Source organism: Ranitomeya variabilis, chromosome 5 (genome assembly GCF_051348905.1).
Source record: "Ranitomeya variabilis isolate aRanVar5 chromosome 5, aRanVar5.hap1, whole genome shotgun sequence".
In the NCBI taxonomy this organism is placed as follows: domain Eukaryota; kingdom Metazoa; phylum Chordata; class Amphibia; order Anura; family Dendrobatidae; genus Ranitomeya; species Ranitomeya variabilis.
In genome coordinates this window covers 553,885,386-554,173,743 of record NC_135236.1, presented here as the reverse complement: position 1 = coordinate 554,173,743, position 288,358 = coordinate 553,885,386, and the positions used below count along the sequence as shown (strand labels likewise).

General features: G+C 45.9%; 1 protein-coding gene across 2 annotated transcripts; it reads left to right on the top strand.

Annotated features, from left to right (window-relative positions):
* Nucleotides 1–45,402: 45,402 nt before the first annotated feature.
* Nucleotides 45,403–255,508, top strand: F12 (coagulation factor XII). Of its 2 annotated transcripts, XM_077265918.1 has the most exons (15): nucleotides 45,453–45,546; nucleotides 56,713–56,949; nucleotides 113,257–113,293; nucleotides 113,860–113,959; nucleotides 118,991–119,061; nucleotides 126,469–126,576; nucleotides 180,079–180,210; nucleotides 180,468–180,572; nucleotides 180,647–180,821; nucleotides 181,620–181,717; nucleotides 199,558–199,855; nucleotides 215,156–215,292; nucleotides 221,003–221,143; nucleotides 221,224–221,372; nucleotides 255,213–255,508. In XM_077265918.1, exons 4-15 carry the CDS (start codon nucleotides 113,910–113,912, stop codon nucleotides 255,366–255,368), a joined length of 1,620 nt encoding a protein of 539 aa, XP_077122033.1. In that variant the 5' UTR covers nucleotides 45,453–45,546; nucleotides 56,713–56,949; nucleotides 113,257–113,293; nucleotides 113,860–113,909; the 3' UTR covers nucleotides 255,369–255,508. The 2 variants fall into 2 exon arrangements, with proteins under 2 accessions (XP_077122032.1, XP_077122033.1); XM_077265917.1 differs by lacking the exon at nucleotides 56,713–56,949 and having other exon boundaries at nucleotides 45,403–45,546.
* Nucleotides 255,509–288,358: the final 32,850 nt, after the last annotated feature.

Below are 288,358 nucleotides of genomic sequence, written 5' to 3'. Positions count from 1 at the left end.
AAAATGCTGTTGCAATATCTGCAGCTTTTTTATTCTTTCATTGCTTTTTACGGGTGAAAACACACTGAAAGAAGTGACGCGCTACAGATTTAAAAAGTGCTACAGTTCTGGAATCCAGTCAGACAACAAACAAGTGCATGCAGGAGATTTCGGAAATTTCCTATGTTTTGCTGGCACTTTGAAAAGCAGCTTTTCGCCATGTTCATATGCAGAATTTTTGCAGCTTTTTCTTCTGCAAATAAGATTACAGTATTTTACAGCACAAGCAAAAACTGAGATTTTCAGAAATCTCCTGCACACCCTTTTATTTTCTCCTGACTGAATTTCACAACTGCAGCCTTTTTTAAATATGCAGCGTGTCGTTGTCAGCAATTTTGTTCACGCATAGAAAGCAAAGAAAAAGTTAAAAAAATGATACAAATGTTGCAACGTTGTTTTTCACTGCGTTTTTGGTGAATAAAACTAACTTTATTAAACATATACTGTAGACAAAATGCAATCTGTAATAAACAAACAAACAGCAAAAGCTCTAAGTGTGTGTGCCCACAATCAGTAAACGCTGCTGTGTACTTGTACAGCGTCCAACCTGCAGCCTCAAGATGTTACAGTATAGTGGAGGGGATTTCAAGAAATTCCATCTGTACTATGCGTGCATTGACACCGGCACCTCACCCACAGAGACGGACATGCGGCGCGTCTCTCCAGACCCCAGCATGCCAATTTATCTGGCGTAGACACGAGTCTCCACAAGAGAAATCTCACCCGTGCAATGTATAGGATGTGGTGATTCCACACGGTTCAATGAACACATGCGGAATCACCTGTGTTCAAAACATGGCAGCACTTTAGACGCAGCACATGTCCACTGCGTCCAAAGGGCTGCCATTTCCGGATCCTCTGCACATACCCTAAAAAATGGGTGCTTTGAAAGTAGTGTTTTACTGCCAAGAGAGCAGGTTTTGGCTTAAAAAAAAATTCACCAAAAACGCTGATTCCTATGCACACCTGTACTATATATGTGTATGGTTTACCCTTATTATTTCACGCACGTGGGAATTCATTTATTTCAATATAATAAATGCCCTGATTCAGCAGACAATATTCCTGTCTTGTGTCATACAGACAGTAGTGACAGGAGGTCGCCCTGTCAGATTAAAAGCAGTGATTTAGTGACTGTGGTCAGAGCCCATCCTGATGGCTGCTGTATGTGACTGAAACCTGATCCTACAGCAATCAGCACAGAGCTTCTGGACCACAGTGAGTAAATCACTGCACTGAGGGGGTCTCAAGGGGGGTTTGGGAGAGATGCTCTGGGACTACAGAGCATTGCACAGCATTATTCACTGCTGAACACCCTCTAGGCACTTCATACAGGGGCTGCAGATACAGGGGGCCCCCTTTGTAGGTGGGGGCCCCATGTGTCTGCCTGGTCTGCCTGTGCCAAACGCCGGCCCTGCCCACATGTTTGGCATTTCTGTAGAGAGCCTGCCTATTTTACGGGTGAGTGTCTACAGAAGCAAGAGCTGGGCATAATGGACTGGTCACTACAGTGTACTGGTCACTAAAACGGCAGTTTGCAATTTTCCCTCAGCAACATCCACTGCTGCTTGTTTCTGGAAAACAACCATGGAGTCAAAATCGTCACTACACTTGTAGAAAAATTCCCAAAGAGGTATAATTTCCAAAATAGGGTCACTTGAGGGGGATTTAGCTTTTCTAGCACTTAGGGGCTCTCTATATGGAGTCACCAAACTATTCTAGGAAAATCTGCGCTCCAGGAGGCAAATAGTGCTCCATCCCTCCCGAGTCTCTCCGTATGGTTAAGCAGAACTGCACAGCAACATATGGAGTATTTCTACATTTAGCAGAAATTCTGAGACAAATTTTGGTGCCATTTTGACCATTTTCCCAGTATGAAAATGTAAAATTTGGGGCTAACAAACAATTTTGGTGTTAAAAATGTAAATTATTTTTATTCACTGCCCAATGTTATAAAATTCTGAGAGGCACATTTGGTGTCAAGATGATCACTTCACCCCTAGATGAATTCATTAAGAGGTTTAGTTTGTAAAACAGGGTCACTTATGGGGGGTTCTGCTATTCTGGCACATCAGGGGCTCTGCCAATGTGACATGGCACCGTCAAACTAAATCTGCACTGTAATATGGCGCTCCTTCCCTTCTGAGCTTTGCACTGTGCCTCAAAAGTAGTTTTCGATTACATATAGGGTATCGGTGAACTGTCACAGATGTGTCAGAGGCTGCAGACTGCATCTGTCTGCAGACAGTCTCAGCAGTTTGCTTTGCAGACGTCTGTCTGGTCCTTCTGATGCTAGGACCCAGTGGTCACCTTCCGCTACTCTAATGGTCACACCTGGATCTGGGCATTTATAACTTCCAACTTGCCGTTGGGAGTTGCGGGCGATATTTCCATTTGCACTTCTCTGTTGAGGCTTTGAGCCCTAGCAGTCGGCTATCGTCCTCATTGGAGTTTCTCTCTGAGTCTTATCAAGCTAAGTGTTTCCTTGTTTTCTTTGAATATACCTGTTGTCTTTACAGAAGCGCGGCACAGCCATGGGCGCGGCTTGTGCGCCCTCGTACGCCAACCTCTTCCTTGGCGCCTGGGAGAGGGGCATTTTTGGTGACGGGGGCCCACCTGCCGCAGCCCATGTGCTGTGCTGGTATCGCTATATTGATGACATTCTATTTTTGTGGGGGGGATCTGCCCGCCAGCTCGGGGAGTTTATGGAACTTTTGAATAGCAACATGCAAAATATACGGCTCACATACACTTGTAGTGAGGTTGTGGTGGACTTTCTGGATGTCCGTTTGGAGGTCGACTCTGACCGGCGCATCGAGACGGACGTCTTTAGAAAGTCCACCTCTGTCAATTCTTTATTGCATGCTGCTTCCGCTCATTACCCAGCCACGGTGAGGGCCGTCCCGGTCGGACAGTTCCTCAGGATGCGGCGAATTTGTTCCTCCGAAGCAAAATTCGAATCACAGGCAAGCGATCTAAGACAGAGGTTTATGGATCGCGGCTACAGCCGCAGATCCATTAAAGCCAGCTATGATCGCGCCCGCAGAACCCCACGGAGTGACCTATTGCACCCTACCTCTCGACGTCGTGCTGAGGGTGGAGATGGCCATATTAGATTCATCTCCACCTTCAATCACGAGTGGGAGAGTATGCGTTCAATCCTCAAAAAGCATTGGCCGGTTCTTAGGACCGAGCCTTCCCTGCGTATGGCCCTGGGCGACCTACCCCTTATGACGCCAAGAAGGGGCATGAATCTTGGTGATATGTTGGTCAGGAGCCATTATGTCCCTGGTCTTCAGAATCCCTTTGGTACTACCGGCCCTCGCCCGGGTTGCATTCCGTGTGGGCCAGTCTTGCCTGCGCCAATGTCCTGCGCTGTTCTGAATTTAAATCTAGTGATGGCTCTAGAACTTTTCAGATAAGACATCGTATCTCCTGCGGGTCGTCGAACATTATCTACTATGCTACCTGTCCGTGCCCGAGGATTTACGTGGGCCTCACTACACGTGAATTTAGGGTCCGTGTACGTGAACATGTGCGGGACATTGACGCGGCCAAGACAGTGCCCACAGAGGCCGAATTGAAAACGCTCCCTCGACACTTTTGGCTGCACCATAACTGTAATTCAAAATTACTTTCTGTTCGGGGGATTGACGCACTTCATCTGGGCATAAGGGGCGGAGATAACAAAAAACGACTTGCGCAGATCGAAACAAAATGGATAGTTATGTTGGACTGTATGACTCCTAAAGGTCTCAATGAGTCCTTGAGCTTCGCCCCGTATCTCTAGTTACCATTATCTTCTATGGGTTCCCATCATTTACCTGCCAGTCAAATTTTCTTTGTTTTTAGCTTTTGTATTTTTAACTCTTTGTTTTTGTGTTATCAGTAATTGTTCTCACCTGCGGACCTTCTACCGATTGTTGCCTCCTTTTTCCCCTGGTCATTCGGATCCATTATTACAGCGCTTCTGCAGTCCTTTTGGATATCAACACCTATATGAACAGAAGTCGGCTATTTACATCATCTGTGCATTATTGATGGATTTATCTAAATTGCTGCTGCATTGCAGGATATAATTACATCATGGCACTTAATCATGCATGTATTGTTATATAAGATGTTATGAACTTTTTGATATTTATTTATTCTGCATATTGCATGTTATTGCCATTTCTGCTATGATATGCATGTGGGTTTATCTTTTCTTTCCCTGCATTAAGCTATATCTTCCTATTTAGGGTTTGGTCCAGTTGCACTATATTTTTCTGCATGACGTGGGCATACTGCGGTCCGGTTTCCGGCGAACAGCATTCACTGTTTTTTCTATAAATTACCCTTTGCAGTAGCCGTGCGCATCGCCCGGCTGATGGGCGGCTCCCTCATGTGGGCGGGCGTCTGTGTGCTCTGTGCGGGCGCTCCGGGAGGTCTTTTCCGGCGCGTGCGCACTGGGCCTGACGCCCTGCCTCCATGGAGGACCTTGTCGTCGCCGTGCGCATGCGCCGCTAGCGCTACTGCTATTGGCCGGATCCGGACATGTGATAGAGGTCAGGCAGGTTATTAACAGGTCCTGATTGCTCCTTACCCTATACCTCCTTGAAAAAGCGGCGTGTATCAGCCGCGAAATGCGCGTCGGGGACGTTACTCTGGCAGGATCCCCTCTCCTCTGTCTCCCCCTTGACTTGGTAAGCTGATTTAGGTTGACCTGTGATGTTAATAATTTGATGTTTATGGAGCGCCCCCACACCGCCGCAGGGCCGAGGGGTACCCGGAGCCGGGCCTCTAGGTCTCAGTCCTGGGGTTGTCACGGTGGCTAGACCCGGTCCGTGGCCCTGTCTGTCAGTGGGGGACGTCCGGTGCAATAAGTGGTGTTGTAACGGTGCAGTTGTGGGGTGCAGGTCGCGGTAAATAACGAGGACACCAGGTTGCAGTCTCTTTACCTCTTTACTGGAGATCTCTGAGTCCTCAGTCCAGAATACGGTTCACCAGGCTGCGCAAGTCCGGCCGGTCCAATGGCACTTCCAGAGTTCTCTTCACAGGTGGAAATCGGTGCCTTCCTTCTTAGCGCTATGTGTTGTAGTCCTCCCCTGCTGTGCTTACGGAAAGTACCCCACAACTGTTGTGTCTGTTTCTTAAGTTCCCTCACAACTCGATTAAATGATGTTCTTCTAATCGTCCGTCCCTCCCTGATGTTACGGTTAGAACGGCACCCGTTTGTCGGGTAGGCCTGGAGTTCTTCCGGGACCCTAGAGACGCCCCTCTCCCGCAATTGCCTCCCAAGACTTCATAGGTGATATGTGTTAGACAGCCCGCCTTAAACTGACTGTCCTGCCGCTGTTTAGAGTATTGCTTGAAGCTGAATGTTATAATACTCCCTCGGCGTTCCGGCCACCGGTAATGCGCCTCAGTAGGGTGTTGCTCCGGTCTTACAGCACGACCCCTACTGGAATTCTCCTATTGCTTGATCTCGTTTCTCACTCAGCACAATCTATCTCGCTTCTAGTCCTTTCTTAGGGCACCGCCGCTATCCTGAGCAGGCACGGTCCCGTTACGTTCTTTCCAATGCCAAGCCTCTGCCAGGATCCCACCCCTGGCAGAGACCCTACTGTCTCTTCCTCCACAACACCCTCTGCCACTGAGTGTTGCTTCGTCCAATCCAGTCAGCTTTCTGATCTAACTTCCTGCCTGACCCCCAGTTTACCCACTATGGTGGGGAGTGGCCTAATGAATAGAACCCTTAGCTCCCCCCGGAGGCCCTGCTGTGAAACATATTGGTGTCTGTGATACCTGATCAGATGAACTCCTTCAGTGCCATCGGACGCACCATGGCTCCCCATAGTGGCGGAGCCACAGTACTGCAACGACCAGGACTCTGGGGCGCTGCACTCCCCCCTGGTTAAACACAGTACTCCGGGACTGGGAAGAAAACAACAATACAGGTTAGCAAAAAGACATACAATTTTGTTGAGTGCAAACAATAAGTATACTTGAACAGGCTTCCCTTTATGGGAGGTGAGGACACTTTAACGTTACAAACATAATTAAATATCATAGCAACAGGCTACAATTAACTCTCATTACCCAAGCGGGTATTCTACTAAGTGCAATTAAATGAACAATAATTTAACATTGCCTTCAAGGAACATACACTCCTAGCTCGCTAAAGGCCTTCCCATAATCACATTACAGGGCAAGTTAACTTTTCATTCTCCTACTTTGAACCTGCAGGACCGCCTGTCCCTATGGCACCAGACCTACTGCCTCTCCTTTCTTTTACAGGACCGCCCCGTTCAGCCAGGGCCTACTGCCTTTCTTTACTATACATGGTATAGACATAACATTCCTTTCAATTAGAGAACATGGAGCCGGCTCTACTTGGCTCCTATTAGGACTCACTCACTAACCCCTACGGGTTCACTTTCTGTCCTTAGTAACACATTATTAACTTTCTATGGGGACTCAGGGTTTACCTTCTATCCTCACCTTCATTATTACTTTCTTACTTTCACTTAAGCAGAACTCTAAATCTGCCCCTACGGGCTTTCTGCATCTTTCTTTTTCAAAGAACATTATCTAGGTTTCACATTTTAAACAAATTGAACACACATAACTTTCCTATATGCAAAACAGTTACATTTCTTCCAGAGCATCATCATCAGTATTTCTTTACATTTAACTAGTTAAAACACATACAACTTTTCTCATTCCAACATTACCATGGCATTACTGTTCTTAAAACAGTATCTCTCGTAAGTACGCTGTTGGACATCCCCTTTAAAAGAGGATCAAGTCTTTCTGAGGTAGCTCGTCTTCTCAGCCTACCAGTCTTTGTTCAGCAAAGGTTCCAGAACGGTATCTTCGCAAAGAGTCTTTAAATAAAACCAGTAGGAAGCGCCTTTAATAAGGTGCAAACTATTTACAAGAAAGTTTGGATCACGCACTGTTCATGATTTCTCAGTTTGTAAAACTGGTGCAAACTTGTAGAAAAACAAACAATAAGGATCCCGGGTCAACTAAGGGATCCATAAAAAGTTAACCCTGGACGGGTTTAGCAGCAAACAGTAAACAAACAGTTAAAAGGAGAACTATTTACATTTTCAGGTTTCCGAGGTTTATTCTTCCAAGTCTGGGGCGGTCTCCCCCCCGGTGGAGGCAGCTCCTGAGCTGGTAGTTGGTCTCTCAGGCGCCCTCAGATCAGCCGGTGCCTGAATTTGAAGGCTAATCCTGCTTGCAAGTTCTGGAGCCGCTACGAGGCGTACGGTGGTGATAGGAATAAGATCTGGCAAATCGGGATCATTCATGATCGGAGCAACAGGGGGCGCTCTTTCAGGCCCACACCGTCGAACGTTCCGGGCACACCATCCTTGTGCACTCTGATGGCGGGTGTAGGTCACCTGATCTCCCCTCTGTAACGGATCACCATTTCGGCTGCAGCAGGGGGTCTTCACGTTATAGCTAGTAACAAAAACATCAGTTGGTAGCCCCGGTTCTTGTATGGAACCCCATCCCCTCTTCGGGTGGTAGGCCAGCACGGTTCCCCGCTTTACCACGTCTTTCCTACCGGGACCAGACTTCTTACGTTGTGTGTCAGGCGATTCAGTCTCGTCTCGATCTTTCCAGTGTTGAATCAAACATTGCTTATACTGTTCCCAGGTAAGTACCGCAAGGGTGAGGCCCTCTTCCCGGGTCCCATCCGGCCCGGTCCAGGGGGTGTCCCACCGAAGGATCACCCCGTCTAGGCCCACATCTAGGGGTTCTCCCATCTTGGTTGGTAGTGGGGGCACTAGCTTCCCCATCGCGTTAGAGGTGAGGATCACCCGCTCCACCAAGAAGGAACGATCATTGCTAGGGTGAGGAGCGGTCACAGGAGCGGGATCGATCGGAGGAACCGGATCGGTCGGGGGAGCAGAATCGACCGGGGGAGTAGGGGCGCTTTCCATACCTGCGCCTGATGTGATTCCACCGGTGTCGATCCGTTCCGCCGATAAGGACACTGGAGTCAGCTGCTGCTCGGACCGCGGCTCCTCCAATGCGGTCCTCGGACACGGCTCCGCTCGCTGTGGTTCCTCCTCCGCTGACTCCGAGGCCAGGATTGGGTGACTCGGCTCCGCTATCTGTTCCAAAGGCTTCGGATCTGCCGGCTGTAGAGGACACGGGTCCACCTCTAGTGAACGAGGGTAAGCCGGGACTGCTCCTTCCCCGTTCCGGCACTCGATGTTCTTCATCATGATCTCTTGATCGGTGGCAATGCATGCATCTGACTCCGCCATTTCTCCGAGGTCGGGCTTCTCCATCACCCGCTTCCCGCCGTTGCAAATCAGGGGGTTGTCCTCTGCTTTGGGGCAGGTCATCTCCTTGCAGCCAGAAGCGCAGGGGGCGGTATCCATTTCTCGCGCCATTCTGGTAGTCTCCTCCCATAGCACGCCCTCCTTCTTCTCCGAAGTAGCAATGGCGGCTGCTTTTGGTGGGAACTTCTCTTGGTCAATGGTAGCACACAGTCTTTGCAATAAAGTACAGTTCAAGCACAACAAATCACAGTCTCTAGGCACACATGACCTGATTCTTCAGGCTTAAGTAGATCCTGTTCGTGACGCCAAGATTTGGAGCGCCCCCACACCGCCGCAGGGCCGAGGGGTACCCGGAGCCGGGCCTCTAGGTCTCAGTCCTGGGGTTGTCACGGTGGCTAGACCCGGTCCGTGGCCCTGTCTGTCAGTGGGGGACGTCCGGTGCAATAAGTGGTGTTGTAACGGTGCAGTTGTGGGGTGCAGGTCGCGGTAAATAACGAGGACACCAGGTTGCAGTCTCTTTACCTCTTTACTGGAGATCTCTGAGTCCTCAGTCCAGAATACGGTTCACCAGGCTGCGCAAGTCCGGCCGGTCCAATGGCACTTCCAGAGTTCTCTTCACAGGTGGAAATCGGTGCCTTCCTTCTTAGCGCTATGTGTTGTAGTCCTCCCCTGCTGTGCTTACGGAAAGTACCCCACAACTGTTGTGTCTGTTTCTTAAGTTCCCTCACAACTCGATTAAATGATGTTCTTCTAATTGTCCGTCCCTCCCTGATGTTACGGTTAGAACGGCACCCATTTGTCGGGTAGGCCTGGAGTTCTTCCGGGACCCTAGAGACGCCCCTCTCCCGCAATTGCCTCCCAAGACTTCATAGGTGATATGTGTTAGACAGCCCGCCTTAAACTGACTGTCCTGCCGCTGTTTAGAGTATTGCTTGAAGCTGAATGTTATAATACTCCCTCGGCGTTCCGGCCACCGGTAATGCGCCTCAGTAGGGTGTTGCTCCGGTCTTACAGCACGACCCCTACTGGAATTCTCCTATTGCTTGATCTCGTTTCTCACTCAGCACAATCTATCTCGCTTCTAGTCCTTTCTTAGGGCACCGCCGCTATCCTGAGCAGGCACGGTCCCGTTACGTTCTTTCCAATGCCAAGCCTCTGCCAGGATTCCACCCCTGGCAGAGACCCTACTGTCTCTTCCTCCACAACACCCTCTGCCACTGAGTGTTGCTTCGTCCAATCCAGTCAGCTTTCTGATCTAACTTCCTGCCTGACCCCCAGTTTACCCACTATGGTGGGGAGTGGCCTAATGAATAGAACCCTTAGCTCCCCCCGGAGGCCCTGCTGTGAAACATATTGGTGTCTGTGATACCTGATCAGATGAACTCCTTCAGTGCCATCGGACGCACCATGGCTCCCCATAGTGGCGGAGCCACAGTACTGCAATGACCAGGACTCCTGGGCGCTGCATTTAGATTTGGCACCTTGCTAATGATCGGCTTACCATTATAAGATCACACTGCATGGAAGGGGTTTTCTATTTATCCCCCTCCCTGGGTTACTGTGCAGCATGGGGATTTCAGAGGGGTGGGCTCCCCCCTCTCCATCTATGCTAGTCATGGGTTAATTCTGCACCTTGTACAGGTATATTACTGATTATTGTCCTTTTTACATTTTTGTATCAATAAAGTAATCTTTTATATATTATGCTCCGGGTTCTCCTATTTTTGTTCTGTTGTCTTTAGCGTTAGTGGGGATTGACTAGTGCTCATCCTGTCCTTCCCCATGCAGGGCTTATTGCCAGGGTCAGGCAGGGATTAGGTATCCTGCTCGGAGATAGGTGCGGAACCTATATAGAGATGAAAGGGCAGGCAGGGTGACATTTGATCTGTCTAGGGGTCTCCACTACCCCGTTTCCTAGTGTTTGGTTCCCTTTCCCTTATCCCTTCGTGTTGCACTTAGCCTTTCGTTCACGTTGCATGACATGAACTCAGGATAAATTGCACAGCAAATTTTGTGGTCCAATTTCTCCTGTTACCTGTGTGAAAATACAACATTTTGGGTTAATAGGTATTTTTGTGGGAAAAATGGGATTTTTTTTATTTTCATAGCTTAACGTTATAAAGTTCCGTGAAGCACCTGGGGCATCAAGGTTCTCACCACACATCTAGATATGTTCCCTGAGGGGTCTAGTTTCCAAAATGGTGTCACTTGTGGGGGGGCTTCCACTGTTTAGGCACATCAGGGGCTCTGCAAACATGACATGCGTCCGCTAATTATTCCTGCAAATTTTACATTCAAAAAGTCAAATGGCGGCGCTTCTTCCCTTCTGAGCCCTGTCGTGTTCCCAAACAGTGGTTTTCCTCTACATATGGTGTATCGTCATGCTCAGGAGAAATTGCACAACAAATTGTATGATGCAGTTTCTCCAGTTACCCTTTTGAAAATGTAAAGTTTGGAGCTAAAAATCAATTTTGTGGGAAAGGTGTAATTTTTTTATTTTCACGGCTCAACGTTATAATCTTCTATGAAGCACCTTGGGTATTTCAAGGTGCTCAATAGACATCTAGATAAGCTCCCTGAGGAGTATAGTTCCCAAAATGGTGTCACTTGTTTGAGGTTTCCATTGTTTAGGCACACCAGGGATTCTCCAAATGCGACATAGCGTCCGCTAATTATTCCAGCAAATTTTACTTTCAAAAAGTCAAATGGCGCTCCTTCCCTTCCGAGCCCTGTCATGCGCCCAAACAGTGCTTTTCCCCCACATATAGGGTATTGGCATACTCAGTAGAAATTGCCCAACAAATTATGTGGTGCAATTTCTCCAGTTACCCTTATGAAAAGAAAAAGGTTGGGTCTAAAGGAAATTTTTTGTGAAAAAAAGTTATTTGTCTATTATTTCCTTGCACAGTCCATGGATCCCTGTGAAGCACCTGAAGGGTTAATAATAGTGATGAGCGAGTGTTCTCGTTACTCAAGATTTCTGAGCATGCTCGGGTGTTCTCCGAGTATTTTGGGCGTGCTCGTAGATTATGTTTGTGTCCCCGCAGCTGCATGATTTGCAGCTGCTAGACAGCCTGAACACATGCAGGGATTGTCTGTTTGTTAGGTAATCCCCATATGTATTCAGGCTGTCTAGGAGCCGCAAATCATGCAGCTGCGGCAACACAAACATAATCTATGAGCACGCCCCAGATACCCGGAGAACACCCGAGCATTCTCGGAAATGTCGAGTAATGAGCACACTCGCTCATCACTAGTTGTTAAACTTCTTGAAAAATAGTTTTGTAAATTTTGTTGTAAAAATGAGAAATTGCTGGGCAACTTTTATTCCTTATAACTTCCTAATAAAAAAAATGTATGTTTCCAAAATTGTGCTGATGTAAAGTAGACATGTGGGAAATGTTATTTATTTTCTATTTTTTGTGACATGCCTCTGATTTAAGGGCATAAAATGTAAAAGTTTGAAAATTTCAAAATTTTCCCCTAATTTCAGACTTTTTCACAAATAAACTCTAGTCATATCAAAGAAAAGTTACCACTATCATGAAGTATGATGTATCACAAAGAAACATTCTCAGAATCAGTGGAATCCTTTGAAGCATTCCAGAGTTATGACCTCATAAATTGACACTGGTTGGAATTGAAAAAATTGGTCTGGTCAGGAAGGTGAAAACAGGCTTCGGGATAAAGGGGTTAAAGTGGGCAAGAAATACTAAGTGCTGAAATTGCATCTATGGAAAAATTGGAGTTTTCATTCATTATGGTCTTGATAAGGAGGTGTGCTGGAGTCAGATTCTCCTGATTCATGAAAAGATATGAGGATCAGGAGCGTTGGACTAGTGGCATGCACCTCTGTTTGCTCTTCCCTACAGATCTTATTCCAGTTGCTGTTGGAGTAAGACTTGTGGCGCAGCTCATGTCTCCGCTTGCCATGAATTTGACAAGCAGTGGTCACCAATCCTCTGTCCTTCTCCAGCTTTCTTGGAGCTAGTCTAAAATAGCATGAGGACTCCAAAAGTGGTAAAATTTTAGCGCAGCCTCGAGTGGCACCAAATTTGTACCACATTTTACATTGGTTTACAAAGATTTGACGAATCGAGTCCTAAGTGGTTACATGAACGTGTTGAGGTGTGTAGTTTCCTAAAAATGGTAACTTCTGAGAGATTTTAACTGTGAAAGTACCTCAGAGGCTCTGTGCATACGACAGTACTCAAAAACCTTTCCAGCAAAATGTTCACTCTAAAAGCCAAATGATACTCCTCCCTTCTGAGTCCTTGCGTGTGTCAAACTGTAATGTATTGTCACTAGTGATGAGCGAGTGTTCTCATTACTCGAGTTTTCCGAGCATGTTTGAGTCTCCGCAGCTGCATGATTTGCGGCTGTTTGTTAGGGAATCCCCAGGCTGTCTAGCAGCCGCAAATCATATGGCTGCAGTGATTCAAACGTAATATATGAGAACGCTCAAGATACTTGGAGAACACCCGAGCATGCTCGGAAAACTCGAGTAACAACCACATGCGCTTATCACTAATTACCACATATAATTGCAGTACTCTGGAGAAATTTGTACTGTAAGTTGTGGAGTACGTTTTCTCTAATAACCTCTTGTAAGAATTAAAACTTTTGAACTACATTGAATAAAAAATGTCATCATGTATTTTCACAGCTCTATAGTAAAGAAATGTGCCAGTCACCTGAGGTGAAATTGCTGACTACATGCCTAAATGATTTCCTACAGGGGTGTAGTTTCCAAAAGGGGGTCACTTGTAGAAGGTTTCCACTGTTTTGATACCAAATTGTCTCTCCAAGAGGACTCAAAAACCTTTCCACCAAAATTTCCTAACATAAGGTCACGTTCACACGTTCATTATATGGTCACATTGGTCAGTATTTTACCTCAGTATTTGTAAGCTAAAACCAGGAGAGGGTCATAAATACAGAAAGGGTGATGAATTTCTATTATATTTTTTTTTCAGATTGTTGCACTCCTGGTTTTGGCTAACAAATAATGATGTAAAATACTGAACTTGTGAACGTGGCCTTAGTCAGTAGTTCTTCTGCCCTTCCTGACCCTGCTGTGTGCTCAAACAGTCATGTACAACCACACATTGGATATTGTGTTGAAAAAAAAAACAGAAAAAGGAAGCAAATTCCCTCTTGGGAAAATTAAAAATATTTTTTAAAGAATATAATTTTTTTTCTAGGGCCCATTGATAACATTTTTTTTCATACAGCTGTGAGGTCAAAATGCTTTTTTCTTGTGTTTTGGCAATCCAAGGACTCAACAAACTGCAATTGTGCCCGAAAGAAAATCATAAATCATAATAAATAATCCTAAAAAGGAGACACCAGAATACATAAAGTGCTTCTACATTTCTAAGGCCTGTGTTTTAGTCAAGTAGCTCACTAGGGTCACAAGGGATGTTTCCAAAAACTGCAGAAACAGCGTAATAAATATTGTGTTGGGTTGGTATGTTTTTTTTTTCTGCAGTGCTATGGAAAAAAATAACTTTTAATTTTCTCCATTGACATGGTCGTATGATAACCTTTTTTTTTGTAAGACTTGTTTCTTTGAATTCATTTTTGCCATACAAAGTATTCATTGTATGGTAAAAGTAAAAGTGACATGGAAACGTGGCAGAGCTTCAGAAAAGTTCTTCAGCAGACCACGGCTGCCATGTTAACTCTTTGGTACAATCGCTGAGGGGCGATAGGAGCTGGTGTGCAAAAGCATTGCCTTCCATGCGATTTAAAGGTCACACTCAGAGATTGATAGCGGCAATCAAATGGTTGATAGCAGTAATTGGCGCTTAGCTCTGGCTGCTGCTGTTGGACACAGATGCTGGCTATATAGCAGCTGGCGTTAACCATGTGTGGAGAGAACACAGCTCCTTTGTCACCTCCACACGTGAATATGCCCACAGTGATGTACTATATTATTTTAAATTAAATGTGTGTATGTGAATGTAGTGTAGTGTGAGGGGATTAATATAGTCAGCTACCACTGCTATCTCTGGGAACCAGCTCTGTGCTACTCCATTTCTCAGTTATGTCATCACAATTGCGACTAGCTGGGTCACTTTATGCTCTTTCCGTGAGCCGGAAGTCTTTGCGAGTGTCACCACAAAGACCTCTGGCTCAAGCATACCGTGGCCCGGCTAGTGTTATCATCCAAAAGGAATGGACCAATTTCTTCTCCGGTGCATCTGCTTTTTTTTTCCCTCATCTGTTATTTCTTTCACTGTAGCAGGTAAACTGTGGCTCAGTTCACACACTCTTATAAAAATCATCCAATTTTCATCCCGAAAAAATGGCAGATTTTTCATCTGTTTTGTCATCTGTATGCAGTTTGTATGGTATCTTTTTTTACCATATGTTCAAGAATAAAGACAGGTTTCTATGTTAAGACTAGCAATGTACCATGAAAATGTGTCCATATGGGATCCAATATAGATTTTTTTGTTTTTGGCGCACCCAGAGACCTGAATGAGCGAGTCTCATATGAAAAACTAAAGTGCCTGATGCGTGTTGTAATTGTAAGGATATTTGATCCGTGTGAAAAATGATAATTTAAATAGCCCAAATGTATACCATTGGTCCTAGTGCTTGTGATGTCAGTTTTTCTACGAATAGCACTCAATAAGGCAAGTTTCACATTTGCGTTTAAAAACGCAGCGTTTTTAACGCAAACGCAGGTGGTGAAAAAATGCATGTAAACGCATGCAAACAATGCGTTTTTTAGACGCATGCATTAGTTTTTGCATGCAGGAAAAAAACGCGGCGTTTTGCCGCGTTTACATGCGTTTTTTCCTGCGTTTGCGTTTTTGAAATGCATGCTGAGAAGTGTGTGACAGCTGCCAATCATCAAAATCAACAAGAAAACCCACTATAAATAGAAATAGCTAGGGTTAGGGTTAGGGGTAGGGTTAGGATCCCTAGGGTTAGGGGTAGGGTTAGGGGTAGGGTTAGGGTTAGGCATTTTGCCGCGTTTACATGCGTTTTTTCCTGCGTTTGCGTTTTTGAAACGCATGCTGAGAAGTGTGTGACAGCTGCCAATCATCAAAATCAACAAGAAAACCCACTATAAATAGAAATAGCTAGGGTTAGGGTTAGGGATACGGTTAGGATCCCTAGGGTTAGGGGTAGGGTTAGGGGTAGGGTTAGGGTTAGGGGTAGGTTAGGGTTAGGATCCCTAGGGTTAGGGTTAGGGTTAGGGTTAGGATCCTTGGGGAAAGGGGTAGGGTTAGGGGTAGGGTTAGGGGTAGGGTTAGGGTTAGGGGTAGGGTTAGGGTTAGGATACCTAGGGTTAGGGGTGGGGTTAGGGGTAGGGTTAGGGGTAGGGTTATTGTTAGGATTTGGATCCCTTTATCACCTTGATGGTGGGGAGTGGCTTATCAGTGTGTATTCTTGTCTTTTTCTATAAAACCGCATGCGTTTTTAACACAAACAAACGCATGTGCTTAAAAACGCATGCGTTTACATAGACAGCAATACTTTTTTTGCCGCAAAAAAGCCTCTAGAAATTACTACATGTTGCATTTCCGCAACAAAACGCAAGCATGGAAAAAACGCATGCGTTGTCAAACGCGGCAAAACGCAAGCAAAAAAACGCATGCGTTTTTAACCCCTTTCTGACATTGGACGTACTATCCCGTCGAGGTGGGGTGGGCCCGTATGACCACCGACGGGATAGTACGTCCAGAGCGATCGGCCGTGCTCACGGGGGGAGCGCGGCCGATCGCGGCCGGGTGTCAGCTGCCTATCGTAGCTGACATCCGGCACTATGTCACGGACCGCCCCTGGCACATTAACCCACGGCACACCGCGATCAAACATGATCGCGGTGTGCCGGCGGTATAGGGAAGCATTGCGCAGGGAGGGGGCTCCCTGCGGGCTTCCCTGAGACCCCCGGAGCAACGTGATGTGATCGCGTTGCTGCGAGGGTCTCTTACCTCCTCCTCCTCCTTGCAGGCCCGGATCCAAGATGGCCGCGGAATCCGGGTCCTGCAGGGAGGTGGCTTCACTGCGCCTGCTCAGAGCAGGCGCCGGGAAGCATAGAAAAAGTGCACGTCAGATCGGTGATCTGACACCATGCACAGCAAAGTGTCAGATCACCGATCTTACACTACAACATGATGCCCCCCCTGGGGCAATGTTATAGTGTAAAAAAAAAATATTCCAATGTGTAAAAAAAAAAAAATAAAAAAAATAAAAATAAAAAATAAAAAAAAATATATTGTTCCTATAAATACATTTCTTAATCTAAATAAAAAAAACAAACAATAAAAGTACACATATTTAGTATCGCCGCGTCCGTAACAACCCGACCTATAAAACTATATCACTAGTTAACCCCTTCAGTGAACACCGTAAAAAAAAAAAAAACGAGGCAAAAAACAACGCTTTACTCTCATACCGCCAAACAAAAAGTGGAATAACACGCGATCAAAAAGACAAATATAAATAACCATGGTACCGCTGAAAACGTCATCTTGTGCCGCAAAAAACGAGCTGCCATACAGCATCATCAGCTAAAAAATAAAAAAGTTATAGTCCTCAGAATAAAGCGATGCAAAAAAATTATTTTTTCTATAAAATAGTTTTTATCGTATAAAAGCGCCAAAACATAAAAAAAGATATAAATGAGGTATCGCTGTAATTGTACTGACCCAAAGAATAAAACTGCTTTATCAATTTTACCAAACGCCGAACGGTATAAATGCCTCCCCCAAAAGAAATTCATGAATAGCTGGTTTTTGGTCATTCTGCAAATTCTTGCAAAAATCGGAATAAAAAGCGATCAAAAAATGTCACGTGCCCGAAAATTTTACCAAAAAAAACGTCAACTCGTCCCGCAAAAAACAAGACCTCACATGACTCTGTGGACTCAAATATGGAAAAATTATAGCTCTCAAAATATGGTAACGCAAAAAATATTTTTAGCAAATAAAAAGCGTCTTTCAGTGTGTGACGGCTGCCAATCGTAAAAAATCCGCTAAAAAAACCCCGCTATAAAAGTAAATCAAACCCCCCTTCATCACCCCCTTAGTTAGAGAAAAATTAAAAAATTAAAAAAAATGTATTTATTTCCATTTTCCCATTAGGGTTAGGGTTAGGGCTAGGGTTAGGGCAAGGGTTAGGGCTAGGGATAGGGTTAGGGTTAGGGCTAGGGTTAGGGCTAGGGTTAGGGCTAGGGTTAGGGTTAGGGCTAGGGTTAGGGTTAGGGTTGGGGCTAGGGTTAGGGCTAGGGTTAGGGCTAGGGTTAGGGTTAGGGCTAGGGTTAGGGTTGGGGCTAGGGTTAAGGCTACAGTTAGGGTTGGGGCTAAAGTTAGGGTTAGGGTTGGGGCTAAAGTTAGGGTTTGGGTTTGGATTACATTTATGGTTGGGAATAGGGTTGGGATTAGGGTTAGGGGTGTGTCTGGGATAGAGGTGTGGTTAGGGTTACCATTGGGATTAGGGTTAGGGATGTGTTTGGATTAGGGTTTCAGTTATAATTGAGGGGTTTCCACTGTTTAGGCACATCAGGGGCTCTCCAAACGCGACATGGCGTCCGATCTCAATTCCAGCCAATTCTGCGTTGAAAAAGTAATACAGTGCTCCCTCCTTTCTGAGCTCTCTCGTGTGCCCAAACAGGGGTTTTCCCCAACATATGGGGTATCAGCGTACTCAGGACAAATTGGACAACAACTTTTGGGGTCCAATTTCTCCTGTTACCCTTGGGAAAATACAAAACTGGGGTCTAAAAAATAATTTTTGTGGGAAAAAAATGTTGTTTTATTTTTACGGCTCTGCATTATAAACTTCTCTGAAGCCCTTGGTGGGTCAAAGTGCTCACCACACATCTTGATAAGTTCCTTAGGGGGTCTACATTCCAAAATGATGTCACTTGTGGGGGGTTTCTACTGTTTAGGTACATTAGGGGCTCTGCATACGCAATGTGACTCCTGCAGACCATTCCATCTAAGTCTGCATTCCAAATGGCGCTCCTTCCCTTCCGAGCCCACCCATGCGCCCAAACGGTGGTTCCCCCCCACATATGGGGTATCAAAGTACTGAGGACAAATTGGACAACAACTTTTGGGGTCCAATTTCTCCTGTTACCCTCGGGAAAATACAAAACTGGGGGGCTAAATAATAATTTTTGTGGGAAAAAATTTTTGTTTTATTTTTACGGCTCTGCATTATAAACTTCTGTGAAGCCCTTGGTGGGTCAAAGTGCTCACCACACCTCTAGATAAGTTCCTTAGGGGGTTTACTTTCCAAAATGGTGTCACTTGTGAGGGGTTTCAATGTTTAGGCACATCAGTGGCTCTCCAAACGCAACATGGCGTCCCATCTGAATTCCAGTCAATTTTGCATTGAAAAGTCAAATGGCGCTCCTTCGCTTCCGAGCTCTGTCATGCGCCCAAACAGTGATTTACCCCCACATATGGGGTATCAGCGTACTCAGAACAAATTGTACAACAACTTTTTGAGTCCATTTTCTCCTGTTACCCTTGGTAAAATAAAACAAATTGGAGCTGAAGTAAATTTTTTGTGAAAAAAAGTTAAATGTTCATTTTTATTTAAACATTCCAAAAATTCCTGTGAAACACCTGAAGGGTTACTAAACTTCTTGAATGTGGTTTTGAGCACCTTGAAGGGTGCAGTTTTTAGAATGGTGTCACACTTGGGTATTTTCTATCATATAGACCCCTCAAAATGACTTCAAATGAGATGTGGTCCCTAAAAAAAAATGGTGTTGTAAAAATGAGAAATTGCTGGTCAACTTTTAACCCTTATAACTCCCTAACAAAAAAAATGTTGGTTCCAAAATTGTGCTGATGTAAAGTAGACATGTGGGAAATGTTACTTATTAAGTATTTTGTGTGACATATCTCTGTGATTTAATTGCATAAAAATACAAAGTTGGAAAATTGCAAAATTTTCAAAATTTTCACCAAATTTCCATTTTTTTCACAAATAAACGCAGGTAATATCAAAGAAATGTTACCACTGTCATGAAGTACAATATGTCTCGAGAAAACAGTGTCAGAATCACTGGGATCAGTTGAAGCGTTCCAGAGTTATAACCTCATAAAGGGAAAGTGGTCAGAATTGTAAAAATTGGCCCGGTCATTAACATGCAAACCACCCTTGGGGGTGAAGGGGTTAATGTTAAATATAGGAAAAAAAACGCAAATGTGAAACCAGCCTAATATGGTCACGTCAACATAGCCTGGATGAACTTTTTTTAATCTATTAAGTCTTAGCAATGGATCTGTTAAGGGCTGCATTAACCCAAGTGTATTTTAGGTCTGACAGCACTCAGACCAAGCTTGGATGAGCGAGGTGCTTTGGGCATTTTCAATGACATGATTAAGAGATGGCTATTACCTGATTATCCCATTTTACCTATCTTTTATGGGTTACTCAAAACCCACAAGGGTGTTTTTCCACCTTCCCTACACCCCATAATATCTGAGATTGGGTCCTTAAATTTGAGTAAATGCATGGACGAACACCTCCAGCCACTTGTAGTCAGAACTCCAGGGTATATTAAGGACACCACAGTCTGTAAGATTTTTTTATACATTTAAATAGCATGATGATTTTCTCTTTATGACATGCAATGTCATTAATTTGTATTCAACTATCCCACATTCCTTAGCTTGCTAGCTTAGCCATTCGATACCACCTTGACAGACACAGTGCATATTCACCAAACCTGAAATATTTTATTCTATCAGCCTTAGAATATTCATTAAACCAGTTTTTTTCATGTTCAATTCAGATTTTTTTTTTTACAAATTCTAGGCACCCTGATGGGCTCAACATTTCCCCTTCCCTCGTAATCCTATATATGTCTTGATGTGAGGAAAGTTTAATTTTTTTCTGACAATAATCCATATCTTGACCACATTAATTGGTTTGGGAGATATGTAGATGACCTCCTCATTGTCTGGTTAGGGGACACCTCAGCAATTGAGGGATTCACCACATATCTCAATTCCAATAAACTTAATTTACGTTTTACAATTAGCAGTCCTTCCACGCAAGTTTCCTTTTTAGATGTGAGTCTATCAGGCAACCCGTCAATACAGAAAGTGAAAACCTCTCTTTACAGGAAACCAGTCTCTGAGAACACTATCTTACTTTCCTTTAGTTCCTACCCCAGCCATATCACACATGCTATAGCCTTTTCGAGAATTTACTGAAGCCAAGTACATATGTTCCACAGAGACTGCATTTAATCAATAAACCAGGACAACACCTTACACAAAATTATTCACGACGGTTGTAGATTTGTTGCTAGAAGGGGAATGACACTTGGCAACATGCTGTCCCCCAGTTTTTTGAGACAAACCACTCCAACGTCCACCTGACTCCCCATCAAGGGTTTTCACAAATATGCGTGAAGTAGGTGTAATGTATGTGCATTTGCACTGGACAGAATACATCCCTTTATAGTATCTCTGAATCACAATTATAATATAATTTATCTTATTAATTATGACATGAAATATGCTGTGTAATGTATTACATTCTTGACGTGCAAATTAAAATATATAAGTTGCACAACCCGTAAACTCAAAAAAAGAATAGTGGAACATATCGCTAACATTAATAACAAAACAGTACATACTCAGGTGCCTCTAAACACTTTGTCACAGTTCACAAAGGGGACGTCCCACATTTTGCATTTTTTAGGATTAGAGAAAGTTGCATGTCCCAAACGTGGTGATAAATGGCAAAAATAGCTTACCCCAAGGGGAGCTTACCAGATTCTACATCTAGACACTAAATATCCTAATGGGATGAATTTCAAGAATGATGTGTTTTATTTTTACCTGGATCATATCTTTTCTTCCTCTACCACAGCTGTGCTCACTGGCAGGATCGGCTCCCTCCACAGAAATTCCAACCTCAGATGATTCAGAACACAGCTTGACAGCTCCTAGCCCTCTCTCCCTCTCTCAGTCCAATGTTATTCAATTGGACCTTTGAGATAGCTGTCTGGTTTTTTTTAAAGGCAGAATGTCCAAGTGAAAAAAATGTCAGTATTCATTAGTCTCTTCTGCATTTTGGATGAAGTCTATAAGTGTGCAAAAGTAAATCGGATCCTGTACCAATCAACCGTTTAGCATCCAATTTTTATTGGATACATTGCCCTTGTTAACTTAATAAACTGATTTTGTTCTTGTAATATTATTCACAGCTGATGTACAGTATAAACTAATACAATACTGATTCCATACAGATGAAAAATCGTCTTATCTGGACGAAAAGCAGATTTTTTTTTTTATATGCTTGTGTGAACTTAGCCAACAATCCATGAAATTTAGATGCAACACTATACTTAGTATGGGCAAAATTTATGAAGGTGTTTTCATCAGAATTCTGTCTTAAATAACCTTCAAGTGTCGTAAATTCTTTGGAGTAACATGAAGTTGCACAAAAATCTGTGACCTTTTCGCTCCAATTTAAGTCACCTCCAATAAAGCAGGCACAGTTGGTCCCAGACAGGGCATAGCAAAGTGTTGTGAAATTGGATTTTGGGCTCCCCCGGTGGCCACTGGTGGAATTGAACTGGTGTGCATCATCCTCTCTGTTCACCTGTTTCCATCAGGATGTGGGAGTCGCTATTTAGCCTTGCTCCTCTGTCACTTCCATGCCGGTCACCATTGTAATCAGAAGCCTTTCTGTGCATGTTCCTGCTGCTAGACAACTCCCAGCTAAGTTGGACTTAGTCCTTGTTTGTTTTTGCATTTTGTTCCAGTTCACAGCTGTAGTTTCGTTTCTGTGTCTGGAAAGCTCTTGTGATCTGAAATTGCCACTCTGATGTTATGAGTTAATACTAGAGTCTTAAAGTAATTTCAGGATGGTATTTTGATAGGGTTTTCAGCTGACCATGAAAGTGCCCTTTCTGTCTTCCTGCTATCTAGTAAGCGGACCTCAATTTTGCTAAACCTATTTTCATACTACGTTTGTCATTTCATCTAAAATCACCGCCAATATTTGTGGGGGCCTCTGTCTGCCTTTCGGGGAAATTTCTCTAGAGGTGAGCCAGGACTATATTTTCCTCTGCCAGGATTAGTTAGTCCTCCGGCCGGCGCTGGGCGTCTAGGGATAAAACGCAGGCTACGCTACCCGGCTACTGTTAGTTGTGCGGCAGGTTTAGTTCATGGTCAGTTTAGTTTCCATCCTTCCAAGAGCTAGTTCGTATGTTTGCTGGGCTATGTTCTCTTGCCATTGAGAACCATAACAGTTTGACCGGCCTAAAAGGGTTAAATTAATTGACAGAGAAAGGAGAGAAAAGAGAAGTCTGCTGAAGATTTTTTTTTTTTTTTCTCAGTTCTGAGTGTGCTTGTAATTGAATCTCTTGCAAGTCTGCCTATATTGCAGCCTTTCTCTCTCTCTCTCCTTCTAATCCTGGAATGGCTCTGTGTTCACCTGTTTAAAATGGATATTCAGAGTTTAGCTGCAGGTTTGAATAATCTCACCACGAAAGTTCAAAACTTACAAGATTTTGTTGTTCATGTTCCTATATCTGAACCTAGAATTCCTTTGCCTGAATTTTTCTCGGGGAATAGATCTTGCTTTCAAAATTTCAAAAATAATTGCAAGTTGTTTTTGTCCCTGAAATCTCGCTCTGCTGGAGATCCTGCTCAGCAGGTCAGGATTGTGATTTCTCTGCTCCGGGGCGACCCTCAGGATTGGGCTTTTGCATTGGCTCCAGGGGATCCTGCGTTGCTCAATGTGGATGCGTTTTTTCTGGCCTTGGGGTTGCTTTATGAGGAACCTCAGTTAGAACTTCAGGCGGAAAAGGCCTTGATGTCCCTATCTCAGGGGCAAGACGAAGCTGAAATATACTGCCAGAAATTCCGTAAATGGGCTCTGCTTACTCAGTGGAATGAGTGCGCCCTGGCGGCGAATTTCAGAGAGGGTCTCTCTGATGCCATTAAGGATGTTATGGTGGGGTTCCCTGTGCCTGCGGGTCTGAATGAGTCCATGACAATGGCTATCCAGATCGATAGGCGTCTGCGGGAGCGCAAACCTGTGCACCATTTGGCGGTGTCTACTGAGAAGACGCCAGAGAATATGCAATGTGATAGAATTCTGTCCAGAAGTGAACGGCAGAATTTTAGACGAAAAAATGGGTTGTGCTTCTATTGCGGTGATTCAACTCATGTTATATCAGCATGCTCTAAGCGTACTAAGAAGCTTGATAAGTCTGTTTCAATTGGCACTTTACAGTCTAAGTTTATTCTATCTGTGACCCTGATTTGTTCTTTATCATCTATTACCGCGGATGCCTATGTCGACTCTGGCGCCGCTTTGAGTCTTATGGATTGGTCCTTTGCCAAACGCTGTGGGTATGATTTGGAGCCTCTTGAAACTCCTATACCCCTGAAGGGGATTGACTCCACCCCATTGGCTAGCAATAAACCACAATACTGGACACAAGTAACTATGCGGATTAATCCGGATCACCAGGAGATTATTCGCTTTCTTGTGCTGTATAACCTACATGATGTGTTGGTGCTTGGATTGCCATGGCTGCAATCTCATAACCCAGTCCTTGACTGGAAAGCTATGTCTGTGTTAAGCTGGGGATGTAAGGGGACGCATGGGGACGTACCTGTGGTTTCCATTTCATCATCTATTCCCTCTGAGATTCCTGAATTCTTGACTGAATATCGTGACGTTTTTGAAGAACCTAAGCTTGGTTCATTATCTCCGCACCGGGAGTGCGATTGTGCCATAGATTTGATTCCGGGTAGTAAATACCCTAAGGGTCGTTTATTTAATCTGTCTGTGCCTGAACATGCTGCTATGCGAGAATATATAAAGGAGTCCTTGGAAAAGGGACATATTCGTCCTTCGTCATCTCCCTTAGGAGCCGGTTTTTTCTTTGTGGCTAAGAAAGATGGCTCTTTGAGGCCGTGCATTGATTATCGGCTTTTGAATAAAATCACGGTTAAATATCAATATCCGTTGCCACTGCTGACTGATTTGTTTGCTCGCATAAAGGGGGCCAAGTGGTTCTCTAAGATAGATCTTCGTGGGGCGTATAATTTGGTGCGAATTAAGCAGGGGGATGAGTGGAAAACCGCATTTAATACGCCCGAGGGCCACTTTGAGTATTTGGTGATGCCTTTTGGTCTTTCAAATGCCCCTTCAGTCTTTCAGTCCTTTATGCATGACATTTTCCGTGATTATTTGGATAAATTTATGATTGTGTATCTGGATGATATTTTGATTTTTTCGGATGACTGGGACTCTCATGTCCAGCAGGTCAGGAGGGTTTTTCAGGTTTTGCGGTCTAATTCCTTGTGTGTGAAGGGTTCTAAGTGCGTTTTTGGGGTTCAAAAGATTTCCTTTTTGGGATATATTTTTTCCCCCTCTTCCATCGAGATGGATCCTGTCAAGGTTCAGGCTATTTGTGATTGGACACAGCCCTCTTCTCTTAAGAGTCTTCAGAAATTTTTGGGCTTTGCTAACTTTTATCGTCGATTTATTGCTGGTTTTTCTGATGTTGTTAAACCATTGACTGATTTGACTAAGAAGGGTGCTGATGTTGCTGATTGGTCCCCTGCTGCTGTGGAGGCCTTTCGGGAGCTTAAGCGCCGCTTTTCTTCCGCCCCTGTGTTGCGTCAGCCTGATGTTGCTCTTCCTTTTCAGGTTGAGGTCGACGCTTCTGAAATCGGAGCTGGGGCGGTTTTGTCGCAGAGAAGTTCCGATTGCTCCGTGATGAGACCTTGTGCTTTTTTCTCGCGTAAATTTTCGCCCGCCGAGCAGAATTATGATGTTGGGAATCGGGAGCTTTTGGCCATGAAGTGGGCTTTTGAGGAGTGGCGTCATTGGCTTGAGGGGGCTAGACATCAGGTGGTGGTATTGACTGACCACAAAAATCTAATTTATCTTGAGTCCGCCAGACGCCTGAATCCTAGACAGGCGCGCTGGTCGTTGTTTTTCTCTCGGTTTAATTTTGTGGTGTCCTACCTGCCGGGTTCTAAGAATGTTAAGGCGGATGCCCTTTCTAGGAGTTTTGAGCCTGACTCCCCTGGTAATTCTGAACCTACAGGTATCCTTAAGGATGGAGTGATATTGTCTGCCGTTTCTCCAGACCTGCGGCGGGCCTTGCAGGAGTTTCAGGCGGATAGACCTGATCGTTGCCCACCTGGTAGACTGTTTGTTCCTGATGATTGGACCAGTAAAGTCGTTTCTGAGGTTCATTCTTCTGCGTTGGCAGGTCATCCTGGAATCTTTGGTACCAGGGATTTGGTGGCAAGGTCCTTCTGGTGGCCTTCCCTGTCTCGAGATGTGCGAGGCTTCGTGCAGTCTTGTGACGTTTGTGCTCGGGCCAAGCCTTGTTGTTCTCGGGCTAGTGGATTGTTGTTGCCCTTGCCTATCCCGAAGAGGCCCTGGACGCACATCTCGATGGATTTTATTTCGGATCTTCCTGTTTCTCAGAAGATGTCTGTCATCTGGGTGGTGTGTGATCGTTTCTCTAAGATGGTCCATTTGGTTCCCCTGCCTAAGTTGCCTTCTTCTTCCGAGTTGGTTCCTCTGTTTTTTCAAAATGTGGTCCGTTTGCATGGTATTCCGGAGAATATCGTTTCTGACAGAGGTACTCAATTCGTGTCTAGATTTTGGCGAGCATTCTGTGCTAGGATGGGCATAGATTTGTCTTTCTCGTCTGCTTTCCATCCTCAGACTAATGGCCAGACCGAGCGGACGAATCAGACCTTGGAGACATATTTGAGGTGTTTTGTGTCTGCAGATCAGGATGATTGGGTTGCTTTTTTGCCTTTAGCGGAGTTTGCCCTCAATAATCGGGCCAGTTCTGCCACCTTGGTGTCTCCCTTTTTCTGTAATTCGGGGTTTCATCCTCGATTTTCTTCTGGTCAGGTGGAATCTTCGGATTGTCCTGGAGTGGATGCTGTGGTGGAGAGGTTGCATCAGATTTGGGGGCAGGTAGTGGACAATTTGAAGTTGTCCCATGAGAAGACTCAGCTTTTTGCCAACCGCCGGCGTCGGGTTGGTCCTCGGCTTTGTGTTGGGGACTTGGTGTGGTTGTCTTCTCGTTTTGTCCCTATGAGGGTTTCTTCCCCCAAGTTTAAGCCTCGGTTCATCGGCCCGTACAAGATATTGGAGATTCTTAACCCTGTGTCCTTCCGTTTGGACCTCCCTGCATCTTTTTCTATTCATAATGTTTTTCATCGGTCATTATTGCGCAGGTATGAGGTACCGGTTGTGCCTTCCGTTGAGCCTCCTGCTCCGGTGTTGGTTGAGGGCGAGTTGGAGTACGTTGTGGAAAAAATCTTGGACTCCCGTGTTTCCAGACGGAAACTCCAGTATCTGGTCAAATGGAAGGGATACGGTCAGGAGGATAATTCTTGGGTGACTGCCTCTGATGTTCATGCCTCCGATTTGGTCCGTGCTTTTCATAGGGCTCATCCTGATCGCCCTGGTGGTTCTGGTGAGGGTTCGGTGCCCCCTCCTTGAGGGGGGGGTACTGTTGTGAAATTGGATTTTGGGCTCCCCCGGTGGCCACTGGTGGAATTGAACTGGTGTGCATCATCCTCTCTGTTCACCTGTTTCCATCAGGATGTGGGAGTCGCTATTTAGCCTTGCTCCTCTGTCACTTCCATGCCGGTCACCATTGTAATCAGAAGCCTTTCTGTGCATGTTCCTGCTGCTAGACAACTCCCAGCTAAGTTGGACTTAGTCCTTGTTTGTTTTTGCATTTTGTTCCAGTTCACAGCTGTAGTTTCGTTTCTGTGTCTGGAAAGCTCTTGTGATCTGAAATTGCCACTCTGATGTTATGAGTTAATACTAGAGTCTTAAAGTAATTTCAGGATGGTATTTTGATAGGGTTTTCAGCTGACCATGAAAGTGCCCTTTCTGTCTTCCTGCTATCTAGTAAGCGGACCTCAATTTTGCTAAACCTATTTTCATACTACGTTTGTCATTTCATCTAAAATCACCGCCAATATTTGTGGGGGCCTCTGTCTGCCTTTCGGGGAAATTTCTCTAGAGGTGAGCCAGGACTATATTTTCCTCTGCCAGGATTAGTTAGTCCTCCGGCCGGCGCTGGGCGTCTAGGGATAAAACGCAGGCTACGCTACCCGGCTACTGTTAGTTGTGCGGCAGGTTTAGTTCATGGTCAGTTTAGTTTCCATCCTTCCAAGAGCTAGTTCGTATGTTTGCTGGGCTATGTTCTCTTGCCATTGAGAACCATAACAGCAAAGCCCTAATACTCTAAAGTTGTAGTATACCTTATGCCAGAGATGTTACTCCTGACACTGACTGGAGTAATCTATCTGGCAATGCACATGGAGGAGTACACCAGTGATAAGATGCACCTAAATTATTACGTCCTCTTAAAGTGGTTGTCCGATCCAAATCGATAAGTCTGCAGTCACTCTGTGTGATGGCAGATTTATGGATCCCCCCCCCCCCAATGCACGCACTGTGCGGTAGGGGGGATTTGCTGGTTTCTGAGCCGGAATTGGAGGGTATGTATGCGTTATACATACTCCAGTCCAGAGCCTGTCCAGCGGACATGACCTCACTCCATACACTTCTATGGAGCGAGACTGCGCTTCAACTAATAACGTGGCTGGGAGTGTGTATAACACACATACCCTCTGGACATGGCTCAGAAACCGACCACATCTTACAGTGCACAGTGCATGTGCTGGAGGATTCATAAGTCTGCAGTCACACAGAGTGACTGCAGACTTATCCATTTGGACCAGACAACCCCTTTAAGAGGACTGGTGCATCTTACTGCTGCATGCCCTTTCATTAAGACTGTTGAGTATGCAGCGCCCCAGAGTCCTGGTCATTGCAGTAATGTTGTTCTTCCACCAGGGGGAGTGATGTTATGTCTGAAGGCAATAAAGGAGATCTCTTTATCAGGTATCACATACAACACAACACACTTCACACTCCAGGCCGCCAGGGGGAACTATGTTCCTATCTATTAGGGCACTCCTCACAATTAGGTAAAACTGGTAGTCTGGACAGGAAGTTAGGCAGAAGCCAGCTGGGCTTCCCCCAAGTAAGCTGCTATCTGAGCTCCTCTCAGGTAGTGGGTCCCTGACAGGGGTGGGATCCTGTCGGAGGCCTAGACGGAATGTCACGGAGCTGCGCCTGCCCCATGTGCAGCAACATCCTAAGGAAGAGACATTAGAAGGGAATTGTATTGTAGTAAGTGGGAAAGGAAGTCATATCGAAAGGAGAGAAAACCAGAAGGAGTTCTGCCCTGCAAAAGGCTGCCTCCTTTCTGAGGCGCAGGAATCCGGTAGCCGGAATACCGAGGGAGTAAGGATCTCTACGCTTTACTTCAGAGACTGGCAGGACTGTTGTGAATTCTGCTTTTGGGCTCCCTCCAGTGGTTGTAGGTGGTAATGCAGTTGCCCCTGAGTTGCAGTCCTGGTCAGGTGTATCTGATGATTGCAGTTCTGACTGGGGTATTTAGGCGTGCAGGATTCATTAGTCCTTGCCAGTTGTCAATTGTTGTTGGGAGGTGTTGGACCTCTGCTTGGTTCCTCCTCCTTTCTGCCAAATCAGCAAAGATAAGTGTCTGTTTTTTTTTTCCTGTGGCACACATGCTATGTGCTTCACAATTCAGTGCTATTCTTTGTGTTTTCTTGTCCAGCTTAGATTGTGTCAGTATTTTCTCAGTCTGGTTGGATTCTCTGGAGTGGCAGATATACATTCCATGTCTTTAGTTAGATTGTGGAACTTTTTGTATTATCTGCTGTGGATATTTTTGAAAGGGTTTTAATACTGACCGCCTAGTAATCTGTCCTATCCTTTCCTATTTAGCTAGAGTGGCCTCTTTTGCTAAATCCTGTTTTCTACCTGCGTGTGTCTATTCTTCTCCTACTCACAGTCATTATTCGTGGGGGGCTGCCTATCCTTTGGGGGTCTGCTCTGAGGCAATGTAGCATTCCTATTTCCATCTATAGGGGTATTTAGTCCTCCGGCTGTGTCGAGGTGTCTAGGGTATGTTAGGCACACCCCACGGCTACTTCTAGTTGCGGTGTTAGTTCAGGATTGCGGTCAGTACAGGTTCTACCGACTCCAGAGAAAGTTTCATGCGGCAACAAGGTCACCAGATCATAATACAGGACAGTTAATTCCACGTTAGCTGCCCGACCTTATACCCAGGAGGCACGGTGGCAACTTGTGGGGGCTGGGGCGTGATAGAGTCCCTGTAAAAAGCCTCAGGCCATCAGTCATACGGGTTTGTCCTATCCTATCCATCAGGGGGACACAGAGAAAAAGACATAACATCTATAATAGTTGTTAGGACCTTACCGAGAAGCTCAGCAAGAAGGCGCCAACACCCAGGCGCTAGAGGAAGGCTACTGATTTCCACCTGGATAAGGGGACTCTGGATTTGCCTTCAGACCGGCCGGACTCTGCCTACCCTGTGGTCTATACCCTGGACTGTGGATGCTGAAGCCTTCAGTAAAGGTAAAGAGACTGCAACCTTGTGTCCTCGTTTTTTACTGCGCCTCACACCATTCACCATCTACATTCTGGGGATACACTTCACCTGTGGAAAGGTATACCATCTAGCTGCCATCACATCACCCCAGCGGACCCCTAAGCAGCGTCGGTCACCCTGACCGAATACCACAGGTGGCATCACGAACATTATCCCTTTAAAGACCTTTCCCCCATTTACAACGGACGTCCCTAGGGCCACGGACCGGGTCAGCCACCGTGACATCCCCGCCGAGAACCGAAGGACCCGGTACCGAGTACCCCATAGCCCTACACGGGGGCGTTCCAAGTACAACACCAGTCTTCAAGAATCAGTTCCCAAGTCCTGTGTTTCATCTATTTTTTACAAATTCGTATAGACTTTAATGGTCGAGTCTGATCCACAAAACGGATGAAAATAGGACGTGCTTTGAGTCTCAATTATCAAAGACATGGATCCATTTTTAAAACACTGAAACTCTTGGGTAAGTATGCTGTCCGATAAAAAAAAAAATAATCTGATATTTTACTTTCATCCTATGTGTGAATCCATCCTTAGTTCTGGTGACATGTTCTGCATTTCACAAAATGTCCACAGTCTATCGTCAAGGGACTTTCCTACAGTTAAACTCTATGCTCTTTTCAGTCTTGATTAGGGTACATGGTGGAGTCAGAGGTGTCTGAATCATTAACCCCTTCACCTTGGGTGATATTCCATTTTTGCTTTTTTGTTTTTTGCTCCCCTCCTTCCTATAGCCATTTTTATTTTTCTGTCAATATGTCCATCTGAGGGCTTATTTTTTTTGTGAGAAGAGATGTTCTTTTGAATGACCTATCTGATTTTAAAGATGGAACGCGGAAATTTTTTTTCAAGTGGTGTGACATTGCAAAAAAGTGCAATTCCACAATTCTTTTTAGTGTTTTTTTACTTGCAATGTTCACTAAATGCTAACAGTGAGCTGCCAATATGTTTCTCCAGGTCAGTACAAGTACCCAGATACAAACATTCTTTTTCATTTAAGTGGTGAAAAAAAAAAATACAAAGTTTGTAAGGAAAATAAAAATGTGGCTTCAGCCCTGCTATGTGTAGCAAAAATTGTGATCTCCTACTATGACAGGCATGGGTGTCTTCTGCAGACCCCCAGCTGTCATGACAATCCATCAGCGCTCAGCTATCACTTGACAGAGGCGCAGACGGGCGTGTCTTGCGACGCGTTTTCTGTAAGAGTGTGTTAAATGCCGCTGTCAGAGATTGACAGCTGCATTGAATTTAACATCCGCGGGTGCATTGTGAATCCACTCCTGGCTGTAAGGTGGACATGACAGCTGATCAAATCAGCTGTCATGTGCAGGGAAAGATGCAGTCTCAGTGCCGGAGCCCGCATTAAAGGCATGGAGACATGAAAGGGTTAAGTGGTACATGGACTGCAGCAAAATTTGTGGGGTAAAGTATGCCACAGCCTATCATCAATTCAATTAGTGGGTATAACCATGCCCTCTTCTGGCTCTGCCCATTTCACCAAAGCTGTCCAAAACTGGTGTGAAAACACCCCAAACTTTTTTCTGTCACGATCAGCTGCAGCCGCTGTTGCGGCCCAGCCCATAGACGCCCCCAAGCCAACCAACCTCAGAAGGCGTGGGGCGCGCGTCCCCCGGGGATGCAATTCAGACCCTTTATACCGCAGAGGGGGACCCGGGCCTACCCGAACTAGGGGAGGGCAGAGACCGGGGTTCTGTGGCAGCTGAGCATGTGGACAAGGAAAGAAACACGCAGGACTTGATTACACCGCACAACTTCAGGTATAGAGAAAGCAAAGTTTACTAAAGTAAAGTCAGACAGTACATAAATCAAACAGGACTATGCCAGGCTCCCAATTCCACACCTCCCAGAAGGGACCCAGTGGACCCCAAGGCACAAACGGATCACCGAGGCACACATAGGTGGGACATCAGGACACATGCAGGACATCAGGGTACACAAGGTCATCAGGACGTTGTCACGGGGAGACTAGGTGGGCAAGAGCTAATAACCCGGGCCCCTGCAATTTCCCTCAGACTAGGGAAATCCTGACTGACCCTCTACCTAGAGTTTACACTGATGGTGTGCATGTGTAGGCCTCGACCCTCGCCCTGTCTCCTGTTTCAACCCTACACTGAAACCACTGCCCACCACCCAGTGAAAAGATCATACACCAATACCCACAGTTAGAACAGACAAGGATAACGGAAAATATACACCACGCCGCAGTCACTCAGGAATACACTGCGCAGGGCAAAATAAATACAAATATAGGAAGGTGTTGTGAATTTGGATTCTGGGCTCCCCCGGTGGCCGCTTGTGGAATTGGACTTGTCATCCTCTTTCCTGTTTCACCTGGTTCCATCAGTAGTGGGTGTCGCTATTTAAGCTCATTTCTCTGGTGGTTTCTTGCCGGTCAACAATGTTATCTGATGCCTCTCAGTGCTTGTTCCTGCTTCTAGACTACTACTAGATAAGTTGGACTTTTGTCCATGTTTTGTTTTGCCTATTTGTTCCAGTTCACAGCTGAAGTTTTGTTACTGTGTCTGGAAAGCTCTCGTTGATCAGGGATTGCTACTCTGGCGTTATGAGTTAATGCCAGAGTTTAAGGTAATCTCTGGATGGTGTTTTGTTAGTGTTTTTCTGCTGACCATGAAAGTATACTATCTGTCTTCTGCTATCTAGTAAGCGGACCTCAAATTTGCTAAAGACTATTTTCCTGCTGCGTTTGTTGTTTCATCTGAACTCACCGTCATTATATGTGGGGGGCTACTGTCTTCTTTGGAATATTTCTCTAGAGGTGAGCCAGGTCTTATATTTCCCTCTGCTAGCTATTTAGGTCTTAGGCCAGAGCTGGGCATCTAGCGATAAATAGGAAATGCTACCTGGCTATTTCTAGTTGCGCGGCAGGCTTAGTTCATGGTCAGTATAGTTCCATCTTCCGAGAGCTTGTCCCTCTATAGGCTTGCTATGATCTCTGCCTGCAGAGATCATGACAGTTTGACCGGCCAATAAAGTGTTAAAGACCCAGGTTGAGAAAGGAGAGTTATAAGAAGTCTGCTGGAATTTTTTTTTTTTTTTTTTTTCCTCCAGTCTGCCTTGCTGCAGTCTTTTTTCTCTCTCTCCTCCTAATCTCTGTATGGCTCTGTGTGCACCTGACAATAATGGATCTCCAGAGTGTAACTGCGGGTTTGAATAATCTCATCACGAAAGTACAAAATTTACAAGATTTTGTGGTACATGCTCCGGTATCTGAGCCGAGAATTCCTTTGCCGGAGTTCTTCACAGGGAATAGAGCTAGCTTCCAGAATTTCCGAAATAATTGTAAGCTTTATTTGTCCCTGAAGTCTCGTTCAGCTGGAGACCCTGCTCAGCAGGTTAGGATTGTGATTTCCTTGCTCAGGGGTGACCCTCAAGATTGGGCCTTCTCATTGCCAGCAGGGGATCCTGCGTTACGCGATGTGGATGCGTTTTTTCTGGCCTTGGGCTTGCTTTATGAGGAACCTCATTTGGAACTTCAGGCAGAAAAAACTTTGATGGCACTATCTCAGGGGCAAGACGAAGCTGAAGTTTTCTGCCAAAAATTCCGTAAATGGTCTGTGCTTACTCAGTGGAATGAGTGCGCCTTGGCAGCAACTTTCAGAGAAGGTCTCTCTGATGCCGTTAAGGATGTTATGGTGGGGTTCCCTGTGCCTGCAGGTCTGAATGAGTCCATGACAATGGCTATTCAGATTGATAGGCGTCTGCGGGAGCGCAAACCGGTGCACCATCTGGCGGTGTCTATGGAAAAGACGCCAGAAAGTATGCAGTGTGATAGAATTCTGTCCAGGAGCGAGCGACAGAATTTTAGACGGAAGAATGGATTGTGTTTCTATTGTGGGGATTCTACTCATGTTATATCAGCATGCTCTAGGCGTACAAAGAAGCTTGATAAGTCTGTTTCCATTGGCACCATTCAGTCTAAGTTTATTTTGTCTGTAACCCTGATTTGCTCTTTGTCATCCATTGCCACGGACGCCTATGTTGACTCTGGCGCCGCTCTGAGTCTTATGGATTGGTCCTTTGCCAATCGTTGTGGTTTTGATTTAGAGCCTTTGGAGACTCTTATTCCTCTGAAGGGGATTGACTCCACCCCATTGGCTAATAATAAACCACAATACTGGACACAAGTAACCATGCGTATCAATCCGGATCACCAGGAGATTATTCGTTTCCTGGTGCTGTATAATTTACATGACGATTTGGTACTGGGATTGCCATGGTTGCAGTCTCACAACCCAGTCTTGGACTGGAGAGCAATGTCTGTGTTGAGCTGGGGATGTAAGGGTATTCATGGGGACTTACCTTTGGTTTCTATTTCGTCGTCCATTCCCTCTGAAGTCCCTGAGTTCCTCTCTGATTATCAAGATGTCTTTGACGAACCCAAGCTTGGGTCGTTACCTCCGCACCGTGAGTGCGATTGTGCCATAGATTTGATACCGGGTTGTAAATATCCCAAGGGTCGTTTGTTTAATCTGTCTGTGCCGGAACATGCTGCTATGCGGGAATATATAAAGGAGTCTTTGGAAAAGGGACATATTCGTCCATCTTCTTCTCCCTTGGGAGCTGGGTTTTTCTTTGTCTCAAAAAAAGACGGCTCTTTGAGACCATGTATTGATTATCGGCTTCTGAATAAGATCACTGTTAAGTATCAATACCCATTGCCATTGCTTACTGATTTGTTTGCTCGTATAGAGGGTGCTAAGTGGTTCTCTAAAATTGATCTTCGTGGGGCGTATAATTTGGTGCGGATCAGGCAGGGGGATGAGTGGAAGACCGCATTTAATACGCCCGAGGGCCACTTTGAGTATTTGGTCATGCCTTTTGGTCTTTCTAATGCCCCTTCAGTTTTCCAGTCTTTTATGCATGATATTTTCCGCGATTTTCTGGATAAATTTATGATAATATATCTGGATGATATTCTGATTTTTTCTGATGACTGGGACTCTCATGTCCAGCAGGTCAGGAGAGTTTTTCAGGTTCTGCGGTCTAATTCTTTATGTGTGAAGGGGTCTAAGTGCGTTTTTGGGGTCCAGAAAATTTCCTTTTTGGGGTATATTTTTTCTCCCTCTTCCATTGAGATGGATCCCGTCAAGGTGCAAGCTATTTGTGACTGGACTCAGCCCTCCTCTCTTAAGGGTCTTCAGAGATTTTTGGGCTTTGCCAACTTTTACCGCCGATTTATTGCTGGTTTTTCGGATGTCGTTAAACCACTGACTGATTTGACCAGACAAGGCGCTGATGTTGCTAATTGGTCCCCTCATGCTGTAGAGGCCTTTCAGGAGCTTAAGCGCCGTTTTGCCTCTGCCCCTGTGTTGCGTCAGCCTGATGTGAATCTGCCTTTTCAGGTTGAGGTTGACGCTTCGGAGATCGGAGCTGGGGCAGTGTTGTCGCAGAAAGGTTCCGTCTGCTCCGTCATTAGGCCTTGTGCCTTCTTTTCTCGCAAATTTTCGCCCGCAGAGCGGAATTATGATGTTGGGAATCGGGAGCTTTTGGCCATGAAGTGGGCGTTTGAGGAGTGGCGCCATTGGCTCGAGGGGGCTAGGCATCAGGTGGTGGTATTGACTGACCACAAAAATTTGATTTATCTTGAGACTGCCAGACGCCTGAATCCTAGACAGGCGCGCTGGTCTTTATTTTTTTCTCGCTTTGATTTTGTGGTGTCATACCTACCGGGTTCTAAGAATGTTAAGGCAGATGCCCTTTCTAGGAGTTTTGACCCGGACTCTCCTGGTAATTCTGAACCCACAGGTATCCTTAGGGAGGGAGTAATTTTGTCGGCCGTTTCTCCTGATCTGCGGCGGTCCTTGCAAGAGTTTCAGGCGGATAGACCGGATCGTTGTCCGCCTGATAGACTGTTTGTTCCGGATGATTGGACCAGCAGAGTCATCTCTGAGGTACATTCTTCTGCATTGGCAGGTCATCCCGGAATTTTTGGTACCAGGGATTTGGTGGCAAGATCCTTCTGGTGGCCTTCCCTGTCACGAGATGTGCGAGTCTTTGTGCAGTCATGTGACGTTTGTGCTCGGGCCAAGTCTTGTAGTTCTCGGGCTAGCGGACTGCTGTTGCCCTTGCCTATTCCTAAGAGGCCTTGGACACACATCTCGATGGATTTTATTTCAGATCTGCCTGTTTCCCAGAAGATGTCTGTCATCTGGGTGGTCTGTGACCGTTTCTCTAAAATGGTCCATTTGGTTCCTCTGCCCAAGTTGCCTTCTTCTTCTGAGTTGGTTCCTCTGTTTTTTCAGAATGTTGTCCGATTGCACGGTATTCCTGAGAATATTGTTTCTGACAGAGGTACCCAATTTGTGTCTAGATTTTGGCGGGCATTCTGTGCTAGGATGGGCATAGATTTGTCTTTTTCATCTGCTTTTCACCCTCAGACTAATGGCCAGACCGAGCGGACTAATCAGACCCTGGAGACATATCTGAGGTGTTTTGTCTCTGCTGACCAGGATGATTGGGTTGCTTTTTTGCCATTGGCAGAGTTCGCCCTCAATAATCGGGCCAGCTCTTCCACCTTGGTGTCCCCGTTTTTCTGTAATTCGGGGTTTCACCCTCGATTTTCCTCCGGTCAGGTGGAATCCTCGGATTGTCCTGGAGTGGATGCGGTGGTGGAGAGATTGCATCACATCTGGGGGCAGGTTATGGACAATTTGAAGTTGTCCCAGGAGAAGACTCAGCGTTTTGCCAACCGTCATCGTCGTGTTGGTTCTCGGCTTTGTGTTGGAGATTTGGTGTGGTTGTCTTCTCGTTTTGTCCCTATGAGGGTCTCTTCTCCTAAGTTTAAACCTCGGTTCATCGGCCCTTATAGAATATTGGAGATTCTTAATCCTGTTTCTTTCCGTTTGGACCTCCCTGCGTCCTTTTCCATTCATAACGTTTTTCATCGGTCGTTATTGCGCAGGTATGAGGTACCTGTGGTACCTTCAGTTGAGCCTCCTGCTCCGGTGTTGGTTGAGGGTGAGTTGGAGTACGTTGTGGAGAAAATTTTGGACTCTCGTGTTTCCAGACGGAGACTCCAGTATCTGGTCAACTGGAAGGGTTACGGCCAGGAGGATAATTCTTGGGTCAATGCATCTGATGTTCATGCTTCTGATCTTGTTCGTGCCTTCCATAGGGCTCATCCTGGTCGCCCTGGTGGATCTGGTGAGGGTTCGGTGCCCCCTCCTTGAGGGGGGGGTACTGTTGTGAATTTGGATTCTGGGCTCCCCCGGTGGCCGCTTGTGGAATTGGACTTGTCATCCTCTTTCCTGTTTCACCTGGTTCCATCAGTAGTGGGTGTCGCTATTTAAGCTCATTTCTCTGGTGGTTTCTTGCCGGTCAACAATGTTATCTGATGCCTCTCAGTGCTTGTTCCTGCTTCTAGACTACTACTAGATAAGTTGGACTTTTGTCCATGTTTTGTTTTGCCTATTTGTTCCAGTTCACAGCTGAAGTTTTGTTACTGTGTCTGGAAAGCTCTCGTTGATCAGGGATTGCTACTCTGGCGTTATGAGTTAATGCCAGAGTTTAAGGTAATCTCTGGATGGTGTTTTGTTAGTGTTTTTCTGCTGACCATGAAAGTATACTATCTGTCTTCTGCTATCTAGTAAGCGGACCTCAAATTTGCTAAAGACTATTTTCCTGCTGCGTTTGTTGTTTCATCTGAACTCACCGTCATTATATGTGGGGGGCTACTGTCTTCTTTGGAATATTTCTCTAGAGGTGAGCCAGGTCTTATATTTCCCTCTGCTAGCTATTTAGGTCTTAGGCCAGAGCTGGGCATCTAGCGATAAATAGGAAATGCTACCTGGCTATTTCTAGTTGCGCGGCAGGCTTAGTTCATGGTCAGTATAGTTCCATCTTCCGAGAGCTTGTCCCTCTATAGGCTTGCTATGATCTCTGCCTGCAGAGATCATGACAGTAAGGAGTAAATAAGACAAAGGGAAAATACACCACCAGCAACGATACTCCAACTACTAGCTCACCACTCCAGACTGAGATAACAACGCACAAGACAGAAGCTATAATCGGCGACGCCCAATGTTCAGGAGAACTATTTACAGGCAATGGGCATGGCCCAGCTTCCAATCCGAGCATCAGGTAAATTAACCCCGGACCAGCTAGATAAAATCTAGCCGACGCCAATGAGCACATAGTGGTCAAAAGCGGAATTACCGCTGTCTGTCGAACGACCTGGTCTGAACAGCGTCTGGCATGACAGTACCCCGCCTTCTACGAGGGACCCCAGGGCCCTCACGGCTTATAGGACCCGGCTTGTCCGGATGGCGACGGTGAAAAAACCTGACCAGCCGATCCGCATGAATGTCCGAGGCTGGTACCCAGGACCTCTCCTCAGGCCCATAACCACGCCAGTGTACCAAGTACTGTAAAGTGCGGCGCACTACACGAGAGTCAACCACCTTGGAGATTTCAAATTCCAAATTACCATCCACCAAGACTGGAGGTGGCATAGGCGCCGCGTCCACAGAACCCACCACCTTCTTTAAAAGAGACCTGTGGAACACGTTGTGTATCTTATACACCGTAGGAATCTCCAATCGGTACGCTACTGGGTTAATGATGGCGGTGACCCTAAATGGACCAATAAACCGTGGACCCAATTTAAGGGATGGTATTTTGAGTCTTATGTTTTTTGTGGATAACCACACCCAGTCATCCACACTCAGGTCCGGACCTGGCACACGCCTACTGTCAGCCACACGTTTGTACCTAGCACCCACACTCAACAGGTGCTGTTTAACTCTCCTCCAGACTGATGACAATTGTGCTCCTAACTGGTCCTCCTCCGGAACGCTGGAAGAGCCCCTCTGACTCAAAGTACAAAATTGAGGATGTAGCCCGTAAACACAAAAAAACGGAGACTCCCCAGACGACTCCTGGCGGTGATTATTGATGGCAAACTCAGCCAAAGGAAGAAAGGTAGACCACTCCTCCTGGTTATCAGAGACAAAGCAGCGTAAGTACTGTTCCAAATTTTGGTTCATACGCTCAGTCTGACCATTTGACTGAGGATGAAACGCCGAAGAATGAGACAACTTGATCCCCAGCCGTGAGCAAAATGCTTTCCAAAATTTTGCCACAAACTGAGTACCCCTATCAGACACGATGTCAGACGGAACCCCATGAAGTCTGACCACCTCCTGCACAAATACTTGAGCCAGAGTCTTAGGCTGTGTGCACACTTTGCGGTGTGCTCTGCGGGTTCTCCCGCAGCGGAATTGATAAATCTGCAGGGCAAAACCGCTGCGGTTATCCCTGCAGATTTATCGCGGTTTGTTTTGCGATTTCCGCTGCGGGATTACTCCTATACTATTGATGCTGCATATGCAGCAATATGCAGCATCAATAGTAATGTTAAAAATAATAAAAATTGGTTATACTCACCCTCTGATGTCCGGATCTCCTCGGCGCTGCACGTGGCACTCCGGTTCCAAAGATGCTGTGCCGAGAAGGACCTTCGTGACGTCACGGTCATGTGACCGCGGCGTCATCACGGTCATGTGACCGCGACGTCACCGCAGGTCCTGCTCGCACAGCAACTGAGACCGGACGGCCGCGTGCAGCGCTGAGAGGTGAGTATAGCATCATTTTTTATTTTAATTCTTTTTTTTACACTATTTATGCTTCCCAGGGCCTGGAGGAGAGTCTCCTCTCCTCCACCCCGGGTAGCAACCGCACATTATCCGCTTACTTCCCGCATCGTGGGCACAGCCCCATGCGGGAAGTAATTGGATCAATGCATTTCTATGGGTGCAGAATCGCTGCGATTCTGCACAAAGAAGTGACATGCTGCGGGTTGTAAACCGCTGCGTTTCTGCGTGGTTTTTCCCGCAGCATGTGCACTGCGGTTTGCGGTTTCCATAGGGTTTACATGTTAATGTAAACGCTATGGAAACTGCTGTGGACCCGCAGCATCAAAATCGCCGCGGATCCGCTGTAAAAACCGCAAAGTGTGAACATGGCCTTAGCGTTAGGCAACGAAGGCAAAGACACAAAGTGCGACATTTTTGAAAACCGATCAACAATCACCAAGATGACCGTGTTCCCAGCTGAGGAGGGCAAATCAGTGATGAAATCCATGAAGATTTCCGTCCATGGCTTACTAGGTACCTCAAGAGGAAGTAGTGTGCCAACAGGATGGGAGCGGGGCGTCTTAGCCCTAGCGCACGTGGTACAAGCTGACACGTATGAGACCATGTCCTGTCGGATCTTGGGCCACCAAAACCGACGTGACACCAACTCCAAGGTACCTCTAACCCCTGGGTGGCCAGCCAGGACAGCATCATGATGCTCCGCCAAAACCTTTAAGCGGAGATGAAGCGGTACAAAAGATTTGTTGATGGGAAGCTCAGATGGTACCTCCTCCTGAGCCTCGGCAATCTCAGCCTCAACCTCGGTAGTGAGAGCCGAAACCACAACACCCTTTTGGAGGATGGGTACTGGATCCTCCCGAGGTTCTCCCCCCGGAAAACACCTGGACAGAGCATCCGCCTTGGTGTTTTTAGACCCTGGTCTGTAAGTGACAACAAAATTGAACCGCGTGAAAAACAATGCCCAGCGAGCCTGCCTGGGAGACAGACGCTTGGCTGACTCCAAATACAGCAGATTCTTATGATCGGTAATAACAGTAACCTGATGTACCGACCCCTCCAAGAAGTGTCGCCATTCCTCAAAGGCCAACTTGATTGCCAACAACTCCCTGTTGCCGATATCGTAGTTACGTTCGGCGGACGACAGTTTCTTGGAGAATAGGCGCATGGACGCAAATCACTCAAAGATGAGCCTTGTGATAGTAACGCCCCCACACCAACCTCAGACGCATCGACTTCCACAACAAAAGGTTTTGATACGTCTGGCTGCACAAGAATGGGGGCTGAAACAAAACTGTTCTTAAGAAATTCAAATGCGCGCACAGCAGCCTCAGGCCAAACGGAGAAATTGGTACCCTTTTTAGTCATCTCAGTTAGCGGTTTAGCAATGATGGAAAAATCCTTGATAAATTTCCTATAGTAGTTAGAAAACCCAAGGAACCGCTGAAGTGCTTTCAGGTTATCAGGCCGTTCCCAATGCAGCACCGCTTGCACCTTAGCGGCGTCCATTTTAAAACCAGAAGCAGACACAATATAACCTAAGAAAGGCAACTCTTGAACAGAAAATACACATTTCTCAAGTTTAGCATACAGCTTATTCTCTCTGAGAAGCTGTAACACCTGCCTGACATGATCTAAATGAGTATCACGGTCGCAAGAATATATGAGAATGTCATCTAGGTACACGATAACGAATTTCCCCAAAACATGCGAAAACACATCATTAATGAAATGTTGGAACACTGCAGGTGCGTTAGTCAACCCAAATGGCATCACCAAATTTTCAAAATTACCCTCAGGGGTATTAAAAACCGTCTTCCACTCATCACCTTGACGGACTCTTATGAGGTTGCACGCCCCCCTGAGATCAAGCTTGGTAAACCACTTAGCACCTGCCACCTGGTTGAACAAATCTGGTATTAGTGGCATAGGGTATGGATCACGAACCATAATCTGGTTCAATTCCCTGAAATCCAAACACGGGCGTAATCCACCATCTTTCTTCTTCACGAAGAAGAACCCTGCTGCCAGAGGCGAGGATGAAGGCCTGATGTGCCCTTTGCTCAAACTTTCAGCAATGTAATCCTTTAATGCTTGTCTCTCCGGACCGGAGATGTTAAACATCCTTGCTTTAGGCAATTTGGCCCCTGGTTTAAATCTGATAGTACAGTCATAGGGGCGATGTGGCGGCAACTCTGAACAACCCTTCTCAGAAAACACATCCACAAAATCCAGAAGTGACTCCGGAACGCTTGAAGTCACAGCAGACACACATGTGGCCAGGCAATTCTCCTGGCAGAATTCGCTCCACTGAATTATGTCCTGAGTTTTCCAGTCAATTACCGGGTTGTGCATAGACAACCATGGAAAACCCAAAACCACCTGAGCAGGAAGATTCCTGAGCACCTTACATGTAACCTGCTCGGAATGTAGAAACCCAATGTGGAGTTTCACCTCAGCCACAAATTCAGTAATCTCCCCCTGTGAGAGAGGAGCAGCATTGATGGTGACCACGCGGATAGGATGAGGCAGTTTTTCAATCCTAAAACCTGCTGTGCGCGCAAACTCCTCATCAATGAGATTTGTGGCTGAACCACTGTCCACAAACACAGTAATTGGCAGCTCACTGCCAGCGATTATAACCTTAGCAGGGAGCATGCATTGAGAAACCACCATGGAGGATATACATAAGCTCAGATTGGTCTCCTCCACACCCTTTGAGCTTAGAAGTTTTCCGCCGTTGCGTTTTTCTTAGACAGTAGAGGACAGATGTTAATAAAATGACCAGTCTTACCGCAGTAAAAACAGGCTCCCTGCTTCCTGAGCTCAGGGGCTCGACGCTTCACATGTGACACCCCTGCGATTTGCATAGGCTCCGTGGGCTCACCTGCAGCAACCACACGTGAACCTAAACCCTCTCCCATAGGCGGTGTCTCATGCTCCCCCTGACGCAAACGGCGATCAATGCGGACAACCAGACTCATAGCGGAATCTAGAGAAGTAGGAGTCTCGTACATCAGAAGGGCTTTTTTAACCCTTCCAGAAACCCCATGAATAAGCTGACTCCGCAGCGCTGGATCATTCCACTGTGTATCGATCGCCCAGCGACGAAATTCAGAACAGTAATCCTCTGCAACTCACTCCCCCTGGCGAATAGTGCGTATCTTTGATTCTGCTAGAGCCATTCTGTCTGGCTCATCGTAAATATTTCCAAGAAAGGAAAAAAAACTCTCCACAGAGTCAAATGCAGCAGAATCAGATGGCAAAGAAAACGCCCATGCTTGGGGATCCCCGCTTAACAATGACAACACCAGGCCCACATGCTGAGCCTCATTACCTGAGGAGATCAGGCGCATACGGAAATATAGTTTGCAAGCTTCATGAAAAGAAACAAATTTACTGCGTTCCCCAGCAAATTTTTCAGGCAAAGGAAACTTAGGCTCAGCAACTCTACCTGTCGCTCCAGCTTGCACATTAGATACTGCTAGTCCCTGTTGCTGCACTGCCCCCCTCAACTCAGTGACCTGTAGGGACAGCGCCTCCAACTGGCGGGTTATGGAAGTCATGGAATCCATGACAAAACAAAAAAAAGGAAACCCTTTTTTTTTTGTTTTTGTTTTTAAAGGCCAATTATAATGTCACGGGGAGACTAGGTGGGCAAGAGCTAATAACCTGGGCCCCTGCAATTTCCCTCAGACTAGGGAAATCCTGACTGACCCTCTACCTAGAGTTTACACTGATGGTGTGCATGTCTAGGCCTCGACCCTCGCCCTGTCTCCTGTTTCAACCCTACGCTGAAACCACTGCCCACCACCCAGTGAAAAGATCATACACCAATACCCACAGTTAGAACAGACAAGGATAACGGAAAATATACACCAGGCCGCAGTCACTCAGGAATACACTATAAATGCGCAGGGCAAAATAAATACAAATATAGGAAGGAGTAAATAAGACAAAGGGAAAATACACCACCAGCAACGATACTCCAACTACTAGCTCACCACTCCAGACCGAGATAACAACGCACAAGACAGAAGCTATAATCGGCGACACCCAATGTTCAGGAGATCTACAGTATTTAAAGGCAATGGGCATGGCCCAGCTTCCAATCCGAGCATCAGGTAAATTAACCCCGGACCAGCTAGATAAAATCTAGCCGACGCCAATGAGCACATAGTGGTCAAAAGCGGAATTACCGCTGTCTGTCGAACGACCTGGTCTGAACAGCGTCCGACATGACAGACGCAGGCAAGACATCAGGACACAGGACATCGGGACATCAGGGTGCATGAGGTCATCAGGGTACATCAGGACATCAGGGTGCAGGCAGGACATCAGGGTACAGACAGGACATCAGGGTACAGAAAGGACATCAGGACATCTGGACCCAGGGTCACTGGCAGACATCAGACAGGAGTCGTTCGGTTCAAGACATCCGACACGACCTATAGGCACCACCACAATCATCAGGCTCGAAGCTCCAGGCAGTGGTCATCAGGTTCCCCGGACATCCGACACGACCTACAATCATCAGGCTCCAAGCAGCGGTCATCAAGTTCCAGAATACGGTCATCAGGCTCCGGGCATCGGACCTAGGAAGGAACTCAAGCGGGATGGTGCTAGAACTGCAGGATTGCTAGACCTGCCAGGAGCTAGCACCGCATGGTATCCAGAGCACAAAGTAGATACTCAGCAGAAACACTGGTTACAAGAGACTCAAAGTCACTGGGTGCAAGGCTCCAGATGCAGAGGGATTCCAGGAACGTAACACAGCAGACACAGTTCAGACAGGGTCAGGTACAGGATCAATGATTCGGGCCTGGATATACCGGACAGGACAGGCACCAGAACAGGACATAACAGGAATCAAGGCAAGCACTTTGGTACCAAAACATAGACAAGAGAGGTGCAGGAACACAAACACACATAGCAAAGTTCAGGAGCTTTGTGAGTAGCTCAGGCCCCGCCCATAGGGCAAGGGAACTTTATATAGGAGCTGCCCCTCACCAATTTGCTGGGGACAGCATTTCAAGTACACACACTAACCCTGAAAAAAGCAGGGGAGGTGTGGCTGCGCACGCCCTTAGCACAAACAGAAACCATTACAGCACAATCAGTGCAGGAACTGAGGCTCAGGGCACCTGGCAGTGGCTGCACGCCCAGACACACGTGGAAAGTCATGCACCAGCTGCAAATGACCTCACAACCCGCGGACAGTTTCCACAGCGGCAACCAGGGACTGCACATGCGGATGGTCAAGCAATAGAAAAGACCTAACCACCCATCTACGGCTGCGCAGCAGAGCAGGGAACTAAGAATGCTCCATCCAGGTAACAGCCAACAGTATCCCAGCTCAAATTAGGGGGAAAAGAGTAAAGGGTTAAAGCAAACGTATGCATTGTCACGCCAAAAACCAGATACAGACAGAACGGTGTGACATTTTCAAAGTGTTTTACCACAGATTTCTTGCCTAGACACATTAATGAATCGGGGACTATATGTTTTCCACAGGAGTATACAATTTATGCCACATATGGCATATCATAACTGTACCTGGGTTGTCATCTTGTCCATTTCATTATGGTTACATGAGAAATTATACAGAAGGCAAACATTTGGTCTAAAGGAATGTTTCTCCTTGTGGACAGTGCAAAGCCGTTACTTCTTAGATCTCCAGTCAGAAGCATCTCACTTAGCCAAATCAGATCCGCTTTGCACTGAGGAGTGGCAACACCCCGAAACACGCCTGCAAATGGAGTTTCTGGTTTGACTTGTTATCCTAAAATATGTGGCAAGGCTCAGTAAAGGGTCGATATTAACTTTTATTATTGCTACATCCAATAGATGGCACCCGAGATAAAGTCCTCTTCCTTCTGAACAGGCTATTTGCATTGAAGGCAAGCAAACATGCTCTGCAGGACAGAGATGAAAGGGCAATGCCCTTTTTTTACCAGAGCAATCTCCTGAACTTTTCTTTCTCTCTTTAAGTTTAGTAAGATTTTGAATAGACAACATGAAGCTTTCCTCTCTGCTCTTCTTTCTGTTTTTTTTAGGAACTGTCCAGGCCAAACCAGTAAGTACCATCTACGAGTTGTGCCACCTGTGTTGTGAACTTATTACCATGACATTTGCCTGAAACTTAGATTCTGAAGGTGACTACAGAATGAGAAGTCACATCACTTAGCTATTTCTGATTTTGTTGCCCAGCATGTGCTCATTGACATTTAAGGAGGACTGCTGAAAGGTCGGAGACATGTAAGCAATGCTGAAGCATGGAGGTCACATTTAGTGTAAATGTAGGTCTTCTTTCCCTAAGTATCAGAACCTGGACAAGCAGGTTTGTTGAGTTCCCAGTCTTCTAGAAATGTTAGACTTATAATCAACAGTGCGAATTGCGTGGATACTGACACCTCTGTCACAATTTTATCTCATGTTTCCTAGTATTTTACACAATGGCACCTATTTTTAGAGCAGATAGGTCTACATACATAAACCATGTTAGATTTGTTGGAAAAATACACATAAACATCAACATATTATTCGATGTCACAGTTGGTTCAATGTCAATATGAGGTTAACCAACCACTTAAGTAAGAACCACAGTAGCAAAAGGGAAGGTACTGACAAAGTGCAGACAAGAAACTCATGCAGAGTTCTTCAAAGTTTTGGATAGTTTAATGCTATTGGGGCCAGTTTTAATGTAAATTTGTCCACACGTATAAAACATATAATACGTATAAAACATATAATTTTGCTGGCAAGCCAAAATGTGACATGCTCCAAGTTCACAAAATCGTTACACGGATGTATATAGATTTTGCACTGGAACACTGCTTTTCAAAAAACCCTTATACAATGTGCAACCGGAACTGTAGTGCAGGTCGACAGACTGTTCTCCGGTGTAGAGACTGTTCCACTACATGCACTTTAGAAATTTGGAACATGTTTATGACGCAATAGACCACAAATCATTCTGAAAACTGTCAACCACAATGAACATATCCAAAAAATGGCGGTTTAGAGAATTACTAATTGAAAGTTGAACCACTTGGGGATTATGGTTACAAGCAAACAAGATTTTAGGGTATATAAAAAGAGAGATAAAATCCTTCAATCCCAATGTATTACTACCCCTCTAAATCACTTGTAAGGCCACATCTAAGGCCACATTTTAAAAAGGATATTCAGAAGTTAGAGTCAGTTCAAAGGAGGCTGCTAGATTATTGCAAGGTACAGTAGGAAGGAAGGTCTCTCATATGATGAGAGGTTGGAAAAGTTGGGATTATTTAGCTTAGAAAAAAAGATGTCTCAGACGAGATCTCATTTATATGAATAAATACAGTCATGATTTAAAGTGTTGGCACCCTTGAAATTGTTCCAGAAATGAAGCATTTCTCCCAGAAAATTATTGCAATTACATATGTTTTGTTATATGATATGATATACTTTATTGATTCCGAGGGAAATTGTAGTGTCACGCACCACAGCATAAACAAGAACATAAATTACTTTAACAAAACAGTAGTAGATAAAAAGAAAAGCCATAGTAGAACATACACCTGTTTATTTTCTTTGTGTGTATTGAAAAAAGGGCAAATTGGACATAATTTCACACAAATGCCCAAAAATGGGTAGACAAAATTGTTGGCACCTTTCCAAAATAGTGGGTAAACAAATTTGTGTAAAAAAACAGTGTCTAGTGGCGCTAAGTATCCGTAGATCAGAGTCCTTGCAGCGACACCAACAAACCTCCACAAATGGTTTGTAAATAAGATATGTAGTAAGAAACAATATACACCTAAGGTGTATAGGTGCGCGCTGGACAGTGGCAAATATAAAGGAAATAGGGTGCTGTTGTATACAGAAATGCCTCAAATGAAGGTGGTCCGCTTAGAAAACTCAATCAGTGATGCTTGTTGGTAAGCTATACGATTCAAAAAGAGTCTCTAAGGGAAACAAGCGCAGGATATCTCCGGCTAAAAATCAATACTTAAAATGTCAAGGGTGCATCCACATATGCTTACCCGAATCCTTGAGGGGCTGGAGAACCTTATGGATGCTGTCGTTGCTTTGAAGATCCAAGATAGGAATGGTCTAAACAGGTGGCTGCTCCGGCCGGTAACAGCCACCTAGAAACTGTGCTCAGGGAGAGGGCGAGGACCTGTGACTCCGGACGCCGCGTGAAGTGGAAGCGGTGAGTCCGGATGAGCTGCAGGACCTTTCTGGCGTCACAGGGCACGTGATCGCTTCCCTGAACCCGTGAGTGCAAGTGAACGTGAACGCAAGTACGGGGTGCAGTGAGGATCAGTCTCTACGCGTTTCGGAGACCAACAAGCATCACTGATTGAGTTTTCTAAGCGGACCACCTTCATTTGAGGCATTTCTGTATACAACAGCACCCTATTTCCGGTAAACAAATTTGTTTCAAGCATGTGATGTAGAAAAGAGGAGGTGGCACTCACTATTCCTTTCAAAAAGATTTCAAAGTTTTATTCAAACAACACCATAAAAACGTATTGTAAGAGTAAATGTGGTACAAATAATGGGCGGCTGATGGACATTTTGCACCTCTCTTTGGTTCAGGGGTCCTAGAATGGAGATAGGAGGACACATCCCACTGTAAATAACCTCACCCTTAAAATCAGCAATGCAATAGACATTAGAATACATACATTATTACAAAAACATTGACATATCAAATTTGTAGTTAAAACCTGTTGGACTCTAATCCGGGGTGCACATGATCCACCTCAACTCCTTCCTCAGAAGTAGTTGATAATGATTACCTCCCTGCTTTGGCACTCTTACTCTTTCAATTGCTGCAAAGCGCAAAATGTCAGGGTCTGAACAATTTACTTTATGAATGTGTTGTACAAGTTTACGTAACCTTTCCCCGAGATGACTGATCTATGACGTTTCCTAAACCGCATGATGCCTGTAGCAAGTAAGAGGGAACCAGATAAAAAGTGGAGAAGTTGACTCAATCTTTGCATTGTTTGTTGTGTGTGTGCCACACTCAACACTGAGAATAGAAAGAGGAGAAGAAAAATGTCTGAGGACTTGAGAACCAAAACTGATGAACAATATTATCCCCTTTCCCAAATGAGATGTATCCATACATCCCTGTGACCTGGGTCTTATTGACCTAAGACGTATCCATACGTCATGGCGATTTTGCATGCACACGGGCTGTGCGTGCGATCGCCACTGGGTGTCAGCTGATTATGGCAGCTGAGACCCTGCACTAAGTGCCAGGAGCAGTTCCGCAATGCTCCCAGCACTTTTACCCTCTAAATGCTGCGATTGAACTCAATCGCATCATTTCGGGAGCAGGCAGAGTGATGACAGCCCTTCTGGTCTTGGATCAGAGACCCTGTGAAGTCATGCGGGGTCCCGATCTTTGCCATGGGGACCGGATGTCATCATAATGACATCCGGGTCACCAGAGCTAGGAAAGTTGCTAGATCATGCTCAGAACATGATCAGAAACTTACCCTGTCAGTGCAGCATTGACAGTTTGCATAGCATAGTGATGCTGCTGCATCCCCATACTATACAAGTAGTCAGCTTGCAAAAAATGAAAGTCGAATAGTGGGACAAAATAAAAATGGATTCCTCTGGGGTTTCATCTGAATTATGTCACTCGGAGATTTGGATGGAACCTCCAAGTAAGCGGTCAGCGTAGAGCGCTGGATAAATGTGATCCCAAACGTTATGTAAAATGTTCCCAGTAAAAGATTCAACTCAATCCACAAAAAAGCAAGTCCCCACTGAGGTCTGTCATCTGTTAATGGAAATATAGGGGGGCTTCCACGTTACTGGTATACAGCAAGATGGTTCCTTGCCCCTCAAAAGAAATTCAGCGAATTCTTTGCTCCCAAATCCAAATGCCCCCTCCCTTCTGAGCCCCACAGTTTACCTAAACAACATATAGCGCCCACATGTTTGGCATTTCTGTAGTGATGAAAGCCCACCTAACTTACGGGTGCATGCAGGGTCGAACTGGGGTGCCTCGGGCCCACCAGAAGAATTAACTCTAGGGGCCCACTCTCCAGCTACCATAAGTGTTGTTTTAGTTAATATAATATAGGGACAGGAATGTTAAACATATTTGTAATATATATCATTAGGAAAATAAGATTCTGGCAGCAACAAATGATGAATCCTGATGCTCCTGAGCTCCCAGCTTTCCCTACCCCCGGTAGCAGCGGGGGCGGAGAAAGTCAGGAACTCATGAATATTCAGGACTCATCATTATGTGCTGGAGCTTCCAATACAAGATTTTGGTACAGCTGAGTGACCCAGCCTTTTGATATGGGGGATCTGTCACTAGTTTGTTACCCTTAGTTAGGACACCATAAAATGAGTGACAGATTCCATTTAACAGAATCCCTGGATAACACCTTGGTAGTTTCAGACTAGCGAGTCCACTGCGGGATGCCTGCTGCATGTATCCCACAGTGGACCTGCCCGGGAGGAGGATTGCGCTGTGATTATACCGAAACCAAGCAGAGGAGCTCAGATTATCATGGCTGCCAATCATTTATATACACTTTCCCATCTGCTTGTTATCCATCCATCTCCATCCTTCTCTGACTCTGACAGAATCCACAGCTGTCAATTAAATTAGTGGGGGTGGAGAATGATGGAATACAAACATGTGGGAAGGTAAATGTTACATGACTGGCCCTGCCGTGAAGCACCTAGCAGCAGGACTTAGTTCGAACAGTCATTCTGTGCTGACAGAGTCCCTTTAAGGGTAACTTGTCACCTTGAGAAACGCTATTTATCAACAGATATAGGGCTAATCTGCAGGTAAATGGGGTTTAAAGCCTTGTTAGCCGGCTTAATGGAAGAGTGTTGGCTGCAGGGAGAAAATTTAAACTTTATTCTCCCTTCTACCAGTCACTTCCTGTGATGGGGTCGGTGCAAGGAGGGAGACATTACAGTCACCGTTAACTACAAAGTGAGCGTGCTGTAATAACGTCCCGGCACTGTGATTGTGACATTGTACATGGAGCCCAACCTCAGGTTGAGCTTCAAGGAACGACTAACATGGCAGCAGCACGTGACACCCATCAGCAACCTGCAACTGAGTTACAGGGGGCTGATGGATGCAGTTGAGTGCAGGCACCGGCCATTGTGCCATCTAAATGCCACTATCAGTGATTGACAGGGCATTTCAATATTTAAAACAGCAGCAATCAAGGCGAGCTCTGATCACTGCTGACATCTGTCTGGTATGGAGCAGGCTCAGCTCCTGAACCTGATCCATACAATCACATCCCTAAGTTGACAGTTATGACAAGGTTAGAAAATTTCACTTGTCTGTTCCTAAACATGGAAAGCCAAATGGAATTCCCTAACACATTTGAAAGGGCCCTTATAGATTTAATAAATGTGCCCAAACATACAAATGTTTTTACACACCGCAATACACTGTTACATACACGCGGCTTACAAAACCACATATAATTCCAGATACACAGACACACACAAACACGCCAGTACATGAATACAACAACTGAACCACCATCAATATGCGGTACCTCAATTGTAATGTCAGGTCACCCATATTCCTTTGTATCGCATGAACCTACAACTCCCAGTATGTGCTTAACAATCGAGATACTAGGAGTTGCTGTCACTCATCAGTCATCATCAGATTGCGGACCATGCAGGAACCACAGCACTGATGAGACGCAGGCAGGATCACAAATAAACATTCACATTCAGGTATCTTACCTGTGATGTCTTCTCTGATTAGAGTCTTTCTCTTTCTTTTCATCTCCAATTTGACCAGACTCCATGATGACTCTTCTAATACACAGCTGTGCTCCGCAGACCACCATCTTCTCCGGTCTTCTTCAGCACATCCCCACACGACACCCTTAAAAATAGCAGGGTAATTATAATGCCCCTGAATAGAAATCTCTGCCCTACACTGAGCCCCGGAATAAATAATTGCTCCTCACTATATTCCATGCCCAAAATATGATACACATTGTCCCTCTCCACGCTGTCCTCTCTTTACTACACTGGGTCCTCTTCACACTGTCCTCTCACATAGTGTCCCCCCTATACTGTCCAGTCTCTATACTGTGCCCCCTCATCACACTACCTCTCTTCAGCATACTATTTCCTCCTTGCTGTGCCCTTACCCTGTCACCCCATACTATCGCATCTATATACCTCTCCCCACACTACCTAGTCTCTGTTCTGTTTCCCATGTGAGGCAGCGACTGGTGTTATTTGCGAGGGTTGCTATGTGTCCCCCAGGATGTGCTCCGAAGCGTATTAGATACACTGGAGTGCCTTCTGGTCACAGCAAGATGCCTGTGAGTCACCAGGCAGAATAAAAGTGCATGAACCTGGTTAAGTTATTTGGTCAAGGAATTGTTCAGGAAAACCCAGTATGGGCTTTTATTTTTTAAACGGACTGCAGGAAGGTAGTGGTGCTGGTATGTTTCCTCCAGCCTGGATCTTGCAAGTGGCCCATGGCCACAGATTCCAGTTTAGGCTACTTTCACACTAGCGTTTGTAGCAGCTGCGGAGGGCTGCGGACTTCCTCTGTGAAGCCCCGCCCTCGGCCGCCCCTCTGCCACTAGCTCCGCCTATTTCTGCATGCGGCCGGCTTGCGGCATGTGTACCTATCTTTAACATTAGGTACGCAGGTCGTGCCGCAGTATGCGGATGCTTCCGCATGTGTCATTTTGACGATGCGGAAAAAAAAAATTGCTACAAGCTGCGTCCTACGCTGGTCGCCGCATCGTCAAAACAACGCATGCGGAAGCATCCGCATACTGCGGCACGACCTGCGTACCTAATGTTAAAGATAGGTACGCAGGCCGCAGGCCGGCCGCATGCATAAATAGGCGGAGTTAGCGGCCGAGGGCGGGGCTTCACGGAGGAAGTCCGCAGCCCTCCGCAGCTGCTGCAAACGCTAATGTGAAACAGGCCTTAGAGAAATACCCTGCAAGAAGGGTTTGGGTGTGTCAGTGTGGAGCTTGCAGCAAGCAGAGCTGTTGCTCTGGAAAAGCTCAGCCTATGTGAGAGAACACAGAGCCCAGAGAGCGAACTCCTGGCACCCCGCAGCATATTCCGCTGGTGCAGTCGTCCTCGGCAACCGGACGCATTTATTATTATTTTTTATTATAGCGCCATTTATTCCATGGCGCTTCACATGTGAGAAGGAGTATACTGTACATACTAAAAACAAGTACAATAATCTTAAACAATACAAGTCACGACTGGTACATGAGGAGAAAGGACCCTGCCCGCGAGGGCTCACAATCTAGAAAGGGATGGGGGAGGATACAGTAGGTGAGGGTAGAGCTGGTCGTGCAGCGGTTTGGTCGATCGGTGGTTACTGCAGGTTGTAGGCTTATCAGAAGAGGTAGGTCTTCAGGTTTTTTTTGAAGGTTTCAATGGTAGGCAAGAGTCTGATATGTTGTGGTAGAGAGTTCCAGAGTAGGGGTGATGCGCGAGAGAAATCTTTTATGCGATTGTGGGAAGAGGAGATAAGAGGGGCGTAGAGAAGGAGATCTTGTGAGGATCGTAGGTTGCGTGGAGGCAAGTACCGGGAGACGAGATCACAGATATACGGAGGACACAGGCTGTGGATGGCTTTGTATGTCATGGTTAGGGTTTTGAACTGGAGTCTTTGGGTAATAGGGAGTCAGTGCAGGGATTGACAGAGGGGAGAGGCCGAGGAATAGCGGGGGACAGGTATATTAGTCAGGCAACAGAGTTTAGAATAGATTGGAGAGGTGCTAGAGTGTTCGAGGGCAGCCCACAGAGCAGGAGGTTGCAGTAGTCAAGGCGGGAGATGATGAGGGCATGGACTAGGGTTTTTGCAGATTCTTGGTTGAGGAATGTACGGATCCGTGAAATATTTTTGAGTTGAAGTTGGCAGGAAGTGAACAGGGCTTGGATATGTGGTTTGAAAGAGAGATCAGTGTCAAGGATTACCCCAAGGCAGCGAGCTTGTGGGACCGGGGAGAATGGGCAGCCTTTTAGTTTAATGGATAGGTCCATTGGGAGGTAGAGTGAGATGGGGAAAGATGTTGAATTCTGTTTTGTCCTTGTTAAGTTTTAGAAATCTAGCGGAGAAGAATGTCTGTCTTTACAGACTGTCTTGTTTCCTGGCTTTGATCCAGAGGATACCGTTGTTTTATTTGTAACTTTGGACATTAAAACTACGTTTTACTTTTGAACTTTATTGGGTCACTGCCTCATCACTACATAGCATGGACACTGCTGCACTACATCCTCACACTTTTCTCCCTCCATGCTGTTGTGAGCAGGTTGCGGGATGCAGTAACGGACAGGAGGCAGAGAAAGGGTTAAGGTTAACTTTACTGATACAGGGGTATACTCCACGCAGGGAGGGGAAAGTAGAGGCAGTGGTATGGCAGGTGTTAGGAACATAATAGGTGTGCTGAGGGAGGTTATGAGGGCAAAAATATAACAACTGTTCAAAAAGAGTAAACTTATCAGTCTGACGGCTTCCTGACTGCAGAGTCTTAGGTTCTTACGGTGGTGCCAACGCGGTCAGCACGTGATGAATCTGGTGTCGTCCTGCAGGCGTTGATGATCCTCTTCCTGGCGGTGGCGATGGGTCTTTGATATCTTGCACGGGGTCCAGGGTCCAAGGTGTGGGTTGAGGGTGAAGACTGGTCTTCAGCACTGCAGGGGCTTAACGCAGCTCGGCAGAAATAAGCGGGTGAGAAAGGGTACAGTTCTCGGTAAGTCACCCGGGGTCTCTTAGGCGGCACGCATGCATTCTCTACTGGCCAGCAGCATCGGGTACCTGGTGTCATGGGAGCCGACGGGCACAATACAGTTCTCTGGTCACAGTCTCTGTAAGTCGCAGCAGGGAAAATGAAGCTTGGGCCTGCACTGCCACGGTGCTCAGAGGACGGAACACCAAACCTCCCCTGCTGCGGGCTGCGTATTCCTGCCAAATGTCCTCTCTGTTTCACGCGCTCTCTCCCTTTTATGCTAACTATGCCCCCTGCTGTCCAGTGCAAAGGATGGTCCGGGTCTCTAACCTTTCCCCTAGACAACAAAGGTGACAGTCCCGACAGTTCTGGACTTGGCGCAAGAAAGGTACCCCCGGTCCGGTGCCTCTTGTTACACTGTCTCCTCTCATATTCCTCCCACTCTCCATAATGTCTCCTCGTACATCCCCCTTCTATTCCCCCACCTATTCCCCACTCCCCTCGTTCACCATGCTGTTTCTTCACACATTCTCTCCATAATGTCTCCTACAATTTCTCCCCCCCCATCTCTCCCCAATTATAATAAATCTTTGGAAGAGCACAGAGACACACACAAACATACAGAAGCATACATACACACACAAAGACACGCACACACATGTGCATGCAGACATGCACTAGCAGACACACACACTTGCAGATTGCACAGGCGCAGAAATGGGGACATAGCAATATACACACAGGCAAGCACACTTACACACACAAAAATGCACGCGTAAATACGCAGACATGCACGAAGACAGTCATGCTCATACACACACAGATACGCACACAGAAATTCACACTCAGACAAGCGCACACACACAGAAATGTGGACAAGCACGCACACACACATGCAGGGACATATTCATGATACATACAAGCACACCCAGGCCCACACACAGATAATCACATGCAGACACTCAAAAACACACAGAAATGCATACGTAAACACAGACTCATGCATGCAGACACAGATACAGAAATGCACACACAAACACCAGATGCACGCACGGAGACATACACAGAAGTGCATACGCAGACACACACATATGTAAACCAATGCCTGTGTGTGTATGCCTGTGTGTATGTATATGCCTGTATGTGTATGCCTGTATGTAGATGTCAGTGTGTATGTGTGTGCGTGCGTATGTCTATGAGTACCTGTCTGCACATGCATTTCTGTGTGCGTGTCTGCGTGCACGCGTCTGTTTACATATGTGTAGTAACCCAAGTGACTAGCACAGCTGCGCTTCTCCAGGATAATCAATTACCTCCAACTCCTGGGAATCATGGGTGCCATGCCATTGAAACTGAAGAAAGTGGCTAATAAACCCAGAAAATCAGTTGTGGTGGTATAGGGTGTCTATTGTGGCTGTTGACCTTGTTTGCAGTGTGAATCAGTGGCGCTCCTGCATCTCACAATTTTGTTGTAAATTTTGTAGGAAAAAGGAGAAATCGTTGGTCAACTTTTGACCCTTATAAGTTCCTAACAAGAAATTGTTTTAAAAATTGTGTTGATGTAATGTAGACATGTGAGAAATGTTAGATATTAACTTTGTGTGACACATCTCTTTGATTTAAGTACATAAGAATTCAAAGTTTGAAAATTGTAACATTTTCTCCATATTTTCATTTTTTTCACAAATAAATGCAAGTTATATTGAAGAAATGTTCCCACTGTCATGAAGTACAATGTCACAAAAACATTCTCAGAATTACTGGGATCTGTTAAAGTATTCCACAGTTATTACCTCATACAGTGACACTGTTAGGATTGTAAAAATTAGCCTGGTCATTAATGTGCAAACCACCTTGGGGGATAAAGGGGTTAACAATCTAAGAGTTACTAGTCCATCTCCAGAGATCTTGATGTTCCTTTGTCCATAGTGCACAACATAATCAAGAAGTTTACAACCCATTGCACAGTAGCTAATCTCCCTGGACGTGGACGGCAGAGAAAAATATATGAAAGGTTGCAACGCAGGATAATCCTAATAGTGGATATGCAGCCTCAATTACGTTCAAATTCAAGCTGTACTACAGACTCAGAGTTCATCAGTGTCAGCGCAAACTATCTGTCGACATTTGAATGAAATAAAACGCTATGGCAGGAGACCCACGAGAACCCCACTGCTGACTCATAAAAAAGCTAGACTGCAGTTTGCCAAAATGTATGTGAGCAAGCCAAAATCCTTCTGGAAAAGCATCTTTTGGACAGTTGAGACTTAGATAGAGCTTTTTGGTAAAGCACATAATTTTAATGTTTACAGGAAATGGAATGAGGCTTATAAAGAAAAGAACACACTACCTACAGTCAAATATGGTGGAGGTTCAAAGTTGTTTTGTGGTTGTTTTGCTGCATGTGGCCCTGGGCACCTTGACTGTGTACAAGACATCATAAAATCTGAAGATTACCAAAGGATTTTAAGTCGCAATATAATGCTCAGTATCTGAAATCTGTGTTTGTATGCTAGGTCATAGGTCTTCCAGCAGAACAATGACACCAAAACATACTTCAAGAAGCACCCAGAAATGGATGGAAACAAAGTGATGGGGAGTCCTGAAGTGACCAGCAATGAGTCTGGATCTAAATCCGATTGAACACCTGTGAGGAGTTGCTAAAATTGCTGTTAGGAGAAGGCACCCTTCAAATAGGAGAGACCTGGAGAAGATTGCAAAAGAAGATTGGTCCAAAATTCCAGTTGAGAGGCGTAAGAATCTTGTTCATGGTTATAGGAAGCTATAGATTACAGTTATTAATTTCAAAGGGTGTGCAACTAAATACTAAGCTGAGGGTGCCAAGAATTTTGTCCAGCCCAATTTTAGGGTTTTGTGTGAAATGATGTCCAATTTGCCTTTTTTCTCAGTTTTTTTGTTGTTCCAATGCACACAAAGGAAATAAATATGTGTATAACAAAACGGGTAATTTCAATCATTTTCTGGAAGAAATGCTTCATTTTCTGGAACAATTTCAAGTGTGCCAACACTTTCAGCCATGATTGTACATGTGTCACTAGGGTGTCACGTACCCCTGGAAGACCTGGAGTTAGAAGGTCATGTCGGGTAATGAATCGCAGTCCTCTTTAAAGATGATGTGATTCATGTCCTATTTTAAAGGGATTTCCTTTCCTTCAGTGCGGAGAGGGTTAAAGACTATATCCATGCTGGCTGAGACCATACAGCCTGGTTGCCCTTGCTGGTGAAAGATTCATCTTCCTGTGCTATTTGCTAATCTGAGTATTTGGAGTGTGAGTCATAGTATTAGTGATCTGTTGTTTGCTGAAGTAGTTAGTGGATCGCCCCCAGAGTAGGGCAATGGGGTACTCGGTACGGGGTCCTGCGATTCGGGGGATATCACGGTGGCTGACCCGGTCCGTGGCCCTCAGGGGCATCCAGTAAAAGAGTTTATATATGGGCAAGGTGCAGTAAAGAACAAGGAGACAGGTTTGCAGTCTTTTACCTTGTTTACTGAAGACTTCAGATGGTGTCCTCAGCCTGGAGCTCCAGAAGACAGGGCAGGCAGAGTCCGGTCGGTCTGAAGGCAATTCCAGAGTCCCCCTATCCAGGTGGAAATCAGTAGCCTTCCTACTAGTGCCTGGGTGTTGTAGTACCTCCCTGCTGAGCTTCCCGGTAAGGTCCTGACAACTCTTATAGATGTTCTAGATGTTATTTCTTCCTCTCTGTCCCCCAGATGGTGTGGATAGGACAAACCCGTATGACTGATGGCCCGAGGCTTTTTGTAGGGACCCTAGAGACGCCACGGCCCCCACAGTTGCCACTGAGTCTTCTTAGGTATTAAGGTCGGACAGCCAACTTGGAATTGACTGTCCTGCCGGTCTCTGGAGCAAGGCTTAGAGACAGTTGCTCCCTCGGTGTTCCTGGCTGCCGGCTTCTGCGCCTCAGAAAGGAGCAGCTTATTCCTGGCTGATCTCCCTCTGATATTCCTCTCCTGTGCTCTGCTTTCCTGCACACTCTCTGCTGTATGTCCACCTTTTAGTGCCTTTTCTCAGGAGTTGCAGCACTTCAGGCCAGCAGAGCTCCTCTCGTCCTGGCTGCCTGACAGGAACTGAACTCATTTTCCTCCAGATCAGGATGTCAATAGGGGAGTTCACCCTAATGTTGTGAATTCCGTCCTTGGGCTCCCTCCTGTGGTTGTGAATGGTACTTTTGTGAGTTCTGCCCTTGGGCTCCCTCTGGTGGTTTCGAGTGGAACTACTGCTCCTTGAGTTTAGCTGTAGCAGCTGCTTTCACTGATCGTCTCTCCTGGCTTTGCTATTTAACCTGGCTCTGGTCTTCAGTTCATGCCAGCTGTCAATGTTTCTGGTTTGGATTCAGATCTCTCCTTGGATTTCTCTGCTGGCCTGTCCATTTCGGCAAAAGATAAGTTTTTGCTAGTTCTTTGTTGTCCATTTGCTTTGGACTTTATTGCTCAGCTCATGTTATGTTTCCTTTTGTCCAGCTTGTCATTATGATATATTCAGGCTAGCTGGAAGCTCTGGGGAAGCAGATTTGCCCTCCACACCGTGAGTCGGTGTGGAGATCATTTTTGTAAACTCTGCGTGGATTTTTAGTTTTTAATACTGACCGCACAGTATCCTTTCCTATTCTGTCAATTTAGATTAGTATTGGCCTCCTTTGCTAAAATCTGTTTTCATTTCTGTGTATGTTATTTCCCTCTCCACTCACAGTCAATATTTGTGGGGGGCTATCTTTCCTTTTGGGAATTTCTCTGAGGCAAGATAGCTTTCTGTTTCCATCTTTAGGGGTAGTTAGTTCTCAGGCTGTGACGAGGTGTCTAGGGAGAGACAGGAACACTCCACGGCTATTTCTAATGTTGGTGTTAGGCTGGGGTCACACATGCGAGTTTTACGGACGTAAGAGCGCAGAAACTACGTCCGTAAAACTCGCATTACATACGGCACAATTATTCTCAATGGGGCTGCTCCTATTAGCCGTATATTACGGTTCAGTATTATACGGCTTTCTACGGCCGTACAAAATCGCAGCATGCTGCGTTTGTCAGCGTACTGCGCAAATAATACGCCAATGAAAGTCTATGGGGGCGCGAAAAATACGGATTCCACACGGACCTGCAGTGTGACTTGCGAGAAATACGCAGCGCTGTTAGTGAAAAGTCGGTAATTCAATTGCCGGCTTTTTCCTTCTCCTTCACAAACCCGACAGGATATGAGACATGGTTTTCATACAGTAAACCATCTCATATCCCCTTTTTTGTTGCATATTCCACACTACTAATGTTAGTAGTGTGTATGTGCAAAATTTCAGCGCTGTAGCTGCTGAAATAAAGGGTTAAATGGCGGAAAAAATTGGCGTGGGCTCCCGCGCAATTTTCTCCGCCAGAGTGGTAAAGCCAGTGACTGAGGGCAGATATTAATAGCCAGGAGAGGGTCCATGGTTATTGGCCCCCCCGTGGCTAAAAACATCTGCCCCCAGCCACCCCAGAAAAGGCACATCTGGAAGATGCGCCTATTCTGGCACTTGGCCACTCTCTTCCCACTCCCTGTAGCGGTGGGATATGGGGTAATGAAGGGTTAATGCCACCTTGCTATTGGAAGGTGACATTAAGCCAGATTAATAATGGAGAGGCGTCAATTATGACACCTATCCATTATTAATCCAATTGTAGGAAAGGGTTAAAAAACACACACACACATGATTACAAAGTAGTTTAATGAAATAAACACAGCGGTTGTTGTAATAATTTATTGTTCTCCCATTCCATTTCCAGGACCTCGCTTGGCAACATAATAAACGCACAAGATACATACCTTCTGCTGTCAGATCTCGTCCCACGAAGTAATCCATCTGAAGGGGTTAACTAATATTACAGGCAGGAGCCCTGCAAATGCAGCTGTGCTCCGTGCTTGTAATCCCCAGCGAATGAATGAAATGTAGGTCATTGACCTACATTTCCTTCAGTCGCGGTGATGCGCCCCTGCTGGATGTTCTCATGAACTGCAGCCTGGGAACTTTTTCCCACGCTCCAGGTCATATGAGGACATCCACCAGGGGGCGCATCACCGCGACTGAAGGAAATGTAGGTCAATGACCTACATTTCATTCATTCGCTGGGGATTACAAGCACGGAGCACAGCTGCATTTGCAGGGCTCCTGCCTGTAATATTAGTTAACCCCTTCAGATGGATTACTTCGTGGGACGAGATCTGACAGCAGAAGGTATGTATCTTGTGCGTTTATTATGTTGCCAAGCGAGGTCCTGGAAATGGAATGGGAGAACAATAAATTATTACAACAACCGCTGTGTTTATTTCATTAAACTACTTTGTAATCATGTGTGTGTGTGTGTTTTTTAACCCTTTCCTACAATTGGATTAATAATGGATAGGTGTCATAATTGACGCCTCTCCATTATTAATCTGGCTTAATGTCACCTTACAATAGCAAGGTGGCATTAACCCTTCATTACCCCATATCCCACCGCTACAGGGAGTGGGAAGAGAGTGGCCAAGTGCCAGAATTGGCGCATCTTCCAGATGTGCCTTTTCTGGGGTGGCTGGGGGCAGATGTTTTTAGCCACGGGGGGGCCAATAACCATGGACCCTCTCCTGGCTATTAATATCTGTCCTCAGTCACTGGCTTTACCACTCTGGCGGAGAAAATTGCGCGGGAGCCCACGCCAATTTTTTCCGCCATTTAACCCTTTATTTCAGCAGCTACAGCGCTGAAATTTTGCACATACACACTACTAACATTAGTAATGTGGAATATGCAAAAAAAAAGGGGATATGAGATGGTTTACTGTATGTAAACCATGTCTCATATCCTGTCGGGTTTGTGCAGGAGAAATGAAAAGCCGGCAATTGAATTAGCGGCTGTTCACAGATATCGCGCTGAATGAAATCTAAATACAGAATATATATATATGTGTCTCAATGACATATATATATATATATACTGTATATATGTTTTCCCTAACATTTGAGCACATAAATCCATTAGATGTCGGTTTTGCAAGCCTGCGCGAAAATCTCGCAGTACGGATGCCATACGGATTACATACGGAGGATGCCATGCGCAAAATACGCTGAAACACCCTGACTACGGATCAATATTTTGGGGACATTTCTCCGTATTACGGCCGTAGTACGGACGTATAATACGTGGCGTATTTTCTTACGCCATGTGTGACCCCAGCCTTAGGATTAGGAACTGCGGTCAGTAAAGATACCACCTCCTCAAAGCTTGTCCCATGTTGCTCTTTAACCACCAGGTCATATCAGTGTTGCTCCTTGACCATCAGGTCATAGCAGTACAGCTGGCCTGCAATGTGTTGAATGCATCTCAAAAGAGGGAAAAAAAAAGTTCTGAGCCATTTTTTTTTTCTTTTCCTTTACAGCCTGTTTTGTCTTTTTTTTCCCCTTAATCTCTGGGTGGTTCAGGATTCAGGTGCTGACATGGAGGTTCAGGGTCTGTCCTCGCGTGTGGATCAACTCGCTGCAAGGGTACAGAGTATCCAAGATTATGTTGTTCACACTCCGGTTTTAGAGCCTAGAATTCCTATTCCTGATTTGTTTTCTGGGGATAGATCTAAATTTTTGAACTTTAAAAATAACTGCAGATGGTTTTTTGCTCTGAGACCCCGTTCCTCTGGTGACCCCATTCAGCAGGTGAAGATTGTCATTTCTCTGCTGCGTGGAGACCCGCAGGACTGGGCATTCTCCCTTGAGCCAGGAAATCCTGCATTGCTCAATATAGACGCATTTTTTCAAGCGCTCGGATTGCTGTATGACGAACCTAATTCTGTGGATCAGGCAGAAAAAACCTTGCTGGCTCTGCGTCAGGGTCAGGAAGCGGCAGAAGTATACTGCCAGAAATTTAGAAAGTGGTCTGTGCTCACAAAATGGAATGAGTATGCCCTGGCAGCAATTTTCAGAAAGGGTCTTTCTGAAGCCCTTAAAGATGTTATGGTGGGGTTCCCCACGCCTGCTGGTTTGAACGAATCAATGTCTTTGGCCATTCAGATTGATCGGCGCCTGCGCGAGCGCAAGGTGGTGCACCATATGGCGGTGTCCTCTGGGCAGAGTCCTGAGCCTATGCAATGTGATAGGATTTTGACTAGAGCGGAACGGCAGGAATTCAGACGTCAGAATGGGCTGTGTTTTTACTGTGGTGACTCTACTCATGCTATTTCTAATTGTCCTAAGCGTACTAAGAGGGTCGCTAGGTCTGTTACCATTAGTACTGTACAGCCTAAATTTCTTTTGTCTGTTACCCTGATTTGCTCATTGTCGTCCTTTTCTGTTATGGCATTTGTGGATTCAGGCGCTGCCCTGAACTTAATGGACTTGGAATTTGCCAAACGCTGTGGTTTTTCCTTGGAGCCTTTGCGGAGCCCTATTCCCTTGAGGGGGATTGATGCTATGCCATTGGCCAAGAATAAACCTCAGTACTGGACACAGTTGACCATGTACATGGCTCCAGCACATCAGGAAAATATTCGTTTTTTGGTGTTGCATAATTTGCATGATGTTGTTGTGCTGGGTTTTCCATGGTTACAGGTACATAATCCAGTGCTGGATTGGAAATCTATGTCTGTGACTAGTTGGGGTTGTCAAGGGATACATAGTGATGTTCCTTTGATGTCAATTTCCTCTTCCCCCTCTTCTGAAGTTCCTGAGTTTTTGTCAGATTTCCAGGATATATTTGATGAGCTCAAGTCCAGTTCCCTTCCTCCTCATAGGGACTGCGATTGTGCTATTAACTTGATTCCTGGCTGTAAGTTCCCTAAGGGTCGACTTTTCAATCTGTCTGTGCCAGAGCATGCCGCTATGCGGAGTCATGTAAAGGAGTCTTTGGAGAAGGGGCATATTCGCCCGTCTTCGTCACCGTTGGGAGCGGGGTTCTTTTTTGTTGCCAAGAAGGATGGCTCCTTGAGGCCCTGTATAGATTATTGCCTTCTCAATAAGATCACGGTCAAATTCCAGTACCCTTTACCTTTGCTTTCTGATTTGTTTGCTCGGATTAAGGGGGCTAGTTGGTTTACCAAGATTGACCTTCGAGGGGCGTATAATCTTGTTTGTATTAAACAGGGTGATGAATGGAAAACAGCATTTAATACGCCCGAAGGCCATTTTGAATACCATGTGATGCCATTCGGGCTCTCTAATGCTCCATCTGTGTTTCAGTCCTTTATGCATGATATCTTCCGGAATTATCTGGATAAATTTATGATTGTATATTTGGATGATATTTTGTTTTTTTCCGATGATTGGGAGTCTCATGTGAAGCAGGTCAGGATGGTATTTCAGATCCTTCATGCTAATGCGTTGTTTTTGAAGGGGTCTAAGTGCCTCTTTGGAGTTCAGAAGGTTTCGTTTTTGGGTTTCATTTTTTCTCCCTCGGCTATTGAGATGGACCCTGTTAAGGTCCAGGCCATTCATGATTGGACTCAACCCACATCTGTGAAGAGCCTTCAGAAATTTTTGGGCTTTGCTAATTTTTATCGCCGCTTCATTGCTAATTTTTCCAGTGTGGTTAAGCCTCTGACCGATTTGACGAAGAAAGGCGCTGATGTGATGAATTGGTCCTCTGCGGCTGTTGAGGCCTTTCAGGAGCTTAAACGTCGTTTTACTTCTGCCCCTGTGTTGCATCAGCCAGATGTTTCTCTCCCTTTTCAGGTTGAGGTTGACGCTTCTGAGATTGGGGCAGGGGCCGTTTTGTCTCAGAGAAGTTCTGATGGCTCTTTGATGAAACCGTGTGCTTTCTTCTCCAGAAAGTTTTCGCCTGCTGAGCGTAATTATGATGTCGGCAATCGGGAGTTGTTGGCTATGAAGTGGGCATTTGAGGAGTGGCGACATTGGCTTGAGGGAGCCAAGCATCGCGTTGTGGTCTTGACCGATCATAAGAATCTGATTTACCTTGAGTCTGCCAAGCGGTTGAATCCTAGACAAGCTCGATGGTCTCTGTTTTTCTCCCGTTTTGATTTTGTGGTCTCGTATCTTCTGGGATCTAAGAATGTGAAGGCTGATGCCCTTTCTAGGGGTTTTTTGCCTGATTCTCCGGGAGTCCTTGAGCCTACTGGTATTCTCAAAGAGGGGGTGATTCTTTCTGCCATCTCTCCTGATTTACGGCGGGTGCTTCGGGAGTTTCAGGCTGATAAACCTGACCGCTGTCCAGTGGGGAAACTGTTTGTTCCTGATAGATGGACTAGTAAGGTAATTTCTGAGGTTCATTGTTCAGTATTGGCTGGTCATCCTGGGATTTTTGGTACCAGAGAGTTGGTTGCTAGGTCCTTTTGGTGGCCTTCCTTGTCGCGGGATGTGCGTTCTTTTGTGCAGTCCTGTGGGACTTGTGCCCGGGCCAAGCCTTGCTGTTCCCGTGCTAGTGGGTTGCTTTTGCCTTTGCCGGTCCCTGAGAGGCCCTGGACGCATATTTCCATGGATTTTATTTCTGATCTTCCTGTTTCCCAGAAGATGTCTGTCATCTGGGTGGTTTGTGACCGGTTTTCTAAGATGGTCCATTTGGTACCTTTGCCTAAGTTGCCTTCCTCCTCTATTTGGTTCCATTATTTTTTCAGCATGTGGTTCGTTTGCATGGCATTCTGGAGAATATTGTGTCTGACAGAGGTTCCCAGTTTGTTTCTAGGTTTTGGCGGTCCTTTTGTGCTAGAATGGGCATTGATTTGTCTTTTTCTTCAGCATTTCATCCTCAGACAAATGGCCAAACGGAGTGAACCAATCAGACCTTGGAAACCTATTTGAGATGCTTTGTGTCTGCTGATCAGGATGATTGGGTGACCTTCTTGCCGTTGGCCGAGTTTGCCCTTAATAATCGGGCTAGTTCGGCTACCTTGGTTTCGCCTTTCTTTTGTAACTTTGGTTTTCATCCTCGTTTTTCTTCAGGGCATGTTGAGCCTTCTGACTGTCCTGGTGTGGATTCTGTGGTTGACAGGTTACAGCAGATTTGGACTCATGTGGTGGACAATTTAACGTTGTCTCAGGAAAAGGCTCAACGTTTTGCTAACCGTCGTCGGTGTGTTGGTCCCCGGCTTCGTGATGGGGATTTGGTCTGGTTGTCTTCTCGTCATGTTCCTATGAAGGTTTCTTCCCCTAAGTTCAAACCTCGCTTTATTGGTCCTTATAAGATTTCTGAAATTATCAATCCGGTGTCTTTTCGTTTGGCCCTTCCAGCCTCTTTCTCCATTCATAACGTTTTTCATAGATCTTTGTTGCGGAGATATGTGGTGCCCATGGTTCCCTCCGTTGATCCTCCTGCTCCGGTGTTGGTTGAGGGGGAGTTGGAATATGTGGTGGAAAAGATTTTGGATTCTCGTTTTTCGAGGCGGAAGCTTCAGTATCTGGTCAAGTGGAAGGGTTTTGGCCAGGAGGATAATTCTTGGGTTGTTGCCTCCGATGTCCCTGCTGCCGATTTGGTTCGTGCTTTTCACTTGGCTCGTCCTGATCGGCCTGGGGGCTCTGGTGAGGGTTCGGTGACCCCTCCTCAAGTGGGGGGTACTGTTGTGAATTCTGTCCTTGGGCTCCCTCCTGTGATTGTGAATGGTACTTTTGTGAGTTCTGCCCTTGGGCTCCCTCTGGTGGTTTCGAGTGGAACTGCTGCTCCTTGAGTTTAGCTGTAGCAGCTGCTTTCACTGATCATCTCTCCTGGCTTTGCTATTTAACCTGGCTCTGGTCTTCAGTTCATGCCAGCTGTCAATGTTTCTGGTTTGGATTCAGATCTCTCCTTGGATTTCTCTGATGGCCTGTCCATTTCGGCAAAAGATACGTTTTTGCTAGTTCTTTGTTGTCCATTTGCTTTGGACTTTATTGCTCAGCTCATGTTATGTTTCCTTTTGTCCAGCTTGTCATTATGATATATTCAGGCTAGCTGGAAGCTCTGGGGAAGCAGATTTGCCCTCCACACCTTGAGTCGGTGTGGAGATCATTTTTGTAAACTCTGCGTGGATTTTTAGTTTTTAATACTGACCGCACAGTATCCTTTCCTATTCTGTCTATTTAGATTAGTATTGGCCTCCTTTGCTAAAATCTGTTTTCATTTCTGTGTATGTTATTTCCCTCTCCACTCACAGTCAATATTTGTGGGGGGCTATCTTTCCTTTTGGGAATTTCTCTGAGGCAAGATAGCTTTCTGTTTCCATCTTTAGGGGTAGTTAGTTCTCAGGCTGTGACGAGGTGTCTAGGGAGAGACAGGAACACTCCACGGCTATTTCTAGTGTTGGTGTTAGGATTAGGAACTGCGGTCAGTAAAGATACCACCTCCTCAGAGCTTGTCCCATGTTGCTCTTTAACCACCAGGTCATATCAGTGTTGCTCCTTAACCACCAGGTCGTAACACCCTAAACAGGCTTAGAGCTCCCCCTTCTGGTCTGGAGTGCGAACATGTTGCATGTGTGTGATACCTGAATGTGGTTGTCTTTCATTGCCTTCAGACATGACATCACTTCTCCCCTGAAAGGATAATGACATCACTGCGACGACCAGGACACTGGGGCTCCGCACTCCCCCCCCCCTGTTAAATCCAGTACTCCGGGACTGGGAAAAGAAGAACAACAATACATATTAGCAAAAGACATACAATTTTGAAATGCTATGAACAACTTATACAAAAGTAGTGCTTCCCTTTATGGGAGGTGAGGACACTTGAACGTTGTGAAAGTCTCGGTCATGCACAGTTCATGACTCCCAGTTCAGTGAGTGTAAACTTGAAACAGCAGGGATCCCGGGTAAACAAAGGGATCCCTTTTAAAAGTATAATGAAAGTTTTGGAGCAATTCACTGTCCATTACTCCATTGTCCATTTTAAATCTGTAACAAAGATATATATACAAACATTTTCAACCAAACAGCAGCAACCGTTAATATTTCCAAGTTTTGTAGTGAATTGGGGTCTGATTTTTTGTGCTACGTGTAGACCTCCGCAATGGAGGCGTTGCTAGTGACCTAACAGGGTCCGCTGTGCTCGCTATCGCTGGTGTGGTGCACTGTCTTCTGGCTACACTTCTAGTGAGTCTAGGTAGCACTGGCATGCTGGAGCTCACAGGACTGCTGCTACTAATTGTGGGCATGGCAGATTCACCGACAGCAGAGGGAGGACTTGCCGATTCAACTGTTGGCATGGCATTCTCTGTTGAAGTCTGCTGTGGTTGAGTTACAGCCGGGATCGCGTCAGCTATGGGAATCTGTTGGTGCAGAGTCTCTTTTGGCTCCAGATGATCTGGCATCACATTTGGTTCCGGCGGCTTCAGCTGACGAAACGTTAAAACAGTTAACACGATGGCCTGATTTATTTGAGTCCAAGACTGGGGAAAATCGCCAAGAACAGTGTGTATCATCTTCTCCTCTTCTACGGGTGGAGATGTTCCTGGATCTGTTTCCCTATCTCTCAACTTATCAGGGCATATTTTGAGGTGGTCTCTGGATATTGCTGTCGAAGTTTCTCCTCCATCTTTGCTGATGAGACAGACCTTCGTATTGTCAAAGTCGGATGGCAGGATGGTATATGGTTCTGCTTCCCATTGGTCGTCAAGTTTGTGTAGTCTCCTCTTCCGTTTGAGTACTTGTTCACCTGGCGACAAGGGAATTGCAGGAGCATGCTGGTTGCAGTCCCTTTCTTGTTTTTGTCTGGCTTGGGCTAGACTTCTTTCCACGCATTCCTGTACGTTGCGGTACCTTTGCTGCCTTTCTGTATCCCAATCTGCATCTGGCGAGGTATCTTCTGGAGTTAGGACCCCCATGTCTAGATCAACAGGTAACTTGCTGGATCTTCCTCTCATCAGGTATGCTGGGGTACAGTTGGTGGAATTCACTGGGATGTGGTTGTACATGTCTACCAAGTCGGGCAACTTTGGTGGCCATAACTTCCGTTCCTCCACAGGCAAAGTCTTCAATAAGTCAATTACCACTTGGTTCATCTTTTCACATATCCCATTGGTTTGGGGGTGATACGGTGTCTTTCTGATCTTTTTACACCCGTATAAGTTGCAGAATTCCTGGAACACTTCTGCTTCAAAGGCTGGCCCTTGATCAGTCAGTACCTTTTCCGGGTACCCGTGCGGTCTGCAGAAGTACTGCTGGAAGGCTTTGGTTGCTGTCCTTGCTGTCAGATCTTTGACAGGCACAACGACCAGAAATCTAGAGTAGTGATCTACGATGGTGAGGGCGTAGACATAGCCTGACCGGCTGGGTGTTAGCTTCACATGATCTGGCTCGACCAGTTTGAGCGGTCGTCTGGTGATGATGGGCTGTAGTGGAGACCTTTGGCTGTCATGGTCCTTCCTGCGTAGGCTACATGGGCCACACTCTCGGCACCACTTTTCGAAGGCTTTCTTCATGCCAATCCAGTAGAACCTTCCACGAAGCAGACTCTCCAACTTCCTCCATCTGAAGTGTCCTGCTCCATCGTGGTATGCTTCCAGAACCATTGGCGCATCCTGCTTTGGGACTACTATCTGCCATACCAACTCATGGGTGCGTGGGTCGATGCTTCTTCGGCACAGCTTACCATCGTAAATAAACAGCTTGCCTCTCCCCTTCCACAGCTGTTGCGTCTCCTGTGGATCCTCCGGGCCAGGGTGTGATCCTGCCTGCATCAGGAGCTCTTTCACCCGACGGACCGTGGGGTCAATGTTCTGAGTCTCTGCCCATCCATGGTGAGGAAGGGGATTCAGCGTGGCATCCTGCTTGTTCCTGCGCCCGTTCCTCGTGGATTGTTGTCCGTGATGACAGTGAATTTTGCTGAGGCCAGGTAGTGCTTGAACCTCTCCGTCACTGCCCAAACGATGGCGAGGAACTCCAGCTTAAAGGAACTGTAGTTATCAGGGTTCCTTTCAGTGGGATGAAGTTTCCTGCTGGTGTAGGCAATTACCCTCTCTTTGCCTTTCTGGACCTGGGACAATACGGCTCCCAGTCCCATGTTGCTGGCATCCGTATACAGCACAAACGGTTGGTCATATTCAGGGTAGGCCAGCACCTCTTCTCCCATCAGCGCCAACTTCAAACAAGTGAAGGATCCTTCCAGGCCGTCATTCCAGTCAAATGAGGTATTCTTACCCTTGGTTTTCTTGGATTGGCCCACCAACAGGTCTTGCAATGGTGCGGCTTTCTTGGTGAAGTCTTTGATAAACCTCCTGTAGTAGCCTACCAACCCGAGGAACTGCCGGACTTCATGGAGGTTGCTGGGCTTCGGCAAGGCTCTGATCACAGTGACCTTGTCAGGGTCTGGGGCCACCCCTTCAGCACTCACTACATGGCCCAGGTACTGCACTTTGGGCTTTAACAGATGGCATTTGGACGGTTTTACCTTTAGGCCAAAGTTGGACAGGGCTTCGAACACCTCGGCCAGGTGCTTCAGATGGTCCTCATAAGTCTTGGAGAAGACAATGACATTGTCCAGATATAGCAACACGGTTTCAAAGTTCTTGTGTCCAAGACAGCACTCCATCATCCTCTGGAATGTTCCTGGGGCGTTGCACAGTCCGAATGGCATGTAGTTGAATTCACAGAGACCCATTGGTGTGGTGAAGGCCGTCTTTTCCTTGTCCGCCTCTGCTACGGGAACCTGCCAGTACCCACTGGTGAGATCCAAGGTAGAGAAGTAGTTAGCAGATTTTAAAGCAGCCAAGGACTCTTCTATTCTGGGCAGTGGGTATGCATCTTTATGTGTAATGCGGTTTATCTGCCTATAATCAACACACATCCTCATCGTGCCATCCTTCTTCCTGACGAGGACTAATGGAGCTGCCCAGGGGCTACAACTGTCTCTCACTACCCCAGCCTCCTTCATCTCTCGCAACATGTCTTTAGCACACTGATAATGAGCTGAGGGTACAGGACGGTATCTCTCTTTAATGGGTGGATGATCTCCCGTGGGGATATGATTTTGAATCCCTTTTACCTGCCCAAAATCTAGGGGGTGCTTGCTGAATACCCGCTCATACTCATGAACCACTCTGTAAGCCCCTTGTTTCTGGTGTGATGGGGTAGAGTCAGTGCCCACGTGTAATTTCTGACACCAATCTTCCGTTTGCCCTGCAGAGCCATTGTCCTCCGCCTGGTTGGAAAGGACCAAGGGTTCTGGTGCCTGTATCACATTATTATCAACAGTAAACAGTTTGGCAAGTGTGGCATATTTGGTTAGGTGGACCTCTTCCTCTCCACAGTTAAGGACACGTACTGGCACCCTCCCCTTGCGGACTTCAACCACCCCTCTGGCTGTCAGGAGGGTGGGCCTACTATCTGAATACACAGGTTCTACCAGGGCCTAGTAGTCTTTACCTCTGAGGCCTATTGCTGCCGGACACCATATTAACATTTCACTCCTGGGGGGTATTGCAATGGGGATTGAATCACTCACTGTGACACGGCCAATTTCACCACCAGTCAGTTCTACCTGCTGTCTCTGCATCAGAGCTCTGATTTCTTTCTGCAGGGCACGTTGTTCACTGTAGCCAGCTGTTTCTGTCACCTGCTGTAACAAGACAATAACCTCTGCAAGACAATTTTCTATGACATTAGCACCAATGGTCATCATGGGGTTACATTCACGTCGGTCAATATCAACAATTACAATTCCTTGGGCCTTAAATTCTACCCTCCCCACTTTAACGGTGACCTCTTTGTACCCCACTTGTGGCAATGGCTGACCATTACTGGCTATTATGGTGAAATCATCATCAGAGCCACGAGTAATGTCGGTGTCCTCCCTATAACGTTTATAAAGGATGTAAGGCATAGTTGTCACCTGAGAACCGGTGTCCAACAGAGCGTTCATGGGAATACCGTCGATCACAATGGGGAGAACAGGTCGTCCTCCAATGTACTTGGCTCTCCAGTTTTGCGGGCCTGGTCGTCCTACTCCTGGGGGTTGGCCCTCTGCCCCAGGGGTTGCTCGTTTAAATGACAGTACCTTGCAATGTGGCCCACCTGGTTGCAGCGGTGGCAGATGGGTCGTCCATCCTGATGAAAGCGATCGTCGTCTCTTCCTCTGGTCGGCGGAATCCTTCTCTGTCGTCGCCAGGGAACATCCTCCGGTCTGGAAGCCAGCTTGATCTTCTCCTTGGGGGCCTCCTGTAGGGACTGCACGGTCCAAGCTAAGGCAGCAACGTTCTTGGTCAGCTCCAGCATCTGGAGGCGTTATCCTGCAGGGGAATCGTCTTCCAGGATCTGGGCATCGGCCTCGGCGGAAACTTGAGCATCTGGCGCCACCTCCTGGTGGTACGTGAGGGCTTGACGCCTGGGAAGTACTGCACGACTGGGCTGTCGCTCCTGTAGCACTTGGATGGCCTTGTCTTTAAATTGTGCAAAGGTCAGGTCAGGATTCTGCATGGCCAGGAGGTGCAGTTGGGCCCTTTGGTGACTGCACAGGAGCCCCTCGATGAACCACTCCTTTAAGAGTTTATCCTCATCTTGCATGCTGTTTGGATCATCCTGCTTGATTGCCCGCAGTGCCTCCTGGAGATTAAGGGCATAGTCCCGTAAGCTATCCTGCGGCCTCTGCTTGCACCCATAGAACGTCAATTTAATTTCTGTAGCGGTGCGGGTGTCAAAGGTGGTTTTAAGCTTTGCAAAGACCTGCTGCGCAGTTCTCTTATCCGCAGCGGGCCAGGACTTCACTTCTCTCAGAGCCGCCCCAAACAGTTCACCCGTTAACCATGTGAACTTTCTGAGGCTCTGTCAAGGGATAAAACTCAAGCAGGCTGCAGATCCCTTCCTTAAAGTCAGTTAATGTATGCGATTCTCCAGAGTATCGTGGGAGCCAGGCTGCTCCAGGTATGTATGGCATGGAGAAGGGCATTATGGCCGCTGTAGCCGTGGCGGTGTCCGGCTGGCTGATGGAAGCGGCAAGCTCTGCGGAACCCGGTGGCGGTACAAGGCCTGCGGCTGCGCCTATCGTGGGGCCTGGAGGCGCTTCTAGGTCTGCAGCTGCGACCGCCGCTACTTCCCTTCCCGGATCGGACATGGCTGTTCCTCCCCTCTGCTAACCTGGTGGAAGTCGGGGCTCCTCTCCGGAATCGGCACTTTGCAGCGTCTCTTCTGGCGGCTCTGCTGCACGGCGTCTCCACTTCCGGCTTTCCGAGGCAGCAGCACAGCACCCGTCTTCTTGCTTCCCGCTCTTTTCGGCTGGCTCCACCCACGAGGCTGTGGCTCCTCCCCTCATGCTCCACAAGGCACGGCAATGGCGGATTTTGGCGGCAATTTGCAATACACAGTCTTTAAGCAAAGCGCAGTTCACATACAGTTCTGGCACAGTTCTTAGGCGCACATGACCTGATTTTTCAGGCTTAAGTAAATCCTGTTCTTGATGCCAAAATTGATCGCCCCCAGAGTAGGGCAATGGGGTACTCGGTACCAGGTCCTGCGATTCAGGGGATATCACGGTGGCTGACCCGGTCCGTAGCCCTCAGGGGCGTCCAGTAAAAGAGTTTATATATGGGCAAGGTGCAGTAAAGAAGGAGGAGACAGGTTTGCAGTCTTTTACCTTGTTTACTGAAGACTTCATGGAGCGCCCCCAGACACAGGGCCGCGGGGTACTCGGTACCGGGCCTCTCTGTCTCGGTCTTGGGGTTGTCACAGTGGCTAGACCCGGTCCGTGACCCTGCTAAGGGGCGTCCAATGAAAGATGTGATGATGGTGCGTGGTGCAGGTCGTGATGAATAATGAGGACACAGGGTTGCAGTCTCTTTACCTCTTTACTGAAGGCTTTAGGATCCTCAATCCAGAGTACTGCTAACAGGGCTGGCTGAGACCGGCCGGTCCGAAGGCACCTCCAGAGTTCCCTTTGCAGGTGGAAATCAGTGCCTACCTTCTAGCGCCTGTGTGTTGTAGTACTTCCCTGCTGAGCACCACGGGATAGTCCTCACAACTGTTGTATCTGTTCTTTCTCACAACTTGTATCTATTCTGATGTTCTTCTCCGTCCCCCAGATGATATGGCTAGGACCCACCCGTATGACGGGTAGGCTTGGAGTACTCCCGGGACCCTAGTGTTGCCCCTCTCCCACAATTGCCTCCTATGTCTGCTTAGGTGATTTAGGTGAGACAGCCAACCTATAATTAACTGTCCTGCCGTTGGTTTGAAGTAATGCTTGGAGCCCAATACTTCCTCGGCGTTCCGGCCACCGGCTGCGCGCCTCAGTAGAATGTTGCCTCAATCTTACGGCACGACTCCTACTGGTATTATCTCCTTTTTGCTGTGATCTTGTTTCTCACGTCTCCACAATAAACCTCGCTTCTTGTACTTTCTTGAGATACCGCCGCAATGTAGTGCAGGCGTGGTTCCTTAACGCTCTATCTTGTTCGCTAGGCCTCTGTCAGGATCCCACCCCTGACAGGGACCCCCCCGAATCTTTCCCCAGCAACACCCTCTGCCACAAGATGTTGCCTGGTTCCAACCCAGTCAGCTTCTGACTAACTTCCTATCCAACCCCCAGTTTTACCAGATTGTGAGGAGTGGCCTAATACATAGTACCCTTTGCTCCCCCTGGAGGCCAGACTGTGAAGTGTAATGGTGTCTGTGATACCTGGTCAGGTGAACTCCTTAAGTGCCATCGGACATACCATCACTCCCCTTAGTGGCGGAGCAACAGTACTGAAACGACCAGGACTCTCGGGCGCTGCACTCCCCCCCGGTTAAATCCAGTACTCCCGGACTGGGAAGAAAGCAACAATACATGTCAGCAAGAGACATACAAATTTTGAAAATGCTATGAACAAATAATTATAACAGTGCTTCCCTTTATGGGAGGTGAGGACTCTTGAACTTTACAAACAAAACATGGTTAAATATTTTAAATAACAAACTATACATAACTTCTATTACCCAGCCGGGTATTCTACTTAGTGTAAATTCTGAACAATAATTTAACTTTTCCTTTAAGGGCGTATAAGCTGAACCCACTAAAGGCTTACTATAAAACTTCTAAAATATAAATTAACTTTTTCTTTATTTTTCTCTTCTAAGTGCAATACTCTTCTTTTTACTCTCTGATTGTTCATATGCAGGACCGCCTGTCTATCTGCCCAGGCCTACTGCCTCTTTTCTTAGTACAGGATCACTGAGCCATCTCTCTATGGCTCCTAGGAGGACTCACTAACCTCTACAGGTTCACTTTTCCCTGAAATTCAGCTTTCAGTTCTTTTCCAGTCTTTTAATAACATCATTAAAATTTTCTATAACTATCTAACTGGCTACATATTACTTGCTATGTAAAACATTATTACTATTCACTTTCTTTTAAGGCAATATTATATATTAAGTGCAACTAGTGAACATCCCCTTTAAGAGGGAACCAAGTCTCTTTGAGGTAGCGCAACTTCTCAAGTCGCAAGTCCGTGTACAGCAGGAACTCCTGTACTGTTTCCAGGAACAGTTTCTTTGAAAAGAGTTCCTTTTCTTGTAAAACCAGTAGGGGGCACTCTTAATAAGGTGCAAACTATTTACAATGCAGTTTGTGAACCATTCACCATCCATGATTCGGCAGTCTTTATAACATGGGTGAACAAGGAGCAAAAAGGAAAATAAAAGCAAAAATAAAAGCAATAGGGATCCCGGGTAAACAAAGGGATCCCTTTAAGAACAACCCTGGTCGGGTATTAGCAGCGAAAAGCAGGGAAATAAACAGTTAACTATTTACATACTCGTGGTTCAGAGGTTTATCCTTGCAGGTGGTTACACTGCATCAGCTGGTGACGGACACTCGCCGGCCGGTAAGGCTGCGGTCCTCTGTCTTCGGCGGATGCAGGATCAGTATCATTGGTCGGTCTCCCAGGCGTAGTCAGATCACCCGGTGTCTGGATTCGAATGTCGGCTGTAGTTGCAAGTTCAGTAGCGGCGATAATACACACCATGGCGACAGTAGTGGCGTTGGTCAAATCCGGGTTAGTCGTAGTCGGGACAACAGGTGGCGCTACTGCCGGCTCGCATCGTTGGACGTCTCGAGCGCACCACCCCTGCGCACTCCGGTGGTGAGTGTAGGTCACCTGGTCCCCTTTACTTGGTAGCTGATTGTCACATCTATTGCGAAACGGGGTTTTCACATTGTAGCTGGTAAAGAAGATTTCAGTCGGCAGTCCCGGTTCTTGTATAGAGCCCCAACCCCGCTTCGGGTGAAAGACCAGTACAGTCCCCTGCCTTACCGAGTTCCTCCTGTTGTGTTCAGTCTTTGGTCTTTGTATTTTTGGTGGGTCATTTGGTTCTGTCTCTTTTTGGTTTTGCCATTGTAGAATTAAGCATTGCTTATACTGTTCCCAGGTGAGCACAGCAATGCTGAGGCCCTCCTGCCTGGCCCCATCCGGCCCGATCCGTGGGGTGTCCCACTGGAAGGTCACCCCCTCTGAGCTCACATCTAGCGGTTTCCCCATCGTGGTTGGTAACGGAGGCACCAGCTTCCCCATGGTGCCTGGGGTTAGCACTACCAGCTCAGCGGTGAAAACTCGGTTATTGTCGGGCTGGGGGGCGGTCACGCGAGCAGGGTCGGTCGGGAGAGCAGGATCGGTCGGGGGAGCAGGGACACTTTCCATACCTGCATCTGATGTGATTCCACCGATGTCGATCTGTTCCGTTGACAAGGACACTGGAATCGGCTGCAGCCCGGACCGCGGTTCCTCCAGGGCGGCCTCCTGGCACAGCTCCGACTTCCATTGCTTCGCATCGGCTGGCTCCATATTCGGGATAGGCTGGCTCGGCCCTGCCACCTGTAGCTCCGAGAAGTCCGGATCCTCCAGCAGCGGTGGGTTCGAGTCCATCTTCAGTGGGCGAGGACAGGCCGGGATCACTTCGCCGTCGCTCTGGGACTCACTGGTCGCCATCCCTGCTCCGGGATCTTCGGTGGCATATGCACGTTGCCACTCCATTTTCTGAGGGCGTAGCTCCTTCTTCCTCTCATTCCCACCTTTGCAAATCAGGGGGCGGTTCTCCTCTCCTTCTTGGCAGGTCGTCATCTTGCAGCAGTAGTCGGAGGGGGGCGGCCGCCACTTTTGGCGCCGCTTTGATAGTCTCCTCCCATGGCACGCCCTTCTTCTTCTTCTGTGCTCCCCGTGGTGCTGCAATGGCGGCGGTTTTGGCGGGAACTTTTGGCGGCAAGTGGCAATCCACAGTCTTTGCAATAAATCACAGTTCAAGCACAACTCAAACACAGTTCCAAGGCACACATGACCTGATTCTTCAGGCTTAAGTAGATCCTGTTCATGACACCTAGTTTGGAGCGCCCCCAGATGCAGGGCCGCGGGGTACTCGGTACCGGGCCTCTCTGTCTCGGTCTTGGGGTTGTCACGGTGGCTAGACCCGGTCCGTGACCCTGCTAAGGGGCGTCCAATGAAAGATGTGATGATGGTGCGTGGTGCAGGTCACGATGAATACACAGGGTTGCAGTCTCTTTACCTCTTTACTGAAGGCTTCAGGATCCTCAATCCAGAGTACTGCTAACAGGGCTGGCTGAGACCGGCCGGTCCGAAGGCAGCTCCAGACTTCCCTTTGCAGGTGGAAATCTGTGCCTACCTTCTAGCGCCTGTGTGTTGTAGTACTTCCCTGCTGAGCACCACGGGATAGTCCTCACAACTGTTGTGTCTGCTTCTGATGTTCTTTCTCACAACTTGTATCTGTTCTGATGTTCTTCTCCGTCCCCCAGATGATATGGCTAGGACGCACCCGTATGACGGGTAGGCCTGGAGTTCTTCCGGGACCCTAGTGTCGCCCCTCTCCCACAATTGCCTCCTATGTCTGCTTAGGTGATTTAGGTGAGACAGCCAACCTATAATTAACTGTCCTGCCGTTGGTTTGAAGTAATGCTTGGAGCCCAATACTTCCTCGGCGTTCCAGCCACCGGCTATGCGCCTCAGTAGGATGTTGCCTCGATCTTACGGCACGACTCCTACTGGTATTATCTCCTTTTTGCTGTGATCTCGTTTCTCAAGTCTCCACAATAAACCTCGCTTCTTGTCCTTTCTTGAGATACCGCCGCAATGTAGTGCAGGTGCGGTTCCTTAACGCTCTATCTTGTTCGCTAGGCCTCTGTCAGGATCCCACCCCTGACAGGGACCCCCCTGAATCTTTCCCCTGCAACACCCTCTGCCACAGGATGTTGCCTGTTGTGATTCGGTTATTTGGCTCCCCCAGTGGTCGCTTGTGGTACTGGTGTCTTGTGAGCTTTTCACCTGTTTCTATCAGGATGTGGGAGTTTCCTATTTAGCCTTGTTCCTCAGTCATTCCAATGCCGGCCATCAATGTAACCAGAGTCTTTCTGTTGCATTTACCTGCTCCCAGTCTGCTGACCAGCTAAGTTGGACATTTCTGTCCTTAGTCTATTTTTGTATGTTTTGTCCAGTTTGCAGTTATGTGATTCTCTGCAGCTGGAAGCTCTTGTGGGCTGAAATTGCCACTCCGGTGCCATGAGTTGGCACATGAGTTTAAGGTAATTTCAGGATGGTTTTTGATAGGGTTTTGTAGCTGACTGCGAAGTCCACTATTGTATCCTTCTGCTATCTAGTTAGTGGGCCTCGCTGTGCTAAATCTGTTTTCATACTACGTTTGTCTTTTCACCTTAACTCACCGTTATTATATGTGGGGGGCTACTATCTCCTGTGGGGAATTTTCCTCTGGAGGCAAGCCAGGACTGTGTTTCATCTATTAGGGGTAGTTAGTCCTCCGGCTGGTGCGAGACGTCTAGCGAAAACGTAGGCACGTTCCCTGGCTACTGTTAGTTGTGTGTATAGGTTTAGCATCGCGGTCAGCTCTAGTTTCCATCACCCGAGAGCTTGTCCGTTTTTTTTATGTTTCTGATGTTCCCCTGCCATTGGGAACCATAACAGTATGGCCGGCCTACATGTTTAATCTATGGGCTGAAGCAGGAGAGAAAAAGGAACTGTGTGGATTTTTTTTTTTTTTTTTTCTCTGAAGTTGCACTCCAGCTCTAATTGCAGTCTCCTGCTTTCCTCTCCTCTTAACCCCTGAATGGCTCAGATTTTATCTGTTGAAATATGGATCTCCAGAGTCTGGCTACAAATTTGAATAATCTTGCTGCTAAAGTTCAGAATATACAAGATTTTGTTATACATGCTCCTCGGTCTGAACCTAAAATTCCTTTACCAGAGTTTTTCTCCGGAGATCGATCTTGTTTTCTGAATTTTAAATACAATTGTAAATTGTTTCTTTCTCTGAGATCTCACTCTGCTGGAGATCCTGCACAGCAGGTTAAAATAGTGATTTCATTATTGCGGGGTGACCCTCAAAATTGGGCATTTTCATTGGCGCCAGGGGATCCTGCGTTGCTCAATGTGGATGCGTTTTTTCTGGCCTTAGGGTTGCTTTATGAGGAACCTAATTTAGAGATACAGGCTGAAAAGGCCTTGATAGCCCTCTCTCAGGGGCAAGATGAAGCCGAAATATATTGCCAAAAATTTCGAAAATGGTCTGTGCTTACTCAGTGGAATGAGTGCGCTCTGGCGGCAAATTTCAGAGAAGGTCTCTCTGATGCCGTAAAAGACGTCATGGTGGGGTTTCCTACGCCTACGGGTCTGAATGAGTCCATGACAATGGCTATTCAGATTGATCGGCGTTTACGGGAACGCAAACCTGTGCACCATTTGGCGGTGTCTTCTGAGAGGGTACCAGAGAGTATGCAATGTGATAGTTTTCTGTCCAGAAGCGAACGACAGAATTATAGGCGCAAAAATAAGTTGTGCTTCTATTGTGGGAATTCAACTCATGTTATATCAGCATGCTCAAAACGAACAAACAAAGTTGCTAAATCCTCTGCTATTGGCACTTTGCTGTCCAAGTGTATTTTGTCTGTGACTTTAATTTGTTCGTTATCTTCTATTGTCGCGGATGCTTATGTGGATTCTGGTGCCGCTTTGAGTCTTATGGATTGGTCCTTTGCCAGGCGCTGTGGGTTTGATCTAGAGCCTCTGGAAGTCCCTATACCTTTAAAGGGTATTGATTCTACACCATTGGCTAGTAATAAACCACAATACTGGACACAAGTGACTATGCGTATGACTCCAGACCATCAGGAGGTGATTCGCTTCCTTGTGTTGTTTAATCTACATGATGTATTAGTGCTGGGATTGCCATGGTTGCAAACCCATAACCCAGTCCTTGACTGGAAAACAATGTCTGTACTAAGCTGGGGATGTCAGGGAAATCATGGGGGCGCACCTTTGGTTTCCATTGCTTCATCTATTCCCTCTGAGATCCCGGCTTTTTTGTCTGATTATTGTGATGTTTTTGAGGAGTCTACTCTTAATTCTCTTCCCCCTCACAGAGATTGTGATTGCGCCATAGATTTGATTCCTGGCAGTAAATTTCCTAAGGGTCGTTTATTCAATCTGTCTGTACCTGAACATGCTGCTATGCGAGAGTATATTAGGGAGTCCTTGGAAAAAGGACATATTCGTCCTTCTTCGTCTCCTTTAGGAGCAGGGTTCTTTTTTGTAGCCAAAAGAGATGGTTCTTTGAGACCTTGTATTGATTATAGACTCTTAAATAAGATCACAGTCAAATATCAGTATCCTTTGCCATTGCTGACAGATTTATTTGCTCGCATTAAGGGAGCTAAGTGGTTCTCTAAGATTGATCTTCGCGGTGCGTATAATTTGGTGCGAATTAAGCAGGGGGATGAGTGGAAAACCGCATTTAATACGCCCGAGGGCCATTTTGAGTATTTGGTAATGCCTTTTGGTTTGTCAAATGCCCCTTCGGTCTTTCAGTCTTTTATGCACAATATTTTCCGTGAATATCTGGATAAATTCATGGTTGTGTATCTGGATGATGTTTTGCTTTTTTCGGATGACTGGGAGTCTCATGTTCAACAGGTTAGGAAGGTTTTTCAGGTTTTGCGGACCAATTCTCTGTTTGTAAAGGGTGCAAAGTGTGTTTTTGGGGTTCAGAAGATTTCTTTTCTGGGGTACATTTTTTCCCCTTCTTCTATTGAGATGGATCCTGTTAAGGTTCGGGCAATTTGTGACTGGACGCAGCCGACTTCTCTTAAGAGCCTTCAGAAATTTTTGGGCTTTGCTAATTTTTATCGTCGATTCATAACTGGTTTTTCTAGCGTGGTCAAGCCTTTGACTGATTTGACTAAAAAAGGTGCTGATGTTGCCGATTGGTCTCCTGCTGCTCTGGAGGCCTTTCGAGAGCTTAAGCGCCGCTTTTCTTCTGCCCCTGTGTTGCGCCAGCCTGATGTTTCACTTCCTTTTCAGGTGGAAGTTGATGCTTCCGAGATTGGAGCGGGGGCGGTTTTGTCACAGAAAAGTTCAGATGGTTCAGTGATGAGACCTTGTGCGTTCTTTTCTCGAAAATTTTCGCCCGCCGAGTGAAACTATGATGTTGGTAATCGGGAGCTTTTGGCGATGAAATGGGCATTCGAGGAGTGGCGTCATTGGCTTGAGGGTGCTAGACATCAGGTGGTGGTCTTGACTGATCACAAGAATTTGATTTATCTTGAGTCGGCCAGACGTCTGAATCCTAGACAGGCGCGCTGGTCGTTGTTTTTCTCTCGGTTTAATTTTGTGGTCTCGTATCTGCCAGGTTCTAAAAATGTGAAGGCTGATGCCCTTTCTAGGAGTTTTGAACCTGATTTCCCTGGTGATTCCAAACCTACGGGTATCCTTAAGGATGGGGTGATATTGTCTGCTGTCTCCCCTGACCTGCGACGTGCTTTACAAGAGTTTCAGGCGGATCGGCCTGATCGTTGTCCGCCTGGTAGATTGTTTGTGCCGGATGAGTGGACCAGTAGAGTCATCTCGGAGGTTCATTCTTCTGCGTTGGCAGGTCATCCGGGAATTTTTGGTACCAGGGATTTGGTGGCTAGGTCCTTCTGGTGGCCTTCCCTGTCTCGGGACGTGCGTACTTTTGTGCAGTCTTGTGATGTTTGTGCTCGGGCCAAGCCTTGTTGTTCTCGGGCTAGTGGATTGTTGTTGTCCTTGCCTATTCCTAAGAGGCCTTGGACACACATCTCTATGGATTTTATTTCTGATCTCCCTGTTTCTCAGAAAATGTCTGTCATCTGGGTGGTGTGTGACCGTTTTTCTAAGATGGTTCATTTGGTACCTTTGCCCAAGTTGCCTTCCTCATCTGAGTTGGTGCCTCTGTTTTTTCAGAATGTGGTTCGGTTGCATGGTATCCCGGAGAATATAGTTTCTGACAGGGGATCTCAGTTTGTGTCCAGATTTTGGTGGGCGTTTTGTGCCAGGATGGGCATTGATTTGTCTTTTTCGTCTGCATTTCATCCTCAGACGAATGGCCAGACGGGGCGTACTAATCAGACCTTGGAGACTTATTTGAGGTGTTTTGTGTCTGCTGATCAGGATGACTGGGTCACCTTTTTGCCGTTGGCAGAGTTTGCCCTTAATAATCGGGCCAGTTCTGCCACTTTGGTTTCCCCTTTCTTTTGCAATTCGGGGTTCTATCCTCGTTTTTCATCTGGTCAGGTGGAATCTTCGGATTGTCCTGGAGTGGATACTATGGTGGACAGGTTGCATCGTATTTGGGGTCAGGTGGTGGACAATTTAAAGTTGTCCCAGGAGAGGACTCAGCATTTTGCTAATCGCCATCGTCGTGTTGGTCCTCGTCTTCGTGTTGGGGACTTGGTGTGGTTGTCTTCCCGTTTTGTCCCTATGAGGGTCTCTTCTCCTAAGTTTAAGCCTCGGTTCATCGGTCCTTAAAGGATTTTGGAAATTCTTAACCCTGTGTCTTTTCGTTTGGACCTCCCAGCATCCTTTGCTATCCATAATGTTTTCCATCGGTCGTTATTGCGGAGGTATGAGGTGCCAGTTGTGCCTTCTGTTGAGCCTCCTGCTCCTGTGCTGGTTGAGGGTGAATTGGAGTACGTGGTGGAGAAATTCTTGGACTCCCGTGTTTCCAGACGGAGACTTCAATATCTGGTTAAGTGGAAGGACTACGGTCAGGAGGATAATTCTTGGGTTTCAGCTTCAGATGTTCATGCCTCTGATTTGGTCCGTGCCTTTCATAGGGCTCATCCAGATCGCCCTGGTGGTTCTTGTGAGGGTTCGGTGCCCCCTCCTTAAGGGGGGGGTACTGTTGTGATTCGGTTATTTGGCTCCCCCAGTGGTCGCTTGTGGTACTGGTGTCTTGTGAGCTTTTCACCTGTTTCTATCAGGATGTGGGAGTTTCCTATTTAGCCTTGTTCCTCAGTCATTCCAATGCCGGCCATCAATGTAACCAGAGTCTTTCTGTTGCATGTACCTGCTCCCAGTCTGCTGACCAGCTAAGTTGGACATTTCTGTCCTTAGTCTATTTTTGTATGTTTTGTCCAGTTTGCAGTTATGTGATTCTCTGCAGCTGGAAGCTCTTGTGGGCTGAAATTGCCACTCCGGTGCCATGAGTTGGCACATGAGTTTAAGGTAATTTCAGGATGGTTTTTGATAGGGTTTTGTAGCTGACTGCGAAGTCCACTATTGTATCCTTCTGCTATCTAGTTAGTGGGCCTCGCTGTGCTAAATCTGTTTTCATACTACGTTTGTCTTTTCACCTTAACTCACCGTTATTATATGTGGGGGGCTACTATCTCCTGTGGGGAATTTTCCTCTGGAGGCAAGCCAGGACTGTGTTTCATCTATTAGGGGTAGTTAGTCCTCCGGCTGGTGCGAGACGTCTAGCGAAAACGTAGGCACGTTCCCTGGCTACTATTAGTTGTGTGTATAGGTTTAGCATCGCGGTCAGCTCTAGTTTCCATCACCCGAGAGCTTGTCCGTTTTTTTTATGTTTCTGATGTTCCCCTGCCATTGGGAACCATAACAGTTGCCTAGTTCCAACCCAGTCAGCTTCTGACTAACTTCCTATCCAACCCCCAGTTTTACCAGATTGTGAGGAGTGGTCTAATACATAGTACCCTTTGCTCCCCCTGGAGGCCAGACTGTGAAGTGTAATGGTGTCTGTGATACCTGGTTAGGTGAACTCCTTAAGTGCCATCGGACATACCATCACTCCCCTTAGTGGCGGAGCAACAATACTGCAACAACCAGGACTCAGGGGCGCTGCATTCAGATGGTGTCCTCAGCCAGGAGCTCCAAATGACAGGGCAGGCAGAGTCCGGTCGGTCTGAAGGCAATTCCAGAGTCCCCCTATCCAGGTGGAAACCAGTAGCCTTCCTACTAGCGCCTGGGTATTGTAGTACCTCCCTGCTGAGCTTCCCGGTAAGGTCCTCACAACTCTTATAGATGTTCTAGATGTTATTTCTTCCTCTCTGTCCCCCAGATGGTGTGGATAGGACAAACCCGTATGACTGATGGCCTGAGGCTTTTTGTAGGGACCCTAGAGACGCCACGGCCCCCACAGTTGCCACTGAGTCTTCTTAGGTATTAAGGTCGGACAGCCAACTTGGAATTGACTGTCCTGCCGGTCTCTGGAGCAAGGCTTAGAGACAGTTGCTCCCTCGGTGTTCCTGGCTACTGGCTTCTGCACCTCAGAAAGGAGCAGCTTGTTCCTGGCTGATCTCCCTCTGATATTCCTCTCCTGTGCTCTGCTTTCCTGCACACTCTCTGCTGTATGTCCACCTTTTAGTGCCTTTTCCCAGGAGTTGCAGCACTTCAGGCCATCCAGATCAGGATGTCAATAGGGGAGTTCACCCTAAACAGGCTTAGAGCTCCCCCTTCTGGTCTGGAGTGCGAACATGTTGCATGTGTGTGATACCTGAATGTGGTTGTCTTTCATTGCCTTCAGACATGACATCACTTCTCCCCTGAAAGGATAATGAAATCACTGCGACGACCAGGAAACTGGGACGCCGCACTAGCGTTTATCTTCTAGAGAGAGATAAACGCTCTCTACCTTCAAGAGAACACCTGGGACAGGGATAGTTAGGGTCCCAGTTGCACGGACGGTTTGAGGCCCCTTTCCCTTAAGATCGTCACAGTGTGATACCATGTGTAGCCAATACAAAAGACTGGAACGCCATTTATTCAATCCAAAGACAATACAAAAGACCAGAGGGCATTCACTACTGGTGGTACAAAGGCGATTCCAGCTGCAAAATAGGAACTGTTTTTTTATAGTCAAAACAGTCAGACTGTGGAATGCCCTTCCACAATAGGTAGTAACAGCTTGTAGAACAGCACTGGATGATTTTGTCAGTAGACATTATGGGTTATAGATAATTTAACCCCTTTACCCCAAGGGTGGTTTGCATGTTAATGACCAGGCCAATTTTTACAATTTTGACCACTGTCCCATTATGAGGTTATAACTCTGGAACGCTTCAACAGATCCTAGTAATTCTGACACTGTTTTCTCGAAACATATTGTACTTCATGATAGTGGTAACATTTCTTTGATATGACTTGCGTTTATTTGTGAAAAAAATGGAAATTTGGTCAAAATTTTGAAAATTTCGCAATTTTACAACTTTGAATTTTCATGCCCTTAAATCACAGAGATATGTCACACAAAATACTTAATAAGTAACATTTCCCACATGTCTACTTTAAATCAGCACAATTTTGGTTAAAATTTGACCAGCGATTTCTCATTTTACAACACCATTTCTTTTAGGGACCACATCACATTTGAAGTCACCTTGAGGGGTCTATGTGATAGAAAATACCCAAAAATGACACCATTAAAAAAAAATGCACCCCTCAAGGTGCTCAAAACCACATTCAAGAAGTTTATTAACCCTTCAGGTGCTTCACAGGAATGTTTGGAATGTTTAGAAAAAAAATGAACATTAAACTTTTTTTTACAAAAAATGTACTTCAGATCCAATTTGTTTTATTTTACCCAGGGTAACAGGAGAAATTGGACCCCAAAAATTGTTGTACAATTTGTTCTGAGTACGCCGAAACCCCATATGTGGGCCCAAACCACTGGTTAGGCGCATGGCAGAGCTCGGAAGGGAAGGAGCGCCGTTCGACTTTTCAATGCAAAATTGGCTGGAATTGAGATAGGATGCCATATCGTTTTTGTAGAGCCCCTGATTTGCCTAAACAGTGGAAACCCCCACAAGTGACCCCATTTTGGAAACTAGACCACTCAGGCAACTTATGTAGATGTGTGGTGAGCACTTTGAATCTCCAATTGTTTCACTAAAGTTTATAATGTAGAGCCGTGAAAATTAAAAAATCATTTTTTTCCACATAAATTATATTTTAGCCGACAATTTGTTATTTTCCCAAGGGTATCCGTAAAAATTGGACCCCAAAAGTTGTTGTGCAATTTGTATTGAGTACGCTGATACCCCATATGTGGGGGGATCCACTGTTTGGGTGCATGGCAGAGCTCGGAAGGAAAGGAGCGCTGTTTTGGAATGCAGACTGTGATGGAATGGTCTGCGGGCGTCACGTTGCGTTTGCAGAGCATCTGATGTACCTAACAGTAGAAACCCCCCACAAGTGACCCCATATTGAAAACTAGACCCCCCAAGGAACTTATCTAGATGTGTTGTGAGAATTTTGAACCCCCAAGTGTTTCACTAAAGTTTATAACGCAGAGCCGTGAAAATAAAAAATCATTTTTAGCCCCCAAATTTTCATTTACAAGTGTAAGAGGAGAAATTGGACTGCAAACATTGTTGTTCAATTTGTCCTGAGTACACTGATACCCCATATATGGGGGTAAACCACTGTTTTGGCACACGGCAGAGCTCGGAAGGGAAGGAGCACCATTTTACTTTTCAATGCAGAATTGGCTGGAATTGAGATCGGATGCCATGTCGTATTTGGAGAGGCCCTGATGTGCCTAAATAGTGGAAACCCCCCAATTCTAACTCCAACCCTAACCCCAACATACCCCTAACCCTAATCCCAACGCTAACCATTATCCTAACCACACCTCTAACCCAAACACACCCCTTACCCTAATCCCAACCCTAACCACACCCCTAACCCCAATACACCCCTAACCCCAACACACCCCTAACCCCAATACACCCCTAACCATAACACACCCCTAACCCTAATCCCTAATCCCAAAGCAAAGGTTGTTCCGCAGGGGCCTGTCCGATCGTTTACAGGATGCTATGGAATTACACACTCCCCCTGATAGCCTGGAGGACACCATGACGCAGGGGGTCCGTATGGACCGGATGCTCTGTGCTAGAGGAGACCTCATTATACTCCAACCTGTGTGACACTACATCATGTTGTTCGGTTGCATGGAGTGCCTGTGAATGTGGTGTTGGACAGAGGTGTGCAATTTGTGGCCAGGTTTTGGAGGGCTTTTTGTAATAAGCTGGGGATTATGCTGTCTTTCTCCTCTGCCTATCACCCGGAGTCTAATGGACAGACTGAACGCACGAACCAATCTTTGGAGCAAATTCTGAGATACCTGGCCTCTTCCAGACAGGAGGACTGGTGTGAGGTATTGCCCATGGCAGAATTTGCGTTCAACTCTCACGTGAGTCAGTCCACTGGAAAGTCTCCATTTCAGGTCAACTATGGGTTTGACCTACATTTTGGGGAACTTTCCTGCATGGATTCAGGTTGTTCTTGAGCCAAATGCGTACAACGTTTGAGAACTCTTTGGAGGGTGGTTCAGACAAACATCTCTAAAGCCCAGAAAAGGTACAAATGATTTGCAGACAGGAGGAGGGGGCCAGGTCCGGCGTTTGTAGTAGGGGAGAAGGTGTGGATATCCACCCGTAATATCAAGTTTAAATTACCCTCTATGAAGCTGGGCCCCAAGTTTATTGGTCCATACAAAATTGTGGAGCTAGTCAATCTGGTGGCCTTCTGACTACAGCTGCCCACCTCCTTAAAATATCTGATGTTTTCCACAGGTCCCTGTTAAAGCCAGTGGGGACGGTTAGGGAGGATTCCGTCAGTATTGGTAGAGGGACAGCTGGAGTATGAGGTGGGGCGCATCATTGACTCTCGGTGGATGCGCTGGAAGCTCCAGTATCTGATACATTGGAAAGGGTATTCTCTTGAGGATCGGTCATGGGTCCCGGCCAGTTCGGTGCACGCTGATCGTCTGGTGCGGGCCTTCCATGCCGGATATCCAGAGAAGCCTGGGGGTCCATTGACCCCCAGTTAAGAGGGGGGTACTGTCATGGTTTGGACAGGGTTAATGCCCTGCTCTCTCAGGGTTAATTGTTGTTGCCTCCTTTTGGATCTGGGAGGGATATTTATACCCATGCTAGACTAGGATTCTCTGTCAGTTATACTTTCGTTTTGTCTGTGTGCCTGACCCCCTGGTGTGCGTGTGCATATTGTGATGTTTGTTTGCTATCCGTGCTCGATCTGGTCTGTTTGATTCTCACGGCTTTCTGACCTCCGGCTTCCACCTGACTATCCATCTTTCTCACCCTCCAGTACCTCGCTTATCTCCCGATTATTGACCTTGGCATGTTTGACCATCCTCTGGCACTGTTCGCCTCCTTTGCACAATGGTGCCTGGCTCCACCCCTGGCCGCTTCCCCTCTGTCACATGGTTCAGGTCCTGCTTGCTACCCGGTGAGTTATTCACCATTCTGCTCTGGGTTCCCTTACTGCAGTGAGTAGCCTCCCGGCAGTACAGTAGTTACACCCAGGATACCCGACCTGGGGGGATCTATTGAATGACCTACATAGAGCTGGCACCACTGTAACAAAGGCTACCATCAGTAACACACTACACCTCCAGGGACTCAGATCCTGCAGTGCCAGACGTGTCCCCCTGCTTAAGTCAGTACATGTCCGGACCTGTCTGGAGTTTGCTATAGAGCATTTGGATTATTCAGAAGAGTACTGGGAGAATGCCATATGGTCTGACGAAACCAAAGTAGAACTGTTTGGTAGAAACAAAACTCGTCGTGTTTGGAGGAGACAGAATGCTGAGCTGCATCCAAAGACCACCATACCTACTGTGAAGCATTGGGGATGCAACATCATGCTTTGGGCCTGTGTCTCTGCAAAGGGACTAGGATGACTGATCCGTGTCCATGAAAGAATGAATGGGGCCATTTATCGTTAGATTTTGAGTGCAAACCTCGTTCCATCAGCAAGGGCATTGAAGATGAAACATGGATGGGTCTTTCAGCATGATAAGTATCCAAAGCACACTGCCAGGACAACGAAGGAGTGGCTTTGTAAGAAGAATATGGAGGTCCTGGAGTGGCCTAGCCAGTCTCCAGATCTCAACCCCATGGAAAATCTTTGGAAGGAGTTGAAAGTCCGTGTTGCCCAGCGGCAGGCCCAAAACATCACTGCTCTAGAGGAGATCTGCATGGATGAATGGGCAACATACCACCAACAGTGTGTGCCAACCTACAGAAAACGTTTGACCACTGTCATTGCCAACAAAGGATATATAACAAAGTATTGAGATGAACTTTTCTTAATAACCAAATACTTATTTTCCACCATAATTTGCAAAATAAATTTTTCCAAATCAGACAAGGTGATTTTCTGGATTTGTTTTCACATTTTGACTCCCATAGTTGTGGTCTGCCTATGATGTCAATTACAGGCCTCTCTCATCTTTTTAAGTGGGAGAACTTGCACAATTGGTGGCTGACTAAATACTTTTTTTTTCTCTGTAGATTTGTGTACAAGGGCAGAAGTTAATGGGAAATTGACATATGTTCTGTGCAATTGCATAAACTGACTTCAGGTCAAAAGTGTCATCAGGTCAAAAGTGATTAGTTTTTGCTCTTATTCTATTCCAGTTGCTCTCGTGAGTATGAAGCGCCCCCACTGCCGCAGGGCCGAGGGGTACCCGGTACCGGGCCACTGAGTCTCTGCTCTGGGGTTGTCACGGTGACTAGGCCCGGTCCGTGACTCTGCTGAGGGGCGTACAGTGAATAATAGATATGGATGGTGCTGCGGTGCAGTAAATAACGAGGACACCAGGTTGCAATCTCTTTATCTCTTTACTGAAGGTTTTAGAGTCCTCAGTCCAGAGCGCTGTCAACAGGGCTGTTTGAGACCGGCCGGTCCAACGGCACATCTGGAGTTCTCTTTACAGGTGGGAAACAGTGTCTACCTTCTAGCGCTGTGTGTTGTAGTCTTTCCCTGCTGAGCTCCCGGGATAGTCCTCACAACTGATTCTGTCTGTCTCTGATGTTCGTTCTCTCCGTCCCCCAGATGATATGGTAGGACGCACCCGTATGACGGGGTAGGCCTGGAGTTCTTCCGGGACCCTAGAGTCGCCCCTCTCCCACAGCTGCCTCCGTTGTCTGCTTAGGTGATTTGTGTGAGACAGCCAACCTATAATTGGCTGCCCTGCCGTGGTTTGCAGTAGTACTTAGAGTCTCTTACTTGCTCGGCGTTCCGGCCACCGACTGTTTGCGCCTCAGAAGGATGTTGCCTCGGTCTAACAGCACGACTCTTTCTGGTCCTAATTCCTCTTTACTGTATTCCCGTTGTTCACTGGTTAGTTCTGCTCTTAGGAGTCTGCCAGGATCCCATCCCTGACAGGTCCTCTCACTAGCTCTTCCCAGTTACTTCTCTCTCCTCTTCCTGTCCAACCCCCAGTTTTACCAGAGTGTGAGGAGTGGCCTACTAGATAGAACCACCCCCCCTGGTGGCCGGAGTGTGAAGTGTAGTGTGAGTGTTACCTGATCAGAGAAACTCCTTTAGTGCAATCAGACGTAACATCGCTCCCCTTAGTGGCAGAGCGACATTACTGCAACGACCAGGACTCTGGGGCGCTGCACTCCCCCCCGGTTAAATCCAGTACTCCCGGACTGGGAAAACAAGAACAACAATACATTAACAGAAAACACACAAAATTTTGAAATAGCATAAACAATTAAACATAACAGTGCTTCCCTTTATGGGAGGTGAGGACTCTTGAACGTTGCAAAAGTTAGGTCATGCACAGTTTATGACTCTCAGTTCAGTGGTTGAAACAGCGGGGACCCCGGGTAAACAAAGGGGTCCCCCTTTTGAAAGTTTTTGAGCAATTCACCGTCCATTACTCTATTGTCCATTTTAAAACCTGTAACAAAAGATATGCACACAAACATTTTCAACTAAATAGCAGCCCTCACTAATACCTCCAAGTTTTGTAGCGGAGGGGAGTTTGGTTCTGAGTGCTGCGTGTGGACCTTCGCAGCGCAGGGGTTGCTATTGGCCTAACAGGGCCCGCTATGCTTGCTACCGCTTGTGTAGTGCACTGTCTTCTAGCTACACTTCTAGTGAGTCTGGGTAGCACTGGCAGGTTGGGGCTCTCAGAGCTGCTGCTATCAACAGTGGGTACAGCAGATTCACTGATAGCAGGGGGAGGATTTGCCGGTTCAACGGTTGGCATGGCATCTGCAGGTAGGGCTTGTTGAGGTTGCGGGGCCGGATGATCTGGTACCACCATCGCTTCTGGTGGGTCCGGCTGTGGAAACGTTAGAACAGGTACCACGATGGCCTGATTTATCTGAGTCCAGGACTGGGGAAAGTCACCAAGGACGGTATGGATCACCTTCTCCTTTTCCACCGGCGGGGAGATTCTTGGGACCGTGTCCCTCTCTCTCAACTTATCAGGGCAGACCTTAAGGTGATCCCTGGATACCGCTGTCGAGGTCTCCCCTCTGTCTTTGCTGATGAGACAGACCTTCGTGTTGTCGAAGTCGGATGGCAGGATGGTATACGGTTCCGCTTCCCATTGGTCATCGAGCTTGTGTAGTCTCCTCTTTCGTTTAAGTACTTGCTCACCAGGTGACAGGGGAATCGCAGGAGCGTGCTGGTTGTAGTCCCTTTCTTGTTTTTGCCTAGCCTGGGCGAGACTTCTTTCCACGCACTCCTGTACTTTGCGGTACCTTCGCTGCCTTTCTGCATCCCAATCTGCATCCGGCGAGGTATCTTCGGGGACTAGGACCCCCATGTCCAGATCAACGGGTAACTGGCTAGGCCTCCCCCTCATTAGGTACGCTGGAGTACAGTTGGTGGAATTTACTGGGATGTGATTGTAGATATCCACCAAGTCAGGCAACTTTGTCGGCCACAGGTTCCGTTCCTCTACGGGCAAGGTCTTCAATAAGTCGATCACCACCTGGTTCATCTTTTCGCACATCCCATTGGTTTGAGGATGGTACGGCGTGGTTCGGATCTTCTTACACCCGTACAGTTGGCAGAACTCTTGGAACACTTCTGCTTCGAATGCGGGTCCCTGATCGGTCAGTACCTTCTCTGGGTAGCCATGGGGCCTACAAAAGTACTGCTGGAAGGCCTTGGCGGCAGTCCTGGCCGTTAGATCCTTGACAGGTACAACCACCAAAAATCTGGAGTAGTGATCTACGATGGTAAGGGCGTAGATATAGCCTGACCGGCTAGGTGTCAACTTCACATGATCCAGCGCGACCAGTTCGAGCGGCCGTTTGGTGATGATAGGCTGCAGGGGAGCCCGTTGGCTGCCACGGTCCTTCCTGCGTAGGCTACATGGACCGCACTCCCGACACCACTTCTCAACGGCTCTCTTCATGCCAATCCAATAGAACCTCCCTCGGAGTAGCCTCTCTAGCTTCCTCCATCCGAAGTGTCCGGCTCCATCGTGGTTGGCTCCCAGAACCATGGGCGCATCTCGCCTTGGCACCACTATCTGCCACACCAATTCATGAGTACGTGGGTCGATGCTCCTCCTGCACAGCTTGCCATCATGGATAAACAGTTTGCTTCTCCCCTTCCACAGCTGTTGGGTTTCTTGTGGATCATCTGGGCCGGGATGCAACCCTGCCTGCGTCAAGAGCTCTTTCACCCGACGGACCGCGGGGTCACCATCCTGAGTTTCCGCCCATCCGTGATGGGGCAGGGGATTCAGCGTGGCATCCGGTTGGTTCCTGTGCCTGTTCTTCACATGATGAGAGTTCTGAGTGGCTTTGGGGCGATGGAATGCAGGCAGCTCCACCTCTTCAATTGCCTCCGGGTCTTCTCCCGTTTCTGGCAAATTGGGCATTCGGGACAAGGCATCGGCATTGGCATTCTTGTGTCCTGCCCGGTACTTGATGGTGAAATCGTAGTTGGACAGCCGGGCCATCCACCGCTGTTCCAAGGCCCCGAGTTTGGCAGCATCCAGATGCGTTAGCAGATTGTTATCCGTGAAGACGGTGAATTTCGCAGAGGCCAGGTAGTGTTTGAACCTCTCTGTCACTGCCCAGACGATGGCAAGGAATTCCAGCTTAAAGGAACTGTAGTTATCAGGGTTTCTTTCCGTGGGACGGAGTTTCCTGCTGGCATAAGCGATCACCCTTTCTTTGCCTTTCTGGACCTGGGACAGTACGGCTCCTAATCCCACATTGCTGGCATCTGTGTACAGCACAAACGGTTGGTCGTATTCGGGGTAAGCCAGTACCTCTTCTCCCGTCAGTGCCGACTTCAAACAAGTGAAGGATCCCTCCAGCTCCTCGTTCCAATCAAAGGGGGTGTTCCTCCCCTTGGTCCTCTTTGGTTGGCCCACCAACAGGTTTTGCAAGGGTGCGGCCTTCTTGGTAAAGTCCTTAATGAACCTCCGATAATAGCCTACCAGCCCGAGGAACTGCCGGACTTCGTGAAGGTCACTGGGCTTTGGCCAGTCCTTGATCACCGTGACCTTGTCGGGGTCTGGGGCCACTCCTTCAGCGCTCACCACATGGCCCAGGTACTGCACTTTAGGTTTCAGCAGATGACACTTGGACGGTTTGACCTTTAAGCCAAAGTTGGACAGGGCTTCAAACACCTCGGCCAGGTGCTTCAGATGGTCTTCGTAGGTCTTAGAGAAGACAATGACATCATCCAAATACAGCAGCACGGTTTCGAAGTTCATGTGTCCCAGGCAGCACTCCATCATCCTCTGGAACGTCCCGGGAGCATTGCACAATCCGAAGGGCATGTAATTGAATTCGCAGAGACCCATTGGTGTCGTGAAGGCTGTCTTCTCTTTGTCCGCCTCCGCTACAGGAACCTGCCAGTACCCACTGGTGAGATCTAAGGTAGAGAAGTAGTTAGCAGATTTTAAGGCAGCCAGAGACTCCTCTATCCTGGGCAGTGGGTATGCGTCCTTATGTGTAATGCGATTCAACTGCCTGTAATCAACACACATTCTCATTGTACCATCTTTCTTTTTAACAAGGACTAACGGAGCTGCCCAGGGGCTACAGCTGTCTCTCACCACCCCAGCCTCCTTCATTTCCCGCAACATGTCCTTGGCACACTGGTAATGAACTGGGGGTACAGGGCGATATCTCTCCTTTATGGGTCGGTGATCTCCCGTGGGGATATGATGTTGGATCCCTTTCACCTGCCCAAAATCTAAGGGGTGTTTGCTGAATACCTGCTCGTACTCGTGTACCACCCTGTAGGCCCCCTGTTTTTGATGGGATGGGGTAGAGTCAGTGCCCACATGCAATTCCCGACACCAATCTTTCGAGTGCTCTGCAGAACCGTTGTCCTCCACCACGTTTGACGGGACCAAGGGTTCAGGTGTCTGTATCACACTATTATTAACAGTGAATAATTTGGCGAGCGTGGCATACTTGGTGAGGTGAACCTCTTCCTCCCCACAATTGAGGACACGTACGGGCACTCTCCCCTGGCGAACGTCGACCACCCCCCGGGCTGTCAGAATAGTAGGCCTATTGTCTGAATATACGGGTTCTACCAAGGCCTGGTAGTCCTTTCCCCTGAGGCCTATGGCTGCCCGACACCATATTAACATTTCACTCCTGGGGGGTATCGCGATGGGGTTTGAATCACTCACAGTGACACGACCAATCTCACCACCAGTCAGCTCTACCTGCTGTCTCTGCATCAGAGCTCTGATTTCCTTCTGCAGGGCACGTTGCTCACTGTGGCCAGCGGTTTCTGCCACCTGTTTCAACAAAACAATAACTTCTGCAAGACAATTTTCTATAACATTAGTACCAAGAGTCATCATGGGATTACATTCTCGACGATCAATATCAACAATCACAATCCCTTGGGCTTTCAATTCCACCCGCCCCACCTTGATGGTGACCTCCTTATACCCCACTTGTGGCAACGGCTGACCATTACTGGCTATTATGGTGAAATCATTGTCAGGGCCACGAGTAATATCAGTGTCCTCCCAATACCGTTTATAAAGCACGTAAGGTATAGTCGTCACCTGAGAACCGGTGTCCAGCAAAGCGTTCAAGGGGATTCCATCAACCACTACAGGGAGAACTGGTCGTCCTCCAATATACTTGGTTCTCCAATGCTGCGGGCCTGACCGTCCTACTCCTGGGGGTTGGCCCTTTGCCCCAGGGGTTGCTCGTTTAAAGGACAGTACCTTGCAAGGTGGCCCACCTGGTGACAGCGGCGGCAGATGGGTCGTCCGTCCTGATGGAAGCGATCGCTGTCCCGGCCTCTGGTCGGTGGGGTCCTCTTCTGTCGCGTCCAGGGGACATCTTCTGGTCTGGAGGCTAGCTGGATCTTTTCCTTGGGGGCCTCCTGTAGGGACTGCACCGTCCGGGCTAGGGCAGCAACGCTCTTGGTCAGCTCCTGCATCTGAAGACGGAGTCCTGCAGGGGAGTCGTCCTCGAAGCTCTGGGCGTCGGCCTCCGCGGCAACTGGGGTATCCGATGCCACTTCCTGGTGGTATGTGAGAGCGGGGCGCCTGGGTGGTACTGCGCGGCTGGGCTGTCGCTCCTGCAATGCCTGGATAGCTTTATCTTTGAATTGCGCAAAAGTCAAGTCTGGATTTTGCATGGCCAGGAAGTGCAATTGGCCCCGCTGGTGACTGCACAGGAGCCCCTCAATGAACCGCTCCTTCAGGAGTTTATCCTCATCCTGCATGCTGCCGGGGTCACTCTGCTTAATGGCCCGCATCGCCTCCTGGAGATTAAGGGCATAGTCCCGTAAGCTATCCTGCGGTCTCTGTTTGCATCCATAGAAAGTCAGTTTAATTTCTGTAGCAGTGCGAGTATCGAAGGTGGCTTTAAGCTTTGCAAAAATCTGCTGTGCAGTTCCCTTATCCTCGGCGGGTCAGGACTTCAATTCTCTCAGAGCCGCCCCAAAGAGTTGGCCAGTTATCATATGAACCTTCTGCGGCTCTGTCAGGGGATAGAACTCGAGCAGGCTGCAGAGCCCTTCCTTAAAGTCAGTGAATGTATGCGACTCCCCAGAGTATCGTGGGAGCCAGGCCGCTCCGGGCAGGTACGGCATAGAGAAGGGCATTATGGCTTTTGTGTTAGCGGCAGTGTCCGACTGGCTGAGGGGAACAGCGGGTTCTGCGGCAATCGGTGGTGGTATTAGGGCCGCGGCTTCGCCCGCTGCGGGCACCGGAGCTGCCCCTGCGTCCGCGGCTGCGGCCGCCACCTCCTCTCCTCCCGACTCGGACATGGCTGTCCCTTCCTCCCACTAACCTGCTGGAGGTCGGAGTTCCTTTTCCGGGATTGGCGCCTTACCGCGCTTTCCGTTCCGCGCTTCTTTTGGCCGGTTCCGCCCACGAAGCTGATGCTCCTCCCTCCGTGCGCGGCACTGGCGAATTTTGGCGGTAAATGGCAATACACAGTCCAAGCACAATAAATCACAGTTCCAAAGCACACATGACCTGATTCTTCAGGCTTAAGTAGATCCTGTTCGTGACGCCAAGTTGAAGCGCCCCCACTGCCGCAGGGCCGAGGGGTACCCGGTACCGGGCCACTGAGTCTCTGCTCTGGGGTTGTCACGGTGGCTAGGCCCGGTCCGTGACCCTGCTGAGGGGCGTACAGTGAATAATAGATATGGATGGTGCTGCGGTGCAGTAAATAACGAGGACACCAGGTTGCAGTCTCTTTATCTCTTTACTGAAGGTTTTAGAGTCCTCAGTCCAGAGCGCTGTCAACAGGGCTGTTTGAGACCGGCCGGTCCAACGGCACATCTGGAGTTCTCTTTACAGGTGGGAAACAGTGTCTACCTTCTAGCGCTGTGTGTTGTAGTCTTTCCCTGCTGAGCTCCTGGGATAGTCCTCACAACTGATTCTGTCTGTCTCTGATGTTCGTTCTCTCCGTCCCCCAGATGATATGGTAGGACGCACCCATATGACGGGGTAGGCCTGGAGTTCTTCCGGGACCCTAGAGTCGCCCCTCTCCCACAGCTGCCTCCGTTGTCTGCTTAGGTGATTTGTGTGAGACAGCCAACCTATAATTGGCTGCCCTGCCGTGGTTTGCAGTAGTACTTAGAGTCTCTTACTTGCTCGGCGTTCCGGCCACCGACTGTTTGCGCCTCAGAAGGATGTTGCCTCGGTCTAACAGCACGACTCTTTCTGGTCCTAATTCCTCTTTACTGTATTCCCGTTGTTCACTGGTTAGTTCTGCTCTTAGGAGTCTGCCAGGATCCCATCCCTGACAGGTCCTCTCACTAGCTCTTCCCAGTTACTTCTCTCTCCTCTTCCTGTCCAACCCCCAGTTTTACCAGAGTATGAGGAGTGGCCTACTAGATAAAATCACCCCCCCTGGTGGCCGGAGTGTGAAGTGTAGTGTGAGTGTTACCTGATCAGAGAAACTCCTTTAGTGCAATCAGACGTAACATCGCTCCCCTTAGTGGCAGAGCGACATTACTGCAACGACCAGGACTCTGGGGCGCTGCAAGTATGCTGTGCTTTTTTTTCTTTTTAATTTTTACCATATGGTTCCAGAGATATGGGCTTTTTTATTTAGTGCTGATTTCTATAGTCTTAACTAATGATGAGCATGCGTGCTCGGCACTGCTTGATACTCAATCAAGCATCGGGGTGTTTACTCAATTGAGTATTGCGGGTGCTCAAGCGCCATCCTCGAATCCCCGTTCTGCATAATTCACAGCTGTTGGACACCCATTAAACATGAGGGGATTGTCTGCCATAAACAGTAATGTTGTAGCCATGTTGGCTATTGACATTACTGTGATTGGCAGGATTGCATCGTGTAATTGGGTCTTATAGAAGACCCGATGATGGAATGCTCTGCGCACTCTCCTCCCACTCACGTCTCGGAGCCTGAGTAGATTTTTATAATCTCTGACCTGGCACCGAGAAGGTGGCCGTGTGGAGCAGTGAATATTCATTTTGAATTTACATTTGCTTAACTGGTCAGCGTGCGGCTCTCACTTCTCGGATGCTGACAGTATGAAAACCGGAGAAAGCAATAATAGTTACTTATTCTGAAAGGGCTGTCCAAGCCCTATTTCAGTTTATCATTAGCTCAGTATAGAAAAGTCACGTGACAGATTCCCTTTAATGTATTAAATGTATAAAAAAAAGGTTTGGAATCTCCCCACATTTTTTAACCCCTTCACCACCAGAGGTATTTTAGTTTTTGCGTTTACGTTTTTTGATCCCCTTCTTCCCAGAGCCATAACATTTTTATTTTTCAGTCAATATGGCAATGTGTGGGCATGTTTTTTGCGGGATGAGTTGTACTTTTGAAGGACACCATTGGTTTTAACATATTGTCTACTGGAAAATGGGAAAAAAATTCCAAGTGTGGTGAAATTTCCAAAAAAGTGCAATCCTACAGTTTTTGTTTTACCATGTTAACTAAATGATGAAACTGACCTGCCATTACGATTTTCCAGATCAATACAAGTTCATAGACACCAAACATGTCTAGGTTATTTTTTATCTAAGTAGTTTAAAAAAATTCCAAAGGTTAAAATTTTTTCCAATAACCATAGCATCTCCATTTTTTCCTGATCTTGGTTTGGTTGAGGGCTTATTTTTTTTACGCCGGGCTGATGTTTTTAATCATATCATTTTGGTGCAGATACAATCTTTTGATTGCACCTTATTGCATTTTAATTCAATGTTGCGGCGACCAAAAAACGTAATTCTGGCGTTTTGACTTTTTTTCTGATTACGCCATTTAGCGATCGAGTCTTTTATTTTTTTATATTGATAAATCGGGCGATTCTGAAAGCGGCGATACCAAATATATGCATGTTTGATTTTTTTTATTGTTTTATTTTGAATGGGGCGAAAGGGGTTAAATTGAACTTTTATATTTTTAAAATATTTGTAAAAACTTTTTTTTTACTTTTGGCATGCTTCAATAGTCTCTAGAAGCTCTAGAAGCTGCCATAATCCGATCAGCTCTGCTACATACAGGCGATGATCAGATTGCCTGTATGTAGCAGAATTGCTCACTTGCTATGAGCGCTGACCACCGGGCGGTATTCATAGCAATCTGGTGGTGACAACCATAGAGGTCTACTGGAAACCTCTGGTTGTCATGCCAACCCATCGATGACCTGCGGTTATGTGACACGGGCGCAGATAGGCGGGATTTTCCGGCACGCTTGCCGGAATTGTGAGTTAAATGCCGCTGTCAGCCGCGGGTGGATCGCAATTCCACCCGCGGATGTTAGAGGCTCTTGTCAGCTGTTCAAAATATCTGACATGTGCCAGAAAAGATGTGGGCTCAACGCCGGAGCCCACATCAAAGGCAGGGAGTTAAAGGGGTTAAAGACCAGCTAAGGGGAGCAGACAACTGTGAGGTGGTATTTTTAGACTGATAAAGACCAGATAACCATGGATCTTCCCAGCCTGATATTATCAGCAGACAGCTGCGAATTTTACCTTTGCTGTTATCAAAAATGGGGGGCACCTGAAATAAAATGACATGGAGTCCCCCCATTTTTGATAACCAGCCAAGGTAAAGCAGACAGCTGGGGGATGATATCAGGCTGGGAAGGTCCATGGCTCTTCCCATTAGCCCTGGTGCGGTGGCAATGTTTTTGGGGTTGATGTCACCAGCTGGCGCTGACATGAAGCCTTGGTGTTAGTAAAGGAGAGGTCCCTCCATTAGTAACCAAGTAGTAAACGGAAACATATATTTTTTGTGTGTTTATTTGAAAAGAAACCTCCGACTCTTTCCCTGGTTCACCAATTTATTAAAGAAAAATAAAATAACTCTCACGCAGGTCCACCGTAGTCCATGGATTCCCATGAGGTCCCAGGTCATCCAAAACCTGGAGCCTCTTTCTGAGAATGAAGCTTAATAGGTTTAGCAGCAGCCACTGCCGGGTCTCACACTGCTCTCCATGAGTGTGATGTGCAGTGATGTCAGTAAGGTAATCGCAGTTCACAGCTACCAGGACACACAAAGGGCAGTGCGAGAGTTGGAGTGATGAGCAGTGATGCAACAGTACATCACGGCTAATTATTCCGCCTCTCGCACTGCCCACTGTGTGAGCCGGCAGCTGTGAACTGCGGTAACCTTAATGACATCCCCACTCCTCACAGCCACCAGGTCTCGCGGAGTGCAGCATGAGACTTGGCTGAGGCTGCTGTGACAATCTATGAAGCTTCATTCTTTGAATGAAGGTTCATAGATTTCGGACGACAGAGTTGGGATTGTTGTGGGACTTTTATGAGGACTACAGCGGACAAGCGGGTTTTTTGATCTTAATAAATTGGTGAACGAGGAAAATTTTTGAGGAAGTTTTTATTTTAAATATTTTTTGTGTCTGTATTTATTTATTTTTACTACAGAGTTGTAGTACCAGGGTAATTGGGAAGAGCCGAGACAAAGCATCAGAATTGTAATATACCACTTCTGGGGCGGTTACTGGCTGTTATTTTTAGGCTGGGAAAGGCTAAATAACCAGGGACCTTCCTTGCCTTTGCTAGTTATCTAAAATGGGGGGGACACTATGTCATTTATTTTTTGGGTCCCCCATTTTTGATAACCAGCAAAGTTAAAGCAGACAGCTGTGAGCTGATATTATCAGACTGGGAAGCACATGATTATCTGGCTCTTCTCAGCCTAAAAATACCAGCTCACAGCTTTCTGCTTTCCGTTAGCTGGTTATTAAAAATGGGGGGACCACACATCATTTTTATTTATTTATTTAAAATGTTAAAGGGAATCTGTCAGGCGATCTTTTTGTACTAAGCTAATGATATCCTGAAATAGGGCTTGGGCAGCCTTTTCAGGACATGTAACTTTTATTTCTCTCACATATCCGGTTTTCTTGCTGTCAGCACCAGAGAAATAAAAGCCGTGTGCTGCCCAGTTTAACAGATGAACCGTATATACTCGAGTATAAGCCAACCCGAGTATAAGCCGAGGCACCTAATTTTGCCACGGAAAACTGATTAAGCCAGGTATGCATTGTCCCCTTATCCCTGTCCTGCTATGCGTGGCTCCCCACGTCATGTCCTGGTATGTGGCTCTCCCGTTTTGTCCTAGTATGTGTGGCTCCTCCATCCTGTCCTGCTATGTGTGGTTCCCCCTGTTGTATGCATGGCTCCCTGGTCCCACATGGCTCCCCTGGTCCCGCATGGCTCCCCCGGTCTCACATGGCTCCCCACGATCCCGCATGGCCCCCACGGTCCTCCCGCATGGCTCATACCCCCCTCCCACCATCCTACTCACTCTCCTCAAGCCTTCGCTGCATCTCTGTTGTCCCAGTGTGGCAGCTTTTCCTGTGTTCAGCGGTCACGTGGTACCGCTCATTAAGGTAATGAATATGCGCTCCATGCCTATGGTAGTGGAGACGCATGCATATTCATAACCTTAATGAGCGGTACCACGTGACCGCTAAGCACAGGAAGAGCTGCCAGTGCCAGGACAGTGATGCAGTGACGGAGATGCAGCTACGGCGTGGAGGGTGAGCAGATGTCTTCTGTTAGCCGGCTGCTGTAGCTACAGCTGTCACTATACCACAGCTGCTGGCTCCTGCCACTGCTCTGCCATTCCCCATCCCCCGCCGGCTTTCTGGACAATGACTCGTGTATAAGCCGAGGGGAGCGTTTTCAGCACACAAAAAAATGTGCTGAAATTCTCGGCTTATACATGAGTATATATGGTATCTCCAGGAGCAGTGAATATTCATCTTGAATTTACAACTGCTTAAGTGGGCAGCGTGGATGAGCGCTGTTTCCATCCATTTCACAGATTTTCTGACCCCCCCAGGCAATGTGCTAGGATTTGCTCGAACAATGCTAGTGTTTCCAATTGACTTCCTTTATAATTGAGGTGAGTGGGTCCAAGCATTAACGTACCCAGCATTTTAGTGCCCGATCATCACTAATCTTAGCCAAAGGAGTGTGGCTCATAGAGTATTATTGAAAACAGCCTAAAAACACGCCCCCCCAGAGAACTGTGTGAGCACTGCCCCCTTAGTAAGGACAATAATCACTAAATACGGTAATTATACTATCTCTGAAACCGTATGGCTGATTTGAAAAAAACAAACAAGAAAACAACTGAATACTTTAGTAATAAAATAAGAGCAAAATCTGGCCACTTTTGACCTGGTGACAAGTCCTCTTTAAAACATTAGATAAAATTTTGTTTCACAATATATCTGACAGGATCATTTGGAACGGTCACTGAATGTATACCCCAGGCATATACAATCGAATTCCTATATTGTCAGATATATATGTCATTCACTCCAATAAAAAAAAAAAGAAACGTAATATAGACATACATACATATGTTTGGCTGTTGAAACACACACACATATCAGTATATAACAAACACTTACATCGGTATATAACACACATACACACACTCTGTAGAGAACTTATCATACTCATTCATCTGCAGAACCCCCATGCTTCCGCTGAGTGAAAGACCTTTGGGCATGTACTGTCACCAAAGGTCTTTTTGTTTGTCTAATCTGGACACTACACTCAAAATGCAGGACTGGCATTATCTCTGCAATTTCTGACTTTTAAAGGCTGGGGGCCAGAGATATAGCTAGGGGTTTCAGGACAGGGGAAGAGGTGGGGTGGTGAAATCACATTTGAATGAATTTTGTAATCTATCATACACACTGTATTTTTCATGATTGTTTATTCAATGTATATTTGTATTTATTATACCTTGTTCATCTCAAGATGTATGTATATTGTTTTTATGTTCACAGTGCGACCCTAGATTAAGACCCAGGAGGGTCGAAACGTCACCATTCTGAGTCGCATACACACTTTGTAATAATTGCCTTGTGTTTGACCCGATGCAATTGATTGACTTTCACTTGAATAAATTTACAATTTTCAAAATTTATATTTCTGCTTAAGATATTCCACTTAGGGAGTGCGGTGGATCCAATATAATACTGACTTTAGACCTTATGGTCCGTCACACCAGCACCCCGACCTAATACAGAGTGCAGGCCAATATTTCTATAAATTGCCCGGGCAGTCAGAGAGCCCAGGACAGGAGCCATCTCTACATCTGTTCTCTGAATCTCTTGGCTTGGAAACAGGGGGCCAGCCAAGCAGCATTAGAGAATCAGAAGAAGAGGCTGTATGCAGAGATGCCCAACAGCTTTGTCTCTCTGAATCAGAAGAGGCGGGTGGGACAGTGCCTCCGGTTACAACTTCTCAGTACGCATCAGATGATGGGACTCAGGTGCCAGTTTCTGGTGCGTACTGTGCTGCCGAGACTACCCAGGAGAAGCAGTTAGAGGCATAGGGTAGCGTAGATGATGAGGTCCTCGACCCATCATGGCGTGAGGAACAGGAAGGTGGTGGGAGCAGCTCTGAGGAAGAGATTCCCCAAACGGCTGGGAGAGGGAGGGGGAAGACTGCAGCGCCTGGAGCCTCCACTTCGGCACCCGTTAGGAGCATGCCTCTTCCAAAAGCCAAAGCAGGCGCTCCCAAGAGTTGCAGTGCCTGGTCCTTTTTTGACACAGTTGCAGATGACATTTGCTTTGTCAAATGCAAGCTGTGTAGTCAGAAAATCAAACGAGGTAGAAATGTCAGCAACCTCAATACCTCAAACATGTGGAAACATGTGCGGACCAAGCACGCGGTGGAGTTACAAAAACACACTGAAGACCTAGGCCAACCTACAGCGGCACCTACCACCTCTTCAGCTCGGGTTGTTGCCTCTTCCTCCAGCTCACACACTGCTGGTTCGGCTTCCTCACAGGATCGCCATGGAAGAACCTCTGGCACTGTTGTCCAGAGACCCAGTGTAATTCCACCCACAGCACCACGTTCCCAGTCATCCTCACACTCCCTGCCCAGTCTACAGCCATCAGTAGCACAGGTATGGGAGAAAAGGCGGCCATTCTCGGCAAACCACCCACGAGCACAGGCTCTGAATGCATGCATTGCCAAACTTCTGTCACTGGAAATGCTCTCATTCAGGCTGGTGGAGACTGACAGCTTCCATAACTTGATGGCATTGGCAGTCCCACAATACAATGTGCCCAGCCGCTTTTATTTCAGCAGGCAAGCCATCCCTGCTCTGCAAAAGCATGTGGAGGCAAACATAAAACATGCGCTACTAAACCGTTAGTAGCAAGGTTCATCTCACCACCGATGCATGGACCAGTCACCATGGACAGGGACGATACCTTTCCCTCACTGCCCATTGGGTCAATGTTGTGGAGCCGGGTACAGACATGGCGAGCGGCGCTGTACGTGTACTGCCAACGCCAAGGATTGCAGGAATCCAGTCTGTGCACATTGACTCCTCCTCATACTCCAGTTCCTCAGAATCATCGCTGCAGGAGCCGTCACGGTCTACCTCCATCTTGACCCGTGAACGCTTACCTGTAACAACCGATATGAGCACAGCTGTGGCCAAACGTCAACAGGCCGTACTTAAATTAATTTCTTTGGGGAATCGAAGCCACACAGCGCAGGAGCTCTGGAATGCCATCAATTCTGAGAGCGACAAGTGGTTTGCGCCACAGAATTTCCAGACAGGCATGGTAGTGTGTGACAATGGCCGAAATCTGGTGGCAGCTCTGGCCCTTGGCAACCTCACTCACATCCCATGTCTGGCACATGTGCTCAATTTGGTTGTGCAGAGTTTTCGGAGGGACTATCCAGATCTTGATGCACTGCTGCACAAGGTCCGCCTTGAGTGTGCTCATTTGCGGCGTTCCAGCATGGCCAGATCGCGCATTGCAAGTCTGCAGCGGCGATTCCGTCTTCCGGAACATCGCATCATATGTGACCTCCCCACCCGGTGGAATTCCACGTTACATATGTTGGAGCGGTTGTGTGAGCAGCAGCCAGCAGTAATGGAGTACCAGCTGCCTCAGGCGCAAAGAAGTCGCAGTGCGCGCTGTTCAGACTTCACAACCACTGAGTGGGCCACTATGAAGGACATCTGCCAGGTTTTGCGGGCCTTTGATGAATCCACGCGGATGGCGAGTGCAGATGATGCGCTAGTCAGCATGACTGTCCCCCTTATCTGCCTGCTTGAAAGAACCCTGCAAGGGCTAAGGGATGAGGTGGTGGAAGAGGTTGAGGATGAGGAGTTACCAATTCCATCAGCTTCTGGACAGTCTGCGCGACGTGGTTCCTCACAAAGGAATAGGCAGGGGACCTTTTGTGAGGAGGATGAGGAGGAGTCAATGGAGGAGGAAGACATCTTTCCAGAGGAGGGAGTTACACAAATCTCCAGTAGTCAGTATGTAGAGCGAGGGTGGGGTGATGCAGAGCAGGCAGACATCACGCCTCAAGCAGGGGGCAGCGTTTCTTGGCCAGTTGGCAGTCTGCAGCACATGGTTGATTTCATGCTGCAGTGCCTGAGAAACGACCGCCGCATCGCCCACATTCTTACCACATCTGATTATTGGGTGTACACCCTCCTCGACCCGCGCTACAGGGACAATTTGCAAACCCTCATACCACCGTTGCAGCGGGAGCATAAAATGCGGCTGTACCAAGACACACTGGTGCAGTCCATCATCTTCTCCAGTCCAATCGAGAGAAGTGCTGCCCCTGCTCCTGCTTTGCTAAGCAGCTCTGTGCATAGAGGCAGTGGAGGAATCTCTGCACAAAGAGGTAGCAGAAGCAGTGGCCCAGCACAAGCCAAGACCAGTCTGTTCCAACAGTGGCAAAGTTTTGTGTGCCCCCCACAAATGTCTACACCATCACTGACGGTGACGGATCCAGTCAGCAGGAGGCCACGTTTCCGTCAGATGGTGACAGACTACATGTCTTGCACTCCCAGCGTACTCCCAGACGGCTCGTCCCCCTTCAAGTTTTGGGACTCTAAGCTGGATACATGGCCAGAGCTTAGCCAGTATGTGTTGGAGGTGCTGGCTTGCCCTGCTGCCAGTGTATTATCGGAACGCGTCTTTAGTGCTGCAGGTGGTGTACTAACAGACCGTCACATGCGACTATCATCTGATAACGTTGACCGGCTTACTTTTTTGAAAAGGAACAAGGCCTGGATCTCACAGGAATTTGCCACTCCTCTTACCGATTAAATAATTGGTTGCCAACAGTATCCAGGTCTCCAGCTGTGTTCATGTTTCAACCACCTGAACTTTAATCCCTGGGCTCCAACACCACCAGTTGCTGCCCAGAAGTGCCGGCTGCACAGTAAACACATGACCCAGTGTTATTGGGTTTCAGTAACGTCCGCTGATCCCCTGCTGTGTATCCGGCAACGTGTCCAGCGACCGCCACGCTGGCACTACAACAGCAATTAAAGGGAACCTGTCCCCCCCCCCAGGCGTCTGTAACTGAAAGAGCCACCTTGTGTAGCACAAATGCTGCACAAGGAACAGGTGGCTCCTTTAGTTCTGCTTCTTGCACACGCTGCACTTAACACTTATAAAATGTGTCCCCTGATACCGTGATACCGTCCCACAGGTGGTACTTTCCGTCGTGATGAGATGCAGCACAGCCGGCATTCACACCCCCATGACGCCGGGCGCCGCCTCATCAGCGTTGTTTGCATCTGTCCCGGAGCCAGCGCTGTTATGTTTAACCTTGAGCATGCACAGTTAGCGCTGCCCGTCTTCTAACATCATTTGGTGTCATGGTAACTGTGCCTGTGCGGCCGCACCGCCCGAGAAACCGCCTCGCAGTGTCTTCTGATTTAGTCCCACTGCAGGGCTGGGATTCCTGGGCATGCACAGTGCATATCTTCGCCTCTCCCTCTTCTCCCTCCGCCTTCTACAGACAGTGTGGCGTCAGCTGATCCCAATTCTCATGCCACGGCCCTGACGCGCCACAGTCTGAAGAAGGCGGATGGAGAGTAGTGAGAGGCGAAGATATGCACTGCGCATGCCCAGGAATCCCAGCCCTGAAGTGGGACTAAATCTGAAGATACTGCGAGGCGGTTTCTCGGGTGGTGCGGCCGCACAGGCACAGTTACCATGACACCAAATGATGTTAGAAAACGGGCAGCGCTAACTGCGCATGGCCAAGGTTTAACATAACAGCACGGGCTCCGTGACAGATTCAAGCACCGCTGATGAGGCAGCGCCCTGCGTCATGGGGGTGTGAATGCCGGCTGTGCTGCATCTCATCACGACGGAAAGTACCACCTGTGGGACGGTATCACGGTATCAGGGGACACATTTTATAAGTGTTTAGTTCACCGTGTGCAAGGAGCATAATTAAAAGAACCACCTGGTGCTGCACAAGTTGGCTCTTTCAGTTGCTAACGCATGGGGGGTTAAAGGTTCACTTTTAACTTGACCCAATTAGGCCTCGGCCTACACTCTGCTCCTCCTGCTGTCTCTGGGCTCTAACACCGCCAGTTAACAGTCGCTCCTCTGTTATTGGGGTTCAGTAACGTCAGCTGTTCCCCAGCTGTGTGTGCGGCAATACCTCCACTCTGCTCCTCCTGCTGTCCCTGGGCTCTAACACCGCCAGTTGGTGCCTGGAAGTGCTATCTGCACAGTCAACAGTCGCTCCTCTGTTATTGGGGTTCAGTAACGTCAGCTGTTCCCCAGCTGTGTGTGCGGCAATACCTCCAATCTGCTCCTCCTGCTGTCTCTGGGCTCTAACACCGCCAGTTGGTGCCTGGAAGTGCTGGCTGCACAGTTAACACTTGCTACCATGTTATTGGGGTTCAGTAACGTCAGTTGCTCCCCTGCTGTGTATCTGGCAAAACAAATCTGCTCCTCCTGCTGTCCCTGGGCTCTAACACCGCCAATTGGTGCCTGGAAGTGCTGTCCGCACAGTCAACAGTCGCTCCTCTGTTATTGGGGTTCAGTAACGTCAACTGTTCCCCAGCTGTGTGTGCGGCAATACCTCCACTCTGCTCCTCCTGCTGTCCCTGGGCTCTAACACCGCCAGTTGGTGCCTGGAAGTGCTGGCTGCACAGTTAACACTTGCTGCCGTGTTATTGGGGTTCAGTAACGTCAGCTGCTCCCCTGCTGTGTATCCGGCAACGTGTCATGCGACTGCCACGCTGGCACAACTACTGAAATTTAAGGGAACCTGTCCCCCCCCCCAGGCATTTGTTACTGAAAGAGCCACCTTGTGCAGCAGTAATGCTGCACAAGGAAAAGGTGCCTCTGTTCGTTGTGCTCCTTTGCAAACGCTGAACTAGACACTTATGAAATGTGTCCCAAAAACACCGTAAAACTGTCCCGGAGATGGGACTTTCCTTTGTAATGTGATGCAGCACAGCCGTCATTCCCACCCCCTTGGCGCCGTGTGCCGCCTCCTCAGCATTGTTGGATTCTGTCACAGAGCCTGCGCTGTTATGTTATCCCTTGGCCAGGCGCACTTTGCGCTGCCCGTCTTCTGACATCATTTGGTGTCAGGCAGGCTGCGCCTGTGCGGCCGCGCTGCCCGAGATACCGCCTCGCCGTGTCTTCTGATTTAATCACACTGCGGGCCTGGGATCCATTGGCATGCGCAGTGCATATCTTCACTTCAGGCTCTCACTCATCTCCCTCCGCCTTCTTCAGACTGTGCGCCGTCAGCTGATCCCTAATAGCATGCCACGGCCGTGACGCCGCACAGTCTGAAGAAGCTGGAGGGAGGGGAGTGAGAGGCGAGGATATGCACTGCGCATGCCCATGGATCCCAGGCCCGCAGTGGGATTACATTAGACGACACTGCGAGGCGGTATGTCGGGCAGCGCGGCCGCACAGGCGCAGCCAGCCCAACACCAAATGATGTCTGAAGACAGGCAGCGCTAAGTGCGCCTGGCCAAGGGATAACATAACAGCGCAGGCTCCGTGACAGAATCAAACAACGCTGAGGAGGCAGCACACGGCGCCAAGGGGGTAGGAATGACGGCTGTGCTGCGTCACATTACAAAGGAAAGTCCCACCTCCTGGACGGTTTTACAGTGTTTTTGGGACACATTTCATAAGTGTCTAGTTCAGGGTTTGCAAGGAGCATAATTAAAAGAGCCACCTTTTCATTTTGCAGCATTAGTGCTGTACAAGATGGCTCTTTCAGCAACTAACGCCTGGGGGGGGTTAAAGGTTCCCTTTCAAATTGCTCCAGTGCAGGCTTCGGCCTACACTCTGCTCCTCCTGCTGACCCTGGGCTCTAGCACCGCCAGTTGGTGCTCGGAAGTGCTGGCTGCACAGAGAAAAACACCCGCCAATGTGTCAGTGGGGTTCAGCAACGCCAGCTGTGCCCCTGCTGTGTAGCCGGCATCGTGTCCTGCAAACGCCACGCAGACACAACAGATATTAAACTGCCTCCATTGCAGGCTTCGGCCTACACTCTGCTCCTCCTGCTGACCCTGGGCTCTAACACTGCCAGTTGGTGCTCGGAAGTGCTGGCTGCACAGAGAAAAATACCCGCCAATGTGTCAGTGGGGTTCAGCAACGCCGGCTGTTCCCCTGCTGTGTAGCCGGCAACGTGTCCTGCAAACGCCACGCAGACACAACAGATATTAAACTGCCTCCAGTGCAGGCTTCGGCCTACACTCTGCTCCTCCTGCTGACCCTGGGCTCTAACACCGCCAGTTGGTGCTCGGAAGTGCTAGCTGCACAGAGAAAAACACCCGTCAATGTGTCAGTGGGGTTCAGCAACGCCAGCTGTTCCCCTGCTGTGTAGCCGGCGACGTGTCCTGCAAACGCCACGCAGACACAACGGACCTCCAAATGCCTCCAGTGCAGGCTTCGGCCTACACTCTGCTCCCCCTGCTGACCCTTTGCTCCAGCACCGCTAGTTGGGGCTCTAGGAAGACAATCTTGAATAGGTCCCCATCCTGGTTCCAGTACCGTCAGCTGTTTCCGGGTAGAGCCTTTGGCTTAGGTGCCTCCTTCTGGGTATCTGAGTTCCACCAACGTCAGGTGGTCCTTGGTAGTGCTTTCAGGCACGGGTACCTCCTGCTTAGTAACCGGGTTCCAGTAACGTCAGCTGGTCCTCGGTAGTTCCATTGGCTCTTGGACCTTCGGCTACCCATCCGGGTTCCAGTACCGTCAGCTGGTTCTCGGCAGTGTCTTTTGCTCTTGTACCTTCTGCTCCCCATCCTGGTTCAAGTACCGTCAGCTGGTTCCGGGCAGAGCCTTTGGCTTAGGTGCCTCCTTCTGGGTATCCGAGTTCCACCAACGTCAGGTTGTCCTTGGTAGTGCTTTCAGGCATGGGTACCTCCTGCGTAGTAAGCGGGTTCCAGTAACGTCAGCTGGTCCTCGGTAGTTCCATTGGCTCTTGGACCTTCGGGTAGCCATCCGAGTTCCAGTTCCATCAGCTGTTTCTCGGCATTTTCTCAGCCTTCTTGTACCTTCTGCTACATTTCCAAGTTCAAGACCCTAAAGACGACGACCCAGAAGACCACCCCTAAGATGACGACGACACCATAGACGACAACCACTGAGATGAGGACCCTTGAGACGATGACCCTGATGACCACCCCGATGACGACGACCCCGAGGACGACGACGACCCTGGAGACGACGACACTGGAGACAACAACATGGAAGACCGAGAAGCAGAAGAACAAGAGGCTGCAGAACAAAGAGCAGAAGAACATTAAGCATAAGACTAAACATCAGAGCAAAATATATAATCTAAATTATAAGCAGAAGAAGACTAAGCAGTTTATGGGGGTGAGTCCGTTCCTCCTCGTGGTGCCCCTGGATAAAGCCTGCTGCTGCAGGCCAAACTGAACGCGGACAAATCCTGTTTTAAATCTTTTGCGACAGGGAGAATGGAAGGTGTAATCTTCAAACTTTGATAGATAACAAGTACAGGAATGCCTGTCAAACATAAGATTTTGATGAAGAAGAGGAATATGAAGGATATTATGAACTTGAATATGGAGAAGAATAAGAGTTGAATGAGAAGAATATGAAGATTTTTTTTAAAAAAAGAATAATAGGAAGAAGGTGAAGAAGAAGAGGAATAAGGTGGAGAAGAAGTTGATGAAAAAGATGCTGCTGCTGAGGATGATGAAGAAGAAAGTGTGTTAGAAGTAAAAAAAAGGTGCAGAGCATGGAAGTAGAGAAACATAAATATCTGATAAAATCTAAAAAATCCAAACATAGTCAAACTCTTTGTAACTCCGAACGTCTTAAAAAATTTATAATTCCTGCTATTCCATTTGAATGGGCTAAACCTCTATGCCTTTAATGTTCCCTCCACCTTCTCCGATACATTCTACGTTATTCTTAGTTGTTTTCCTTCATGTGGAATTAGGCTACAAGGAAATAAAGGGTTTATTTTAATTCCGATATTTTGCTCCCATTGACTTGCATTGGTATCGGGTATCGGTATCGGCGAGATCCGATATTTTGCCGGTATCGGCCGATCCAATCCGATACCGATACTTTCGAATATCTGAAGGTATCGCTCAACACTATCCATCACAGGTTTTGGGGGGGGAAGGTGGAAGGAAGCCATCTTTCACTGCTGGAGTGTTCAAACAACATGCATAGATTGTCCTTTATGTTGCAGAGCACCAATGGGTCATCAACATATTAAGAAACATTCAAACATTGTGCCTTTGTTTCCCATAGATGGTAGAACAATACTAGGACAGATACAAAAGCTAATCAGCAGCCAGAAAACAATAATGTAGTGACAATAAGGGCCAATAGTCATTCTCACATGAACTCTAGCTCATGTCCCTGGGCCTACTGAAATAATATGTCTGGATAATTCAGATTACATGTGGTGTCACCACATCTTTCTATACAATATAATGGTCACCACACTAGTCCACACACAATATAACAGTCCCTACAGTAGTCCACACACATGATCATGGTACCCACAGTAGTCCCCACATATGATGGTGGGCCCCAAATTGGTCCACACACAGATGGCCCTTTATTTCCCACAAGTGCTAAGTGGCACAAGAAAAACAAACAAACTATATATTCTCACCAATCCCTGATCCCGGAGCATCCCGCTGCACAGTCAGAATCCCAGCGTGGGAGAGATGGGGTAATTTTATTTTGTCGCCTCATAGGGGCACTGACTTTATGTGCTTACTCCTGTCATTTATTGTGCTTCATGAAAACTGATGCGATTGTGGGAATGACCTTTTAAGCTGAATTATTATATAGTAATTAGAGACGATATGTCAGGATTTCTGTTTTAGCAAATGTTTGTATTCCCAATGAAATAATATCTCTGAAGCAAGTTTTCTGGTAATTATAAGATGCTACTATTCCTCTATAATTAATTGTGGAAATATAAAACAAAAAAAAGATATTGCATAATATTTAAAAAAATGTATCATGCACAGCCTGACATTATCCAGCGCATTAGACTGTGTAGAAGCATGCATTATTGATAAAGGTAATGTAACACCCAGTTGTTAATTTGTTTATGAATTTCCAGTCAGAATACCAGAGGTGCAGCACAATGCAGACTTTTAAGAAAGAAATTTCAGCCTCGTTGGTTAATAGGACACATAAGTACTTACTAAAACAGATATATTATGAGATATGACAAGTCCTTATTTCTACATATTGTCTATGTCATTTATATATTTTAGAAAGTTTTAGTAATTTTTATGTTGATTGTAGTATTTGTTTTAAAGGGGTTGTCTTATGTTCAGAAGCTGGTATAGTTAGACTGCATTAAAATATCAACTTTGCAATTGATTTCCCCTTTTTATCTGCTTTTATTCTGCTATGAGAGCTTTTGTCTTACATTGTTCACAGTTTGTTTCCAAGGAGACTGACTAGTAAAGCTGGGCCAAGTATCCTCAGTAGCTACATTCCAGGCTGAGGAGTTAACTCACAACACCTTTCTCCAGCAGTTATCTTTCTCCAGATTTCAATACCACAGTTAGCTGTTCATCTCCATACCTTCCCGTTTCAGTTACTGAAATGCTATCAGTCCTGCAAAGTCACAAACCCCTGCTCGCACCAATGGCAGTTTGCTTTCACTTGAGCTTGTTCAAAGGCACTGTTGTTTCTATGTGCAAACATAGTGATAACAGTGTAGAGTGCAGGACAAGCACTAACAGACTGTTAATGTGTCACAGTAGCACGAGCTCAGCACTAGGTTACTGAACCATAACTGTCACTCATGGAGGAGTGTCCTCCCTCAGCAACAAGGAGACTGGGGAACTGTGTGCTGCTCAATACAACACAACTTCTACTACCCCCACCTGGCTATAGGGAGGCACAACCAGACTCTGCAGAAATTTAACCCTGCCGTGTCTTACAGAGTTTTGCTTCCCTGCCTATCCCCTGCCAGCAAGGGGTATATTAGGCAGCTCTTCCCTCCACACCTTGCCTGAACTTAGGTTCCTAGTTTCAGTCTCTTTAATGTTCCATCAAGATGTTTGTTCTGTTTCTCTCATTTTGTCTGACTTCTCTGCTCCAGACCTTGGCTTTGTATGTATTTTTCATGTGCTGCCTGTCCTGACCTCGGACTGTCTGACCACCTCTGTCTGTGCTACGTGTTTTGCATCTAATAATTAGATCTACTGCTGCAGGTCCAGGTACTGCTTTGGTGGGGCAAATGGTGGCTACTCTAACAGCTCAAGCCTTTTCTTACTATCAGAGAATATAGTGAAGACCAGATAGCCATTTAGTTACGCCCCTCCAGGGTAAGTCTGGCCATTCGCGCAATGGGTCCACACCAATCACTGTCACAGTCCTCCATACTCATGAGCTCTGCTCTGTATAACTCTGCCCCCACCACTGATTGGTAACTCTCTGCCTATGCACAGTGTATACAGAAAGCTGTCAATCAGTGGTGGAGGGTGGTTATGCAGAGCTCAGCATCCAGATAACAAGCAAATCTGCAGCACATAAAACAGGGATTTTGTCAAAACTACAGCCTGCAGCACGGTAAGTAGCACATTGCTGGAATCAGGGTCTCTGCCCCTTCATTGTGGTGCTCTCAGATGAGGTACCACAAACCTGGTGACCCTTTTTCTTTAAGGCAGAATGGTAGAGGTTTCAGGAGCCCAACCTCTAGAGATTAACTCACCCCTTTTAAACTGTGAAGTTACTTGCTATATATTAATCAATGGTTTTCTAATACTGGAGCAGTAACCTTTTTTATTCCATCACTTAATTATGGTAAATAATATGAAAACAATTTTTGTTTCAGAAACATAAAGAAAGGCAAAAGCAAATATCTGGATTAGGTAACCTTTTTTGTTGTTGTTTAAAAAAAAAAAATCTTTAGTCTGTTTAATTTTAATCCAATGTTTTAAAGCAGTTAATCTTTAGGATAAACTATTAACCCATTACTTGCCAAATTAAAATTTTTACAAGTACGGATTTTTCAGAAAAGGGCATCCCAATATTCAATTAAAAATGACAATGACATGATTTCCTATTTTGAAAACATTCATTTTACAAACACAACACAAAAAATTGGACCTAATTATAAAAATTATAAAATCGTAGTTGCTAGAAGCTAAAGATTAGGTGTCCCAAAAAAAGGACATTGGTAGATAATGGGTTAAAGGGGTCTGTTCACATATATTCTGGAGCACACAATGCCTCTGTCTTCTGACCTATCCTAAGGATACAGTAGGCATCAATAAAAAAATAGTGGACAACCTCTTTAATGCCTTGTGGTAATGTTATACCACCAATTGTAAGACTGGAAAATACCTGTAAATGATTATACTGCTTTTTATGATGATAGACTGTGTATGTGTATTGTTGTCTTGTAAGAATGACAACAATCTTATGTAATCTTTAGTTCTGACAGAGAGTGGTCAGCTGTGCCATTTCCCTTTTCACCACGCCCGCATGCTTCATCACACTTGTATCAAGGAAGGAAAGCATGGACCCAGGCCATGGTAGGGCAATGATCATATTGCAATGTGTTATTTTGACTTTTTGCCTTAATTTTTTTAGATCCTTGCAAAAATATGTTTAGACTTTACTATATTTTGATTTATTGTCAGTAGGGTGAGAAGTAAATCACCTAGGGCCCCCTTAATGAGGAGAACTCAATATATAAATCATGAATGCTCTGCTTTTACAATTTTTGTGCAAGTGGGATGTGGTAGATTATGAGGCTCGATGAGTGGTTCCCTTAATATGAATGAAGAACATTGCCGATCATAGCTTTCCTGCTGTCTTACGCAAAAATTGAAATGGTGACCCTCCCCGCAGTGCAATACAAACCTGCAATGAAAAAAGAAATTCCGTCATAGTGTTTGGGTTTTACTTTTACAGCATTGATTGTATTGTAAAGATGATCTGTGGAAATAATTTTCTAGGACTGTGCCGTAACATCAATCTTTCATAGATTTAAAAAAAAAAATTGTTTGTGATACAATTTTTTGAGATTCATCACATTTTTATTTTTCCATCCATGGAGCTGTGTAACGACTTGTTGTTTTGCGTGGTGAGCTAGTTTTTTTATTTACCGCATATACTCGAGTATAAGCTGACCCGAGTATAAGCCGAGACCCCTAATTTTGCCAAAAAAAATTGGGAAAACTTATTGATGTATAGAGTAGGAAATGCAGCAGCTACTGGTAAATTTAAAAAATAAAAATAGATACCAATAAAAGTAAAATTGATTGAGACATCAGTAGATTAAATGTTTTTGAATATCCATATTGAATCAGGAGCCCCATAAGATGCTCCATACAAAATATGCCCCATATAATGCAGCACAAAGGTTAATAATGGCCCCATAAGATGCTCCATAGAATAATATGCCCCTTTTAATGCTCCATAAAAGTTGATGGCCCCATTAGATGCTCCATAGAATAATATGCCCCATATGCTGCTCCATAAAGGTTGATGGCCCCATTAGATTCTCCATAGAATAATATGCCCCATATGCTGCTCCATAAAAGTTGATGGCCCCATAAGATGCTTCATAGAATAATATGTTCCATATGCTGCTTCATAAAGGTTGATGGTCCCATATGATGCTCCATAGCATAATATGCTCCATATGCTGCTCCATAAAGGTTGATGGCCCCATTAGATGCCCCATAGCATAATATACTCCATATGCTGCTCCATAAAGGTTGATGGCCTCATAAGATGCTCCATAGCATAATATGCCCCATATGTTGCTGCATAAAGGTTGATGGCCCCATAAGATGCTCCATAGCATAATATGCCCCATATGCTACTCCATAAAGGTTGATGGCCCCATAAGATGCTCCATAGCATAATATGCCCATATGCTGCTGCGATTAAAAAAAAATGACATAATCACCTCTCATCGCTGGGCCCCAGGGTCCTGAGCAAGTGGGGACACCGGTGCGCTATGGGGGTCAGGTGCCAGTGTCGATATTCACCTGTCCCCATTCCACCGCTGCTCGCCGCTGTGTCTTCCAGGTCTCTGCAGTGACTGTTCAGTTCAGGCAGAGGGCACTCACTAAACACGTCATCGTGCCCTCTGACCTGAACGTCACAGCCAGAGGATGCGGAAGACACAGAGCGGCGATGGAACGGGGACAGGTGAATATCGCATGACTCACCCTCCCCCGTCCTACTCACCCCATCTTGGCGCAGTCTCTCAGCAAGTCCCTGCTTCTCTGTGTTGGCAGCTTGTTCCTGTGTTCAGCGGTCACATGGTACCGCTCATTAAAGTAAAGTATATGTGCGCCACGCCTATGGGAGTGGAGTCGCGTCCATATTCATTACTTTAATGAGCGGTATGACGTGACCGCTGAACACAGGAAGAGCTGCAGGCACCAGAGACCATCTGAGAAGCAGGGAGGTACAGTGACAGCGTCGGGAGGGTGAGTATGATGTGACAGATGCCACTCCTGCCGCTCCTCCTCCGACCCCTGGGACAATGACTCGAGTATAGGCCGAGAAGGGCACTTTCAGCCTAAAAAAATGGACTGAAAATCTCGGCTTATACTCGAGTATATACGGTATATACATTTGGAGAACATGCAATGTTTTTATCACCTTTATTGTGTTTTCAAGCGTTTGTTTTTTATTCTTTTTAAGGTGCGAGTTAATTAACTTTAATAATTTTCAGACAAGAATTTTACAGATGTGGCAATACCAAATATACTTTTTTAATAACTTTATTTTTATTTAGGTAGAAAGAGAGTGATTCAGTGATTCACATTTTTATATATAGCTCTGACAAAAATTAAGAGACCACTGCAAAATGTTCAGTTTGTCTGATTTTTCTCTTCATACGTATATTTTTGAGTAAAAAGTAAATTTTTCATTTATTCTATAAACTACAGATAACATGCCTCCGAATTTCCAAGCAATACATTTTGTATTTTTTCTAAAAAGGAGAAATGGTCAAAATTACAAGAAAAACCCAGTGCTTTCAGACCTCAAATAATGCAAAGAAAACAAGTTCATAATCATTAAAAACAACAATACTAATGTTTTAACTCAGGAAGAGTTCAGAAATCAATATTTTGTGGAATAACCATCATTTTTAATCACAGCTTTCATGCGTCTTGGCATGCTTTCTACCAGTCTTTCACACTGCTCCTGGTGCAAAAATGTAAGCAGTTTTTCTTTGTTTGATACTTGTGACTATCCATCATCCTCTTGATTACATTCCAGAGGTTTTCAATGGGGTTCATGTGATGCTTCTCTAATTTGTGTAATTAACAGCACCTGTAACTTACCTGTGGCACCTAACAGGTGTTGGCAATAACTAAATCACACTTGCAGCCAGTTGACATGGATTAAAGTTGACTCAACCTCTGTCCTGTGTCCTTGTGTGTACCACATTGAGCATGGAGAAAAGAAAGAAGACCAAAGAACTGTCTGAGGACTTGAGAAACCAAATTGTGAGGAAGCATGAGCAATCTCAAGGCTACAAGTCCATCTCCAAAGACCTGAATGTTCCTGTGTCTACCGTGCGCAGTGTCATCAAGAAGTTTAAAGCCCATGGCACAGTGTGGCTAACCTCCCTAGATGTGGACGGAAAATAAAAATTGACAAGAGATTTCAACACAAGATTGTGCGGATGTTGGATAAAGAACCTCGACTAACATCCAAACAAGTTCAAGCTGCCCTGCAGTCCGAGGGTACAACAGTGTCAACCCTTACTATCCATCGGCATCTGAATGAAAAGGGACTGCATGATAGGAAACCCAGGAAGACCCCACTTCTTACCCCGAGACATAAAAAAGCCATGCTGGAGTTTGCCAAAATATACCTAAAAAAGCCCAAAATGTTTTGGAAGAATGTTCTCTGGTCAGATGAGACAAAAGTAGAGCTTTTTGGGCAAAGGCATCAACATAGAGTTTACAGGAGAAAAAAAGAGGCATTCAAAGAAAAGAACACGGTCCCTACAGTCAAACATGGCGGAGGTTCCCTGATGTTTTGGGGTGGCTTTGCTGCCTCTGGCACTGGACTGCTTGACCGTGTGGATGGCATTATGAAGTCTGAAGACTACCAACAAATTTTGCAGCATAATGTAGGGCCCAGTGTGAGAAAGCTGGGTCTCCCTCGGAGGTCATGGGTCTTCCAGCAGGACAATGACCCAAAACACACTTCAAAAAGCACTAGAAAATGGTTTGAGAGAAAGCACTGGAGACTTCTAAGGGTATGTGTCCACGTTTAGGAAACGCTGCGTTTTTGACGCAGCGTTGAGCAGCATGCATAAAAAACGCAGCGTCCAGTTGTTACAGCATAGTGGAGGGGATTTCATGAAATCCTGTCTCCACTATGCAGTAAAAGACGCATGCGGCACACCCGAGAAAACTCACATGCGGCGCGTCTTTTAAGAACGCAGCATGTCCTTACATAGCAGAAAAAACTTAAGGACAACGCAGGTGACCTGCCAGTGACCTCAGGTGGAGATTTGGTCAGGATTTTACCTGCATAAAATCTTGACCAAATCCTGAAGCAATCCTGAACGTGGACACATACCCTAAGGTGGCCAGCAATGAGTCCAGACCTGAATCCCATAGAACACCTGTGGAGAGATCTAAAAATGGCAGTTTGGAGAAGGCACCTTTCAAATATCAGGGACCTGGAGCAGTTTGCCAAAGAAGAATGGTCTAAAATTCCAGCAGAGCATTGTAAGAAACTCATTGATGGTTACCGGAAGCGGTTGGTCGCAGTTATTTTGGCTAAAGGTTGTGCAACCAAGTATTAGGCTGAGGGTGCCAATACTTTTGTCTGGCCCATTTTTGGAGTTTTGTGTGAACATGGTCCATAGCCTATAGTTCAGCTTCCCAAAATACCAAAATTACAGCAACATGGGCTTTTAAATATAAAGACTTAATATTCTTAAAATAAATACAGGAATAGTAATCCTTAACTTTTCAGACAGCAGACTACTTCAGTAACATAGTCATGTAGCACATCATCTGATAAGATTGCTTCATAAATACAGTACATTATCATTATCAATAACTGTACAGTACCAGAAGCAACATCAGTACATGGATACAGAACCAAAGCCAACATCAGTTCAGAAACACAGCACCAGAACTGTGATCAGTACATAAATAAATCACCAGAATTACTGCCAGTATATGAATATAGCACAAGAGCCATCATCATTAAAAATTTGCAATTCATAAATCGGGCTAAAACATCATTGGCAAACACTGCCACTTACAAAACTATCCAGAAGAATTGTAAAATTTTACAAAGTTTCAATGTTTTGCACAAAAATGAGGTAAAGCAATATACAGTATGTGACTTTTTGATGTCAACAGTCTTAAATGTCATGCTACATGTTTCCTTATGACACCAGAGATTATTTAAAATAAAATTCCCTATAATTTGCATATCTTTAACAATCAGCATCCATGATAAGTAGCCAATTTGCTAATGGCTAGCAGCGAGTTTCTTGCCTTCCATTATGTATCTCTGCCATAACTACTGAATATATGCTGCATTACATATTTTTGTTTTCTTAGGTGTTCACTCACAAGAAATTATGATAAAGACAGGCTTTGGTCCTACTGTGTGGAGGGTCAGAAAGTGGCAGGTAATATTACCATTCTGCTTTTTTTTCCAGATGAACTCTTATGTAATTATTACAACCCACAGTCCCCAAAGTTTCTCTCTTATAACATAATTATATTGCTCTGAAATGGCTCCTGCAAGGTTTATCAAACCAAAAGGATGCTTTATGAAAGCAATTACTGTTTCAATAAACTTGATTAAATAAAGCAAAAAAAACCCGAATGAACTAAAATATAAAAACCTTTTGTAAAGTCAAGGTAATAATGCAGACTTGTTGGCTACATTATCATCCGTGTGATAAAAAAACAATAAAAAGAATTGAATGGGCTTTCAGAAGTATAAAAGAATGCATTGATGTCTCAGAAGTTCTTTTGCTTATCTTTACAAAAGACAGCTGTTTTTTCCCATGCTAAACTTACAGTACATGGAAGGAACTTAAGAATAGAAGCAATGTAAACCGATTTAAATGATCTAGGTCACAGAATAAATACCATCACCACAACACAAGCTGTATAATATTTGACATACATTTAGTATTGCCATGCAGTGTCCAAATAAATATGCTATACCGTATCCAATAATTTTGCTAAAATGTAAAAAAAAATCTTACATTTTCTGTATATTATCTGGTGGCATGATAGTGCTTGGAAAGTTTTCTTCTGTTTTCTTGCTCCATTTTACCACATTTTTTCCAAAGTGCTTTCTGGCATGTTGTCGGAAGAGTAATGCTCTTATGAATTGCCGTTGAGGTTCTAGGCTTTGGCCCAGGGAGCTTTTATTGTGTTTATAATGGAACTATTTCAAAACTGACTGCAATATTACTCCAATCCCAAGTGAAAGGACAAATATTATTGTTTTTCAGAATGAGGACTCTTAGGCTGTGCACACATGTTGTAGCCACAGTGCATTTTTTTGCCACAATCAAGGTAAAACTGCAATGTTCTAGTCATGATTTTTGAACATTATGACAAAAGACGTGGTTGTCACCATTGCAGCAAACACCACACTACCCATATTCCTTGCTCTGTAGCATTGGTCTTTTATTTTAGTTTATTATATGTGCAATATTTTTCCACATAGCGCCTGATACTTTTCATGACACTTGTGACACTAGTGCAGCGCCCCAGAGTCCTGGTCGTTGCAGTACTGTGGCTCCGCCACTATGGGGAGCTATGGTGCGTCCGATGGCACTGAAGGAGTTCATCTGATCAGGTATCACAGACACCAATACATTTCACAGCCGGGCCTCCGGGGGGAGCTAAGGGTGCTATTCATTAGGCCACTCCCCACCATAGTGGGTAAACTGGGGGTCAGGCAGGAAGTTAGATCAGAAGCTGACTGGGTTGGAACCAGGCAACACCTTGTGGCAGAGGGTGTTGTAGGGGAAGATGCAGTAGGGTCTCTGTCAGGGGTGGGATCCTGACAGAGGCTTGGCAACGAGAACGAACGTAACGGGACCGTGCCTGCTCCGGGTAGCGGCGGTGCCCAAGAAAGGATTAGAAGAGAGATAGATTGTGCTGAGTGAGAAACGGGATCACGCAAAGGAGAAATACCAGTAGGAGTCGTGCTGTAAGACCGAAGCAACATCCTACTGAGGCGCACTACCGGTGGCCGGAACGCCGAGGGAGTAGAATAACATTCAGCTTCAAGCAATACTCCAAACAGCGGCAGGACAGTCAGTCTCAGGCAGGCTGTCTAACTCAAATCACCTATGAAGTCTTGGGAGGCAATTGTGGGAGAGGGGCGTCTCTAGGGTCCCGGAAGAACTCCAGGCCTACCCGTCAAACGGGTGCCGTTCCTACCCGAACCTCAGGGAGGGACGGAGGATTAGCAGAACATCATCTAATCGAGTTGTGAGGGAACATCAGAAACAGACACAACAGTTGTGGGGTACTTTCCGTAAGCACAGCAGGGAAGGACTACAACACATAGCGCTAGGGGGAAGGCACAGATTTCCTCCTGTGAAGAGAACTCTGGAAGTGCCATTGGACCGGCCGGACTTGCGCAGCCTGGTGAGCCGTATTCTGGATTGAGGACTCAGAGATCTTCAGTAAAGAGGTAAAGAGACTGCAACCTGGTGTCCTTGTTATTTATCGCGACCTGCACCCCACAACTGCACCGTTACAACACCTCTTATTTCACCGGACGTCCCCCACTGACAGACAGGGCCACGGACCGGGTCTAGCCACCGTGACAACCCCAGGACTGAGACCTAGAGGCCCGGCTCCGGGTACCCCCTAGGCCCTGCGGCGGTGTGGGGGCGCTCCAAATTTGGCGTCACGAACAGGATCTACTTAAGCCTGAAGAATCAGGTCATGTGTGCCTTGGAACTGTGATTTATTGTGCTTGGACTGTACTTTATTGCAAAGACTGTGTGCTGCGCCACTTGCCGCCAAAATCCGCCGCCATTGCAGCGCTGAGGAGAGCGCCGGAAGAGAAGAGGGGCGTGGAGTGGGCGTAGACAAGCTGGAGAGCGCGAAAGACAATGGCCGCCCAGTCTAAGTATTTCTGTGCAGTAAGGACGTGTCCGTCAGCAGCAGAGATCCGCCTCCTTATCCTCAATGGAGGGCGGAGGCAGAGAAAACGAAACCGCCCACGGAGGAGAGAGCGGGAAAGAGACCAGGAAGTGACCCACGTGGAGGACGCCATGGCCAGCAGCTCTGAACCCGATAGCGGGGTTGAAGTGGAAATCTCCCCCGACTTCCCGGATGAGCCCAGCAGCCCGTCCTCCGTGGACAACACCAGATTCCTGAGAGCTGAGATGGAGGACTTATTCAACCAACTTCTCCAATTGAATGTGAGGGTCCAGGCTCCGCGCTCAGTGGTGCCGGCAGAGAGTTCCCGGACGGCGGAGACCTTACCGGAGGACCCAGCAGGACCTGTCGCGGAAAGTGAACTCGCACCGGTTGGTGAGTCCGCCGATCCTGCCCCGCCAGCAGAGGGTGTGTTAGTCGGCCCCGTTGCAGCGCCCCCTTCCCCTGGGACTCATAAGCTCCAACGTCTGTTGCCCTGGGAGGAAGCTACGGGCATGGAACATCGTATGAAGGCCCCGATCACACCAATCACCCTGTCCTGCGAGGCCCGTGCGGAACGCACGGTATATCACTGGGTGAACCCAGGACCCGACCTCATGGGATTCCCCGGGGTGAAGACACGGGAAGGGGAGATGGTGCAGGCCCTGAGCTGGGAGACATACCAGGCCCGGCTGGAACAGCAATGGAAGGAAAAGGACGAGGTGTACCGGGCTGGGATGGAGGCTTGCCATCAGAAGGACCTGGCAGTAAAGGAGCGGGCCCGCAAGGACCCCACCGCTCACCAGGCCCCGCGCAGGCAGGGCAGTGTCACCACCTTTAAGCTCCGAGGAGGCTGGGGCTTTATTAAAGAACCGGGGTTATACGCGGAGGTCTTTGTTAATCGCCGGGACGTTGAGTCGCACCTCAGGGAGGGCCACCCCGATCGAGACCTCTACCCGGGAGACAATGTCATCTACACCAGACATTTCGGGGAGAAGGGGTGGTTCGCCCTGAATGTGCGCAAGAAGAGGTCAATGGAACCCCCGCCCAAGGTGCCGGAAAAACCGCCCCCTGTGGCCAAAGTGTCACCGTGTGATCGGTCTGTGACCACCTTGGTCACCCCCACCTGTATGGTAACGGAACCTGTGACCTGCAGTCTGACCACCACCACCACTGTAGTGGCCAAGGAGGTGCCTCCTCGAGTGACTGATGTTCCTGAGGTGCCAGCGCAGAGAGAAGTGGGGACATAGACCTTTATCACCGCACACGACCTGGTTGTGCAACGGACCCGAACCCATGGGGTGTATCTGGCAGCGGGAGTGGACCTGGAACCTGAACTGCAGGGGTCCACCCGCCAGGTGGCGCCTCGTGGGGGATTCTGAAAAGAGTAAGCATGAATGCTTTAAGAAAATGTGAATAGTTCTCTGTTTAACTGTTTGTTTACTGTTGCTGCTAAACCCGTCCAGGGTTAACTCCTTATGGATCCCTTTGTTGACCCGGGATCCTTGTTGTTTTGTTTATTTTTTCTAAGTTTTTGCACAAGTCTTAAGAACTGCAGTAATCATGGACCGTGCATGATACAAACTTTTCCTTGTAAATAGTTCGCACCTTATTAAAGGCGCTTCCTACTGGTTTTACTTAAAGAAGGACTCTTTGTGAAGATACCACACTGGAACCTTTGCTGAGTAAGGACTGGTAGCTTGAGAAGAAATGCTACCTCATAGAGACTTGGTCCCTTCTTAAAGGGGATGTTCAATTGTTGCACTTGAACGGTGATATTGCTTTAAGACGGGTAGCAATAATGTTTGATGAAAGAAAGTAATGATAATGTGTACATGAGAAAGTTATATGTATCCAACCAGTTAATTGTGAAGAAATGATGATGATGTTTCTCGGAAGAAAAGAAATGATTGATAATGTTGATAGAAAGTGGGGATAGAAGGTAAACCCTGAGTCCTCCATAGTAAGTTGGTTATTGTAAAGAAAGAGTTAATAATGTGTTACAGAGGACAGAAAGTGAACCCGTAGGGGCTAGGTAGAGAGTCCTCCTAGGAGCCATACGTAGATGGCTCAGTGCTTCTAAAACTGAAAGTAATGTTATGATCTGTACTGTGTATAGAAGTTGAAAAGGCAGTAGGCCCTGGCTGAACGGGGCGGTCCTGTAACCGAAGGGAGAGGCAGTAGGTCTGGTGCCGATAGGACAGGCGGTCCTGCAGATTTAAAGAAGGGGAATGAAAAAGTTAACTTACCTTATAATGTGATTATAGGAAGGTCTTTGGTGGATACAGAGTGTATGTCCTTAAAGGCAATGTTAAAGTATTGTTCAGCAATTTTTGCACTTAGTAGAATACCCGGTTGGGTAACAGGAGTTATTTATAGCCTGTAATTTATAATGTTTAATGTTTAACCATGTTTTGTAACGTTCAAGTGTCCTCACCTCCCATAAAGGGAAGCTTGTTCAAGTATACGTATTGTTATTTGCACTCAACAAAAAAAAAAAATTGTATGTCTTTTTGCTAAACTTGTATTGTTGTTTTCTTCCCAGTCCCGGAGTACTGTGTTTAACCGGGGGGGAGTGCAGCGCCCCAGAGTCCTGGTCGTTGCAGTACTGTGGCTCCGCCACTATGGGGAGCTATGGTGCGTCCGATGGCACTGAAGGAGTTCATCTGATCAGGTATCACAGACACCAATACATTTCACAGCCGGGCCTCCGGGGGGAGCTAAGGGTGCTATTCATTAGGCCACTCCCCACCATAGTGGGTAAACTGGGGGTCAGGCAGGAAGTTAGATCAGAAGCTGACTGGGTTGGAACCAGGCAACACCTTGTGGCAGAGGGTGTTGTAGGGGAAGATGCAGTAGGGTCTCTGTCAGGGGTGGGATCCTGACAGAGGCTTGGCAACGAGAACGAACGTAACGGGACCGTGCCTGCTCCGGGTAGCGGCGGTGCCCAAGAAAGGATTAGAAGAGAGATAGATTGTGCTGAGTGAGAAACGGGATCACGCAAAGGAGAAATACCAGTAGGAGTCATGCTGTAAGACCGAAGCAACATCCTACTGAGGTGCACTACCGGTGGCCGGAACGCCGAGGGAGTAGAATAACATTCAGCTTCAAGCAATACTCCAAACAGCGGCAGGACAGTCAGTCTCAGGCGGGCTGTCTAACTCAAATCACCTATGAAGTCTTGGGAGGCAATTGTGGGAGAGGGGCGTCTCTAGGGTCCCGGAAGAACTCCAGGCCTACCCGTCAAACGGGTGCCGTTCCTACCCGAACCTCAGGGAGGGACGGAGGATTAGCAGAACATCATCTAATCGAGTTGTGAGGGAACATCAGAAACAGACACAACAGTTGTGGGGTACTTTCCGTAAGCACAGCAGGGAAGGACTACAACACATAGCGCTAGGGGGAAGGCACAGATTTCCTCCTGTGAAGAGAACTCTGGAAGTGCCATTGGACCGGCCGGACTTGCGCAGCCTGGTGAGCCGTATTCTGGATTGAGGACTCAGAGATCTTCAGTAAAGAGGTAAAGAGACTGCAACCTGGTGTCCTTGTTATTTATCGCGACCTGCACCCCACAACTGCACCGTTACAACACCTCTTATTTCACCGGACGTCCCCCACTGACAGACAGGGCCACGGACCGGGTCTAGCCACCGTGACAACCCCAGGACTGAGACCTAGAGGCCCGGCTCCGGGTACCCCCTAGGCCCTGCGGCGGTGTGGGGGCGCTCCACTAGTCACTACCCACGGACAAACAGTGAGGCATGGTAGTCAGGAGGCAAACTAAGGGGAAAGACAGAGGTATAGTCAGGTGATGGTCCGAGATCAGAATTCCATGAAGGTAGCGGATCAAGACAAAGGGGTTAGGCAAATGGATGGTCAAAGGCAAATTTTAGGTTGGGAAACCGAGTTGGAGATACCAAGAGTACTGAGATAAGAGGATGCTGTTCACATTGCTGTCCTGTTTGTCATTCTGATATAATGCTGAAGATAAATATAGTTCTATCTACCAGTTCTATATGATCTGACATTGGAAATACCAAGGGTACTGAATAAAGAAGAGGCTGCTCACACTCCTGTCCACCATATCTTTTTGATCTAATACTGGAGATACCAGGGGTACTGAGGTAAGAGGAAGCTGCTCACCCTGCTCTCCTGTTTGTTTTTCTGATTTAATGCTGAAGATAACTAGAATGTTTATGTGAGAAGACACTGCTCACATTGCTGTGAACTGTGTCTTTTGGATCTAATACTAGGGATCACGCTGGAAATCACCGGGGTGTTGAGGTAAGAAGAGGCTGCTCATTGCTCTATCTACCATGTCTATGTGATCTAATATTGGAGATACCAAGGGTACTGAGGTACAAAGAGGCTGCTCACACTGCTATGTACCATGTTTATCTGATCTAATACTGGATATACTAAGAGAGTGGAGGTAAGAAAAGGCTGGTCACACTGCTGTCGATCATGTCCTTCTGATATAATGCTAAATATACCAGGGGTGCTGAGGTAAGGAGAGATTTTATGCAGTACGGTTTACCATATTTCTTTGATCTAATATTGAGGTTAACAAGGGTGCTGAGGTAAGAAGAAGATGATCCCACTTTTGTCCTTCTTGCCTTTCTGATTAACAAAACAAGTTATTTCCAGGTCACAGGAGTGGAGCTTCTAAGTACACATGCCCACAGGCTCCTGTTCTAGACAGCAAGTTATCTTTTATATCTGTGTCTATGCATGAGATTTAGAGTTGTGTATAAAAAAAAATGGAGCTCCTACCGCTATAAAGATGTATTAAGTAATTACCTGCTTCGATGATAAAATGGAGGATAGTTACCTACAGTCTTTTAGCAAAGTCATGAATCATTTAAGAACCTGATGCTATTCTTTCTTATATGCCAGTATAAATGTTATTTTTGCAGATCATTGTGAGAATAAACCGTGTGAGCCAAGAGGTGTGTGTGAAAACACCTTAAGGGGTTACAACTGTATATGCAATGAGCCATACACAGGCAAGGATTGCAAGAAAGGTAAGGTGAAAATCTTCCTTAAAATTTGAGACATTAAAATGAACCATCAAAAATACAGGAAATTTCTAATTCTTAGGAAAGCCACTGAAGACATCGTAGGAAGATATTGTCAGTGCTAAGGGTGTGTTCACATAGCATCCTTTGCTGCCATTTTTTTAAAACCAGTGACAAAATGCTAAAAAGAATGGACCTATTCATTTCTATGTAACAATTACTTGCTCTTCATATATTCAGGCTTTTCAGTGTTTTTTAAGAGCTTAGGCTTTCAAAAGATGCCAAGCACGTAAAAGAAGTAATTTACATCTTTCAAGCCATTTCTGTTAGGAAGTACTCAATAGTTTATAATAAAAGTCAGTGGGAAGACTAAAAAACGCCCAATAGATACCCAGAGTTATTTTTTTCAATAGATTTTTATTTATCTTTCCTAAGAGAAAAAAAATAATTAACAACAATAACAAGCTGTGCATGTGGCATATCACTATCGTTAAGTATATCTTCTCTCAATATTTTACTATACTTAAGACATATTATTTATTGTTATGGGAGAGATAGGCAGGGGAAGGGCAAGGAGGACAACAGCAAATTAAGGAGGGGTGATTAGAAGGGTAAATGAATGGGTATATCCAAATCTAGGTAAAAAACAGGAGTAAATGCTGTAAAGTCCATTTTCTAAAAAAAAAATATATATATATATATAAAAATATCTATCTGTTTAAACAGTTAAAAACATACTGTTACCCATTATTAAAGAAAATATATTCATACCAACTTTACATCCGCCAGTAATACACAATATGTTTTCCGTATTTTTCGGATTATAAGATGCTCTAGATTATAAGATGCACCTCAAATTTTGAAGAGAACCATAGGAAAAAAACTTTTTTTAACAAAATAGTGGTGCTTCTTATAGTCCATGCGTCTTATTGCTTACCGGGGGTGGTTGCTGTGGTGAAGTGGGGTCCCAGGGTCGCTGCTGGAGGAGGCAGGAGCGGAGCATTGCTGCAGGTCGCAGGCTGGGATGAGGGGGTTGTGCAGGTGTCCTCTGCTGCGGGCGGCTCCTGTGCAGCGGGGGAACTCCTGTGCTCCTGGGGGACTCCTGTGCTGCGGAGGCCTCCTGTGCTGCTGGAGTGTATCCGGTGATGCTGGCATCTCTGGTGCCGCGGTGGGCCTCTACTGACATTTGTAAAAGGCCAGAGCCCCCCTGCAGTTCGTCCATGCTTTCCTGTGCGGTGGACTTCGGAAAAATGGCTGCCAGGAGGCAGCGCATGCGCAGCTGGAGATCTTGGCACTAAGATCTCGGGAGATGAAATTTCAGTGCTGAGATCTCATCGCTCAAGATCTTGGTCCCGAGATCTCCATTTGCGCATGTGCCGCCTCCGGCAGCCATTTTCCTGCAACCACTGCACAGGAGGAAACCACAGAACTGCCGGGGGGCTCTGGCCTTTAATGAAATGTTAGCAGAACCCCCGCAGTGGCGGACACTCTTGGTAGCGGCGGCGGAAGACACCCCCTCATCCCAGCCTGCAACGATACCGGTAAGCGATATATCCGCATTGTAAGATGCACCCCCATTTCCCCCCCAAATTTTGGGGAAAAAAGTGCATCTTACAAAGCGAAAAATACGGTACTTCTAATTGCGTTTCTAATAATTCTACATTTAATAAAACAAACTCTTGTATTCCAAGACTACATTTATTTTGCAATTTTTAATTCTCTCATTGCAAAGGGGAATCCTTGTCAGCCACACAAGGATTTTTCATACCGATTTTCTTTTTTTTTCTTCCCCTTTTGCCTTTCTCTTTCCTTCTCTCCTGTGATTAGAGAGGACTAGGTGAATGGTGTTGTGAATTCTTTATTTATGGGGCTCAATTTTTTAATATTTTGGAAATCTGCTGTGTCTTATTGCGTGATTAACTTCGTACACATGATGTGTAGCTATTCTTTCTATGATGTCTTCTACTTTTGAAGGATCTTTCCTTTTCCAATGGGATGCAATGACATGATTTGTTACCATTATTATATGTGAGACTATATAGATATTTTCTTTTGGTATATCATTTATCCCTATTGCTATAATTGTGGAGAGAGTCTTATATTATTGTGTGTAATCTGTTGTATCAGTTCCATTTTTTTCCATGTTTCTTTAACCCCTTCACCCCCAAGGGTGGTTTGCATGTTAATGACCGGGCCAATTTTTACAATTCTGACCACTGTCCCTTTATGAGGTTATAACTCTGGAACGCTTCAACGGATCCCAGTGATTCTGACATTGTTTTCTCATGACATATTGTACTTCATGATAGTGGTAAAATTTCTTTGATATTACCTGCGTTTATTTGTGAAAAAAATGGAAATTTGGTGAAAATTTTGAAAATTTCGCAATTTTCCAACTTTTTATTTTTATGCAATTAAATCACAGAGATATGCCACACAAAATACTTAATAAGTAACATTTCCCACATGTCTACTTTACATCAGCACAATTTTGGAACCAACATTTTTTTTTGTTAGGGAGTTATAAGGGTTAAAAGTTGACCAGCAATTTCTCATTTTTACAACACCATTTTTTTTTAGGGACCACATCTCATTTGAAGTCATTTTGAGGGGTCTATATGATAGAAAATACCCAAGTGTGACACCATTCTAAAAACTGCACCCTTCAAGGTGCTCAAACCCACATTCAAGAAGTTTATTAACCCTTCAGGTGTTTCACAGGAATTTTTGGAATGTTTAAATAAAAATGAACATTTAACTTTTTTCACAAAAAATTTATTTCAGCTCCAATTTGTTTTATTTTACCAAGGGTAACAGGAGAAAATGGACCCCAAAAGTTGTTGCACAATTTGTCCTGAGTACGCCGATACCCCATATGTGGGGGTAAACCACTGTTTGGGCGCATGTTATGACCCCAATGGCAGAGGGTCTCAGAAATAAATACCAAGTCTGCAAACACAAAAAACCAGCTCATAGGGCAGTGGTAACTGGGCTGACCGTATATCTAATCCTAGCACCACAAATAGCAGCAGCCGGGGAACGTGCCTACGTTGGTTCTAGACATCTCGCGCCAACCGGAGAACTAACTAACCCTAGAAGGGAAAAGATAGACCTTTCTTGCCTCCAGAGAAAAGACCCCAAAAGTTGGATACAAGCCCCCAACAAATAATAACGGTGAGGTAAGAAGAAAAGACAAACGTAAGAATGAACTAGGTATTTAGCAAAGAGAGGCCCACTGACTAATAGCAGAATATAGTAAGATGACTTATACGGTCAGCAAAACCCTATCAAAAATTTCCACGCTGGATATTCAAGAACCCCCGAACCGTCTAACGGCCCGGGGGGAGAATACCAGCCCCCTAGAGCTTCCAGCAAAATCAGGAATCACATTTAGTACAAGCTGGACAAAAAATAAGAGCAATACAAATAACCAAAAAACAAGGAAGCAGGACTTAGCTTAATTTTGCAAAAACCAGGACCAGCAGACAGGAGCAAACAGAAAGGACTGATTACAACGATGCCAGGCACCAGACTGAGAATTCAGGAAGTTCAAATAGCAACACCCCTGGACTAACGACCCAGGTGGGTGCCAAACTGAGGAAAGACAATCCCAGAGTCATATCACTAGTGACCACAAGAGGGAGCCAAAAAAGTCTAATTCACAACAGTACCCCCCCTTTAAGGAGGGGTCACCGAACCCTCACCAAGACCACCAGGGCGATCAGGATGAGCAGCGTGAAAGGCACGAACTAAATCGGCCGCATGCACATCAGAGGCAACCACCCAGGAATTATTCTCCTGACCATAGCCCTTCCACTTGACCAGATACTGAAGCCTCCGCCTGGAGAGACGAGAATCCAAGATCTTCTCCACCACGTACTCCAACTCGCCCTCAACCAACACCGGAGCAGGAGGCTCAACAGAAGGAACCACAGGTACAACGTACCGCCGCAACAAAGACCTATGGAACACGTTGTGAATGGCAAACGACACCGGAAGATCCAAGCGAAAGGACACAGGATTAAAGGGAACCTGTCACCTCGTTTTTTCGGTATGAGATAAAAATACTGTTAAATAGGGCCTGAGCTGTGCATTACAATAGTGTAGTTTGTGGACCCCGATTCCCCACCTATGCTGCCGAAATACGTTACCAAAGTAGTCGTTTTCGCCTGTCAATCAGGCTGGTCAGGTCGGATGGGCGTGGTGTCTTCCCCCAGATCTTGCGTAGTTTTCCGTTGGTGGCGTAGTGGTGTGCGCATTTCCAAGGTCCCGAATCCTGCGCAGGGGTGTGAAAATAGCAGCGATGTCCGTTATTCCATTGGTGGTCGGTGGGCGCGGCCATCTTGCTTTGGCCGCGCGTGCGCAGAAGCGGCGCTCTGCTGGCCGCGGCTTCAGGAAAATGGCCGCGGGCATCCGCGCGTGCGCAGATGGCTATCGCGGCGGCCATTTTCGTGAAGCCGAGATGCGAACTCTGCTTCACGAAAATTGCCGCTGCGCTAGCCTTCTGCGCACGCGCGGATGCCCGCGGCCATTTTCCTGAAGCCGCGGCCAGCAGAGCGCCGCTTCTGCGCACGCGCGGCCAAAGCAAGATGGCCACGCCCACCGACCACCAATGGAATAATGGACATCGCTGCTATTTTCACACCCCTGTGCAGGATTCGGGACCTTGGACATGCGCACACCACTACGCCACCAACGGAAAACTACGCAAGATCTGGGGGAAGACACCACGCCCATCCGACCTGACCAGCCTGATTGACAGGCGAAAACTACTACTTTGGTAACGTAGTTTGGCAGCATAGGTGGGGAATCGGGGTCCACAAACTACACTATTGTAATGCACAGCTCAGGCCCTATTTAACAGTATTTTTATCTCATACGGAAAAAACGGGGTGACAGGTTCCCTTTAAGGATTTCCAATATCTTGTAAGGACCGATGAAGCGAGGCTTAAATTTAGGAGAGGAGACCTTCATAGGAACAAATCGAGAAGACAGCCATACCAAATCCCCAACACGAAGTCGGGGACCCACACCGCGGCGGCGGTTGGCAAAACGCTGAGCCTTCTCCTGTGACAACTTTAAGTTGTCCACCACATGATTCCAAATCTGCTGCAACCTATCCACCACAGAATCTACCCCAGGACAGTCAGAAGGCTCCACATGTCCCGAGGAAAAACGAGGATGGAAACCAGAGTTGCAGAAAAATGGCGAAACCAAAGTAGCGGAACTAGCCCGATTATTAAGGGCAAACTCACCCAATCATCCTGATCTGCAGAAACAAAACACCTCAAATAAGCCTCCAGAGTCTGATTAGTTCGCTCCGTTTGTCCATTAGTCTGAGGATGAAAGGCAGACGAAAACGACAAATCAATGCCCATCTTAGCACAAAAGGATCGCCAGAACCTGGAAACAAACTGGGATCCTCTGTCAGACACGATATTCTCAGGAATGCCGTGTAAACGAACCACATTCTGAAAGAACAAAGGAACCAGATCGGAAGAGGAAGGCAGCTTAGGCAAAGATACCAAATGGACCATCTTGGAAAAGCGATCACATACCACCCAGATGACAGACATGCCCTGACACCGGAAGATCTGAAATGAAATCCATGGATATGTGTGTCCAAGGCCTCTTCGGGACAGGCAAGGGCAAGAGCAACCCGCTGGCACGAGAACAGCAAGGCTTAGCTCGAGCACAAGTCCCACAGGACTGCACAAATGACCGCACATCCCGTGACAAGGAAGGCCACCAAAAGGACCTAGCCACCAAATCTCTGGTGCCAAAAATTCCCGGATGCCCTGCCAACACCGAGGAATGAACCTCGGAAATGACTCTGCTAGTCCACTTATCAGGAACAAACAGTCTGTCAGGTGGACAAGAGTCAGGTCTACCAGCCTGAAATCTCTGCAACACACGTCGTAAATCCGGAGAAATGGCTGACAAGATTACTCCCTCTTTAAGAATACCAACTGGTTCTGCGACTCCAGGAGAGTCAGGCACAAAGCTCCTTGAAAGAGCATCAGCCTTCACATTCTTTGAACCTGGTAAATACGAGACCACAAAGTCAAAACGGGAGAAAAACAATGACCAACGGGCCTGTCTAGGATTCAGGCATTTAGCAGACTCGAGATACATCAGATTTTTGTGATCAGTCAAGACCACCACACGATGCTTAGCACCCTCGAGCCAATGACGCCACTCCTCAAATGCCCACTTCATGGCCAGCAACTCCCGATTGCCAACATCATAATTCCGCTCAGCAGGCGAAAACTTCCTAGAGAAAAAAGCACATGGTCTCATTACAGAGCAACCAGGGCCTCTCTGCGACAAAACGGCCCCTGCCCCAATCTCAGAAGAATCCACTTCAACCTGAAAGGGAAGTGAGACATCAGGCTGGCACAAAACAGGCGTTGAAGTAAACCGGCGCTTCAACTCTTGGAAAGCTTCCATGGCTGCAGGAGCCCAGTTAGCAACATCAGAACCTTTCTTGGTCATATCCGTCAAAGGTTTAACAACGCTAGAAAAATTAGCGATAAAACGACGGTAGAAGTTAGCAAAACCCAAGAACTTCTGAAGACTCTTAACGGACGTGGGTTGAGTCCAATCATGAATAGCTCGGACCTTGACTGGGTCCATCTCCACCGCAGAAGGGGAAAAAATAAAACCCAAAAAGGGAATCTTCTGTACTCCAAAGAGACACTTTGAGCCCTTAACAAACAAAGCATTCTCACGCAAGACCTGAAACACCATCCTGACCTGCTCTACATGCGAGTCCCAATCATCAGAAAAAAACAGAATATCATCCAGATAAACAATCATAAATTTATCCAGATACTTCCGGAAAATATCATGCATAAAGGACTGAAACACTGAAGGAGCATTAGAGAGCCCAAAAGGCATCACCAAGTACTCAAAATGACCTTCGGGCGTATTAAATGCAGTTTTCCATTCATCTCCTTGCTTAATGCGCACAAGGTTGTACGCACCACGAAGATCTATCTTGGTGAACCACTTGGCACCTTTAATCCGGGCAAACAAGTCCGACAACAGAGGCAAAGGATACTGAAATTTAACCGTGATTTTATTCAGAAGCCGATAGTCAATACAAGGTCTCAAAGATCCGTCCTTCTTGGCCACAAAAAAGAATCCCGCACCAAGAGGGGAAGAGGATGGACGGATATGCCCCTTCTCCAGAGATTCCTTGATATACGAACGCATTGCGGTATGCTCAGGTACAGACAGATTAAATAATCTTCCCTTAGGAAATTTACTACCTGGAATCAAATCTATAGCGCAGTCACAGTCCCTATGAGGAGGCAGAGCACTGGACCTGGACTCGCTGAATACATCCTGAAAATCAGAGAAATACTCAGGAACTTCTGAAGGAGTAGAGGAAGCAATAGACACCGGCGGGGAATCATCATGAATTCCCTGACAGCCCCATATTGACACAGACATTGCCTTCCAATCCAAGACTGGATTATGGGTCTGTAACCATGGCAGACCCAAAACGACCAAATCATGCATTTTATGCAGAACAAGAAAACGAATCACCTCCCGATGTTCAGGAGTCAGGCACATGGTTACCTGTGTCCAAAACTGCGGTTTATTTTCCGCCAATGGCGTAGCATCAATACCTCTAAGAGGGATAGGATTTACCAACGGCTCAAGAACAAAACCACAGCGCTTGGCAAATGACAGATCCATAAGACTCAGGGCAGCACCTGAATCCACAAACGCCATAACAGGGTAGGAAGACAATGAGCAAATTAAAGTCACAGACAAAATAAATTTAGGTTGCAAATTACCAATGGCGACAGAACTAACAACCCTTGTTAGGCGTTTAGAGCATGCTGATATAACATGTGTAGAATCACCACAGTAAAAACACAACCCATTCTGACGTCTATGATTTTTCCGTTCATTTCTAGTCTGAATTCTACCACATTGCATTAAATCAGGTGTTTGTTCAGACAACACCACAAGAGGATTAGCGGCTTTGCGCTCCCGCAAACGCCGGTCAATTTGAATAGCCAGCGCCATGGAATCATTCAGACTTATAGGAATGGAGAAACCCACCATCACATTCTTAATGGCTTCAGAAAGGCCATTTCTGAAATTTGCGGCCAGAGCACACTCATTCCACTGAGTAAGCACGGACCATTTCCGAAATTTTTGGCAATACACTTCAGCTTCATCCTGGCCCTGAGAAATAGCCAGCAAGGCTTTTTCTGCCTGAATTTCAAGATTGGGTTCCTCGTAAAGCAATCCGAGCGCCAGAAAAAACGCATCAATATTTGCCAATGCCGGATCTCCTGGCGCTAGCGAGAAGGCCCAATCCTGAGGGTCGCCCCGTAATAAAGAGATAACAATTTTAACTTGCTGAGCTGAGTCTCCAGATGAACGGGGTCTCAGAGATAGAAACAATTTACAATTATTCCTGAAATTCCTAAACTTAAATCGGTCTCCAGAGAACAGTTCAGGAATAGGTATTTTAGGTTCAGACATAGGACTACTGGTAACAAAATCTTGTATGCCCTGCACACGAGCAGCAAGCTGGTCCACACTTGTAATCAAGGTCTGGACATTCATGTCTGCAGCAAGCTCAAGCCACTCAGAGGTAAAGGGGAGGAAGAAAGAGAGGAAAAAAAAAAAAAAACCCCTCAGAATTTCCTTTCTTATTATCCCACTTCTGCAATGCATAAACATTCAACTTAGGCCTGGCATACTGTTATGACCCCAATGGCAGAGGGTCTCAGAAATAACTACCAAGTCTGCAAACACAAAAAAACAGCTCATAGGGCAGTGGTAACTGGGCTGACCGTATATCTAATCCTAGCACCACAAATAGCAGCAGCCGGGGAACGTGCCTACGTTGGTTCTAGACATCTCGCGCCAGCCGGAGAACTAACTAACCCTAGAAGGGAAAAGATAGACCTTTCTTGCCTCCAGAGAAAAGACCCCAAAAGTTGGATACAAGCCCCCAACAAATAATAACAGTGAGGTAAGAAGAAAAGACAAACGTAAGAATGAACTAGGTATTTAGCAAAGAGAGGCCCACTGACTAATAGCAGAATATAGTAAGATGACTTATACGGTCAGCAAAAACCCTATAAAAAATTTCCACGCTGGATATTCAAGAACCCCCGATTCGTCTAACGGCCCGGGGGGAGAATACCAGCCCCCTAGAGCTTCCAGCAAAATCAGGAATCTCATTTAGTACAAGCTGGACAAAAAATAAGAGCAATACAAATAACCAAAAAACAAGGAAGCAGGACTTAGCTTAATTTTGCAAAAACCAGGACCAGCAGACAGGAGCAAACAGAAAGGACTGATTACAACGATGCCAGGCACCAGACTGAGAATTCAGGAAGTTCAAATAGCAACACCCCTGGACTAACGACCCAGGTGGGTGCCAAACTGAGGAAAGACAATCCCAGAGTCATATCACTAGTGACCACAAGAGGGAGCCAAAAAAGTCTAATTCACAACAGGCGCATGACAGAGCTCGGAAGCGAAGGAGCGCCATTTGACTTTTCAATGCAAAATTGACTGGAATTCAGATGGGACGCCATGTTGCGTTTGGAGAGCCACTGATGTGCCTAAACATTGAAACCCCCCACAAGTGACACTATTTTGGAAAGTAGACCCCCTAAGGAACTTATCTAGAGGTGTGGTGAGCACTTTGACCCACCAAGTGCTTCACAGAAGTTTATAATGCAGAACCGTAAAAATAAAAAATCATATTTTTTCACAAAAATTATCTTTTCGCCCCCAATTTTTTATTTTCCCAAGGGTAAGAGAAGAAATTGGACCCCAACAGTTGTTGTACAATTTATTCTGAGTACGCTGATACCCCATATGTGGGGGTAAACCACTGTTTGGGCGCATGGGAGAACTCGGAAGGGAAGGAGCGCCGTTTGACTTTTCAATGCAAAATTGACAGGAATTGAGATGGGATGCCATGTTGTGTTTGGAGAGCCACTGGTGTGCCTAAACATTGAAACCCCCCACAAGTGACACCATTTTGGAAAGTAGACCCCCTAAGGAACTTATCTAGAGGTGTGGTGAGCACTTTGACCCACCAAGGGCTTCACAGAAGTTTATAATGCAGAGCCGTAAAAATAAAACAAACATTTTTTCCCACAAAAATTATTTTTTAGCCCCCAGTTTTGTATTTTCCCGAGGGTAACAGGAGAAATTGGACCCCAAAAGTTGTTGTCCAATTTGTCCTGAGTACGCTGATACCCCATATGTGGGGGGGAACCACCGTTTGGGCGCATGGGAGGGCTCGGAAGGGAAGGAGCAATATTTGGAATGCAGACTTAGATGGAATGGTCTGCAGGAGTCACACTGCATTTGCAGAGCCCCTAATGTACCTAAACAGTAGAAACCCCCCACAAGTGACACCATTTTGGAAAGTAAACTCCCTAAGGAACTCATCTAGATGTGCTGTGAGAGCTTTGAACCCCCAAGTGTTTCACTACAGTTTATAACGCAGAGCCGTGAAAATAAAAAATATTTTTTTTCCACAAAAATTATTTTTTTGCCCCCAGTTTTGTATTTTTCCAAGGGCAACAGGAGAAATTGGACCCTAAATGTTGTTGTCCAATTTGTCCTGAGTACGCTGATACCCGATATGTGGGGGGGAACCACCATTTGAGCGCATGGCAGAGCTCGGAAGGGAAGGAGCAGCATTTGGAATGCACACTTAGATGGATTGGTCTGCAGGCGTCACATTGCGTTTGCAGAGCCCCTAATGTACCTAAACAGTAGAAACCCCCAACAAGTGACCCCATATTGGAAACTAGACCCCCCAAGGAACTTATCTAGATGTGTTGTGAGAACTTTGAACCCCCAAGTGTTTCACTACAGTTTATAACGCAGAGCCGTGAAAATAAAAAATCCTTTTTTTTCCCACAAAAATTATTTTTTAGCCCCCAGTTTTGTATTTTCCCAAGGGTAACAGGAGAAATTGGACCCCAAAAGTTGTTGTCCAATTTGTCCTGAGTACACTGATACCCCATATGTTGGGGAAAACCCCAGTTTGGGCACACGAGAGAGCTCGGAAAGGAGGGAGCACTGTTTTTTTTTCAACGCAGAATTGGCTGGAATTGAGATCGGACGCCATGTTGCGTTTGGAGAGCCCCTGATGTGCCTATACAGTGGAAACCCCCCAATTATAACTGAAACCCTAATCCAAACACATCCCTAACCCTAATCCCAACGGTAACCCTAACCACATCTCTATCCCAGACACACCCCTAACCCTAATCCCAACCCTATTCCCAACCGTAAATGTAATCCAAACCCTAACCCTAACCCTAGCCCTAACCCTAACCCTAACCCTAACCCTAGCCCTAACCCTAGCCCTAGCCCTAACCCTAGCCCTAACCCTAGCCCTAGCCCTAACCCTAATGGGAAAATGGAAATAAATATATATTTTTTAATTTTTTAATTTTTCCCTAACTAAGGGGGTGATGAAGGGGGGTTTGATTTACTTTTACACATTGGAATATTTTTTTTTTTACACTATAACATTGCCCCAGGGGGGGGGGGCATCATGTTATAGTGTAAGATCGGTGTTCTGACACTTTTCTGTGCACGGTGTCTGATCACCAATCTGACGTGCACTTTTTCTATGCTTCCCGGCGCCTGCTCCGAGCAGGCGCAGTGAAGCCACCTCCCTACAGGACCCGGATGCCGCGGCCATCTTGGATCCGGACCTGCAAGGAGGAGGAGGTAAGAGACCCTCACAGCAACGCGATCACATTGCGTTGCTCCGGGGGTCTCAGGGAAGCCCGCAGGGAGCCCCCTCCCTGCGCGATGCTTCCCTAAACCACCGGCACACCGCGATCATGTTTGGTCGCGGTGTGCCAGGGGTTAATGTGGCGGGGGTGGTCCATGACCGCTCCTAGCACATAGTGCCGGATGTCAGCTACGATAGGCAGCTGACACCCGGCCGCGATTGGCCGCGCTCCCCCCGTGAGCGCGGCCGATCGCTCTGGACATACTATCCCGTCGGTGGTCATACGGGCCCACCCCACCTCGACGGGATAGTACGTCCAATGTCAGAAAGGGGTTAATCAAGGTACATTCCCAAAAGATATCCTTGATGTCTCCTTTTTTTCCCGCATTCCCTCCAGCACAAGGGTGACTGTGCTGGGAAGATTTTATTAAGTCTAGCTGGGGTAAAATACCATCTTGTGATCAGTTTATCATAAATTCCATGCAGCATCGCTTTTGTATTGGATTTATATACTGTTTTAATAGATTTTTCCCATTGTTCTGAATCTTGAGTAAAGTTCAGATCTTTCTCCCTGTTTGTCATGTTAGTTGTCTTTTTAAGATCAATGTAGTTATTAAAAAGTTTATATATACTACATGTTTTCCATTTTAATTCATTCTTGGGTTTCTCGATCAAAGTGATTATTGGTTTAGGTATTTGTAGTTGTTGGTTCTGTTTTTTCTTATCTTTTAATATCCAAGTATTTTACGAACGCTATATCATCTAATTTATATTTTCCTTGTAGTATGTAGAAAGGTAATAGTTCTTTAGTTCCTTCTTGATATATGTCATTTAAGTGATTGACACCGTTTTCCCCCATTACTCTAATGTTACATATGGTAATGCTGACTCCAGAATCCTTATTGGAATATTTTTTATTTTATCCTGGATGGGATGGTCTATTAGTTTTTTGTTTAGTAATTTCCATGATCTAATTGAAGCTTATAGGGTTGAAAATTGTGGCAATTGAAGAGATGAATCTAAGATCAACACACTGACAGCTCAGTATGCCCCTGTACCAGATTGGATGGCCAAGCTATCAATCAAAGAACTGACAGCTTCAGCACACCCCTATACCAGGCTGGATGGCTGAGCTGTCAGTAATTGCATCCCAGACACACTGAGGGGTGGAACCATGACAGTACCCCCCTTCTAGGGAGGGTCACCGGACCCCAGGCTTCCCACAAAATTTTAGATGGAAGGCCCTGACAAACCGATCGGCCTTCACATCTCAAGAAGGGACCCAGGATCTCTCCCCTCCAGTGGATGAGCTACTGGCGGGAATTACAGATCCACCGAAAATCCACAACCCTCTGAACCTCATGGTCCAGGCCACTGTCTACTGAAACCGGAGGAGGCGGGGATGAGAGAGATAATGCAGAAGGGACATACTCCTTTAACAGGGATTTATGGAATATGTTAGGGATGTAATGGGATAGAGGAAGCTGTAATCTAAATACCGCAGGATTGACCACCTCTAGGATCTCATATAGACCAATAAAATTTGGACCCAACTTCGCCAACGGCACTTTAAGTTTAATGTTCCTAAAAGACAACCAAATCTTATCAAAATCTTAAAAACAGGACCCACCAAATGTCTTTTATCTGCTTTTCGTTTTTGACGAATCTGAGCAGTCTCAATATTCCTTTGAACCTCCCTCCAGACATCCCCAAGTCTGTGTATGGTGACCTCCACCCCAGGGCATTCAGAATTAATCCTAGAAAATTCACCAAAATGGGGATGAAAACCATAATTACAGAAGAACAGTGAGGTTCTGGTAGATTGATTTAATCGACTGGTAAAGGCCAGCTCAGCGAGAGGTAAAAACAAAGACCAGTCCTCCTGTCATGCTGCCACAAAGCACCTTAAAATTTGTTTCACAGATTGATTTGTCCTCTCAGTCTGACCATTGGTTTCAGAGTGATAAGCAGATGAAAATGACAAGTCAATCCCTAGTTTACTGCCAAAAGCTCTCCAAAATTTTGAGACAAATTGTGCTCTCCTATCAGACACCATGTTCAGAGGGATCCCATGGAACCTTACAATATGAGAAATAAACAGCCTGGAGAGTGTCTCTGCATTAGGTAAGCCTGACAAAAGAACAAAATGAGTTTGTTTGCTGAATCGATCAACTACCACCCAGATAGTAGTCTTCCCGTCATACAGAGGCAAATCTGCAATGAAAGCCATGGAAAATGAGTCCATGGTCTTTCTGAAATATAGGCAATGAGGCCTGTTGTGAATTCCATTCTCGGGCTCCCTCCTGTGGTCATGAGTGGTACTTTGTGAGTTCTGTTCTTGGGCTCCCTCTGGTGGCTGTGAGTGTTACGGCTGTCTGTAGCTGGACTCCAGCTGCCTCGTTTCCTGCTAGGCTTGCTGCCTATTTAACTCCACTTGGACCTTTACTTGTTGCCTGCTGTCGTTGTATTCAGTACTGGTTCAGATCTCTCTGGGACTTCCCTTGTGACCTGTCTCCTCGTGGAGAAGCTAAGTTCATGCTAGTCTATTTTTGCTCATTGCAATTTGAAAATGTTTCTCAGTATATGATGAGTTCAGTCCAGCTTGCTTATATGCTATTTGATTGCTAGCTGGAAGCTCTGGGGTGCGGAGTTGCGCCCCTCACATCGTGAGTCGGTGTGGGGGTCTTTTTGTATTCTCTGCGTGGATAATTTTTGTAGTATTTTATACTGACCGCACAGATTACTTGCTATCTTCTGACTATTTAGTTATTAGCGGGCCTCATTTGCTAAAACCTGTTTTCATTTCTATGTTTGTGTTTTCCTCTTAACTCACCGTTATTATTTGTGGGGGCTGCTCTCACTTTGGGGAAAATTTCTCTGAGGCAAGTGAGGCTTTGTTTCTCTCTAGGGGTAGCTAGTTTCTCAGGCTGTGCAGAGGCGTCTAGGCCGAGTTAGGAATGCTCCACGGCTGCCTATAGTGTGTTTTGATAGGATCAGAATTGCGGTCAGTAAAGTTCCCACATTCCCAGAGCTTGTCCTATGTTTTGGTTTACCTGTCAGGTCACTTCATGTGTTCCTACCACCAGGACCATAACAGAGGCCAATTCCCCAGCTGGCCGGTTATTACTGACTTTGGCGCGTGCGCAGACTTCACAAGCAGATACAAAATCTTTAATATCATTATGCATGGATGGCCACCCAAAAAGTCTAGCAACTGCTTTCCTTGTGGCAGTAACCCCAGGATGACAATTTTAAACGGAATAATGAAATTCCTGTAATACCTGCAATCTTAGGTACACAGGCACAAATAATTTTGTGGAAGGAGCCAACGACTGGACTTTACAAATGTCTCTTCAAATTCTGAGATTACCATAGACACCACAATACCCTGAGGAATAATGGAGGATGGAGGTTCTAGAGGAGAAATTAAATCTAGACTACGAGATAAAGCATCAGCTTTCATATTCTTAGACCCTGGCCAGACGTAATGTGACGCTAGTCACTCTTCACGGCCAAGCCGTGAGTCAGAGTGGTCAAGGAGTCCAAGGTCAGAAGCCAGGAGGGTACGTCATAAACAGAAGAAAGAGACAAAAGCGTAGTCAGGTAACGTTCCGAGGTCAGAGTACCGGGAGGATAACAGATCAGAGCTGAAGGGGTTAAACAGGCAGATGGTCAGAACGAAGTCCAAGGTCAGGCAAGAGATCAAGCATACAGAACTCAAGGCACAGGAGAACAAACCTCACAAGCTGAATGTACATCTGACAGAGTTCTGGGAGACAGCTCACTTAAGTAGCGTGGCAATTACCTGAAATAATGAACACTTAAAGACAGCCAATGCCTCACAGTCTCAGATTGGATAGTCCAGCTGTCAATCAACACACTGACAGCTCAGCACACCCCTCTACCAGATTGAATGGCCAAGCTGTGAATCAAAGTACTGACAGTTTCAGCACACCCCTATCCCAGATAGGATGGCTGAGCTGTCAGTAACTGCATCCCAGACTCACTAAGGGGTGGAACTGTGACAATTTTATAGCTTCTGACTTTTGTTGGAACACCTTAAATTAATAGATTTATTCAAATTTTTTCTGCGAATGGTTCTATTACTATTGCAAATAATATGGGGGAGAGAGGGCAACATTGTCTCGTTCAATTGGTAATGTTAAAGATTTCCGAAGCATACGGTAGTTATTTGTTATTATTTTAGCCTAGTGACCAGTAAAGCCAAATTTTTCAAAAGTGGAAGTGAGAAATCCCCAATCAATACCATCAAATGCCTTCTCTGCATCCAGGGTGAGGAGCAGAGAAGGCATTTTCTCAACCTCTACTAGGCTAATGAGATTGATAAGCCTTCTGGTAGCATCAGAGGCCTGTTGACCATATACAAATCCTACTTAGCTCTGGTGTATAATTTGGGGTAATATTTTTTTTAGTCTATTGGCAAAAGCTTTTGAGTGTATTTTGATGTCCAAATTTAGTAGTGATATGTGTTGTGAAATTGGATTTTGGGCTCCCCCGGTGGCCACTGGTGGAATTGAACTGGTGTGCATCATCCCCTCTGTTCACCTGTTTCCATCAGGATGTGGGAGTCGCTATTTAACCTTGCTCCTCTGTCACTTCCATGCCGGTCAACATTGTAATCAGAAGCCTTTCTGTGCATGTTCCTGCTGCTAGACAACTCCCAGCTAAGTTGGACTTTAGTCCTCGTTTGTTTTTGCATTTTGTTCCAGTTCACTGCTGTAGTTTCGTTTCTGTGTCTGGAAAGCTCTTGTGATCTGAAATTGCCACTCTGATGTTATGAGTTAATACTAGAGTCTTAAAGTAATTTCAGGATGGTATTTTGATAGGGTTTTCAGCTGACCATGAAAGTGCCCTTTCTGTCTTCCTGCTATCTAGTAAGCGGACCTCAATTTTGCTAAACCTATTTTCATACTACGTTTGTCATTTCATCTAAAATCACCGCCAATATATGTGGGGGCCTCTGTCTGCCTATCGGGGAAACTTCTCTAGAGGTGAGCCAGGACTATATTTTCCTCTGCCAGGATTAGTTAGTCCTCCGGCCGGCGCTGGGCGTCTAGGGATAAAAAACGTAGGCAACGCTACCCGGCTACTGTTAGTTGTGCGGCAGGTTTAGTTCATGGTCAGTTTAGTTTCCATCCTTCCAAGAGCTAGTACTTATGTTTGCTGGGCTATGTTCTCTTGCCATTGAGAACCATAACAGTTTGACCGGCCAAAGAAGGGTTAAATTAATTGACAGAGAAAGGAGAGAAAAGAGAAGTCTGCTGAAGATTTTTTTTTTTTTTTTTTCCCCTTCCCTTCAGTTCTGAGTGTGCTTGTAATTGAATCTCTTGCAAGTCTGCCTATATTGCAGCCTTTCTCTCTCTCTCTCTCCTTCTAATCCTGGAATGGCTCTGTGTTCACCTGTTTAAAATGGATATTCAGAGTTTAGCTGCAGGTTTGAATAATCTCACCACGAAAGTTCAAAATTTACAAGATTTTGTTGTTCATGTTCCTATATCTGAACCTAGAATTCCTTTGCCTGAATTTTTCTCGGGGAATAGATCTTGCTTTCAAAATTTCCAAAATAATTGCAAGTTGTTTTTGTCCCTGAAATCTCGCTCTGCTGGAGATCCTGCTCAGCAGGTCAGGATTGTGATTTCCTTGCTCCGGGGCGATCCTCAGGATTGGGCTTTTGCATTGGCTCCAGGGGATCCTGCGTTGCTCAATGTGGATGCGTTTTTTCTGGCCTTGGGGTTGCTGTATGAGGAACCTCAGTTAGAGCTTCAGGTGGAAAAGGCCTTGATGTCCCTATCTCAGGGGCAAGACGAAGCTGAAATATACTGCCAGAAATTCCGTAAATGGGTTGTGCTTACTCAGTGGAATGAGTGCGCCCTGGCGGCGAATTTCAGAGAGGGTCTCTCTGATGCCATTAAGGATGTTATGGTGGGGTTCCCTGTGCCTGCGGGTCTGAATGAGTCCATGACAATGGCTATCCAGATCGATAGGCGTCTGCGGGAGCGCAAACCTGTGCACCATTTGGCGGTGTCTACTGAGAAGACGCCAGAGAATATGCAATGTGATAGAATTCTGTCCAGAAGTGAACGGCAGAATTTAAGACGAAAAAATGGGTTGTGCTTCTATTGCGGTGATTCAACTCATGTTATATCAGCATGCTCTAAGCGTACTAAGAAGCTTGATAAGTCTGTTTCAATTGGCACTTTACAGTCTAAGTTTATTCTATCTGTGACCCTGATTTGTTCTTTATCATCTATTACCGCGGATGCCTATGTCGACTCTGGCGCCGCTTTGAGTCTTATGGATTGGTCCTTTGCCAAACGCTGTGGGTATGATTTGGAGCCTCTTGAAACTCCTATACCCCTGAAGGGGATTGACTCCACCCCATTGGCTAGTAATAAACCACAATACTGGACACAAGTAACTATGCGGATTAATCCGGATCATCAGGAGATTATTCGCTTTCTTGTGCTGTATAACCTACATGATGTGTTGGTGCTTGGATTGCCATGGCTGCAATCTCATAACCCAGTCCTTGACTGGAAAGCTATGTCTGTGTTAAGCTGGGGATGTAAGGGGAAGCATGGGGACGTACCTGTGGTTTCCATTTCATCATCTATTCCCTCTGAGATTCCTGAATTCTTGACTGAATATCGTGACGTTTTTGAAGAACCTAAGCTTGGTTCATTACCTCCGCACCGGGAGTGCGATTGTGCCATAGATTTGATTCCGGGTAGTAAATACCCTAAGGGTCGTTTATTTAATCTGTCTGTGCCTGAACATGCTGCTATACGAGAATATATAAAGGAGTCCTTGGAAAAGGGACATATTCGTCCTTCGTCATCTCCCTTAGGAGCCGGTTTTTTCTTTGTGGCTAAGAAAGATGGCTCTTTGAGACCGTGTATTGATTATCGGCTTTTGAATAAAATCACGGTTAAATATCAATATCCGTTGCCACTGCTGACTGATTTGTTTGCTCGCATAAAGGGGGCCAAGTGGTTCTCTAAGATAGATCTCCGTGGGGTGTATAATTTGGTGCGAATTAAGCAGGGGGATGAGTGGAAGACCGCATTTAATACGCCCGAGGGCCACTTTGAGTATTTGGTGATGCCTTTTGGTCTTTCCAATTCCCTCTTCGGTCTTTCAGTCCTTTATGCATGACATTTTCCGTGATTATTTGGATAAATTTATGATTGTGTATCTGGATGATATTTTGATTTTTTCGGATGACTGGGACTCTCATGTCCAGCAGGTCAGGAGGGTTTTTCAGGTTTTGCGGTCTAATTCCTTGTGTGCGAAGGGTTCTAAGTGCGTTTTTGGGGTTCAAAAGATTTCCTTTTTGGGATATATTTTTTCCCCCTCTTCCATCGAGATGGATCCTGTCAAGGTTCAGGCTATTTGTGATTGGACGCAACCCTCTTCTCTTAAGAGTCTTCAGAAATTTTTGGGCTTTGCTAACTTTTATCATCGATTTATTGCTGGTTTTTCTGATGTTGTTAAACCATTGACTGATTTGACTAAGAAGGGTGCTGATGTTGCTGATTGGTCCCCTGCTGCTGTGGAGGCCTTTCGGGAGCTTAAGCGCCGCTTTTCTTCCGCCCCTGTGTTGCGTCAGCCTGATGTTGCTCTTCCTTTTCAGGTTGAGGTCGACGCTTCTGAAATCGGAGCTGGGGCAGTTTTGTCGCAGAGAAGTTCCGATTGTTCCGTGATGAGACCTTGTGCCTTTTTCTCGCGTAAGTTTTCGCCCGCCGAGCGGAATTATGATGTTGGGAATCGGGAGCTTTTGGCCATGAAGTGGGCTTTTGAGGAGTGGCGTCATTGGCTTGAGGGGGCTAGACATCAGGTGGTGGTATTGACTGACCACAAAAATCTAATTTATCTTGAGTCCGCCAGACGCCTGAATCCTAGACAGGCGCGCTGGTCGTTGTTTTTCTCTCGGTTTAATTTTGTGGTGTCCTACCTGCCGGGTTCTAAGAATGTTAAGGCGGATGCCCTTTCTAGGAGTTTTGAGCCTGACTCCCCTGGTAACTCTGAACCTACAGGTATCCTTAAGGATGGAGTGATATTGTCTGCCGTTTCTCCAGACCTGCGGCGGGCCTTGCAGGAGTTTCAGGCGGATAGACCTGATCGTTGCCCACCTGGTAGACTGTTTGTTCCTGATGATTGGACCAGTAAAGTCATTTCTGAGGTTCATTCTTCTGCGTTGACAGGTCATCCTGGAATCTTTGGTACCAGGGATTTGGTGGCAAGGTCCTTCTGGTGGCCTTCCCTGTCTCGAGATGTGCGAGGCTTTGTGCAGTCTTGTGACGTTTGTGCTCGGGCCAAGCCTTGTTGTTCTCGGGCTAGTGGATTGTTGTTGCCCTTGCCTATCCCGAAGAGGCCCTGGACGCACATCTCGATGGATTTTATTTCGGACCTTCCTGTTTCTCAGAAGATGTCTGTCATCTGGGTGGTGTGTGACCGTTTCTCTAAGATGGACCATTTGGTTCCCCTGCCTAAGTTGCCTTCTTCTTCCGAGTTGGTTCCTCTGTTTTTTCAAAATGTGGTCCGTTTGCATGGTATTCCGGAGAATATCGTTTCTGACAGAGGAACCCAATTCGTGTCTAGATTTTGGCGAGCATTCTGTGCTAGGATGGGCATAGATTTGTCTTTCTCGTCTGCTTTCCATCCTCAGACTAATGGCCAGACCGAGCGGACGAATCAGACCTTGGAGACATATTTGAGGTGTTTTGTGTCTGCAGATCAGGATGATTGGGTTGCTTTTTTGCCTTTAGCGGAGTTTGCCCTCAATAATCGGGCCAGCTCTGCCACCTTGGTGTCTCCTTTTTTCTGTAATTCGGGGTTTCATCCTCGATTTTCTTCTGGTCAGGTGGAATCTTCGGATTGTCCTGGAGTGGATGCTGTGGTGGAGAGGTTGCATCAGATTTGGGGGCAGGTAGTGGACAATTTGAAGTTGTCCCAGGAGAAGACTCAGCTTTTTGACAACCGCCGGCGTCGGGTTGGTCCTCGGCTTTGTGTTGGGGACTTGGTGTGGTTGTCTTCTCGTTTTGTCCCTATGAGGGTTTCTTCTCCTAAGTTTAAGCCTCGGTTCATCGGCCCGTACAAGATATTGGAGATTCTTAACCCTGTGTCCTTCCGTTTGGACCTCCCTGCATCTTTTTCTATTCATAATGTTTTTCATCGGTCATTGTTGCGCAGGTATGAGGTACCGGTTGTGCCTTCCGTTGAGCCTCCTGCTCCGGTGTTGGTTGAGGGCGAGTTGGAGTACGTTGTGGAAAAAATCTTGGACTCCCGTGTTTCCAGACGGAAACTCCAGTATCTGGTCAAATGGAAGGGATACGGTCAGGAGGATAATTCTTGGGTGACTGCCTCTGATGTTCATGCCTCCGATCTGGTCCGTGCCTTTCATAGGGCTCATCCTGATCGCCCTGGTGGTTCTGGTGAGGGTTCGGTGCCCCCTCCTTGAGGGGGGGGTACTGTTGTGAAATTGGATTTTGGGCTCCCCCGGTGGCCACTGGTGGAATTGAACTGGTGTGCATCATCCCCTCTGTTCACCTGTTTCCATCAGGATGTGGGAGTCGCTATTTAACCTTGCTCCTCTGTCACTTCCATGCCGGTCAACATTGTAATCAGAAGCCTTTCTGTGCATGTTCCTGCTGCTAGACAACTCCCAGCTAAGTTGGACTTTAGTCCTCGTTTGTTTTTGCATTTTGTTCCAGTTCACTGCTGTAGTTTCGTTTCTGTGTCTGGAAAGCTCTTGTGATCTGAAATTGCCACTCTGATGTTATGAGTTAATACTAGAGTCTTAAAGTAATTTCAGGATGGTATTTTGATAGGGTTTTCAGCTGACCATGAAAGTGCCCTTTCTGTCTTCCTGCTATCTAGTAAGCGGACCTCAATTTTGCTAAACCTATTTTCATACTACGTTTGTCATTTCATCTAAAATCACCGCCAATATATGTGGGGGCCTCTGTCTGCCTATCGGGGAAACTTCTCTAGAGGTGAGCCAGGACTATATTTTCCTCTGCCAGGATTAGTTAGTCCTCCGGCCGGCGCTGGGCGTCTAGGGATAAAAAACGTAGGCAACGCTACCCGGCTACTGTTAGTTGTGCGGCAGGTTTAGTTCATGGTCAGTTTAGTTTCCATCCTTCCAAGAGCTAGTACTTATGTTTGCTGGGCTATGTTCTCTTGCCATTGAGAACCATAACAGATATGGGCTGGTAATTTTTTACTAATGTTTGGTCACATTTGTTGTTTGGTATGACTTGCTTCTACCATTTCTTTTGGAATGTTTCCTTCAATTAAAAAGGTGTTAAATACACTAGTTATATAGAATGCTAATTTGTTTGTGTATGCTTTATAATCATTACTGAACTCATCTGGGGCCTTAAGGTACCTTCACACTAAACGACGCTGCAGCGATATCGACAACGATGCCGATCGCTGCAGCGTCGCTGTTTGGTCACTGGAGAGCTGTCACACAGACCGCTCTCCAGCGACCAACGATGCCGAGGTCCCCGGGTAACCAGGGTAAACATCAGTTTGCTAAGCGCAGGGCCGCACTTAGTAACCCGATGTTTACCCTGGTTACCAGTGTAAATGTAAAAAACCAAACACTACATACTTACATTCGCGTCCCCCGGCGTCCGCTTCCCTGCACTGTGTAAGCGCCGGCAGTACAGAGCACAGCGGTGACGTCACCGCTGTGCTTTGCTTTCCGGCCGGCACTGACACATTCAGTGCAGGAAGCTCTGAGCAGCAGCGCGGATGCCGGGGGACGTGACAGACATCAGAGGGTGAGTATGTAGTGTTTTTTTTTTTACTTTTACATTGGAACCAGGGTAAATATCGGGTTACTAAGCGCGGCCCTGCGCTTAGTAACCCGATATTTACCCTGGTTACCATTGTAAAACATTGCTGGCATCGTTGCTTTTGGTGTCAAACACGACGATACACGGCGATCTGACGACCAAATAAAGTTCTGGACTTTCAGCAACGACCAGTGATATCACAGCAGGATCCAGATCGCTGCTGCGTGTCAAACACAACGATATCGCTATCCAGGACGCTGCAACGTCACGGATCGCTATCGTTATCGCTGCAAAGTCGTTTAGTGTGAAGGTACCTTTAGGGTATGTTTCCAAGGTCAGGAATGGCTCAGTATTTGCCCAGGATTTGACGCAGGTAAAATCTGCATCTGAGGTCACTGTCAGGTCACCTGTGTTTTTTATGCGTTTTTCATGTGTTTTTTATGCAGATTTGTGTGTGTTTTTGTAAGCTAAATAAAGATATAAAAAAAAGAATTGTGATGTAATTTCCTTGCCCAACCTCTTCTTTTACATTCTCCAAGAATCATGTTTACACACATAGATAGATAGATAATAGATATAGCTATAGAATCTAGATAGATGATAGATATTAGATACTGTAGATAATAGATAGATCTATCTATCTATAGATCTATCTATTTATTATAATTTATTTATTTATATAGCACCATTAATTCCATGGTGCTGTACATGAGAACGGGTTACATCAAAATGCAAATATCACTTACAGTAAACAAAACTAACAATGGCAGACTGATACATAGGGGAGAGGACCCTGCCCTTGCGGGCTTACATTCTACAGGATTATGGGGAAGGAGACAGTAGGATGAGGGTTGCAGTAGCTCCGATGGTGTTGAGGTGGCCATGTAGTCGATACAGGCTGTAAGCTTCTTTGAAGAGATGGGTTTTCAGGTTTCTTTTGAAAGATCCAAATGTGGTAGATAACCGGACGTGTTGGGGCACAGAATTCAAGAGGATGGGGGATATTTGGGAAAAGTCTTGGAGGTGATTGGGTGAGGAGCGAATAAGCGTGGAGGAGAGAAGGAAGTCTTGGGAGGACCGGAGATTACGTGAGGGAAGATATTGAGAGATTAGTTTGGAAATATATGGAGGAGAAAGGTTATGGATGGCTTTGTAGGTCAGTGTTAGTAGTTTAAACTGGATACACTGGGAAATTGGGAGCCAGTGAAGGGATTTGCAAAGAGGGGAAGCAGGAGTGTAGCGAGGAGAGAGATTAATTAGTCGGGTAGCAGAGTTAAGGATGGACTGGAGGGGTGCGAGAGTGTTAGAAGGTAGGCCACAGAGGAGGATGTTGCAGTAGTCGAGGCGGGAGATGATTAGGGCATGCACAAGCATTTTGGTAGAGTGAGGGTTGAGGAAAAGACGGATTCTGAAAATATTTTTGAGCTGGAGGCAACAGGAGGTGGCGAGAGCTTGGATGTGCGGTTTGAAGGACAGGGCAGAGTCCAGGGTTACTCCGAGGCAGCGGATTTTGGGGACAGGGGAAAGTGTGATTTCATTTATTTTGATAGATAGATCAGGTAGGGAAGATATGCAAGATGGAGGAAAGATAATTAGTTCAGATTTGTCCACATTGAGCTTGAGGAAGCGAGAGGAGAAGAAGGAGGATATGGCTGATAGACACTCCGGGATTCTGGAGAGCAGAGAGGTGACATCTGGGCCAGAGAGGTAGATCTGAGTGTCATCAGCATATAGATGGTACTGGAAGCCATAGGACCTATGAGTTGTCCTAGGCCGAGTGTATAGATTGAGAAGAGTAAGGGCCCAAGGACAGAGCCTTGAGGGACACCAACAGAGAGGGGGCGAGATGAAGAGGTGGTATGGGAGTAGGAAGCGCTAAATGTGTGGTTGGTAAGGTATGAGGAGATCCAATATAGGGCAAGGTCTTTGACCCCAAAGGAAGAGAGGATCTGTAGTAGGAGGCAGTGGTCAACTGTGTCGAAGGCAGAGGACAGGTCTAGAAGGAGGAGTATAGAGAATTGTCTGTTGGCTTTGGCTGTAAGTCGTTAGCAATTTTGGTCAGGGCAGTCTCAGTGGAATGGTGGGGACAGAAGCCAGACTGTAGGTTGTCGAAGAGAGACTTAGATGCAAAGTGAAAGTTCATCATGGACGTGCTGCTCAAGGAGTTTGAATGCAAATGGGAGCAAAGATATGGGGCTATAGCTGGACATAGTGCTTGAGTCTAGGGATGGCTTTTTGAGGATAAGTGTGATTGTGGCATGTTTGAAAGCAGTGAGGAAGGTTCCAGAAGTTAGTGATAGATTGAAGAGATGGGTTAAGGATGGGATTAGTGTGGTGGTGAGGTTGGGGAGGAGGTGGGATGGGGTCAAGTGCACAATTGGTGAGGTGTGATTTTGAGAGAAGATGAGCAAGCTCCCCTTCAGTGATTTTGGAGAGGGAAGTTGTGGGGTTTGGGCATTGGTGTGGTATACAAAAGGGTTGTGGTGGTTTGATGACAAAGATTTGCCTTGTTTGGTCTATCTTATTTTTGAAGTGCGTGGCAAAGTCCTCGGCAACGATTAGGAAACTCGGAGGGGGCAGTGGTGGGTGGAGGAGGGTATTAGAAGTGTTGAACAACTGTTTGGGGTTGTGGGATAGGGAAGATACGAGGGTTGTGAAGTAGGCCTGTTTAGCAGAGGTGAGAGCTGATTTGAATGCGAGTGTTGCTTGTTTGAGTGCAGTGAAATCATCTTGTGAATGAGTTTTCTTCCAACGCCGTTCTGCAATTCTGGATGCTTGCCGAAGCTTTTTAGTGATGTTATTGTGCCAGGGTTGTCTATTGGTTCGTCGCACTCTGCTATGCATGACAGGGGTAACCATGTCAATAGCTGATGCAAGAGTGGCATTGTAGAAAGCAGTGGCAGTGTCTGTGTCGTGGAGTGAGGATATGGATGCTAGTGGTAGGATAGAGTCAGAGAGTGTGTGGGTGTCTAGGTGTGCGAGGTTCCTGCTTGGGTGTGCATGTTGCTGGACATGGGTGACAGGTGAGGAGGACAGGGATGAGAAAGTGAGTAGATGGTGGTCAGATAGAGGGAGAGGGGAGGTTGTGAAGTTAATTAGCAGAAACGGGTGAAGACAAGGTGTAATGTGTGTCCGTCTGTGTGGGTGGCTGAGGAGGACCACTGAGTAAGTCCAAAGGATAAAGTAAGGGACAGGAGTTTGGAGGCTGCTGACTGGTGGGTGTCAATGGGGATGTTGAAATCACCCATTATGATAGTGGGAATGTCAGCAGAGAGAAAGTGAAGGAGCCAGGTGGAGAATTGGTCAATAAAGGCAGTGGAGCCCGGAGGTCGGTATATGATGGCCATTTGGAGGTTGTAGGGGGAGTAGATGCGGACAGTGTGGACTTCAAAAGAAGGGAGGATAAGGGAGGGTAGAGGTGGGATTGGGTTAAAGGTATAGTTGGAAGAAAGGAGAAGGCCCACTCCTCCACCATGTTTATTGCCAGGGTGAGGAGTGTGGGTGAAGTGGAGGCCACCATAGCATAGTGCAGCGGGGGAGGCTGTGTCAGAGGGTGTCAGCCATGTTTCTGTGATGCCCAGAAAGAAAAGATTGCGAGAGGTAAAGAGGTCATAAATCACATGGAGTTTATTGCAGATGGAGGGGGCACTCCATAGTGATCCAGAGAGAGGGTGCAGGGGGGTGGGCGTCATGGGCACGGATTTGAGGTGGGCAAGATTTCGGGTGTTTATAGTGGGTTGGGAGCGATAGGAGGGGGTAGTAATGGGAGGTATGAGCTGTGGGGGTCCAGGATTGGGAGATATGTCTCCAGCAGTGAGGAGGAGCAGAGAGAGAGAGAGAGCAGGTGGGAGAAGGAGAGTGGGCGTCTTGTTTTGTGTTTTATTAGGAGAGGTCTGAGGTTGAGGAGGAGCTCAGCAGAGGAGGACAGGTGGGGAGGTAAGAGGGAAGGAGAGATTATTACTTGGTTAGAGGGTGCTGGGGTTTGGGGATAGCGAAGGCGGCTGAGGAGTAATGGAGCCGAAACACTGTTAGAGCGTATGTCAGCATGGTGAGAGTAAGTGTGGTGGAAAGGGAAAGAAATTTAGTACATTTAGTAACAGTGGTTAGTCTTACCTTCTGTTCTCTTCTGGCTAGAGACAGACCACGGTCCAGACAGACCTGTGTCTCTGAATTTATAACAGTCTATCTATCTATCTATCTATCTATCTATCTATCTATCTATCTATCTATCTATCTATCTATCTATCTATCTATCTATCTATCTATCTATCTATCTATCGTATCTCTCTATTATCTATCCATTCTATCGTATCTCTCTATTATCTATCCATCTATCATCTATCTATCTATAGTATCTATCTATTATCTATCTAAAGATGTATCTATCGATAGATATATCTGTAGATAGATAGATATATCGATAGATAGATAATAGATAGATAGATATATCGATAGATGCAATAGATAGATGATTGATAGACAGATGGATAATAGATGATAGATAGATCTATAGATAGATGATAGATAATAGATAGATACAATAGATAGATGATAGATAAATAGATATATCGATAGATACGATAGATAAGTGATAGATAAGTGATAGATAATAGATAGATAATAGATAGATACGATAGATAGATGATAGATAGATAATAGATATATCTATAGATAATACCAAGCCCTATGTTTAGTAATAAACATAATAAAATGGTGCATAAAGAGTTAGGCCGGGATCACACATGTTAGAAACTCGCATCAATACCCGGCATTGCCACCGGCACTCAATACTGGAGTGCGCCTGCATGTATTTCTATGCAGCTGAACGTTCCGGTCCGAGTGCCGGCGGCAGTGTCGGGTATTGAGGTGCTAGACTCGTGCGAGTTTCTCGCAAGTGTGACCCCAGCCTTAAATGCATATCTGTTTAATTTAAAAAAAAATTGAAAAAAAAATGGCGGTGGCTCCCGCACAACTTTCTGTGCCAGTGAGGAAAAGCCAGCGACTAGGGTCCGATGTTTGTAACCTGGGAAGGGGTTAATAGCCATGGAGTGTCAGGACTCTGAACATTTTTATTACCTTTTGTGCATTACTGCCCTTTTCCAAGATGGCGTCTTTGGTCTCATGTGCACTGTGTCTTCCTGCTATAAAACTCCACCCCAGCCTTCAATCTGTGCTAGAGTATTCTGCCTTGCATCCAGCTCCTGACTCTGGTGACTCCCTGGCTATATACCTGCTCTTGTGAACCTGTGTGGTGATCCTGCTACTCTGCTGTGAGTTCCTGCTGCATACACCAGTTTCCAGTCATCCTCCTTTATCTGCTGCTCGTGTTTACTTCCATCTGCATTTGCTGGACATGTAAGCTGTTGCTGCTCTGCAAAGACCTGAGACTATTACCCAGGCCTCCCTGGTTGAGCTAAGATATTATTTGAACTGCCTTATAAGCATATCTATCTGTGCTTGGACTAAGACAATGACTTATTTGTGTCAAGTATCCTCAAGAATAATTATGCTTCATAGACTTTCTGCGTGTTTGCATTTTCCTCTGAAGTTTCCTATAGACTGCTAAGCTGTGTTTAATATTTACACCAAGTGTTGTGGACTTGAGTTTCTCTCTGCACCTGTTTGAATCACCGTGTGATAATATAGACTTTACCACTTATAAAACTGTGTCCTGTAGTTGTCTTGTTCCACTCAAAGAGTCTCCTGAGTTATCCCCTATAATTATTACATGGAGCTTCCCAGGCTATGAATATCAGCCCGCAGCTGTATATTTAGCTTTTACTGGCTATTAAAAAAGGAGGACCCCAAAATAAAATGACGTGGGGTCCCCCTATAATTTATAGCCAGAAAGGCTACGCAGACAGCTGCAGGCTGATATTCATAGCCTAGAGAGGGGCCATGGATATTGCCCCCCCCGGCTACAGATACCAGCCCACAGCTGCCCCAGAAATGGCGCATTTGTAAGATGCGCCAATTCCGGCTCTTAGCCTTTCTTTTCCCACTGCACTGTAGTGATGGCATATGGGGTAATAAGGGGTTAATGTTACCTTTGAATTGTAAGGTGACATTAAGCCGGCTTAGTAATGGAGAGGTGTCAATAAGACTACCATTAATAATCCTATAGTTAATAAAGGATTAATAAAACACACACACATGCAGAATAAAGTATTTTAATGAAATAAAACACCACACAGTTTTGCCATCTTTATTACACTGGTAATGCAAGCGAAACCATTGATCTTCTGAAAAAAAAAGAATAATAATAAACTAACAGTATACTCCCTGGTCCGACGCAGTCCTTAATAATGAGTGTCCCACGACGAGTCCAGCTCTGCTACATCTGGATGCCTGACATCCAGACATAGCAGAGCTTGTAGATGACCACTGGAGATCTGCAGCGATCACCTACACTCTAGCTCTCACGGTCAGCTGACCGTGAGAACTAGCCTAGTGTGACCAGAGATAACCCCCGCTAAGTTAAGTTATCGCGAGAACTGCAGTGGACGTGGACTTCCGGCGGTGTGACAGGTAAGACCTTATTTAAATTAGTAGACATGTGTAGTAAGCTGAGTTTACACAGTTACTATGCATGTGACTAATTACCGCAGCTTTACCGCATCTAATGATAGTCTATGGTAAATGTACGGTGTGGCGACGGAGCATCGCCGCATTGTGAACAGACATACTGCGTTCTGGAAAGATGTGCCACATGTCTGTTTACGCGGGTCTGCCGCCTGTGTCTTTTAAAGCATAGTGGAGACGGGATTTCATGAACTCCCCTCCAAAATACTGTAACATCTGGACGCTGCGTGTTTGACGCTGCGGCTGTTCGCAGCATCAAACACGCAGCGTTTCCTGACCGTGGAAACATACCCTTATTGTTTTTTAGTTTACTTATAATTTCTTATATTTCAGGTTCTGTAAATGGTTTGTCTAGATTATCTAGTTGTTCACAATTTAATTTTACTAGGTTCTTAAAGTTGTTTATGCTTTTTTCTGTTGGTTGAGTTGTTTGTCGTTTTTTAGATTATATAATGCCTCATTGTATTCTGCAAATGCTTTTAATCTATCTTTTGAGTATTCATGTCTTTCTCCTTTCTCATTTTTAATTGGGGCAATACTTGATTTGGCTTTTTGCTCTTTGATCCTCCTTGTCATGAGTTCTGTTGGTTTATTATTAGAAAAAAGTGATTAATTTTCATATTCCTAATGTATTTATCATATTTGTCTGATAAATGGGTGTTAAGTTCTATTCTTAACCCTATGATTTATTTTGTGAAGGTCTGGTGAAGGCGTAGTAAGTTTTTGCTGGGCTTTTAATGCATTTTTTAATTTGTTTTGTAATTTCCACCATTTGCTTCCCTTTTTTTCCTCTGACATCTGGATGAGATCTGAATTAATATCCCTCTCATAATGGCCTTATGGGCGCTCCAGACTGTGTGTGGAGATAAATTATTTCATTAATTTTCTTTAAAATAATTTTCTAATGCCTCTTCAATTTCTTTTTTATACTAAGGTAGTTAAATTATATAATTATTGCATTTCAATATTCTGGAATTTTTAATAGTGTTTCTTGATTTAATTTCAAATTTCAATGGCGCGTGATCTGACCAAGTGATCGTACCAATTTAATTTTTTGTAGCTTGTATATATTGGTAAGTAAGAGGTCAATCCTTGAAAAGCTTTTATGCCTATTAGAATAAAATGTATAGTCTTTTGATGTTGAGTTTAAACACCTAAAGGTGTCATAAAGGTCTTCTTTGTGTAGCCATTTATTTAAATTTGATTTTGGGTTTCTTATTGTCGAAGTTGAACCTATACTCTCGTCTGAAACTGCATTGAAATTTCCAAATATAAATGTTTCCCCTTTTTGGATTTCTTTCATTTCTCCTATTACTTTGTTTAAGAATGTAATCTGACCTTTGCTAGGTGCATAAATATTGGTTATTGTTACGCCCACAGGGCGTGATGATGTATAGTGGACCCAGTAGACCACTGATGGTGCAGTGGTAGCTGTATACCTGATACTCAAAAGACAGGAGAATGAGCTTCAAAAAACCAAAGATATTTATAAAAGGAAGCTTAACAAAAGGGGAAAGGTGCCTGAGGGAAGAACCATCCGGGCCACGACACTGAACCACGTAGTGGAGCACCGAGCAAGGTATACCCCTAAACAGGGATTCGCAGCACCAACAACATCAGGTGGCCTATATGCCGCTACACCCAGACCTGAGGGGCGACCCATGCAGACCATATAGACGAAACTGTGGAATACTAGCTCTGTCAGTGGAAAGAATGCCAGAAGCTTCGTGTAATCCCGGAAAGGCTGATCCAGCCGGCAGTGATATCTTGATGGTTCCATGAGGAGAGGCTTGGTCAACCTGGAGTGGAGATCGGAGAGTCCAGAAGGATCCAGGATAGGGAACTGCCAGCAGAGAATTCTGGGGAGACAGAGGTATTAGTAAAATACAAAGAAACAGTTTTCAGATCGCAGAGCGCAGCAGAGTGTGGCCTGAGCAGGAGGCAACGATCTTAAGGAATGAACACGATGCCCAGGTACCTCCCTTAATGGGAGGATGCCTTTTATGCACAGAGCATCGCAGCAGAGACAGCCCTAATAGAGAACAGGTTCCCTGCTGCTTTATGTATGTGCAGGAAGCGGGGCGTGCCTCCTAAAAGCATTTCCACGAGACCTGCTAAGGGGGTGCAGGTTCCTAGCAGAGAAAGGAGCCGTTAATCGTCTGGAGCCACGGACAGGGTGAGCAGTACCAGTGGAAGCTGCGTGATAGGCATCGGTCTCCCTGCACAGCGGAGACCGGAACAGCAGCTGAGGGCATGACAGTTAGAGTGTACAATGTATTGTCAATTGTACAAACCAAAATTATGAACCTGCCTTTATTATCAATTATTTGGTCTATGATTTGAAAATTAATAGTGTTTTTTATAATCAGCCTGAGTGCTGCTTTTTTATTGTTACAAGATTATATAAAGTTTGGACGGTCTTTGTTTGTGAATGTTGGGTTTTTCCCCTGACCAAATTTAGTTTCTTGTAAGCCAATTTTATCTGCATTGAATTCTTTAATTTCTTACCATAATGTTTTTTATTTGGGCTATTCAAACCCTTTACATTTAATGATAAAAAAACTTACTTTCATTTTTATCCCTCTGGGTCCTCAGGTGGCTGGAAAGTACTCCTAATGTGTGTAAAAAAGGTTAATATAAAGCAAAAACAAAACAGTACGTTTGTTACAGCGAAAATAAGTATTATGTATTAATATTACTGATAGTAAAAAAAAAGCTATAACACAACCACAATATAATCGTTGTTGGTATATAAGAGAAAAGGAATTTGTTAACACTATCTCTATTGACTCCAGGTGGTGCCAAAAAAAAAAAGAAAAAAAAAACCCACTAAAATTAAATGGCTCACAACTAGTGATGAGCGAATAGCATTGTTGCTCAGGTGGTCTCCGAGTATTTGTAAGTGCTCGGAGATTTAGTTTTCGTCACCTCAGCTGCATGATTTACGGCTGCTAGACAGGCTGAATATATGTGAGGAATGCCTGTTAGGGAATTCCCATATGTATTCAGCCTGTCCAGAAGCCGTAAATCATGCAGCTGAGGCGACGAAAACTAAATCTCCGAGCACTTACAAATACTCAGAGATCACCCGAGCGTGCTTGGGGAGACCCGAGCAACAATGCTATTCGCTCATCACTACTCACAACTAGGGTTGAGCGAAACGGGTCGATCATTTTCAAAAGTCGCCGACTTTTGGCTAAGTCGGCGTCTCATGAAACCCGATCCGACCCCTGTGCTTGTCGGCCATGCGGTACGCGACTTTCGCGCCAAAGTCGCGTTTCAATGACGCGAAAAGCGCCATTTCTCAGCCATTGAAGGTGAACGCAGAGTGTGGGCAGCGTGATGACATAGATCCTGGTCCCCACCATCTTAGAGAAGGGCATTGCAGTGATTGGCTTGCTGTCTGCGGCGTCACAGGGGCTATAAAGGGGCGTTCCCGCCGACCGCCATCTTACTGCTGCTGATCTGAGCTTAGGGACAGGTTGCTGCCGCTTCGTCAGAAGCAGGGAGAGCGTTAGGCAGGGTCCACTAACCACCAAACCGCTTGTGCTGCAGCGATTTCCACTGTCCAACACCACCTTCGGTGTGCAGGGACTGTGGAAGCTATTTTTTTTTTTTTTTCCCCTCAGCGCTGTAGCTCATTGGGCTGCCCTAGAAGGCTCCGTGATAGCTGTATTGCTGTGTGCACGCCACTGTGGAAACCAACTGCTTTTTTCAAAGCACATATCCTCTTGTTCCTTCCTTTCTGCACAGCTATCTTTTTTGTTTGTCCACACTTTTTATTTAATTTGTGCATCAGTCCACTCCTATTGCTGCCTGCCATACCTGGCTTACATTACTGCAGGGAGATAGTAATTGTAGGACAGTCCCTGTTTTTTTTTTGTTTTTTTTGTGGGAGATTAAGATTGGCATTTCTGCTACAGTGCCATCCCTGTGTGTGCCATCTCTCACTGAGTGGGCCATAGAAAGCCTATTTATTTTTTCCGTGATTTGTGTTCTAAATTCTACCTCAACACAAAAACACTACATCAATCAGTGGGAGAAAAATATTGGCCTCAGTCAGGGCTTGTGTGCCACTGCTGTGTGTGCTATCTCTCATTCAGTGGGCTATAGCAAGCCTATTTTTTTTTTTTTTTTTTTAATATTATTTGGTTTCTAAAGTCTCCCTGAAAAAAAAAAAAAACCTAAAAAAACAGTGGGAGAGTAATATTGCCCTTTCAGCTTGTGTGCCAGGCTTGACTCCTGGGTGTGCCACCTCTCTCCCTCTCATTCAGTGGGCCATAGAAAGCCTATTTATTTTTTTTTTTAAATATTATTGGGTTTCTAAAGTCTCCCTGAAAAAAAAAAAATACATAAAAAAACAGTGGGAGAGTAATATTGCCCTTTCAGCTTGTGTGCCAGTCTTGACTCCTGGGTGTGCCACCTCTCTCCCTCTCATTCAGTGGGCCATAGAAAGCCTATTTATTTTTTTTTTAAATATTATTGGGTTTCTAAAGTCTCCCTTAAAAAACAAAAAATACATAAAAAAACAGTGGGAGAGTAATATTGCCCTTTCAGCTTGTGTGCCAGTCTTGACTCCTGGGTGTGCCACCTCTCTCCCTCTCATTCAGTGGGCCATAGAAAGCCTATTTATTTTTTTTTTTAAATATTATTGGGTTTCTAAAGTCTCCCTTAAAAAACAAAAAATACATAAAAAAACAGTGGGAGAGTAATATTGCCCTTTCAGCTTGTGTGCCAGTCTTGACTCCTGGGTGTGCCACCTCTCTCCCTCTCATTCAGTGGGCCATAGAAAGCCTATTTATTTATTTTTTTAAATATTATTGGGTTTCTAAAGTCTCCCTTAAAAAACAAAAAATACATAAAAAAACAGTGGGAGAGTAATATTGCCCTTTCAGCTTGTGTGCCAGTCTTGACTCCTGGGTGTGCCACCTCTCTCCCTCTCATTCAGTGGGCCATAGAAAGCCTATTTATTTTTTTTTTTAAATATTATTGGGTTTCTAAAGTCTCCCTTAAAAAACAAAAAATACATAAAAAAACAGTGGGAGAGTAATATTGCCCTTTCAGCTTGTGTGCCAGGCTTGACTCCTGGGTGTGCCACCTCTCTCCCTCTCATTCAGTGGGCCATAGAAAGCCTATTAATTTTTTTTTTTAAATATTATTGGGTTTCTAAAGTCTCCCTTAAAAAACAAAAAATACATAAAAAAACAGTGGGAGAGTAATATTGCCCTTTCAGCTTGTGTGCCAGTCTTGACTCCTGGGTGTGCCACCTCTCTCTCATTCAGTGGGCCATAGAAAGCATTTTTTTTTTTTTTCCCTTGATTTGTGTTCTAAAATCTACCTCAACACAAAAACACTACATCAATCAGTGGGAGAAAAATATTGGCCTCAGTCAGGGCTTGTGTGCCACTGCTGTGTGTGCTATCTCTCATTCAGTGGGCTATAGAAAGCCTATTTATTTATTTATTTTTTTTCTTATTATTTGGTTTCTAAAGTCTCCCTGAAAAAAAAAAAAAAAAACATAAAAAAACAGTGGGAGAGTAATATTGCCCTTTCAGCTTGTGTGCCAGTCTTGACTCCTGGGTGTGCCACCTCTCTCCCTCTCATTCAGTGGGCCATAGAAAGCCTATTTATTTTTTTTTTTTAAATATTATTGGGTTTCTAAAGTCTCCCTTAAAAAACAAAAAATACATTAAAAAACAGTGGGAGAGTAATATTGCCCTTTCAGCTTGTGTGCCAGGCTTGACTCCTGGGTGTGCCACCTCTCTCCCTCTCATTCAGTGGGCCATAGAAAGCCTATTTATTTATTTTTTTTAAATATTATTGGGTTTCTAAAGTCTCCCTGAAAAAAAAAAAATACATAAAAAAACAGTGGGAGAGTAATATTGCCCTTTCAGCTTGTGTGCCAGTCTTGACTCCTGGGTGTGCCACCTCTCTCCCTCTCATTCAGTGGGCCATAGAAAGCCTATTTATTTTTTTTTTTAAATATTATTGGGTTTCTAAAGTCTCCCTGAAAAAAAAAAAAATACATAAAAAAACAGTGGGAGAGTAATATTGCCCTTTCAGCTTGTGTGCCAGTCTTGACTCCTGGGTGTGCCACCTCTCTCCCTCTCATTCAGTGGGCCATAGAAAGCCTATTTATTTATTTTTTTAAATATTATTGGGTTTCTAAAGTCTCCCTTAAAAAACAAAAAATACATAAAAAAACAGTGGGAGAGTAATATTGCCCTTTCAGCTTGTGTGCCAGTCTTGACTCCTGGGTGTGCCACCTCTGTCTCTCATTCAGTGGGCCATAGAAAGGCTATTTTTTTTTTTGGTTTTTTTAATATTATTTGGTTTCTAAAGTCTCCCTGAAATAAAAAAAAAACTTAAAAAAACAGTGGGAGAGTAATATTGCCCTTTCAGCTTGTGCGCCAGTCTTGACTCCTGGGTGTGCCACCTCTCTCCCTCTAATTGTGGGCCATAGAAAGCCTTTTTTTTTTTTTTTTTTTTAATATTATTTGGTTTCTAAAGTCTCCCTGAGAAAAAAAAAAAAATAAATTAGGTGGGAGATTAATATTGACATTAGTGCTTGAGTGACAGTCCTGCGTGTGTGTCATCTCTGTGATTTTGTGCCACAGAAAACAGAGTGTGTAACATTGTGCCTGATTTTCCTTGTGGTCTCACCAACCTGTTAAGGGATATTGAAATCATACTGAAGTTATAGCTCACCGTGTAAGTTGTTTGACAGCAACAAATAAAGTTACTTTGGTTAAGATTTTAAAACAATGAGGAAGTCTGGTGCAAGAGGTCGTCGTGGGCGTTCATTGTCAGCTGGTAATGATGGTAGTGGTAGTGGAGCATCAGGTGGTCGTGGGGATAAAAATATTCCACCTAAGTCTGGAGCTGTGGAGCCAGTTTCGTCGTCAGGCTACACAAGGCCTCGAACGCTCTCTTTTCTGGGAGTAGGAAAACCGCTTTTAAAGGCGGAGCAGCAACAGCAAGTTTTGGCTTACATTGCAGACTCAGCCTCTAGCTCTTTTGCCTCCTCTTCCGAAACTGGTAAATGTAAAAGCAGCGCGTCGCTTGTGGATGTTCACGGTCAGGGACAAGTCGCTTCCTTGTCCTCCTCAGCAAAAACTACAACAAGAGAGAAGGATGCAGCAGGCGACACAACGGGTCACTCCATGGAGCTCTTTACACATACCGTCCCTGGCTTAGAAAGTGAAACATTTAACAGGCCATGCCCATTACAAGTATATTCTGACATGGAGTGCACTGATGCACAGCCACAGCCAGAGTACTATGCTGCTCCTTTGACTCAGACCACCACATTGCCCTCTCAGGGTACAGATCCACAATCAGACCCTGATGAGACTATGTTGCCCCGCCACGAACGCTATACCACCGACCGACACAGTGACACAGACGAAGTTGCACACGAGCTCGAAGAGGAGGTAATAGATGACCCAGTTATTGACCCCGATTGGCAGCCATTGGGGGAACAGGGTGCAGGCGGCAGTAGTTCAGAAGCGGAGGTGGAGGAGGGGCCGCAGCAGGCATCAACATCGCAACAGGTTCCATCTGCCGGGCCCGTATCTGGCCCAAAACGCGTGTCAAAGCCAAAACCTGTTGGAGCACAGCGTTGCCATCCGGTTAAAGCTCAGTCTGCAATCCCTGAAAAGGGATCCGAGTCTAGGAAGAGTGCAGTCTGGCATTTTTTTAAACAACATCCAACTGATCAGCGCAAAGTCATCTGTCAAAAATGTTCAACTAGCTTAAGCAGAGGTCAGAATCTGAAGTCTAAATACTAGTTGCATGCATAGACACTTAACCACCATGCATTTTCAAGCCTGGACTAACTACCAAACGTCCCTCAAGGTTGTAGCACCCTCGGCCAATGAAGCTAGTCAGCAACGCAACATCCCTTCCGTCACTGTAAGGCCACCATTTTCCGCACCACCGGCAGTATCTGTGCAGGTTTCTTTGCCAGCCAAAAGCAGTCAGGGTCAGGGAATCACCAGTTTTGTAGGAGGAAATATTGCATCTAGGGCACCGGCGGAAACAATACCGTCTCCAACCGTCTCTCAGTCTGCCATGTACACCGGCACACCCGAAAGTTCCACGATCTCCAGCTCTCCAGTCCAGCTCACCCTACATGAGACTCTGGTTAGAAAAAGGAAGTACTTATCCTCGCATCCGCGTACACAGTGTTTTAACGCCCACATAGCTAGACTAATCTCGTTAGAGATGATGCCCTACCGGTTAGTTGAAAGCGAAGCTTTCAAAGCCCTGATGGAGTATGCTGAACCACGATACGAGCTACCCAGTCGACACTTTTTTTCCAGAAAAGCCATCCCAGCCCTGCACCAGCATGTTAAACAGCGCATCGTCCATGCACTCAGGCAATCTGTGAGTACAAAGGTGCACCTGACTACAGATGCATGGACCAGTAGGCATGGCCAGGGACGTTATGTGTCCATCACGGCACACTGGGTGAATGTGGTGGATGCAGGGTCCACAGGCGACATCAATTTAGGGACAGTTGTGCCTAGCCCACGGTCTAGGAAACAGTTGGCTGTAGGCGTTCGCACCCCCTCCTCCTCCTCCTCCTCTTCCTCCTGCAGAAGCTACAGCTCTTCCACAGAACGCAGTCTGCCAACCACTCCATCGGCAGATGACACTGTTGCACACCAGTTGTCCCATTATGGGCCAGCTACTGCCAAGCGTCAGCAGGCTGTATTGGCTATGAAGTGCTTGGGCGACAACAGACACACCGCGGAAGTTCTGTCCGAGTTCTTGCAACAAGAAACACAGTCGTGGCTGGGCACAGTAGATCTTGAGGCAGGCAAGGTAGTGAGTGATAACGGAAGGAATTTCATGGCTGCCATCTCCCTTTCCCAACTGAAACACATTCCTTGCCTGGCTCACACCTTAAACCTGGTGGTGCAGTGCTTATTGAAAACTTATCCTGGGTTCTCCGACCTGCTCCTCAAAGTGCGTGCACTTTGCTCACATATCCGACGTTCGCCTGTACACGCCAGCTGTATGCAGACCTATCAGCGGTCTTTGAACCTTCCCCAGCATCGCCTAATCATAGACGTTGCAACAAGGTGGAACTCAACACTGCACATGCTTCAGAGACTGTGCGAACAGAGGCGTGCTGTTATTTATTTGTGGGAGGATACACGGGCAGGCAGTAGGATGGCAGACATGGAGTTGTCAGGTGTGCAGTGGTCTAAGATACAAGACATGTGTCAAGTCCTTCAGTGTTTTGAGGAATGCACACGGCTGGTTAGTGCAGACAACGCCGTAATAAGCATGAGCATCCCCCTAATGCGTCTGCTGATGCAAAGTTTGACGCACATAAAGGAGCAGGCGTCTGCACCAGAGGAAGAGGAAAGCCTTGATGACAGTCAGCCATTGTCTGGTCAGGGCAGTGTACAGGACGAGGTAGCGGGCGAAGAGGAGGTGGAGGACGAGGAGGATGATGGGGATGAGTATATTTTTAATGCCGAACCTTTCCCGGGGGCACAGGAAATTGGTTGCGTGTCACGGCCGGGTTCTGGTTTTTTGAGGGACACAAGTGACGTAGATTTGCCTGCAACTGCCCCTCAACCAATCACAACCGGAGATTTGACAACTGGAACTTTGGCCCACATGGCGGATTATGCCTTACGTATCCTAAAAAGGGACACACGCATTACGAAAATGATGAACGATGACGATTACTGGTTGGCCTGCCTCCTTGATCCACGCTATAAAGGCAAATTGCAAAATATTATGCCACATGAGAACTTGGAACTAATATTAGCAACCAAACAATCAACTCTTGTTGACCGTTTGCTTCAGGCATTCCCAGCACACAGCGCACGTGATCGTTCTCACACGAGCTCCAGGGGGCAGCAGACTAGGAGTGTTAGGGGTGCACACATCAGAAGTGGCGTTGGACAGAGGGGTTTTCTGACCAGGTTGTGGAGTGATTTTGCTATGACCGCAGACAGGACAGGTACTGCTGCATCAATTGAAAGTGACAGGAGACAACATTTGTCCAGTATGGTTACTAACTATTTTTCATCCCTTATCGATGTTCTCCCTCAACCGTCATTCCCATTTGATTACTGGGCCTCCAAATTAGACACCTGGCCAGAATTGGCAGAATATGCATTGCAGGAGCTTGCTTGCCCGGCAGCAAGTGTCCTATCAGAAAGAGTATTCAGTGCTGCAGGTTCAATATTAACCGAAAAAAGGACTCGTCTGGCTACCCAAAATGTTGACGATCTAACATTCATTAAAATGAACCACAACTGGATTTCGAAATCTTTTGCCCCACCTTGCCCGGCCGACACCTAGCTTTCCTATGAAAGGCTCTTGCCTGTGAATTACTTTTCTAATGTCTAATTTGCTGCAGCTGATTGTACAGCATACGACATGTTTACACCTCCCTAAATGGCCAAACTCCCCACACGGGGCCGTGGTATCGCGACTTGGCGCAAGCACCCGTGAGACTGCTGTTTGTCTGAAGAGGTGGGTGTGCTCGCTTTTGGTTGACGGCATTGCTACTGGGTCCCTCATAGTACAATGTAGTGTCTCTGGCGGTGGTGGTGCACACCCAACGTCAGACACACCGTTGTAACATGAGGGGCCCTGGGGCGGTCCCGCCGGCCTCTAGAGAGTTCCCCCCTACCCCAGCTCAAAATGTGCTCTACCACATGCAAAATTATGTCGCACAGCTCCACCAATCTTTAGTCTATTCGCTGACATCATTCAATGTCTGGCACTGACAATACAAATTTGTAGACATCTACGATGCAACTTAAAGTAGTCTGTGTCTGTGTCCTATATTGGCACCATTAAATAGTTACTGCCAAATTACTATGTCAGAAACTCAGCAGATGAGCCCACCCCTGTACCTAAGTATGCCACCTTTTTTTTTGTTTTGGTTGTTTTGCGAGACATTAACATCTATTTATATTTTGGGAGTACTGGGACAGACACTCCTTGCACTACTCCTCCACTCACCACCAAGCTGCCCGTGTATCCATGTAACCGCTGTAAAACTGCCATGAGCCTATTGTTTGTTATTTTAGGCCTTTGAAGCCTGTCTGCGGTCCCTCCTTCCACTAGTCCTCCACTGACCAGACCACTGCTGCCCGTGTACCCCTGGAACCAATTATAAAGTGCCTACAGCCAGCCCATTTTCTTATGTTAGGCCTTTGAAGCCTGTCTGCGGTCCCTACTTTAAATACTCCTCCACTGACCACCAAGCTGCCTGCCCGTGTATCCATGTAACCGCTGTAAAACTGCCATGAGCCTATTGTTTGTTATTTTAGGCCTTTGAAGCCTGTCTGCGGTCCCTCCTTCCACTAGTCCTCCACTGACCAGACCACTGCTGCCCGTGTACCCCTGGAACCAATTATAAAGTGCCTACAGCCAGCCCATTTTTTTATGTTAGGCCTTTGAAGCCTGTCTGCGGTCCCTCCTTCCACTAGTCCTCCACTGACCAGACCACTGCTGCCCGTGTACCCCTGGAACCAATTATAAAGTGCCTACAGCCAGCCCATTTTCTTATGTTAGGCCTTTGAAGCCTGTCTGCGGTCCCTACTTTAAATACTCCTCCACTGACCACCAAGCTGCCTGCCCGTGTATCCATGTAACCGCTGTCAAACTGCCATGAGCCTATTGTTTGTTATTTTAGGCCTTTGAAGCCTGTCTGCGGTCCCTCCTTCCACTAGTCCTCCACAGGCCAGACCACTGCTGCCCGTGTACCCCTGGAACCAATTATAAAGTGCCTACAGCCAGCCCATTTTCTTATGTTAGGCCTTTGAAGCCTGTCTGCGGTCCCTACTTTAAATACTCCTCCACTGACCACCAAGCTGCCTGCCCGTGTATCCATGTAACCGCTGTAAAACTGCCATGAGCCTATTGTTTGTTATTTTAGGCCTTTGAAGCCTGTCTGCGGTCCCTCCTTCCACTAGTCCTCCACTGGCCAGACCACTGCTGCCCATGTACCCCTGGAACCAATTATAAAGTGCCTACAGCCAGCCCATTTTCTTATGTTAGGCCTTTGAAGCCTGTCTGCGGTCCCTACTTTAAATACTCCTCCACTGACCACCAAGCTGCCTGCCCGTGTATCCATGTAACCGCTGTAAAACTGCCATGAGCCTATTGTTTGTTATTTTAGGCCTTTGAAGCCTGTCTGCGGTCCCTCCTTCCACTAGTCCTCCACTGGCCAGACCACTGCTGCCCGTGTACCCCTGGAACCAATTATAAAGTGCCTACAGCCAGCCCATTTTTTTATGTTAGGCCTTTGAAGCCTGTCTGCGGTCCCTCCTTCCACTAGTCCTCCACTGGCCAGACCACTGCTGCCCATGTACCCCTGGAACCAATTATAAAGTGCCTACAGCCAGCCCATTTTCTTATGTTAGGCCTTTGAAGCCTGTCTGCGGTCCCTACTTTAAATACTCCTCCACTGACCACCAAGCTGCCTGCCCGTGTATCCATGTAACCGCTGTAAAACTGCCATGAGCCTATTGTTTGTTATTTTAGGCCTTTGAAGCCTGTCTGCGGTCCCTCCTTCCACTAGTCCTCCACTGGCCAGACCACTGCTGCCCGTGTACCCCTGGAACCAATTATAAAGTGCCTACAGCCAGCCCATTTTCTTATGTTAGGCCTTTGAAGCCTGTCTGTGGTCCCTACTTTAAATACTCCTCCACTGACCACCAAGCTGCCTGCCCGTGTATCCATGTAACCGCTGTAAAACTGCCATGAGCCTATTGTTTGTTATTTTAGGCCTTTGAAGCCTGTCTGCGGTCCCTCCTTCCACTAGTCCTCCACTGGCCAGACCACTGCTGCCCGTGTACCCCTGGAACCAATTATAAAGTGCCTACAGCCAGCCCATTTTCTTATGTTAGGCCTTTGAAGCCTGTCTGCGGTCCCTACTTTAAATACTCCTCCACTGACCACCAAGCTGCCTGCCCGTGTATCCATGTAACCGCTGTAAAACTGCCATGAGCCTATTGTTTGTTATTTTAGGCCTTTGAAGCCTGTCTGCGGTCCCTCCTTCCACTAGTCCTCCACTGGCCAGACCACTGCTGCCCGTGTACCCCTGGAACCAATTATAAAGTGCCTACAGCCAGCCCATTTTTTTATGTTAGGCCTTTGAAGCCTGTCTGCGGTCCCTCCTTCCACTAGTCCTCCACTGACCAGACCACTGCTGCCCGTGTACCCCTGGAACCAATTATAAAGTGCCTACAGCCAGCCCATTTTCTTATGTTAGGCCTTTGAAGCCTGTCTGCGGTCCCTCCTTCCACTAGTCCTCCACTGGCCAGACCACTGCTGCCCGTGTACCCCTGGAACCAATTATAAAGTGCCTACAGCCAGCCCATTTTCTTATGTTAGGCCTTTGAAGCCTGTCTGCGGTCCCTACTTTAAATACTCCTCCACTGACCACCAAGCTGCCTGCCCGTGTATCCATGTAACCGCTGTAAAACTGCCATGAGCCTATTGTTTGTTATGTTAGGCCTTTGATAGCCTGTCTGCGGTCCCTACTTTAAATACTCCTCCACTCACCACCAAGCTGCCTGCCCGTCTATCCATGTAACCGCTGTAAAACTGCAATGAGCCTATTGTTTGTTATTTTAGGCCTTTGATAGCCTGTCTGCGGCCCCTACTTGCAATACTCCTCCACTGACCACAATGCTGCCTGGAGTGCCTGCCTGTGTATCCATGTAACCGATGTAAAACTGCCATGACTGCCTACTGTTTGTTATTTTAGGCCTTTGATAGCCTGTCTGCAGCCCCTACTTGCAATACTCCTCCACTGAACACACCAATGCTGCCCGTGTACCCCTGGAACCTATTTAAAAGTTCATAGAGCCTAGTTATATATTTTATTTACTATTAATAAGGCCATGATGGACTACGCTGTACCACGCTACAAGCTAACCAGTCGACACTTCTTTTGCGAGAAAAGCCATCCCAACCCTCCACCAGCATGTAGAAGACCGCATTGTCCATGCACTCTGGCAATCTGTGAGTACAAAGGTGCACCTGACAACAGACGCATGGACCTGTAGGCATGGCCACGGAAGATTACGTGTCCATTACGGCGCAATGGGTTAATGTGGTGGATGCATGGTCCACAGGGGACAGCCTACTAAGTCTGTCTGCAGTCCCTAATTCAAATTGTCCTCTACTGTCTAAATCGGAGCTTCCACCTTCTGGCTTTCGGCCTATAGTATCAGAAATTAAACTGCATTTGGCCTTCAACTTTGGTTAGGGCCTACTAACGGCTTCTGCCCCTCCCTGGTGTTGCCCTCAACTAAATAAAGCTGAGCTTCAACCTTCCGGCTCTCATTAAGTGGTTTTAAAAAAAAAAAATGGTGGTTAGGGCCTACTAACGGCTTCTGCCCCTCCCTGGTGTTGCCCTCAACTAAATAAAGCTGAGCTTCAACCTTCTGCTCCAAATTACCATTTTAAAAAATGCAATAGGCTTTTCCGGCCTACTAAAGGTGTCTGTCTGTGTGCCCCTGCCTGGTGTTGCCCTCAACTAAATAAAGCTGAGCTTCAACCTTCTGCTCCAAATTACCATTTTAAAAAATGCAATAGGCTTTTCCGGCCTACTAAAGGTGTCTGTCTGTGTGCCCCTGCCTGGTGTTGTCCTCAACTAAATAAAGCTGAGCTTCAACCTTCCGGCTCTCATTAAGTGGTTTTAAAAAAAAAAAATGGTGGTTAGGGCCTACTAACGGCTTCTGCCCCTCCCTGGTGTTGCCCTCAACTAAATAAAGCTGAGCTTCAACCTTCTGCTCCAAATTACCATTTTAAAAAATGCAATAGGCTTTTCCGGCCTACTAAAGGTGTCTGTCTGTGTGCCCCTGCCTGGTGTTGTCCTCAACTAAATAAAGCTGAGCTTCAACCTTCTGCTCCAAATTACCATTTTAAAAAATGCAATAGGCTTTTCCGGCCTACTAAAGGTGTCTGTCTGTGTGCCCCTGCCTGGTGTTGTCCTCAACTAAATAAAGCTGAGCTTCAACCTTCTGCTCCAAATTACCATTTTAAAAAATGCAATAGGCTTTTCCGGCCTACTAAAGGTGTCTGTCTGTGTGCCCCTGCCTGGTGTTGCCCTCAACTAAATAAAGCTGAGCTTCAACCTTCTGCTCCAAATTACCATTTTAAAAAATGCAATAGGCTTTTCCGGCCTACTAAAGGTGTCTGTCTGTGTGCCCCTGCCTGGTGTTGTCCTCAACTAAATAAAGCTGAGCTTCAACCTTCCGGCTCTCATTAAGTGGTTTTAAAAAAAAAAAATGGTGGTTAGGGCCTACTAACGGCTTCTGCCCCTCCCTGGTGTTGCCCTCAACTAAATAAAGCTGAGCTTCAACCTTCTGCTCCAAATTACCATTTTAAAAAATGCAATAGGCTTTTCCGGCCTACTAAAGGTGTCTGTCTGTGTGCCCCTGCCTGGTGTTGTCCTCAACTAAATAAAGCTAAGCTTCAACCTTCCGGCTCTCATTAAGTGGTTTTAAAAAAAAAAAATGGTGGTTAGGGCCTACTAACGGCTTCTGCCCCTCCCTGGTGTTGCCCTCAACTAAATAAAGCTGAGCTTCAACCTTCTGCTCCAAATTACCATTTTAAAAAATGCAATAGGCTTTTCCGGCCTACTAAAGGTGTCTGTCTGTGTGCCCCTGCCTGGTGTTGTCCTCAACTAAATAAAGCTGAGCTTCAACCTTCCGGCTCTCATTAAGTGGTTTTAAAAAAAAAAATGGTGGTTAGGGCCTACTAACGGCTTCTGCCCCTCCCTGGTGTTGCCCTCAACTAAATAAAGCTGAGCTTCAACCTTCTGCTCCAAATTACCATTTTAAAAAATGCAATAGGCTTTTCCGGCCTACTAAAGGTGTCTGTCTGTGTGCCCCTGCCTGGTGTTGTCCTCAACTAAATAAAGCTGAGCTTCAACCTTCCGGCTCTCATTAAGTGGTTTTAAAAAAAAAAAATGGTGGTTAGGGCCTACTAACGGCTTCTGCCCCTCCCTGGTGTTGCCCTCAACTAAATAAAGCTGAGCTTCAACCTTCTGCTCCAAATTACCATTTTAAAAAATGCAATAGGCTTTTCCGGCCTACTAAAGGTGTCTGCCCCTCCCTGGTGTTGTCCTCAACTGAACAAAGCTGAGCTTCCACATTCTGGCTTTCGCCCTATACTATCAGATATTAAACTGCATTTGGCCTACTAGTGTGGTTAGGCCCTTGAAACAGTGTCTGCTGCTCTTGGGTTTGCTACTCCACTGAACAAAGCAATGCCGCCTGTTTAGTCCTGTTACCAATTTTGAACTGCATGTAGCCTACTTTATTCTTTGGCCCTATATCTGTTTCCTCCTCATCCTGCCCATTGCCCAGCCACTGCTAAATGAGTCTGCTGGTACATTGACCTAGACCACTACATTCCCCTTGTACTCTACACAGCCAGAATCTGACCCTGCTGAAAGTAAGGTTCCCCTTCCCGCATGTTATACCACCTTACACAGGGACAAAGAGGAAGGTGCAGATGAAAGTGCAGGTTCCTTCATCAGGTGGGGGGGCATACTCGTTGGCGACGTCACTGGCACAGGGCCCCTCAGAGTACGCAAAAGTGTCGCTGCTGGTGGGAGGCGCCCCCGCCATGCAAACACACCGCCGTACTTTGAGGGGCCCTGTGCCAGTGGCAATGCGAACGAGTGGGCCCCCCCCTGCTTGCTCAGGATCACAGCACTTGCAACTTTTAAATACTTACCTTTCCCTGCAACACCGCCGTGACGTAGTCCGCATTTCCTGGGCCCACGAAAAACTTGAGCCAGCCCTACTCCCCCCACAACTTTCCCCCAATTCCCTATGCCCAACTATTATTATACAGTTAATTAAGATTGGCAAGCTTCAGAAACAAGAATGGATGTTTTTGGCATTAAAATGGGCACTGTAGGTGTTTTCCTGGCCTCCACTCACTGCCGACTATGCTTCCCCATTGACTTGCATTGGGTTTCGTGTTTCGGTCGATCCCCGACTTTTAGCGATAATCGGCCGACTGCACTCGACTCGACTCTGGACAAAATCGGGTTTCCCAAAACCCTACTCGATCTTAAAAAAATGAAAGTCGCTCAACCCTACTCACAACCTCTGGGTGCACAGTTCTGGCATTATCCCTGGAAAAATAATAAATGTCCAGTGAAGAAAATATAAAGGATATTTGTTGGCTCCTGGATCCTTATAAATCTTCAGCACAGGTTGGGCTTGCGAAGCCCCAAATGTATACAGATCCTAAAAATTGGGCTTTATGATTCATTCTGTTGGAGGGTAAATTGTTCCATCAGTTGGTAGTTCTTTCCAATCCTTTTTAGTGTCTCCTTTGCATCTTCTGGTCTGTAAATAGGGATGATTTTCCTCTGATGAAGAGTAAGGATTTTCATGAGAAAGCCCCACCGGTAGGGGATCTCTTCTCATCTCAAAAAGGACGTGGCATCACCAAATGCTCTTCTTCTTGCCAGTGTTTCTTTAGAAAAGTTTGAGAATACCTTAATCTTTTGAGAAGGAGCTGGGAGGTTGTCATTTTCCTTTATGGATTCGGTGATCTTTTCTTTTGTCTGAAAAAAGTGAAAACCCATTATTATGTCCGTTGGTAACACTAGGGAGATGTTTTTTGGTCTTGGCAGTCTATGAATTCTGTCCACTTTTGTGTCCACTTCTTTAACCCCTTCACCCCCGTGTTCCGTGTTCATTTTTCGCTCCCCTCCTTCCCAGAGCCATAACTTTTTTATTTTTCCGTCAATTTGGCCATGTGAGGGCTTATTTTTTGCAGGACGAGTTGTACTTTTGAACGACATCATTGGTTTTACCATGTCGTGTACTAGAAAACGGGAAAAAAATTCCAAGTGCAGTGAAATTGCAAAAAAAGTGCAATCCCACACTTGTTTTTTGCTTGCCTATTTTGCTAGGTTCACTAAATGCTAAAACTGACCTGCCATTATGATTCTCCAGGTCAGTACGAGTTCATAGACACCTAACATGACTAGGTTATTTTTCACCTAAGTGGTGAAAAAAAATTCCAAACTTTGCAAAAAACAAAACAAAACAAAATTGCACCATTTTCCGATACTCGTAGCGTCTCCATTTTTCGTGATCTGGGGTCAGGTGAGGGCTTATTTTTTGCGTGCCGAGCTGGCATTTTTAATGATAGCATTTTGGTGCACATACGTTCTTTTGATCGCCCGTTATTGCATTTTAATGCAATGTCGTGGCGACCAAAAAAACGTAAATCTGGCGTTTCGATTTTTTTTCTCATTACGCCGTTTAGCGATCAGGTTAATGCTTTTTTTTCATTGATAGATCGGGCGATTCTGAACGCGGCGATACCAAATATGTGTAGGTTGGGTTTTTTTTTATTGATTTATTTTGATTGGGGCGAAAGGGGGGTGATTTAAACTTTTATATTTTTTTTATTTTTTTCACATTTTTTTTTACTTTTTTTTTTTACTTTTGCCATGCTTCTATAGCCTCCATGGGAGGCTAGAAGCAGGCACAACGCGATCGGCTCTGCTATGCAGCAGCGATCATAAGATCGCTGCTACACAGCAGAAATGCCGGTGTGCTGTGAGCGCCGACCACAGGGTGGCGCTCACAGCCACCGGCGATCAGTAACCATAGAGGTCTCCAGGACCTCTATGGTTACAATGTACAAGCATCGCCGACCCCCGATCATGTGACGGGGGTCGGCGATGCGCTCATATCCGGCCGCACGGCCGGATGCGGTAGTTAAATGCCGCTGTCTGCGTTTGACAGCGGCATTTAACTAGTTAATAGCGGCGGGTGATCGCGATTTCACCCGCCGCTATTGCGCGCACATGTCAGCTGTAAAAAACAGCTGACATGTCGCGACTTTGATGTGCGCTCACCGCCGGAGCGCACATCAAAGCAGGGGACCCGACATCTTACGTACTATAACGTCAGATGTCGGGAAGGGGTTAATGTCTGGAATAATTTTCTTGATTAAATCCTGAATGAAAGGTTGGAGTTTGGATTGTGTGATACTCTCCGGGATACCTCTCATCTTCAGGTTATTTCTTCTGTTTCGGTCCTCCAGATCTGCCATCTTTGCTTTTAGATTTTTTATTTCCTTGCTCAGTTCTTTCTGGTCCTTATTAGTTGATTATATGGCTTTTTCCATGTTATTTATCTTTCTATCGAACACTTCCAGTTTTGTATTGCTATTTTCTATTGAGTAAAAGCTCACAGACGCACAAAGAGGACTTAAAAATCCTCCAGAAAATTGACAAAAAAATCACAGAGAAAAAAGCAGAGATGGTTACCTGCTGAAGCCTCCAAACAAATGCACCAGCAGAGCGCATCGGACCCGATCAATGATGGCAACAACACAGGTGCAAAAAATACCGATAAAACAACCACTTTCAATCCAGTATTGGTTGTTTGGCATTAGTGCACAAAAAGATAAGCGATAATAGTCTGTATGTGGCATTGTTCACACAAGCAATGCAGAGCATCTGGTCTACAGCCTATTACTAACGCACATACAGGCGGGCTGCCCAGTGCTACAAAATGCATGCTGTGTGAATAGAGGCCTACAGTTTACAGAGCCATCTTGGTCCGACTGCGCCCTGCAAGATAAAGTGCAAAAAAAAACACATATCAATGTATGTAAGGTATTAGTTTATATTGGGGCCTCAATACGTAAGCCGGCAACCCACGTCAAGGGTCCTTACATTTTTGCCGGTTCTAACGCTAAACATTGAGTAAAAGCTCACAGACGCACAAAGAGGACTTAAAAATCCTCCAGAAAATTGACAAAAAATCACAGAGAAAAAAGCAGAGATGGTTACCTGCTGAAGCCTCCAAACAAATGCACCAGCAGGGCGCATCAGCCCCGATCAATGATGGCAACAACACAGGTGCAAAAAATACCGATGAAACAACCACTTTCAATCCAGTATTGGTTGTTTGGCATTAGTGCACAAAAAGATAAGCGATAATAGTCTGTATGTGGCATTGTTCATTGTCGATTTTTGCGAGAGTGGCGGTTACCACGCCCGAATTGACGCTAGTGATGGACAACTGTAACTCCTCTTGGAGAGTGGTCCCAGGGACTGTGTATTGATTACATGGGCACATTATAGGCTGGCTGCTTTTTGGTAAGCCCGTGGATTGGGTGTTACTTTCTGCATAGATTATTTCCAGCCTAATTGATAGCACCAGTATAGATTCAGCCCAGTGTGGCAATAATATGGCTAATTGGTCTATTATATAGAGGCATATAACAAACCCATGGTGCAGTACCCTGTTATTTAGGCTATGCCCACATATATAGTTGTTCACTTTGCTCTTTTGTTTAGATCCCTCATACTAACAACAGAGATACATGGGATTACCTTCCTGGTCTGCATGTTAATGTTTTTGCCGGAGCACTTTGTTCGCGGTTTCAGCTACAGTATGACACTTAGAGTTCAGCACAGCCATGGTCTTCTGGCTACCAGAATCTGCGCCAGCCAGGGAGGTAGCTAATTCACTGCTCTGCTCTGCTGGTATCACTCTCCTGTGCCTTTTCTCTCCTGCACACTTTCCACAAGTTATTCGTTCTTTCTAAGTTCTCTTTTCTCCAAGAGCTGTAGTACCTCAGACCACATGGCCCCTTCAGAACTTCTGACACTCGATGTCTGTCTGCTCTCTTCTCTGTCCTCTGACAGTCTGACTGAAAATCTCGCTTTCCCTCCAGACCAGAATGTATTTATAGGGGAGTTCACCCTAAACCAGGTTTAGAGCTCCCCTTCTGGCCTGGAGTATGAACGTGTTGTGTGTATGTGATTACCTGGAGAAAGTTATCCTTCATCGCTTCCAAGCGTGACATCACTCTTCCCAAGGGGGAAAGCAATGCCACTGTGACGACCAGGACCCTGGGGCGTCACACTTATGGAGGCTTCAGCACACCTCCTCATCAACATCAGCATGAACATCGCCAATCTTTGTATATTGCACATTTTATACATTACAAGAAAAGAAAAAAGCTGTTAACAACACCCCGATTATGCCACTAGCCACAGAAAACACTGCAAAATTCTACATGTAACTTCAGTCCAATGGTATGTTCACACATTGTTTTTGAGGTGGATTTCTCTGGCTGAATAGTCCACACAAGGCCTCCATCAGGGCATTACTGCCCTTACTGGCGTATTGGGCCCTGCAAGCAGAAGAGTCCCGGAGCAGGCCCCCTCTCTTCTGCTCATGGGGCCCCAGCAATTCTGCCGGCTCAGTAGCTAATTGTGTGTCCTCAGACGCATATTCAGTTAAAATGTATTGCCATGCAGGAGGTTCCTCCTGTACGGCAACAGTTAACAGCTGCCAGCCAATCACAATCCAGCAGCTGATGTCAGCGTGAACGTCGCTGCCATATGACGTTACTGCCATATGCCTGAATGAAGGTCCGTGCCTCAGATGTATTGAGCAGAGGACACTGCTGCTGGACCTCTGCCAAGTAAGGAGAAACTTTTTTTTGTAAAGCCGCACTATGGGGTGCATTATACTACTATAAGGGTGCATTATACTGCTATATATGACTATGGGCTATATTATACTGTTATATATGACTATGAGGGTGCAATATACTAGTATATATAACTATGGGGTGCATTGTACTTTATGTATGACTATGGGGTGCATTATACTACTATGGATGACTATGGGGTGCATTATACTACTGTATGGATGCATTATACTATTATGGGTGACTATGGGGTACATTATACTACAAGGGGGGTGCATTGTATTACTATATATCACTATGGGGTGCATTGTACTACTATGGATAACTATGGGGGCAATAAGGAGGGAAATAGGGGCAATATGAAGAGACATGAGGCATAATGGGAGGACACGTGGGGTCCAGAATGGGAGGACATGTGGGGTCCAGTAAGTGAGATATTATCACTGTAGGGGCTAATTAAAGGATATTACTTTGAGGATCCTGTTTTCAGAGTGGGGGAGGAGAAGTCATGTTACTGTGCAGGGCGACACGGTCATTTTGTTTCTTCATCTGGCGTAGTGTAGAGGTTGGGGAAAAATTGAGGAATGTGCTCTAGAAACAATGTTATTTTCTGCAGAAAGAAAAAGTTGATGTTCCAGCTCCTCTTGATAAAAATTCCAAATGTATTCCATATTGTTAAAATACATCCAGCTCCTGGACTACACTGTATCACACATGAGGACGTGAGCGACGCGTTTCGATCGCTGCTGCGATCTTTATCAAGCTTTTGATAAAGATTGCAGCAGTGATCGAAACACGCCACTCACGTCCTCATGTGCAATACTGTGTAGTCCAGGAGCTGAATGTATTTTAACAATATGGAATAAATTTGGAATTTTTATCAAGAGGAGCTGGAACATCAACGTTTTCTTTCTTCATGTGGTTACATTTCATCAGGACGGAGTTCCATGCACCTTCTGAATATCGGTGAGCTGGCTTTTTTTCTTTTTCAATTTTGACTTATTTTCTGCACAGACAAGTCCTGACTAGAAGAAGTGATGGCGGTGTGCACTGGATGAGGATGAAGGATTTCAATTGGAGACGTCACTGGTGAGTCAGTGTGTTACCCGAACACTGACACTATACACTGTATACTATATACAGAGGTCCTGTGTTTAATGTCACTGGTGATCACTGTATTATCTGTGCAGTGACACTACATACAGAGCTCCTGTGTATAATGTTACCGGTGATCATTGTATTATTTGTGCAGTGACACTCTATACAGAGCTCCTGTGTATCACTGTTTTACCTGTACACTGACACTATACACTGTGTACTATATACAAAAATCCTGTGTATAATGGAACTTATGGTAAAATTAGTATTGTTTTTATGTCAATGATCAGAATTGTAGTATTCGGTCACTGTGTGATTGTAATAAGTGGTCTGGTCATGGTGTGGCAGTATTTGTTCCTTGTATGTGGTATTATTCAGTAACTATGTGGTGGTACTATGTGGTCTGATCATGGTATGGTGGTATTTCTGCCTTGTATGTGGTACTATTTGATAACTATGTGGTAGTAATATGTGGTCTGGCCATGGTGTGGTGGTATTTGTCCTTTGGATGTGGTATTTTCAGTAACCATGTGGTGGTAATATGTGGCTTGGCAATGGTATAGTGGAATTTGTCCCTTGTATGTGGAATTATTCAGTCACAATGTGGTGGTAATATGTGATCTGATCATGGTGTGGCCATATTTGTCCCTTGTATGTGGTATTATTGTTAATTTAAAAAAAAATGTATGTGACACATTCCCTTAAAGAAACATAAATAAAAATATACCTAAAAAAGTATTGGATATTTTAACAAATGTTGAGTAGGGCCCGGCCAAAAGAGTCAAACTAGTTATGGTGGAGGCTTAAAAAAACCTTTAGCCACAACAAAAGCTGCTGGCTATATATGTGATCTGGTGTTAGATGGGAACTGATATGTGTATTGGTGATGACATGATGCAAATGTGGAGTTTTTCTATGAGTGAGCGGTGGGACTGTGAAAGGTTGGAAGCGCAGCTGGGGTGGAGCCTGGGCGGAGTCTCAAGGGGGCCCAAAAATTTTGCCAGTATGGGACCCCAAAATTCCTAGTGGCAGCACTGAGTACACATAAAAAAAACTTAGGCTATGTGTTCATGGTATCTTTAGACACCAGCCCAGTTGTTCATGAAAACATCGGAGGTTTTACGATTGTTGTTCTTTTACTGTGTACTGTCAAGTATAGTCAAGTATATTAGTAATGAACATGTCACTACTTTTAACCGCTTCAAGGTTTCCGAACCCTGAACTGATTAAAAGACGTGACGTAAGATGGAGCATGTGCACAGCAATGTCGTTTTAATGCTGTGCATTATGTTCATATTATATGGTACTTTTAGGCCATTTTTTCAGGCAGAATTCACCTAAAAAAGACACTGTGTGTGCACAGCATGGAAAAAAAAGTTTTTGGATGTATTTTCTTATGTATTTGTTTGTGTTTGGGACATTTTTTCCTGTTTCTATTGATTCAGAAGCCAAATTTGGAACATTATTCCAACATGGAACTCCCAAAGAATTTACCTTTTGCTTTTTTTCCAAGAGAGAAAAAGACAACACCATGTGCACCCTTGGCAACTTTTACCATTAAAATCAATAGGAATTCGATTTAAAGAGTATTTAAAGTTTTTTTCATGTGAATTTTGATGCAGAATCCACTCTCAAATCCATGTAAAAAAGCACCTTAGTGAAAATATACCCTAAAGAGAAATGGCTTGAAAAGCATGTGTGAGTCTAACTAAATATGGTCTGGTGACATGAGGAAATTGGTAGAAACCTGTTCTCTGTATCTCCTAGACAAGTGTTTTGATGAAAAGCTGCAAAAATATTTTGAACCCAGGGAGAAGTGGCTAAGGTATACACCCCCAAATTTGGAAGAATGCAACTGCCACGAAAAAGGAAAAATGTGTAAAAGAACAACAGGGAAACGTGAGTTGGAAACACAGACACAAATTACCAAATAAGCAAATGTACTAATTTTGGGGTACAAATATTTAGATTTATCTGCATGAATATAGAAAATTGTAGAGATAGAAAATATAAGATGTTTAGAAAAAGAACACATCGTTGAGTGTCAGGGTAGGTGACACTGGCTAGCCACCCATTCATAACTCTATACTCAGAAATGTATGCATGTATTTGGTGCTTAAGTATTGAGGTTTTTTCCCGATGCTCTGGATTTACAGATTGTGATCACAACCCATGCCTTCATGGTGGGCAATGTATAAAGCTGAGAGAAACCAAAGTCTGTGGCTGTGCTCCTGGATTTTCGGGAGAGTTTTGTGAAATAAGTAAGTATTAACATGACGAATGCAGTTACATTTTTGCCAGTAACTTTTCTTGAAACTGTTTATTTTCTTTTAAGATCAGAAAGAGTCGTGCTACCAAGGCAATGGCACCAGCTATAGGGGTACAGCAAATGTGACCGTAGCTGGAACAGCCTGTTTAAACTGGGAATCTGATGTCATTCAACACGAAGTTTCTTGGTTCAGTGGAAAGCATGCTCAGAGACATGGCATAGGACCTCACCCTTACTGCAGGTAATACTAGACTCCTACTGCATATTTTGTTGTGGCTGCTTCTGTTACTGCAGCTCATTTAATTTACTTCCAAAGGGCTGAGGCGCTGTAAGGCTGGAGTACCAGAGAAAGGCACATCTGAATTTGTATGACTATAGACCTTTGGCTTCTCAACAAACAACCCACTTCCCAGGGGCCTACCATCCATAGCGGAAGCTAACATGGCTACTATGGGGCACTTGAATCAGGGGTACTTGGCACCACTGGGCCTCCTCCTCCTGTCATCACAATTTCTGTGGTATCCACGACCTCAAGACCCGGATAAAGCTGAATAGTATGGTGGATCAGGGAGCCGAAGGCCCACACCACTGATTGGCAGCTTTCTTTGTATACTTTACAGAAGAAGAACGCTGAGAATCAGTGGAGAGAACTGCATGGCAGTAGGTTTTGTAGTCCTCTACCGATAACTTCCTTCAGATAGAACAGCGATTTTATCAAAAGTACAGCAAACAGGCCAGTTAGTAACTCATCATTGGAATCGGGGTTCCCTTTAAGACCCCTTTTAGACATTTTTACCACTATATTCTTTGGTGGCAAGTAAGCATAAGTCTAGTGCTGAGCACTTTAGTTTAGATGTGAATGATTCATTAAAGAGTTTCTGGCCAGCATAGTCTTCCAATTAAAAGGATGCCTACCTTCATGTAACGATGACCTACTGTATTTTGCCAGGTACTCCATGTTGTTGTAGTAACCAAGATTGTACATGTGCAGAATACAACATAGATACTTGTAATGGCTTCATGTTTTCTCATTCCTCAGGAATCCAGATAAAGATATACAACCCTGGTGTTTCACAATGAAGAATGAGAGGCTGACCTGGGAGCACTGTCTTATCCCCCCTTGTCAGCAGTTACCAGGTACATGAGATGAATGGTGAACAGCTGGTCATACAACTTCAACATCTGTCTGCCTAATCTCTTCCTACCGACCCTACTATAGGCACGGCTTGAAAAAAATCTCTGAAGGCTGTACCAAAGACCAGCCCTTGTGTCCGATAAGAAACCTGAAAAAATATTATCTATATCAAAGAGCACTTCAATTATTTTTACTCAATCACCAAAATACAAAAGTGTGGAAATCCTATAAAATCACTGTATTTTATTAAAAACAAAGTTAAAATACAAAACCTATTCATAATAGATGGTCACTAAACCAGGCTGAAGACTAAACGACAGTGAAAATAAGCATCCCAAATGTAGAGTCTCCTTTCTTTCCAATGTGTAAAGCTATTGGCTCATGCTGGAGTCACATTAGCATATAAAAAGTCAGTCCTATGTTGATTTAGAAAAGTAGGACGAGTGTCATGCGAGTGTCATGTGATTACGTGATTTTTCTCAGCTAGCATTCGTATGACATACGTATGACAAGCGTATGCGATCCATATGTAATGCATTTTTAACCTCATGTAATTTAAAGCTAGTTTTCAAACTAACAAAACAATCTTATATACAGATATAGATAGATTGTTAGATGGATAAATAGATACAGTGGCATGTAAAAGTTTGGGTGTCTCTCATTGAAATTACAGTCTATGTGAACAGTTAAGCAAGTTGAAGATGAAATGATCTTGCCACGGGGAAACTAGGTGAGCGAGAGCTAAATACCCGGGCCCCTGCAGTTTCCCTCAGACTAGGGAAATCCTGACTGACCCTCTACCTGGAGTTTACACTGATGGTGTGCATGTCCAGGCCTCGAACCTCACCCTAACTCCTGTAATAACCCTAGGCTGATACCTCCGCCCTCCACCCAGTGAAGAGGTAATATTCCAATACCCACAGATAGAACAGACAAGGATAAAGGAAAATATACACCACGCCGCAGTCACTCAGGAATACACTATAAATGTGCAGGGCAAAATAAATACAAGTATAGGAAGGAGTAAATAAGACAGAGGAAAATACACCACCAGCAACGAATCTCCAAACCAGCTCTCCACTCCAGACCGAGATAACAACGCACAAGAGAGAAGCTATAATCGGCGATGCCCAATGAACAGGAGACCTATTTAAAGGCCATGGGAATTGCCCAGCTTCCAATCCGAGGATCAGGTAAATTAACCCCGGAACAGCTAGACAAAATCTAGCAGACGCCAATGAGCAAATAGTGGTCAACAGCGGAATTACCGCTGTCTGTCGGACGACCTAGTCTGAACAGCGTCCGACATGACAGTACCCCGCCTTCTACGAGGGACCCCAGGGCCCTCACAGCTTATAGGACCCAGCTTGTCTGGATGCCGACGATGAAAAAAACCTGACCAGCCGATCCGCATGAATGTCCGAGGCTGGTACTCAGGACCTCTCCTCAGGCCCATAACCACGCCAGTGTACCAAGTACTGTAAAGTGCGACGCACTACACGAGAGTCAACCACCTTGGAGACTTCAAACTCCAAATTACCATCCACCAAGACTGGAGGTGGCATAGGCGCCGCATCCACAGAACCCACCACCTTCTTTAGAAGAGACCTGTGGAACACGTTGTATATCTTATACACCGTAGGGAGCTCCAATCGGTACACTACTGGGTTAATGACGGCGGTGACCCTAAATGGACCAATAAACCGTGGACCCAATTTAAGGGACGGTATTTTGAGTCTTATGTTTTTTGTGGATAACCACACCCAGTCATCCACACTCAGGTCCGGACCCGGCACATGCCTACTGTCAGCCACACGCTTGTACCGAGCACCCACACTCAACAGGCGCTGCTTAATTCTCCTCCAGACTGATGACAATTGTGTCCCCAACTGGTCCTCCTCCGGAACGCCGGAAGAGCCCCTCTGACTCAAGGTACAAAATTGAGGATGTAGCCCGTAAACACAAAAAAACGGAGACTCCCCAGACGACTCCTGGCGGTGATTATTAATGGCAAACTCAGCCAAAGGAAGAAAGGTAGACCACTCCTCCTGGTTATCAGAGACAAAACAGCGTAAGTACTGCTCCAAATTTTGGTTCATACGCTCAGTCTGACCATTTGACTGAGGATGAAACGCCGAAGAATGAGATAACTTGATTCCCAGACGTGCGCAAAATGCTCTCCAAAATTTTGCCACAAACTGAGACCCCCTATCAGACACGATGTCAGACGGAACCCCATGAAGTCTGACCACCTCCTGCACAAATACCTGAGCCAGAGTCTTAGCGTTAGGCAACGAAGGCAAAGACACAAAGTGTGACATTTTAGAAAACCGATCAACAATCACCAAGATGACCGTGTTCCCAGCTGATGAGGGCAAATCAGTGATGAAATTCATGGAGATTTCCGTCCAAGGCTTACTAGGTACCTCAAGAGGAAGTAGTGTGCCAACAGGACGAGAGCGAGGCGTCTTAGCCCTAGCGCACGTGGTACAAGCTGACACGTATGAGACCACGTCCTGTCGGATCTTGGGCCACCAAAACCGACGTGACACCAACTGCAAGGTACCTCTAACCCCTGGGTGGCCAGCCTGGACAGCATCATGATGCTCCGCCAAAACCTTTAGGCGGAGATGAAGCGGTACAAAAGATTTGTTGACGGGAAGCTCAGATGGTACCTCCTCCTGAGCCTCGGCAATCTCAGCCTCAACCTCGGTAGTGAGAGCCGAAACCACAACACCCTTTTGGAGGATGGGTACTGGATCCTCCCGAGGTTCTCCCCCCGGAAAACACCTGGACAGAGCATCCGCCTTAGCGTTTTTGGACCCCGGTCTGTAGGTGACCACAAAATTGAACCGCGTGAAAAACAATGCCCAGCGAGCCTGCCTGGGGGACAGACGCTTGGCTGACTCCAAATACAGCAAATTCTTATGATCGGTAATAACAGTAACCTGATGTACCGACCCCTCCAAGAAGTGTCGCCATTCCTCAAAGGCCAACTTAATTGCCAACAAGTCCCTGTTGCCGATATCGTAGTTACGTTCGGCGGACGACAGTTTCTTGGAGAGATAGGCGCACGGACGTAAACCACTCAAAGATGAGCCTTGAGATAGCACTGCCCCCACACCAACCTCAGACGCATCGACTTCCACAACAAAGGGTTTAGATACGTCTGGCTGCACAAGAATGGGGGCTGAAACAAAACTGTTCTTAAGAAATTCAAATGCGCGCACAGCAGCCTCAGGCCAAACAGAGAAATTGGTACCCTTTTTAGTCATGTCAGTTAGCGGTTTAGCAATGATGGAAAAATCCTTGATAAATTTCCTATAGTAAATAGAAAACCCAAGGAACCGCTGAAGTGCTTTCAGGTTATCAGGACGTTCCCAATGCAACACCGCCTGCACCTTAGCGGCGTCCATTTTAAACCCAGAAGCAGACACAATATAACCCAAGAAAGGCAACTCTTGAACAGAAAATACACATTTCTCAAGTTTAGCATACAGCTTATTCTCTCTGAGAAGCTGTAACACCTGCCTGACATGATCTAAATGAGCATCACGGTCGCAAGAATATATGAGAATGTCATCTAGATACACGATAACGAATTTCCCCAAAACATGCGAGAACACATCATTGATGAAATGTTGGAACACTGCAGGTGCGTTAGTCAACCCAAACGGCATCAGCAAATTTTCAAAATGACCCTCAGGGGTATTAAAAGCCGTCTTCCACTCATCACCTTGACGGTCTCTTATGAGGTTGTACGCCCCCCTGAGGTCAAGCTTGGTAAACCACTTAGCACCTGCCACCTGGTTGAACAAATCTGGTATCAGAGGCATAGGGTATGGATCACGAACCGTAATCTGGTTCAACTCCCTGAAATCCAAACACGGGCGTAATCCGCCATCTTTCTTCTTCACGAAGAAAAACCCTGCTGCCACCGGCGAGGATGACGGCCTGATGTGCCTTTTGCTCAAGCTTTCAGCAATGTAATCTTTTAACGCTTGTCTCTCCGGACCGGAGATGTTAAACATCCTTGCTTTAGGCAATTTGGCCCCTGGTTTAAACCTGATAGAACAGTCATAAGGACGATGTGGCGGCAACTCTGAACAACCCTTCTCAGAGAACACATCCACAAAATCCAGAAGTGACTCGGGAACGCTTGAAGTCACCGCAGCCACACATGTGGCCAGGCAATTCGCCTGGCAGAACTCGCTCCACCGAATTATGTCCTGAGTTTTCCAGTCAATTACTGGGTTGTGCATAGACAACCAAGGAAAACCCCAAACCACCTGAGCAGGAAGATTCCTGAGCACCTTACATGTAACCCGCTCGGAATGTAGAACTCCTATGTGGAGTTTCACCTCAGCCACAAATTCAGTAATCTCCCCCTGAGAGAGAGGAGCAGCATTGATGGTGACCACATGGATAGGATGAGACAGTTTTTCAATCCTAAAACCTGCTGTGCGCGCAAACTCCTCATCAATGAGATTTATGGCTGAACCACTATCGACAAAAACAGTAATTGGCAGCTCACTGCCAGCAATAAAAACCTTAGCAGGGAGCATGCATTGAGAAACCACCATGGAGGATATACATAAGCTCAGATTGGACTCCTCCACACCCTCTGAGCCTAGCAGTTTTCCGCCGTTGTGTTTGTCTTAGACAGCAGAGGACAGATGTTAATAAAATGACCAGTTTTACCACAGTAAAAACAGGCTCCCTGCTTCCTGAGCTCAGGAGCTTGACACTTGACATGTGACACCCCTGCGATTTGCATAGGTTCCGTGGGCTCACCTGCAGCAACCTCACGTGAACCTAAACCTTCTCCCACAGGCGGCGTCTCATGCTCCCCCTGACGCAAACGACGATCTATGCGGACAACCAGACTCATGGTGGAATCTAGAGACGCAGGAGTCTCGTACATCAGAAGGGCTTTTTTAACCCTTCCAGAAATCCCATGTATAAACTGACTCCGCAATGCTGGATCATTCCACTGTGTATCGATCGCCCAGCGACGAAATTCAGAACAGTAATCCTCTGCAACTCGCTCCCCCTGGCGAATAGTGCGTATCTTAGATTCTGCTAGAGCCGTTCTGTCAGGTTCATCGTAGACTGTCCCAAGAGAAGAAAAAAAACTCTCCACAGAGTCAAATGCAACAGAATCAGATGGCAAAGAAAACGCCCCTACTTGGGGATCCCCGCTTAACAAAGACAACACCAGACCCACCTGCTGAGCCTCATTACCCGAGGAGATCGGGCGCATGCGGAAATATAGTTTGCATGCTTCACGAAAAGAAACAAATTTACTGCGTTCCCCAGTAAATCTTTCAGGCAAAGAAAATTTAGGCTCAGCAACTCTTCCTGTCGCTCCAGCCTGCACATTAGCTACTGCTAGTCCCTGTTGCTGCACTGCCCCCCTCAACTCAGTGACCTGTAGGGACAGCGCCTCCAACTGGCGGGTTATGGAAGTCATGGGATCCATGACAAGACAAAAAAAAGAAACCCCTTTTTTTTGTTGTTGTTGTTGGGCCGATTATAATGTCACGGAGAAACTAGGTGAGCGAGAGCTAAATACCCGGGCCCCTGCAGTTTCCCTCAGACTAGGGAAATACTGACTGACCCTCTACCTGGAGTTTACACTGATGGTGTGCATGTCCAGGCCTCGAACCTCACCCTAACTCCTGTAATAACCCTAGGCTGATACCTCCGCCCTCCACCCAGTGAAGAGGTAATATTCCAATACCCACAGATAGAACAGACAAAGATAAAGGAAAATATACACCACGCCGCAGTCACTCAGGAATACACTATAAATGTGCAGGGCAAAATAAATACAAATATAGGAAGGAGTAAATAAGACAGAGGAAAATACACCACCAGCAACGAATCTCCAAACCAGCTCTCCACTCCAGACCGAGATAACAACGCACAAGAGAGAAGCTATAATCGGCGACGCCCAATGAACAGGAGAACTATTTAAAGGCCATGGGAATTGCCCAGCTTCCAATCCGAGGATCAGGTGAATTAACCCCGGAACAGCTAGACAAAATCTAGCAGATGCCAATGAGCAAATAGTGGTCAACAGCGGAATTACCGCTGTCTGTCAGACGACCTAGTCTGAACAGCGTCCGACATGACAGATCTCTAAAAGACCTAAAGTTAAAGATGACACACTTCCTTCATATTGTAGGCAAAAAATATGTATATATTGTAATTTTTAACATTTTAAAAATTATAAAAAGGAAAATGGTCCTGTGCAAAGTTTGGACACACTTGGAGATTTGTGTGCTCAGACAACTTTGTCCAAGGTTTCAGACCTTAGTTATCCTGTTAGGGTTATTACATGTTCACTATCATCGTTAGGAAATTTCCTAGCTTTATAAAATCCCAGCCTCCTCTAACCTTATGCCAAAAAACAGCAGCAATGGGTTCTTCTAAGCAACTGCCTAGCGCTCAGAAAATTAAAATGGTGGAGACCCACAAAGCAGGGGAAGGCTGTAAGAAGAAAGCAAACCTTTTTCAAGTTGCCCTTTCCTCAGTTCAAAATGTAGAAATGGCATTTAAGAGTGGAGGTCAAGATAAGGTCTAGAAAATCAAACAAAACTTCTGTTAGAGCTGCTCACAGGATTGCTACAGAGCCAAATCAGAACCCCTGCTTGACTGCAAAAGACCTTCAGAAAGATTTAGCATACTCTGAAGATGTGGTACAATATTCTACTGCTCAGAAACACCTGCGCAAATATAGCCTTCATGGAAGAATCATCAAAAGAAAGCTTGGGGGTGGATCAATCATACTTTGGGGTTGTGTTACAGCCAAAGGCAAGGCGAAAATGGATTCAATGAAATCTCAACAAATTCTTGATGCAAGCATAACACTATATGCAAAAAGCTGAAGTTGAAAAGAGGATGGCTTCTACAAATTCTCCTAAACACACATCAAAATCCACAACAGACTACTTTAAAAGACGCAACCTGAAAGTTTTCAAATGGTCCTCACAGTCCCCTGATCTAAACATCATTGAAAATTTGTGGCTAGACCTCAAAATAGCAGTGCAGGGCATGCAAGATGACTGTCAGGACTCTGAACATTTTTTACCTTTTTAGCATTACTGCCCTTTTCCAACATGGCGTCTTTGGTCTCATGTGCACTTGTCTTCCTGCTATAAAACTCCACCCCAGCCTTCAGTCTGTGTTAGATTATTCTGCCTTGCATCCAGCTCCTGACCTCTGATTACTCCCTGGCTATATACCTGCTCATGTGAACCTGTGTGGTGATCCTGCTACTCTGCTCTGAGTTCCTGCTGCATACACAAGTCTCCAGTAATCCTCCTTCATCTGCTGCTCGTGTTTACTTTATCTGCATTTGCTGGACATGTAAGCTGCTGCTGCTGCTGCTGCTGCAATAACCTGAGACTATTAACCAGGCCTCCCTGGTTGAGCTAAGATATGGTTTGAAATACCTTATAAGCATATCTATCTGTGTCTGGACTAAGTCAAGGATTGATTCGTGTCAAGTATCCTCAAGAATAACTGTGGTTCATAGACTTTCTGCTTGATTGCTTGTTTCTCTGAAGTTTCCTATAGACTGCTAAGCTGCGTTTATTATTTGCACCAAGTGTTGTGGACTTGAGTTTCTCTCTGCACCTGTTTGAATCACCATGTGACAATATAGACTTTACCACTTATAAAACTGTGTCCTGTAGTTGTCTTGTTCCACGCAAAGAGTCTCCTGAGTTATCCCCTATAATTATTACAATGACACTGGAATCTGACAGAACTGGAAGAATTTTTCAAGGAACAATGGATGAAAATCCCTCAAACCAAAATTGAAAGACTCTTGGCTGGCTCAGGATAACAGTAATTTTGACCAGGGCTGCCCAAACATTTACATGCAACTGTAGATACATAGAGACAGAGAGAAAGATAGATACTCATCAGATATTGTATATGCTTTATGGAGCTTATCCTGATGGTTTTTAGGGATAAATGTAAAAAAATGGCGTGGTGTCCCCCATATTTTTTAAAAACAGCCAAGTGAAAGCAGACAGCTGTGACCTAGTGATATTTGTCTGGGAAGGGGACAACAATCATGGACCTTCCCAGCCTATTAATATTAGCTCTTAGCTGTATGCTTAGCTTTTACTGGTTATAAAAAATTGGGGACTCGAAAAAAATGACGTGTGCTTTCCCCAACTTTTAACAACCAGCAAAGGCTGAGCAGACAGCTGTAGGCTAATATTAAAAGACTTGGAAGCCTAATGGATATTGGCCCCTTCCCAGCCTAATAAGACCAGCCTTCAGCCTCCTCTGTTCCCGATTGTCCTGGTATGTTGGCAATCGGGGTAATAGTTGTGGGGTTGATGTCAGCTGTGTAATGTCCAATGCCATCAAGTCCAGAGGTTAGTAATGGAGAGGCGTCTGTCAGACACCCCCGTTACTAAGCAAAAGAGGGGAGAAGCCAGCACTGCTTATGGTCAGAACGCAATACATAAGGTGCACATGCACATACTAATTTCTAACTGTATTTCAAAATGAGACATTTAGCAAACAATTGATCAATTCTTTGAGCTACCCCGCCACGTCACGGCATTCTCATAATGGGGCAGTCCTACTCTACGTTTTTTACATTCGCTGTGCCATAAAGGCCTCGTAAAAAGCAAGACCACATTAAATGCAAGCTGTAACTGAAGCATTTATGAATCACTCCCATGGTGCCAGAGAGGGCAAGCGCAGCTAAAGGTTGACCAGGTCCAGCCATAGACATTTCAGGTTTAACCTCCACACTGCACAACCAGCACCACGGATAAAGGGTGAGACAGGCTGAGACACAGGTGCACAATTAAACAGAGCCTAGGGCAGGGTAGGGCTGCTGTGTGTGTGTACAGCAGCCTATCAATCACAGTGAACACAGAAAGAATGGCGTACATAACCCAGCGTGAGCGGCAACAGTGGTGGTCAGCCACATACCAATGTAAAAGCAAAAGAGGGGAGAAGCCAGCACTGCTTATGGTCAGAACGCAATACATAAGGTGCACATGCACCCCCGTTACTAACCCCGTGGTCAAAAGAAATTAATACACACACACAAAAACCCTTTATTTGTAAAAAGCACTCACAAACAAATTCCCTCTTTTACCCATTTATTACCCCCCAAAAATCCACAGTGGTCCTCCGAAGTCCATATGGAGGTCCCATGATGATAACCATTCAGAGATGCTACTGCTCATAGCATGAGAACTTACTGCCTGTTCTCACGCTGCGCAGTAAGTTCTCCTTCCTCAAAGCAGTGACGTCAGTCAGGTCATCGCAATTCAGCAGCTGTAAATGACGATAACCTTACTGATGTCACAACTCTTCACGAGTTTACAGTGACAGAGAGGATCCAGAAGACTGCAGCGTCTGATATCTCCTACTCCTGTACTAGTTAGAAGTATTTTACCTTTTTATTAAACAGTGTACATTTTTTGGGCAGTGCGGGGGTTAATCTGCTCTGTTGAGATCTCCTGGATCTAAGGGTCTCAGCTGTGTGCTGTTAGCCACTCCCATCTCCTATATAAACTGAGTACTGACTAACACTCATTGTCAGAGCTATCTTTTGCTGCAGTGCTGGAGGATGTTGCTGATGGTTATTTGAGCAGGCATTTGGTGGATTTATCTGTGACTGTTGCTAGGTTTTGCATGTGTGATAATTCCCTTTCTTCTCCTAGTTTGGTTTAGCCCCTTCTTCCACTCCCCAGTGCATACCTCTGTTATATGTGTGTGTATATTTGTATGCTTGAAATTTTCTGTTACCCCTGTTCGTATTACCTTGTTATTGTGATTGTGTACTACGATACACTACTACTCCCCTCTTCCCTGGGTGGGGGAAGGGTATAGACTGAGGGCGCATTCAGGAGCTAAGGCAAGGTACACGGCCCTGCTGAAATGCTGAGGTCCGCTCTGGCAACTCCGGGCATACATCCGTGCCACGTCGCACCCAAACTTGAGCCTACCGTCGCTGCTGACTTGTGGGAGCTCTATCCATTTTACCCTGATCCCCGGCCACATCCTTGGCCGGTGCCAGAGGGTTACTCATGCGTATGACCTTAGTCGCATCTGCGACAACACATTCCCGGTTCCTCCCGGCTTTCTTTTTTTACTAGCGTCTGTGCGAGGGACCCTGGAACTGAACTGTCCCGAACTTACCAGGGGACATTTCCATCTCGGGGATCAGTGGGGTCTCCTCGACCTCTCCTGCCAGAACCTCTAGGGGAAACCTCTAGGGGAAACCTATGGGGGTTACAGTCTGTCCCTAAGTTGACGACCCCTATGGCAGGTGTCCCTGACTCGGGATCTTCGGATTCTGCACTTGGAACAACATTTACCTTGGGAGGGTTAACCCTGGTCTCCCACAGGGACCAGAACAGGGGCAAGTCTCTTCCCAACACAGTCCCATATGAAAGAGTCTTCACCACTCCCACCACATGTTTAATGTCACCACCTGGTGTGGAAAAATTAACCTCCGCGGTCGGGTACTCTCGGATTTCCCCATGGATACCCATCACCTCCATTTTCCATTTTTTGGGGTTGTTCTCGGCAACAAGGGACCCATGGACTAAAGTCACTATGCTCCCCGAGTCCAGGAGAGCCTCTGTTTGGCACCCGCTCACGAGTACCTGGCACAGCTAGGGATCACTTCCCGCTGTGCTTGTAGTGGCGGTGCAGACTGGCTGGGCATACATAGATGCACAGTGACTATACCAGCAGTACATGGGCTCAGATATCAGGGGGCAGTTGACAGCCACATATCCGGGCCTTCGGCACCGCCAACACTGAGGACCACCTGCTTCAAAAGCTCCTCCATTTTTCCAGCAGGCTTGAGCGGTAGCGTTACCTGCTTGCTCACTGACCTGCAGCACGCTTTGTGGTATGCTTCAGTTCACACTGCCCGCATTCTTTCCACCATATGTAGTGCAGGGGTAACACACTATACAGTGATGAGGCAGTGACCCAAAGTTCAAAGCAAAGTTCAAAGCAAAATGTCTCTTTAATGTTCAACTCACAGCACTACACAGGACAGAATATCCTTTGGATCACAGGTGGGAACCATATCCTCCAGACTGCAGCCAATAAACATGCCAGTCCACCTCCGAGACCGCTGTGGGTGACTGCACTGCCGTGTATGCTGTGGGTGCCAGGCCTTTCAGCTCCTTGGCTGTTAGGCTCTGCCTGCCTATGTTGCCTCACACAGGTGGAGCTCTGCAGAGCCTTCTGCTCTGCACTCCTGCAAATACCAGACTGACACTGAACCTGATACACCCAACCCTTCTGCTTCAAGGGTTTTTACAAGCAACCTGTGGCCTCCGGCCACATGGAAAACCAGGCCAGGAAAGAAACGGACTGCTCCACTACCATCCTGTAGTCCGTTTCAAAAATAAAAGCCCAGCAGGTTTTCTTAAATCTGCCCTGGACAAATAGCTTATCCAAGACATATACTCACTTTTATTTTACATTGCAATCACAGCTATGCCTGTAATTGCAATGCACTCCCATGGCCTCAATACTCCTCTGGGGCACCCCAGGAGTCCGGTTGCCACAGTGGCATTGCCTCCCTCACAGGGGGTGATGCCATGTCTGGAAGCAAAGAGGGGTTCCCTTACCAGCTGATGTCCGCATCCAACACCTTTCCTGACTCCAGGCCAGAAGGGGGAGCTCTGACCCGGTTTTCAGGGGAATTTCCCTATAAATTCTGGCCGAGCGGGGTTAGTTAATTTTCAGTCAGAGAAAGAGAACAGACAGTGTAGGAGGAAGAGGCAACAAGTGAGGAGAATCTGGGGGATAGGAGCTGTGACTGAGCTCACCCCAGGACTAAGTGCCAAAGACTGGATACTGGAGTCCATGTTTGTGTGGGAACTGCAGGCCCCGCAACCAAATCCAGAGGACAGGAGATTGCAGGTCTCCTGGCTCCAGCTGACACCCGGAGGCACAGCAGCATATGAGAGCCCGGAGTCACCACGGGGCAGTGACACCTGGAAGAGGCTCAAGTTGCCTACCATGTGGGTAGTGTTTCACTTAGTGGACAGACTAAGACAGGGACTTGAGGAGAACTAAAAGCACCAAGCACCCAGAAAACAGTGCAGTAGGAAGGCCTCCAACCCCAACTGGCTAGGTGGACTCTGAAGTGCTTCCAGGCTGCCCGGATCTCCATCACCAGCTGTGACTTGTGCCCCGGACTGCACCTTCAACCTGGATTAAAGGTAAAGAAAACTGCAACCCTTGTGTCCTCTAGTTATTCTCGCACCCTCAGTCCTGCACCTCAACGTCCACAAGTCCCTTAAAAAACTGCACCACCCTGCTCCACCTGTAAGGAGCAGAACCATCCCAGCTGCATCACCATCGGCCCCAGCGGTCTCCTTAAGCAGCGTTGGCCATTTATAGCCGAACACCACAGGTGGCGTCACGTACAATCCATTATGAACTTTCCCTTTCTTATTTTTATTGCGTGCCATGGACCAGGTAACCGCTGCCATGACCACCCCTTTAGAGCCGTGCGACCCAGTTCTGAGTACCCCATGGCCCTAGCAGATGTTGCACCTCCGTGCACATCCTGGGGGGAACACACAGCGACCCTCACATGTGACACCGGTCATTGCCTCACAAAAGGTACACTTCAAGTGTGAGACAGAATCTAAAAATAAAACAACAAAAAATCCAATTGTATTATTTTTAATAATTAAATTGCATTTTATTGCATGAAATAAGTATTTCATCACCAACCAACCAGCAAGAATTCTGGCTCTCACAGACCTGATGGTTTTTCTCTAAGAAGCCTTCCTACTCTGCCCTCATTACCTGTATTATATGCATCTGTTTGGACTTATCTGTATAAAAGACACCTGTCCACACACACAATCACACTCGAACCTCTCTACCATGACCAAGACCAAAGCGCTGTCTAAGGACACCAGGTACAAAATTGTAAACTTGCACAAGGCTGAAATGGGCTACAGGACAATAGGCAAGAAGCTTGGCAACAACTGTTGGCACAATTATTAGAAAATGGAAGAAACGCAAGATGACTGTCAATCTTCCTTAGTCTGGGGCTCCATGCAAGATTTTGCCTCGTGGGGTAAGGATGATTCTAAAAAAGGTCATGAACCAGCTTCGAACTACATGGTAGGACCTGGTAAATGACCTGAAGAGAGCTGGGACCACAGTCTCAAACATTACCGTTACGAACACAATACGCTGTCATGGTTTAAAATCCTACAGGGTAGGTAACGCCCCCCTGCTCACGCTAGCACATGTTCAGGCATGTCTGAAGTTCACCAATGACACCATCTGGATGACCCAGAAGAGGTATGGGAGAAGGTCATGTGGTCTGATAAGACCAAAATAGAACTTTTTGGTATCAACTCCACTCGCCGTGTTTGGAGGAAGAAGGATGAGTACATCCCCAAGAACACCATCCCAACTGTGAAGCCTGGTGGGGGAAACATTATACTATGGGGATACTTTTCTGGAAAGGGTACAGGATGACTGCTCCATAGTAAAGGGAGGATGGATGGGGTCATGTATAGTGAGATTTTGGCCAACAACCTCCTTCCCTCAGTAAGAGCATTGAAGATGGGTCGTGGCTGGACAAGGACCAGAAACACAAAGCCAGGGCAACTAAGGAGTGGCTTCGTAAGAAGCATTTCAAGGTCCTGGAATGGTCTAGCTAGTCTCCAAACCTGAACCCAATAGAAAATATTTGGAAGGAGCTGAAAATTTATGTTGCTCAGTGACAGCCCCGAAACCTGAAAGATCTGGAGAAAATCTGTTTGAGCAGTCGGCCAAAATCTCTGCTGCAGTGTTTGCAAACTTGGTCAAGAACTACAGGAAATGTCTGGCCTCTGTAATTGCAAACAAAGGTTTCTAAACCAAATATTAGGTTCTGTTTTTCTATTATATCAAATAATTATTTCCCACAATAAAATGTATATTAATTATTTAAAAATCATACAATGTGATTTTTTTTATTTTATTTTTGGATTCTGTCTCTTACACTTGAAGTGTACCTATGAATAAAATTACAGGCCTCTCCATTCTTTGTAAATGGGAAAACTTGCAAAATTGGCAGTGGGCAGTGTATCAAATACTTATTTTCCCCACTGTAGCTCCCAACCGTCCCAGTTTCAGAGGGACTGTCTTTATTTGTCGGACCTGTCCCGGAAGGTCAGGGATATGTCTTGACTTTTCATCATGCTGTCGGCTATTTTTTCTGTAGTAAAGCCTTTACTTGCTTGTGCTAACTGCTCCTCTGTTGTTCTTCCTCCTCTCCTGACTCTGGTGGACTGGGCCGGTGTCTCTCTACACTGTTTATACTTAGACTATGTTGACACCAGCATTTTTGCTATTTTTTTGCGGTCAAAACCTGCTTCCTTGGCAGTAAAAACGCTGCATTCAGTTTTCAGCGTGTTCACATGTATTGTGATGCGTTTTTGAGTTCGGATTACATGGGTGCTTTTTCTACAGTATGTTTAATAAAGTTAGTTTTATTTACCAAAACTGCTGCAAAAATACCAGAAAAAAATGTTGCGTTTTTTGAAGCGTTTTTTATACAGGTGTTTGCACCAAACCAGGCAATATTGATCTTCTCTGATAACTGCTTTTTTATGCTTTTTCTCCTTTATTTTATGCATTTTTGGTGCGATATGAAGTAGCATTTTTAATGCTTTATTTAATGCTTTATTTAAAGAAAAACATTGATTTTACACTTAAAAATGCAACTGCGTTTTTTGACATATGGTTTTTTAAATCCGTTTTTTCAGGTTCCCTATTGAAGCCTATAAAATAAAAAAGACAATTATTTTGCTTGGACAGTTAGGCCATGTTCACACTTAGCATAAATGCTGCATTTTTTCTTTTGCGTTTTTGCATGGAAAATGTGCTGAGTTTAAATGTTGAAGACAAGTGGATGTGATTTCATGAAAATTCAGGTGACTGCCTCTAAAGACACTGATGATTTGAGTCGTTTTGGTCCTTCTTTTCTATAGTCTTCTATGGTGAGCCTGAGAAAAAAAATGCATGTTGAAAAAACACAGTTGCTTTATTTTTCACACAAAAAAAGGCTTTGACACAAATGGCTGCACCGATTGAAAAATAAAAGTGTTACAGGTCTCACAGGATATACAGTAAATCAATATATATATTTTTAAAAAACATTTCTTACATTTTTTTACCACATATTAAAAATATTACCAAGTCATTTTACCTTGCAATGAATGCTGTTTAAATTAAAAAACAATGGCAGAATTGCATCTTATTTATTATTTCACCACATTTTTTTAAGTTTTTCAGTACATTGTATGGTAGAATCAATGGTATTAACAACAACTCTTTCTGCCAAAAAAAAGCCCTATCTCTGTGTGGACAGAGAAATAAAACAAAGTTATGGCTCTTAGAAGAGATGAAAGAAAAAAATGAAAATGCAAAAAATGGAAAATTATCTGGTCATGAAGCAGGTTCATCATTTATAAATGATAAATATAGGAATCAATTATTAATTCCATTGTAAAAAGTATTGGCAAGATGATTGTTCAGGCTAAGAGCATACATTGCTGCATAGGTCACTTTCTTTCTGCGCAGTTGTAAACAGGTTACCTGGATGCAATGGCGTAGACCAGTGTTCCCCAACTCCAGTCCTCAAGAGCCACCAATAGGTCATGTTTTCAGGATTTCCTTAGTATTGCACAGATGATGGAATTATTGCCTGTGCAGGTACAACAATTATTACCTTGTTGATGGCTCTTAAGAACTGGAGTTGGGGAACACTGGCATAGACAATGAGGAGTCAATGGTGATTGATCCAATAACAATTTATTTAATATATATACAGATTAAAGATTGAGTACGAGATCGGGAAATAGCACAAGGAAAGACAGTATCATATTACTTGTCACTGTTGCTTGGTATCTGAGCAAAATGAAATGGTACACAGGCCCTAACGAGATCACGACACTACCCGCTTGGCCATAAGTTCCATTCAGTGGAGATTTCTCGATTTTTCTCACTCAACCCACTGGCCGCTTTCGCTACTTGAAGCGCTGTCCCAGTTCACCCTCCAAATGGATGGTTTCTCAGGCCTGCTTCAGACCTGGGCACAGTCCTCTACTGGTGCAGGGTGTGGTCTTCTACTGGCATGGATCCTTATCTTCTTCTGGTGTGGGACTCGTGGGGAGCACGGTCTTCTACTGGCATGGAATCTAGTCTTCTGTTGGCGTGGTTCCTGGTCTTTCTCTTAGCTCAGGTCATGGATCTTCCTCTTAGCTCAGTTCACCGATCTTCCTCTCAGCTCAGGTTACGGATCTTCTTTTTTTGCTAATGCCTTCTCTGGGATCTAACTGCTCTTGGACCCCACTGGTGACTGTATTCCCGCTTTACAGCCACATAACCTGCCTGGCACAGACTCTGACGCCAAACTGCTTCTTCTCAGCCTGATCGGGCCTTTTTATATTTAGTAACTGCGACAGAACTTTCAAGTGACTAGGCTTCCTCTTTCAAACTCTTCCTCCAAGAACACACTTTCCATCCTTCAGTTCCAGCTTGTCGAATTCAACCAGCAGATGGCAGCATTTACTTGCAAGTGCTGTGGGATGTCGACTGGATGCATCTTCTCTTCACCAACCCCTTACATAGTGATGAGGTTTGCTTTGGAGAGGGTCATCATGATGGAGATGGCAATCACATTTCCATTGCTCTATTTTACATACCACTAGTTATTTGCGGATTGTTTTAAAAAGTGTGTGACATCAGCATACACTGTAAAAAATAGTTACAGGGCAATGGAAAAGAACAAGGTCCAATTAATATTGTGTTATTATTCATTTATGGTACTGCTTGAAACATCTTCCAATGAACTGTAATGAGACCCAATGAAGACTGAACTGTAAGGGTAAGTGCACATCGCACAGGCAACCCATAAAAAGAACATGATGCATAGCAATGTCAAAACGACAATACCGTTTATATATTCTGTATTATGTCACGTCTTTCAACTGCTTTATGGTTCGGAACCCTAGAAGTGGTTTAAAGAAGTGACCTACTCAGTGTTCAGGTGGCTTCTGATAAGGATACTGATGCTTTAAACTAAAGTGCAAACAAAGCTTGAGTTGGAGCTCCCCGGCAAGAACGATAGCAAACACACTGGCAAAGCCACTTCAGGAAAACAAATGTTGTAATTTTCCAGTAACGGCTTCATTAAGGAAAACCTGGTGCACCTAAAAAAGACTATTTAAAAGATGTTGTGTGTGCACAGACTGTTAAATGCACAAGTAAACTCGAAAAGGGAATGTTATAACTGAATGTTTTAAAATCAATGGTGTCATGTTGGCATTGCTGTAAAACTGGCAAAAGATGTGTGTTCATGAAAGAAGGCACCTTTTATGAACAGTGTGAAAATGGATCCAACTCACACACCAGGATCTTCATAAAAATCTTTCATTCGGCTTTACTTGGAAGAATTCTTTCTAAAATAGTGCAACATCAATTAGGACATCTCAGACAACATTGCAAATATAAAATTGGGGGTGATATATAAGAAGAACCATACGCGTTTCGAACAATAAAGTTCTTTAACACTGGTCACAGTTTTTATGAACACACAACATGATAAAGGAGCCTAAAAGAACATTTTGATCTCCATCACTGCATAATATCAAAATAACTCCAAATGACAATCTTACTGCAACCAAAATATCTCCTAAATAATATTAAAGCAAAATCTCCAACATCTAAAAAGGTTCACCTGAATGGCTCTAAACAGCACTTTCAACAATGACAAGTTTTTTCAACAAATGATGACATTTTTGTGTCTTTGCAGCAAGTACTTCATCTTCACCAAGCATTCAAGCCAAACCTTCAACCCAACTCGTGCCATCTGCCACTAGACCTCCAGTCACTACAGCAGTACCTAAGGATCCTAACCGAGGCATACCTGCGGACTGTGGGAGGACATTTCGGAAAAGCCCTTCGATAACACCACGTATTGTAGGTGGATGGGTTGCACTGCCGGCATCTCATCCTTATATGGCTGCTCTCTACATTGGGGGACACTTTTGTGGAGGGACTCTCATCTCCTCGTGTTGGGTTTTAACTGCAGCTCATTGTTTGGATCGTAGGTAAGATTAACATTTGTATTAAGTCATTTATCACAAAAAGTTGTGCTTTAATTTTATTCTCAAGTTAAATATTGTATTGTTAGAAAGTATTCTGGATTGTTCAACAATATAAGGGTTATAATGATAGAAATATGAAAGTTATGCTATTGGTTTTTAATTTAAATTTAGATTTTAGGAAAACTGCTTTATCACCAATCAAGATATAGTAAGTCACAAGTTTCTGATTGTAGGGAGTGTGATTTCTAGGACTATCAGCAGTCACAAGAGAATGGCACGTAGGTTGTGTATTCCCTCTGTAGCTCCATTTACTCCTGGGATTGCAGTAGTTCAAGCAGTATTCCTCATCACAAAATGATGATAGGTCATACACTTTTCTTCTTTGCAGCCCCTTTATTGACAAATAGTGATGATTTGGTCCATATTTTTCACAAAAATCTGTATCTCCAAAACTCACATTAAACCATTTATGCATTCATGTATGGGACATAGCCCCTATAATAATCACACTTAGGCCGGCCTCACACTGGGCGTAAGACAATACGCCACGTATTATACGTCCGTACTACGGCCGTAATACGGAGAAATGTTCCCAAAATATTGATCCGTAGTCAGGGTGTGTCAGCGTATTTTGCGCATGGCATCCTCCGTATGTAATCCGTATGGCATCCGTACTGCGAGATTTTCGCGCAGGCTTGCAAAACCGACATCTAATGGATTTATGTGCTCAAATGTTCGGGAAAACATATATACAGTATATATATATATATATGTCATTGAGACACATATATATATATTCTGTATTTAGATTTCATTCAGCGCGATATGTGTTAAAAGCCGGTAATTCAATTGCCGGCTTTGCATTTCTCCTGCACAAACCCGACAGGATATGAGACATGGTTTACATACAGTAAACCATCTCATATCCCCTTTTTTTTTGCATATTCCACACTACTAATGTTAGTAGTGTGTATGTGCAAAATTTCAGCGCTGTAGCTGCTGAAATAAAGGGTTAAATGGCGGAAAAAATTGGCGTGGGCTCCCGCGCAATTTTCTCCGCCAGAATGGTAAAGCCAGTGACCGAGGGCAGATATTAATAGCCAGGAGAGGGTCCATGGTTATTGGCCCCCCCGTGGCTAAAAACATCTGCCCCCAGCCACCCCAGAAAAGGCACATCTGGAAGATGCGCCTATTCTGGCACTTGGCCACTCTCTTCTCACTCCCTGTAGCGGTGGGATATGGGGTAATGAAGGGTTAATGCCACCTTGCTATTGGAAGGTGACATTAAGCCAGATTAATAATGGAGAGGCGTCAATTATGACACCTATCCATTATTAATCCAATTGTTGGAAAGGGTTAAAAAACACACACACACATGATTTAAAAGTATTTTAATGAAATAAACACAGCGGTTGTTGTAATAATTTATTGTTCTCTCAATCCATCAGGAACACCCTCGCTTGGAAAAATAATAAACGCACAAGATACATACCTTCTGGTGAACTGTCTCGTCCCACGAAGTAATCCATCTGAAGGGGTTAACTAATATTACAGGCAGGAGCCCTGCTAAATGCAGCTGTGCTCCGTGCCTGTAATCCCCCGGCGAATGAATGAAATGTAGGTCATTGACCTACATTTCCTTCAGTCGCGGTGAGGCGCCCCCTGGTGGATGTCCTCATATGACCTGGAGCGTGGGAAAAAGTTCCCAGGCTGCAGTTCATGAGAACATCCACCAGAGGGCGCCTCACCGCGACTGAAGGAAATGTAGGTCAATGACCTACATTTCATTCATTCGCCGGGGGATTACAGGCACGGAGCACAGCTGCATTTAGCAGGGCTCCTGCCTGTAATATTAGTTAACCTTTTCAGATGGATTACTTCGTGGGACGAGACGGTTCACCAGAAGGTATGTATCTTGTGCGTTTATTATTTTTCCAAGCGAGGGTGTTCCTGATGGATTGAGAGAACAATAAATTATTACAACAACCGCTGTGTTTATTTCATTAAAATACTTTTAAATCATGTGTGTGTGTGTTTTTTAACCCTTTCCAACAATTGGATTAATAATGGATAGGTGTCATAATTGACGCCTCTCCATTATTAATCTGGCTTAATGTCACCTTACAATAGCAAGGTGGCATTAACCCTTCATTACCCCATATCCCACCGCTACAGGGAGTGGGAAGAGAGTGGCCAAGTGCCAGAATAGGCGCATCTTCCAGATGTGCCTTTTCTGGGGTGGCTGGGGGCAGATGTTTGTAGCCACGGGGGGGCCAATAACCATGGACCCTCTCCTGGCTATTAATATCTGCCCTCGGTCACTGGCTTTACTATTCTGGCGGAGAAAATTGCGCGGGAGCCCACGCCAATTTTTTCCGCCATTTAACCCTTTATTTCAGCAGCTACAGCGCTGAAATTTTGCACATACACACTACTAACATTAGTAGTGTGGAATATGCAAAAAAAAAGGGGATATGAGATGGTTTACTGTATGTAAACCATGTCTCATATCCTGTCGGGTTTGTGCAGGAGAAATGAAAAGCCGGCAATTGAATTACCGACTTTTCACTAACACCGCTGCGTATTTCTCGCAAGTCACACTGCTGGTCAGTGTGGAATCCGTATTTTTCTCGCCCCCATAGACTTTCATTGGCGATTTTTTTGCGCAATACGGTGACAAACGCAGCATGCTGCGATTTTGTACGGCCGTAGAAAGCCGTATAATACTGAACCGTAATATACGGCTAATAGGAGCAGCCCCATTGAGAATAATTGTGCCGTTTATTTTGCGAGTTTTACGGACGTAGTTTATGCGCTCATACGTCCGTAAAACTCGCTAGTGTGAGGCCGGCCTTATTAGTAGTATACAATTTACTTATATTGAATACTAGCTGTACTACCCGGCTTCGCCCGGGTTAATGACTGCTGTTAGCAAAATAGAATGTGTTAACAAAAATTTATTCTGCACACAAAAACCACAAAACAAATAGATAGAAATGTAATTATTAAAAGGCAAAAACTAAGCAAATAGAAGCATTTCACAACATATATTAGCTTTGTTATACTGAGAATGTCTTTGTTGCCTATATTAACCAATCAGAGCTCAGGTTAATTAACTGTAGCAAAATAGAAGCTGAGCTGTGATTGGTTGCTATTGGCAGCCTGATAAATCCCCAGCCAACAGGAAGCCCTCCCCCCTGGCAGTATATATTAGCTCACACATACACATAATAGACAGGTCATGTGACTGACAGCTGCCGTATTTCCTATATGGTACATTTGTTGCTCTTGTAGTTTGCTTATTAATCAGATTTTTATTTTTGAAGGACAATACCAGACTTGTGTGTGTTTTAGGGCGAGTTTTATGTGTCAAGTTGTGTGTGTTGAGTTGCGTGTGGCGACATGCATGTAGCGACTTTTGTGAGATGAGTTTTGTGTGGCGACATGCGTGTAGCAACATTTTGTGTGTTGAGTTGCATGTGACAGGTTAGTGTAGCAAGTTGTGTGCAGCAAGATTTGTGCATGGCGAGTTTTGCGCGTGGCGAGTTTTATGTGTGGTGCATTTTGAGTATGTGCAAGTTTTGTGTGAGGCAACTTTTGCATGTGGTGCAACTTTTGTACATGTGGCAATTTTTCTGTGTGTGCAAGTTTTGCATGAGGTGAGTTTTCCATGAGGTGAGTTTTGCACGTGTGGCGAGTTTTGCGTGAGCCTAGTTTTGCATATGGCGAGTTTTGCATGTAGCGAGTTTTGAGTGGTGACTTTTGTGTTTCGACTTTTATGTGGCGAGGTTGGTGTGTGTGTGTGGTGAAATGTGTGCTGAGGGTGGTATATGTGTTCAAGCACGTGGTAGTGTGTGGCGCATTTTGTGTTTGTGTTCATATCCCCGTGTGTGGTGAGTATCCCATGTCGGGGCCCCACCTTAGCAACTGTACGGTATATACTCTTTGTCGCCATCGCTCTCATTCTTTAAGTCCTCATTGTTCACATCTGGCAGCTGTCAATTTTCCTCCAACACTTTTCCCTTCACTTTTTCCCCATTATGTAGATAGGAGCAAAATTGTTTGGTGAATTGGAACGTGCGGGGTTAAAATTTCACCTCACAACATAGCCTATGACGCTCTCGGGGTCCAGACGTGTGACTGTGCAAAATTTTGTGGCTGTAGCTGCGACGGTACAGATGCCAATCCCGGACATACACACATACATACATACACACATTCAGCTTTATATATTAGATATACCTGTATGTAATCTCCTGTATATAGTATATACCTGTGTGTCATCTCACCTATATATAGTATATATCTGTGTGTCATCTCCTGTATATAGTATATACCTGTATGTCATCTCCTCCTATACATAGCATATACCTGTGTCATCTCCTCCTGTATATACTATATACCTGTAGGTAATCTGCTCCTGTATATAGTATATACCTGTGTGTCATCTCCTCCTGTATATAGTATATACCTGTATGTCATCTCCTCCTGTATGTAGTATGTACCTGTATGTCATCTCCTCCTCTATATAGTATATACCTGTGTGTCATCTCTCCTGTATATAGTATATATCTGTGTGTCATCTCCTCCTGTATATAGTATATACCTGTGTGTCATCTCCCCTGTAAATAGTATATACCTGTGTGTCATCTCCTGTATATAGTATATAGCTGTATGCCATCTCCTCCTGTATTAGCCCTCGTTCACACGTTATTTGGTCAGTATTTTTACCTCAGTATTTGTAAGCTAAAATGGCAGCCTGATAAATCCCCAGCCAACAGTAAGCCCACCCCCTGGCAGTATATATTAGCTCACACATACACATAATAGACTGGTCATGTGACTGACAGCTGCCGGATTCCTATATGGTACATTTGTTGCTCTTGTAGTTTGTCTGCTTATTAATCAGATTTTTATTTTTGAAGGATACCAGACTTGTGTGTGTTTTAGGGCGAGTTTCGTGTGTCAAGTTGTGTGTGTTGAGTTGCGTGTGGCGACATGCATGTAGGGACTTTTGTGAGATGAGTTTTGTGTGGCGACATGCGTGTAGCAACTTTTTGTGTGTCGAGTTGCATGTGACAGGTTAGTGTAGCAAGTTGTGTGCAGCAAGTTTTGCGCATGGCGAGTTTTGCGCGTGGCGAGTTTTATGTGTGGTGCCTTTTGAGTATGTGCAAGTTTTGTGTGAGGCAACTTTTGCATGTGTTGCAACTTTTGTGCATGTGGCAATTTTTCTGCGTGTGGCAATTTTTCTGCGTGTGCAAGTTTTGCGTGTGGCGAGTTTTGCACGTGTGGCGAGTTTTGCATGTGGAGAGTTTTGCGCGTGGCGAGTTTTGAGCGGCGACTTTTGTGTTTCTACTTTTATGTGGCGAGGTTGGTGTATGTGTGGTGAAATGTGCACTGAGGGTGGTATATGTGTTCGAGCACGTGGTAGTGTGTGGCGCATTTTGTGTGTGTGTTCATATCCCCGTGGTGGTGTGATTATCCCATGTTGGGGCCCCACCTTAGCAACTGTACAGTATATACTCTTTGGTGCCATCGCTGTCATTCTTTAAGTCCCCCTTGTTCACATCTGGCAGCTGTTAATTTGCCTCCAACACTTTTCCTTTCATTTTTTCCCCATTATGTAGATAGGGGCAAAATTGTTTGGTGACTTGGAAAGCGCGGGGTTAAAATTTCACCTCACAATATAGCTTTGACGCTCTCAGGGTCCAGACGTGTGACTGTGCAAAATTTTGTGCCTGTAGCTGCGACGCCTCCAACACTTTTCCTTTCACTTTTTCCCCATTATGTAGATAGGGGCAAAATTGTTTGGTGAATTGGAAAGCGCGGGGTTAAAATTTCACCTCACAACATAGCCTATGACGCTCTCGGGGTCCAGACGTGTGACTGTGCAAAATTTTGTGGCTGTAGCTGCTACGGTTCAGATGCCAATCCCGGACATACATACATACATACATACATACACACACACACACATTCAGCTTTATATATTAGATATAAATGTTGGGTCCTCGGTGCACTCTTGCGATATCCAATGGTTCAGTACACTGTTCTACCCCTCAATTAAAATCCTTCATACCTCCCTTTAAGGTTGATTGACAGCCATTGCTTTAGAGCACTGCCTGACTTGATACCTCAGCCCTTCACACACTGACACTGAAGGAGAAGAGCAAACATACAGTGTCAGTGTGTGCAAGCACGTTCTCATCCCGCTCTCCTGTCCGCAGTGAATGTTTGCTGTACACAAGATCACGCAATAATGAGTGACTGATGCAGACCGTAGAGAGGGATGAGAACGTGCACACACCAACACCGTGTGCACACACTCACTTGGTTCCGGCAGTGTCAGTTTCCGCGTTCTCTCATCCCGCTCTCTTGTTAGCATTGGTTGCCCACTACCGTTCGATTCTGTGTGCAGTGAATGGACACGGGGGAATTTTTAAAGTCAGTATGGCTTGTGGCTGCATTGCCAAATGCATCAGTGTTCTGCTTTGATGTTTCATAAGTTTGTCACTCTTGGATATTTGATAAATTTGGCTATTTTTCAATACTGAGATCAGGGGCGTAACTACCGCGGTTGCAGCGCTGCGTGATATTTACCGCTCCTCGTTCCGGTGCGGCTCTGTCATCAGCGTCCTCTGGCAGTGACGCTCAGGTCAGAGGGCGCGGTGACGTAGTCAGTGCGCGCCCTCTGCTGAACGTCAGTGCCGAAGACGGAGCCGCACGAGGAGCAGCCAGGTAAATATTGAAAGTGCCGAGGGTCCTGAGCGAAGAGAGAGAGGTGAGGTGAGTATGTGATTTATTTTTTTTATGGCAGCAAAAGCATAAGGGGCAGTGACTGTGCGGAGCATCTTATGGGGCCATAACGCTTGTGCAGCTCCAGCACTATAAGGGGCAGTGACTGTGCGGAGCATCTTATGGGGCCATAACACTTGTGCAGCACTATAAGGGGCAGTGGCTGTGCGGAGCATCTTATGGGGCCATAACACTTGTGCAGCACTATAAGGGGCAGTGGCTGTGCGGAGCATCTTATGGGGCCATAACAATTGTGCAGCACTGTAAGGGGCAAGTGTCTGTGCGGAGCATCTTATGGGGCCATAACACTTCTGCAGCACTATAAGGGGCAGTGACTGTGCGGAGCATCTTATGGGGCCATAACAATTGTGCAGCACTATAAGGGGCAAGTGACTGTGCGGAGCATCTTATGGGGCCATAACAATTGTGCAGCACTATAAGGGGCAAGTGACTGTGCAGAGCATCTTATGGGGCCATAACACTTGTGCAGCACTATAAGGGGCAGTGGCTGTGCGGAGCATCTTATGGGGCTATAACAATTGTGCAGCACTATAAGGGGCAGTGACTGTGCGGAGCATCTTATGGGGCCATAGCACTTGTGCAGCACTATAAGGGGCAGTGACTGTGCGGAGCATCTTATGGGGCCATAACAATTGTGCAGCACTATAAGGGGCAGTGACTGTGCGGAGCATCTTATGGGGCCATAACACTTGTGCAGCACTATAAGGGGCAGTGGCTGTGCGGAGCATCTTATGGGGCCATAACAATTGTGCAGCATTATAAGGGGCAGTGGCTGTGCGGAGCATCTTATGGGGCCATAACAATTGTGCAGCATTATAAGGGGCAGTGGCTATACGGAGCATTTTATGGGGCCATAACACTTGTGCAGCGCCAGCACTATAAGGGGCAGTGGCTGTGCGGAGCATCTTATGGGGCCATAACAATTGTGCAGCATTATAAGGGGCAGTGGCTATACGGAGCATCTTATGGGGCCATAACACTTGTGCAGCACTATAAGGGGCAGTGGCTGTGCGGAGCATCTTATGGGGCCATAATGCTTGTGCAGCACTATAAGGGGCAAGTGGCTGTGCGGAGCATCTTATGGGGCCATAATGAACTGTGCAGAGCATTATATATGGCACAGCTTTCTATGGAGCATCTATGGGGCCATAATGAACGGTGCAGAGCATTATATATGGCACAGCTTTCTATGGAGCATCTATGGGGCAATAATGAACGGTGCAGAGCATTATATATGGCACAGCTTTCTATGGAGCATCTATGGGGCCATAATGAACGGTGCAGAGCATTATATATGGCACAGCTTTCTATGGAGTATCTATGGGGCCATAATGACCGGTGCAGAGCATAATACATGGCACAGCTTTCTATGGAGCATCTATGGGGCAATAATGAACGGTGCAGAGCATTATATATGGCACAGCTTTCTATGGAGCATCTATGGGGCCATAATGAACGGTGTTATGACCCCAATGGCGAGGGTCTCAGAGATATCAGCAAGTCTGCAAAGTACAAAAATCCAGCTCATAGGGCAGTGGTAACTGGGTTGACCATATATCTACTCCTAACGCCAACCCTAGAAGTAGCCGGGGAACATGCCTACGTTGGTCGCTAGATGTCTCGCGCCAGCCGGAGAGCTAACTACCCCTAGAAGAGGAAAACAAAGACCTCTCTTGCCTCCAGAGAAAGGACCCCAAAAGTAGGATACAAGCCCCCCACAAATAATAACGGTGAGGTAAGAGGAAATGACAAACACAGAGATGAACTAGGTTTAGCACAGAGAGGCCCACTTACTAATAGCAGAATTTAGAAAGATAACTTATATGGTCAACAAAAACCCTATCAAAAATCCACGCTGGAGATTCAAGAACCCCCGAACCGTCTAACGGCCCGGGGGGAGAACACCAGCCGCCCTAGAGCTTCCAGCAAGGTCAGGATACAGATAATATACAAGCTGGACAAAAAATGCAAACAATAACGAATTGCAAAAAGCAAAAAAGCAGACTTAGCTTAATCAAGCAGGAACCAGGATCAGTAGACAAGAGCACTACAGATTAGCTCTGATATCAACGTTGCCAGGCATTGAACTGAAGGTCCAGGGAGCTTATATAGCAACACCCCTGACCTAACGACCCAGGTGAGCATAAAAGGAATGACTGACAAACCCAGAGTCAAATCACTAGTAGCCACTAGAGGGAGCCAAAAAGTAAATTCACAACAGTACCCCCCCCTTAGTGAGGGGTCACCGAACCCTCACCAAGACCACCAGGGCGATCAGGATGAGCGGCGTGAAAGGCACGAACTAAATCGGCCGCATGCACATCAGAGGCGACCACCCAGGAATTATCCTCCTGACCATAGCCCTTCCACTTGACCAGGTACTGAAGCCTCCGCCTGGATAGACGAGAATCTAAGATCTTCTCCACCACGTACTCCAACTCGCCCTCAACCAACACCGGAGCAGGAGGCTCAGCAGAAGGAACCACAGGCACAACGTACCGCCGCAACAAGGACCTATGAAATACGTTGTGAATGGCAAACGACACCGGAAGATCCAAGCGAAAGGATACAGGATTAAGGATCTCCAATATCTTGTAAGGACCAATGAATCGAGGCTTAAATTTGGGAGAGGAGACCTTCATAGGAACAAATCGAGAAGACAGCCATACCAAATCCCCAACACGAAGTCGGGGACCCACACCGCGGCGGCGGTTGGCAAAACGCTGAGCCTTCTCCTGTGACAACTTCAAGTTGTCCACCACATGATTCCAGATCCGCTGCAACCTATCCACCACAGAATCCACCCCAGGACAGTCAGAAGGCTCCACATGTCCCGAGGAAAAACGAGGGTGGAAACCAGAGTTGCAGAAAAATGGCGAAACCAAGGTGGCAGAACTAGCCCGATTATTAAGGGCAAATTCAGCCAACGGCAAGAAGGTCACCCAATCATCCTGATCAGAAGAGACAAAACACCTCAAATACGCCTCCAGAGTCTGATTAGTTCGTTCCGTTTGTCCGTTAGTCTGTGGATGAAAAGCGGACGAAAACGACAAATCTATGCCCATCCTACCACAAAAGGATCGCCAGAACCTGGAAACAAACTGGGATCCTCTGTCCGACACAATATTCTCAGGAATGCCGTGCAAACGAACCACGTTCTGGAAGAACACAGGAACCAGATCAGAAGAGGAAGGCAGTTTGGGCAAAGGAACCAGATGGACCATCTTGGAGAAACGATCACATATCACCCAGATGACAGACATGCCCTGAGACACCGGAAGATCCGAAATGAAATCCATAGAGATGTGTGTCCAAGGTCTCTTCGGGACAGGCAAGGGCAAGAGCAACCCGCTGGCACGAGAACAGCAAGGCTTAGCTCGAGCACAAGTACCACAGGACTGCACAAATGACCGCACATCTCTTGACAAGGAAAGCCACCAAAAGGACCTGGCCACCAGATCTCTGGTGCCACAAATTCCCGGGTGCCCTGCCAACACTGAGGAATGAACCTCGGAAATGACTCTGCTGGTCCATTTAGCAGGCACAAACAATCTGTCAGGTGGACAAGAGTCAGGCCTACCAGCCTGAAATCTCTGCAACACACGTCGCAGATCTGGAGAAATAGCTGACAGGATAACTCCTTCCTTAAGAATACCCACAGGTTCAGCGACTCCAGGAGCATCAGGCACAAAGCTCCTAGACAGAGCATCGGCCTTCACATTCTTAGAACCTGGTAAATACGAAACCACAAAGTCAAAACGGGAGAAAAACAATGACCAGCGGGCCTGTCTAGGATTCAGGCGTTTAGCAGACTCGAGGTACATCAGATTTTTGTGATCAGTCAAGACCACCACACGATGCTTAGCACCCTCGAGCCAATGACGCCACTCCTCAAATGCCCACTTCATGGCCAACAACTCCCGATTGCCCACATCATAATTTCGCTCTGCCGGCGAAAACTTCCTAGAGAAAAAGGCACAAGGTCTCATAGTAGAGCAACCAGGGCCTCTCTGCGACAAAACGGCCCCTGCCCCAATCTCCGAAGCATCCACTTCAACCTGAAAGGGAAGTGAGACATCAGGCTGGCACAAAACAGGCGCTGAAGTAAACCGGCGCTTCAACTCCTGGAAAGCCTCCACGGCAGCAGGAGCCCAGTTAGCCACATCAGAGCCTTTCTTGGTCATATCCGTCAACGGTTTAACAACGCTAGAAAAATTAGCGATAAAACGACGGTAGAAGTTAGCAAAACCCAAGAACTTCTGAAGACTCTTAACTGACGAGGGTTGAGTCCAATCATGAATAGCTCGAACCTTGACTGGGTCCATCTCCACAGCAGAAGGGGAAAAAATGAACCCTAAAAAGGGAACCTTCTGTACACCAAAGAGACACTTTGAGCCTTTAACAAACAAAGAATTTTCACGCAAAATCTTGAAAACCATCCTGACCTGTTCCACATGCGAGTCCCAATCATCAGAAAAAAACAGAATATCATCCAGATAAACGATCAAAAATTTATCCAGATACTTCCGGAAAATGTCATGCATAAAGGACTGAAAAACTGAAGGTGCATTAGAGAGCCCAAATGGCATCACCAAGTACTCAAAATGACCTTCGGGCGTATTGAATGCGGTTTTCCATTCATCTCCTTGCTTAATGCGCACAAGGTTGTACGCACCACGAAGGTCTATCTTGGTGAACCACTTGGCACCTTTAATCCGGGCAAACAAGTCTGACAACAACGGCAAAGGATACTGAAATTTGACAGTGATCTTATTCAAAAGCCGATAGTCAATACAAGGCCTCAAAGATCCGTCCTTTTTAGCCACAAAAAAGAATCCCGCACCAAGAGGGGAAGAAGAAGGACGGATATGCCCCTTCTCCAGAGACTCCTTGATATATGAACGCATCGCGGTATGTTCAGGTACCGACAGATTAAACAGTCTTCCCTTAGGAAACTTACTGCCTGGAATCAAATCTATTGCACAGTCACATTCCCTATGAGGAGGCAGTGCACTGGACTTAGACTCGCTAAAGACATCCTGATAATCAGACAAATACGCCGGAACTTCCGAAGGCGTAGAAGTAGCAATAGACACGGGCAGGGAATCTCCATGAATTCCATGACAGCCCCAACTTGACACTGACATTGCCTTCCAGTCCAAGACTGGATTATGGGTCTGTAACCATGGCAACCCCAAAACAACCAAATCATGCATCTTATGCAGAACAAGAAAACGTATCACCTCCCGATGTTCAGGAGTCATGCACATGGTAACCTGTGTCCAAAACTGCGGCTTATTTTCTGCCAATGGCGTAGCGTCAATACCCCTAAGAGGGATAGGATTTTCTAATGGCTCAAGAACAAAACCGCAACGCTTGGCAAATGACAGATCCATAAGACTCAGGGCAGCACCTGAATCTACAAACGCCACGACAGGATACGATGACAGTGAGCAAATCAAAGTTACAGATAGAATGAACTTAGGTTGCAAATTACCAATGGCGACAGGACTAACAACCTTAGTAAGACGCTTAGAGCATGCTGAGATAACATGTGCAGAATCACCACAGTAGTAACACAAGCCATTCTGGCGTCTATTAATTTTCCGCTCATTTCTAGTCAGGATTCTATCACATTGCATTAAATCAGGTGCCTGTTCAGATAACACCATGAGGGAATTTGCGGTTTTGCGCTCCCGCAACCGCCGGTCAATTTGAATCGCCAGGGCCATGGAATCATTCAGACCTGTGGGAATGGGAAAACCCACCATCACATTCTTAATGGCTTCAGAAAGGCCATTTCTAAAATTTGCAGCCAATGCACACTCGTTCCACTGGGTCAGCACGGACCATTTCCGAAATTTTTGGCAATACACCTCAGCCTCGTCCTGGCCCTGACACATAGCCAGCAAGGCTTTTTCTGCCTGAATCTCAAGATTGGGTTCCTCATAAAGCAAACCGAGCGCCAGAAAAAACGCATCAATATCAGCCAATGCCGGATCTCCTGGCGCCAGCGAGAAAGCCCAATCCTGAGGCTCGCCCCGTAAAAAAGAAATAACAATTTTCACTTGCTGAGCGGAGTCTCCAGAGGAACAGGGTCTCAGGGACAAAAACAATTTACAATTATTCCTGAAATTTCTAAACTTAAATCGGTCTCCGGAAAACAGTTCAGGAATCGGTATCTTAGGTTCTGACATAGGATTTCTGGTAACATAATCTTGTATGCCCTGCACACGAGCAGCAAGCTGGTCCACACTTGTAATCAAGGTCTGGACATTCATGTCTGCAGCAACCACAAGCCACTCAAAGGTAAAGGGGAAAAGAAAAAAAAAAAAAATGAGAGAGAGAAAAAAAAACCTCAGAACTTTCTTTCTTATAATCCCACTTCTGCAATGCATTTAACATTTAGTACTGGCCTGGCAAACTGTTATGACCCCAATGGCGAGGGTCTCAGAGATATCAGCAAGTCTGCAAAGTACAAAAATCCAGCTCATAGGGCAGTGGTAACTGGGTTGACCATATATCTACTCCTAACGCCAACCCTAGAAGTAGCCGGGGAACATGCCTACGTTGGTCGCTAGATGTCTCGCGCCAGCCGGAGAGCTAACTACCCCTAGAAGAGGAAAACAAAGACCTCTCTTGCCTCCAGAGAAAGGACCCCAAAAGTAGGATACAAGCCCCCCACAAATAATAACGGTGAGGTAAGAGGAAATGACAAACACAGAGATGAACTAGGTTTAGCACAGAGAGGCCCACTTACTAATAGCAGAATTTAGAAAGATAACTTATATGGTCAACAAAAACCCTATCAAAAATCCACGCTGGAGATTCAAGAACCCCCGAACCGTCTAACGGCCCGGGGGGAGAACACCAGCCGCCCTAGAGCTTCCAGCAAGGTCAGGATACAGATAATATACAAGCTGGACAAAAAATGCAAACAATAACGAATTGCAAAAAGCAAAAAAGCAGACTTAGCTTAATCAAGCAGGAACCAGGATCAGTAGACAAGAGCACTACAGATTAGCTCTGATATCAACGTTGCCAGGCATTGAACTGAAGGTCCAGGGAGCTTATATAGCAACACCCCTGACCTAACGACCCAGGTGAGCATAAAAGGAATGACTGACAAACCCAGAGTCAAATCACTAGTAGCCACTAGAGGGAGCCAAAAAGTAAATTCACAACAGAACGGTGCAGAGCATAATATATGGCACAGCTTTCTATGGAGTATCTATGGGGCCATAATGAACGGTGCAGAGCATTATATATGGCACAGCTTTCTATGGAGCATCTATGGGGCCATAATGAACGGTGCAGAGCATTATATATGGGGCAGCTTTATATGGAGCATCTATAGGGCAATAATCAACGGTATGGAGCACTATGAAGGGGGCTGCGTTGTATTCTATGGGGGTTACCTTGAGTTGTATGGCAGGGCTGCGGGGGGGGGGGGGGGGGGGGGGCCCATTTGGAAGTTCGCACCGGGGCCACTGACTGAGATCGTGAATTTTAACAATTTAAAACTCATTATTCATACATGTAGCTTATCGCCTATTTACACTCGTCAAATTCAGGCTATAATGAGTCCCGATCAACTGTCTTCAAGTCATTAGTGGCCTCTTCGAATGGAGCGGTCACACTATGGCTGGAAACCTCAACAGCCGTGTGCCTCTGCAGTTTTCCCCAGCTGTTGTCCTGCAAGATAAAGTGATTGTACAGGGAAACAGTAGGAAAACGTCAGCAGGATGGGTTGCTGCAGTTTGTAAATGCAGCCTTAGGCTGGGATCACACAAGCATATAACAAATAGGTCCCATTCTCATCCAGGAGAGTCGGATGATGTTTTCTCACTTGTCGTCCATGTCCTGTCTGTGTACATACAATCTGTTTTTTTTTTTTACCCAACAGCTGTTAATCTTTTACAGGACCATTTACAGTTTCCCATCTTACAGAATTGAAATGTATCCGTAAAAATGGGATGTCATACTGATGGTCTGTACGGCAACCGTTATTTTTTTTTTCGCACTGCTGCAAATTTTTCATCATGCCAAATACAGCTGAGAATAAAACATAGATTGTCCGAGTTATACGCTCGTGTGAGCGACCGCTTATGGTCATTCTGCCATTATATACAGAATGTGTTGCCTGGAGCATGTCCACTGTTCATATGTAGGGATCAGCTACCAATAACGATGATTTTTATGCATAGATAATCCATCTCTTTTGCTCTTTTGTCATTGCAACATGTTTTCTCTGGCAGATGATCGGGAAAGAGCTGTCCTATAAACTCTCGTTCATGATTATCGGCTCGTGAACATGGCTGACAATATACTTGCCACTGGGTCCAATTTTTGGAAATCCTTGGCATGATATAAAAGACTTTATTGTCACAGCTCCTTCCTTCAGGTTTATTTGCATAAGCTGACTTAGATGCCCACAGTACCAAAATGTTTATATTGATGTAGAAAATGCTGTCATTTTTTTTACAGACCCAGTGTGAACAGGATCAGTGTAGTCCTAGGACAGAATGTGTTCAACACGTCAGACTATCGGACTGCCATGTTCACAGTGCAGAAATACATTCTCCATAAAGCCTATTCTGATGAGACATATCTGAATGATATAGGTATGATGTAAGGAGCCAGGTAGCTGCTGGAATAATATGACACAAGTGATGCAGCTCTTACATTAGGCCAGGGACAATCTGGCAGATCGGCAGTTTCTTGTAACCCAATGATTTGTAGTCCAATGTGTATGGAGACTATATAGCTGTGTGCTTGATTTTATGCCTCCGTTTGTTCTGTGTATGGCTGAAACACCTAAATTCAATAATAATGAGTGTCCACAGACGTTTAGGCTGGCATTGCATGGCGACTTTAGCCATTTGTCAAACGGCCAAAATTTGCTAGGTGCCACACAGCGCAATATGAGTGAATGGGGTCACTTTGTCACCCTGATGGTACTGCGGCTGTGACAAGCAAGTCGGAGGAATCTAACCCCATGAGTCAATGTTGCCAAGTAGCCCCATTCTTAACAGTAGTATAAGCCTGAGTTCACACGATTGTATTTCATGGGTCTATTCACCCACAACTTAGTCTCATAGACTGTGAGGCTGTGAATTCAGGTCAGGAGATGTGTGGTAAGTCCGGGCATTGCAGTCTGTATACAGACCATGAGCCCAGCCTAAGGTCTTATTCACACATTAGGGTTGTCATGCTTGTGCTGTGAGTGTTTTCCACCCTCAGTACACTGACACATTACAATATATGCATGTAAAAATGGGTGCATTAACCAAAAACCAAGTGAAAATTGATTCCAGCATACTTAAAAAAAATGGTCCATTTCTGTGGCTGTAAGAAAAAAACAGACATGGATAAGTTCTAAGATTCAGAGTTCATCTCAGTTTTCTTCTTGTGAGCAAAAAGCAGACAGATATCAATGTGCCGGATCCATTTTTCATCAGTTTTTGTTGCATATTTTCCTCTGGGAACTCACCTGATGAATGAGTAGGTCACTTCTTTTAAAAGATATCTGTCCCCAGGATTTTTTTCTACCTCATCTGAGAGCAGCATAATGTAGAGAAAGAGACCCTGATTTTTGTGATTTATCACTTAGTTCACTTGGTGCAGCCGTTGTAATACAATCAGTGTTCTTAGATGTATCGTGAATCAGGGCTCAGAGAGCTAACCCCGCCCCCACCAGGCTCCCTGTGTACATTGTCTATGGGCAGTAAGCTGCTTATCAGAGGAGGGGGCGTGGTCAGACGACTTGGAACAAGGCCACTAGTCTGGGCGATGATGTCAGAGTGAAAAAACCTTCATTGTGTAAATGTCATGCAGTGGAATAAGTGACACATCATTGAAATCTGTGTTTTAAGCCCTACCTCATGCTGTCCTCAGATTATATAACAAAAACCTGCTGACTGATTCCCTTTAATGTAAAGAACAGAGTATCTTCCAGGCAGAAAATGCCAGAAGAATGGACAGGTCACTTCTTTTTAACCATTTAGCATTTTTAGAAACTTGAAGCAATTAAGTGATGTTTAAAAGTCTGAACATATGAACAGCAAGTCATATTTCCACACGAATGCATATAATCTTTTCAGTGTTTTCTGATTGGAATCTCAGGTAGGTTTTATGATGGAATTCTACTGAAAAAGATGTTGAATGTTCATACCCTAACACATAAGTTTATTGTATGTACACACAGAGTTTTTTTGAGACAGTCAAAAACTCTACATTTTTCAAGCAGAAACTACTTTTGGAAACTGTCCTGTTTTGGCAAGCTTTTGGAGTAGCTTTTCTTTTCCTGAAGCACTTTTGATGAGTTTTAAAAGTGTCGTTTGCAGGCTTTTGGTTGCCTAGTTTTCAAGATTCGTTTCAAAGAAGTGACATATGCTTTCTTTTTTCCACCAGGCGTGTCACGAACTCCACTCGTTCATAACACGTGCCTCGAACGCAACCATAAAGAGGTGCTTTGCTTCCCACTCACTTATCACAATAACTCAACAATGAGTGAAACAAATCCCACAGAAAGTCCTCACATCCACACCACACTTTATGGTGCCTCCACTCTCCATCCTACCAGGCCGTCAGACACCTGCACTGGGCAACACACTGATACCAATGCACACCCAGCTTTACCAAGCTCCTGAATAGTTCACTAATTTTACTCTGGTTACAAGATAACATAACCAAGCTATTTTCTCTCCTTGAGATAATGGGAATGTTAGAACAAAGAGAGACAAACTTCTTATGTTTCTAGTTAACATACAAAAACAGTGCAGTGCTTAACAAATTTACAAAATATGGAATAATAAAAGGACATACATACTGGCAAAACAGTATAAAATAAACAGGAAAAAATAAAGATACCGTACTTCTTATGGATTCTTATTGGATCCGTGAGAGCTTCTGGTGGAGGCAAACGCAATGGGATATATGGACATATGTGCAATACTCATTGGTTCTCCTGGAGTCTGATATGGATATTCTTTAGATGACATACAATCATAGAATCATAGAATGATAGAGTTGGAAGGGACCTCCTGGGTCATCTGGTCCAACCCCTGCTCAAAGCAGGAATCATTAAATCATTCCAGGTAGATGTCTGTCCAGCCTCTGAAAACTTCCATGGAAGGAGAACTCACCAAGAACTCACCACCTCTCGTGGCAGCCTGTTCCACTCATTGATCACCCTAACTGTCAAAACGTTTTTTCTAATATCTAATCTGTGTCTCCTCCCATTCAGTTTCATCCAATTGCTTCTAGTCTTTCCTTGAGCAGATGAGAATAAAGATGATCCTTCTACAGCCCTTGAAATATTTGTACACAGCTATTAAGTCTCCTCTCAGTCTTCTTTTCTGCAAGCTAAACATTCCCAAATCCGGGAACCGTTCCTCATAGGACATGGTTTGCAGACAGGTCACCATTCTGGTTTCTCTTCTCTGAACTTGCTCCAGTTTGTTGATGTCTTTTTTAAAATGTGCCCAAAACTGGACACAGAATTCCAGATGTGGTCTGACCAAAGAGGAGTAGAGGGCAATAATGACTTTGCGTGATCTAGACTGTATGCGTCTGTTAATACATCCCAGAATTGCATTTGCCTTTTATGCATGTTATAAATGGTCTCACAAGACCCCTCATTCCTCTATCCACTGAGATAAGAGTTTTTACCATACTTTCTGTTGTAAATCATATTTTTAGGCTCTCCAATCATTGATATGTCCATGGATTCTATAAAACTAGAATTATGATAAAAAAAAATTAAAATATTGTTTTACCTTGTCCTGTCTGTGCAGTACAGTTGCACAAGCGGATTAACACCTATGTGACAGTACAGGCATACAGGAACACATCAGCTGGTTCACATGGTTGTCACCTATGTGCCAGTAGAGGCATACAGGAACACATCAGCTGGCCCACATCTTTATTTTATCACCTATGTGCCAGCGGAGATATATGGGAACACGTCAGCTGGCCCACATGGTTATCACTTATGTGCCAGTGGAGGCATACAAGAACACATCAGCTGGCCCACATGGTTATCACCTATGTGCTAGTGGAGGCATACGATAACACATCTGCTGGCCCACATGGTTATCACCTATGTGCCAGTGGAGGCATACAGGAACACATCAGCTGGCCCACATCTTTATCTTAGTTATCACCTATGTGCCAGCAGAGACATATGGGAACACATCAGCTGGCCCACATGGTTATCACCTATGTGCCAATGGAGGCATACAGGAACACATCAGCTGGCCCACATCTTTATCTTAGTTATCACCTATGTGCCAGCAGAGACATATGGGAACACATCAGCTGGCCCACATGGTTATCACCTATGTGCCAATGGAGGCATACAGGAACACATCAGCTGGCCCACATGATTATCACCTATGTGCCAGCGGAGGCATACAGGAACACATCAGCTGGCCCACATTGTTAACATCTATGTGCCAGCGGAGGCATATGGGAACACATCAGCTGGCCCACATGGTTATCACCTATGTGACAGTGGAGGCATACAGGAACATATCAGCTGGCCCATATGGTTAACACCTATGTGACAGTGGAGGCATACAGGAACATATCAGCAGGCCCACATGGTTATCACCTATGTGACAGTGGAGGCATACAGGAACATATCAGCTGGCCCATATGGTTATCACCTATGTGCCAGTGGAGGCATACAGGAACACATCAGCTGGCCCACAAGGTTATCACCTATGTGCCAGTGGAGGCATACAGGAACACATCAGCTGGCTCACATCTTTATCTTATCCCCTATGTGCCAGCGGAGACATATGGGAACACATCAGCTGGCCCACATGGTTATCACCTATGTGCCAGTGGAGGCATACAGGAACACATCAGCTGGCCCACATGGTTATCACCTATGTGACAGTGGAGGCATACAGGAACATATCAGCTGGCCCATATGGTTAACACCTATGTGACAGTGGAGGCATACAGGAACACATCAGCTGGCCCACATGATTATCAGCTATGTGCCAGCGGAGGCATACAGGAACACATCAGCTGGCCCACATTGTTAACATCTATGTGCCAGCGGAGGCATATGGGAACACATCAGCTGGCCCACATGGTTATCACCTATGTGCCAGTGGAGGCATACAGGAACATATCAGCTGGCCCATATGGTTAACACCTATGTGACAGTGGAGGCATACAGGAACATATCAGCAGGCCCACATGGTTATCACCTATGTGACAGTGGAGGCATACAGGAACATATCAGCTGGCCCATATGGTTATCACCTATGTGCCAGTGGAGGCATACAGGAACACATCAGCTGGCCCATATGGTTATCACCTATGTGACAGTGGAGGCATACAGGAACACATCAGCTGGCCCACATTGTTAAAATCTATGTGCCAGCGGAGGCATATGGGAACACATCAGCTGGCCCACATGGTTATCACCTATGTGACAGTGGAGGCATACAGGAACATATCAGCTGGCCCACATGGTTATCACCTATGTGACAGTGGAGGCATACAGGAACATATCAGCTGGCCCATATGGTTATCACCTATGTGCCAGTGGAGGCATACAGGAACACATCTGCTGGTCCACATGGTTAACATCTATGTGCCAGTGGAGGCATACAGGAACATATCAGCTGGCCCACAAGGTTATCACCTATGTGCCAGTGGAGGCATACAGGAACACATCAGCTGGCCCACATCTTTATCTTATCACCTATGTGCCAGCGGAGACATATGGGAACACATCAGCTGGCCCACATGGTTATCACCTATGTGCCAGTGGAGGCATACAGGAACACATCAGCGGGCCCACATGGTTATCAAATATTGACAGCTACCTGTTAATTATTCTATATACACCCTCCTTGTCTGCTCTTCATCAGACAACCTCCCTCAGTAACCTGCAGACAGTGATCTAATGCCCACATCTGTATAACCCATAACCTCACTTATGACAAGACATTTTTCAAAACATCTTCAGAAAAGAAAACGCTCATAAAACTTCCATAACAGCAAAGTGGATTTCCCACAGAATTGAATTGGAAGAGTTTTTCAAGAGGATTTTGGAGATGATCCGCTTGAAACAGAAATCCTCAAAATATTCTGTGCACACATAGCCTAGATTGCTGCTTTGCAGCCATTTGCATCTCTTGTGTGAGTGTCTAGCAATGGCACTATTGACAGTGGCTAACCATAGAATTTTTCAGTGTTCATGATTATAATTATAAGGCGAAGACCCTCTAAGCTAGATGATGATGTAGATTATATGAAGACTTGAAGTCTGATCAGCTGCATTGACTATAATATATATATATTTTACAGCTCTAGTCAAATTGCAGGATGTAGAAGGGACCTGTGCTGAGTTCTCACAATTTGTGCAACCTGCCTGTTTACCCCAAGCCAACAGAAGTGCCACAAATGATCAACACTGTGAAGTGATCGGTTGGGGCCATCAATATGAGAGTAAGAACATCTTGCCACAAACAATTGATGCTTTACAGAAACATGCCTGTGTTTATGCTCATAACCTTTTGTGTCCGCAGGAGCAGATCATTATGCATTATTTCTGCAGGAAGCACGTGTGCCAATCATCCCTAATTCAGTCTGTCAGTCTCCAAATGTCCATGGTAATCAGATTCTTCCAGGAATGATATGTGCTGGTTTCTTAGAAGGGGGTGTTGATGCATGCCAGGTGAGTGATCATACTGCGTTACAATAATCTTTCTATTATTGAACAGATAATAAAGAGTAAAGGAATATTTCACAGATGGAAGATAAAGTTACAACAATTGTATAATATTGCATGTAACAAAATGCATTTTGCAGATGGAAAGTAACCTGGTGTGCTTGTGAAGGGCATCAAGTGCCCCTCTATTTGGATTATTTAGATTTTTTATGACTTACAAATTATGGCAGCTTGCTGGTTGCTGTACAACCATACTGCCTTACATGATGCAGCATCAGCATTGTGACTTCTTTGGCAACTCAATGTGTATTGCAGCTAAAGTCACTGTGTAGCCCCAGCCTTCAAGGATTTTTCCACTTTAAGAAACGCTTTTATATACCTAACATAACAAACAGAACAAGTACTCAAATCTATGGTGGTATGATTTAGTTCTGCTTGACATTATTTTGTGGACATTATATAATTGGTGTTATTTGATCATGTTCTAAAAAATATTTTTTGCAGTAACTTATCGGCCAAACACAAGATCATTTTCCAAGTAAGGCTCGAGACTAGTGTTGAGCATTCCGATACTGCAAGTATCGGGTATCGGCCGATACTTGCTGTATCGGAATTTCCGATACCGAGATCCGATACTTTTGTGGTATCGGGTATCGGGTATCGCAACAACATTAATGTAATAATGTGTAAAAAAGAGAATTAAAATAAAAAATATCGCTATACTCACCTGTCCGACGCAGCCGGGACCTCAGCGAGGGAACCGGCAGCGTTGTTTGTTTAAATTTCGCGCTTTTACTTGGTTACGTGAAGTCCCGGCTTGTGATTGGTCAGGGCGGCCATGTTGCCGGGACGCGGACCAATCACAGCAAGCCGTGACGAAATTACGTCACGGCTTGCTGTGATTGGTCCGCGTCCCGGCAACATGGCCGCCATTAACCAATCACAAGCCGTGACGTCACGGGAGGCTGGACATGCGCGTATTTTGAAAAGCGCGCGTGTCCAGCCTCCAGTGACGTCCCGGCAACATGGCCGCCATTAACCAATCACAAGCCGTGACGTCACGGGAGGCTGGACATGCGCGTATTTTGAAAAGCGCGCGTGTCCAGCCTCCCGTGACGTCACGGCTTGTGATTGGTCAGGGCGGCCATGTTGCCGGGACGCGGACCAATCACAGCAAGCCGTGACGAAATTACGTCACGGCTTGCTGTGATTGGTCCGCGTCCCGGCAACATGGCCGCCATTAACCAATCACAAGCCGTGACGTCACGGGAGGCTGGACATGCGCGTATTTTGAAAAGCGCGCGTGTCCAGCCTCCAGTGACGTCCCGGCAACATGGCCGCCATTAACCAATCACAAGCCGGGACGTCACTGGAGGCTGGACACGCGCGCTTTTCAAAATACGCGCATGTCCAGCCTCCCGTGACGTCACGGCTTGTGATTGGTTAATGGCGGCCATGTTGCCGGGACGCGGACCAATCACAGCAAGCCGTGACGTAATTTCGTCACGGCTTGCTGTGATTGGTCCGCGTCCCGGCAACATGGCCGCCCTGACCAATCACAAGCCGGGACCTCACGTAACCAAGTAAAAGCGCGAATTTTAAACAAACAACGCTGCCGGTTCCCTCGCTGAGGTCCCGGCTGCGTCGGACAGGTGAGTATAGCGATATTTTTTAATTTAATTCTTTCTTTTACACATTTATATGGATCCCAGAGCCTGAAGGAGAGTTTCCTCTCCTTCAGACCCTGGGAACCATCAGGAATACCGTCCGATACATGAGTCCCATTGACTTGTATTGGTATCGGGTATCGGTATCGGATTGGATCCGATACTTTGCCGGTATCGGCCGATACTTTCCGATACCGATACTTTCAAGTATCGGACGGTATCGCTCAACACTACTCGAGACACACTAGCAATTTTAAAATCAGACGGATTTTGATGCGGGAGAGTCGGACGAGTGTAATGTAAGTGTCATGCGAGTGTCATGCATTTTTAATGTGAGTACAATCTTATTTTTCACACCTAGCATTGCGATTGCTATCGGACTGCAATTCGATTTTAACATGAGCATTTATATGGAGAAATTCTCTAAGTCATTTACACATCATTTTCAAAAGAAATATCCTTCAAAACATAGAAAGATAAATAGATAGATACAGTAGATACATATGGAGCGCCCCCAGTAGGAGCGTGGGGTACTCGGTACTGGGTCCTTCAGTTCTCTCGGCGGGGGATGTCACGGTGGCTGACCCGGCCCGTGACCTTAGGGGCTGAAGGCTTCAGTGTCCACAGTCCAGGGCACCAGACCACAGGGTAGGCAGAGTCCGGCCGGTCCAGAGTCCTCTTATCCAGGTGGAAATCAGTAGCCTTCCTCTAGCGCCTGGGTGTTGTAGTACCTCCCTGCTGAGCTTCTCGGTAAGGTCCTCACAACTTTTGGAGATGTTTAGTCTCTTTCTCTCTGTCCCCCTGATGGTTAGGATAGGACAAAACCCATATGACTGGTGACCTGAGGCTTTTTACAGGGACCCTACGACGCCCCGGCCCCAACAAGTTGCCACCGTGCCTCCTGGCTATAAGGTCAGGCAGCCAACGTGGAATTTACTGTCCTGCCAGTCTCTGAAGTAAAGCGTAGAGATGTTTACTCCCTCGGTGTTCTGGCTACCGGATTACTGCACTTCAGAAGGAGGCAGCCTTTCACAGGGCAGAACTCCTTCTGGTTTCCTCTCCTTTTTGCTAAGACTTCGTTTCTCACCCTCTGCAATACACTTCTTCTCTAATGTCTCTTTTCTAGGATGCTGCCGCACGTGGGGCAGGCGCAGCTCTGTGGACCCTCGTCCTCCTCAGACCGCAGTCTGGATCTGGCTGGAGATCACTCCAGCCAGCTTCTGCCAAATTCTGTCGAGTTCTGACTAACTTTCTATCCAGACCACCAGTTTTACCTAATTGTGAGGAGTGCCCTAATAGATAGGAGCATAGCTCCCCCTTGCGGCCTGGAGTGTAAAGTGTGTTGTATGGATTGTGATACCTGGTAAATAGATTTCCTTTATTGCCTTCAGACGTAATATCACTCCCCCTGGTGGAAGAATGACATTACTGCAATGACCAGGACTCTGGGGCGCTGCACTCCCCCCCCGTTAAATCCAGTACTCCTGGACTGGGAAAAGAAAACAACAATACATTAGCAGAAAGACATGCAATTTTTTTGAAATGCTATAAAACAAATATAACTGTGCTTCCCTTTATGGGAGGTAAGGACATTTGAACGTTACAAACAAGAACATATTTACATTGTGCGCACGCGACTTTAAGTCAAGTAGAAAACGGTTGTTAACTAGCTATGAAACACAATTACCCATACAGGTATACTATCTATTATCTACTAAGTGCAAATTAACATTTTCTTTATTCTTACTCTCCCACACATGCAGGACTGTCTATCAACCCCCACGGGCTCCCTGCATTTTTCGTCAATTTACTCACATAAAACCTCAATTTTATTCAAAGTACATAATTTAACATTTTATTCTCAAAATACATCAAACATGCTACCAGGAGCTACAGACTCTCACGCCTGCTCAGCTATTCTCCTTACGTACCAGCTCCGCCTAGCTGATGTTCCCTGACAAGCTCCCTTTATTTTACACAACAGTACATTATCAACTTACTTTCCAGCTACATAATATTAACCATGTAATACATTAACTCTTTGGGTAAACCATCCCTTTAAGGGCGAACTCAAGTCTCTCAATGAGGTAGTGCAAACAACCACATCATCTATATTCAAGTTTATTTAATGACGCCGTGATGCGAGGGACCCGTGACGAACCCCCGAACGTTGGTTTGGGTGGGCTACAAGACGTGTAATCCTGACCCAGAATTCTGCCACACCAACGGGTTTTTCTTCAGGTCTGTAAGGCAAAGTTATTTTACGGCAGAGTTAACAGCAGTTTCTGTTAAGAGGCAGTCTCTGTAAAAGCCTCCTTTGTAATACCAGTAGAAAGCACCTTTAAGAAGGTGCAAACTATTTACAGGAACAGTTTGTGACCATGCGCAGTCCATGATTCCACAGTTCTTTAAAAGCAATGATAACTTGTGCAAACAGGTGCAGAACTTAGAATCCTCCTAGAACTGGGGACCCTTTTAAGGCATAACCCTGGACGGGTTCAAAGGAAGGAAAGGAAAAGGCAATGTCTTTAAACTATTTACAGTCAAGTTGTTTTTTTGAGGTTTATTTGAACCATTCTGGAAGTAGTACCGGCGGGGGTAGTCCTGCTGGATATTGGCGACCACCTGGTACTACATAGAGTGCATCCGCACTCCTGATGGGAGTCTGTGTGCAGACAGTCCTCTGGGCTACCGAAGTTTGAATGCACTTAGAACACATGGTGACCGATGCAGGGGTCACCTGTTCAGGTGTAACTTGCAGTGTTTCCCTAGGTGCGGGTGCAGGGCTGTGAGGTGGCGATACGGTGGCTTCTGGTTTGTATTTGTAGACATGGCGAGCAAGGGGAGGGGGAAAAAATAATACATTACTGATAGGGGTTTGTTATAAATCTCCAAAAATATTGGAAGCAATGGAGAATATCCTCGTAAAGCAAATAGATGAAGCTGCGACTCAAGGAGAAGTCATTATTATGGGGGACTTCAACTACCCTGAAATAGATTGGGGAACAGAAACCTGCAGTTCCAGCAAAGGTAATCGGTTTTTGACAACTATGAGAGACAATTACCTTTCACAGCTGGTTCAGGACCCAACAAGGAGGGGGGCACTGCTAGACCTAATATTAACCAACAGGCCAGACCGCATATCAAATATAAGGGTTGGGGGTCATTTGGGGACTAGTGATCATAAAATAATAAGTTTTCATGTAACCTTTAATAAGATGGGTAGTAGAGGGGTGACAAGGACACTAAACTTCAGGAGGGCAAATTTCCAACGGATGAGAGAGGATCTTGGTGCAATTAACTGGGACGATATCCTGAGACACAAAAATACACAAAGAAAATGGGAGACGTTTATTAGCATCCTGGATAGGACCTGTGCACAGTATATACCGTATGGGAATAAACATACTAGAAATAGGAGGAAACCAATATGGCTAAATAGAGCTGTTAGGGGCGCAATAAGGAACAAAAAGAAAGCATTTAGAGAATTAAAGGAAGTAGGTAGTGATGAGGCATTAAATAAATACAGAAAATTAAATAAATTCTGTAAAAAGCAAATCAAGGCAGCAAAGATTGAGACAGAGAGACTCATTGCCAGAGAGAGTAAAAATAATCCCAAAATATTCTTTAACTATATAAATAGTAAGAAACTAAAAAATGACAGTGTTGGCCCCCTTAAAAATAGTCTGGGTGAAATGGTGGATGAGGATGAGGAAAAAGCCAATCTGCTAAATGACTTTTTTTCATCAGTATTTACAAAAGAAAATCCCATGGCAGCCAATATGACTAGTGATAAAAATTCCCCATTAAATGTCAACTGCTTAACCCAGCAGGAAGTACAGCGGCGTCTAAAAATCACTAAAATTGACAAATCTCCGGGCCCGGATGGGATACACCCCCGAGTACTGCAGGAACTAAGTACAGTCATTGATAGACCATTATTTTTAATCTTTAAAGAGTCCATAATAACAGGGTCTGTACCACAGGAGTGGCGTATAGCAAATGTGGTGCCAATATTCAAAAAAGGGGCAAAAACTGAACTCGGTAATTATAGGCCAGTAAGTTTAACCTCTACTGTGGGTAAAATCCTGGAGGGCATTCTAAGGGATGCTATACTGGAGTATCTGAAGAGGAATAACCTCATGACCCAGTATCAGCACGGGTTTACTAGGGACCGCTCATGTCAGACTAATTTGATCAGCTTCTATGAAGAGGTAAGTTCCGGACTGGACCAAGGGAACCCAGTGGATGTAGTGTATATGGACTTTTCCAAAGCTTTTGATACGGTGCCACACAAAAGGTTGATACATAAAATGAGAGTAATGGGGATAGGGGAAAATATGTGTAAGTGGGTTGAGAGCTGGCTCAGGGATAGGAAACAAAGGGTGGTTATTAATGGAGCACACTCGGACTGGGTCGCGGTTAGCAGTGGGGTACCACAGGGGTCAGTATTGGGCCCTCTTCTTTTTAACATATTTATTAATGACCTTGTAGGGGGCATTCAGAGTAGAATTTCAATATTTGCAGATGACACTAAACTCTGTAGGGTAATCAATACAGGGGAGGACAATTTTATATTACAGGATGATTTATGTAAACTAGAAGCTTGGGCTGATAAATGGCAAATGAGTTTTAATGGGGATAAATGTAAGGTCATGCACTTGGGTAGAAGTAATAAGATGTATAACTATGTGCTTAATTCTAAAACTCTGGGCAAAACCATCAATGAAAAAGACCTGGGTGTATGGGTGGATGACAGACTCATATTCAGTGGCCAGTGTCAGGCAGCTGCTACAAAGGCAAATAAAATAATGGGATGTATTAAAAGAGGCATAGATGCTCATGAGGAGAACATAATTTTACCTCTATACAAGTCACTAGTTCGACCACACTTAGAATACTGTGCACAGTTCTGGTCTCCGGTGTATAAGAAAGACATAGCTGAACTAGAGCGGGTGCAGAGAAGAGCGACCAAGGTTATTAGAGGACTGGGGGGTCTGCAATACCAAGATAGGTTATTACACTTGGGGCTATTTAGTTTGGAAAAACAAAGACTAAGGGGTGATCTTATTTTAATGTATAAATATATGAGGGGACAGTACAAAGACCTTTCTGATGATCTTTTTAATCATAGACCTGAGACAGGGACAAGGGGGCATCCTCTACGTCTGAAGGAAAGAAGGTTTAAGCATAATAACAGACGCGGATTCTTTACTGTAAGAGCAGTGAGACTATGGAACTCTCTGCCGTATGATGTTGTAATGAGTGATTCATTAATTAAATTTAAGAGGGGACTGGATACCTTTCTGGAAAAGTATAATATTACAGGGTATATACACTAGATTCCTTGATAAGGCATTGATCCAGGGAACTAGTCTGATTGCCGTATGTGGAGTCGGGAAGGAATTTTTTTCCCCATGGTGGAGTTACTCCTTGCCACATGGGTTTTTTTTGCCTACCTCTGGATCAACATGTTAGGGCATGTTAGGTTAGGCTATGGGTTGAACTAGATGGACTTAAAGTCTTCCTTCAACCTCAATAACTATGTAACTATGTAACTATGTAACTATACCACCCCTTGTCCCTCCAATGTCGCGTGTATGTGACGCGGTCACCTGGATACAAATCCCGGCCTGGGTGTCCCTCCATGAGGTGTGCCTCCACATCACGCCGGTTCACAAACACTTCCTGATAGAGGCCTGGTTCTTTAATGAAGCCCCAGCCTCCCTGCAGGCGAAAGGTTATGACTTCCATAATGCTGCGGGCCCCAGTCCTCCTCACTCATCTGCCTGGCCCGGGCTTTAGCTTGTAAGTCTTTTTCACGGTCAGCCTGGCGCCGACGCTCCGCCTCCTTCTCCTTTTGCTCTTGCCGGAGGGTTTCCTGGGGTTGGTATTCCACTAGCCCGACCACCTCGATCTTCTCTCCCTCTAGCTGGCCCTCTCCAGGGAACCCGATTAGGTTGGTGGTGGCGCGGGTCCATTTAAAGGTCACCCACTCTCCCTGGATGTCCACCGTCTGCTTAGTGGGCTGCAGCGGGACGTTGGAGGTTTTTAGTTTCTCCCAAGGCCTTTCCCACTCTAGGCGGCTACATACTCGGCCGGTTGGTGGTGGTGGAGGGGAGTCTACGGCCACTAGCAGGGGTTCCTTGGCTACCGGAAATAGATCAATGGCTGCACTCAAAATTTACTGTGCTAAGGCAAGGAAATGTGCGATACATGAAATGTGAGTAGCATAATGGCTTGTGAAATTTATGAAAAAACACATGAGATTCTTAGCACAAGATTTGGCCAAAAGTTGTGAGCCCATCCACCAAACGTCAAGGTAATCTCAAAACGGATGGGTACCTGAGCTGACTGCCTAGTGTGAACACTTACCTATGGCTAATAACATGGTAAAGCCTGCTTTTATAGGAAGCTCAGAACCAACTGTGTTTGGATGTAATTAAAATCACAGCATGGTGAAGGGCGGGGCGTTCAAGTCAGAAAAAATAGTACATAGTAAATATAGGAAAACTGACTGAACAGCAATATAGTCTGAACTGGTGCATAACCAGAAAAGTCATATAGCAAATATTTCAATGGCTGCACTCAAAATTTACTGTGCTAAGGCAAGGAAATGTGCGATACATGAAATGTGAATAGCATAATGGCTTGTGAAATTTATGAAAAAACACATGAGATTCTTAGCACAAGATTTGGCCAAAAGTTGTGAGCCCATCCACGAAACGTCAAGGTAATCTCAAAACAGATGGGTACCTGTTTGTTGTGAATTCTGTTGTGGGTTCTGCTCTTGGGCTCCCTCCGGTGGTTATAAGTGGTAGTGCTGCTGTTTGTCCTTCACAGCAGTCATCAGATGCTTCCACTTTGGACGGGGCTATTTAGTCTGGCTTCACCCGTTAGTGAGTGCCTGTTGTCCATTGTTTTTCTGGAGGATTCACATCTCTGCTTGGTTTCTCCTGCTGGATTGTCCAAATCATCAAAGATAAGTCCTGGCTTTGTTTTTGCAGTCCACATGCGGTGGACTTTATAGTTCAGTGAATTGCTATGTTTTTTCTTGTCCAGCTTTGTCTGTGCAAGGATTTATTCAGCCAAGCTGGAAGCTCTGGAGTCGCAGAGTTACCCTCCATGCCTTTAGTTAGGTGTGGAGATTTTTGTATTCTCTGTGGTGGATTTTTGTAGTATTTTAATACTGACCGCACAGTACTCTGTCCTGTCTTTTCTTTCTAGGTAGCGTGGCCTCCTTTGCTAAATTCTGTTTTCAGTCTGCGTTTGTAATTTTCCTCTCCTCTCACAGTCAATATTTGTGGGGGGCTGTCTTTCCTTTGGTGATTTTCTCTGAGGCAAGATAGTTTTCCTGTTTCTTTCTTTAGGGGTAATTAGTCCTCCGGCTGTGACGAGGTGTCGAGGGAGTGACAGGAACATCCCACGGCTACTTATAGTGGCAGTGTTAAGTTCAGGGTCTGCGGTCAGTATAGAGGCCACCTACTCCATAGCTCGTCCATGCTGCTCCTAGGCCACCAGATCATAACAGTACAACTGGCCTACAATGAGTTAACCGCATCTCAAAAGAAGGGAAAGAAAGTGCTGAGCCATTTTTTTTTCTGTACTCTGTTGTGGTTTTTTTTCCCTCTTCACCTCTGGGTGGCTCAAGAGTTAGGCGCTAACATGGATGTTCAGGGACTTGCTTCTCGGGTGGATCAACTTGCTGCTAGAGTACAGGGTATTTCTGATTATATCGTGCAGACTCCTGTTTTAGAGCCTAGAATTCCTACCCCCGATCTGTTTTTTGGGGACAGGTCCAAATTTTTGAGCTTTAAGAATAACTGTAAACTGTTTTTTGCTCTGAAGCCCCGTTCCTCTGGTGATCCCATCCAGCAGGTAAAAATTGTCATATCTCTGTTGCGTGGCGACCCTCAGGATTGGGCATTTGCCCTGGAACCTGGGAATCCGGCCTTGCTTAATGTAGACACCTTTTTTCAGGCGCTTGGGTTATTGTATGATGAACATAATTCTGTGGATCATGCTAAGAAAACCTTGTTGGCCCTGTGTCAGGGTCAAGAAGCGGCAGAATCATATTGCCAGAAATTTAGAAAATGGTCTGTGCTTACTAAGTGGAATGAGGATGCTTTGGCGGCAATTTTCAGAAAGGGTCTTTCTGAATCTGTTAAAGATGTTATGGTGGGCTTCCCCACGCCTGCAGGTCTGAGTGATTCTATGTCTCTGGCCATTCAAATTGATCGGCGCTTGCGTGAGCGCAGAGTTGTGCACACTATGGCATTGTCTTCCGCGCGGAGTCCTGAGCCAATGCAGTGTGATAGGATTGTGTCTAGAGCTGAACGCCAAGGATTCAGACGTCAGAATAGGTTGTGCTTTTACTGCAGTGATTCTGCTCATGTTATTTCTGATTGCCCTAAGCGTGCCAAGAGAATCGCTAATTCCGTTACCATCAGTACTGTACAACCTAAATTTCTGTTATCTGTGACCCTGACCTGCTCATTATCGTCATTCTCTGTCATGGCATTTGTGGATTCAGGCGCCGCTTTAAATTTGATGGACTTAGAATTTGCCAGACGTTGTGGTTTTCCCTTACAGCCTTTGCGGAGTCCTATTCCTTTGAGGGGTATTGATGCTACACCATTGGCTAAAAATAAACCTCAGTTTTGGACACAGTTAACCATGTGCATGGCACCAGCCCATCAGGAAGATTGTCGTTTCCTGGTGTTGCATAATTTGCATGATGCTATTGTGCTGGGGTTTCCATGGTTACAGGTACATAATCCGGTGTTGGATTGGAAATCTATGTCTGTGACTAGTTGGGGTTGTCAGGGGGTTCATGATGACGTTCCTCTGATGTCAAATTCCTCCTCCCCCTCTTCTGAAATTCCTGAGTTTCTGTCAGATTTCCAGGATGTTTTCGATGAGCCCAAGTCCAGTTCCCTTCCACCGCATAGGGACTGTGATTGTGCTATTGACTTGATTCCAGGCTCTAAGTTTCCTAAGGGCCGACTTTTCAACCTGTCTGTGCCTGAACATGATGCCATGCGGAGCTATGTAAAGGAGTCTTTGGAGAAGGGGCATATTTGGCCATCTTCTTCTCCATTGGGAGCAGGTTTTTTTTTTGTTGCCAAGAAGGATGGCTCCTTGAGACCCTGTATTGATTATCGCCTCTTGAATAAGATCACGGTCAAATTCCAATACCTTTTGCCTTTGCTTTCTGATTTGTTTGCCAGGATTAAGGGGGCTAGTTGGTTTACTAAGATTGACCTTCGAGGGGCATATAATCTTGTTCGTATTAAGCAGGGTGACGAATGGAAAACTGCGTTTAATACGCCCGAGGGCCATTTTGAATATCTTGTGATGCCATTCGGACTCTCTAATGCCCCATCTGTGTTTCAGTCCTTCATGCATGATATTTTTCGGAATTATCTTGATAAATTCATGATTGTATATTTGGATGATATTTTGATTTTTTCAGATGATTGGGAGTCTCATGTGAAACAAGTCAGGATGGTATTTCAGGTCTTTCGTGATAATGCCTTGTTTGTGAAGGGGTCTAAGTGCCTCTTTGGAGTACAGAAGGTTTCTTTTTTGGGCTTCATTTTTTCTCCATCATCTATAGAAATGGATCCGGTTAAGGTTCAGGCCATTCATGATTGTATCCAGCCCACATCCGTGAAGAGCCTTCAGAAATTTTTGGGCTTTGCTAATTTTTATCGCTGTTTCATTGCCAACTTCTACAGTGTGGTTAAACCCCTGACCGATTTGACGAGGAAGGGCGCTGATGTAGCTAATTGGTCCTCAGAGGCTGTTTCTGCCTTTCAGGAGCTTAAGCGCCGATTTACTTCTGCCCCTGTGTTGCGTCAGCCGGATGTTTCTCTTCCTTTTCAGGTTGAGGTTGACGCTTCTGAGATTGGGGCAGGGGCCATTTTGTCTCAGAGGAATTCTGATGGTTCCTTGATGAAACCGTGTGCCTTCTTTTCTCGAAAGTTTTCGCCTGCGGAACGCAATTATGATGTCGGCAATCGTGAGTTGTTGGCTATGAAGTGGGCATTTGAGGAGTGGCGACATTGGCTTGAGGGGGCCAAGCACCGTATTGTGGTCTTGACCGATCATAAGAATCCGATTTACCTCGAGTCTGCCAAACGGCTGAATCCTAGACAGGCCCGATGGTCCCTGTTTTTCTCCCGTTTTGATTTTGTTGTCTCGTATCTTCCGGGTTCTAAGAATGTTAAGGCTGATGCCCTCTGTAGGAGTTTTTTGCCTGATTCCCCTGGGATTCTTGAGCCGGTTGGTATTCTGAAGGAGGGGGTGATTCTTTCTGCCATCTCCCCTGATTTGCGACGGGTTCTTCAGGAGTTTCAGGCTGATAAACCTGATCGCTGTCCAGCGGGGAAACTGTTTGTTCCTGACAGATGGACTAGTAAAGTGATTTCTGAGGTTCACTGTTCTGTGTTGGCTGGCCATCCTGGGATTTTTGGTACCAGAGATGTGGTTAGTAGGTCCTTTTGGTGGCCTTCTTTGTCACGGGATGTGCGTTCTTTTGTGCAGTCCTGTGGGACTTGTGCGCGGGCCAAGCCTTGCTGCTCCCGCGCCAGTGGGTTGCTTTTGCCTTTGCCGGTCCCTGAGAGGCCTTGGACGCATATTTCTATGGATTTTATTTCGGATCTTCCTGTTTCCCAGAGGATGTCTGTTATCTGGGTGGTCTGTGACCGGTTTTCTAAGATGGTTCATTTGGTACCTTTGCCTAAATTGCCTTCCTCTTCTGAGTTGGTTCCGTTGTTTTTTCAGCATGTGGTTCGTTTGCATGGCATTCCGGAGAATATTGTGTCCGATAGAGGTTCCCAGTTTGTTTCTAGGTTTTGGCGGTCCTTTTGTGCTAAGCTGGGCATTGATTTGTCTTTTTCTTCCGCATTTCATCCTCAGACAAACGGCCAAACCGAGCGAACTAACCAGACTTTGGAAACTTATTTGAGATGCTTTGTGTCTGCTGATCAGGCAGGATGATTGGGTGGCTTTCTTGCCATTGGCCGAGTTTGCCCTTAATAATCGGGCTAGTTCGGCTACCTTGGTTTCACCATTCTTTTGTAATTCTGGGTTTCATCCTCGTTTTTCTTCAGGGCAGGTTGAGTCTTCTGATTGTCCTGGGGTGGACTCTGTGGTTGACAGGTTGCAGCAGATTTGGGCTTATGTTGTGGACAATTTGGTGTTGTCTCAGGAGGAGGCTCAGCGTTTTGCCAACCGTCGTCGGCGTGTGGGTTCCCGGCTTCGGGTTGGGGATTTGGTCTGGTTGTCTTCTCGTCATGTTCCTATGAAGGTTTCTTCCCCGAAGTTCAAGCCTCGGTTTATTGGTCCTTATAGGATTTCTGAGATTATCAATCCAGTGTCTTTTCGTTTGGCCCTTCCAGCCTCTTTTTCCATCCATAATGTTTTTCATAGATCTTTGTTGCGGAAATATGTGGTGCCCGTGGTTCCCTCTGTTGATCCTCCTGCCCCGGTGTTGATTGATGGGGAGTTGGAGTATGTTGTGGGGAAGATCTTGGATTCTCGTTTTTCAAGACGGAGGCTTCAGTATCTTGTCAAGTGGAAGGGTTATGGCCAGGAGGATAATTCTTGGGTTGTTGCCTCCGATGTTCATGCTGACGATTTGGTTCGTGCCTTCCATTTGGCTCGTCCGGATCGGCCTGGGGGCTCTGGTGAGGGTTTGGTGACCCCTCCTCAAGGGGGGGGTACTGTTGTGAATTCTGTTGTGGGTCCTGCTCTTGGGCTCCCTCCGGTGGTTATAAGTGGTAGTGCTGTTGTTTGTCCTTCACAGCAGTCATCAGGTGCTTCCACTTTGGACGGGGCTATTAAGTCTGGCTTCACCCTTTAGTGAGTGCCAGTTGTCCATTGTTTTTCTGGAGGATTCACATCTCTGCTTGGTTTCTCCTGCTGGATTGTCCAAATCATCAAAGATAAGTCCTGGCTTTGTTTTTGCAGTCCACATGCGGTGGACTTTATAGTTCAGTGAATTGCTATGTTTTTTCTTGTCCAGCTTTGTCTGTGTAAGGATTTATTCAGCCAAGCTGGAAGCTCTGGAGTCGCAGAGTTACCCTCCATGCCTTTAGTTAGGTGTGGAGATTTTTGTATTCTCTGTGGTGGATTTTTGTAGTATTTTAATACTGACCGCACAGTACTCTGTCCTGTCTTTTCTAATCTAGGTAGCGTGGCCTCCTTTGCTAAATTCTGTTTTCAGTCTGCGTTTGTAATTTCCCTCTCCTCTCACAGTCAATATTTGTGGGGGCTGTCTTTCCTTTGGGGATTTTCTCTGAGGCAAGATAGTTTTCCTGTTTCTTTCTTTAGGGGTAATTAGTCCTCCGGCTGTGATGAGGTGTCGAGGGAGTGACAGGAACATCCCACGGCTACTTATAGTTGCGGTGTTAAGTTCAGGGTCTGCGGTCAGTATAGAGGCCACCTACTCCAGAGCTCGTCCATGCTGCTCCTAGGCCACCAGATCATAACACCTGTTATGATCTGGTGACCTTGGAGCCGCATGGGACTTTCTCAGGAGTAGGTGGAACCTGTACTGACCGCAAACCCTAAACTGACACCGCAACTAGAAGTAGCCGTGGGGTGTACCTAACACATCCTAGACACCTCGACACAGCCGGAGGACTAAATACCCCTATAGATGGAAATGGGAATTCTATCTTGCCTCAGAGCAGAACCCCAAAGGATAGGCAGCCCCCCACAAATATTGACTGTGAGTATTAGAGGAAAAGACACACGCAGGCAGAAATCAGGATTTAGCAAAAGAGGCCACGCTAGCTAAATAGGAAAGGATAGGACAGAATACTAAGCGGTCAGTATTAAAACCCTAAAAATATCCACAGCAGATAATACAAAAATTCCACCATCTAACTAAAGACATGGAATGTATATCTGCTTCTCCTGAGAATCCAACTTGACTGAAAATATCCAAACACAGTCTAAGCTGGACAAGAAAAAACCATGAATAGCACTGAATTGTAAAGCACACAGCAAGTGTGCTGTAGAAACAAAAACCAGAAACTTATCTTTGCTGATTTGGCAGCAGGGCAGGAGGAACCAGACAGAGATGCAAAACCTCCAAGAACAATGGACAACTGGCAAGGGCTAATGAATCCTGCACACCTAAATATCCCAGTCAGAGCTGCAATCAGCAGGGACACCTGCCCAGGATTGCAACCCAGGGACAACTGCATTACTATCAACAACCACCGGAGGGAACCCAAGAGCAGAATTCACAACAGGTACCTGAGCTGACTGCCTAGTGTGAACACTTACCTATGGCTAATAACATGGTAAAGCCTGCTTTTATAGGAAGCTCAGAACCAACTGTGTTTGGATGTAATTAAAATCACAGCATGGTGAAGGGCGGGGCGTTCAAGTCAGAAAAAATAGTACATAGTAAATATAGGAAAACTGACTGAACAGCAATATAGTCTGAACTGGTGCATAACCAGAAAAGTCATATAGCAAATAGATCAATGGCTGCACTCAAAATTTACTGTGATAAGGCAAGGAAATGTGCAATACATGAAATGTGAATAGCATAATGGCTTGTGAAATTTATGAAAAAACACATGAGATTCTTAGCACAAGATTTGGCCAAAAGTTGTGAGCCCATCCACCAAACGTCAAGGTAATCTCAAAACAGATGGGTACCTGAGCTGACTGCCTAGTGTGAACACTTACCTATAGCTAATAACATGGTAAAGCCTGCTTTTATAGGAAGCTCAGAACCAACTGTGTCTGGATGTAATTAAAATCACAGCATGGTGAAGGGCGGGGCGTTCAAGTCAGAAAAAATAGTACATAGTAATTATAAGAAAACTGACTGAACAGCAATATAGTCTGAACTGGTGCATAACCAAAAAAGTCATATAGCAAATAGATCAATGGCTGTGTTATGATCCTTAGTGGTTGAGGATCACAAATTACTCCAGCTAAGTAACAAACATAGGACAAGCTCTAGGGAGGTGGCAAACTGGACTGACCGCAAATCTGAACCTATCCAAACACACTAGAAGTAGCCGGTGAACGTGCCTAAAAATCCTAGACGTCTCGAGCCAGCCTGAGGAACTAACTACCCCTAGAGAGAAAGAAAGACCTCTCTTGCCTCCAGAGAAATAATCCCCAAAGATATAGAAGCCCCCAACAAATAATAACGGTGAGGTAAGAGGAAGGCACATACACAGGGGTGAAAGCAGATTCAGCAAATGAGGCCCACTAATACTAGATAGCAGAAAATAGAAAAGGGAATCTATGCGGTCAGTAAAAAAACCCTTACAAAATATCCACTCTGAGATTTCAAGAACCCCCACACCAACTAACGGTGTGGGGGGAGAAACTCAGTCCCCTAGAGCAACCAGCAAGCGAGGAAATCACATTTTAGCTGGACTAAAAACATAATGAACGCTGATAATCAAAAAATGATCAAACAAAAACTTAGCTTGTCTTGGAGAGACTGGGAGCAAGGTAGACACAAGGAATCTGAAGAGCACTGAATACATTGATAGCAGGCAAGGAACTGAGTATCCAGGTGAGCTAAATAGGAAACCTACCAAGGATAACGAACCAGCTGATGCTGCCAACCTGCAGAAAGACAACACTACACAGTACCGCTTGTGACCACTAGAGGGAGCCCAAAAATAGAGTTCACAACAGTACCCCCCCCCTTGAGGAGGGGTCACCGAACCCTCATCAAGACCCCCCGGGCGATCAGGATGAGCCGCGTGGAAGGCACGAACCAAATCGGCCGCATGAACATCAGAGGCGACAACCCAGGAATTATCCTCCTGACCATAGCCCTTCCACTTAACCAAATACTGAAGCCTCCGTCTAGAGATACGAGAATCCAAAATCTTCTCCACCACGTACTCCAATTCGCCCTCGACCAGCACCGGAGCAGGAGGCTCAACAGAAGGAACCACAGGTACCACATACCTCCGCAACAAAGACCTATGGAACACATTATGAATGGCAAACGATGCTGGGAGATCCAAACGAAAAGACACCGGGTTAAGGATTTCCAAGATCTTATAAGGACCGATGAAGCGAGGCTTGAATTTAGGAGAGGAGACCTTCATAGGAACATACCGAGAAGACAGCCACACCAACTCCCCAACACGAAGTCGGGGACCCACACCGCGGCGGCGGTTGGCAAAGCGCTGAGCCTTCTCCTGTGACAACCTCAAATTGTCCACCACATGGTTCCAAATCTGCTGCAACCTATCCACCACAGAATCCACCCCAGGACAGTCAGAAGGCTCAACCTGACCCGAGGAAAAACGAGGATGGAAACCAGAGTTGCAGAAAAAAGGCGAAACCAAAGTAGCAGAACTAGCCCGATTATTAAGGGCAAACTCGGCCAAAGGCAAAAAAGTCACCCAATCATCCTGATCAGCAGAAACAAAACATCTCAAATAAGTTTCCAACTTCTGATTAGTTCGCTCGGTTTGGCCATTAGTCTGAGGATGGAAGGCTGACGAAAAAGACAAATCAATGCCCATCTTAGCACAAAAAGTCCGCCAAAACCTGGACACAAACTGGGATCCTCTATCAGACACAATATTTTCAGGAATGCCGTGCAAGCGAACCACATTCTGAAAAAATAGAGGAACCAAATCGGAGGAAGAAGGCAACTTAGGCAAGGGCACCAAATGGACCATCTTGGAAAAACGATCACACACCACCCAGATGACAGACATTTTCTGAGATACTGGAAGATCCGAAATAAAATCCATGGAAATGTGCGTCCAAGGCCTTTTCGGAACAGGCAAAGGCTTAGCCCGAGCACAAATCCCACAAGACTGCACAAAGGAACGCACATCCCGCGACAAGGAAGGCCACCAGAAGGACCTAGCCACCAAATCTCTGGTACCAAAAATCCCAGGATGACCCGCCAACACCGAAGAATGAACCTCGGAAATAACTCTGCTGGTCCATCTATCCGGGACAAACAGTCTCTCTGGTGGACAACGGTCAGGTCTATCCGCCTGAAATTTCTGCAGCACTCGTCGCAAATCTGGGGAAATGGCAGACAAAATCACTCCCTCTCTGAGAATACCAGCCGGCTCAGAAACTCCCGGAGAGTCAGGCACAAAACTCCTAGAAAGTGCATCAGCTTTCACGTTCTTCGAACCAGGCAGGTATGAGACCACGAAGTTGAAACGGGAGAAAAACAACGACCAACGAGCCTGTCTAGGATTCAGGCGCTTGGCAGATTCAAGGTAAATCAGATTTTTGTGATCAGTCAAGACCACCACACGATGTTTAGCTCCTTCGAGCCAATGTCGCCACTCCTCAAATGCGCACTTCATAGCCAACAACTCCCGATTACCAACATCATAATTCCGCTCGGCAGGCGAAAATTTTCTTGAAAAGAAAGCACATGGCTTCATCACAGAGCCATCAGAGCTTCTCTGCGACAAAACAGCCCCTGCTCCAATCTCAGAAGCATCAACCTCGACCTGGAAGGGGAGAGAGACATCTGGCTGACATAAGACTGGAGCTGAAGAAAACCGGTGCTTCAGCTCCCGAAAGGCCTCCACGGCCGCAGGAGACCAATTAGTCACATCAGAACCCTTCTTGGTCAAATCCGTCAAAGGTTTAACCGCGCTAGAAAAATTAGCGATGAAACGACGGTAAAAATTAGCAAAACCCAAGAACTTCTGAAGACTCTTAACAGACGTGGGCTGAGTCCAGTCATGAATAGCCTGGACCTTGACTGGGTCCATCTCCACAGTAGAAGGAGAAAAAATAAAACCCAAAAAGGAGACCTTCTGTACTCCGAAGAGGCATTTTGAGCCCTTCACAAATAAAGCATTAGCACGCAGGACCTGAAACACCATCCTGACCTGCTTCACATGGGACTCCCAATCATCAGAAAAGACCAAAATGTCATCCAGATAAACAATCATAAATTTATCCAGATATTCTCGGAAGATGTCATGCATGAAGGACTGAAACACAGAAGGAGCATTAGAGAGTCCAAAAGGCATCACTAAGTACTCAAAATGGCCTTCGGGCGTATTAAATGCTGTTTTCCATTCATCTCCTTGCTTAATGCGCACAAGGTTATACGCACCACGGAGATCTATCTTGGTGAACCAACTGGCACCCTTAATGCGAGCAAACAAATCAGACAATAGTGGCAAAGGATACTGAAATTTGACTGTGATTTTATTCAGAAGACGATAATCTATACAAGGTCTCAAAGAACCGTCCTTCTTGGCCACAAAAAAAAATCCTGCACCAAGAGGGGAAGAGGATGGGCGAATATGTCCCGTCTCCAAAGACTCCTTTATTTATTACAAATTAAAAAGTCGTCCCTTAGGGAATTTACTACCAGGAATTAAATTTATAGCACAGTCACAATCCCTATGAGGGGGCAGGGCACTGGACCTGGGCTCATCAAATACATCCTGGTAGTCAGACAAAAACTCAGGGACCTCAGAAGGAGTGGAAGAAGCAATAGACACCAATGGAGTATCGCCATGAATTCCCTGACAACCCCAACTTAACACAGACATAGCTTTCCAATCTAAAACTGGATTATGAGCTTGCAGCCATGGCAGACCCAAAACGACAACATCATGCAAATTATGCAGAACAAGAAAGCGAATCACCTCCTGATGTACGGGAGTCATACACATGGTCATTTGCGTCCAATACTGAGGCTTATTCTCAGCCAATGGGGTAGCATCAATTCCCCTCAGAGGAATAGGAAATTCCAAAGGCTCCAGGACAAAACCACAGCGCCTGGCAAACGACAAATCCATCAGATTCAGGGCAGCACCCGAATCCACAAAAGCCATAACCGGGTAGGACGACAAAGAACAAATCAAAGTAACAGACAAAATAAATTTAGGCTGTATAGTACCAATGGTGACAGGTTTAGCGATTTTTTTTAAGCGTTTAGAGCATGCTGAGATAACATGAGTAGAATCACCACAGTAAAAGCACAACCCATTTTGACGTCTATGACTTTGTCGCTCAATTCTGGTCAGAGTTCAGTCACATTGCATAGACTCAGGTCTCTGTTCAGAAAATACCGCCAAAGGATGAGCAGATTTGCGCTCCCACAAACGCCGATCAACCTGAATGGCTAAAGCCATAGAATCACACAGACTTGTAGGGGTGGGAAACCCCACCATAACATTCTTAACAGCCTGCTATACTGTTATGATCCTTAGTGGTTGAGGATCACAAATTACTCCAGCTAAGTAACAAACATAGGACAAGCTCTAGGGAGGTGGCAAACTGGACTGACCGCAAATCTGAACCTATCCAAACACACTAGAAGTAGCCGGTGAACCTGCCTAAAAATCCTAGACGTCTCGAGCCAGCTTGAGGAACTAACTACCCCTAGAGAGAAAGAAAGACCTCTCTTGCCTCCAGAGAAATAATCCCCAAAGATATAGAAGCCCCCAACAAATAATAACGGTGAGGTAAGAGGAAGGCACATACACAGGGGTGAAAGCAGATTCAGCAAATGAGGCCCACTAATACTAGATAGCAGAAAATAGAAAAGGGAATCTATGCGGTCAGTAAAAAAACCCTTACAAAATATCCACTCTGAGATTTCAAGAACCCCCACACCAACTAACGGTGTGGGGGGAGAAACTCAGCCCCCTAGAGCAACCAGCAAGCGAGGAAATCACATTTTGGCGAGCTGGACTAAAAACATAATGAACGCTGATAATCAAAAAATGATCAAACAAAAACTTAGCTTGTCTTGGAGAGACTGGGAGCAAGGTAGACACAAGGAATCTGAAGAGCACTGAATACATTGATAGCAGGCAAGGAACTGAGTATCCAGGTGAGCTAAATAGGAAACCAACCAAGGATAACGAACCAGCTGATGCTGCCAACCTGCAGAAAGACAACACTACACAGTACCGCTTGTGACCACTAGAGGGAGCCCAAAAATAGAGTTCACAACATGGCTGCACTCAAAATTTACTGTGCTAAGGCAAGGAAATGTGCGATACATGAAATGTGAATAGCATAATGGCTTGTGAAATTTATGAAAAAACACATGAGATTTTTAGCACAAGACTTGGCCAAAAGTTGTGAACACCGAACGTCGGCCATTGATCTATTTGCTATATGATTTTTCTGGTTATGCACCAGTTCAGACTATATTGCTGTTCAGTCAGTTTTCCTATATTTACTATGTACTATTTTTTCTGACTTGAACGCCCCGCCCTTCACCATGCTGTGATTTTAATTACATCCAAACACAGTTGGTTCTGAGTTTCCTATAAAAGCAGGCTTTACCATGTTATTAGCCATAGGTAAGTGTTCACACTAGGCAGTCAACTCAGGTACCCATCCGTTTTGAGATTACCTTGACGTTTGGTGGATGGGCTCACAACTTTTGGCGAAATCTTGTGCTAAGAATCTCATGTGTTTTTTCATAAATTTCACAAGCCATTATGCTATTCACATTTCTTGTATCGCCCATTTCCTTGCCTTAGCACAGTAAATTTTGAGTGCAGCCATTGATCTATTTGCTATATGACTTTTCTGGTTATGCACCAGTTCAGACTATATTGCTGTTCAGTCAGTTTTCCTATATTTACCTTGGCTACCGGGGCAGGGTCGGTATCATTACCTGCCTCAGCGGCGTCTCAGGTGCCGGTCTCCTCTTCTGCAAGTTGGGGTTCCGGCGGCTGGCTGCACCGCTGCTCCTCGTGGCCGGTGGTCGCACGGTGCCACAAGCTCCGGAGCTGCCGACACAACTCGTCCACTTCTGCTCCCAGAACCTCCTGGTTCATGCAGCCTAGTAGGGTTTTGCTCTGCTCCCATTGGCTGGGACGGTTGCGGGTTTTCTCACCCTCTTCAGGGTCACCTCCGCTCACCATGCTGCCAACCAGGTTCTGCCTAATGGCGTCCAGTGGTTCTTGCTCCTCCTCTTCTGGAGGGCGGGTTCTTCTTCTTCCTCCACCATCCCAGACCAGGAGGTGGACCTTCCTTGCTGACGGGCATATCTCTCGGACATAGTAGTATCTGTGGCGGGCTGGCTCCACTTTCGCGCCGTTCTTCCAGGCTACGCCCACGATGACACACCCCACTCCTCCTGCACGCCACATGGTGCGGTAATGGCGGCGGTTTTGGCGGGAATTTTGGCGGTCTTTTGCAACACCCAGTTCTTAAGCAAATCACAGTTCAAATACAATACTGGTACAGTTCTTAGGCGCACATTATCTGATTTTCAGGCTTAAGTAGATCCTGTTCGTGACTCCAAAGTAATGGAGCGCCCCCAGTAGGACCGTAGGGTACGCGGTACCGGGTCCTTCGGTTCTCTCGGCGGGGGATGTCATGGTGGCTGACCCAGCCCGTGACCCTAGGGGCGTCCGTTGATAAATGGGGGAAAGGTCTTTAAAAGGATAATGTTCGTGACGCCACCTGTGGTATTCGCTCAGGGTGACCGACGCTGCTTAGGGGTCCGCTGGGGTGATGTTATGGCAGCTTGATGGTATACCTTCCCACAGGTGAAGTGTATCCCCAGGGCTTCCCAGAGTGTAGATGGTGAATGGTGTGAGGCGCAGTGAATAACGAGGACACCAGGTTGCAGTCTCTTTACCTTTACTGAAGGCTTCAGTGTCCACAGTCCAGGGCACCAGACCACAGGGTATGCAGAGTCCGGCCGGTCTGAAGGCAAATCCAGAGTCCCCTTATCCAGGTGGAAATCAGTAGCCTTCCTCTTGCGCCTGGGTGTTGTAGTACCTCCCTGCTGAGCTTCTCGGTAAGGTCCTCACAACTTTTGGAGATGTTTAGTCTCTTTCTTTCTGTCCCCCTGATGGTTAGGATAGGACAAAACCCGTATGACTGGTGGCCTGAGACTTTTTACAGGGACCCTACGACGCCCCGGCCCCCACAAGTTGCCACCGTGCCTCCTGGGTATAAGGTCGGGCAGCCAACGTGGAATTAACTGTCCTGCCAGTCTCTGAAGTAAAGCGTAGAGATCTTTACTCCCTCGGTGTTCTGGCTACCGGATTACTGCGCTTCAGAAGGAGGCAGCCTTTCACAGGGCAAAACTCCTGGTTTCCTCTCCTTTTTGCTAAGACTTCGTTTCTCATCCTCTGCAATACACTTCTCTAATGTCTCTTTCCTAGGATACTGCCGCACGTGGGGCAGGCGCAGCTCCGTAGACCCTCGTCCTCCTCAGACCGCAGTCTGGATCTGGCTGGAGATCACTCCAGCCAGCTTCTGCCAAACTCCGTCGGGTTCTGACTAACTTTCTATCCAGACCACCAGTTTTACCTAAATGTGAGGCATGCCCTAATTGATAGGAGCGTTGCTCCCCCTGGCGGCCTGGAGTGTAAAGTGTTTTGTATGGATTGTGATACCTGGTAAAGAGGTAAAATCACACTGAGAGGTTAGAATAGAACAGATGTAATAGATATATATACAGTACACATAGAATACATATATATATATATATATATATATATATATATATGTCAGTGACACACACATCTATTACTTGCCACTACTACAGGGCAAGTGGGAAGTGCGAGGCATCAGCATGCAGCTGTCTGCATAGCCTTTGCTGGTTACTAATTATGGGGGGACCCCACGTCATTTTTGCGGGGTCTCCCACTTTAATAGCCAGTAAAGGCTAAGTATACAGTTGTGAGCTGATATTAATAGCTTGGGAAGCTCCATGGATATTACCCCCTTCCCAGGCTATAAACATCGGCCCCAGTCGCTGGCTTTCCCTCTGCTGGTTTTGAAAATTGCGCGGGAGCCCACACCATTTTTTCCCGAAAAAAACCCTTTAATTAATTAAATACATGTACAGTAATTTGTACACACACTGTACTAATTGTATTTGTCACAGACATCTATATAGCTACCTATTCTATATGTATTTACTGTATGTAATCCATTTCTTCTTTCTGAATTGCCGGCTTTTCTTCTATCTATCTATTTATCTATCTAATATAATATAAATACATATATATATATATATATATATATATATATATATATATGTGTGTCACAGACATCTATATATATATATATATGTATTCTATGTGTATATATTTATTCTATCTATTCTATTCCAACCTGTCAGTGTGATTTTACTGCACCCGCATATGAATTACCGGCTTTTCAAATGCGATCGGTGTGTAAAAATTGGACATCACTCGCATGGTCCGAGTGCTGTGTGATTTTTTTCTGGCACCCATTGACTTCTATTGCGGGATGCGATCCAAATTCTGATTACAGTCGCAGCATGCTGCGACTTTTTTCCAGTCTGATCGTGATCGTTCTGAGCTGGAAAAAAACACAGATAAAGACACAATCATAGAATAACATTGGTCGAAATTCAATCCAATTTTTTTATCACATTGCATTCGTCCGATTTCATTGCAAGTGGGAAAGAGCCCTGATACTTCTATATAATAGTCATACAGGCACAAAATAACAAATAGTGTCACTATACTGTTACTGAGCAAAACCCACTATGCCAATACCAATATTAGCAATAGTACTCTAGTCACTATACAATATATACTATACAATGGCAAAATAATGCCTCCACACCATGACCATATATTACCATCATATAGTGTCTGAATATAACCACCATCCTATTACTGCACAAAACCCACTATACCAACACCAATATACCAATAATATCACTTACAAGGGACAAATAATGCTGCTATACCATGATCATATATTACCAACACATACAGTGGTGACTGAATAATACCACCATACTGATCAATAAAAGAGAAACTGTCAGTCACAAAAATGCCGGACAATAATCTGCAAGTAAATGGTGTTGAAAGCCTGCTTGGCTTACTGGAAGAGCTGCTACAGGGAGCAAATGAAGATTTGTTCTCCCTGCAGCAGCTTGTTTCCAGGCATCGTGGCACTGTAGGGAACCGTTACAGCCACCGCTCTCCATACAGTGAACGCACTGTGATCACTCCCCTTGCACATTGATTGGCAGCCTGCTCTACTGATTGTGTGTGTAGAGCTGGCTATAAGTCAGTGTGCTGGGTACAAATTACAGCCGTGCTCATTGTGTAGAGAGCATCAGATCTCATACTTTGTACTGACAAGGGGCAACACACTGAAATACTGTCTGCAAATTGAGATTCTGGTTAGGCTTTTATCCTAAGTCATATGGCAAGGCTCATCAAAGGGTCAATATTGACTTTCAGGAGCGCTCCTTTCAATAGGTCTTTCAATCTAGTCTTCTTCCTTTCTGAAGAAGCAAAGAGCATTGCACGGCTTATAAGCATCCTCACACTGGCATGCCATGCATGTCACTTGCTACAAAGAGAAATATTATCTCTTAGATCCCAGTCAGAAGCCTCTCGTATAACTAAATTAGTTCTCATACTTTGTACTGATGAGGGGCAACACCCCAAAACACTGTTTGCAAATTCCAATTCTGGTTTGACTTTAGTCCTAAAACTTGTGGCAAGGCTCTTTAATGGGTTGATATTGACTTTTAGGCTTGCTACATTTAACAGGTGGCCTTAGTCCATGACCCTGGTAATGTCGAGCGATTGGGGTAGCGGGGAAACACCCCATCCTACTTAAACTTGTACATACCTCCGTTTTCCACCCCCATTGCCCATCAAAAACACACTTACAACATATTCTTTGGAATAATATCGGCCACAGCAGCCTTTTTATTTATTTAACATAAAAACAACAAAACAACAATTGAATATATAAAAAACACCAATCATTAAAACTGTGAAGGAATCCTTGGAGCTCCCAAGAATCTGGTGACCAACACAGCATAGCGTGACTTTATCCAAACCAGAATTACTCCCAGCCGTTACCCTACTGGCTCGGGAGCACCAAAGAACCCCATAGGGTTAACTGTTCATGCTAATATTCCAGGGGAACCGACCACCCCTGCCGGCACCCCCACCCCAGTCACCAGATCCAAAACCAATTGACCTCTAAATACAGAGGAGCCATCAGCCAATGGCTCCCCCAACCCAATTTCCACCAACTCCAAGGACTCCCCCCAGCCACTAAAGCCACAGTGACCCTGTTACCTGATACAAACAATCCCCACAAACAACATTCCAAACCCCCCAACCATAAAATTAGGGCGGGCGGGCGGGACTCACGAAGCCAGGAGAGCGGGAACTGCTTGGCCCACACCCCCCACCACTATATAAGCTCCCGCTCTTTCCATTACTCCTCCCCAATAACCCTAACCCCTCCCTCCATCCCATGGTCATGTTTGCCTTCACTTACGCCGCTGGGGGGGGGAGGGGCGGCTCCAGCTCCGGCCACTACTTGACCCTGGTAATGTCGAGCGATTGGGGTAGCGGGGAAACACCCCATCCTACTTAAACTTGTACATACCTCCGTTTTCCACCCCCATTGCCCATCAAAAACACACTTACAACATATTCTTTGGAATAATATCGGCCACAGCAGCCTTTTTATTTATTTAACATAAAAACAACAAAACAACAATTGAATATATAAAAAACACCAATCATTAAAACTGTGAAGGAGTCCTTGGAGCTCCCAAGAATCTGGTGACCAACACAGCATAGCGTGACTTTATCCAAACCAGAATTACTCCCAGCCGTTACCCTACTGGCTCGGGAGCACCAAAGAACCCCATAGGGTTAACTGTTCACGCTAATATTCCAGGGGAACCGACCACCCCTGCCGGCACCCCCACCCCAGTCACCAGATCCAAAACCAATTGACCTCTAAATATAGAGGAGCCATCAGCCAATGGCTCCCCCAACCCAATTTCCACCAACTCCAAGGACTCCCCCCAGCCACCACAACGAGGGTCTTTGAACACCTCAAAGACCCAAGACCCCACCAAAACGAAACGCTATGGCCTTCTCCACACCTTCTTGCAAACCCAGTGCCCAGAAATCCATTCCGACTGCATTCAGATGGACACCATCCGCCAGCCAAAAGGCCCCCTCACCTTTTTCCAATTCAAAATGCCGCACGGCAACCCCTCCATTCCGCACAACAAAAGCAGACACCGCTCTGTTTACTTTAATTCGTGCCTTGTTAAGCTTGTCCAAAGATCTCATGTTCCGCCAATGTTTCCGCGGCACTATCTCAGACCAAACTACTATCACACCCGGGTATAAGAGCCATACCCGAAGCAAATCTTGCTTAATATCCCTGATTAATTCTCTAAAGGGTCTTGCCCCCAAATCATTACCCCCCACATGCAACACCAGAATATCAGGTGACTTATCCAAAATAACTACCTTATGGATTTCCTTCAGCACCTTGTTCCAGACCAAGCCCCTAAATCCGATCCATCGCACCACCGCCACCGAGCGATCGAATCCCAGCTGTCTACCTTCCGACCGCACATCAGCTCTCAGGGCTCCCCAATGAACATAAGAATGGCCGAAAATCCACACAAGCAGCGGAGGGGAATCTGAAAAATACAAACACATGCAGTTAAACCAACGCTAAAACGACCCGGACATCAAACCTGATGCCACCCAGCACTCCACCATCAATTCCTAACATAAGTGCGATATCTGTTAGACTTCCATCTACCAATGCGCTTGATGACCTCAGAACCCAGACCCCCCTTCGCTGCAGCGGTTGCTGCCCCAATCCGGAACGAATGAGGAGCGAATCGAGAATCATCCAGCCCTAAGGCTCCAATCGCCCTTTTAAAGACAATATGAAACTGATATCGCGACAGCGAGGAACCGTCCCCGTGGCAAAGCAACGAACCCGCCCTGGACGAACCCCGTCCCCAAAAAACTCTCAATCAACTGGGCACATCCTTGAACCACTAACTAAGCCGAGAACGATCTTACCTCGACCCGCCTGATCCGTCTTAGATCGACGTAACCAAAATTCCACACACTCGTCATACAAAATTACATCGCGTGCCAAAATACCCCCCACTACTCTCTTATTGGGAGACACCAACTCTCCAATTCTCATAGCGCCGAAAAAAGCCAAAGAAAAAGCCAGTCTGAACAGACAGTGTTCAAATTCCGACTCACAACACTGTCCTAACGCCTTGCCTAACCGCTCCAACATCACGAAAGAAATTGGACGCCTCGAATCCAAACGGTTATACTGTCTACGAAAACCCTTAACTGCCTGTTTTACCAGGAACACTTTTGATAAATCCCGCTGTCCTCTCAGCTTAAAACCAAAAGCTAACGCAGCTATCAAACGCGACGTTTTAGACCAGGACCAACCTTCAGAAAACCCCCGACTCAGCCATGACAACAAGACCCCCACCTGTCCATCAGGATCACCCTCACCATGGTGAAAAGACAACTCTCTTTCCCATAACAACCAAGCCGCCTGATAAGCCTCCCACGTCTTGGGAGCCAACGATGATCTAATCAGATCTTCTGCGTCCCGGATACCACTAGCCAAAGCTCCGCCGGGCACTCCAAACCGCTGCTCTCCGCTTCTGGAGCCAAGGACCGAAAACGGTCGAACTGAAAACGAGAAAGAGAATCAGCTATTGAATTACGCACCCCAGGCACATGAGTAGCCGTAACCTGAGAATTCAACTCCAAACAACGAAGAACCAGCTGTCTCAAAACTTTTACCACCATGCAGTGAGACCATTAACCGCACACACCACCCCATATTATCACAGTTGAAACGAATGCGCCTGTTACGAAATTCCTGCTTCCATAAGTAAACGGCCACCAGAATAGGAAAAATTTCCAATAACGCAACATTCCGCACCAACCCTTCCGAGAACCATTCCGCAGGCCAAGGCGCCGCACACCACTGCCCTCGAAAGTACGCTCCGAAACCACTGCTGCCAGCCGCATCCGTGAACAAATCCAACGAGTCATTTCCCACAACCTCTTCCATCACCAATGAACGACAATTGTAAGTTTCCAAAAAAGTGCTCCAAACCGCCAAATCTTCTTTTAAATCAGCTGACAACCGCACAAAATGATGCGGGGCTCGGACACCCGCAGTAGCACTGGCCAGCCTTCTGGAGAAAACTCTCCCCATCGGCATCACCCTACACGCAAAATTGAGTTTTCCCAACAAAGACTGTAAATCCCGTAATGGCAATTTTTTCACCCGACGCGCTCTGACCAAGTCCTGGCGAAGCCCCTGAATCTTCTCCACCGGAAGCCGAAACTCCCAAGCCACAGTATCTATGACAATGCCTAGAAAACTCAAACACGTGCACGGGCCTTCTGTTTTACCAGGAGCCAGAGGTACCCCAAACCGCTCCGCCACCCATTCCACTGCCCTCAAAAGCCTATGGCAACGATCGGACCCAGCCGGACCCACGCACAAGAAATCATCCAGATAGTGTATCACTGAATCACAATCTGACACGTCCTTAATTGCCCATTCCAGAAACGAAGTGAAAGTTTCAAACAATGCACATGATAACGAGCAACCCATGGGCAAACATCGATCCACAAAAAACCCCCCTTCCCAAAAACAACCAAGAAGTCTTACGCTATCCGGATGAACAGGCAATAACCGGAATGCCGCCTCAATATCTGTTTTTGCCAACAGCGCCCCCTTCCCAAACTTACGCACCCACCCAATGGCCTCATCAAATGATGCATACACCACAGAGCAGAGCTCAGGAGCGATACCATCGTTAACCGATAGTCCCCGCGGGTAAGAAAGATGGTGAATGAGCCGAAACTTACCCATCTCCTTCTTAGGGACCACACCCAGCGGGGAAACTACCAAATCCTTAAACGGCAATGACGAAAACGGGCCCGACATCCTCCCTAGCGCCACCTCCTTATTCAATTTTTCCGAAACAATCTCCTTATGAACCAAAGCCGAACGCAAATTCTTAAGAACCTGAGGCACCTCAAACGATGGAGCCGGGATAACAAAACCGACCTGAAAACCACTGAATAACAACTCTGCCGCCTCCCTCTCAGGATATCTACTTAGATAGGGGGCCATCCTTTCCAGCCTCACCGGCGTCACCCCCATAGGAATTCCCTGCCCCTGTCTTTGACTTGCCTTTTTTAAAACATTTTGCTGCCCCGTGTGTAGATCCATTGCAATGGGAGCACAGATGCTTGAATTTGCAATTAACCCCGTACTTACACTGTCCATCATTGTACTGCCAACACAGGCCTGCCTTACGCCCCCCTGCCTGACCAGACTGGCTTGACGCCCCCGTGCCGGTGGATTGGCTACCTTGACCGGAAGATCCGGCCCCCCCTTGAAAGGAATGACCGAACTTATACTGCGCCATCACGCGCAGCCATAGCCCTATATCCTTTTGGTCCCACCGCAATGTCGGCCGAATCGCTTTACGCTGACGAAATTGTTTGTCGTACATCAACCAAGCCTGCCCCCCATACACTCTATGAGCTTCCCCAATGGAATCCATGTAGCAGAACAGGCCCGAACAATTCTCTAGCGCCTTTTCCCCAATCACACTAGCCAAAATAGCAAAGGCTTGCAGCCAGTTAACAAAAGTCTGGGGAATTAAACGCCATCTGCGCTTCTCCTCCTCCTCCTTTTTACTGTCCTCTTTCTTCCCTTTATCCAGATTAAATTTTTCAAGGGGAAGTAACGAAAAAAAATTCCACATACTCATCCTTTACAATTTTTTCTCTCACCTCTTTTTTAAGGTGTGCCCCCAAGGGGCCCTCAAAACAAACATACACCTCCCCATGCGCCCTATCATCCAAGTGAATACGGCATTCTTTTTCCTTCTCCGTCTGCACTGAAACTGAAACCGGAGCCACAGGGCTAACCGCTACCTCCCTAGTTCCCATACCCACACCCCCAGCACCTATCCATGCTGCCAAATGCCTCTGATCATTCATACCCCTCTCCAATCTTGACAATAAATCTCTCACATTCTCCAAAAGCGCACTTACCCCCCCTGAGTCCCCTGCATTCGGGCCCACGGCCCCCAAAACAGACCCCCCATCGCCTTGCAAACCCCGAACCACTGGCGAGGATAACAATTGATCAGATAGTAAAGACAAAGACGCACACTCACCAGGCTGCGAAGGAGCTGTGATCCCTCCAGCCTGAGTACCAGGGTCCTGCCGACTCCGTCCCGCTTCAAACGATCCATCAGAGGGGGGTGCCATGCTGGGCCCCTGGCATGAATCCTGTTGCAATCCCTGCGATCCTCTAGCCGACGAGGGTGTCCGATCTGGTGCCAGCCGCCCTCCAAATGACTGCACCGACGAAGCTGCGGAGCCACCAACCAGTCCTGGTGAAAACGCCATCCCGTCCTGCACTCCTGGAGCAGGAGAGTAACCTGCTGCAGCATCCCGGGCCGGCCCCAATGCTTGAGACCCCAAGCCGCCCGTCCCGGAACCACCGCCCTGCGTAGCCGCTGGTGACGCTGAGGCAGGCCGCGCGGCAGGGACATCACCGCTGCGGCCCCCCGTCGCACAAGTCCTTCCTCGTTGCCCAGCTCGCACAGGCTCCGCCCCTACAGTGCTGCGAGGCGGAGGCCTAGCAGCCGAAGATGAACCCCTCGTGGCCAATGGATTCCTCCCAGGCCGGGGCATTCTAGCACCGCGACCCGCTGGCGCCCGACCTGGAGGGTCCCTGGAGGGGCTCCTACGCCTACGTGGGGCCCGAGGTGCAGAGTCGGGTGAGAGTCGGTCCGGCGGTCTGGCACGGCACGAGCGCCGCAGCGGGGAAGCCGCCGCAGCCGCAGCCTGACCACCGCTCCCCAGGATGCCCGCCACCTGCTGCTGCAGCCAGTCAGGAGGGTGCGAGGCAGCCGCAGCCCTCAAGCTCTCCAAGATCTGGTCCACCGCAGCCATTGTCAAGTAAGTGTACTCACGAAGCCAGGAGAGCGGGAACTGCTTGGCCCACACCCCCCACCACTATATAAGCTCCCGCTCTTTCCATTACTCCTCCCCAATAACCCTAACCCCTCCCTCCATCCCATGGTCATGTTTGCCTTCACTTACGCCGCTGGGGGGGGGAGGGGCGGCTCCAGCTCCGGCCACTACTCTCTGAAGAGGCAACTTGCATATTTAAAGTCTTCCAGAGGGATGCAGTACTGTTGAAATTGCTAAGATATTGCGGCCATGAAATTAGAACCATCAAAAGTTTTGTTGCAAATAGTCAGTCAATGTGGTTGCAAAAGACATGTTAATGCACATTATCTGCCAAAGATTTGAGAAAAATCAAACATGAAGCCACCAAAAACCCATTATTCTCAAGTGCTGTCATATTCCAGAACTGCAACCTCCCTGTACAAGGTAAGAAAACCTGTGGCCAGTCTGAACAATGCAGGATGAGCCACCAGATAGCTAAAACTTAGACCAGACAATTTTAAGATGCAGCAAATTAAACAAAGTGGACCATTCTGTTTGATACAACTGGCATGTCTTTAGACTGTCTAGTATATAGATCAATTTACACTACGTGATTCTAGGAATGCTCTTTTCACGATAAAAGTCCAGTCTAAACTGGGTGCCGATTACCTGTCGTAGGTTGACATTCTGTTTTAGGCTGTTCAAAAGAGCATGGTTCTCAGCAGATTGTTCTGTGTAATCAGGAATTGTGCTGCCGAGAACAGTGGCAACCTATTTGCAATGAACAATCTATTACAATACGTATCTGAAGCTGGGTCGGCCTGTATGAACAGGCTATTAAATGACCGTCAGCCAGCCAACAAGTTGTGGCCAGCAATTGCAGTATAAAAACACCATAAGTTTATACCATATATTAGGCTAAGTACACACTGTATATGTGGTCACACTGTATACGGCAAGAGCTTTTCCCAATGTATATGGTAATGTTTCCATAGTACACAAGTCACCAGACTTAGGGTACCGTCACACAGTGCCATTTTCATCGCTATGATGGCACGATTCGTGACGTTCTAGCGATATCGTTACGATATCGTAGTGTCTGACACGCTACTGCGATCCGGAACCCCGCTGAGAATCGTACGTCGTAGCAGATCGTTTGAAACTTTCTTTCGTCGTCAAGTGTCCCGCTGTGGCGGCATGATTGCATCGTGTGACACAGGTTGTATACGATGTGCGCACAGTAACCAACGGCTTCTACATCGCAAATACGTCATGAAATTATCGCTCCAGCGCCGTGTATTGCAACGTGTGACCGCAGTCTACGACGCTGGAGCGATAATCATACGACGCTGCAACGTCACGAATCGTGCCGTCGTAGTGATGAAAATGGCACTGTGTGACGGTACCCTTAGGCCAAAAGCATGTTCTTTTGGTCTCTGGCAAATTTGCATCCGCACACAATTTGTTTTATTGTACAGGAAAGCATTGCAGACTGCACTTTCTAATACAGAGGTTTACTGCATAGATACATATTCCATGCAGTGTATTTTTTCACATTGTATTCCTAAGGTGGATGGATATCTAGGCATTTTGCAGTGCTTCTGTGGTGGCTATTCTTGTCTTAATGGGATTGTCTCATGAACAAAGTTCATTTTAATCAATAAATCTTGGAATAATAAGTCCCTCAATTGGATGTGTTTAAAAAAATGTTCCTGTGCTGAGATAATCTTATAAATGTGCCCCTGCTGTGTACTGTGTAATGGCTGTGTCTGACTGTGCAGGAACATGGTCTGATCATATCACAGTTCCTGGCCAGGGGAGGAAGCAAGAGTATACAGACAGAACAGCAGGGGATCACCGTTGATTCTTTCTGTGAGGTAAAACATTTGTTAAAAACAGGCAGGGGAATGTTTTACCTCACAAAAAGAATAATTTGTAATCCCGTACTGTGCTATTTGTATCCTCTCTTTTGATTCCTATCCTGCCCTTGAATTGTGGTGTGACCATGTTCCTGCACGGTCAGCAAAGCCATTACACAGCACACTGCAAGGGCACGTTGATAAGATTATCTCAGCACAGGAACATTTATTTTTAAAAACATTTAATTATGAAAATAATTATTATTTCAAGATGTATTGATTAAAATCGACTTTAAAATTAACTTTGTTTGTTGGAAAACCCCTTTAATACTATAGTATAATTTTTGTCCATAACCCTTTGACTTTCCACTGTTTCCATATGATTATTAAGTTCCACAATGGCCTCCAGACCAGCCAGTCTATTAAACTCAATTTGCCTCTTGTAAAGGGACATTTATTCTTGTTATGATCTTAATGTCCTCTCTATTATCGTATATTACAAGATTATTACTAACTAGGAAACCTTTATTCCTACAGGGTGACTCAGGAGGACCTCTGGTATGTGAAGTAGATAATAAAGTAAATGTATTTGGCATTGTAAGCTGGGGTTCGGGCTGTGCGGAGGAGAATAAACCTGGTGTGTATACAGAAGTGTCCAAATATATCAAGTGGATCCTTGCCAACATCGTCTGAGGAACATCTTATGTACAGATCTTTCTCCACAATCCTCAGTAGCTCATTTTTAATCTGTTAATTCAGTACATTCAAAAATAGAAATCTTATTATAACTGGTTTACTCTGTAAGATATATTATGTAATAAACAAGGTGTGTCATGAAAAAATAGTGTTATGTGGTAATAACTTGTTGATAGAACTACAGCTACAACATTATGTTCCAATAACAAGGAAACATATATTTCTCACATGTATTACAGCATTTGTAACTAGGGCTACCTCTACAATTGCATACCACCAAACACTGTGAATAACAATATATTCAGAGCGGTTGGGTTTTACTAAAGAATATGGTAAGTCAAGGATTGGAATGGGTGTTGTAGCAATGCTGGGTAGGCTAGGATTAAATCCTAGCTCTGTAGGCTCTGATTAGGTGCACATGGCTAGCTCTACAGTAAGCATGCTAGGTGGACATCTATGCCAGTCTGCTGGGGGAGCTGAGCAAACTAGATGTGTCTTGGACCTGAAGAGAGACCAGCTAGAATCTCTCTGAGAAGAGTCTGCACAGGACGTGTGCATCAAACCGCAAGTATCAGTTGTTGATATGGACGATAGCAGTTTTATTTTACTGAACTGGTGCTAGCTCAAGTGGTGTCTGAAGTAGTCAGGGTCTGTACTGTTTAGTTAGGGTACGTGTCCACGTTCAGGAAATGCTGCGTGTTTGATGCTGCGTGGGGCCGCAGCGTCAAACACGCAGCGTCCAGATGTTCCAGCATAGTGGAGGGGATTTTATGAAATCCCGTGTCCACTATGCATGGAAACACGCATCCGTCGGCCCTGCGACTCCGGACATGCTGCGCGTCTTTTAAGATCGCAGCATGTCCGTGTTCCTTGCGGCGACGCTGCGCCGCCGCAACGAATAACACAGGGCCCTATGCGTGGGGTGCGATGATGCCGGATGTGTGCAATGAACACATCCGGCATCATCGTGTCCCAGAAGGGGGCGGGGCTTAGGGACGAGCGGTTTGCCGCTCCGACGATACCGCTGGCCATCCTGATCGTGGACACATACCCTTAGTGTCTGGACAAGGCTAGGGATACAGTATATGAACCTGTACTGTTTTCCACCTGTACTACAGGGTATGTACCTGTACTGCTCTCTACTTGTACTATATTGCATTCACTACTCTCCACCTGAACAACAGTATATGTACCTGTAATGCTCTCCACCTGTACTACAGTCAGGGTCATATTTGTTATAATCCAAAAATCCTATAAAATTACTCCAAAGCCTATTTCCGGGGTGGGTCTTATTTTCGGTGGAAACATTAAATAAATATATTATACACACACAGCGGGTGAAAGAAGTATTGCGTACATCACCAATTTTCTAAGTAAATCTGTTTCTAAGGCTATGTGTACACGTTGCTGATTTTGATGCTGATCCGCAGTGTTTTTGGATGCGTGGAATTGCATCAAATCTGCAGTGTAGTGCACAGCCAATGTTAATCAATGGGAAATCTAGAATTGGTGTGCACATGCTGCGGAAAAATCCACTCAGATTTGCAGCGTTTTATTTTCCGCAGCATGTCAATTCTTCTTGCGGATCTGCAGCGTTTCTGTATCCATTGACTTCCATTGAGTCAGTCAAGTCCACAGCAAAACCACAGATGTAAAAAGATCTGCAGATTTGCTGCAGATGTGCATGCGAAAAAAGCTGCAGATAGAGAGGAGAAAGAGTGTGCATGAGGAGACTATGTGTGTGCGGAGAAGATGTGCGTGTCTGTGGGTGTCTTGTGTGTGTGTGTGTCTGCGGGGGTCTGGGTGTGTGTCTTTGTGTAGGCAGGCATCGTCCGATGGGACTACTAGTCTCATCCGGCTATGTCTGCTGTCACATAGAACAGTGACAGCTTTAGCCGATGATGGGATAGTAGTCCCATCATTCGGCTACTGTGTTGAATGGTAAAGAAAAACACATATACACATACAGTACATATACATATACAGTACATATTCACCAAACAGCTAATCCCCAATGCCCTCGATCGCCTGCAAAAAAATTAAATAATAAACACAACAATATACTCCCTGTTCTGATATAATCCATGTAATAACGAGTGTCCCACAATGATCTCCCATTTAGAGCTGTCACATCGGGAGATGTGACCGCTCTACAGGGGCTCCGGTACTGCAGTGACACAAGGTATCCTCCCACACTGTATCACTCCGCCACCTAGAGGTCACCAGAGTTCTTCCGGTTACTTGCGGCACCATTGCATGAGAAAATTCTCACACAGCTGTAGTTCCGCAAAATGTGAGCACGAACTCTGATGATACACTGCGGGAGTATTATCTCCAGTCAGTGTATCATCAGAGGCCCCTGTAGAGCCGTCACATCTCCCAATGTGACAGCTCTACACGGGAGATCGTCATGAGACACTCCTTATTAAATGGATTACATCGAAACAGGGAGTATTTGTGTTGATTTATTTTTCTTTTTTTTGCAGGAGAACGAGGGCGTCGCAGGAATTAGGAGTATAATAAATATAGGAAACTGTGTGGTGTTTTATTTAATTAAAATACTTTATTCTGGCTGTGTTTTTATTTAACATGTAGAAAAACAGAAAAACTTTTCAGCTCACCCAGTAGAAACCTTCGTCTGTAGTCCACATTATATCCGAGCAAGGAAAAAACATCTCTGTCTGATGTTGAAACTTGTGCACATGGAAAGAAAAATCCAGCTCCAGGAATAAAAAGTATCAAAAATTTATTTAAACATATTAAAATTTGGAACACTGCTGGCAAGCGATAAATTACATCATTTGGATGGAAGCTACTATATAGTCGTGGACGCGTTTCGAGCACAAACAGCCATTTTTTTTCCATATTTTTTTTAATTAAACAGATATTACATTTATGGCTGGCGTCACACTAGAAACTTGCACGAGTCTAGCACCTCAATACCCGGCACTGCCGCTGGCACTCAGGACCGGAGTGTGTGGCTGCAAGTATTTCTATGCAGCTGAACGCTACGGTCTCATATCAGATGCCATACGCTAGTCTGACCCCTGCCTAAGGCCTCTTTCACACTTCCATTTTTTACAATCAGTCACAATCCATCAAAATGTTGAAAAGACGGATCCTATGCAGATTGCAAAAAACGGATGCACTGGGTCCCTTTTTTGTGTCGGATCCGTTGAGGCTATGTGCACACGTTGTGTATGCGTCTTCGCATACACAACACAACACAGGTTAAAAATAAAAAATCATGATATTCTTACCTTCCGGCATCCCCCGCACCCTTCCCGTGGCCTTCCCGATGCTCGCGATGCTGCCCGCAGCTCCCGTTCCCAGTAATGCAATGCGAGACAAGGACCTGTAATGACGATGCTGTAACATCTGGGCGCTGCGGATTGGACGCTGCGGTTGTACGCATCGTCCAATCTGCAGCAAATATGCCATGTGGAAACATACCCTAAAGGTACTATTGACATGAAATTCTTACCAAATGTCAGTAAAAATCTATACAATCCACAGAGGCAAAGAAATTAAACCATGGATGTCCACAAATTAAGTTATGCGTTATAATGACAAATGAAACAGGGAAAATGTATTCAACACATGAAGAAAGAGATGTGCAAAAAGCCATGCAAAGTCTGCTGAAATCAATTAGTAATTAGTAAGCAATCCTGCCATTTTGTAAAAACTAATATCAGCACTGGTTCAACTGACGGACTATAAAAAAGTGCTACATCTTGTGATGGGTAAAACCAGTGAGCTGTCTCAAACCTGTCGCAACCTTATTGTTGCAAAAGATACTGATGACATTAGTTACGGAAGAATTTCTAAACTACTGAAGGTTCTAGTGAGCACTGTTTAAGCTATAATCTAGAAGTGGAAAGAACATAATTTCACCATAAACCACCCATGACTAGGCGCTCGCTGCAAAATTTCAGACAGGGGAGTAAAAAGAATCATCAGAAGAGTTGTCCAACAGCCAAGGACCATCTGTTGAGAGCTACAGAAAGATCTGGAATCAGCAGATGCAATAGTTTCAAAGAAAATATTAAGTAATACAATCAACCTCCATGGCCTGTATGCATGTTCACCATGCAAGACTCCATTGCTGAATAAAAAGGATGTTCAGGTTCGTTGTGTAAATAACATTTGGACAAGCCTGTGAAATAGTGGAAGAATATAGACTGGTCATATGAGACAAAAATTGAACTCTTAGGATGCCATAATACACACTATGTTTGAAGGCCAAAAGGCACTGAATGCCGCTCCAGAAACCCGATACCAGCAGTGAAGTATGGAGGTGGGAACATCATGATCTGGGGTTGATTTTCTGCATACGGTTCTAGGAAACTTCATATGATTGAAGGAAGGACTAATGCAAAAACGTACTGAGACTTTTTGAAAAAAAACTGCTGCCGTCTACCAGGTTAATGAAACAAGGGTGGACATTTCAGCAAGGCAATGATTCCAAACACAGAGAAGATGAAACCCTCAATTGGTTTCAGAGATAGAAAATAAAGCTGCTACAATGGTTCAGCCAATCACCTGTCATGAATCCAATAGGAAATTTATGGAGGGAACTAAAGTTCAGAGTTCATAGAAAGAGCCCATTGGACATTCAAGATTTGAAGAGTGTTTGTGGGGAAGAATAGGCCACAATCAGACTTGAGTAATACATAGTTTATCTATACAAGAGGCGTCTTAAAGCTTTCATCACTAACAAACAGGGGCGTAATGACGGTGGATGCAGAGGTCATGACTACAACCGGGCCCATGCAGGTGGGGGCCCACCGATGCCAGCAGAAACTACAAGTGGATGTGCATCCATGGACACACATTCAGCTGAAGTGTACTGTGGTGCAGAGACCCGTCAGGTCAGTGCGCAGCAATACACGCTGCTGGCCAATCAGAGGCCAGCACCTGACATCAGCAGGCGCATGACTGGGGGCACATGGCAGTAACATCATGATCTCCTTTCACTTGCACCCTGAAGTCGGCTGCCAGCTTCAGAAGAGGATACTGTGTGGCATGGGAGGTGAGTAAAATTGTTTATTTTTTTCTATGCATGAAAGAACAGTGGCAGAATGGAGAACATATACCAGGATGGGGGATATATTTACCAGGATGGAGCCAGGATGAGGGACATACAGTATATACCAGGACCAGTTTAGTCGGGGCACCTTCCATACCCTTAGGGAGAAAGGCCTCATCCCAGGCTGGATAGGAATGGGTGTTGGGAGTGGGTGAGGTAGGTAGAGTAGGGGAGGAGCTAATTAGAAAAATTAGAAAATTAAAAAGTGAGGAGAAGGAGGGAGGAAGTGGCACTGGGCAGACGTGCTGGTCTGCAGCTCCTGACAGACAGAAGAAGTGTGAAATAGAGACAGAAAGAAGCTCCAGAGGCAAGAAGGGGTCCTAGGGGCACGGGAAGTGCAGAAGCCACCCTTGGGGCCCGCATCCAGACGTGGAGGGACCAAGTCGCAGACAGGGGGCCGGCTCCAACTTAGTGAGAAACTACAGATCTAGCTAAGAAACCGGAGGCTGTGGCTTTTGCAAGAAGCACAGCCACATCCACCCATACTTCACCAAAAAGGTAGCCAGATAGAATCCAGGGGACTCAGAGGACGTCGCCCGACCAGGTTCATGACTGCTGGCTTGGAACACTGTGGGTATGGCGGTGGGCAGGAGAAGAGGATAGCCAGCATAGAGAGACGGCTATAGAAAGCCATATGAAAGGAGTCCTGGAAAGGTGTATCCCAATCTACCTGGGAGTTTGCTGGGCCACTGACCCAAAGGACACAGCACACAAAGCTGGGTGCGATAAAGAACTGTGAGTAAAAATCTGGAAACTGCACCTTGCTGTGTCCTTTGCATTATTCCTATCCTACCTGCCCGGCATAGCTACCACCGCCATCTTATATCTCAACACTATATCTGCCCTGGGGTTAGCTTTACCCGTGGAGAGCTGCAAGAACTCTGCTGCATCGCCATCTGCCCCAGAGGATCTGAACTGCAGCGTCGGCCACCATCTCACTGCCAAACACCACAGGTGGCTTCACAAACATTTCCCCTTTTCCCCATAAACTTTATTCCTCCCCTTTCATCATCACTCTTTATTTTCCACTACACTTCATCCTCTTTAATTGGACGGCCAGGGCCATGGACCAGGTCACTGCTGCTGTAATCTTCCCCTTTAAGAACTGTGTCTGGCCTGGTACCGAGTATCCCACGGCCCCATTGTGCGCTCCATATATACCAGGATAGAGCCAGGATGAGGGACATATATACCAGGATGGGAGATATATATATACCAGGATGGGACCAGGATGAGGGACATATATACCAAGATGAAGGACACACACACATATACACTGCTCAAAAAAATAAAGGGAGCACTAAAATACAACATCCTTGATATCACTGAATGAAATACTTCAGTTGCAAATCTTTATTCATTACATAGTGGAATGTGTTGAGAACAATAAAACATAAAAATGATCACTGTAAATCAAAATTAATATCTCATGGAGGTCTGGATTTGGAACGATACTCAAAATCAAAGTGGAAAATCTAATTACAGGCTGGTCCAACTTCAGTGGCAATGCCTCAAGACAAGGATTTGATGTTCTGTTGTGTGTGTGTCCTCCACGTGCCTGTATGACCTCCCTACAATGCCTGGGGATGCTCCTGATGAGGCGGTGAATAGTCTCCTGAGGGACCTACTCCCAGACCTGGACTAAAGCATCCGCCAACTCCTGGACAGTCTATGGTGCAACGTGACAACGTTGGTGGATGGTGCGAGACATGATGTCCCAGATGTGTTCAATCGGATTCAGGTCTGGTGAATGGGAGGGCCAGTCCATAGCTTCAATGCCTTCATCTTGCAGGAACTGCTGACACACTCAAGCCACATGAGGTCATGAGGTCTGGCATTGTCCTGCATTAGGAGGAACCCAGGGCCAACCGCACCAGCATATGGTCTCACAAGGGGTCTGAGGATCTCATCTCAGTACCTAATAGCAGTCAGGCTACCTCTGGCGAGCACATGGAGGGCTGTGTGGCCTTCCAAAGAAATGCCACCCCATACCATTACTGACCCACTGCCAAACCGGTCATGCTGAAGGATGTTGCAGGCAGCAGATCGCTCTCCATGGCGTCTCCAGACTCTGTCATGTCTGTCACATGTGCTCAGTGTGAACCTGCTTTCATATGTGAAGAGCACAGGGCACCAGTGGCGAATTTGCCAATTTTGGTGATCTGTGGAAAATGCTAAGCGTCCTGCACGGTGTTGGGCTGTGAGTGCAACCCCCATCTGTGGACGTTGGGCACTCATACCATCCTCATGGAGTTGGTTTCTAACTGTTTGTGCAGACACATACTCATCCAATTGCCTCCAAGACTTCTCCCGAATATCCCCCATCCTCTGGAACTCTCTGCCCCAACACGTCCGACTATCAACCACATTCGGATCCTTCAGACGGAACCTGAAAACTCATCTCTTCAGGAAAGCCTACAGCCTGCACTGACCCCGCTGCCTCCTCATCACTCCCAAAGCTACCGCCTCACCAACACCGGAGCTCCTGCAACCCCCAACCTACTGTCTCCTTCCCCATAATCCTGCAGAATGTAAGCCCGCAAGGGCAGGGTCCTCGCCCCTCTGTATCAGTCTGTCATTGTTAGTTTGTTTACTATAAGTGATATCTGTAACTTGTATGTAACCCTTCTCATGTACAGCACCATGGAATCAATGGTGCTATATAAATAAATAATAATAATAATTTGTGGCCCACTGGAGGTCATTTTGCAGGGCTCTGGCAGTGCTCCTCCTGTTCCTCCTTGCACAAAGGCTGAGGTAGCAGTCCTGCTGCTGGGTTGTTGCCCTCCTACGGCCCCCTCCACGTCTCCTGGTGTACTGGCTTGTCTCCTGGTAGAGCCTCCAGCCTCTGGACACTACGCTGACAGACACAGCAAACCTTCTTGCCACAGCTTGCATTGATGTGCCATCCTGGATGAGTTACACTACCTGAGACACTTGTGTGGGTTGCAGAGTCCGTCTCATGTTACCACGAGTGTGAAAGCACAACCAACATTAAAAAGTGACCAAAGCATCAGCCAGAAAGCATGTGATGTGGTCTGTGGTCCCCGCCTGCAGAACTACTCCTTTATTGAGTGTATCTTGATAATTGCCAATAATTTCCATCTGTTGTTTATCCCATTTGCACAACGCATGTGAAATTGATTGTCAAACAGTGTTGCTTCCTAAGTAGACAGTTTGATTTCACACAAGTTTGATTTACTTTAAGTTATATTCTGTCGTTTAAGTGTTCCCTTTATTTTTTTGAGCAGTGTATATAAGTGCAGAGCCCCAGAGTCCTGGTTGTTGCAGTAATGTCGCTCTGCCACTAAGGTGGGTGATGTTACGTCTGATTGCACTAAAGGAGTTCACCTGACCAGGTATAACTGACACACACTACACTCCACACTCCGGCCACCAGGGGGGGTGGTTCTATCTATTAGGCCACTCCTCACACTTGGGTAAAACTGGGGGTTGGACAGGAAGTTAGTGAGAAAGAGCCCGGGAGAGTTCGGGAAAGGACCTGTCAGGGGTGGGATCCTGACAGCGGCCTAGCGAAAAGGACAGATCGTTACGGAGCTGTGCCTGTAAGGTATAGTGGCAGGCTTCTTAGCGAGGATATGAAAGCGGAGTATATTGCGGAGAAGTGAGAAGCGAGATCACAGTGCAGAGGAGATAGAACCAGAAGGAGTCGTGCCCTTAAGACCGTGGCAATATCCTTCTGAGGCGCATAGCCGGTGGCCGGAGCACCGAGGAAGTAAGAGACTCTACGTATTACTTCAAACAGCGGCAGGACAGTTAACTATAGGTTAGCTGTCTCACCTAAATCACCTAACAAAGACAAAGGAGGCAATTGCGGGAGAGGGGCATCTCTAGGGTCCCAGAATAACTCCAGGCCTACCCCGTCATACGGGTGCGTCCTAGTCATATCATCTGGGGGACGGAGAGAGAACATCAGAAACAGACACAACAGTTGTGAGGACTATCCCGTGGTGCTCAGCAGGGAGGTACTACAACACACAGGCGCTAGAAGGTAGGCACTGATTTCCACCTGCTAAGGGAACTCTGGATGTGCCTTCGGACCGTCCGGTCTCAGCCAGCCCTGTTAGCAGTGCTCTGAATTGTGGACCCCGAAACCTTCAGTAAAAAGGTAAAGAGACTGCACCCCTGTGTCCTCGTTATTCATCGCGCCTTGCACTACGCACCATCACCCTTTAATTGGACGCCCGTTAGCAGGGTCACGGACCGGGTCTAGCCACCGTGACGACCCCAAGACAGAGAGGCCCGGTACTGAGTACCCCGCGGTCCTGCGTCTGGGGGGCTCCATATACAGTATGTACGCGTATAATGGTAATCAAAAGGAAATCTGAACATTTTTCCGGCAGACCCTGCAGGGAGGTCTGGGGGCAGTGAAAATGTTGGAATGGATGGAAAAAGTGCTAAATGGAAGGAGAACAGCATTTCTGACTCCCAGATTGATGCTGAGAATAATGGTGTAACACTGTTACTTCACTTTAAGGACTGACAATAAAACATTGAAAATCAAAGAGAACTTGTTGTTTATAGGAAAAAAAATGGTAAGAAACATTTTTTCCTTTATTATGGCATGTATATGAAGCAAACTTTAATAAGGATTTTAAAAAAATATTTAACTAAACCAAAACAGAATTTGTGATAAAAAAAATTTCTGTGTAATTTTTGAAGGAAGCAAGAAGTAGCAAAATTAAGGACTCAGGTACACCCTGGATTAGATATAAAGGAGGGCATAATACACATTCTGTTCAAATTGTCATGTAGTGGTACTCCTAGACTCATAAAGGCTATGTACTAAGTGCAAAACCTGTCAAAAATTACAAGCAGGGTCCTCCATACACCCTTCAAGGTACCCACTGTAGTTCCATATAAAAAAAATAAAAAAAAGTGTAGTTGTAGAATTTCAACACTTAAAGGCTTTGCACACAATGCAAAGCCAGCACAAAGCCAGGAAAAATTGATAAGGAGGATAATAAAGTCATCCACAAACCCTTGAAATAAACAACTTGTGGGCCTCATTAAATTATTTTGAAAGTGTAGTTGATGCACTCATAGACTCATAAATTGCAAAACAAGAAAAAAAAATTATAAGTAGGGTCATCCAGTTATCCATACGCCCTTGAAGGCAACAACTGGTGGGCCTCATTCAAATATTGAACATTAAAAACACTTTATGTGCTGCTGTCATCTGGTGGTGCAGAAAAACCAAGAGCTAATCCATGCTTTGTTCATTTTTGTCAGAGTGAGCACTTTATGTTGCCAGGCAAAAGAAATCTGTCTGTTATGACCACCCCAGCGGCACTAAAAACCCGCTCAGACAACATGCTAGTGGCAGGGCAGCACAACACCCCCAAGGCATGGAGGGACATCTTATGCCAGGTGTCCAGCTTTGAGACCCAATAGCTAATGGTTCCAGAGGAATTGTGGAGTACGCTGGTTTTGTCTGCCAGGTATTGCTTGACCATCTTTAAAAACTTTTCCCTCTTTGTCAAAAATACCAGGTCATCAGGGCCTGGACACTGGGAGGGTGTAATGAAATTGAAACAGGTCTTTGACAATATACCCCTGCCTCTATTGTACCTGGTGTGTGTCTACCTCTCCTCTCCTTGGTTAGGTAAGAAAGCTTGCCCATGCCGCTAGCGCTGTCTGATGGAATTTTTTTCAACATATTTTCCACAATGGCCTTCTGGTATAACACCATTTTAATAGAACTCTCCACTTCAGGAAATAGAGATGCAAAGTTCTCCTTGTAGCGTGGGTTTAGCATGGTGAACAATCGGTACTCTTTTTTGGCTAAGATGAATGTAACGTGAGGGTCATAGGAAAGGCGGCGGTACATAAAGTCTGCCATATGTTCTAAGCACCCTACAGCCAACACTTCCCTGTCTGCACCATGATGACTGTCTCTTCCTCCTCCGCTTCCATCTCTTCCTACTCATTCCCATCCTCAGCCTATCTACGTAGTAGTGATGGGACGAAGCTTGTGTGTATGCTAGCTCCTGTTGCAACCAGCTCCTGTTCCTCCTCCTTTTCCTCATCCTCCAGTTCCTCATTGTTAACCAATCTGCACTGATGAGATGAGAGTGGGCTGGGTAGTATCTCCATGTCTCATGTCTTCTTCCATCTCTAAAGGTACCTTCACACGAAACGATATCGCTAGCGATCCGTGACGTTGCAGCGTCCTCGCTAGCGATATCGTTTCGTTTGACACGCAGAAGCGATCAGGATCCTGCTGTGATGTCGCTGGTCGCTGAATAAAGTCTAGAACTTTATTTGGTCGTCCGATCGCCGTGTATCGTTGTGTTTGAAAGCAAACGCAACGATACCAGCGATATTTTACACTGGTAACCAGGGTAAACATCGGGTTGCTAAGCGCAGGGCCGCAGCGTCCCCCAGCGTCTGCTTCCTGACACTGACTGAGCTCCGGCCCTAAAGTGAAAGTGAAAGCACAGCGGTGACGTCACCACTCTGCTGTTAGGGCCGGAGCTCAGTCAGTGTCAGGAAGCAGACGCTGGGGGACGCATGTAAGTATGTACTGTTTGTTTTTTTTCACTTTTACGCTGGTAACCAGGGTAAACATCGGGTTACTAAGTGCGGCCCTGCGCTTAGCAACCCGATGTTTACCCTGGTTACCCGGGGACCTCGGCATCGTTGGTCGCTGGAGAGCGGTCTGTGTGACAGCTCTCCAGCGATCAAACAGCGACGCTGCAGCGATCGGCATCGTTGTCGCTATCGCTGCAGCGTCGCTTCGTGTGAAGGTACCTTAACTGGTTTTTATGGAAAGCTTCATGTTTAATTGTCAGCAGCGACTGTTGTGCTGATGATGATATCATCGCCGCTCACCATCTTTTGGAGTCCTCAAAGTCTAGGAGAACTGCACAAATGTCAGACATGCATTCACATCCTTCAGTTGTTATGTGTGGAGGCTGACCAGAATACTGCCTTGCCATCATGTGAAGTGTGGAGTTCCAGCGCGTGGTCACATTGCACACCAGTCAGTGAGAAGGTGTGCATGCGCTACTGCAACACTGCCAGAGCTGTGGCAGCTATAGTAGACTTGCAGAAATAGAAGAAAAAAGGAAGTAAATCCCCAGCGTGAAACTTGGACAAAAGTTCAATTTATTTAGACAAATCCATTAAAATCCTTGTTTCATAGTGGTACAACAAATAATGGAGTAAATGATGTGACCAACGCGTTTCGACCTGTTAAGGTCTTAATTGAAAAGCGTTGGTCACATCATGTACTCCATTATTTGTTGTACCACTATGAAACAAGGATTTTAATCGATTTGTCTAAATAAATTGAACTTTTATCCAAGTTTCACGCTGGGGATTTACTTTCTTTTTTCTTCTGTTGTGGACAACGCCTCTGATCCAGGCACCTCCGTGCGTGAATTTCATTCTGAGTCAGTGAAGAGTTTTCTTCCTGTGCAAGTTTGCACACAAGGACTTCTGCTTCAAACTGGTGAGCTGAATATTTCCCCTTCCTTTTTCCCTTGCATATACTTGCAGAAATAGGCACTCACGTGGAATACCTTGCCCAGAAGCTCTGGCAAATCTCGGTAGGTTTTCAGAAACCGCAGAACTAGCAAGTTGGAAACATTGGCCAAATTTAGGAGTGGCAGAGATGATGTTTTACTACTTGTCGCCCCAAGTATTTAAATGTATTATAAAATAATGTATGTTATTTGAAAGTAAATCCCTCTGAGGCTGCAGTCTATCCTAGATGGTGTTAATTATAATGGCCGGTTCAGGTTAGGGAGGGGGAACTAAGGTTAGGGTGCCAAGTTTAGGAAGTGTCAAGTTCAGCTTGAAAAAATGTGATGAAGTGACATAAGCGGTCACAATCAATAGGCTGCTAGGGACAGCGTGAGCATGTTATTCGGGGCAGTGGATTGTCAAAGAACCCTTCCATGCGTATCAGTCTGTATGGATGAATCATTGAATCCATAATAAGTTTTAGAGATTTTTTTTCAAGTTTTAAATGCCACCGTAATGTAAAAAGAACCGCGTTACAGTATATGGATGAATCATTGCATCCATAAAGTTTTGAAGGTTTTTTTTTCAGTTTTATATAGCACCGTAATGTAGCAAGACCTGCGTTAAAATCTGTGGATGACTAGCTAAATCCACAAAAAATTTAGGCTAAATGCAGAATGTATCTGATACAAACAGCAAAGCACTGGATTAACCCTTAGAAGGGCTGTTGCTATAATGGTTCAGAATCAGCACCAGCTGCAATGCTAGAGGACTCTGATTTATTCAACTGTGCACATGTGAGCAGGTAGGAAGATGCAGTAACGGGTCGGAGGCAGAGCAAGTGTTAACGTGGGGTTTAATTTAACAGGTATATACTCCTCGCAGGGAGAAAACAGATAAAACACTATAAAGGAACACAGGGACGTAACTCAGGGGAAGCGGGTGTGAAGCATAGGGTAGAAAGTTCAAGGATAGCAAACTTATCAGTCTGATGACTTCAGAATTTGGTTATTTCATGATGTGGACAATGGCGCCAAAGCAGTGGCGCATAAGGGATACAGTATGGTCCTGGAAAAGATGGCATCCTGGATCCTGGCGGCGGCAGTGATTCCTTGTGGTCCGGTCAGTGATTGGTGTGTCAGGAAATGATGAGCCGGACAGAGCACAGTCTATCCCCCTGTCAGCGTACAGGGACAATGAGCAACTCGATTCATGTAAACAGGGAAACTACTCACAGCGGATGTCCCAATTCTCCTATCGGTGCGTGCGCAGGCTTATGTTCTGACTGGGCGTCCTGTCACTCATGGTCAGCGATGTCATCGGTGACCAGGTACATCGCTGTCGGCAGTCTCTGGGTCCGTCACGGAGTAGGTAGGCCTGGTCCAGGTCTTCTCCTTACACACACCCAGCCCTGGACAAACACTCCTGCCCTCCAATTTGAACTGTTCCTGAGCTGGCAATCCCCACATGTTTATTGGCTGTATTCAAGCAAAAACCCCAAAAGATAAATTGGGATAAAAAGGCATAGGCGACAAAATTAATTAAACTATATATTTATTGATAATAGTTAACATTATATATAAAACAAGTAACACACGATGTTTCTTAAATAGGTATTTAGGGACTGGAGAGGCAAGAACCAGTTGTTACCGTTTCCTCTGCTGGTGCTCTTCCCCGCCACCCTGGGTCCCGGCGCGCTGGCCTCGCTTCTTCTGCGGCGGTACCTGCCCGTCATCGCCACTTCTCTTCCGGGTTCTGGCATGCTGGTCCCGCCTCCCCTGCTGCAGTGCCTGCTCCCTCTGCCGCTGCTCGTGCATGCCGCTCTGCTTCCGGGTCCCAGCGTGATCATCCTCATTCAGCCTCATCCCTGTTTCCGGTTTCTCGCTTTGCTCCGGGGGCTTGGTGTCTGCGCAGGCGCTTTGGGTTTCTTAGAGGCCGCATGCGCACCTCCCCTGTGCCCCCTTCCCTTGAATGCCTGGATCCGGAAATCATCTACAGCCAATCCGGGTAAGGTACACAGTATATCAGGCTGCCTCCCCTGCATGGAGTTGCCTGATTGTCACATAGCTTCTGCTAGTGTCTCTGGCCCGCACGCTCTTTCTCGTGCTCTGTGTCCTGCATTTCTTTTGCTCTGTTAGCCCTATCCTTTTGCTCTGCCTTGTCCGATCGTACCTAGTGCTCTGTCTTGTCAGTACCTAGTACCTCTGTTGACTATCAGCTGTTCCTTCCATAGCTTCTTCTAACTCTCGCTCTCTCTCCACAGTCTCCTTCCGTCTCAGCTCTCCAGCTGTCCAGGACTGGCACCCATCTTCCTCATCCTTTGCTTGTGGTTCTGCCTTCCAGGTTCCCCTTATACTGTTTCCCGTCCTTCCTTGGTCTTTCCCTAGCTCTTGCCCTTCTCTCCTCCTGAGCCGCCCCTCTTGGTACGGCCACTGTAGTTTAGTGACCTCTGGGCTTGCCCCTGACGGTCCCTGTATAGGGGTCGGTGTCCACTAGGTCAGCTCGCCCAGGGGTAGGTCTTTTCCATGCTCCAGAGGGTTCACTCTAGTTCCTTTTTCCGATTTCGTTATACCAGTGTTGGTGAAAAGGAAGTAGCAAATGAAACAATATACTGTATTATAGCATTTTAAAATCTAACCCTGATGTTAATAGGCAGCAATATTCATCTCCGGACGAAGGGGCTGAATAAGTTAAACACTGGTGCCGCTATTCAAAAACGTTGTGGACTATAAACGATTCTTGTGCAACATTGTGAGGCACGCTGATGGCACAGTGATATCAACCCATGTGTTGTTTTGCATTATGGAGGTAGATGACAATGGTGATGCTGGAGAGCACACATCAGCTAATGATGGACTATTAGCGAGTCGCGAGGGTGCGGGAGTGTTTTTTACAGTTTGCAACAGTAAGAAGGAGTTACAAGTTATGAGCACAAAGACCCTTGAAAATAAAATTCAGGTTCTTTCAGAGAAGGAAATTCATCTATTTTAGACTATTAACTCACTAAAGTCATATGTTGAATCAGAACGAGTTCCAAGATGTCTACGTGTCTTTACGGAAATTTCACAATTTCAGGATGATCCATGTAATTGATTAATCTGGAACGCTCTAAAAATATTTTGCACCTAATATTAACTCACAATGAACAAGAATATAAAGAAATAAGTAATCAACTTAATAAAGCTAAACAGGAATCTGCGTTTAAAAGATAATAAAGCATATTCTGTTTTCAAAAAGCTTGATAAAAACTGGTACTGACACAAATCGAGATAAAACAAAGAAAGAAAGAAAACATTTTGAGGGACAAAAATGACGTTGATAAAGGACAAATTTTTAATTGGAATAAGAAACGTCCCAACTACAAAAGAAACCACAGCGCTTGAGATCACAAACCAGCGCTTGAGATCTCCCCAGAGTGGCTCAATGATATTGAATTCAGGAGACTGAGATGGCCACTCCAGAACCTTCACTTTGTTCTGCTGTAGCCAATGACAGGTCGACTTGACCTTGTGTTTTGAATCATTGTCATGTTGGAACATCCAAGTACGTCCCATGTGCAGCTTCCGGACTGATGACTGCAAATTTGCCTCCAGTATTTGCTGATAACATGCTGTATTCATCTTTCCTTCAACTTTGACCAAGTTTCTGTGCCTTTGTAGCTCACACATCCCCAAAACATCAGCAATCCACCTCCGTGCTTTACAATAGGAATGGTGTTCCTTTCATCATAGGCCTTGTTGACCTCTCTCCAAATGTAAGGCTTATGGTTGTGGCCAAAAAGTAAAATTTTGGTCTCATCACTCCTAATTACCTTGCTCCAGAAATTTTGAGGCTTTTCTCTGTGCTGTTTTGCGTATTGTAGGCAAGATACTTTGTGGCATTTGCGCAGTAATGGCTTTCTTCTTGCGACTCGACCACACACCTGCACATGAGATCTTGATCGTGTGGTCCTGAAGTTTGCCATGGCCAGCTACAGCAGCCTGTTAAGATGTTATCAGCATTTAGGGACCTTTTAAAATGCTTAGTAAGCCTTTGCATATGTTTTTTTGTTAATTATTCTAATATACTGAGATAATGACTGGGTTTTTATTGGCTGTAAGCCATAATCATCAACATTAACAGAAGTAAACACTTGAAATAGATCACTCTGTTTGTAATGACTCTATATAATATATAAGTTTCACTTTTTGTATTGAAGAACTGAAATAAATTAACTTTTTGATGATATTTTAATTTTGTGAAAAGCACCTGTATCTATGATTTTTATGTATGCCACTGTCCCGGAGCATGTGTATTTTTCAAAAAAATTTGTGGTATTTCAGTAGAATTCAATTCCACTCAAATAAATGTGCCTATTTCTAGTCTAGGAGCTTGAAACTATACAGGTCCTTCTCAAAAAATTAGCATATAGTGTTAAATTTCATTATTTACCATAATGTAATGATTACAATTAAACTTTCATATATTATAGATTCATTATCCACCAACTGAAATTTGTCAGGTCTTTTATTGTTTTAATACTGATGATTTTGGCATACAACTCCTGAAAACCCAAAAAACCTGTCTCAATAAATTAGCATATTTCACCCGTCCAATCAAATAAAAGTGTTTTTTAATAACAAACAAAAAAACCATCACATAATAATGTTTAGTTATGCACTCAATACTTGGTCGGGAATCCTTTGGCAGAAATGACTGCTTCAATGCGGCGTGGCATGGAGGCAATCAGCCTGTGACACTGCTGAGATGTTATGGAGGCCCAGGATGCTTCAATAGCGGCCTTAAGCTCATCCAGAGTGTTGGGTCTTGCGTCTCTCAACTTTCTCTTCACAATATCCCACAGATTCTCTATGGGGTTCAGGTCAGGAGAGTTGGCAGGCCAATTGAGCACAGTAATACCATGGTCAGTAAACCATTTACCAGTGGTTTTGGCACTGTGAGCAGGTGCCAGGTCGTGCTGAAAAATGAAATCTTCATCTCCATAAAGCATTTCAGCCGATGGAAGCATGAAGTGCTCCAAAATCTCCTGATAGCTAGCTGCATTGACCCTGCCCTTGATGAAACACAGTGGACCAACACCAGCAGCTGACATGGCACCCCACACCATCACTGACTGTGGGTACTTGACACTGGACTTCAGGCATTTTGGCATTTCCTTCTCCCCAGTCTTCCTCCAGACTCTGGCACCTTGATTTCCAAATGACATGCAAAATTTGCTTTCATCAGAAAAAAGTACTTGGGACCACTTAGCAACAGTCCAGTGCTGCTTTTAAGTGGCTTTACCTGGGGAATGCGGCACCTGTAGCCCATTTCCTGCACACGCCTGTGCACGGTGGCTCTGGATGTTTCCACACCAGACTCAGTCCACTGCTTCCTCAGGTTCCCCAAGGTCTGGAATCGGTCCTTCTCCACAATCTTCCTCAGGGTCCGGTCACCTCTTCTCGTTGTACAGCGTTTTCTGCCACATTGTTTCCTTCCAACAGACTTACCATTGAGGTGCCTTGATACAGCACTCTGGGAACAGCCTATTTGTTGAGAAATTTCTTTCTGGGTCTTACCCTCTTGCTTGAGGGTGTCAATGATGGCCTTCTTGACATCTGTCAGGTCGCTAGTCTTACCCATGATGGGGGTTTTGAGTAATGAACCAGGCAGGGAGTTTTTAAAAGCCTCAGGTATCTTTTGCATGTGTTTAGAGTTAATTAGTTGATTCAGAAGATTAGGGTAATAGGTCGTTTAGAGAACCTTTTCTTGATATGCTAATTTATTGAGACAGGTTTTTTGGGTTATCAGGAGTTGTATGCCAAAATCATCAGTATTAAAACAATAAAAGACCTGACAAATTTCAGTTGGTGGATAATGAATCTATAATATATGAAAGTTTAATTGTAATCATTACATTATGGTAAATAATGAAATTTAACACTATATGCTAATTTTTTGAGAAGGACCTGTATATGGGTGTGCAAATTTGGAAAGTTTTTATTTTTATTTCAAAATCACTTACTAGAAAAATCCACTAGGTGGGGCCAAAACACAACCATTCATAATGTTTATCCAGCGACATTCATGATTTGCAATTTGTTTAAGTGTCTTTTCTTTATATATCTTGCAATATTTGCTGATATTTTTGGAGCCAAATTTTTCAAAATGGCGCATGCATTTCATGAATAGGTAACAAAATTTAAAGGGCCACATCATTAATTTGTCGTTTGCCGTTTTTGTAGTTTTGTGCCTTTTCTTGTTTGCACCAAATTCATATTTCAAGTTGTGCCTTTTTTTCAAGTTTATTTTATACTAGCTGAAGAGCCCGGCGTTGCCTGGGCATAGTAAATATCTGTGGTTAGTTATAGCACCTCACTTCTCTTATTTTCCCATCACGCCTCTCATTTTCCCCATCACATCTTTCATTTTCCCCCTCACATCTCTCATTTTCTCCCTCACACCTCTCATTTTCCCCCTCACTCCTCTTATTTTCCCCCTCACTCCTCTCATTCCCCCCTAACACTTGTCATTTCGACCTCACATCTGTCATTTTCCGATGACTCCACTATTTTCCCTCACTCCTCTCATTTTGCACTCACACCTTTTCATTTTCACCTCACACCTCTCATTTTCACCTCAGTATATACATGTTTGTCATCTCCCTTATATATAGTATACACCTGTATGTCATCTCCTGTATATAGTATATACCTGTATGTCATCTCCCCTGTATATAGTATATACCTGCTGTGTGTCATCTCCACTGTATATAGTATATACCTGTATGTCATCTCCTCCTATATATAGTATATACCTGTATGTAATCTCCTCCTGTATATAGTATATACCTGTGTGTCATCTCACCTATATATAGTATATATCTGTGTGTCATCTCCTCCTGTATATAGTATATACCTGTATGTCATCTCCTCCTATACATAGCATATACCTGTATGTCATCTCCTCCTGTATATACTATATACCTGTAGGTAATCTGCTCCTGTATATAGTATATACCTGTGTGTCATCTCCTCCTGTATATAGTATATACCTGTATGTCATCTCCTCCTGTATGTAGTATGTACCTGTATGTCACCTTCTCCTCTATATAGCATATACCTGTGTGTCATCTCTCCTGTATATAGTATATATCTGTGTGTCATCTCCTCCTGTATATAGTATATACCTGTGTGTCATCTCCCCTGTAAATAGTATATACCTGTGTGTCATCTCCTCCTGTATATAGTATATATCTGTATGTCATGTCCTCCTGTATTAGACCTCGTTCACACGTTATTTGCTCAGTATTTTTACCTCAGTATTTGTAAGCTAAATTGGCAGCCTGATAAATCCCCAGCCAACAGTAAGCCCACTCCCTGGCAGTATATATTAGCTCACACATACACATAATAGACTGGTCATGTGACTGACTGCTGCCGGATTCCTATATGGTACATTTGTTGCTCTTGTAGTTTGTCTGCTTATTAATCAGATTTTTATTTTTGAAGAATAATACCAGACTTGTGTGTGTTTTAGGGCGAGTTTCGTGTGTCAAGTTGTGTGTGTTGAGTTGCGTGTGGCGACATGCATGTAGCGGCTTTTGTGAGATGAGTTTTGTGTGGCGACATGCGTGTAGCAACTTTTTGTGTGTCGAGTTGCATGTGACAGGTTAGTGTAGCAAGTTGTGTGCAGCAAGTTTTGCGCATGGCGAGTTTTGAGCGTGGCGAGTTTTATGTGTGGTGCCTTTTGAGTATGTGCAAGTTTTGTGTGAGGCAACTTTTTCATGTGTTGCAACTTTTGTGCATGTGGCAATTTTTCCACGTGTGCAAGTTTTGCGTGTGGCGAGTTTTCCATGAGGTGAGTTTTGCACGTGTGGCGAGTTTTGCATGTGGAGAGTTTTGCGCGTGGCGAGTTTTGAGCGGCGACTTTTGTGTTTTGACTTTTATGTGGCGAGGTTAGTGTATGTGTGGTGAAATGTGCGCTGAGGGTGGTATATGTGTTCGAGCACGTGGTAGTGTGTGGCGCATTTTGTGTGTGTGTTCATATCCCCGTGGTGGTGTGGTGATTATCCCATGTCGGGGCCCCACCTTAGCAACTGTTCAGTATATACTCTTTGGCGCCATCACTCTCATTCTTTAAGTCTCCCTTGTTCACATCTGGCAGCTGTTAATTTGCCTCCAACACTTTTCCTTTCACTTTTTCCCCATTATGTAGATAGGGGCAAAATTGTTTGGTGAATTGGAAAGCTCGGGGTTAAAATTTCACCTCACAACATAGCCTATGACGCTCTCGGGGTCCAGACGTGTGACTGTGCAAAATTTTGTGGCTGTAGCTGCGACGGTTCAGATGCCAATCCCGGACATACACACACACATTCAGCTTTATATATTAGATGTCTTCGCCTATTTTCTATATTTTCAAATTTGTTACAAATGTTGTAAATCCAGTCTAACTCCTCCTGGATTGAGTATATGTACACAATTTACCAGCAATTTATGACATTTTGAGAAAAATGCAATTTTTGCTAATACAAAAACCATAAAACTACTGCAGTTAATCACAACAAAAAAAGGCCATTTTTGACTTTCAGCAAAGTTTACGTCCCGTGTGTGACTTGATGAATTTGGGAATACCACAAGATGCAAAGTAAAAAGCTGCAAATGATGAAACAGGCGCCAAAAGCTCTTTATTTTTGTCCTTAAATGTTTTTTATGACTTCTTGGCACCAAAAGTTGAAAAGGCCTTAAAATAAATCATACATTTGTCTTAAGAGGCGCCAAATTGAAGACTTATTGAACTGGCTAGAGACATCAGGTGCAGCCACCGGGGCTTCCTCATAATGCCCTGCAGATATCACATCACATGGTTTAGCCCAGCCAATCAGGTTTGGCTATTACAGCCAGTATTAAATATGGGGTCTTGCCAAGCAATGTCTTTTCCAGCATATAGGTATAGGAGGTTAGAACAAGCAGCTCATTCCTCATAGACAGCTGTTTTGAGACTGTTACAAATTTTAGTTTTCACAAAGTTTGCTACTTCGGTGTTTTTACATCTTTTAGTTGGATGTTTCTACAGTTACTGCAGTACAATTATAAACATTTCTTACACTTTACACTTCTGGTGACAAATGCATCAAGTTTATGCAAAGACACAATACTGTAGTTACAGTGTTGTCCCTTATTTTCCAAGACCCCTGTGCTTCGCCTTTGCACTCTGGATATCAGCTTCGCTGGGAGCGGGTGGTCATGCATCCACAAGTATGAAACTTGCCATTCTGACTATTAGTATAGAGGAACACAAAATTTATTGAGACAAGAAAAGGAGGGGTAAAAACACGGTACTAACAACCAGGAGCTGGCTGGCAAATTTTAGCTTGGGGGGCAAGCACACAGCAATGGCCCATGAGTAGCAGCCCATCCTTAAAGGGGTTGTCGGATCTTAAGCTACATGTCTACAGTCACTATGTGTGAATCCTCATATCGTGCGCACTGTGCGCTGTGAGGATTCTCTGGTGCCGGTGCCAGGAACAGGTGGTCTTGTGACTGCAAGCATGCGATATATATATATATATATATATATATATATATATATATATATATACACACACAGTCCCACTTTAAGTGACAGTCACACACACAGCCCCACTGTATAATGACACACACAACCTCACTGTAAAATGACAGGCGCAGCCCCACTGTATAATGACAGGCACTGCCCCACATTACAGGCTAGAGCGAGCCACACCCCTCCCCCCAGGCTGCATACATGAAGGCCGGCATGACAGAGGGTTTGAAGGAGAGGAGTAGGGGGTGGGGTTAATTAAAAGGGGGTGGAATATGCATAAGATGGGGATTCTAGGGCAAGGAGGGGGTGGGGTTTAGTCAGTTCCCGCTCTGGAGGCCATCAAGCAGTCCACCTGTACTTACCGAGATGGGATCCGTAGAGCAAGTGCTGGAAAGGCTGCGGGCGGCTGCCAAAAATTAGCCCCCGGCTGGTTGCAGTCCCAGGTGTCCGGTATTCTGGGTGGACGCAGCGGGGATGTCCCGAGGGTTGCTGCAGGCAAGCGGAGTTCCCGGCGGGTTCAGCCTCCGGAGCGCTTATTCCCCGATCAGCCACAAGCATCCCAGCGCCGGCGCAGGAGCCCCTCCAAGGAACCTCCGGGCCGAGTGCCTGCCCACAAACGACCAAGCAGGAATCGGTCTGGGAGGAATCCGCCTGCCGCGCTGGGGCCTGCGGCAGCTGACAGGCCTTCCCCTCCCACGCTCCAGGGGGAGGAGCCTTCACATGCCAGATCATCTGTCCCCCTATGTGACGTAACGGCGGGTCGCCGTGGTGATGTCCCAGCCGGGCGGCCCGCTTCCTCCGCTGGACACAGACAACGGGGGAGAACTTCTTCTGCGGCAGCGGCAGGCAGCGCCCCAGGAGTGGCGGGACTGTTGAACCTGGCTGTCGACCCCGGATCTTCTTCATCATCTTCTGCCAGGACTGGAATGGTTCGTTTGTGAGGATCGGATGGGAGTGGATTGGACAGTGGGCCTGTGCCTGTGGGGCTCCCTTATCAGGCCGCACCTGTGGCAGTTGGATCAGCGATGGCGAGCCTTGACGGGGCCTGGACATTTTGATCTTCCTCGTGAGACGGACCTCAGCCTCAGGAGTGTCCACGGATCGGATCGGGGACAATGGACGGCTGGACGAGTGGGACGTCTGCGGCTGTGGGGATCACAGCTCCCCTGCAGCCTGGTGAGTATGAGTCTGTGTCTTTTATGTTACAGGCATTTTCACTGTCTCCGTCAGTCAAGGTTAGTCAGGCTGCGGGGTCTGTAGCTCAAGGTGAGGGATTTGGAGTTCGGTCCGATTCGGGGATTGATGGGGTAGGTGAGCTGTTGTCTAACGTTTGGGAGCTGCTGACGCGGTTGGGAAGCGTTAGGTCTGTGCTGTCTCCTTTGGCGACTTGGGTGGGTCCTAAAGACTTAGGTCACGGGTTGTCGGGTAGCGGTTCCGTGGTGCAGGGCAGGTTGTCTCAGCCGGTGTCGGTATCTGTGCAGACCGAAAAAGAGAAAGAAGGCGGGATTTGTTTGGATGATAAGGCGCGGGGCGAAGTTTATGTTTGTTTTGAGGGAAGATGTGCGGGAGAAGATTTGGAAAGACGAGTATGTGGAGATCTTTTCACTTCTTCCGTTGGAGAAGTTTAATTTGGATAAGAGTAAGAAGAAGGACAGTAAGAAGGAGGAGGAGGAGAAGCAGAGATGGCGTCTTATTCCTCAGACTTTTGTGAATTGGCTACAGGTGTTTGCGATTCTGGTGAGCGTAATAGGGGAGAAGGCTCCTGAAAATTGTTCCGCCTTGTTTTGCTATATGGATTCAATAGGGGAGGCACATAGGGCCTATGGTGGCCAAGCGTGGCTCCGTTATGATGAGCAGTTTAGGCAGCGGAAGGCGGTTCGTCCGGCGATTAGATGGGATCAGAAGCACATAGGTTTGTGGTTGCGCGTTATGGCACCAACAAAATTTGGTCATTCCTTTCAAAGTGGGGCCGGAATTGCCGGTCAGTCCACTTCGCAAGGAAGTTCTTCAGGAGCCGGGTGTCAGTCAGGACAAATAGGAGGTAAAAAACACGGCTTATGCTGGCAGTTTAATGAAGGTTAGTGCAAGTTCGGAACCACTTGTAAGTTCAAGCACATGTGCTCGCACTGCAATGGTTCTTCTCATGGCGCTGTCAGGTGTTTTAAGAAAAAAGGGAAGCCAGAGGGTAATTCAAATGGGGGTGACGCCAGTGAGTCTGGACACGATGGTCCCCTATCTAAATAGATTCCCGGATAGGGATAAAGCAGAACTATTGTTGGTGGGCTTCCATGATGGTTTTCGTATACCTGCTCCCCCTTTTGTAATCCCTCAGGTTTTAAAAAACCTTAGATCAGCTGAGTTACACGTTAGGTAGGATGTCTGGACCTTTTCCTATTCCTCCATTGGAAGATTTGGTGGTGTCACTTTTGGGTGTTGTCACAAAGAAGGAACCAAACAAGTTTAGGCTGATCCAGCATTTGTCTTATCCTCGGGGGAGGTCCGTGAATGATTTGATAGACCCAGAGCTTTGTTCCATTGTTTATGCATCTTTTGATGAGGCGGCACGTTGGGTGTGTAGTTACGGCAGGGCTAAGACTGATGTTGTTGGCTAAGACCGATTTTGTTGACGGCGTTGTTGACTAAGACCGATATTGAGTCCGCTTTTCATTTGTTACCGATTCACCCCGATAGCGTGAGGTTGTTGGGTTGTTAATGGAGTGGGGGGTTTTATGTTGATAGATGTTTGCCAATGGGTTACTCGTTGTCTTGCGCATAATTTGAGGCTTTTAGTTCTTTTCTCGAGTGGGTGGTCTGGGATGTGTCCAGTTTGGATTCCGAGATACATTACTTGGATGATTTCTTGTGCATTGGGCAGGGTCAGTCCAGACGTTGTGACTTTATTTTAGAGACTGTTGTCAGGGTAGCCGAGTGATTTGGTGTCCTGTTAGTGCTGGGGAAAACAGAGGGGCCGTGCACGAGCCTCTCTTTCTTGGGCACTGTTATTGATTCGGTTAATTGGGAGTTCAGTTTGACTGAGGAAAAAGTGGTAGGACTGAGGGGCGAAGTGGCTCGAGCAAGACGTTTGAAGAAGCTGCCACTGTGTGAAGTTCAGTCGCTTCTTGGGAAATTGAATTTTGCTTGTAGCATTATCCCAATGGGGAGGGTTTTCTCACGCAGGTTAGCTAGGGCCACGGCTGTGGTTAAGACCCCGCATGATTTTGTTTACTTGTCTAGTGAGCACAAGGCTGATTTGGAAGTCGGGGACAGTTCTTTGGGACGTTACAAGGACCGTTCGTTGTTGATGGAGGAAGTGGTGGGTAACGTGGATTTGGATCTTTTTACTGATGCTTCTGGTGGTGTTGGTTTTGGGGCTTTTTTCGGTGGCCGGTGGTGCACCTCTAGATGGCCTGATGAATGGTTTGCTGCTGGGTTAGTGAAGAATGTCACTTTTCTGGAGATTTTTCCCATCCTGGTTGCGGTTCATTTGTGGAAAGGTGATTTTCAGAACAAACGGGTCCGCTTTAATCGTGACAGTATGGCTGTTGTGTGTGCCATCAACAGTTTAACAGCATCTTCGCCTACAGTTATTAGGGTTCTTTGACAGTTTGTTTTGTTTTGCTTGTCCATTAATGTGTATCTTACGGCGTCTCATGTGCCTGGAGTTAAAAATTCCTTTGCCAACTCTTTGTCTCGTTTTCAGTGGGAGCGTTTCTGGTCGTTGGCTCTGGACGCGGAGGAGCGGGGTCTGGAATGCCCGCCGGAGCTTTGGAACATGGTATCCGGGCTACAGAACCTTTGAATCATGCATCGTTGGCTCCCAGCACATGGTCTGCATATCAGTCGGTGTGGTGTACTTGGGAGACCTGATTGGTGTCATGCGGGGCCATTGATGCTGGTGACAATCAAGTGGGAGCCTTGTTATTGTGGTTGAGGCATGGGGCCGATGAAGGTTGGTCGACAGCAAAGGTTGATAGAGTTAGGGCGGCTTTGGCTTTTGGTTTTTGGCTTCGGTGTCTTAGGGATTTGACTGAGCTATTTCTGGTAAAGCAAGCAATTAATGGGTTTAGAAGAAAGGGGAATCAGGGGGATCGCAGGCACCTGGTCTTTTTTGGTGTGTTGGAGCTTTTAGGCGCGCGTCTGGATGAAATTTGCGTATCCAATTTTGAGGTGGTTCTTTTTCGTTTGTCTTTTTCTCTTGCCTTTTTTGGAGCTTTGAGGGTTGGGGAGATTGTGTCTCCTATTATGGACAAACAAGGGGGGCTGTGGGCTAGGGACGTGTTGCTTATTGAGGGTCATTTGCAATTTTGGATACTGCGGTCTAAGACGGACCAAGAAGGAAAGGGTAAAAGGGCATTGTTGGGCGCCGTTCCAGGTTCTGTTTTGTGTCTGATTCATTGTTGACAGGCTTTTGATAGCTTTCAGCCGCAGAAAGATGGACCTTTGTTGTATCACGAGGATGGGTCTTTCCTTTCTAGATTCCAGTTTGTTGCGGTTTTTAGGCGAGCCCTGTCGGCTCTGGGTTTATATGCTTCTCGGTTTGCATCCCATTTGTTTCGTATCGGGGCCGCAACTGAGGCAGCGTTGGGACGCTTGGCCCCTGAATTGGTGCAGAGGATAGGGAGATGGGAGTCTGGGCGTTACAGGAGTTACATTAGACCTTGAAGGTGATGGTGTTTTTCTTGTGGGCCTGTAATTTCTGTTTGATTTGTGTGGATTCTAAGTTGTTTATATTTTTCTAGGTTCCAATCCTCTGTTGGCTTGGATTGTTGGCCACTCCTACGTTTATTGGGGCGCGAGGCATGCGGACGTTCGGCGTGAAGGAAGACAACTCGGTTTTTCCAGGGAGGTGGCCGTCATCAGGTGGTTGGGTTTTAGGGGTTTGGATTGGAACAGGGTCATGCAGGAGGTACATAATGGTGTTAGGTTAGACAGTCCTCCTAACATTTTGGTATTACACGTCGGGGGAAACGATTTGGGGATTCGCCCGTTTCGTGAGTTAATAAGGGATATTAAGCATGATTTGCTCAGGTTATGGGAATCTTTTCGAGATTTGATTGTGCTGTGGTCGGATATCGTCCCAAGGAAATGCTGGAGGCATGCTAGATCGGTGGACAAGATCAATAAAGCTAGAATCAAAGTAAATTGAGTTGTATCTAGTTTTGTGGTCAGGAATGGGGGCTTGGCAATCCGTCATTTTGAGTTGGAGAATGGGGGTGAAGAATTTCTTCTGGGAGACGGTGTACATTTGAACGTGGTGGGTATTGATTTGTGGGCCCTCGGGTTACAGAATGGTATTGAGAGAGCCATAGCAGTTAGGAGTCGGGGGGTCTTGGGTACTTGTGGTGGTGGGAGGGTCCTTGAAGTTGGTGCTAAATTGGCCTGGGGGATCCGTCGGGATATGGATTCTTCAGTTGGTGTAAAGTTTGATTTCAGGTCTGGTGATTTGGGGGAATTTTGGCATCAGTGGGCCGGATTCCCAAGTTTTAAGTGGACAATGGTAACCCTTCAGGGTATTTTGGTGCTCTCGAGCCAGTGGGGTAACGGCTGAGAGTAAATTATGGTCTGTTTCTGTCCACATTTTTCTCGTGTGGTTAACACCAGATTTTGAGCTTCAAGGACCCTCCCCAGGTTACTTTACTGTTATGTGTTTGTACGTTTTACAATAAAGGCCGCTGTGGCCAATTATTATCCAAGTATAGAATCCTGTCGTTATTTGGGTGGGGGGCTCTGGGTACGGGAAAGGGGTTCGTTGGGGAAAAGGGGATTTTAGATGTGAAAAGCCCCACCGGGTTATCGACAATACCAATGTCATGTATAATGACAGGCACACGCTCAGCCCCACTCTATGACACACACAACCCCGCTGTATAATGATAGGCACACACACAGCCCCACTGTATAATTACACATACACAGCCTCACTGTATAATGACGCACACGCACGCACAACCCCACTGTATAATGACACACACACACAGCCCCACTGTATAGTGACACACACAGCCCCACTGTATAATGCCAGGCACAGCCCCACTGTATAATGCCAGGCACAGCCCCACTGTATAATGCCAGGCACAATCCACTGTATAATGACAGGCACAGCCCCACTGTATAATGACAGGCACAGCCCCACTGTGCAATGACAGGCACAGCGCCACTATATAATGACAAGCACAGCCTCACTGTACAATGACAGGCACAGCCCCACTGTACAATGACAGGCACAGCCCCACTGTATAATGACAGGCACAGCCCCACTGTATAATGACAGGCACAGCCCCACTGGATAATGACAGGCACAGCCCCACTGGATAATGACAGGCACAGCCCCACTGAATAAAGACAGGCACAGCCCCACTGTGCAATGACACGCACAGCCCCACTGTATAATGACACACCCACACGCACAACCCCACTGTATAATGACACACACACAGCCCCACTGTATAATGACATACACACAGCCCCACTGTATAGTGACACACTCGCACAGCCCCACTGTATAATGACACACACAGCCCCACTGTATAATCACACACACGCATCCCCACTCTATAGTCACACACACAGCCTCACTGTATAATCTCACACACACACACACAGCCCCACTGTATAGTCACACACACTGTATAATCACACACACAGGGGCGGACTGGGACAAAAAAGTAACCCTGCCACACAAACCCCACCAGCCCACATACTATAACACTCCCCATCCCCAATCAGTGAATTTTGTTGTACTGTACTTTGTCCTGCCCTTCAACACTCCTCTTAAAGGCGATATTTGAAGAGCCACATGTGAATGGCGCCGCAGTGCGCATGATCACCACAGGTCCATTTCCACGGTGCTCTTTAGAGCTCCAGCTCTCGGGATCATGGGGGTCTCAGGGGTTGGACCCCAGCGATTGGAAAGTTCTCGGCATAGGAGATTACTTGGGATAATTCATTTAAATGGATTTTCCAATATATATATTTTTTATTTTCCCATAAAAAAAGGAAAATAATAAACCAGTATTGATCTTCCCAAAGACCAATGTCGCCTCTCTGACAACAGAACAGGAGAAATGGTACTGTGCAGTGCATATATATATAGGACAGGAGAAGTGGTACTGTGCAGTGCAGAGGTGTCAAACTGCATTCCTCGAGGGCCGCCAACAGGTCATGTTTTCAGGATTTCCTTGTATTGCACAGGTGATAATTTAATCACCTGCACAGAATGATTCCAGCACCTTGTGGAATTCTAAGGAAATCCTGAAAACATGACCTGTTCAAGGAATGCAGTTTGACACTTCTGGTGCAGTGTATACAGTTGTGGCCAAAAGTATTGACACCCCTGCAATTCTGTCAAATAATACTCAGTTTCTTCCTGAAAATGATTGCAATCACAAATTCTTTGGTATTATCTTCTTTTAATTTATCTTAAATGAAAAAACACAAAAGAGAATGAAGCAAAAAGCAAAACATTGATCATTTCACACAAAACTCCAAAAATGGGCCAGACAAAAGTATTGGCACCCCTGCAATTCTGTCAAATAATACTCAGTTTCTTCCTGAAAATGATTGCAATCACAAATTCTTTGATATTATCTTCTTTTAATTTATCTTAAATGAAAAAACACAAAAGAGAATGAAGCAAAAAGCAAAACATTGATCCTTTCACACAAAACTCCAAAAATGGGCCAGACAAAAGTATTGGCACCCTCAGCCTAATACTTGGTTGCACAACCTTTAGCCAAAATAACTGCGACCAACCTCTTCCGGTAACCATCAATGAGTTTCTTACAATGCTCTGCTGGAATTTTAGACCATTCTTCTTTGGCAAACTGCTCCAGGTCCCTGATATTTGAAGGGTGCCTTCTCCAAACTGCCATTTTTAGATCTCTCCACAGGTGTTCTATGGGATTCAGGTCTGGACTCATTGCTGGCCACCTTAGAAGTCTCCAGTGCTTTCTCTCAAACCATTTTCTAGTGCTTTTTGAAGTGTGTTTTGGGCCATTGTCCTGCTGGAAGACCCATGACCTCTGAGGGAGACCCAGCTTTCTCACACTGGGCCCTACATTATGCTGCAAAATGTGTTGGTAGTCTTCAGACTTCATAATGCCATGCACATGGTCAAGCAGTCCAGTGCCAGAGGCAGCAAAGCAACCCCAAAACATCAGGGAACCTCCGCCTTGTTTGACTGTAGGGACCGTGTTCTTTTCTTTGAATGCCTCTTTTTTTCTCCTGTAAACTCTATGTTGATGCCTTTGCCCAAAAAGCTCTACTTTTGTCTCAGCTGACCAGAAAACATTCTTCCAAAACGTTTTAGGCATTTTCAGGTAAGTTTTGGCAAACTCCAGCCTGGCTTTTTTATGTCTCGGGGTAAGAAGTGGGATCTTCCTGGGTCTCCTACCATACAGTCCCTTTTCATTCAGACGCCGACAGATAGTACGGGTTGACATTGTTGTACCCTCGGACTGCAGGGCAGCTTGAACTTGTTTGGATGTTAGTCGAGGTTCTTTATCCAACATCCGCATAATCTTGCGTTGAAATCTCTTGTCAATTTTTCTTTTCCGTCCACATCTAGGGAGGTTAGCCACAGTGCCATGGGCTTTCAACTTCTTGATGACCCTGCGCACGGTAGACACAGGAACATTCAGGTCTTTGGAGATTGACTTGTAGCCTTGAGATTGCTCATGCTTCCTCACAATTTGGGTTCTCAAGTCCTCAGACAGTTCTTTGGTCTTCTTCTTTTCTCCATGCTCAATGTGGTACACACAAAGACACAGGACAGAGGTTGAGTCAACTTTAATCCATGTCAACTGGCTGCAAGTGTGATTTAGTTATTGCCAACACCTGTTAGGTGCCACAGGTAAGTTACAGGTGCTGTTAATTACACAATTTAGAGAAGCATCACATGATTCTTCGAACAGTGCCAATACTTTTGTCCACCCCCTTTTTTATGTTTGGTGTGGAATTATATCCAATTTGGCTTTAGGACAATTCTTTTTCTGTTTTTTCATTTAAGACAAATTAAATGAAGATAATAATACCAAAGAATTTGTGTTTGCAATAATTTTCAGGAAGAAACTGAGTATTATCTGACAGAATTGCAGGGGTGTCAATACTTTTGGCCACAACTGTATATACAGGACAGAAGTGGTACTGTGCAGTGTATATATACAGGACAGGAGAAGTGGTACTGTGCAGTGTATATACACAGGACAGGAGGAGTGGTACTGTGCAGTGTATATACGCAGGACAGGAGAAGTGGTACTGTGCAGTATACTGTATATACACGACAGGAGGAGTGGTACTGGGCAGCGTATATATAAAGGACAGGAGGAGTGGTACTGTGCAGTGTATATATACAGGACAGGAGACGTGGTACTGTGCAGTGTATATATACAGGACAGGAGAAGTCGTACTGTGCAGTATATATACATGACAGGAGGAGTGGTACTGTGCAGCGTATATATACGGGACAGGATGAGTGGTACTGTGCAGCGTATATATACAGGACAGGAGGAGTGGTACTGTGCAGTGTATATATACAGGACAGGAGACGTGGTACTGTGCAGTGTATATATACAGGACAGGAGGAGTGGTACTGTGCAGTGTATATATACAGGACAGGAGAAGTGGTACTGTGCAGTGTATATATACAGGACAGGAGGAGTGGTACTGTGCAGCGTATATATACATGACAGGAGGAGTGGTACTGTGCAGTGTATATATACAGGACAGGAGAAGTGGTACTGTGCAGTGTATATATACAGGACAGGAGGAGTGGTACTGTGCAGCGTATATATACATGACAGGAGGAGTGGTACTGTGCAGTGTATATATACAGGACAGTAGAAGTGGTACTGTGCAGTGTATATATACAGGACAGGAGAAGTGGTACTGTGCAGTATATATACATGACAGGAGGAGTGGTACTGTGCAGTGTATATATACAGGACAGGAGAAGTGGTACTGTGCAGTATATATACATGACAGGAGGAGTGGTACTGTGCAGTGTATATATACAGGACAGGAGAAGTGGTACTGTGTAGTCTATATATACATGACAGGAGGAGTGGTACTGTGCAGTGTATATATACAGGACAGGAGAAGTGGTACTGTGCAGTATATATACATGACAGGAGGAGTGGTACTGTGCATCGTGTATATACAGGACAGGAGGATTGGTACTGTGCAGTGTATATATACAGGACAGAAGAAATGGTACTGTGCAGTGTATAGATACAGGATGCCACATTCACACGATCAGTATTTGGTCAGTATTTCATCTCAGTATTTGTAAGCCAAAAACAGGAGTGGATGATAAATACAGAAGTGGTGACGTGTTTCTATTATACTTTTCCTCTGATTGTCCCACTCCTGGTCTTGGCTTACAAATACTGATTAAAATACTGAACAAATACTGATAGTGTGAACGTGGGCTTAAAATACAGGTACTCATTAGGGTGGAATCACAGTAGCATATGGCATCAGATGTGATATGCCAATGATACTCGGCTCTTGCTCTGCTGTGAGCATGAGCCAAGTGTCCGTGCTCCAATGCTCTCGCAGCACAGCTGTGGAGGAGACGGAGAAATTAATTTATCTATCTCCTCAATGGTCTGACTCGCCGTGTATCGGACTGCAACATCTGCTGAGAAAAAAAAGGACTGCATACGGACAGCAAGTGAGAAGAAAATCGTACCACTTTTGTGGAAGAAAATGGAACCGATTTTTTTTCTGTACTCTTTATTAGTCCATATGGAAACATTTCACTTCCATATCAGAGAAATGTTCAGTTATGGATCCGAAACGTTGCCACATGGGCCAATAAAGAGTACGCTACTTTTCTCACAATTAATCGGAATGATAGATA

Coding starts and splice junctions, on each gene's coding strand:
- F12 (XM_077265917.1), top strand. CDS start 45,487: ATGAAGCTTTCCTCTCTGCTCTTCTTTCTGTTTTTTTTAGGAACTGTC. Junction 45,547..113,256: donor GAACTGTCCAGGCCAAACCA/GTAAGTACCATC, acceptor TTTTTGTTTCAG/AAACATAAAGAAAGGCAAAA. Junction 221,144..221,223: donor TTGGGGCCATCAATATGAGA/GTAAGAACATCT, acceptor TTGTGTCCGCAG/GAGCAGATCATTATGCATTA.